Source organism: Aythya marila, assembly GCF_965140915.1.
Source record: "Aythya marila genome assembly, chromosome: 18".
In the NCBI taxonomy this organism is placed as follows: domain Eukaryota; kingdom Metazoa; phylum Chordata; class Aves; order Anseriformes; family Anatidae; genus Aythya; species Aythya marila.
In genome coordinates this window covers 6,345,102-6,594,071 of record NC_139059.1, presented here as the reverse complement: position 1 = coordinate 6,594,071, position 248,970 = coordinate 6,345,102, and the positions used below count along the sequence as shown (strand labels likewise).

Sequence of the window (248,970 nt, the reverse complement as noted above, 5' to 3'; positions counted from 1 at the left end):
GAAAAGCACTGGTTTCTGGGAAGTTTCACGGTCTCATCTGTGCAGGATGGAGTAGCCATCGGACAATTCATTGGTCTATTTCAGATCATCCCTTGGCTAATCCTAACTTAATCCTGAAGTGTTTTGGATTTAGCTATGATAAAGGTTGTTTATTTGCTCTCCTGAAACATACCTGATACATTCATTTCTTAGAGTGCTGTGTACTGCTTTGAGCACTTTTGCTTTGTCTTACAGATACATCACAAATATTTAAAAATATGGGACATAGATCAACAGACATCTCCAGCGAAGACAAGGTCAATGAGCCCAGGAAGTAAACAACTACACAAGGAGTCCAAATGTCCTGTTATAAGCATGTCTTCTGGATGCCAAACAAGCCCCATTGTGTCATTGGAAACATTTGGGAAATGCCTTGAATCTGCTACCGAAACAGATTAAAACCCAGATTAGAGGTCAAACAATATGTTATTGAAAAACAACCAAAAAGCCAATTCAGATTTCTACCTGTCACCAAGCTGAACTCAGCAAATATAAGATGAGATGTGTTGCTAAATATTTATGTTTCGAGAAGACAAATAAAAGGATCTCCTAAAATCAGTTTGGGGTGGGGACAAGCTTGGATTTATAAAGTAGTATGTAGGCGTGGTGAGTTGAAGGTGACGGGCTTTTGCTTTCCTATTTGCACTGCTAGTCCTGTTGGCTCTCTTGTGCGCACATGGCAATGTGCAGACACCTGTCTGCCCCAATTAGATTAAGGCTGTGTTTGTGTGGTGACATTTATGCTGTTTTGCACCTGAAAGAGCCAATCCATGTGCACAATGACGTGTTTCATGTGAGACTGTAAGAAAAAGCACCTTGCAGAACAGTGCCTGCAGGTGTCATTCACATTAGTAATAACTTGAGACCGCTTGCTTGAGAGGAGAAAGAGACCTTTTCCCTCGGACTCTCTTTCTTAAGAGAGGTTTTTATGATTCATGAAGACCCAAGAAAGAGCAAGAGCAACTGCTTTTCACTTTAAAAATTGCAGTACCACTTATGTGTTAATTCCTAAACTAGGAAAGAAATTATGGTGTTACCTTTCTAAGTTGAAACTTTTAGCAGTTTGTTAATGTTTTCTGGTTATCAGGACCAAGGAAGAATGATAATTTTGAGATAAAGGTATCTGAAAGTCTCAACATTTGTATCTAAATCTAAAAGTCTGAGCTTGCATTTTGTAGATAAACTTGCATGAATTTTCCCCAGCATATCATTTTTTATGCTAGGGAATGCTTTCGGTATGAATTCAAGCTAGCTGTTAAAAACCCATTTTGACAGGAGAACTAGGGAAAATTCTCAGGCCCCTTCGTGGCATGCCTTTTCTGAGCAGTTCTGGCAGGGCCACGTCCTGCTTGACTTAAGCATGTTCAGAAAGTGACCTGCACATCCCACTCCCTCGTTGATTAACTTTGTAACATTTTTACTGTTCCAGAGCAGAGGCTTGGGGACAGAAACGCATTAAGCCAAAAGCCTCTTCCTCCTTGCCACCATTAGTTTTTTTCTTTCCAGCAAACTAGCAGCTACTTATTTTCTTGTCTAATGTAAGTGCGTTGGTGTGTGACCTTTGGTGGAAAAAGCAGCGACGATGTGCCGGCTGCTTCATGCTAGAAACCCCCGGGGAAGGGCACGAAATGCTCTGCCAAGCCTCCTTTCAGTGCCACGGGTGCCCGGGCCGGGACCTTGCAGCCCGATGCGGTGCTGCCCCCCGGTGGCAGAGAAGTCGCAGGGCTGCAGGCGGGGGCCACGTCCCTGCTGCCCGCAGGGGTGCTCCTGGGCACCTGTTGGAGCTGCAGAGCTGAGCCGTGGGACTTTCCTTCCTGCAGTGGTGGGAGCTCCTCGTCTGATCTCGGCCACTCTTTAGGACAGTTTTCAAAAGCCTGCCAACCACCACTTCCTTCTCTCTTACACAGGTCAATTAATTGTTTGTAAAATGCAGGGCACTCATTCTGTGCGGAGTAAATATCCTGTTCATCAGCGGGTGATTAAACCCCGAAGTTTATTTACTTTTCAGGGGAAGCTATGTGCTTGTTCTAATTGCTTCTTCGTGAGCTTAGTCCAGTTCAAGTTCTTAATGTTGCAATTCACCCGTAAGCTCACTTGCATCATAAGCCCCCGGCTTTTGAGCACAGGGCCAGTAATGCTGTCAGACTGGCTACAGCTGTTGCGAGGGAAAGGGCACATACAAGGAAAGGAAAAAGAGTTTGAGAAAAACAGTTGAAAAAAAATCACACCAAGTAAACTAGAAATCAAAGTGATGGATAGCAAAGTATCAGGACAAATTTAAAATGCTAGCACATTTTGTTGTTTAGAATTTCAGGCCCTTTCAGAATAGACCAGCGAAAGCAAAATAAACATCACTTTTATAGTTATTTGCGAAGTAATAAGCAAGTTATCGTGTCTAAAGAATCACAAAGAACAGAGCTTATTGTCTTCATCCTTTGAAATTCTCCAATGTAAATCACAGGTGCTCCTATTAAAAATAAAAAAGCATAGAGAGCCTAGCAATCACGAGAACTTGGCTTGCATGGGAAACTTCAATTAACTGTGAGCATTTATACAGGTAATTTGTTTTCTCACCAGCCATAGACATGTTGAGTGGGAAGGCTGAGAGAATTCTCACCACTGCAGGAAATAATCACTGTAGTTAAGTTTTAAATTTAATAGCAAAAGAAATCACAGTTTCCTCAGGGAGGGAGTCAGCTGAAAAGTCTGATGACAGGCAAACAGAATAACAGCACAAAACTGAATTGAAAGACTTAGCACAAACCAGCAAGGGTCTAAGGCAGCCCCTGCAAAGGCACCCAGAAAGGAGAGAGAGAGGGGAGGGAGCAGGGATGGGGGAGAAAAATGAAGAGATTGTGGAAGGTTTGGGAGACAGCCCATCGGTGTGGTCACCTTGCTGGCTCTATACTTCATGGCATTGGTGATGCTTGGGGAACATGGTGAGGCTGAATCAGTACTGCAGAGGTTGTCTTGTTCCAAGCATTCCTGTTTTTTTTTCAGAAGTTCTGTGGCTCCTAGGAGTAGTAGAAAATACACCTGTTAATAAAAGGCACTTTTGCAGGTAGCTGCAGTATTGATCCAGGAAGGCAATAGGTTTGTTTCAGTTGGTGCCATCAGTGTGTTAGCCCTGTGTGGGGACATGCAGTCATCAGGCACTGAGGAACCTATCTGATACATGCTGCTGTAACAGGCTGTGATATTGCCACAGGGAGTTTGTCTTCAGAAGAAAAATCCTATTATGCTCTTATTTATCTGGCACAATCCAAGACATGTTCAGTGCTTGCAGAGGGACTGTGACTGCTGAAATAGCCTGTTTCCACAAAGCACTTATCAACACTTGCATGGGGAGAGCTTGGCTTTAAATCCTCTGCTCTGGCTTTGTTTTTATTCTTTTTTTTTTTTTAAACTACACACTGAGCCAAGTCTCCACTGCAACTGACACAGTTTCACTCTGAAAATCAATGAGATAGTGCTACGAGGGCAGTTATGTCTCAGCTGTGAACTTCAGATTGCTCAGAGCTGCTGAACTGACAGCCCTGACTGACTTTTGTCTTCATGGAACTAATCCGTGACAAATGTCTGAACTCCCCTGTGGCCCTCACCACCCACCAGGCTCCTTCTGAGCCAGTTCAGTGCCCAGCTAGCGGTAAACTGCAGCATTGTGCCCTCTCCCAAGTGGAATCACCACTTCCCGGCCCCAGCCTTTCCCTAGGGGACTCTCTGCTCTGTCTGGGGGTAAATGCTTCCAAGGCAGTGAGAATGAGAGCTGCTGGCCTGTCCTCAGGAGGAGGGGGGCAGAGAGGTTGCCATCAACAGGGAAAAGATGAGGGCTTTGTCTTAAGTGGGCTCAGTTATGGTATTACTGGAAGGGGTGAACTCAGCATCCCTGTTTGGTAATAGGCTGTAAGAGTCTAATGGAAGAAAAAATTGTCAAGTCTATTAAAATGTGTTCAGAGTGTAAGCCAATTAATGAAAATTACAGCCACACAGGTTATTAAATTAGCATGAGACTGTCAATAGAAAATATAGATTGCTTTTGAATAATTTTAAATTATTTAAAGCACAGTAATAATGAAAATCTCACAAAGTCTCCATAATGCAAAACATAGTTTTAATTTTGTTGCTGTTTGAGTTGTCTTTTATGTTTTCATTTCAACTTCACGATCATTAAAGGAGCAGGAGATTTAAAGACCAAGAGCTACAGAAGATGCTAAGAGGAAAAAGCTTAGAGGTGGCTAGAGATGAGCTGTGATTCTGCAGTTATCCATGGCAGAGCTGACATCAGGTAAAGCCAAGTGTGTTTAAATGTAGTCCTTGTGTGCATAATGATAGATTAAATCTTCTAGCCACTGACTGTGCCCACATCACCCAGTTGGGTGTTCAGGACTAGACAGCCTGTATTGCCTCAATTACTTTGGCCATTAATGACAATATTTTGCACAAGCAAGGTGGACCTGCCATGCCTGATATTCCTGTAACTCTTACCACACGTGGCTGCTGCTGCTTCTTTTGTGGCCTCTTCCCCTTATAGGCCTGTAGCAATTGGCCCTGCCCTGGATTCCTGGAAATGCCTCTGCACGTAGCCACAGAGAACAACAGTGAACTGCCTCCCTGGCTGCAATTTCCAAACAAATCCAGTGACCAGAGCTCAGCCCTGACTCAGAGTATTCCTCAGGGCTGGAGCTCTTTGGAAGAAGAAATCTAAATGTATTTACAGCATGGCCAGGCACACTTGAGCAACTGGTTCTGCCTGTGGGTGCTGAGCCTCTGGCAACCTCCAGCCAATCTGCCCCCTTGGCTGGAAGTTTGAGGCCTTAAGGGAGCACAGAGGGGAAATATGCAGACTTTGAGAGATTCACATTCCTCCCAGGGACCTCGGGGACTGGTTGATCTCTACAGAAGGATGGTATGTTCAGCATGACTGAAGTATTAGCTGGCTTAGTCCCGAAACCTCAGAACATTGTGTACGCTGCTTAAATCCAGTTTAGTCATCGCTGGAGGGAGGCACGGCTGCCCTACTAGAAAACAACCCTGACACACACCTGTGCTTTGTCAAACAAGAAACGCTGAAAGGTTTTTCTTTAACTATACTAATTTCCTTTTCCTTTCTTTTTCTCTTTTCTCACTGAAGCAGAACTTTTCCCATTGACTAGATTTCTTTATGACTGTTCTAGGAAGAATCACAATCCTATAGGTCTATCTGTGTATTGAATGAGACTGTGGCAAGCGGACCTGATTAATGTCCCCTACAAGGAGAAAATGATAATTGATGCTTTTTAATTACAAGTTTCCTTGCATTATGGTCTAGTTTTTCAGCTCATAATCATTAGCAGTATAATAGAGACTTAAGTAAATTGCTGCCTTTTCCTCTTTTGTGCTAGATATAGGTCAGATTTTCATGTTTAGTGGTTATTATCTCTGACACTAATTAGTGCACTGACTTGCTGAAAAAGGTCACATCTGTGTTTTCTTCATTGCATACAAACATGAATAAGGCTGTGTGCTCCCACCAATTGATTTCCTAATTGTTGTATTTCTGGACTCCTTTCCACCAATGCAAAGTCGCTAGTTTGACTTTACACCTACTTTGTACTTAGGTCAGTGAAAGACAAAGTTGAGGGCAGAGGAGTGTCAGGAGCTATTATGTCCACAACACATGTCCCCCAGTCTGCACTTCATAAATCAAAGCAACCATGCTTCATGCACCATTGACTTTTCAAGCTCTGTGCAGTTGCAATCAAAGGGATGAAGTTGTTGCCTTTCCATGAGGAAATGGGTGGAGCTTTCATTCCCTGTCTTTGACCAAAGCACTTAAATGGTTTTAGGCCCAGCAGATTGTTTCTAATAGCAGGCAAAATTGATCATTCGAGTACTTTGATGCAGCCCTTTTATTTACAAAGAAAGTACAAAATTCTGTTTCATTGAACAGAGGAATTGGACAATAGGAGACAATTTATCTGCATGATTTTCAATCCTTTCAGCCAGCACTTTCACCAGAAGCACTCCATGAGCTTTTTTTTTTTTTTTTTTTTTTTTTTTCATTTTTTCTTTTCTTTTCCTCAAGGTCATTCTAGCAGAGTTTATCTGTTTCTGCCTGGATTTGGGAGAAGATGCTGTCAGACCATAGGAACATAGCTGCTCCGAGCAGTGCTCTCCTCCCCATATCTTCAAAGCCCAACATTTCAGTCAGGAGAAACCCTGAATGCTTTGACTTCTCCACAGGGTCTGCCCTTCTGCCTTCTTTCTTAGGGGTGGCTGTTCCCGTTTCAGCTGCCTGCTTCTGTAAGAGAGCTTGTTTGTTTCTTCTACAGAAGAATATCTAACAAGAGGTAACATCTAACTTGTTGGGATCAGTAAGCTTTTGCCCAAACCCTGTGTCTGGATGGCATTAGGGCTAGTTACTCAGCATGTGGCTCCGTGTTAATGAAGAGTAAGACATTTGCACACACTACTAGAGATGAAGAGCAGGAAGATGTATTGGCATTAGCATGAGATGAGATTCTCACTGCACAGGCAAAGATTTGCTAGATGCTTCCCTTGCCTCTAAAGAGAAAGACCCTGTTGACCAATAAGCAATATTCATTGCTAATATTGGGCTAAATTTCTCAGCATTCCTTGCCCTGTTCATCATATTTAACCTTGAGTTTATTTGTAGAGAACTGCACAGCAAATCCCATTTAAGACAGGAAGAAACAAAAAGAAAGCCTGGACATCGTGTGTTTTCTTGCAGTATTGTCCTGGACAGTTTCCAATCTGTTAATGAATGAACACTGACATCTAAACCATCCCCAGGGGAGGTTCAAGATCTATCTGAGTTCAGTAAGAGGTTCCTAAATAGCTGTAACAAGCCCATACTTCAAAAGAAATACATTTTGCTATTTTTAAAACACGAGAGTTTTGGAAGGCTTTGAATATCAAGATTAAGTCTCTGTCTAAATGCAATAGAAGGCATACGTCATTGTCTCACTCAAATTTGGAAGTTTTTCATATTCTAAAATCTGGATTTGATGCTCTGAAGAGTTAATGTATGACTGTGTTTAGTTTACTTTTTTTTTTTTTCTTCCAGAGCAGACTGTGCATGTATTTATTAGACTCCTTAGTACGTCTCAACGGATTAATGTGAAAAATGTATTACATTGTCTATGAGCACTTGAAATTTTGACTCAGGGTTACTGGCTGGATAGATTACTGAGCAATGTTTAACTGAAAGATTTAATGATGCTCTGAACAAGACATGACTCATTCTTGAACAGCAGGGAACAGCTCCTATATGTGAAAAAAACACGGTCATATGGCTCCATATGGAGTCATATGCACAGTGTGAAGCTATTTGCATTAGATAGCAATATAAAATGGCTGTGGAAGCTGAACAGAAGGGTCAGGGCAGCTGGGCAGGTCTGAAGACTTCGTTATGCATCAGGTCACTAAAATTACAAAGTGAAGCTGATTGAGGTATCCTAAATGCTTCACATTAGACATCTATCTACCTCAGATGTCTGAGCTATGAGGTTACTTTGCTCACTACTACTCTCACTGAGAGTCCTGTTCTGAACTACCCTTTGGAGGACAGTTTATCACCTATAATAGGTGGTCTAAGGAGCATAGATTCTATATTTGGCCACCTGAGTGATTAGTACAGTGAAATGTTATTATGTCTTTGTGCTAAGGTTTTTATCTTAAAGTGGTATACAGATTAATAATATTGGAGAATATGAAGTCCAGAACAAAACCCCAGTTTTGGAGGCATTGAGAACATTTGGCTCTGGATGCTGAGTTCAAACCTGTTAGAGAAGAGGGCCAGGATGGAGCTGGCTCTGGATCAGATGCTCATGCTCTCAGCGCAAAGACATCTGAGACAGACATCACTACTTTCTGGTTGGTGTTGGTTGACGTTTTGACCTCATACCAGCATGATCCAGGAACAATTCCCATTAAGTCTATTGATGTGAGTCTTTCCTCGAAGGGGACACTCAGGAAATCTTACCTGAATTATCTTTTAAAGTAGATTATTTAAATTCTATTAAGTCCCTATGCAGATATTTTTATTCAGAATTAAGTGACATTAATCTGATTTAGTGTACTTCACTCTGAAACTGAAGAAAGCAAAATCAAATGAAGTCCAGTTTAATTTTGAGTAACAGCATTCATGCAGGACTCTAATGTAACTTCAGTAACATCGTTCAAGTCACACTTGTTATTAATGTGTATTAATGTTTCTGTCTTTTCCTGTGAAGACAAGGAACAATAAAATTGTCACGGATAACTTGACCACATGTCCCCTAAATATGGACCTAGCTGCTCCTGAATATTGGACAAGTTGGTTTAGACCTCTAGATCTGAAGGTTGCTGCTCATTCTTGTTCTATGGTCAATGCTCTTTTCTCTTTATTAATCATTTATATTAAGCGCATCAGTGTAGAACCTAAGCATCTGCCCAGGCAGGAGCAGAAAGGTACTGCTGGCTGCTGTTAAAGTTCCTGTGGCAGAGCTGTGCATGTGGAAAAGTTGATGTGTAGTTGCCTGTTTTAAATCTGTAGCTTCAGCTGTTCTGTATCAGGAGTACTAAATTTACTTGTAGATTTAAAATAGTTGAATGATTTGTCAGCTAAAAGGTCAGGATGCTTGCTGTTTATTTTGTGCTTTGCTTTTCCTGATTAATAGAAAATTGTCTGGATCATCTGATGCTACTGTCAAGGACTTTTGGTGTAATGCCTGTGCAGGCAAAATATACAATAGTGCCATTGTATCCGCCATGCCTTCCCCCAGCTTTGCATTTTATCACAGTTGCACTCTGAAGTACTCCAGCACTCAGCCAGCATATATTCTAACTCACAAAGGTCTCTGCAGAGGGAGGAATATTGACTTCTCCATCATGTGCAGATCAAATTTCAGCCTTTTAGAGTTTTGTGCAATTGCCAGGTACACTGAAATCCAGATACCAGCTCTTGCAACCTTCCCGTGACTTTGGCAGCATGCACACGGCTGTTCAGTGTAGCTCATGGACTCACCTCTTCCCCAGAGATGGATGGCATCGCAGATAGGTGTGCACCGGCCGTTTTCTCTATCTGGATCCAGTGCCAGGTATGACACTAGCCTAAGAAGCATCAAGAAGGTTTGGCAGGCCTGAGAGGCACCAGTGCAAATTCACTGCATTCAAACTATTTCACCTAGGCTGCATGGTAAATCACCTTCCCTGGGAACAGGTTGGCCTCTGGGTGTCACCTTGGCAGCACAGCTCTAACTCTGCACACCTGGCTGATGTGGTTTTAACCTGTTCTGTGCATCAACATGACCTGGCAGCCATGCGAGGCCTGTGCTGTTGTCCTTCAGCCCTAAGCTACAGGGAGACAGGTGGATGTTCGAACTTCCCTTGCCTCTGGAAGTGTGTCTTCTCTGAGTGTGTGTGAGAACTTGATGTGAGGAGTAGTACGGAGCTGTTTCTCCAGAGATACCTGGCAATCTAGAGACCTGTAATAAATAAAGAGAAGTAATGAGAGAGGGAAAGAGGAAGATGACAAGGACAAATGAAAGCCAGCAACAAAGTCTGTTGCAAAGGGCAGGGGCCAGCGCGTGGGGAGAAGTGATATGTTGGAGGCCAAGATGGGCACGTCTGCAACTTCAGAATCCGTGTCCAAGGGTGACAAGGGTGACAGCAAAGTCATTGGGCAGGGAGATGGTGAGAACACTATTGTTTCAGTGTTGGGCAAACAGAAGATAGGCACACAAGCACTGTGGCAGGAGTGTGTTTATTCAGGAAGCTCGTGCTCTCCTCTGTACCCACAGTCAGAACCAGCTGAAGCCCACTAGGAAGCCTTGGCCTTGCAAGTGCTTGTTGGGCTGCTGTAAACACTGAGTGGGTGGGGGGCTTGTTTGTTTTTCTGTGTGAAGTCTCTCTCCTTTGTGTTTAATACTGTACAGATAACAAGCCAACAAAATAACAGTAAAGCTGTTCTCACACATACACAGAAAACTATGCCACAATTCACGAGTTCAGGCACAGCTGCTGCCTCATTTGTTTTAAAGCTTCGCAGCATAAAATTGTAAGCAGGCCTGTCCTGTGGTTCTTGGGTCTTCCCCAGGAGATCTCACTGACAGCACCGAGAGACTTGTGAAAACCTTGTGGAAATCCAAATCTCACATAATGTTCTTTTCTCATGAAAGTACAAGCCTTAAGCTGTCCTGAGCTGTGAAATTCTGATGGGGGCATTACAGAGAAATGAACTGAGTCTCACAGTAGCTCTGGGAAAGAAATATTACTTCTTATTTTACAGCCTGCTCAAGCACTGTTTTAAAAAGGCATTTAAATGCCTTCCTTGCATATTCTGAAAGATTAAAGTCATTATTTTCAAAAGCAGCTCCTGACTACAGATACCTATTTCTAGCACCTGCAGGCCTGTTGTTTCTCAAAATGACTGCATATTTATATGTAGGAGACTGAAATATTAAAAATAAATAGGTATGACTTTATTCTCTTGTCTTTTTGTAGGATGGATATCAGATAAATTATCCAACAAAAGCGTTTACTCTAGCAGCATGGAATGACTCAGAAATTCAGAGACACTTCCTTTTTCCATCTGACTGGGATTTGCCTTCAGAAGAGGATTCCCAAGTGGCCAGGTGCACTGTGAAGCTGAGGCAGGTAGCAAAGCTCACATCTCATTTTCCCTAGATGCTGGCTCCAGCCTTTGCTCAGGCTTTATTCCTCTGTGGAAGAAGCCTCTGCTGAGCACCCAACTTCAGATGCAAAACTTTTTCTCTTGAGGTCACACCTTTTAGACTGTGAGTTGGCTAAATTAGGTGCAGACAGAGGGTAGAAAAAGCTTCAAAACTTCTTGTGAATTGCTTACAGTTTAACACAGCTGAAAAACAAGACATTGGTCACAATTTCAGTTGTAGCCTCTGTTCCTACAGGGAAAACCTGCTATTAAGAAAACAACCATTATCTTATCTTCATACTCTGGAAACACTAACACCAGCTCTGTATAATGATTCAAAGGTCTGCCTATTTACTATGAGAGCTATAAAAAGAAACCTATCCTAGATGATTAAATACACTTTTACATGTGTTTAAAACATAATAGTCTTTTAAACTTAAAAAAATGACCACATAAGAATGGATGGAGTAATGATCATAATTCATTTTCACAAGTGTTGAATTGGCCTTGAAATGTAAAGAGAAAAGCAGTAGGAGAGTTATCTACACCTACTTTTGAATTAGACTGCAAAACCTACTAACTACCACGTGCCTGGTGTAATGCCTAGAATGGGAAACCAAGCCCTGACTGTGATACAGCTAGAGATAAGATAGTATTTAAAAAATGATATTGTATATTAAAATATTTGGAGCTAGTTTGGAGCAATTTGAATTCTGCTCACATATTCCACTGCATGTTGGCTAGTAAATAAATTAATTTTGGCATCATCACCACATAAAGTATCATAAAGTTGAACACTGGTATGAAATAAAGAGACTCAGAAAGATCTCATTAACAGTTTTCAAAAGCAAGAACAATGATGTAAAGGGTAAAAGCAGTGGCAAGGCTGTAATATTTTATGGCATGAGACCATTATGAGAACAAAAACCTTTTGACAGAGGGAATCAACTTTTTTTTTTTTTTTTTTTTTTTTTTTTTTTTTTTTTCCTGTCTGCTGCAAACTGGCAAATACAAAGCGTAAATAAAACAACCTCTGACATGGTACATTTCCTAGGGTAACTGCCTATTTTTTTATTTATTTTTTGATAATGGACCTTTTTTGGCCATTTGTATAATGTTTTGATACCAAAGCACTTTATTTTGTCAGCTTGCATATGCATTTCCTGCAGGTAGTGTCTGCTTCTATGAAGCGATGTGGTCGGAGATTACAGGGGTAAAAATTTACCTGCAAAACCACCACATACAGTTTACAAGAAAAACCCAAAGCAAACAGAACATTCTCCAGAACTGGCTGCTTATAAACCTGGTCACCACAGACACAAGCAAGAGGAATTAGCAGGTTTTTCTTAACACCGGTGGAAGGAAACATGGCCCGCACTGGAGCATCGAGGCCAGCGTGGCTGATGGCCTTTGCTCAGCGCGTTGCTCCCAAACTCAGCCTCCTTTCCATCGAGGCACTTGTCAGAGATGCTTTCCAAGTGACTGGGCGAAGGAAATCATTTTATAGTCCCTGCGTTGGTCATCCAGTTTCCTCTGAGCGGCTCCTCGTTTCGGGGAGGCATTTCCTTGTGTCATCGCTCACCGCCTGACTCAAACTTTGCGAGCGGGCTGAGGCGATCCCTCCCTCCCGGGGGTCCCTGCCTCGGCCGACCCCATCCCTCCCCTCACACCCACCTCTCCCCTTCCACCCTCCCCAGGCCTCAGCCCGCCTCGCTCCGCCCGCGGCGGGCCCTCTCCCCGCTCCGCCCCTCAGCCCGGTGCTGCGGCGGCGGCTCCGGCAGGCCCGGCCCCCCGCGGGGCCCGGATTGGCGGTGCCGGGCAGCCCCGCCGCCTCTCCTCCCCTCGCCGCCGCCCGGCGCGGGCCGGGGGCCGCCGGGGCCGCGCCGGGCAGTGCCATGAGCCGCGGGTAAGGTAAGGCTGAGGCGCAGGGCGGGCCCCGCCGCGCCGCCTCGGCCCGCCGCCGGGCTCCGCGCCGCGGCCGCCGGGGCTGGAAGCGCTGCCACCGCCTCACCCGCGGTGTCCGCGGGGCTGTGGGCACGGCGGGGGGACGGGGCGGCCGGCGGTGAGGGGAGGCGGGCAGGGCAGGGCCTAGGGCACGGCGGAGGCGGCGCCCGCTGAGGTGGCCGTGAGGGGACCGACCCTGAGGGGACCGACCCGCTGGGCTCCCCTCAAGGAGCCGGCCTGAGGAGCCCCGGGGCTCGGGCAGCCTCTGGGGCCGCTCAGGGTAAGTGGTGCCCGGCTCGGGGCTGGCCGCACCGCCCGGGGTTTGAGGCGTTTATTTTTACCGTTGGGCAAGGTTCGGCGGGCTGGAGTTACTTCCCGCTTACATCAGTGTAACTGAGATACAAAAATTTGGCCGCGGTGGGATGTGCAGCTTGGCATGGGCGCTGCTGGAGTGGAAGGGAGAGCTGAAAAACAAGCAGCGGAGGAAACTGATGTTTATTCTTGATGGAAGGCGAGGGGAGGATTTTTAATACGCTCTTGGTAGCAAAAGAAGAGAGATTTTCTGTCACACAGATTTGTTTCCCTTTTCTTCTCCTAGGTGTCAGCTTTTTCAGTTTCTGATTCTCTTTTAATTGTCAGTGTGACTGTATTTTACCCCTCCATTGCAGCTCAGTGCCCAACTGTTTACAGTGTCAATTCGGCATCTGCTGAAGTTCCTTCTAGACGTCTGTGCTCAACTTCTTGGTGATGTGTATCTGTCAGCAGATGTCTTAAGGAACTCCTCCCATAGCCCATCATTTAGGGGACTTCAGTATGCAACTCAATTTAATTTAAACTTTTGTAACTTTCATATTGAAACTGCAAGGTAAATTAGTGTAAGATTTCACTGCTCTAAGACTATATTCTGTTAAGATGCTTTGTCATACTCCTCTGTCTTCACACAACTCCTTTTTCAAGAGGTTCTCGCCTGCATAAGTCAGGAAAAACAAGGCAGGCTCACAGTCTCAGGGGCATATTTTTTTAGAGGAAAATGTAGCTGTATTTGGAATTTTAAAATAACTCTATTTTCCTAATCTCTGAATAAAATTCAGGCAGCGTGATTGAGTACCTGCTATTAATTTTCTCTGAATTGAAAATGTGCTAAATTAGAGGTAAAAGCAGTTTAAGTGGAGCAAAGAAAGTAAACTGACGTTTTTGATGTTAGAATTGACTTTTAAAGACTCGTTTTCTTTTTTAATGTATGAGAGGTTACCGTTCTGATTGACTTCAAAGCTGATCCAACAAGCTGCTCTGTTGTGGGTGGCACGTTTTTAATATCCCAAGTAGGTGCTGATGTGTGTGGTAGTGTTTCCAAGTAGGGTTGAGTAAAGTGCTTTCTCTTCTGAGATAAAGACCAAGAAGATAATCCTGTGTTCAAATATGTCTCTTACTGAACTCTGCTAGGCTGCTGTACCATATAGCCTGTGCATTGTATTACTAAGCTGAGTGTACATCCCTTGTAAACTTTGCAAAGAACTTCTTTAAATGACCTGTGTTACCTTATTTCAGAAAAAATCTCTTCATGAAATCCAAAGTGAGAACTTGAAAGAGGACACAGCCCAATGAAGTACTTTTCTTAATTGCTTACTACTTTTACTTTGGATAATAACACAATTTAGTAGTTTCAAGTACTAATAACAAATGCTTAATTCTTTGTAAGTAAGTAAACTCTAAGACAACTACGTTACAAACTAAAGAACGTGAAGCTTGAAACCTAGGCAGAATATATAATACCAATAATCTCTCTTTCATGGTAGAAGTGTAAATAAAACAATGGGAGATGGTGAAATTTACCTAGTAACAAGAGAGAAAGTAACAGGGATAAACTTAAAGTCATGTAGCTAGAAGAGTGAAGATGTATATTTGAACACCGTGTTAGCTGATAGATGTGGGGATTGTGCTGCTCTAACCTCACCTTTCTGTGCTAACTGAACCTGATCCTTTAGATGAAATCAGAGTAAAGAAATCTCTTGTGGCATGCCTGAGAGGCCACCAACCTTACATTGTGCGAGATGGACAGACAAGCAGGCATGAGTATAGCAGTGAATATGTACGTATATAAAGGCACATTTCCTGTGCTGTTGTTCCCCAGTCCTGTTCTTTGTGCCATATTGAGGACCAAGCTTGAGCCTGTTATGGCCCATGAGCTAGGTAACTTGTGTAGTGGAGCTGGCAATACCAGCCTAGCAGTTGAAGAAGGATAATGCTTGTTTATTTGAGTAAATTGTAAGTTTCAAAAGAATGAAAAAGAGGTTGGGTAAATTCTGGTCATACACACATGGAAAATCCAGAGATTTAAGTGAGTTTGTCGTCTTTTCCATTGGCAAGCTAGAAATGTTTATATCAGATATTCACCATGAATAGTAGTGTTAACTCAGTGTGCTTTGAAACATTTATCCTTGAATAAAGGCATCGTGTTCTAGAAGTCCTTACTGCCCTAAATGAATCAATTAGATGACAACGTGTGTTGGGAAAGAGGAGCGTAATGTAGGCTGAGAGGTTAGAGAAGTAACAATAAGAGTTAATACTGTGAGCCTTCATGAGTGCACACTTGGTATTAGAAAAGGCATAATATATTCAGAATAGAAATCAGCTCTGGAAATGCATAAGGATGTCATGTGTGCCCAATAAAGGGGATGAACAATGACTTTTCTTACTCTAGGTAATGTAAAGTAGACACTAGAAAGGGTATGTTGTGATTTCAGGGGGAAAGACGGTGGCAATGTGAAAAATAGAGAGAATAATACTGTGTGTCAGGACTGATGAAGAATGCAGCACTTAAGGGGCAAATGAGGGAGTTAAGTAAGGCGGTGTTGGCTTTGTGCCGGCAATACAGTGAAAGACCTGCTCAGAGAAAAGCCTCCCTATGAATTTGTCTGAGTTCTTATGTACTTTCTCTCATATTGGTGGTGCAAGAACTCTGAAGGTCAGAACCAGCCTTGCAATGCTGTGTGCAATTAGCCCTGTTCCTGGTGTCCTCTCCTTGATACAAGGGTTGAAGTTGGCCATGTTTTGAGCAGGGCTTCTCTGTGGGCTTGTATGTGCAAAATCTTTTTCTTTGCGGGCTGGAATGGAAACAGCAAACAGAAGATGGGTGCAATCTGGGAACAATTTTTCTGAATCCAGCTGATTTTTCTGATCCACAATCATGGCCTGAGGGAAAAGGAGTTTTCACATTTAGGGAGCAAAAGCAGAACTGCAAAGTACAGTGTTGTCTGTTCCTCAGAAACCTCTCTCTAGTGAAAGAGCAACATTTATGGCTTTTAGAGGTACCATAGTGAATAGTGAGAGCTTTAGGATTATCAGTTAGAGTTCTTCATTCTGTGTTTATTCCTTCAGTGTACTGATGCATATCATTATGGTACATGTAAAGATGTTTTTGTTTGCTGATTTAAAAAAAAAAAAAGTGTACTACTACATTATTTTATAGAGGATTGTGGTTCAGATCCACAAAGTAAAGGGTCTGCTTTTCTTTCTAAAACAAATTGAATTCAACTTCTTTTATCGATGTGTTAGACAGAATCCCAATTACAGAGTCATAAAAATATATAACCCAATGTTCATGTCAGAGTTGTGAATTGTCTCTTCTTAGACAGTTTAACGTGTTTTGTTTTTTTTAAGCTTCTGTTAGCATGTCAAACCCCAAAACTTGAAGGCAGAAAGTTAATAATTATTGGTCAAGATCCCATGAAGATTGCACACCAAATGGCCGTTGTCTTTGTGTGCCTGTTCCCTGGGAGTGTTGTGAGGACGGAGGTTTAAGCACCTGAAGAGTTAACGTGTCTGTATCTTTTTCTTTGAAAGATCTGGAGGTGAATGCAATTGGCTGGATTTGGGCCAAGTTGTGCACGGTGTGTCCCAAAGTACCTACTTAATTGGCAAATGAAATGTGAAGTCTTTTAAGGTGATATTTAGGCTCTTTCACACAAGTCCTTTATTGGAGTAATTTTGTATTAGAGGCTGCCATGTACTAACTTAGTTTGAGTTCTGAGCATGCTTCCAGAGCAAAAGGCCCCCCTTTGGCAAGCATAGTAGCAGTATGCCCGGTGTAGTATGAGACTTCCAATCAGACCAGTTCTGTAGCATGCTGTTTGCCTGTGTTGCTGTTCCTATGCCCTCTGCCTTCTCTCTAGTTTTCTGCTGTGGAGCAAGGCTGTTACAGTAATGAATTATTTGGGATCTCCAGGGCAATGGAGGTGTCCCTTTTTAGACCTGATTAACAGATACATTGCAATTTCTTTAGTGGAGTCCTTGATGACCAGTATCTCTGGGAAATAAAAAACGAGTGTCTTAAGTTGAAATTGCTCAATTAAGGCATCTGAGAGGAGTTGCCTCAAAACTTCCTGTTAGCCAAAGCCACTCCCAAGCCCGTTGGAAGTCTTGGGGAAGGAGCAGAGGAGCAAGTTTTGACAACAGTGGGTTAGAGTGGCTGAAACATCTGCGGGGTAAGTGTTCAGGGTAAGTTTTGCAGGTGTTTTTTCTTCCTGCTTTGCCCTCTGCAAGAAGAGGAGAGGTTCTGAAGTGTCAGATTATTTACAGTTGTCTTTATTCTGTGGGTACACAGAACTATTGTCTCTAATTAAGCCTATTGTTAATGTTTGGAAAGAGCTGAGAATATCGTAGTGGAAAAGGGCATATTCTCTGGTCATCTTGCCTTCCCGCTCGCCAAAGTTCCTAGCTCTCTGTTTATTGACTTTCTCTCCTATCTATTTTAACTCTGCCGTCTCCAAACAGCAAAGTATGTTGTTCTGCTGTGCAAAGACCAAATCAATACATAGCAGAGTGGTTAAGTTGGTATTCTAGAAGACAAGAGGACTGACAGACAAGGAATAACAGAAGATCGATAAGACATAGTGAACAGTGGTGTTTTCCCATAAAGGCCAAAAGGGTAGCACAAATGAATCGTTGTGTGAACCAGGCTTTAATATTCATTACCTAGTGTCTCTGTGGTTTATAAACTGTTATGCTCTCTGACCCCACTGGTGTTGGATGACAGGAAATAACCAAGGGATGTCCCTTGGTGCTGGTGAAAGCTTTGGGTGTCCTGGACTGCTTATCATGTCAATGCAGGGTTCTTGTCCTTAAGCTGTGAGAAGATGGGACAGTCAAGCTTAAAAGAAGATCTCTTTTAAGAGTATGGAAATGCATATTCAGGAATTAGGACACTCTTCAAAAGGATCTGTTTGAGTCCTAAAAATCGCTTTATTAGGTTTTAGTAGCTTATGCAGAGGAGAGCTCTAAGACTCTAGAATTTACTCTGGATTTCATATGTTCTGTTTAAATTAACTTCAGATCTATCTATCTATCTATCTATATAAAAAAAGCAAAACATATGTATGAACCAGTCTACTGTCACCTTTGACACTGGAGATGTCAAAGCAGATTGAAACATGTAACTAACCTGTTATGAGCTGTAATGAAGTTATGATCTGAAATTAAATAGCTGCAGAAATAATTTTGTGTCACTGCAAGTCACGATTAAGATTGGGCTCATAAAACAGACATTTTTATTTCCTCTAACGTAGCCCAAAGAATAAGGCTTCTCTGAGAGGAAGAGCGATAGCCATGCTGACACTTGTACAGGGGCAGTTTGGTTAGGGAGCAGTGCCCACCGGGTGATACTCAGCAGACAGCGAAAGCTCTTGTCTAGGTTTATCACTCTGTCTCTCGGCGTGTAGCTGTTGTGTTGAACCTGTCTGCCCGTGGTTGTGCTGCATTTCAGAGTATCCTCTGGTCGAGGCTGGGAAGGCAGGTCTGGCATCCAGGCCACACAATTCCTGTAGCACCTTTCCTGCCTACAGGTCACCTCCCACTTCATGTTCCTGTCTTGTGCCCCCAAAGCATCAGATGCAAGGTGAAGACTTCTGCTCTGGCTGCCTTCAAAACTGGTCATTTCCATTCTGCTTGCTTAACACGTATCTGTGGTTCCTGTTGCTTGGAGGGGCTTTACTTTCTGTCCCAATACTCTTGTGTAATGCTTGGGGTTGAATGCATAAATAAATGTTTTGGTGGTAAATGAAGTGATCCATATGTTGCTTCTCATTTCCTTACTGCTGAAGTTTGATAAGGCTTATCTTTGTAAGACTTTCTCAGTAGCAGTTCATTTTATTTTTTTTTTTTGTCTAATTGCTTTCACAATTATTCGTTTTCAGTTTGCCGTGAAGTATTAAAAGAATGAATTGGGAAAAGGAAGAAGAAATAAGGAGAGATAATCCTAAATGTCTGTCAGCTCAAAAGCGTGCTAGTTAATAAAGGCTTTGTCAGGTCCTTAATAAACTTTCTGAACAAATGCATGGCAACTCTTGTAGTTTTATGAAAATGATCAAATTGCTACTGTTCTATTTATCTGTTACTTTTGTGAATAACAAGAAGTGTAGATGGAGAAAGGAGACCAGCTGTGCATGCAAACCATCTCCTGTTTTGTAATTCCAGTTATTCCATTTACAACAGGCCTAGGTTTTCAGGATGCTGTAACACTGTCTAGAGGTTAGACCGAAGAAATGTGCCTGACACTTCTAGAAAAGTTCATGGACTTTGAGAGTATCTGAAAATATTAATTTAGGAGTGTTTTGTATTTAAAAGCATGAAATGTTAGGTTGTATAGACCTTGGTTTCTTCTGTCACACAGTTTTGAGAGGTGGTTGCTAGCTCTTTGTGAGTATTGAACAGATACTATATACACTTCATTTCCGAGCTGGGACAATGTTTCAGTTTCATTTTTAGTAGTCAGATTTTTAAAATTCTAGCTAGATATTTTTTTATTCTTTCTACCAAACTAAAACTTAATTAAAATGATAAAAATGAGGAAATCACTGGACTGTAGTAAGAGTGTTGTTTTAGTACTTTACTTTCCCAGTGTATATTCTTTTTAAAATCTGCTTCTTGCATCCAGGTGTCACGAGCAGCATATTTAGCAATGGAAGTGCTATGGGTTAACTGTAGATTTCCTTCCAGTGTGAGCAGTGGCTTTTCAGGCCTCTCCCTCCAGCACCCTAGCCAAGTAAGTGCAGATTTGTGAGATACATTCAGATGTCACGCTAGGAAAGCTGTTGAGAAGGCATTGCCAGTTACGGTCTAACTTCAAATCCTTCATGGAGCTTAGGGGAATTTCTGAGGGGGATGTAGAGGCTGTTCCGTGGTTTAATGGAGAGCAGTTTGCCTCTCTGGGTGGTGATGAATGCAAGGTGAGAAGATTTCCATTTCACATCTAGATTTTGAGTTCACTGGTTTTATTTTTTTTTCAGTTTCCCCAAAAGAGCAACCAGTCCAGTCTGTGAAGTTGTAATAATATATAGCATGGCAGAGGCAGCACGTTAGAGATGAGTGCAGCTTCCTCATACTCCAGTCATCAACTGTTTTGTCACCCTATCCTGGAAGACAACTGCAGCTGCCACCCATGCTTGGCTTCTTTGACTTGACCTCTCATTAATTAAAGGCCTCACTTAAACAACTACACCCCTGATGTATGGTGATGTATGAGGAAGAGAGTATGTATGCACTCACTGAATTATTAACGTTGTATGTAATTTAGAGCTTGTATAGCTGATTGACTCTATTTAATGAAGAACATGTGGTAGATTTATTAAGCATGTGTATATCTATATATACATAAAAAAACCCACAACATCACCATGTGTCTGAAATTAGAATCTCCTGCATAATACTATAATTGAAGAAGGCAGGATATGGCTAAAAGACAGTTATTTCCCATTGCCCTTTTGAATCCATCTGGTGGTTTTTGCTGTTCTTTTATCTCCCAGCAAATCGAGACCTTAACGTTGATGACCTAAAATTAATTTCCTTGAAGCTACGTTAATGACACTTCCCTTTCTATGAGCACGCATGCACAAAATATAACCCACATACAGGGGTATGAATTAGTTCTTACGTATTTTATTAAGCAGTTGAGACTATAGATGTTATTTCTGGCTGGGATACTAGAAACTTTTACAGTGCTGAAGGCATTTGCAGCTTTTGCTAGACAAACATATCGATGTTAGTAACTGTTTATGAAATAGCAAATATCATGGGCTGATACAGAGATGATTTTAGTCCTTTTTTACATGGAAGTAACTGCGAGGAAGAGTGAAAGTAGAGAGCCTCCATGAGTACTAGTTGAATTTAGACTGGAGCTGGGGTTCTTCTTAGCTATTTATTTATTTATTAAAAAAAAAAAGCTACTTCCTTCATATTGCAGTATGATTTCAGCAGGCAACCATGGAATCAGGCACTGACCTGCTACCCTTTCCATTTTCAGCCTATGGGTTTGTCAAATGGGATTCCTGGAGACAACTACCTCAATTAACTTTTCCAAAAGTAAGATCTGCCTGTATGATTTACAGCCCCATATGTAGCCGGTCAGAAACTAGTATGTACATCTCAGGTGTAAAGAGACCTGGGGGAATGATTTCACTTCCAGATGTTGTCCTGTTAACCTAGGTCTACTTTCCACTAAGATAAGGACCTATGTCTATGTCTGCATGCTGTATGAGTGAATTATGCCAGATAGGAACAAATAATTGCTTTCTGAGCTGAAAGAAAATGAGTAATGGCTGTCTGTAGTGCTTCCTGCATTATTGATCATTGGAAGCTACTTTTCACCAAAGGCAGTGAGAATGTTTTCCAAGGAGTGCTGAAAACTTTTTAAGAAAATATTAACGAACCTGAGCCTTTTAGAAAGCTTTGATTTGTACTCAAAGTTCATGGCCAGATTCATGCTGTCGTAGACTTATGCTGATGGAAGAAAGAGGAAAACTCTGTTCCTGTTCTTCCCAGTCATATTTTGTTTACTTCTTTTGAGACTCTTCACATGACAAATCATCCTTCTAAGGGTGTTACCAGTACCCACATTTTTGACAGAGAAAAACAGAGTAGGAAGGATCCTCTTATGCTTTTGTTGTGCAGGGGTGTGAACAAAAGGGCTTTGAGGTATGCGAAGATGTCAGTTTGTCATCACAGCGTACTCATTTTTTTCCTTATGACAAATACGGTGTATTTATATCTGCTTTTCTATAATATGATCCTGTTAATTCAGATTACTTGCAGAATTGTTTTTCATGTATCATCTGCCATGGTTTCTTTGCAATTAAGATGAAAAAAATTGTGGGAGGTGCACATCATTTTCTGACTCAGTAGATTTCAATAAGAATCAAGCCTGTAAAACAGCTGTTAAGGTCAGGCAATCTGTAATTGACCTATAATATGTTGAAATTAAAATGTATCACAGTTTTTTGGGAATACAAATTACCCAAATCACGATTTTGGAAGGGGAAAAAAAAAAGAGCTAATACATTAAGCTGAGCCGTTAACTATTGCACTGTTATGTGTCTAATATAAGAAATGGAAGAGAATGCAAATCAAGCTGGTGACTTTGATTTTTAGTGTCCTGTTTTTGGCAGTGATCTCTTTCATGTTCTAGAGAACAAAGTCCAGGGAAGATTCATGCCAACTTCTGTCGATTCATTAGGTGACATCTTGAAACATCTAGAGTTATAAATACTATGTGAAAAATAGGAAAATGCATATTTAAATGGGAACACAAATATGAATGCTTCTGAATACTTTTACTTCTTTTGCCTTAAATACTTTTGCCAAAGTTGCAAGTATTTGAGTGTACTGTAATTGAATGGCTAGGAATTGTATGGATGTTTCAGTCCTGTGCACCTGAGGGTTTTTTGTCCGTTGTAGTCCAGTATTTTTAATCATAAAATGTTTAAACCACTCTTTAATGCAAAATTAATATTTGAGAGACTCTACTGAAATATATCTAGCAGTTGCATGGCCCTAGAAGGTTTTTGTCAAGCTGAAACAAGGCCCCTTATGTCTTGATAGTTCAGCTGGGAAAGTCTGGGTTGTCTGTCCTAATGCTTTTAACGGAGCTTTGCTTTCTATCTTTGCTTGTCAAGGTTTGACTGTATTTCTGTGTTGGGTGGATTGTTTTTATTATTTGCCTTCCACACAGGCAGAAAATCAGCTTATTAGGGCTATCTGGGTTCTGTTTCAATTTTTTCATAGTCCTGGGAAAATTTTCACATCTTGGACGTTTTCCTGCCCTCACCACTCTGTACTGTGTCCTCCAGCTGGAAAGCTGCAGTGCTGCTGAACTTCTGCATTTTAGTTTCTAGGTACTTGGATTGAACATAAGTCTGAATGAAATGAAATGAAATGAATGTTGCCTGAAGCAGAGAGAGATGCCTGATGCTTGCCAATTATGCGCAAAGTTTGACATTTTGTTTTCCTGATATTCTTGGGAAGAGGCTTCTTCAGGGTTGACTTTGCATTTTTTAACCTTCTACAGATCTTTCTATGAATTAGAAGTTAAAAGAATTTAAAGCATAGAAGGTGTTGTTGGTAGCTTATGATTTCTGCACACTTCTTGTTAGAAAGAGATTAAGTGATTCTTCAGCTGTTTCAACTCAGTCTGGTTCTTAGTCTTTACTGTTGCCCTTATAATAAGTTAGTGATTCTATGTGGGCTTACTTGTTCAAAGCACTATGTGAGTGCTAATCTTCACCCTCTTTATAATACTGAAACTCAACATGTTTACCTGCTCAGGTCCTTCAAAGAAGTCTGGAAATTAGTCTATAAACCATTTCCTTCCAAAATGAGATCACAAAGAACTTTTTTTTTGGTTATGTGGTGCTGATTTACATTTCTTGCCTTTGCAGGTTCTAGGTAGCACGAATAGCTGCTAATACCCATCTTCATTAATTTTTCATTAAATTCAGTGGGAGGCGAGGCTACTCAATGGGTGGCATAGTAGAGCTATTTGCAAGACTGCCACTTGCTGTTAAGAGAGTTAGAAACAATTCAAAAAGCAGTAATCTTGCAGAAATTTGGGTTTAGTCTGACTAAATTTTGGGATTAGTTACTTCTGAATTACCTTTAGCCCACCACTTCTCAAACTCTCAATTGCAATTCTCAAAAGACTTGATGGTAAGATGCAAATTGCTGTTTAGTGACCCTTTCCTGAGCTTTTCTGTCTTTTGGACCTTCCAGTGATTACACTTTCAAACTTCTGAGAAATTCTGTACTGTTCTATCTGGAATTAATTTTTTTTTGTTTTGCATTTATCAAAGATGCTTTTAGTTTTCCTTAGGAAGATGAGACGGAAGTGAGCTTGTGTAACCAACTCTACCAATTATTCTCTATTTTAATGGCTGTAGCTTGCTATTTATTTTTGGGTTAGTTAATTTTCTTATGTTGAGTACCTTTGTAGTTGTGTGTTAATACTTGTTTATTTGTAGAAGATTTCTAAGATAGATGAAGCTCTCCTTCTTCCCATAGAAAATGTAAGCTTTCTGAAAGAAGCCTTATTTTCTTTTTTTTTTTTTTTTGCCAATTGCCTGGGGATTTGCCCTTTAGAAGTTGAAAAAATACCACCAAAGCTGGAGGATGAGAGAGATCAGAACCAGATAATCCTCAGATAATGACTACATTGTGCTTGGGGCATGCTGAGGTCCTAGGCATGTGAAGGCATCTACATTTCTGTGGGGAGGTTTGTATTTCTTGAGCTTCTCACAGGCAGTAGAGCTGTTACAAAGGCAGCAGGAATGATATGGCTGTGCTGGAAGACCTGGACACAATATGCTGCTTCTGTCCGAAGGTACATCATAAAAAAAAAAAGTAAAAAATTACGGGTATAAAAACACATTCACAGATGCATGGCAGTGAAGGACTGCAAAAAGTCCTGCTGACCTTTGTATGCATGAAGTTGTGAGAACTTGGCAGGTAGAGGAGAGGACTCGCTGAGTGCACCCTAACTGCAAAGGTGCTGCAGCTGTTGGGCTTGGTTTGCTCTGTGAGAAGTTGAGTAGAAGGATTCTTCTCCTCCCCCCCTTTGTTTTTTTCCTGTCTTCCTTTACCATCGTGACCTTTTGGAATATACTTAGACAATAAAATACATATGTAGGGTATTGCTGGTCAGTTGTGGTTCTGTAGCTCTTCATTTTTTTTTTTAACTTTTTTTTTTTTTTTGAGCTGTTACTTTGCAGCTGAGAGCCGTGTTCCTTGTCCAAACCGAAATACGTTCTAGCACTAAATGCGTTAGTGCTATTTAGTTGAACCTGAGAACCTCTTGTCTCTAATTTTGAAAGCATCTCTGAGAAATAAAGAAAAATGACTGTGTACTACATTCTTATGATAACAAAGCCCTAAAGCACTGGTTCTGCTGTTAGTCCTCTGCAAAACGTGAAGTCAGAATAAAGCTTATAGATCTGAAATGCATGGTTTTATGAATCATTAAAAATCCAGTGCAAAAAATAATGTCTTTAGATAGCTATGGGGTACAGTTTGCCAATCTGTAGATTCCATTCCTTTTTTCAGTGATCTTTCATAACTACATCTTATATGAAGACCCAGACTTCAAGTTATTAATTGGCATTGCTCATCTGTGTCTAGCTTAATGTGGACAGATATTTATTTTTAATGTGGTCCTTTCTGCTGTTCTCTTACGAAGGCATGTGATGACTCTTAATTTTGCAGTTGCTGTGAACATTGACTGTGGGGTGTTTTTGTGTTCTCCTTCCCGCCAACCACCCTAATCTTCAATGTAACGATTAAAGCTTGAATTAGCTTTTCTGTTACCTGGGTCTTGGATGTCCTGATCGAGTGGGGTGGTGTCAATTAGTGTAGAATTGTGTGTTAATGCATCTGTCTTGTCTAGATGTATCTTATGTTTGTGCTTACTTGTATTTTGCCGTTTTCAGGGCTTTTGTGGGGAGGAGGGAAACAATAAAGAAGTTCAAGAACATAACACCTCACAAAAGTCCTTTTAGGAGAAGCATCCTACCAAGACATGAGTTTTAGTTTGATATAATGTGAGTATACAACATAATGAAGTGTATGTAAATGTAACGAGGTTCCTGAACACTCACTTGATACCTGCATGAAATTTTACTTATTAATGCACATTTGAATTGTTGGGAAAAATGAGTCTAACACAATTCTGATAAGTCATTTTTAATTTAGGATTTAGGGCAGCTTGTCTTTCTTTGTTTTGGAAACATGCTTTTCTATAAGTCACTTAGTCAAAATTTCCCCTAAAGTTTTTTTTATAGTGACCTTTAATTTAATCAGTGATGTGGACAGCATTTTCAACTGTGGACTAATCCAAAGAGGTTTTAGATAATCTTTCATCAGATTAATGAGGAGCTGATTCTTTTTTTTCTCTCCACAGAGACAAGGAGAGAGTTACAATGCTGCATTGCATAGTATTGTACCTCACTGTTTGCCTTCTCAATCAGATGTAATTTTTTGAGGGTTGTAGATCTCTTTTTGATTTTTTTTTTTTTCTTTAATAATGAACAAATTTTCTGTAAAGATGCGGACATTCTACAGCGCCAGGTAATTCTGATTTGTTCTCTCATCCCTTTTAGAAGAGAACAGATGCAGCAGTTGTTTGTTTATTGTTCAGAATTGTTAAGGGACCGGTGGATTATTTTGGCTTGGCAGGGTGACCCTGAAGAGGCTGCTTCAGCCAGGTAGTATAAGAGAAGGGAAAAGAGTTGAAACAACTGTTCTCCTAAGTGGAAAAAGCTGGCTTTGGAAAAAGCTGTGCCAGAAGCTGACCCCTTGTGTTCTGTTTCTAATACGTTTATTTCTAAATCCATTGCTGCAGGAGTTTTCAGATCAAAGTCTCTAAACCTTTACTTTTCTGGGGTGCTTCTCTTTTCACTCATGACCAAATTAGTTTTTTGGGGGGTTAATTTTGATCCCAGCAACTAGTTACCTGGAAAAATAAGTATTTGAATATCCTTTTTTAAGATAGCTATATGTGATATTACAATTGACTAAATCTCCAAAACCTGTGTTGGAAGGGGGATTTGGTTGTGTGATTTATTTATTTTATTTTAATTTTTTTTTTTTTCTGTTGAGGGAATGAGCTAGTATAAGGTGACTGTGAACTGTTAAATCCTGAGTTGACTCTGGTATACTGAACAAAGATCTTTTGGATGGAAAAGATGCTTTGTGTTGCTTGCAATTATGAATGTTTGAGAAACAAGAATGAAGTAGTTCATAGGAGAAAAGGACATGAATAGAGAAAGTATAATGTGCTAGAATTTTTATTTGTTCTTCGTGCGAACTAGGAGTAAGCCTTCAGTGAAAATATGCTTCCTTGCAATTTGCATCTACACAAAGTGCAGAGAAAGTGGTTTTGAAAGTATGAGGAATCTGTTAAAAATAAAATCATAGTTTACTCGCTGACTGTATGGTAACAGCAACTTCCAGATCCTACAGCCATTCTTTTCCAAGTGTTTGACTAACAGGTATAATGCTCAGCGTACTGGAGCTTCACCAGGAGCATCGTTACTGGTGAGGAAACATCAGTAGAGGTTGTGTTGGAATTGTGCTTGGTGGGAATGTTTTCTGAAGGTTTCAGCACACAGCTCCATTGAGCATCTCTGAACTTGTGTAGGAGGGCTTTTTGTATTCTGCACAGTTAAAGTTTTGAAGGGAGGATAATACATATTTATCTCACTGAAGTGTTGGAGATTTGTCTGTAAGAAAAGACTTCTTGAAGAGCTGCAGGTGAAGAACCAGATTGCGGGCTCAACGTGTGTCTGGCACTACAGACGCTCCCTCTGTGCCTCTTCTGACTTCTTGGAATTTCAGAGAAGCAGTCCTGTTGCAAAATAATATTTCACCTGTAGCAATTAGAAAATGCTACGTTAAGATGATGGTAAGGCAGCAGCCTCTGCCTAGACATGTCATCGGATCGGTGGAGCTGCAGAAGTCCTCCTTGCCTCTGTGTTGACAGACCTCAGCTCCCAGATCTGGGGACTTAAAAGCACTGTGCTAACTGCCAGAGGCATGGTTTCCCAGCTCCCATGTCTCATGCTTTGGCAGATTTGCTGCTGCCCCTGTTCTTAATCTGGTGCTGATGGGAGTTGCTTTGTTGGCTGCAGACTGTGGCTTGCCTCTGAAGCCCAGCAGAACAGACATGGTTTTGCCCACGGGTGGAAGGGATGAGGAGCCTGGGAGTCTCTGCTGTCCTGCAATTGCAATTCTTTGTTTGTAGTAAGCTCCTCATGCTTCTGTGTTCTGTATGTTCTTGTTTTTTAAAAGAATAAGTATTGCAATAAGTTGTAAATTACAGTGACTCTTCTCCACCCACTGATTTATTGCATATTTTCTCTTTTTGGATCAACTTCTCTTTTTTTCCTACTAGGGGAAATGTTCAATTTCTTTTAAATTATTTCACTTCAGTCTTCAGAAAAGACAAGATTTTTGTTGTTGTTGTTGTTGGTTTTGTTTTTTTTTTTTTTTTGACAACCTTTAACTGCTTGCTTTTTTGTCAAAATTAAACTCTAGTGCAGCTTTATGAAGTCCTTGGTACAAGTGATGTGTCATGGAAGGAGAATGGGAAGGAATAATAAGTAATCATTTGGTGAAGGCAGAAAAACTAATGTGGTAGCTGACCTTTTTTAGGTCTTTGGGGAAAATGCTAAGATAGAAATAGACTCACTTGGCTAACATCTAACAGGTTTTTTTGTTTGTTTGTTTTTTTTTATAATTTTTGAAGCATTTTAGATACGAGCACGTAGTAAGGACCTTTTTAATTTTGCTTGTCTTCAAAATTACTGGGATTTTTAAAAGACTATTTATTTGCCATTGCAGTTTTTATTTGACCTTTCTGTCCTAGATTTTGGTAAACAAGCCCTCGTGTACCTCTGGTAGATTTATAGTTCTTGTTATAAATGAAAGTTCCTAAGCAAGATTTCAGGTATTCCTGAACATAGCTAAACAATGATTATTTAACTTGGATTTTTCTAATCGTCAATGCATTTGCACAAAAACGTAATCCTTCTTTTATGAGGCTCAGGAAGAACTCCTCATAGAGGTATTTTACCTGTTTTAACTAATCTGTTTGACCTCTGCTAGAGGTACATGCTATGGAAGATGTGTATGTATATAGTAGTGTATATGTGGTGTATAGAGGGTGGCACTGCCTGTGTGAAGTATTTGCTGTGATCCTCGTGTTGGCTCCTGTAGAACACATTGGACTGTATTCTAATGTTACTTGATTGATATCAAATTCCTCATTTCTGTGCTTCTTGCAAGTCTGTCTTTCCCTATCTGTAACTCCAGATTTTCTATATAAAGATTTTACAATTATTTTGTTCTTTTGTTTTTTTTTGTTGTTTTTTTTTTTTTCCTTCTATATCTCAAATCCAGGTGCACAAACTTTTTTCTCACTCCTGTTGGATGGTGAGCTTTAAAGTGCTACCATCAGGCTGGGTAACCAGATCCCTGACACACCGATTTCACAGGGTGATCGGGTGATGGTAATTACCAATGGTTTTTGTGTAGTTCATTTAAAATTAATGACTAGTGGATGTTAATGTATTCCATGGTTAATACCTATTACTCCTTTAACTCATTCAGATTCCAGAGGAATTTCATTTGTGATAATAAGAAACTTGAACAGGAATAGGAAAGGGTATTGAAATTTGTTTTGTTTTGTGTCCTGTTTTGTCTCTTATGGTGTAAATGTGTTCAATGAGATGAAATTTATGTGGCAGATAAAGTCCCATGAGCTGTGATCTCCACTTCAGTGAGATCATTCTGGACTAAATACACTGGAATTGGCTTTTGAGGCTACTTCTCTGGCAAAGTAGTGGTGTAAGATTATTGGAGGTGTAAGCTTCTGATTTAAAATGTTGCCGAAATCAATACTGTAACAGATAGGCTCATTAATACCTATGGCTTTGTTTTGAAGGACCTGAAATGAAGACTTCTAGCTCTTAATAGAAGGGATTTTGACAGACAGTGAGTTTTGTTATTTATTTTAAGTGAGTTTAAAGAATAGCAACAATCCTCCCATATCACTCAGTGTTTGGAGGAAGATACTAGCTAAGTCTCTATTAAATCAGCTGGAATTTGTAATTTCTGAGAGCAAATAGGTATCTTGGGTCAAATTGGCTTGTGCAGGTTAGGTATTCTTGAACTGGGAGACATTTGGCATGCTTCTAGCCTGCTTTAGAACTAGTGGCTTAATGCATTGGAGTCGTCCTGTCCGATGTTAATGTAACATCTTCCGTAGCAATTCAACACATAGCTGTTGCAAAGATAGTCTCAAACAAATTCACTGCTCCTTGCTACCCAAATGGAGAGTAGATTTAGTGTATGAATGATTTCCCTATGTACAAGTTGAAGCTTGGAAATGACTACTGTGTAACCCAAAAGAAAAAAAAGATCTATGTCAGTCCTAAAGAAGAGCCACATTTTTCCTCAGCCTAGGAGATGGTAATTTCCCAGGAGGTTTGCCTCTTGAAAGAGCAGTGGCACAGGATTGTGGGTGAAAGCAGAAGCGTGACCAGTTGGAAGCGTTTTTCCCTTTGAACTGTGGTGGCAATCTGCATGAAGTCAAATTAGTGGCTTCCTGGGTAGCATTTAGGGCTTGTTCTTCTGATGCAACTAATAGATAAAGGGAAAAGTATTAAAATGTTTTTAATAACCTGTAAGGCTTTCTACTCAGCAGGAAATAAATTCCTGTTTTGTATAAAGCACTTTTTTTTTCTGATCTGTGTTTAGGAGCCCCAAATACTCTGCCAGGTTTTGAACCTTGCTACGAGTTTTTCTGTATGTGTTCTCCTGATAGGGGATGCCCTTTCCCCCTTGGGTGGATGTTGCATTAAGTTACAGCAGTGTGACTGGAATTGTTGGCCTGTTGCAATATGTGTGAATTCAGTTACCCAATCTGTTCTGTTTCTCCAACTGAAGGATTACAAAAAACTTTGAATTGCTCTTCTGAATTTCCCTTAGTTAATTCCTAAATGTGACTCAGTTGAACCGTGTATGGGGTGGGTAGAATACTTGTGGTATGTGCAACTTTGACCTGAGGTAAATATGTGACGGTTATTCTAACTTGTGAGCTCTGAAAGCATATGCAAACAGAAGTAAATCTCAGTCTATTCTCAATACTTGGAAGGGGACTGGATATTGTTTGTTTTATTGTGTTTTTTTTTTTTTTTTTTTTTTTACCTATGGACTTCAAAGTAATAAAACCTAGTCCCTCTTGTGATGCAGAAGGTTTGAGTAGAAGGCATTTGTACACGTGAATTGCTTAAAGTGTTGTTATTGCTAGTTCGTATGTGCATCAGAGTTTGCCTGACAAGATGAGAAGATGTGTTGTGGTGTGCTTTGAGCACCATGGGGTTATGAGCCATGAGAGGGAGTGAATGCCCAGGTAAACATCCTGGATGCACCCAAGTTGCATCCTAGTGTGCAGACAGGAGAAAAGCAGACTTATTTTGGACATCATATTCTATTCTTTATACATACACATATATTCCATGAATCTTCTAATTGCTGATATCCCTCTAATCAGCAGGGAAGGCCCAGTGTTTTAGTCTTCTTTTCAGTGTAATCTGCTTTGCAAGCCTTATCCTGCTTTCTGTGTGTGCTCCCTACCCCCAGTAGCTGTGGTTGCAACCAAAGGAATACATCCCAGGTTGAAACCTAGCCCTGCCCACCAGTAATGCAGAATCAAAAAATGAGTTCTAAAATTTCCACTACCATAGCCAGAAGTCATGTGCTAGCAAAATTAATGCAGGATTTTTTTTTGAGTTCTCTTCTACCTGCACTGTGGATTGAGCTTTCCTGTGGCTTGCTGGAAAAGCTGTAGCTTCTGAATGTTTCCTTTGGCAGAATGGCTTCTGTTGAAGAAATTGTTCATCTCTTTGTTAGAGAGCAGAATGGATATAAACATATATTGTAGATATGTCATACACAATGGTAAACGTACAGGTAATTAAGGTAAACAAGCCATTTGGACAAGTAGTAGTACCATAAATAACTTTCTCTCCCAGGCTTCTGAAAAAGCAACATGATTTTGTGAAGCAAAAGATGGATTTCTTCAGTCCCATAATACTTTTTATGCAGTAAATAAGGGAATGATTTATGTCCCCTATCTGTGTAGGGGAAGCCAATAGACTTCTGCTGCTGTGCTGCATGCGTTCTCAGTGATAGATTCGATGGTTTCTAGGGCTCAGGTGAAGGAGGATGGGTTTTATGTTTGTCTGCTGCAGGGAAAAGGGATTGCCAGTTCTGGGGAAAGCCGAGTGCTGTTGGGCAAAAGCAGATTGCTGGAGTGCTTGGCTATTTCTATAAACACTCTCCCTACCCTGCCACCCCCCAGGATCGTGAAGACGAAAATATCTGATGCTTTTTCCTCTTCCTGTCTTTGAAAGGGAGTTGTCAAAGCTGATTCTGTTGAGCCCTTTCTGTGACATGTGTGAGACCATAAGGTGAACTGGGGGTGGGGGTACTATGAGACAAATACAGAAACGCTCTCTCATTAGCAGGCATCCCAATTAGTCATTCCTGGTGTTGCTAAGAGCGGTGTTGCAAGGCTTTTAAAAGGTGTCGTGGCCTAAGTCGACCAAGCGCTGCCCAACACCTGGTCTCTCCCTGGGTGTTCCTGTTCGTCAGCAGGTGAATCACGGCGTGGTGGCGATGTGTTGGCAGCTGAGCGGAAAGTACATCCTCAGCTACTGCACCGCACAGCATCCCGGCTCAGTGGGGAAGGGCTCAACAGAAAATTCTCCTATTCCCAGGTAGCACGCGTGTGCTCTTGGCTCGGCTTTGTGCTGCAGGCTGTGGCAGCACTGTGGAAATAATGCCAGTGGGCAAGGACCAGGGCCTGTTGTTGTTAGGCCCATGGTGGGAGTGCAGGTGGTTAATTCACAAGTGGAAGCAGCAGTAGTTAGTTGCGCGGCGCTCTCGTTCCACCCTGCAAAAGCATACGAAGTTCCGGCTTTTGTGGGGAAAGGACTTTTCTTATCAGCCTCCTGTCCTTACAGGTAAAAGTTAATGTTTTGAATTGTTTGAAGCCTGAGGATCTAAGGTGTATTCAGGACTGACTGCTCTGTAAATAAAACTGATACTGTGCATATTTAAAATCAACAACAAAAACTAAGAAGGCAGCAGGGGAGATGGGCATAGTGTAGCTTTAAAAAGAAGGATCAATGGCAAAATACATTCCTGTAAGTATCTGTAATCTGCAAATGGTTGGTTTGGAGTTGTGCCCCTTCAGAAGGGCTGCTGGGACCTTGGGCAGGAGGCAGCACTTTTAAACAGCTTGGGAAGGAAGTGAGGGATAATCAAAAGTGGAAGCAATGAGGGTTGATTTATAAACTACCAGCAAGAGCACACAAGGTTAAAAATCACTTATTTGCCCAAACAGAAGTGGTCATTCCTGCAAACCACTCTCCTCAACTGAAATGCCACTTGGACCAGCTGTTGAGGGCATTGGATGCTGCACTTACCCCCTCTCAGTCATGGGCTGAGGATGTCAGAGTGCAAGTGTGGTTGGGTTATGTTAGTTTTCTCCTGCTGCCCTGTTGATGGTGTTGATTTAAGTATGTGCTTTCATAAGACATAATTCATGTTATGGAAACATGTTTAAGGGTAGAGAAATATTGTCTAACAAAGAATTTCCTTCCTTTCTGCGATAACTAGTTAATCATGATGTAAAACAATCTTGCTTGTTCAGGAAGCAGCAAAATCTTTTTTCAGTACATTTGGTCTGTGCAAGTAAACTTCATCTGTTTCAGGTAATTAGCACTGCATTAGCACAGCATGGCAACTGGTGTTTAAACACAAGGTAATTAACTGTACAGTGTAAACGTAGTGTGCTAAAGATCAAAGCAAAACAGTGAATTTGTATCTGATTTAAAAGTAACACATTAGTACTCTTCTGAGCGGGGGCAAAAAAGAAAGGGTCAGCCATTTTGTGCTGATGGCAGTAGCATCATATGCAAGTGCAAGCCTTGAGTGTGTGTTTTTTCCTCCTTCCATAGTGTATAGTGTTGTAATGGCTGAATCACCTGGAAGACGTGTGGGTATTTTTTGTCCTTTCAGAATTTTGATTTGCCAGTGCTGCAGTTTCACCACTAGCACAAAATGCTAGAGACATGCAAGAGCTGATGATCCAGCATTAGGCAAATAGAAATGGAGTATCTTGTCCAGTGTTGTGGTGTGTGTTTGTTTTTTTTAACTCTCCAAAATAAACTTGGTTCATTTGTCTTTAAAAAAGAAGTCTGCTGTCTGACCGACGTGAAATGGAGCCATGTCTATAGGAAGTGTGGGTTGTGTGTGCTGGCAGATCCCAGGTGTGCTGGTCCAGCCAGGAAATGGAAGACTTAGGTTTCTCACTAACTTCAGAATTCACCGAGTTATGCATTTATTGGTCATATGTGTAATATCTCTAAACTTCTGAATAACTGACAGTTCTTACTGTCTGGGTAAAGCAACTACTTGACCCACAGAAGTGGCAGGAAGCTGACGATCTGTTGAGTCGTAAATGAGCCAGAGGAACATCTTCATCAGTGGCAGAACAGTTCCACAGTAAAAGCTGGGAGCCAGAATCTGATCTTGAGGCAGAATTTTGTCTCGTTAGGTGACAAGCGAAAGTGTGACTAGGTTCTGAAAGCTTGTTCTTGTTTGTGCCCCTGTTGCCTCCCTGATGGATGTAGCAGAACTGAATCAAAACCAAAACTAACTTTTTGAAGGGTTTGCAGGACAGAAGCCAACTCCTTCTGTATAACCTTACTGGAAAGCATGCAAGTGCTAGAAGAAGCAAGAAATCAACTAGTCAACAATTTAGGAGCCATAAAAAGGAAAACCATGCTGAGTATGAAGTTTTGGATAGATACTGTCTTCTGATCCAGTGTGACTGGATGAGCCAGTTAGCAAAGATCTGTTATTATAAAATGTTTAACCCAGCTCATTTTACTGACAGCATAAGAAGTGTTTACATGAACAACTCCACTAGTGGCTGTAAAGGGCTACAACCTTTAGTGGAAAGGTGATGACAAACAGGTGGCACTGGCTTGCTGGATAATGCAATCTTCAATACCTCTGCTGTTTGTGAAGGACACATCTCTTCACCACTACATAATCATTCTTCTGAACAGCTCTTTAAACATCAGCAAAGGCCTCTCGTTAATTCAGTGTGACAGTTTGATTACAGCATTTTAACAGCTCCTGAAAAATAATTCAGTTACTAACATGGTAAACTTGCTGTCTTGACAATGGAGATAAAGTGCTGCTTCACAGCCAGAAGGGCAGAGCTAATCTTTTAATTCCTGGTCCATCTTTGAGTATGGTCACCAGTACCTTGACTTGCCTATCTGCTTTACATGAAAATGTAGTCTAAGTCCACTTTCAGGGGTTGATAAAATGCTTGAAATACTGTGTAGCTATAGCTGATGTACATTGTGGGTATATTAGTTTATCTATTGTAAAAACAGCTGACATGTACCAAACTGATCAGAGATCAGCATTTTGAAAAAGTGACGTTCTATCAGTGAGAACATTTCCTCTACTGAGTGTCCTTTTGTTGCTAGCAGTTTTGCTGTAAGAATGTAATAAATGTATCTACAGTCAATTTCTGTAGTAATGGGCTATAATTTGACTAGACAATTTTAAACCCACTGAGATGAAAAATGTTCAGTGTTTTAGTTTTCTAAAAGAGTGACCTGTTGCATGTAACCTCTCTCTTGTGTTTGGCTTAACACTAGAAAATATGGGTGCTTGAGAGGAAAATAAAAAATTTAACATAGTTTTACATTTTCTTCACAGACTCAGACACGTCTCTGGGACCTGCAATGACAAGTCAGAACAGTAGCCATGCAGAGAAAACTGGTGAAATGTCCTCAAAGCAGTCAGCACCAAAAGTGCAGGTCCAACGATCTGTCTCCCGAGAAACCATCACTATTCATTTCTCTGCATTTGGGAAGGAGGAAGAAGAGGAGGAAGAGGAGTTTAAAGAATTTTTTGATGAGGAACTAGATGACCAAAGCATTGTAACAGCACTTGAAGCCAAGGAAGACCTCTGCTTTGAGCATACCGGCCATGATTTTTCTGGTCCAGCTACCTCGCTTAACATGGCCAACTCTGCATCTCTACTGTCCTCATCACCTGCAGTTCTGCCAACGGCAGACAGTGTAAAGCTGCTGGATTCTCCTTCTGCATCTCACATATTCAGTGCAGTGCCACTAGTCCTGTCTCCCTCATCACATTCATGTCACACGTCTAGCTTACCAGGTGCGTCACCATCTGTTGAACAGAAAGCCAGCTTGTCGTCTTCCCCATCCTCATCTCCTTCCAGATCAGTTGTCTGCTCTAGTGCATCGTCCACAGTTTCTAGTTCAAAACCTTTTAAGGGTTTAGTCAAGTCCCTTTCAACAGATGTGGAACCAAAAGAACCAACCCCACCAATGAGACATAGACAGTTAATGAAAACCTTAGTGAAATCTCTGTCTACGGACACTTCTAAACAAGAATCTGAAGCTGTGTCTTACAGACCGCCAGACTCAAAACTGAACTTGCATCTGTTCAAACAGTTCACTCAACCTCGAGCTACAGGTGGTGATTCTAAAACTGCCCCCTCATCTCCATTAACATCTCCCTCTGACACTCGTTCCTTTTTTAAAGTACCTGAAATGGAGGCTAAAATTGAAGACACTAAAAGACGCCTTTCTGAAGTCATCTGTGAGCCTTTTCAGCTGCTCAGTAAAATAATGGGTGATGAAAGTAGTAGCCACAGGCCCAAAGCCTTATCTTCAAGTGCTTCAGAACTCTCAAACCTTTCCAGTTTGAATGGCCATTTGGAAAGCAATAACAACTACAGCATTAAGGAAGAAGAATGTGATTCTGAAGGGGACTTCTACGGTAGTGACTCTAACCTGAGTAAGAACGAACAGTCAAAAACAGCCGAGGAACACACAAAAGAGGCAGAGACCAAAAGCTCTCAGTCTGCAAACACAAAGGACATGAGTTCGAAAACTTCACTCGTACTTGAAAAATGTTCGTTGTCTGCACTAGCAAGCAGAGAGGATGAGGAGTTTTGTGAACTTTATTCTGAAGACTTTTCCTTGATAGAGGATGAAAGCAAAACTGATAAACCTACTGAAACTTTGCTCGATCCTGAGATGACTGAGGAAAACGGTACTATGCTCAGTAGTGAAGATGAAACTAATCTGGATGTGCAACAACCTAAAATACCAGTGAAAACTTTATACTTCTTAACACTGTTAGTCTATGCTTACTTTATTATCCCTCTCCCTGGCTACTTAAGTGGACTCTTGTTTGGAATGGCCCTTGGATTTATGACAGCTGTCTGTGTGATTTGGCTGCTTATTCCACGTACTCACGAATATCTCAAATTGCATGGAAGTAGGAAAAAGCAGTGGAATACAGGAGCTCTGGACATCAAAGAACCTGAAATACTGAAGGTGAGGTCATGGCATTTTATCACTATGCATTATTTTGTGTCGAAGCAGTAAACCAGATATTCTAAAGGTGCGAGCGAGCTGAATTATCACCAACTGTGGTTAGAGTATTATTTCAGGGTCACGTGGCTTTGGCAGGCAGATACTAAAATGGTTTAGTATCCAAGAAAATATAAGACTTCGGTGTCCTTAAGGATTAGCAGAAAAACAGAATTGCTTCAAAACTAAAAGAGAAAGTTGTTTTGGTGATGGATTTGAAATGATCCCAGTCAAATACCGAGAGCAACTAGTGTCAGAGTTCAGTGTGTAAAATAACATTAGTGCTTGAAGCAGTATTTTGGGAGATGTATTCTGTTCCTGGGGTATTTTACTGTCTAGGCAATAGTTTGTCTTGTCCATTCAGTCTGAGAAGCTCCAAGAGTGCTGCATTCACGTAAAGCACAGATTGTCGGAGAGCATATGGATTCTCCACAAACAGTAGCTGATTAGAATGGGAGGAGGAACGAGTAATGAAAGGGGCATATTTGCATGTTATGATGTCTCTGGCTCTGCATGATGATATCCTGGATGTTGTACTGTATAATCTGGATTACATTTCAGTATAATGTGTGCTTGAGAGCTGACTTCTAAATGAAGCTCTTAAAAAATTTCTTCTCCCTCCCCTTGGCCCTTCCCCATCTCCTCTTGTCCAGACTCTGTGAGTGGCTGTTGCTTCCATGTGTCTGGCACTTTGCTGTCTGTCTAGTTGTGATCTGTACAACCACTCTAGTTGTGTGAAGTGCTTTGTGTTTCTTCCTTGCTCCCCTCCTGCCTCTCCTATCTACATCTCTGATGGATTAAAATAATATTCTCCTAATGAAAAAAAAATAGATGGTAAAGCACACACTAGTTTCTAATGTTTAAGAGGAGAATTTCAAAATAATAGTTGCACAGCTTTCACTTGGTATCGTTTGTTTCTCTGAGTATTTTTGAATGCTTTCTTTTATTTGTGTAAATATTAAATCCATCCTGCGCTTTCTGGAGGTGCACCTTCAGTAGTGTGACAACAAAAAGGTTGCATGGACTGAAATCCATGCAATATTGGTTATATGCTGTAGAATCTATAGTTTGTTTTGTGTTAATAATAAATCTCATGTATCTTTAGGTAACTGAAAAGTTGGAGCAATGGGGTAGAAAAGCCAGTTTTTGCTGGGTACAGGCAGCAGTTGCATGCTTAGCCCTGACGCTATCTTGGTGTTCTTTAATTTTCTTGACTGGAATGAGTTGTAATCTTTAATTTGTTGTGAATGCAGACTGAACGCTCCTCTCTGCCCATTTGATATACCCTCTGCTTACACGTACCAATCTTAACAAACTTTCAGTTCTGTCCTTTTTGATTGGGTGCTAAGACCCTCCATCTGAATTTGCCCTGATAACGTGAAAGCTGGTAAAGATCCTGGTAATCATTGGCTGCTGCTAAGCCAGCTCTTTGAGATGTTAGCAGGAACCTTTAAAATATGTTTTAATGCTTTTATCCAGGAGATATGTTTGAAGGGATGGCTACAGGCAAGGAATGCACCGTGCAGAGGAGTCTGTATGAATGTAGATTACTGTTTTGTGTAACCTGATGAGTATTTTTTGTGCTTGTGAACACAAAGTAATTGTCTTTAATATGTAAAGACCTATAAAAGGGCTTTTTGATCGTTCAGGAGTTTAAAAAACAGTGCAGTACCCATATTGCAATGGAACAATATAATATGATTTAGGAGATCCCAAGTTATTCCTCCTTCATACAGATATTTTCAAATTTTCTCTGTCAAAATGAGCAATGGGTGGTTTAGTTCCTCTGCAAAATGGGAGAAAGATTTAATCTGTAACAAAACTCACACGGATATGGGAAAATCAAACTCGATACTCTTGCATGAAGATGCTTTCTTAAGAAGTTGTTAGTCTTGTATTCTGGCCTGAACTGCTTTTGTGCCAGTATGACAAAAGCTGTAAGCAAGATCCCTTTGCAGGGCTCTAAAAGTTGGGATTCTGCCCAAGTGCTGTCAAGCTATTTTTGCACAGGTATGTACGCATGCTCTCCCATGTAAATATTGTCTGAGAAGTTTGTGTTTTCCTTGAATTTCAAGATCAGGCAGAAAATTCCCCTCAACAATTGCCAAAATACCTGAACATGAGTGCTTTCTCCCTGAAAATTGTTCCTTTGCAATACGAAAGAATAAAACACTGTGGTGGTTAGTGTGTGCTTCAGTTGATTGGAGTCAAAGTTCCTTTTTTTCCCCAGTTTGTATGCTTGTTATGTTTATTTCATTCTAATGACTTTGATATTGGGGGAGAACAAGACCAGAAAATGCACGTTTCAGTGCTTGTTTTCTTGCCCTTTCATTCCCGTGGTACTCAGTTCTCTAGCTTCCCTTGCCTTTTATTTTTTTCTGCCTTTGTCCACAGTTTGCTGATTTTATTTTATAATGCATTAGGCTTTTCTGACTTCCTTATTGGCGTTTCCAAATGCATGTTCCCTTGTGTTGTGCTGGCTGATACAAAAGGTTTTAAGTAACAGCTGAAATGGAAATGATAAATTTATCTTTTCCATTAGGAAGAACTTTCAGGAGAAGACCGTGTTGGCAGTGCCTGCATTTAGCACCCCGGCTGTGCAGAAAGAGAAGGCATTTTACCAGCATACTGTTCCTGAGTATCACTTGAGGGATTTCATGTTTGAGTTGCCTCTGGCAGACAAATGTATTTTTCAGTTAAGGCGGTGGAAACTTGTGCCCGTTTTATACCTTTTACTCCATGTCAGCAGAAGCTCAAATCGTGCATTGTGTTCTGCCCCATTTATCAAGCAAAATACTATTGCATCGTTGTAAAATAGTGGTAATAGGAGAGACTCACATAATTAGTGTGATTTAATTGGTCTGAAAAACATCTGAATTTCCATGCTGGAGCATTTGGTGGTGATGTTTAATGATATTGACTGATAACTAATCTGTTAATATCACTAAGAAGCTCTGGGGGCAGTTATATCCAGACTTGGGCTCTTATTGTGAAGTTGGCAGGTACTTTCATGTATGTATTTGGATATATCATAGCAATAAGGGGCTTCAGGTGTGTGTTATTCCCTGGCAGACCTGGTCTGTGTCCCCAGGCCCTGTGTAAGGCTGCCCTTTGCGATTCTCACCGCTCGGCTGAGGGTGTAGTGTGCCTGAGGCCTTCAACTAAATAACCTGAAAAAGGCTGATACAGGGCCTGACTCTGCCCTGCTTACTCGCATGAATTACTCTGTCGGACTGCAATTTGAACAATTTGCAGCCTAGAGGTATGAAAGCAGAAAAGTGAAATGTTTTAGACCTTTTCAAGGCATTTTATGGGGGCGCTGGTGTTGCAGAGCCGCCTGCATTCCCCAGAGGGCTGCAGTAGTTGGTGGCGCTGCTCTGACAGATAACTTAGTGCCATTTGAAAGCCAGAATTTCAGTCTCCACTTTCTAACAATGGGGCCAGATCCTGTTAGTGCGTCTGTGTTTTTTACTGTTATCCACGACCTTTGTTATAAAAGCCCTGCCTCCCAATATTTTAACCACCTGCTTGTTTCAGGTTAGCTACTAAACTGAGCGGGAGGCACTTTCGCCTAGTTTCGGCTGTGAATTCGCAGCAACTGCTGACCTTTACAACTGGAGATCACAGGATCAGTGTAAAGGGCAAGCAGCTGCGGACTAGCATATGACTGTGGTCATTGTCCTCCCTGAATTACTAAATTTCTTATTTTTAACAACTTCGCTGGGATGAAAAAAACATCATACAGTCTCTCCTCTACTACACAAGGAAATCCATTGTTGCTTCAGTAGTTTGGGAAAATTTGCCCATTGCTGGTACATTATGATAACATAACTTCTCTGTTTAGAGGCATTGCAAATTGGCTTATTTGGATTGTGGTGCTTTCATTTCAATTTGTTTTTGCAAAGAGAGGGGTGGGTGCATTTCTGTTAAATTATTCTTAAAATATGAGGACTTGGAATGAATTTGGAAGCTTCTTAGATAACCTTAGCAAAATGTTTTTTTTATTCTAAGTGAAAGAATTTACTGTACAAAAATGAAGAATGCTGAAAACGAGAAGGCAGATGGTGTCATCCCGTCTTAACACTGTTAGATGGATGGGACAAATATTGCTGCGTCTGGCCCGTGTTTTCATATTCATTAACAGTGAACATCACTTGTTGAGTTATTAGCATTCCCCTCTAGTCATGCTATGTTTCTGTGTGTTACAAAACAACTTGGAAGTTGAATGGAAAAAGGAAAGAGCCCATCCTTCAAAATTAGGAAACTGTATAGGGAGGGTTTGTAATAATGCGGGATCTCTTTCATACTGACTGTTGACAAGGTGCTGTCTGGAAGAAGAAACCCCCCCGATTTAATGTCCTGTATCTACTTTTTTAGATCCATGCCTCAAATGCGTGAAGCAGTCATCTCCTTGTATAGAAATCACCCTGCAGGTTGCTGTTTAAGGCAGGAACTGCGTTCACTTCGCATTGGTCCTAGGTTTTGAACTCTGTGCCTTAGGCAGCTGGAAGTTGTCATTGAGTCTTGAAGTGGTTCTTCAGAGCTAACAACCAGGGGCGTGCTGTGAGGAGCAGCACTTGGTTGGTTAGGTTCAGTGAGCAGGGGAGGCGGCAGTGGGGAGAACTGTGAGTTTGGCAGATGATAGAGCTGCTCCATTTGCTTGAAGTGGAAGGCGTGGGCGCGTGGCAGGGATCAGAAAAGCAGGTGGGAATTTCCAGGGCTCCCAAATGCCAAAACAGAAGGGAGAATTTACACACTAAGGAGGCAGAGAATCCTCAAGAGTGCTGTTTAATTATGTAGTGTCAGGAAATCTTCTGGCAGAAAGGCTGGTACTGGCACTGTAACAGCAGGAAGCTGGATAGGATGGGTGCTGGCGTAGTGGATGACATGCTGGATCAGTTCAGCCCGCTTTCCTACAGGACATTCACTGAACCTGGTTAAGTCACTTACTATAGGATGTGCCTTGCTCCTTTTTATTGCAGATGGGACTTAGGATATCTTAATAGACGTTGGAGAGAGAAAATCAGATGTGACTATAAAGGTCTTGGAGAAGAGCTGTATAGCTACTGGGAAAGCGTAGCAACGTTTGTGCATCTGATGCGTGTGCAAAGGTGTTCATCTTGTCTCAAATCCCAGCTTTTCATCTTTGAAGCTTTGGATTTTGATGGCTTTTCACTTCTTGGTATGGTGCTGTGGTAGTCGAGAACGATGTGTAAATCGGGTGTTGTCTTTGTGCTACATGTCCTCTGCTCAGCTCAAGTGCTGGTGTCGGAGAGCTCAGCTGCTTCCTTCTCATGCAGGATTTTAAAGAAACTTTAGGGTATTTTCCCCTTCCTTTTTGGGTACCATACATGCAGGGAGGTTTCCAACCCTCTTACTGAAAATAACATTATAGCTTAGTACAGTTATAAAAGTGGCTTGTGTGGCTAAACTTCATAATAAGAGCCCCTTCTGTGCATTCCTTCCTCTTTGTGCCATTTGTGTCCTTTTCAGTAGAACTTCATTGCAGGAGGGGGTGGCAAATTTTTAAGGCAACAAACTTTCCTCTGTGCATTTGCCTGGCCGCAGGCCTCCAGATTTTGTTGTCTGAGCTAGAAATAGCTGAGAGATCTGATCTGGGGGGCAGGTGGGAGGATCTCCAGAGGTCTGCCAGCCATATGGATGTTTCAGTTCTGCACAGAGCGGATGGCTCATAGTGGCTCTAGGCAAGTCACTTGATGTCCTTGTGCTACAGTAAGTCCAGCTGGAGTTCCTGGCTGAAAGTTAATTGCTGTCTGCTCAAAGATGTCTTGACTAATAATTTCTAGGAAGGAAATAGGATATGCTCAAACAAACAGCAGCCATGCTGTGCAGAACCTTGATGGTTTATAGAAAATCCTTCCTAATGCGTTGTGTTTCCTATATGGTTGTTGTATATGACCCAGTGTAAGCAAACAATCAGGCACAAAGCTTCTTCAGAGAGCAAGTATTGATATTGCTGTTAATAAAGAGACAGCTTGGAACTGAGCAGAGATGAATGACTTAATCTTTCTTGAACATAAAAAGAATGCTAATTGATCTAGGAGGGTTTTTTTTGGATTTACAGTGAAAATAGAACTAGATGGTGGAGTAAGCAAAACATAGATGCCACTGTTACTATGGCATCTACAACAGGGCATGCTGTCTGCTTTGAGGAATTGTATGGCACTGGAGCAAATGAGCATTACAATAAATTTTGCTTTTTAGTCTGTGGGTGGAAACTTATTGAAGAAGTTAAAATGCGGCAGTAATACCTTGGATGTTTTGCATGTAGCTAGAACTTTGCTGTTGTTTTGAAGCATGCCCGATCGCCCGTTCAGTTCCCCATTCTGCCACCTGCCAGCAGCACCGAGGTGTGGGTGAAGATGCCATTTCACTTCATGCTCTAGAGAACGTCTGTTGAAGTCCACCTCTTTCACTGTCTGTTGGTGTTAATGAACAGTGAGTCTGCAGAATTAAGGCTTGGATGTTTCTACCTAGAAGTCATTATCAAAGTATGTTGTTTGGCGGGTTAAGAAAAGGAAGATTTGTCTTCTCTGAATGAGTATTCCAGCTTGTGTTCTGCCCCAGTTATCTTGTGCTTCCTGTAACCAGATGTTAGGGGTAACATCCCATTTGTGGTTAGAACCCGTACCTACAGCCTGGTTACAGCAGGGTTTGTTCATTGTTTTCTGTGTTTGTTTTTTTTTGTTTTTGTTTTTTACTTCACAGAAATAAATAGAATTGAATCCACATATATGACTTGTGTGTTGTAACAGTGCAGCTACACAACACGTTAAATAATGTTGAACAGCGGTGGTGTGTTAAAGCAAACTCCATTGTAGTCCGTGATTGTTGGCGATGAAAAAGTCAATGTTGTCTATCAGCAGGCTGTTTGCTCTGCCTTGATTGTTGGCGATTAAAATGTCCGTGCTTTGTGTAAGCAGACAGCACAAAACGCTCTGCAGCATGTCCATGCCTTGTGGCTGGCTTGTGGCTTTTCCCGGCAAGCCCGTGTCTGCAGCTCTCACAGCATTTCAGGAAGGTGAAGAGAGAGAGCACTGCTGCTCACGCAGAATGACTAGCCCAGAAAACCAGGTTGTGTGCTCGGGATACAGTCCTCACCTCCTGCTCTGTCAGTTTGGTGCTACCTCATTTACTGTATTTACTGCTCTGTTGTATTTATTTGTGCAGGAAGTGACATGAGTTTGGCAAAAGCTTGGATAATTACTTACAACTTTTGAACTTTTATGTATGTGCTGTACTTTTTTTTTTTTTTTTCTCAGCAGCTTAAAAGCCTGTTAATGAGTGTTTTCTTCTCTAGGGATGGATGAATGAAATTTATAATTATGATCCAGAAACATACCATGCTACTTTGACTCACTCAGTCTATGTGCGACTTGAAGGAAGCACCTTAAGACTTTCAAAGCCCAATAAAAATATTTCTAGAAGGGCTGTGTACAATGAGCCAAAGCCTGAAGTCACGTATGTCAGCCAGAAAATTTATGAACTTACAGAGAGCAAGGTGAGTGTGCCTTACTTATCTGATTTTAACAGAGGATACTTCAAAACTTCTTTTTTGATTCCTCTGGTTTCTTGTGCTGTCATTGTGTAAACAAAACTGAGCAGGATTTAAAAAAAAAAAAAAAAAAAAGCCTGTTTACACAGCAAAGGAAAAGCGTGATTTTCCTCTGTCAGTTCAAAAAAAAGAAGGTTAGGGAATTGTTCCCTATATGTTAGATTACTTCATGACTGTTTTGAAGCTTACACCAAAATGCATAATCTTTGGTTGTCGTTATCCCAAGGCAGTTCAGACACCTGCATTTCTCTTGAAGAGGGAACATAGGTTGTATATGAGTGTAAAAGAGGCGAGTGAGAGGTGACTGGAACAGACATGATTTGCTGTTGGTACCTGCAGTCTAGGGAAGGAGGTCAGGATTTTTGCAATTGGAAGCTTGCATCAAGACTAATGCTGGGACAGTTTTCCTACATGTTAGTTGCTTTCCTCAAATTTGTGAGCAGGTTCCGTGTAAAGTCGATTCCATGGACGTTATATTAAGTAACACATCAATACCTTGTTATTAACATTTTTTTTTATGGCATGCTACTTGAGTAGAGGGCCTTAGCAGTATAGATGTAGGAAGAAACTGTGGGAATTAGAGGGAGAGAAAGACCAACAAAACACCAAGGAAAAACTTCCTTCATTCCCTGCCGCCCTCCCAACTGGTTGTGAAAGTGCCAAGTGCCTTGAATGTGTTCTCCAAGTTTTTTTTCCAGTTCTTGTTACTTAGTGCTCACAGAAATAAGGTTCTTGTTTTTCAAAATTTTCTGTGTAACTGTGAGAATAAAATCTTTTAAATGAAAACTGAGTTTCTAAATCCACAAGACGGTGGAAGTCTAAGCTGCTTGAGTGGTCCTTGTTTTTAATTCTAACACCATGGCTCCCCAAAGACCTGTTGAATTGGACAACAAGCGTATATAGGCTAAGAGCCAATTAAACTGAGCAGATCTAGTGTGAGATTGGTATCTTTCACATTCCCATGTTATACGCGTGACTACAGAAACATAGAAGATACAACTGAAAAATAAGTGAATTTAACTCTCTCATTTGTCCTTCAGATTTCCCTGGTTCCCAAGAGTCTGGCACGAAAACGAATTTGGAATAAAAAGTACCCTATTTGCATTGAACTTGCTAGACAGGATGACTTCATGGCTAAAGCCCAGTCCGATAAAGAGAATGCAGAGGAAAAGTTATCTGCTGAGAAAGTGGACTTGAACAATGAGGAATCCAAGAAACCTCATGATGGAGCAAAGTGCACTAGCCAAAAGGATCAAGTGCTTTATCTCTTTGGAAGGACTGGTAGGGAGAAGGAGGAATGGTTCCATAGGTTCCTTCTAGCATCCAAGCTGAAGTCTGAAGCAAAGAAACCATCCAGTCTGTGTGGGAACAAGCCAGGTATTCATAACCTTTTTTCCTAGTAAAATTGTCTATTAAAAGAAACAAACCAAAGTTGTTTTCACAGTGGTAGTTGCATCTACTGTGGGGCTATAGTGATCTTAACAGACAAGTATTACCAAAGACACTCTCAAGCTTCTTATCTTGGCCTTTGATTATTCTCTTGCCTGTATGCCCTCAACTGTTTTTACTGTCTAGTGCTGAAACTGATGTCAACATTTGCAGTATTAGTATTAGACTCAGTTCTCTTATTACCCATTCTTCCTTCTCCATCCGTCCTTCTACTCCAGTCTCCCGAAAAGAATAAAACGCTTTCTCATGGGTTAATGTCACAGTAAAACATGTTTTTGTGTTTAAATACAAAGACCCATCCTAATACATATCTGAACCAACAAACATATCAGATATTCCATCATATTGATGAAATATTTGAGATACTAATTTTAAGCCATCCTCTGCTATGATTTAAAATCTGAATGACTCATGCTTTTCTTTCTCTATCTTTTCTCTGAGAAGCTTTTTAAAGGTTAACATAATTATTTCTGGTCCATAGCTTCTTGAAATGCAAATGCAAAATTAATAGATAATTAGAATTCTAATAGTTACATGCTTTTGACAGTCTTTTTAATTGTAACAGTCTATAATTAAACTTACATTAGTTATAGGTGTGTTTTAATCACCTGACTTTTATTTTAGGCATTCTGTAGCAGAGCTGTTGGGAATTCTGCCATATGTTGTATGTGTGTGTGTCCATATTTAAACGTGGTATTGATCAGCTGATTTTCCAGTCATACGTCCTCCTGAGTGCTGAGTCTTGCCAAATATTGACTAACTTGGGTTTAAGACCAGCTAAATACAGTTGTGGAATTTACTTTTACCCTTCAATATGAGAAAGCACTACTTGGGTCTTTTCTCAGAATAAATTATATCTGCAAGCTAATTTTCTTCCTGTAAGTGTTTGATCATGCACTCTACTATTCGACTGTCAGATTATTTTTCTGTTTAATGAGTATTATTCTTTTTGTTTTAGGGATCTTGCCAACACACAGTAGAACAGATAGCCAGTCTGGAGTTCTTACACACAGTCGTAGCAGCAGCAAGGGCAGTGCGGAAGAAATTGCATCCCAGCCTAAGCACAAGGAACTGGCTGGCAATGTGCGACAGAAAATGCTTCTGGACTACAATATTTACATGGCGAAGTGTGTTCCACAAGAAAAGAAAAGCCCATCAGGTAGTCCAGTCCTCAGTGCAGACAGCAGCCCTACAGCTGTGAAAAAGGTAATACCCCCCCCCACCCCCCGCAAAAAAAAAAAAAAAAATCAATTCCCAGTAATATTAAAATTTATTTTTTCTGTGTATGTTCTAGAGTAGATTGAAGCAAAAACATTTTTGAGGTCCTGGCTTGCTGAAATAATCTAAGTAGAATTTTTAGTACTTGATAGCAAAAATGACTTGTTTTCTGCTTTTTGTTGGGAGCTAAAGGCCTTCTAAGATTCCCAAAACATCTGAGCACCCAATTGGAATAGTATTGTTGTGACACAAGTATAAGTTAGGTCCTGTTTGTGGCAGTTTTTCAGTGTAGGAAAACAAAGTCCAATCTTACTTTCTTAAATCCAGTTCTGAGAAATCACAAATAGAAGATAAAACAAACACAGTACAGGCAAACACATTCTTCCTTCCAATGTTTGCATATCGGATTCAGGAAACCATATTGTTCCTCTGATGCATAAAAGGTTGTTATGTATACGCCCCAGATTATTTCAGCTGCTTTTGCCTTCCTGTCTGTAGTCAGAGATGCAACATCTGAACATGTAATATCTTCAAGTATTTTGAGATGGTTCTCCAGTAAACCAAGACATAATTGTCTTGGACTGTAAACAAAACCTCTTGTGCCTCTTTACCTTCCTGAATAGCGTAGCTGTTCTAAAGTTTGTTGGGAAGGGAGAGTGTCTCTGCAACAGACACATTTGTAGTCTGTCCACTCTGAGCTTATCTGCTTTTTCTGCCAGAGGTTAATATGTACAGCTTTCTCATTTCATTGCCAGAGGCGATTCCATAGCTATGTAGTCTCATTTGCTCTGTTGCATGTCAGGATGACGACAAGCACACTTGTATCAGGCCAGCTGACATGGCTGTGAAGCTGCTGTTTGCGCTGGATGTTTTTAGTGTTCTTAGCTGATGTAGGCTATAACACAACTTCCTGTAAAGGAAGGTGTAAATGAGGCCTTTTCTGAATTTAGAATAGTTTCCACATCTGAATAACCTGCTCTGTGTTTTCAGTTGCCAGATGCACATGTGGAAGACGAGGAAGAAGAACAGGAGGCCTGGGTGAATGCTTTGCTTGGAAGAATATTTTGGGATTTTTTAGGAGAAAAATATTGGTCTGATCTGGTGTCAAAGAAGATCCAAATGAAACTTAGCAAAATAAAGGTAACTAATTTGGAGACTCGCACTTCTCATTCTTAATGGAAGAAAACAAGCACATAGTCTTTGAGATCAAAAACAGCAGAAGAATTTTATTTAGACACCAAAGCTCTGTAAAAGACAAGTGGGGGTAAATAAATGTGATGCAGACTTCCAGTTCAGTTTCACAATCCATCTCATAGTAGCAGCTTGACAAGTTACCTTTATCACTTCAGTTTCAGATGAACTACATTAATTATTTGTGTTTGTAATTTTCTATGTTAAAAAGTAGAAATATTATTATATTTACTTTAAGGATAAGTATAGCTACTTAAAAGTTATTCAACTTTACTGACTCAGGTCTCTATAGCTAGGGTTGCAGGACTTCTGTGTTTTTTCTTCCACTTGAATTGTTAAGAGAAGCTACATGAGGACTCTGAACTTTAAATGAAATCTGCCACAGGAAACAGTAGATTGCCTTAAAGAGAGGAGATCAGGGAACTAGTTACACTGTTTTCCTATTAAATTCAGGTGTTCACTGCTTGCAGGAAAGGTTGGTGTGAGTAGCAGTCAAGCCCTCTCTGAGGTGATAGGATATAATTGTACAATGACTGTAGAAGCTCAAAAGGTGAAGCAGATGCCTCCCCTTCAAAAGGGGGGGAGTTTGCCTGTTTCTAAAGGCAAAGGAAGGTGTAGTCTTGTTGACAAAAGCTCTGAAATTTAGCTGCCAGCACCAGCTGTGAGGTAGTGTTGCTTGCTCTTTGGAAAATAAGCAGTAACCTAATTCTGCCCTGGCTGTTTTCACAATTGTGACAGCAGGTTATTCAAACGTGTCATTGGGAACAGCTGAGTGTAACACTGGTAGTGGGGGATGGATCTATTTTTGATAGGTTAAGGCACTATTTGTTCACAGGAGACAGAAATCCTATCAATTAGAAGTACTTAAAAGTAAATAGATACCCAAATCACTGTGATACTCTGCCTCTATTATAATGCTAAAATTATGGTACATATTTCAAGGCTAATGTCTTATGAAATAATTTGCTATAGATAAAAATAGCTAAGACATTGATGTACCTGCAACTATAAAATATCTGACTAAACTTAAAATCCAAAGTAGTCTTTGATTTTTATTCACAGTAAAATAGGATTTATATTTTGTTCTTGAGCTGTTTACATGATTTGACTAGAAGGCATGCTGGAAGCTTAAGGTCAACAACTGAACCTAAATATAGTTTTAAAAACACTCTCTAAGTTCAGATGCTAAATCTCCCCCTAAAATACTATTTTAAAACTGAAAAATATGAAATCTTAGAATTTAAGGAAATACTTGTAATCATATTTGTTTTTTCACTGGTGGCTTTTCTGCTCAATCCATTCCTTAAAATTAACAATATTTCTGTCTGTTCTTAGGAAATGATGATCTATAGTTCCATAACATGGATCTGATTTTTACATTCTGTTTGTTTAGCTGCCATACTTCATGAATGAGCTAACACTAACTGAGCTTGACATGGGGATAGCAGTGCCGAAGATCCTTCAAGCCTTCAAACCATCTATTGATTACAGAGGTAAAATATTGTTTCCTCTTCTGTTTTTGCTAGGTTTGTGTCTTCATATCTGTGGAGAACAGAATTTTAATCTGTTGCTCTTGCAGGTGTTTCAGTTTAAGGAAGGTACGCTTAATATGAACTTGTTCGGAAGGAATAACTGAGTGATCTGTCTCCAACAACAGTAGCATCGGGCTTGGTATAAACACAATTCTATAGGTAGGGAAATTCAGGAAATCTGAGTATATCTTTTCATCGGAGAATATTACAGAAAAAAAATAAAATTAGCATCCAACAGAGGTGTATATGCCACTCTATCGTGGACTACAGAAAACAGTGCACATCTCATTAGGAGAGAATTGATTCTGTACTACAGCAACAAACAGATTTGGCTCTCCAAGAGAAGTTGCCCTGCTTTGAAATCAGGGATTCAGAAAATACAATTGTAATAAATCAGGAAACAAAAAATGCAGCATTGCTTTGAAAAAGAAACTTCATAATATGGCATCTTTTTTATATCCTCATTGTTTAATAATTGTTTAATATGATTTCTTTTAGAGTTGAAGGACTTTCATGCTGCTGATTTATAAGTTGGAACTTTTCTTCTCCTTTGTTTTTTTTTTTTCTGGCTTACATTTGGTCACAGGAGTGTATTTGAGGACACTCTTGCCACTTTAGTACTTTCACAAAAAGAAAAACTTCAGTTAATTTTATTTACCTTCAGAAGTATTTGTTCTACATGCTGAGGAGAGTTGGATACCATCTAAGACATGTAACGAAATATTTTTTCCACTTGGAATTATTTTTGAGTTTATTAAGGATTTCTTAACTTGTCTGCTCGCAATCCATTCACTTCTTTACTTACCATATTGTTACACTGGACTGGAGAAGTGCAGGGGAATTATTTGACTTGAGGTAGAGCAATTTCTAATTGGTCTAAAGGGAAATATTCCCTTGGAGGTACCTGTTGTCATACAGCTATGCATTACGTATTAGACAAACAACTAATTTTAAATTGCTCTTCCAATTTTTAGATGAAGACATCAAGACCAAAGCGTTTTGCTTGGGTTAATTTGTTTTGTTTTGTTTTGTTTTTTTATTCTTTTAGACTGTTATCTGAGTGAAACAGATTTAAACGTTTTTTGAATTCCTTTCTCACTATTCTAATATTTTTGGTTCTGACCAAGGACTGTCATTCTCAGTCACGAGATGAGGTTTAGGAGACTTCTTAATGTTTTGCTTCAATTAATTACTGACAGCAGCAGTGAGAACAATTAACTCCTTCAGTTTCTTGTTCAGTTGAGCCATGACAAGCAAACATTTTGTAAATCCTTGCTTATAGAATGTAGAATTTGTAATCCTTTGTAATTTTTCATATTATTGAACGACATGAGCTCTTAATATCTGAAGTTTTTAAGAGCTTGCAAAGATTAATTATGAAAGGAAATAACTTGTTTGCTTTTGTACTTAAAAAGCACGTATATAAATAAAGGGATGACAGTTTGAAATTCATTTTCATAAGAATAAATTTATTTGTGAGTAAGTTGACATATGAATTAATCACACCTGCAAGAAAAACTTAATAAAACTGTAAGCTGGTAGTCAGATTGAACACTTAAGATTTTTTTTGGAACCTCTTTGATACAATCAGTCATTTGTTGTCCCCTTTTGTAAGACTTTAGATCTCAGACAGTTACTAGGTGTGATATCTAAAAGGTCTCTCTAGCTGTTCTATTTATGATGATCTCACTCCTACTTCGTTATTGTAAAGAGGAAAAGTCTATGTAGACTTTTTGAACTGTTTGATTTTGTGTTTTCTTCTAGTACAGAATTAGAAGACTGATGGAAAAGAGTAACTTGAGTTAATAAAGCAGCATCTTTCCTTCAGTACTGTTTCCAGTACATAAGCTCATTGTGTATTAATAACCTGGTCTTTGGGAGCTGTGTGTACTTCTGTTGATAGAAACAGGTGGAATCAGGGACAGGGCCATTCTTTTGATACACGTTTGCAGAAAAGAAAACAGTTGTAATTTTACTGAGAAGGGGTGTCTCTCCTAGATCAGTCAAAACCAGACAGTAGTTGCCATGAATTGCATCCAAAAAAAGTAAGATGTATTAGTGGTCGTGTACCAGATACTGGTAGGGTGTATTGTGTGCAGCTGCAACGTCTGGAAAAGGAAGATGCATAATCTATGCTTAGTGGCATCTGATTTCTAATCTCTGGATTGCAAATACCCTACAGCTTTTTTACTCAGTAAGACTGTGGGTGTCACTTAAGAGGCAGGATGTAATCTTGCAAGTATTCCTAAGACGATTTTTTTGGTGATTTTGATAAGTGAATAGTCTGCCCAGACAATAGGATTGAACTTAATACTATGCATCTAGAATTGTTCTTGGTAATGACTTGTGAGTCATAAGGAGAATGCCTGTAGTTGAGTTAATTAATGAACATTTTCGTACTTCTTTGATAAGCCATTGTTAGGAGCAAAAACGGCCTGCATGTTGTGATGTGTAAGAAGAGACATTATTCTGGGATTTCAAGGTTTGTTTATTAGGGTGGTATACTATGGAGGAGTGTCCCCATTACAGTTTGGCTTGCAGCAGTACTGTAAATAGTTTTTGAAGTGGATCCCTGATTGTATTCTATTTTCTTTATCTTGATTCAGATCTCTTAAGCAGTTTAGGTGTGAGCAAATCACACTCCTTTTTTAGATCATGAGCTGTACTAGACTGATCTGTCTTTCAACCTGCCTTTGCATATCCCAAGAATTGTTTTATAAGCTTAATAAGAACAGAAAACTTGCTTTGCTAAGCTTTTAAACTTTTTATGAATTAATAATATATCAGTTGGCAAAAAACATTTCCTTTTCCTCTTTGGAAATAGTGTGATGAATAGATGTTAATTAAAAAAAAAAAGTTTTGGCTGGCTTTAAAATTATGATGACTGTTACTGAAATGGCTTTTTTTTTTTTTTTTTTTTAATTTTAGGACTTTGGATTGATTTGGAGATGTCCTACAATGGATCTTTCCTAATGACCTTAGAGACCAAGATGAACTTGACCAAACTTGGTAAAGAGCCTCTTGGTGAAGCACTGAAAGTTGGAGAGATTGGCAAAGAAGGGTAAGATTGCAGTGGTAGAGTCAGGCCTGACCTTCATAGTGGAAAAAGTGGAAATTCCCTGGTGTATATGCAGCTCTGGCTTTGCAGTGGATTGAAAGGAGTTGGGGAGAGGTGTGTACGTGTGAGTGTGGAACTTGGCCTCTCTGTGTAGCTTTAATGGTTGATTACACCATTGAAAACTGTCTTAATAAAAGGCTTCTGTAGTAGAACTGTATTTTTATATGATCTTAAAATGTTGTGTGACTTAGAAATATAGCTTTGCCTTATGCTTGATTTGGGGTCCTAGCAGTAAGGCAGGATATTGGAGATATTAACATGCAAATACTACTACAGCATGTTACAGCTACTATAGTAAACCATGTAATAGTAAACACTTGTGGAAGGGAAATAGGCTATATATGTTACGCAAGGATAATGTATGTTTCAATACCTTTACTTCATCATGGGAAACAATCACACCCATTCTTTACTCTCCAATTTTCCTCATATTCTGCTTATTTACCAGTTATGATTTTTCAAAAAATTCCTTTAATCTTACCCACCAAAACATTGGAGGTAGGGAAAAAATGTCTATACAGGTGGAATTATTGTTTCCTTGTTTTTCCCATCCCTACAGAATTTTCTGTGTGTATTTTCATATCTGTCCATAATTAGTGGACACATTGTTTTCTTATGTAAAAACATGATTTCTGAGTGAGCAATAGGCCCACAGCAAAGCAAATGTAAATGCTGGTAGCTAAGCAACCAATTACTTTAAGGTGGAACTGTTAACTAACACTGTATTGCTCCCTGCACAGGTTTCATGCTTGCTCTTATGTTTCATGTGCTCAGGGCTAGGTATCATGTCAGCTTTACCAGCAGAGCAGTCTAATATATTCTAATTCAAATGAGATTTTTTTTTGTTTTTATTTTTTTCCTTAACTACAGTGGATATTATTTAAAAAGACAAACAAGAAAAAAAAAAAAAACAACACAACTTGAAGACTGAGAAATATAGAAAAGTTTGAGTTTCATCTATGCTTTCTATTGCGTTAATTCTTTTCACTGGCTTTTTAATTATCGGTTGACAATTGCTATGACAAATCAAAACTGTTTTGGATAGGCTTGCATCCACAGTCATATTGCCTGTAAGTCATATGTGTTGGTTGCTTGTGCTCCTTTCTGTCATTCAAGAGCCTAGATCAAACTGCCTCTCGATGTGCAGTAACCAAAACCTAATGTAAGAAAGGTATCTCTTCCTCCAGAAAGAGATGGGTTGAAGACAGCACCAAGTTTTAACTGTCCTTGTATATTGTCAGTAGAAGTGGAGACAAATCATTCACTATTGCAGTCCATTCTATTGTTGCTGCTGCATTACTGTTTAAAATAGAAATGGAGTGTGCTGTAATACAGTTTGATAATTCTGTCATGCATGCACACTCAGGAAAATGCTACTCTCACAAAGAAACACAAAGGAGAAGAATACTTAATTGTTAGTCTTATGAAACGAATACAGTAGCAGGTTCTAACATACCCAAGATTAGACAAATGCAGGCAGGCTTAGCAGAGTTACTGAAGTTTCATACTGTGAGTGCTTTTTGCTTTAGAGTACCATGTAAAAACAGACAAATGGTAATTCATAAAATATTGTGCAATCTGCTCAGGAACAATACTGTAGCTCCAAAGTAGTTTTCTGCCAATATTTATCTTGTATAAATGGTCCATTGTATGGATAGATCCCCTGAAATCTTACTAAAGCTTGTTGCTTTGTTTAGTAAGTGATCTTGTAGTCTTAACCAGTAGGAACTTGCTTGTTGTGGTGTGGCTTGAGAGGGTCCTATTACCCAGGCACATAAATCACCTTTTTGTAGGACGGTGGTGTCTTTTGAGCTTGAAAATCTATTGGGCATGCTTTGACCTGGGTGGTGTGACGTGCACAGGAAAGTGAAGTGAGGACACACCCAGGTAGAAAATCATAGTTTGACCTAAAAATGTGAGCTTTTCTGTGTCTGAGAAATAGCTCCAGCATTGCTATATGGGCCAGTGACATGATCCCCCCTTCTTTTTCCCTCCCAAGTCCTCAGGGAGGTGGTTCAATTTGCTGTGCAGTTCCTCTTCTGCATGTACAAATGCATCTCTGGGCAAGAAGAGGTTTATGATTTTGTTTCAGTAACCTAGGTAGCAAATGCTTTGGTCTAGAGAGGTCGTAGGATTACTGGTCTTGTTCTGAAGTAGGCAGTTAGGAAAGAGTGCCATACAGTACTAGTGACTTGTCCTTTTACATTAGGACTTTGTGCAGCAACAAAGGGCTTGCAGCAACAAAGGGCTTGTACCATGTACAGAATAGCAGTCTTAGTTCATGCATGCCTTGTGTAAGGTTATTAGACATTTCAAATAAGTCTGCAAGAGCACGCACACACAAATAAGAGAGAGAACAGCTATAAACTGCATTTTAAACAAGTTGTAAAATATTTGAGTATAGTCCAGAGAGCAAAAAACACGTGCTTTTGAAGCTTGTGTTGTGCAGCTATTTCACACTCTTGCATTAGGTAGAGACCCGTTAATACTGAAGTGTATTCACTGTATCCTTCCTGAATTTTAATCCGTTTAAAAGATTTGAATTTGTTTTGGTGATTGTGTGCAGAAATTCTCCCATAGTTGAAGTCTGGGAATTAGTTACTACTGTGTGATATTTTGTACCCTAACAGCAGAACTCGTACTGTAATAGCAGAATCCCTCTCCCTCCCGCCCCACACTCTTCACTTTATTGCATTGTTTGCCTCTTTCCATTTTAGACACTTTTTTTTCCCCCTTAAAAAAAAAAACAAACAAACAAACAAAAAACACACTTAAATCCTATAAATATCATTCCCTCTGTCAGAGGAGGTTAAAACTTCACAACCTTGAAGGTCAGTTGCTTAATAGATACAATGGGGAAAGAAATACTTCTAGGAAAGACACCAAAGGAAGATTATAGTCCAGATTTGTGCAGGAGAAAAGGATTTCTGGAAAACATGTAAGAAATGAAACTTCCCAGGGTCACGTTAGATGCTTCCTATTTAAAATAAATAAATAAATAATGTTAGGCCAGACTCTGGCTGTAGAGTCATAGTTTAAAAAAAACAGATGACATCTCAGAATCTCAAATAGAAATACATGTAATGGCAGTCAGAGCTGTGTGTGATGAATAGTTATTTAAGAATATTAGATTTGACCTGGAAATTGCATTCTTTCAGTTTCAGGCCAAGGGCTTACTGTCTTGCAGACAGTGATGAGGAATCCTCCAGTGCTGGGTCTTCAGAAGAGGACGATGCTCCTGAATTGGCAGGAGAGAAGCAAGTGACTCCAGGAGCAGAAGGGTGAGCTGCCTACATCATAGTGTTTCTTGTTAATCCCATCCCCACTCCCCTTGCCTCCATTTCCAGACTTAATACTGTAACTTATGTCTTGGTCCAGTCCCATAATATTCGTCATGACAGGATGTCAGAGTGTGAGTATATCCAAGTAATGAAACAAACAAACAAAACTCAGACATTTCTAGAGCAAAGAACAGCAATCAAGCCGTGTGCTGCAAAAGAAAAGAAAGCTACTCTTGCTGTGTGGTTTGCCTTGCTGGGAGCATTGTTCACAGTTCAGCACTTCTGCAGCATAAACTGTATGCTACTCCATTTGACACCTCCTGATTGCTTTGCTATTAGATTACAGAGAGAGACAACTCTTGGTCCAGAGCACCTACGGAGAAATTCCCCCGGCCTGTCTTGCTTGGTAGCAGAACCAAAAATAGAATTTTGTTTATGAACTTGAAAGACTGTTGGTGTACAGTATTATACCCATACTGATCCTGCTGATCCCTTGTTTCCAGTGTGTTCTCTTCCTTAAGATGGTATCAAACAACTGTTATTCAAGCCTGGCTTTCTTGCTATTTTTTTTTCCTTGAAGGGCTTTGAGTATCTGGGCTGTGCAATACTGCCCTCTGATGCTGCACAAGAATTCTAAAGAAAACTTCCTAAAATCAGTTTTGCCATGTTAGGTGTTGCTTTGGTTACTGTTCTGATTTTTTTTCCACTTTTTTACATTTGATTTAGATAATGCCATGAAGTGAGAAATCTGCAGTATGCCTGAAATGGTCCTGGACAATCACAGTGTTTCCTATGTCTGAATGCATCTCAGTGGTCTTTATAGTGAATATAACAAGAGCTTCAGTGCTGTATTTAAAATGTTGCAGGGAGTTTTCTTGGAGTTTCACTCCTAAAACCTTTTGAAAACTATGTGATGAATTTCAGTGATGCATTTCATATCTTTAAAAATGTATAGATCACATTAAAAAAAAAAAATTAAATAAGTTCCTTACACCTTCACAAAATCTGTATTGCTATCACTATAGAATCTGAGGAGAGTAACTACTTTCTAGTTAACTTGAATGTAAATGTAAAATCTGAAATCTGAGTTCACACCTTTTGTATCAGCTGAGGAGTTTCTTGTGCTCAGGAGCAAGCTCTGTAAAAGGCTGTATGAGCTTTTTTTTTTTTTTTCCAGGATAGAAAGATGTAATATCTTTAGCAAGGCTATCTCTGTATATAACATTATGAACAACAAACATTATGAACGACAGTCAGGTATAATATAGTGTGTAATAATACTAAATATGCTATTCTTATGGTGTATATTTCTCAGATATGATAGGTATGAGAAGAGACATACTCAGTCCTTAAAGCATCACTTTTAAAACAACTAGGATTCCCTTCACCTGGTATTGTTGCCAGGAAAAGTAGCAGGCATCATTAACCATTTTTGCAATATGGTTGGGCCTTCTGTCCTGAGGATATGTGCATGTATCTCAGTGCATCTGTCCTAACAATTTTGTTAGAATGGTTATAGGCAAGTTGTCACTTCCCATGCCAGTTTGCTGGCATAAATGATATATTTGCAATTTCAAAACAATGCTTTTTTTTTTTCTTTTTCCTTTTTTTTTTTTTCCCAATACTATCTGGGAAAGAAGAATGCTCAGAATTTCTGCCAGAAAATTGTAGCTGGTGGAGTGATGCCTCTGTATGTGGGCACTGGGAGGTGCTGCTTGGACATTTGAATATGTGCCAGTGTTTTGATACAAAAATTCCAAAACTCCAGTGATTTAAGAATTCCTTAGGACTCTAGCAAATAATAGGTTTAATAAAAGTACCTTGATATACTTTTTGTATTCTCTATCAAAGGTATGTTGGAGGACATCGGACAAGTAAGATTATGAGAATTGTGGACAAAATTACCAAGTCAAAATACTTTCAAAAAGCAACAGAGACTGAGTTTATAAAGAAGAAAATTGAAGAGGTCTCTAATACTCCATTGCTGCTAACAGTTGAAGTACAAGAGTGCAGAGGAATGCTAGTAATTAACATTCCACCTCCACCTACTGACAGAATATGGTAAGAGGAACTTACTGTAAAAGCTGTGCAATGTTTCAGGTGTGCTACTTAATGGTAAAATGCAGCTGAAATGGGTTCTGGAAGAGGTACAATACAATCTAGTTGTAAATGAGACATGGGTTACTATTAATAGGATATTGATAGATAACACAGGTATATGCTTTATTGGAGCGTTCGTAATAAAACCTGTCCTGTGTGCTCTCTTAAGGTATGGCTTTCGAAGACCTCCCTACCTGGAATTAAAAGCTCGGCCAAAACTTGGTGAAAGAGAAGTGACTCTGGTTCATGTGACTGACTGGATAGAGAGGAAACTGGAACAAGAGTTTCAGGTACATTTCCTTAACAGCATTTTTACTTAATGATAGTTTTGGTGGCTTGTTACATTTTTTGCATATCCCCAATTTAATTCATGACTAACGAGCATTGTCCATTGCTCCTGTTCAGTGGTATGCATGTTAAAAATTCATCTGAAACTGATTTCTGGGGTAGTCCTTAGACCATGTATAGATAGGGCTGGATGGAAATCTGGTTTAGCACTTGCACGATGATTTTAATCTGAAAATACTATTTCCATAAAATAGATGGTATGTCAGAATGAGTAGTATTTAAACAAAAGCATGGTCCTAGGAGTTCTTAGATGGCAGAGGGTTAAACTGTTGTTTGAAATTAAGAACGTATGAAGCACTAAGGTCTCCCTGTACAAATTCCTTTAAAATAAAATAAAACGAGTGATTGTGATGCCACCTGTAAAAACAAAACAAGAAACCTCTGAATTTGCAAGTACTTTTAGGGCATAAAAACAGTTAACTTACCAGCTTCATTCCTATACAGTTGACGTGAAATCAAAGCTGTTTTTTTAATTAGAAATAATTTGATGTATGAGAGCTGAAAAAGCAGTGGAGTGGGTATGTTTCCTGTCATGCTACTCTTATTTAACGGGAAGTGCAGAGATCTTAGTATTTCTGAGCTTCGTCTGCAACTGTAACACAACTAAACGGCTGCAGTTAGTAGACGCTGTAGGGCTCTAATATGGGCATTGACTCAAACAACACTGAACTTGAGGAAAGTATGTATCTGGAATTTTTTTTTTTAAACTAAAAGCAGAAAAACAAGTTTTCAAGTGGCATATGAAATGTAACTTGATTTAATTGCCTCTTTTCCACAGAAAATCTTTGTCATGCCAAACATGGATGATGTTTATATTCCTTTAATGCACTCAGCCATGGATCCCCGCTCCTCTACATACCCTACTAAAGATCTGATCACGGAGGCCCCTGATCAACCATAACATGTGAAGACTCTTGCAGTTTACAGTATTATAGACGTTATTCTCATGGTTTTATAAACTGTGCTGTAGTTCTCATCCTCAATTTGTGCCACTTTTTTTCCCCCCTCCCAAGGACTGCCTAGAACCATACCTTTGTGCTCATTTGCCTGGTTATTGTTCCTGTGTACTTCAGCTACACGAAGTGTCATTCCATTAAGCAATTGATTTATTTTTGTACTGGCTACCATCAGGATTTTAACTCAGAGGCTAAAATGACCTGTTCTTTGGGGGAGGGAGGGAGAACCTAACTATAACAGATCAAGGAAGGAGCTTGTTGACACAGCTTTTGTTAGCTTGTTTTCATGCTATGTTAGTATGCATTAAAGCATTGAAAGGTTGTTTGGCAGCAAAGGAACTGCGTGCCAAATTGAAAAAGTCCTAAATAAGGAATTTATAAAAAACTGGAAGAATATTTTTCTTTCTCAGGCAGTTGGAGGTGTAGAATGAACTGTTTTATGTTCTTTCACTTCTGCAGTCAATAGCTTGTGTCAAGCAATCGAAATATAAAATGCTTTCAGGATAAAAGAATGTAAATTGGATGTATAGGTAATATTGTGATTCAATGTGGTATATACATATTACTTTTTTCATATAGAACTTGTGCTTTTTTTGGGGAAGCAACTAGCCATAAAACACACACACACAACTATCAGTGAAGGTAGGACTGTCTTTTGTAAATGATGAGAAAAAAAGTTGGTAAAGCCATGAGACCAAACTATAGCAAGCCGCCTTATAGTGAGGTACAATCACCTTGGTTCATGATTAATTCTGAATGTTTATAAAGACATGAGCACACACACACAAAATGTCTAATACTGCACATTACCAGAAGTACTTAGTTACCCTACTGTGTATAGAGCCTCTTGCTACAAGGAAACACACTAAGTTTTTTTTCTTATAGGAGAGTTTGTTGCTGTGACTCTTTCCATTGCACTGTGTTTACATGCAAAGAGCATGGGACCAAATTCTCACATTACAGCTGTGCAGCTCCAGGCATCAAATTGCCAGGTGTTTCTGAAAGCAGCTGTAATGGAAAGATTTTGACCCCTGTGCATTTTTTTTGACTTTGTGAAATAGGAATTCAAGTATTGCAGTTATTCAAGCTGATCATGATATAATTAAAGACTGTTTGTGCTAATTAATGGCCAAAACTAAGGGGGGATGGGAAACTGCCTTTGATTTCTATCTGATGATTCATGAGTAAATGTATGCAGTAAATTCAATATTTGAACACTACATATCCACTACTTAACACATGTAATATTTTTCTGATACTCAGTGTTGCCAACAGTTCATGGATGTCAGAAAACATTTTAGTTTACAAAGAAGGTGAGTTTTGGCTCTCCTTTTATAACATAATTTGCTTTTTTTTAGAAGTAATTTTTTAAGAACTTTTTTGTACGTTGTGTTGTCACATTTGATGTAAATCAAAATTTCCACGTGTAACTTGATGATTTACCATCTCTAAATGAAGCTATTATATTGAAGGTTTTTTAAACAGCACCTTGCCTGAAACGTAAAAGAAAACTAGCATTTAATATATTTAAAATTAATTCTATATTTGAACACCTATTTTGGTTACCTTTAATTGAAATATTAGTATATTTGTTACCTGAACTCCTCCTTGACCATTCCAGGCTGTGTATATTCTGGGTTTTGCTCTGATTATGTAGGCATTATTTGCCTTTCATGAAGTCTGCATGTCTTGTACGCAGGTCTTTTATATGATTTAATTTTTATGTGCAATAACTAAAGTCAAAGGACTAGATGCACTAATGTGTAAACAGATTTAGATTATTACACAAGATTGTCATATTGCACTTCATAAACTGTGGGTAACTACAATCTGCTTGCTTTGTTTTATTAAATAAATCTATCTCATGTCAAACAATTATTCAATTAAAACTTATGTCTACAGTGTTTAGCCACCTTCTGCAAGTTGCTTCAAAAATGCAATTAGAAGAGCAAGTTGGTAAATGACAAGTGTGATACAAGCACTTTCAGATTTTTTAGTCATATGGGATAGCATATGATGATTTTAGGGTTAAACAATTCAGACCATTTATTCTCTTATTTAAAAGTTTTATACAACTGAAGAAGAAATTCAATGCGCCTTAACAGTCCGACTCCCCTATACTGTATTTTCTGCTGAGCCAGCCATTCACTTCAACTGTTAGTACTTATGTGAAGCATATACTTTAAAAACATGCTTTAAAAATTTTATGTTGTGTTGAAAATTCTGAAATGATTACTAGGAGTACCTTCAGTAATAGGTTTAAAAATTTTTCTGAGCTTAAGTAGTTCCAGTGCAACTACTCTTTATCCCAATGCTCTTGTCAGGGTGGGTGGGTATAGATGCACTGTTTTTATGTACAGTCATGGTTTTGCACTACTCCATTCTCAGTTACCTGCAGGATGTCAAGATCACAGCTATTAAAAAAAAACAAACCAAAAAAAAAAAGACGCCCTAGGATTAGCTGCGGTTTGTATCACTAGATTTAAGTTTGCATTTTTTTCTTAAAGAGGGCTCCAAAGGCTCAGTGTTAGCATACAGATGGGTGCATTTCTCTGGTTTTATCGTTCCACTTCACCCAGAGGGTTTATTTCAAGGACGGCTAGGACTCTTGCTGCTTAGTAGTTTTTTTGTTGTTTTTGTTTTTTAATCTATCAAGTGAACCCTTGCATCTTCCCTAAGGAGATGTGCAGGACTCTGGAAGGCCTTATGTCGTACAGAACACGGTTCTAGAACCTGAGAACCCAGCTCCCCTTTGAGGGCAGCGCTGGGCGGTTCCCGCTCCCGCTCCCTCCCCTCAGGCCGCGCCGCCATTTTGTGCGGCCGCGCGCCCTCGCCCTGTACCTTGCTTTTAAAAGCGCTGCCCGGGCCGCGCCGAGCAGCACCAGTTATCAACAAGGGGCTCGCTCTGGCACCGCTGCTTGGCCGGCGGCGCCGCGGGCAGGGCGCCCCGCCGGCTCAAAGGCGGTGCGGGGAAAAGGACGGACGCGGACAAGAACCAGACGGACACGGTGGTGGAGCACACGCAGTTTTATTCGCCCGGCCGCTCCCCGCAGCTTTGCTCGCCCGGTCGCCGCACGGCCCCTGCAGAAAGACACGGAACGAAGAGCGGAGGTCAGGGACACCGCGTGTAGCAGCCGCCCCGCGGGGTGCGCGGCAGCCCGGGCGCTCAGCTGTAGGTTTACTTCACGGTTATCAGCAGTCTAACACGCGTTAAGAGACATCACCGCAGCCCGACAGCCCACCCACGCACCGTCCCCTCGCTGACCACGAGCCACACTCACCCCACACCGCCTCGCTGACAGAAAGGCCCAGCCCTCCGCGGCGCTGCCCTTTATAGAGCGGAGCCGCTCCGCGCCCCGCCTCGCCTCGCCTCGCCCAGTAGGAGGCGCAGCGCGGGGCGGCGGGGAGGGACCGGCCGGGCCAAGATGGCGGCGGAGGCGTGAGGGGAGGTTTTGAGGGGGCTCCGCCCGCCTTTTGGTGCCGCTGAGGGAGAACGGTACTGTTTAATTTACACGGCTCTGCAGCGCTCTGCCGTAACCCTTCGGTATTGTTAAGAAATAGCGCTTCAAAGTGCCAGCGTCCGGTCCCCGCTCGGGCCTGGGCGGCGGTTCCTCAGCTCCTGAGGAGAGGCGCCCGGCGGGGAGCAGTGCTGAGGGAAAAAACAGCCCTTTTTTAATGTACCACGACACGAAACGCAGCTTAAAGCCAATAAAAACCCGTGTGAAGAGGTAAAAATGGCTAAACTGGCCGGGCAGCGCTGCAATTTGGGGAGGGGGCAGTGGGGCCCAGCAGCGCGTGGCTGCACTCCGTGCTCACACCGAGTGCTCGAAGCGCCCTGAAGGAACCCGTCGGTGCCAGAGGTGGCATTTCCATAGCTCCAGGATGGTTTTATGTATTCAGATTTGTGTGTTAGATCGTAATTGTGTCTCCTTACAGTCAAAGGCATGCTTATGGAAGGAGGGAGCTGCCAGGGCCGATCTTTTGGGTACATATTGCACACTGAGGACGCGGTGTGCTCTGCAGCTCCGCTAATGATATCAGTATTAAAAAGCAAACAGCGCGTAACAAGGACAAAGTGGCTTTGTTATATAAATAGACGCCTGAAAGCTAGATCTGTGCCAAGCGGTGTACATTTACTCTTTTTTCTTTTCCGAGCCTCTTCCATTTGATTCGTCGTTTGTTTATCTGTGCAGAGGAACTTGGACCTCGTTAATGGCTCAGAGGGGCACGTTGATTTTGCATTTATTTAAGGCATTAGCGGGCATAACAGGCTCAACGTGACTTTATCAAGAGCGATGCAAAATAAATTTGTCATAGCTCTTGATATAGCTCCGAAAATGCTAAAACCAAGGGGGCAATTACCCGAGGTGGGGGCGAGCCTGCCTCCTCCCCGCACTTAGCACCCCGAAGTGCCGAGGGGGGCAGGCGGGCGCTTTTCCCCTGGCTCTTCGCTGGCCGGCGGCAGGGCCGAGCTGGGAGCACGCCAAGCGGCGGGGCCGGGCCTGACGTCGGGGCCCGGGGCCGGGCGGCTCCGCCCCGCCGTGCGGGGAGGCCGGCAGGAGGCGGCGCGGTGCGGTGCGGGGGGAGCCGCCGGGCGGCCCGGAGCCCCCGCGGGTGGCAGCCATGGAGCCGCTCCGCCGCCGCCACCTCCTCGTCCTCGTCAGCCTGGGAGCGCTGCTGGCGCCGCTCCTGCCCAGGCCCGGGGTAAGCGAGGCGAGGCCGGGGCTCGATCTCCCCGCCGGGCCCCGAGCGCGGAGAGGGTGGGCACGGCTCAGTCCCGGTGTCGCGGCACCCCCGGGCCGCGGGAGGCCTCGCCGCCGGCAGGCCGGGCCCCCAGCAGGGTGGGGGAGCGGCCCCCGAGGGCGGCGGGGCTGTGCCGAAAGTTGGCCGTGGGTACGTGCCCACCGCCCCCGGCAGCGCCGGTGTTTGCTGAGCCGGTGCTGTTAATGCCCGGCTGGGCGGACGGGCTGCAGGGGATCGGCCCCGGGCAGCTGGGGACTGGCTGCCGCTGTAACCGGGGTGCTTAGGTTGGGCTCCGGGCCGCGAATATAATCGTCCCTGGGATATAAAAATAGAGGTAATTTCCCGTAAAGTTGTTGATAAAAGTAGAATGAGGAAACTTTTGCAAGCTAAAACTGTGTAGGTGTATAGTGGAACTGGTGAGACGCTGGATCTTCAGTCTGTCCCTTTGCTCTGTTGCTGTATCATAGAATCACAGAAGGGTTGAGGGTAGCAGGGACCCCTGAAGATCATCTGGTCCTACCCCCCTGCTCCAGCAGGGTCACCTATCGCACATGTCTAGGCAGATTTTACGTATATGCAGAGAAGGAGACTCTGTTCACCATCATTTATCTGCTGGACTCTTATGCTGTAATCTCATAAGGAGAGGGCCTATTTTTCTTTCTGAAAAAAAAAAATTAAAAAAATATGTATACCTCTATATATGCTGGTGTTCAAATACAAATGATTAGCTGCATGCCTGGGGAAGGCTGCTGAATCCCATCCTGGGACACTGATCATTCTGCTTCCAGAACAAAGATGGCAATATGCGTTAAATTTATAAATGGTTGGTTGATATCCAAAAGAGGCTACAGTTCTACCTACATTCAAAGGTGAAAGACAGGGTGTACAAGTCACTGCACTATAAAACCTCTTAAGAAATAACCAGTTTGGTCATAAGGTATTGCGGGGAGTGACAAAAGCAGGAGCAATAGTGAAGCTGGTCCAAAGCAAATGGAGTTCTGAATAGATCATTTGTACTGAGATAAGCATTTTAATCAGTGTGCCTTAAATTCTGTGCTATCTGTCATGTATGAACTGAGATCGTATTCAAATATTCAATCTTGAAAGGTGTTCTTTGTAAATTCTCAGGACTGGGGGACAATGGAAAAGGCCAGCTGGCATTTGCTGTTTCTATTATACCTGAATGTGAATGTAGCAGAGGAAAGTTTTAGGCTGTGTGCTTTGATGGATTGCTTATTGTTACCCGAAAACACTGCTGTAATATATGGGGTTATCGTTCTGGTTAAGCAAAGCTGGAGGCTTTGTTTTTCATCTAGGATATAGGAGCTCCACTCCCCTTCTTTAAAAGGAAACACGTTTAGTAATGAAGCTATGTAACGTATTTAGTTTTGTTATTTGATTAGGAAACTGAAGGAAACAAAAAGCCTATCAACAAAAAGTACATTGAAGTCATTAGTAGAGAGTGCTCATGGTTCTAGATTACAATATTGGCAGTTCAGACTAGGAGCATATTTCTACCATTTATGATTATTTTGTATCTGAGGTGATTTTGAGTTCTAGGTAGGAATAAAACTGTAGTTCCTCAGAGAAGAGGAGGAACTTTTCATTTGCATTACTTTTTCTTTGTCATAGTCTGGACTATAAAATTCTACTGAGATCTCTTCATGGCCCTGATAGATTTTGGGTCCAGATTTTGCAAGAAAAACATTGATTTGCCATACACAAAGTTTTAAAAATAGTACTCAGTAAGAATACTAAGAAGTAGTTTGAAATAGTTTTACAAATCTGCTCTATGAATCGACAAATTAATACAAATTTCTGTATGATTTTTACTTGCAGAGTCACAAAAACCTAGGTTTGGGCCCCAGCAGAATTCAGCACTCCCATTCTCTGGCTTTCTCTCCTCTTGGTCTCCCTGCCCTCCCATCTTATCTCGCTCAGTCTGTTGTTTGATTCAGGGTTCTCCCTCTCTTGGCTTCTTTTCTCAGCTTTTGCCCTAGTCTTCTTGTGCTGCCAGCTGTTGTCCTCACCTGGACTTCCAAACTGAAATCTGTTCTGCCCTTCAGTCCCTTTTCATAGCTAGTTTTCAGTTCTTTGAACTTAGTTAAATCAACCCATTTAACTGGAAAGGCTTATTAAAAACTAGTAACATCACTTGAGTAGTAAATACCCATGAAAAAGACTGGCATACAATTCTTGTTATTGTGGTAACATGAAAAATATGGGATTATCTAAAGATCTGTGCAGAATGTGTTTAATATAAGTTTCTTTTACGAGTATGGATGATGGTTTGCTGCTGTTTATTTTTGCTAAATGTAATCTTTCTTACTTTATATCGTGACTTTAAGACTGTTTTCCTATAACTTACATATTCACTAAAGGGATTTCTTTCCCATCTTTTCCTTATAAGACAAAATCCCGTTCTGTATTATTAAAGTAAAACAATGTATGGCTCTTGTAATAGCTCTAGCAATATATGGGAACACATTATAAAAGGATGACATCTCAGATACAGCAATGAGAAATGCAGTAGAGCCATCAGTAAATAAGGTGCCACTATAAACATTATACAGTACTGATTTACAACTCTCTGATTTTTGTGAGCCATGGGATAATTACAACAGAAAAGTTTGCTGTTTCCTTATGGTAGTGTTGCAGCTAGACGTCCCAAATTTTGCCTGTTGCTCTCCTAACATGGAATCGGTGCAATTGAAAAATAGGAAGTTCTCTGGGATGAAACTGACATTTAGACCGTCAGGCTGCTCCCTCCTGCAGCCAGTGGGACCGGTGTCAGTGCTGGGTTGCACGGCACATACGGGCAGCACCGTGGGCTGCTCCTGACATGGGAAAAACCCAGCCTTACTCAGCTGTCATTTCTTGTAATGCACTCTTTAGCTCAGCATAAGGTGTTTAGCCAGTTAACTGAAAGGCATGAAGACCTATGCGAAACAGCAGAAGACTTTAACATGGACATCTTGAAGAGCTGTGTTAATTAATATTCATGTGTTTTATTTGAGTTGCCAATCTCCTTGGTTGCCCCATAAAATCATTAGTATATTAGGGTTTGTTTTTTTGAGGAATACAGACTCACCTTGCACACCTAAAATTATCATAGACAGCTCTGTTCTGGAGTGACAGAAATTCATGTTTTTATAACTCACTTCTACCCTCTTTGCTTGCTGGCGGTCTTGTGAAAATGGAGCTAAGTTTTGCTTTTACAGAGAGATCTCGATCTGAATCCTTGGCTGGGAGCTCACAGTGTAGAGCACCACGCAGGGCTTGATCATGTCAGAGGACAGTTGGAGACGTAATACAAATGAGCCTGGTAAGGAGGACCTGGGCTGGTGAGAAATTGCTAAGAAACACATCTTGGAATCTAGTTTAAGATGAAAAGATCCGTAGATTTGATTTCCCTTTCTAAAGAAGACAGTTTATTTTTTGGCAGCTTTCTTTCTTATACTGACTTCATTACTACTTATAATGAAAAACCTTCCCCAGCAGCTTACTGAATTGTGCAGTTTCTTCATGGCATGGTTTTGTTATCCCTGGTGGGTCCTAGTTTTGTTATCCCTGGTGGGTCCTAGCCTGTAGCTTGGTGATGTTATTAGAGGATAGCTGTCAGAACCGGGCTGCTGGTTCTTAGGCAGGCTGGGGTGAACATGCCAATTGCTTGCAGGGTGCGCCAAGCTTTGGAAAGATTTTGCTTTGCCTCCCTACGGGTTTACCAGCTGTGGTTCCAGTAGCATAAATTCTGCTCTTGGCCTTTCCTTACGGAGAAGAAAGTGTCTGGTGCTATTAGTGCTAGAGGTTTCTTAATAGTTCCTTAGTGAAATGCAAATGCATAGCCTGATACATGTTAAAGCAATTATGGATTGAGGAATGTTTTTTTTTTTTTTTTTTTTTTTTTCTTGAGAGAAAATATATCTTGTTAGCTCTTTTGTTGGGTAATCCAGGCATTTCTAAAGAAGCTAGGAGAATTTAAATTATAGGTAGCAAGTCATCCATCCTTAATTTTCTGTCAGACCTTACAAATTAAGTTTGGTGCAAATGTGTTCTTGTTTAAGACTCAGAAAAGAAAAAATTATTACCTGGTAGCACACGGCACTGGGCTTTGTTCACTAGTGAGCACTAAGGTGTTTCTGTGAACCTGGTGGCAGTTCTCAGAGGTAGTAATGGACCGTCATATACCCACTATCAATATGAAGTGTTTTCCTCTTTATTTGTACTTGAAGAATGTCTTGTGGTATCACCCCCAGAGTGCAACATATTTCTAGGTTACAGAATGATAACCTCAAGGAACTAAATGGCCTGGTTTTCTTTCTGTCTGCTGTTTCCACAGGCTTCAGTGGGATTTGTGCATATGTAGTGACCTGCATTTCAAAAGAACTGTTTTTAAGAAGATAAATTAATGGAAGAAATTATTCCCATGGGGATCTGTTTTCTTCCCGCACAATAAAACAAAATAGGGCACTGCTGTGCTAACCTTAAACCATCTGAATGTTGCGGTGAAGGAAGATACAATCTTTGACACTGAACTGTGCCACAGACAGACACAAACACACCCCAACTCGTTCTGCAGCTTTCGCTGCCCTCCCCTTGGCTCTGTGGATCATTCAAAATTGTTTTGAGTCATTGTGTTAGTTAGATTTCAAAAACATGATTTTTTCTGAAGATGTGGTCGGTTTGGAGCGAGAGGAAGATGCTAATGTTAGCTGGAACTTATAAATGCTTTTCTGTTCATTCCCAAAATTTAGGCTGTTGCAGATTTTTAGCAGTCAGTGCTTTAGAACATCTGTCAAAGTTTAATTCAATGAGACCTTGAGAGGTATTAAAAATGTGGTTTGAATTTATTAAAAAAATCATTCTAAAACAGTGCCAAAATAACCTCAAAATACTGTAAATCCTTCACTTAACATCACTCTTGGGGTGGAAAATTTTTATGACTACAGATTGTCAAAGCAGCAGAAGCTCTCGCGGAATTCCAAGGAGGGCTGTTGTTACGACAGACGCTACTACAGTTTCAGATAAAATAAAAGAAGAGCCAAAACAGGTTTTCCTTCCATCTCATTTTCTCTGTTCACTAAATTCAGTTCTTTCTGCTCAGTTGACTCATGTCCTGCCAGATTCCTCCTGTGTTAAATTATATTTCTTCAGAATAAAACTGCAATGGAAAATAATCTCAAGAATTTGCATTGCATCACAGAAGTTTAGACCCCTTCTCTGCAGGGAGGACAATGTCCACGCACACCAGTATTTAGACAGTGTCTGTCTCAGGACTGAGATTTTTTTTCCCCCAGTGGAGAACGCTCTTAAATCCTGCAGGCAAAAATGAAAACAGGCTTGGCTTTGTACATACAGATTTTTATAATTATCATAGCTTTTCATAATGGTGCTAATTCCAGACTTTAATCAATTAATCAATCAATTAATTAAAAATAAAGTCCATTCACAGCACTCTGATAAAACTCACTAATAAAATCAAGAGATTTTTTTTTTTATTATTCCCAAATCTGAATGAAATACAGATATTTATCTGTTCTTTTTTATGCCTATTGTTTTATGTCATTTGAGTGAATAAACCTTTGTTTCCATACTATTACACAAACTCCCTAGCCGTTTCCCCAGGTGACTACTGTAGATATTTGTCAAAATAATCATCAATATAGTGTTGCAAAGTCTATCGACTCATCTTTTTTTTTTATATTTAGGTTGTAAAATTCAGTAGTATAGTGTGTTACCTGGCCGATTAATCTCAACTGTGTGATATATGCTTTGAAAACTGGGACTGAATGGAGGATTTTGAATATACGGTATTTTGTGGATTTAATGTGTATGAAATGGAACGTGAGAGTTAAAGGAAGAACTAACAACATGAAGACGCTTGCCCTGTCTTCAGTCTTTTATCCAAAGCAGTTATCTTTGACACACGGGCTTGCAATGACCACATCAATGAGACTTTGATCGCTAAATATAAGAAAGGCCTTCAAAAGCAGTAAAACCTTAGCACAGACTTGTGGGTTAAATGAAGGAAAGCATCAGAAGAAAGTGGCATTAAGACAAAGGCGGTTGGAGTGCAGAGAAGTAGCAGCAGGAGCAGCGATGCTGTGCAGGTGGTGGTGCAGCAAGGTGCACTGCGTGGCAGCCCCTCCGTCAGCGGAATGTGTGCTCTCGTGGGGACTGTGCTCCCACGGAAAGTCCTGGGGCAGTGAACCCCTGAAAAGAAGGTGGTTTCTCTGTCACGCTGGACCTATTGGTGACTCTCAGAATACTGTTCCCTTCTCTGCCCTGGGTGCTTGTGACTGCCATCGGCACTCACCATCCCAGGCAGGGAGAGCAGCGCTCTGTTGGCCAGAAAGCGATGGCAGGCACAAGCTATTGTAATTTCATTATCTTAGTCGTACCTGAGAACTTTCTAGGGCATTCTGTCTGGGAGCAACATTCAGGTGTTCATCTTGTTTTCTGCGGAAACTTGTGAGGATCGGTTCTTCAGCTTTCATCTTCTTTCTGTGTCATTTGGTCTGTCAGTGATCTGGAGGGCACAAGTTTGCGTTCTGCTGCGTCTGCAAAATGCGGGGGAACTCCTTGCATGTTGAGACCTTCCCACCCAATTCCAAGTACTAGCAGGCTTTTAAAATATCAGTAATCTGGAAGACAGTATTGTTTAGTGATGTATGATGAGAGTGTCAGAGCTCACATTCAGTTCCATCCTTTGTGTAGCCTCAGTGCCACAAAAAATAGCTATTCAGATGCTCAAATATTAAATCTACAGAGCTACAGCATGTCATGTTACATATGCTACATATATGAATGAATGATTTTTGATATCTAACTGTAATCCTGTAATCATTATGATCTTTATTCTACAGGAGCTTTTTTTTGCCTTTTTTTTTTTTTTTTGTGAAGATAATATAGGCTTTATTCAATTCTCAGAAGAAGACAGGAAGTGAAAATGCTTTGTGGAGAATATACCGATTCTGTAAGATAAGAAAAACTTGTGTAGAGTAAAACATAGCCTAGAAAAACACTCTTAGTCTGTGTATAACCCTGTGGAAGCGGTGGATTTGCTTTATGTTATGTTTTATTTACAACTCAACTGTAACACTAGTCATTCCATTCCAAGTGTCAAATTCCCACCTGCAGTTTTAAGCACCTTCGGTGATGTTCATTTCTGGACTTCAACAGTTGTCTGTTCTTGCACAACTCACTGTGTTTCCCTCTAGGTGCAGTTTCACTCTGTGTGTTAACTAAAATAATCACTTTGGGTAAGGGATGTTTTAGTGAAGTGCTTTTGTATCTTTTTGATAGAAGAGCAAACGGACAGTATTGTCCTCATCATTTAAACTCAGTGTGTCTGCTAACAGAACAGGTTTAGGGTAGAGTGGTCTTCACAAAGGAACAGGTATTTCTTATGTTCCCTGTGGCATATACCATACAGGATGGATGCAGTAGAGCATGTTGCACTTCGCAGAAAAATTGTCTCAAAATGTTTTCTGCTGTCTTCTATGAATCTGGTGGAAGAATGAAAATCTCTGTAACAGGGCTTTTTGCAAGTACCTCTGCAGTGAAAATACGCTTCTGTTTGGAATGAGAAAGCTGAAACGTGTTCGTCAAATGTCTGAGTAAAAATTATTTATGAGATTTTTTTCACAATTCTGTAGCTCACCGTGACGTCCTCTTTGAACTCACGCAGATAGGTAGTAAGCACTTCAAACAGCTACCTTCTGGCTGACGCTGGGCAACATCTGGCAGTTGCGGATGGTGGTTAATTAAATGCAGTTAACCTGATGGGTACAATTTGTTTGTGCAATTAGTTGTTAATTTAGAGCTGGAATATTCATTTAGTGTCTTTGGTTCCTGTTTTTGGTTTTGTTTTGTTTCTATTTTGTAAGCCCAGAGTCCTTCAAACAGCTTTATACAACTGCTGTCGAGTTATTTCATTTACTACAAAGTATCTCAGTCAATTGAAGTAATTAAATCTGTTACATCTTATCTAAAACAAAAGCCTGGAAATATCCGTGTGTGTGTGCATTAAGCATTAAATACGCTAGTGTAAAAGTAATCTAGTTTTTCAATATTTTTGTGGATAGGATGAAGAAATTCCTTATCTATCATGAATCGCTTAGCTAGCATCATTTATTTGTTTTGGTAAAATGTGTTGAGATCTTCAGGTGAAAATTAATATATGAGAGCAAAGTTTTACTGCACAAAGGTTGATTTCAAATGGGTTTTGACCGCAGTCCATTGCTTCTTGTTTTCATCACAACACTGTTATAAGTAAATTTTGAAATTTTTGTTCTTCATTCATTGCTTGAAATCAGAATGATTAAGAGTGGCAGCACAAACGTTTTTAGGATAGTATGTAGCTATGCATATCAGGATGTTTTTGAGCGTGAGGTTAGCTCTGGTTTGTGTAATGTCACCCATAGGGTGTTACCCCACCATTACCTGGGTGGAGGAAAGGAGAGTTTGATTTCATGGGTAAGAAAAATAAATAGGTAATTCCCTGTTCTGTTAATCCCAATTGTTCATTGGATATTAAAGTAAACCAGAAGGCTAGGGTGATTATGGTGGAACTGAGCGTCCTTAATTTACGAATGACAGGCTCTGAGAGCCAGAGAAAGAAATGAGAATTAAGTTGCATTGCAGCAGTAATGCTGAAAGAAGAATTTTGAAAGACTGAAAATAAAATCATAAGCAGTATAGATTATTGGAGAGTAGAAGTAGCGCCATGGGGAAAATGGTCTAAGATAGGGAGGATTTCCTAATAGTTGTTCTGCTGATGGTACTCTGTTGAATTGAGATGTCTTTTAACATCTTAAGCTTCTCTTTGCTGCTATGTACAAATCAGGTCATTAGGCTGAAAAGATACCTCCAAGTTCAGTCCTCACTAGTAACATCTTGAGCTGTATGCTTTATAGGTCAGCAGGAGAGGAATTGCTATCTCGTGTCCCTGTTTGAACAAATATTGCAAAGTTTGATTCTGCATGCAGCTGTAAATATTTTAGTTAAATGAAGACATCTTCCATATAAATGTTAGCCTGCATAATTTAACTGTGTCAAATAATCAAAATTATATAGTAAGGTGCATTTCCTTTTTTTTTCTAGACCTCCAACATTTAGTTCTGATCTATGGTTTCTATATTGTTGTTTTGTACTTAATTTTTTTCTGCACTGTGTTTTTATAATTGTCTGCTCCAGCTGTTTTCCTTATGGCTGGGAAGAAGTGTGTATAATATTTGTAGTTGCTACCTGCAAGTTGTTACTTTATTATATTATTCCTTTAGTGTCATTTTCTACGTGAAAGAGTCTAGTGCTTTAGTTTAGTTGTACCGAGCACGTATAGTTTTCTAAAGAAATGGTTACACCTGTACCTGTGCATAATTTGACAATTTTCTATTTTGCTTTGCAATAATTCTAGCATGACTGGTAATTATTTTTAAAAATGTAAGTCATTTAAGACAGTACTGATTATGTCAAATGCACACTTTCATTTCACCGACTGTGGTAGGTTAAGAATTATATTTAACAGTGAAACTTTCTAAACATGGCAGGTGGCACGCAGATGAGCACTGCAGATGCAGTGAACAAATGGCAAGTTATTTGAGCAATAATTTGAGACTTGGTAAATGGAAATGGGTTAATCTTAGGGTGTATGAGATAATCTTTAGTCACGAAGAGAAAAATAAACATTAAATTAACATGTTTTTTTCTGCTTTGCACACGGAAACACCTTGGACTTAGCCTTATCCATCCAGCAATAGCTACATAGTTTTGAGTCAAAGTTTGTTTGATGCCCTTTTAATAAAATTACATGCGATAGCCAGGCTCAAGAGCTGCTTGTGTTGTAGAAAGAAGAGCAGGCACCAAACAGTACTGTACCTGGATGTGTAAACATGGAGTGACGTGTTCCCAGTGGCAGAATGGTTAAGATGTCAAACTGAGGTCTGAATCCTGCAGTGGACTGCTTTCCAGGAGCTGTGGATGTGTTAATATACATGGACTTGCACCATTGGGGTAGGACTACCTACCCCAGAAATGCAGTAGTTGGAGACGTAGGGTACAGTAACACAATTAAGAGCCCTAACAGTTTGAATCTTCTCAAGCCTTTGAGCTGCTTCTATCCTACTTGTTTAGTCCTTGCTCAGACACAGCCCACATGCTTGCAGCTCCAGCTTGTCACGGCAATAGTCAGCCCCATGAATATCGATCACCTCTCACTGTTGTTTATCCACCTTTTACCCAGCCAATGTCTTTTTGTCTTTTGGAGACTAAACCTTGGAAAAAGTATGCTCTGTTAACTTGGAAGTAGCACGGTTTTGACATCACCATTTACATTCTCTGAGCTGCTTTGAAGTTCCTTGCCCCAGCTATCTTCTTGCATGGTCTTTGTGTCGGCTTTTTTCCTAAGTTAGCCCTGTCTCAGACTTCTCCAAAGTCTAGTCACAAGGAGACTTTGATATAAAATTGAAGGAGGTTGAGTCACAGATAGGTTATCCACATTAAGTTCCCGTAGAGATAAACTTTAGCATAGTTAGCAACTCCAGAAAAAAAAAAAAAAAAAAGTTAAAAAAAAAAAGAAGTCACTGAATTCAGAGGGACAAGATTGTCTGGTCTACGTGATTAAAAAGAAGGCTGGTATTCTAGACAATTTACTGTTTGGCAGTTAAAAGTAAGTCTGTAGTAAATAATGACATTCAGTGTATGGATTTTTCTTTTCCAGAACACCAGCTCAGTAACTGTGCCAGAAACACTGCTGTTTGTTTCAACTCTTGATGGAAGTTTGCATGCCGTCAGCAAGCGGACAGGAGCAATCAAATGGACTTTAAAAGAAGGTGAGCAGATGTCCTGATGCTCTAACAATAATTGGTTATTCAGACTGTTGTAGAGCCTGGTAAATATTTTTCTTCTTAATTTTGCTCTTGTTCTAGACTCTGAGTTAAGCTAGTGTTTCTGGCATCATGTTCATCTTAATTTTTTCACTTGCAGATCTTTTTCCAGATTTTTTTTTCCCCAAATGTTTTAGCTGCAGTGGAATAATTATCTAAATAGGTATCATGTTATATGGGAATGAGTGCAATGTAAGAATGCTTAGAACAGAATTGATGTCAAATGGGAGTGTCAGCTTGTGGAACTGTTGGCAAAGGGTTTGTGAAAGCATGATTTTATCTCTGGTATATCCTACATTCACTGGTGCCACGGATATTGTGCAAACCTCAGGTCTTTTTGTCTATAGTAGACATCTAGGAACAAGACAGGTTTCTAAATAAAAGAACTGCAGTTGTGTACAGAAGTTTAACATTGCTGAGCGACTGGAGGTGATTTTGTAATTTCAATTACCTATCAGAGATAGCTCTTTCTATCTTCATGACAAATTCAATATTTAATGCAGGGTTTTTTAGTGGGAATTTGCTTGCATATAGTGGAAGTGATAGCAGCACTTTCTCATCATGTCTGGAACTAAATGAGAGAGCAGGTCAAATGGAAAGGAGTCATAATGATTGCATCATTCTGTCCTCTATTTTAAAAGACTAATGCCAGTTTAGTAGGTGAGCTGAAGTGGTGGGAAATGAATTGTGTGTATCTGATGTCTGCATTAGTAATCAGTCACTCTTATTTCTTTGAACATTCCTATTTGAATGCAACTCTGCCAGACAAAAAGTTAATTTCATTAAGGAGTGCTTTTGTAGCTCCTCTTGAGTCAAAAAGAGGTGAGCAAGTACTTTCTCAAAGGATCTTGGTTACTGGGTGTGATTACATTTTCCCCCCTCTGTGACTCTACTTTAAATTTAGACCTCTACTTTGCCTGAGCAGGCTTGAATAAAGAAAAGGTTATCAGCCTCCTCCTTTATTGTTGTTATAAAGGCTATTGCAGCTTTGAGAGGAGCTTTCACTCTTTTTAGCTTGTCCTTAAACTGACATGAATATACACTACTTTGTCCTATCCTTGAAGGATGTCATAACTAGAATTTTTTTCTGCAGGCAGACTTAGTAAGGGCAAAAGTTTAAGGAAGAAATGAAGGGACTTTGGTAAAGAGAAGGAACTTGGTCAAAGTGTGTTGCTCAAGGAACTTCCCTTGTTTTAAAAAAAAATGTTGCAAAACTACTGTTTGTACAGTAGAACTGCCAGACTGGATAATCTAGTTTTATAGGACCTTTTTTTTTTTTTTTTTACCCCTCTGTCACTGTGTTGTGTTCTGTGTGTTACCAACATAAGGTTTGTTCAGCTGCTTTTTGCAAAGCACTTATTGTCCATTAGTTTATTTCTATGTAATAGAACAGCACACACGGTTCAAAGAAAAATAAAATAATAGTGATAGTTTTCATTATTACAAGATGCTTCATGAGTTAACTTAGTTAAATATATATGGAACAAGGGCCTGTACATGTAAATTGGAGAATGAATTTGTAATTGGAGGGTTTTAAAGTATTTTTGCAAAAGTCAATTTTTGGTGGTCACCCAGTGCGTGAGAACCCCAAACAAAGGAAAATTGTTGGAAATTAATAGCCCATGAAAGTCCATACCATGTTGCTGTGTTAAATCCCTTGGTGGATTTAGCAGCGCAGAATTCAGTATTAATATTACTGTATAAACAGCTTTTCTGTGTGCTCTGTCTGTCAACAACAGGTGTGTAGTGTTACATAGGATTACCCAATGGAAAGTTGCTTGCACTGTAGGCATTGTTCTTGCAGGTGCCATTTCAACCTGAGTATCAGACAATGAACCATGTGTTGTATGGTTCATGTGCTTGGAGAAGTTCTGGAGGTCACCTGAAGTGCTGTTAGAGGCCTTTGTCAGGAAGAAAGGTTTTATCACTGCACTTAAGCAGCCAGGTATTTAACAAAGGACAATTATTATGCATTTTATTTAGTTTGGGAGAAAAACCAAGGTGGTGTTCATTATCAGGCAGTACTTAAACAAACTCCTGAAGATCCTGCCATGTATGGTTTGTTTTAATTTAACACTGAAACTTATCTTAGGTATGCAGAGTAAATGAGCCACTGGTTATCACCACAATAACATGTTTGGTTTTCCTACCTTTGAGTAGTGCTGGCAAGAAAGGCAGTTTGATTACTTGTACTCCCCATAAAGCAGGCAAAAAATTGGTTCAGTTAATAATAGGACTCTCGTAGTTCAGAAATAAAACTGTGTTCCCTACACATGTAGGGAGATTGTATATGTAGGGAGATTCTGGACCTACTTGTTGAGAATGCTTTGTGCCTTTATTTCCTGTTGGCTTCTGTGTGTCCTACAATCTGACAGCTCTGAGGGCGTTTTGGTGGCCAGGTAACTAATGCTGGTAGATTTAGAGCCAGCAGAAATTGTTATGACATTCAGTTCTCTGTAGTAATAAAACAATCAATGACAAAAGTTGATTTAAAAGGTTCTGATTTCTAATACCTTACTTGTGACCTCTGGACTGCAGTGGACTAGTCACGATAAGGCAAAGATACAAAGACTGTATGTATTAACGATACCCAATAGGTAAATTTTAAAGGACTAGTCTGAGATCTGTAGGTCTTGCTCCGATAACAGTGGTTATTCCCAGCTGGGAAGAAATATCTGTGCATTGCTGTAAATTAATAACGATTGTCAAAATGACTGTAGAAGGGTTCTCTTTCCAACATATTCCAGAGTGTGGTTAGTTAGTATCTCTAACCTCAATTTCTGTAATTTCAACAGCAAGCAAAGATGACATGATTTTAAATTGGCCCGTTAGCCCAGATCTTATGGTAGGGCCTCAGATCAGGAAACCGTTTTTTCCAGCTCATTCCAGTGGGGCAGCAACTTACTCGCTTGCTCTTTCAGAATCCCCCACTTCTCCTTTCCAGTCATTGGGTTTGTATGGTCTTCTTAGGGACGCATTATAGCGACGAGAATGTACAGCTCTATCTTGTGCATTAAAAAAGACTTGTTCTTGACTTGGTTAAAGGGCAGATTTATCTTGTCACGTATTTGTGAAATATGGAAAAAAAGGCAAAGATACGTTTAGTATTGCAGTTACAGTTTCAAAAATTGTATATATGGCTTTTTTCCATGTGTATGCAAAATATGGGTTAGAATTATTTCAGAATAATCTGGAATGTATCACATACTTCTGCCCACCCACAAGCAAGTAATAAAGGCAAAAATAGTTTCTGGTCATGATGCAACCAAAACTGTCTAGGGGCATCTGCTTGCCCAGGTCAAAATGTTCAGTGAATTATAACTTAGCCTCAAAATTGCCTAAATTACTGGATAGACATTAGGCCAACAGGTTTCTAATAGCTGCTTTACTTGTGAGTATAGTGTTAGAGTTGTAGAATAAATCTTTATTATCTAGAATCAGTCCTATTATTTTTTTCATCCAAATTTATTTTACAGATCTTTTTATTAATGTGTAAAATTGGAAGCTTTTTAGTTCTTAAAAAATAATGACTTTGAAGTTCTGCAATGACAAGGATAGGTTTCAGCAGTCTTTCTAATAGTAGTTTTATTATCCTCATGCCATTGAACTCTCTGTGTGGGGGGTAGTAATTAGTTTTGCTAAATTTGCTGAAGAGTATCAATGGTGATAACTTTACAAATGCATGTGCTTGCTGACTCGTGTGCATTACCAGATCAGAAAGCTAAAGCTCATGTGTATTGAATTGTAGGATTTGAATATAAGGATTTGAGCTTAAGGAAGAGGCAGATGTATTTATATCACAGTTTTATCATGTTTTCTTTGTGATAAAGTTTTTGTTTAGATGCAGAATACATACTGCTTTGTTCAGTGGTTATTATCATTGTTGGTATTGGAACAGATCAAGCCAATTAGAATGACTTGCCTAATTACAGGGAACTGCAGTTCACGGAAACTTTGCAAGCAGGATGTGCTTCCAGTCTCAGCGTGTTAACACTTGAGCGCTGAGCTGTTGAATAGAAGATAAGGCCTCAGTCCTCCGACTTGTGCAAGAACCTTTTCCAGTTGACTCATTGTGAAGCAGGTGACCTCAGTTCTAAGATGATTCAGGATGTTTTTTCACTAGTCTGTGTTCAAGCATACAAGAACTGTTATATGACTTGACAGCAGTAAATTAACCTCACAAGATCCTCTTTTATCTCTGAGTGAATTCTTATTTCAAAACAAACTTTGAAGTAAAATTGGACTATGTCCCAGACCACATGAAAGTGAATGCAAAGAGTTCATTGTCTGTCTTCAGAGTATCTTTGTAGAGCTACAACCTTAGTTCAAGATAATGAAAGTGTTAAGAAAATGAGAAAATTTGCTTCACCCCAGCAGCTAAGGATATAGAGAAATGGCTTTCCACAGCCATTTACAGGTGGATAGTGCTACTAGTGAAAAGAGAATTTCTGTAACTTCAAAAAAATACCCCTCACTCTGTTTATGTTCATCCACTGTGAATTGCCTCTTTGATGGAAGTGAATCAGGATTATGTATTTGATACTAAATGCTTCCTAACAGTACTAGGTTAAGGGTTAGGCTAGATGGTCTTACAGGTCTTTTCCTGAATGATTCTGAGATTCTATGATTCTATGATATACAACACTTACATGTTGCAGGAAGCCATCAGAATAATCAGTGTTTTGTCTCACATGCCAGTAAATACTGCAGAATTTTTCTGCTGCTTCATAGTAACAACTTAATCTATTCCATCTACATCTTTATCATTGCTGCTAAATCAGATTTCAGTTACTGAGAAGACAAGTAAAAGTAAGATTTTTTTTCACTCAAGCACTGTTCTTGATACTGAAGACACGATACAAAAGAAAAAAATAAGGACTTTTTGTGAGCATGATGCTTCTGTATGGCACTCACCAAACAGCTTAGGACTTAAGTCTTTCTTTTGTGCACTCTGATACGCAAGTGCTTCAGAAAAACTCATTACGGGAGTTGGAATGGGATCGTTTGTGGGATCTCTGGCATTGTTAACAGAAGTGTAGGATATTGCATCTATTGATGCAATTGCTGTGAGTGACATTTTTCCAATGGCTTTCAGAAATAAAAGGTTGGGGTAAAAAACTTACTGCAAATGCGTTTCACATGTATGTGTGTATTCCTTCACTATTACAGTGCTATGTCTTCAATAAAATGACAGAACATTTGAAACAGTTGGATCAGAGTGGAGCACTTACTTTTGTAAAAGTAGATTGCCCAGTCTTTGAAAACTAAGTGAAATCAAGATATTTGTACAAAAATATTTAGCTTTTATTCATGGTATTTTGAGTGCAGGGAGGGAGTCGTAGGACATTAGTAACCAGATTCTCCTGCAAATGTCATGGATTATCTAGGACCAGTTGCAAGAAGACGTGATTTACCTTTTGATATTTCTTGTACTTGTTCAGATTTCTCTGAATGTTCTTTGAAAAAAAAAGAAATATTAAAAAGTTTGAAAAGGTCACATTCTGTCCTGTTCTACTGTAGAGAGTGTGTTGTGTTATGCCAGTAACAGTGCAGTTAGAAAATTTGGAGATTGATTCAGCTAGCACTGTTTATTCAGGCAGTACTGATTATTAAAAATAAATGTAAAGATTTCTAAGAGTACTTTGGGCAAGAAGCTATCTCTTGCTTTCCCTAGGCTGGCTAAAAAGTAATTTTTGAGAAAATCTGCACTTATAAAAAAATAAATAAAATGTATATGCAGCCAGTTAGCACTTCAAAAGCAAGTTGTGCAGCTTTGTTATCACAAATGATCGTTTGAGGAGATGCTTGTAGATAGGACGAAGTTGCTTAAGCACATTTGTTGACGCAATTGTCTAGCAGTAGGCATCATCACCACAGGCAACAGTTTATTTTTTACCCAGTGAAACTCTCAAAGTATTCAGTAAGAGACTTGCATAGTTTATTTGGTTTTTGCCTTTAGGAACACCTATAGCATTTGCATTAAATCTTACTTTAACTGAGGCAGGTGACATTTTCTGCTGATTTCTGCTGCTGTTTCCGTCAGAAAACTGGGAGCTTTTCACTTCCAGTGAAGCACTTATGATTATAGAAGCTCTAGCCTGTGGTCTTTAACATCTCGTTCTTCTTTTAGTTGGGTTCTTCTGGGCTTCTGGATACTGGCTTGCAGTAGTTCAACCTAGCAGCTCAACTCCAGAGCCTAAGCGCTGTATACAGCAGCCATCTAATGCTTTTTTCTAGCTTGCATTTCTTTAGTAGTGGATGTTGTAAGTGACCGTTTGTGTTGCATCTCCTAAAGGTCATGGAATACTTGACGCAAATGCCGAGAAATATTTGGCATACGATCAACTGCAAGCTTGGGTCCTCCCAGCATATCCTGAAAGCAGTTTCTTCACACAAGGGACAGGAATGAATTGCTTGATGTAGTACAGTGGAATAAAGGTTTGGCTAAGTAGTGTGATCTGCAGGGACAGGTCCATAATGATGAATCACTTGGCTTCTGGGTTTGAGTGTTAGTTACTCCTAAGCCTGTCTGATGTTTGTTTCTGTTCTCAATAAATTAAATGGTGTTTATGATATAATGTGGAGCTGTACACTTACATATCATTCCCATCTTACATCAATGAGCAGTGGCAGCTGTGATAATAATTTTGCAGTGGGTTTGCTGGGCATGGTATGTATGATTCAGTGCCAGTGTAGAGCACAGCTCTCTCCAGCTGACTGGGTTGTTCCCAGAAGCTTAATATGTTTTTGGGTAGTTTATTCTGACACCTTTAAGGATGACTCTAGGACATTTCATAGGCTTAAAAAGAAACAAATATATACAAGCTTTGAATGGAGCTGCTGTGAGAGTGTTTACTGTTGTAAAAATAAATTGATAAAAATAGATCCACTGTTATTCCTTATATTGTACTTTCTGTCTGAAATTGTCTGTGAATCTTTGGTGACTATTACTGCTTTTAGCTGCATTGCTGCTAGAGCTATGTTTAGGTAGGGCTTTCTTACATTTTTTTTTAATCAGTTTTATAAAAATGAAGGGACACACTCCTAGGTCATTGTGTGGTGTAATACACTGCAGAGTGGCAGAGACTTAAAAGACCCATAAAATGAATCACAAATTTCATGTTCTTGTCTTGCTGAGCTCTGCAAATACTGCAGTACACTCAAGCTGTACAGAATCTGTGCCAATTTCCTTATCGAAGACTCACAACATCATTGGTTTTATTCTTATTTCCTTCCTGTTGCAGCATAATGTTTGCACAGAGACAGAACAGGTGAAAAAACAGAATTTGTTGGTTTGATCATCTTTAATCTTCTTACTTAGAGTTATTTTATTATAATGGTTTGATTTGCCCTGCGAAGAAGTGAAGATAACATTGCACCCTCTTGACTTCTGAGTTACTTTCTGCCAATATACCCATAAATAAATGCAGACATTTGTCTTGCTAATTCTAGAGTATGTCTTACAAGTCCGGTCACTTCCATGGTTTTGGCATCAGGGTTGAAAATCCCATGTTTCAGGATTTTTTGAGGCCTCCGATAGTAATTTTTAGGTGCCATCAATTTACATTAAGATCAGATTTACTGTTCTTAATTATCTTTTAATATATGAAGATTTAGATTTAATACTGTCAGTTCCAGTTTTGTATCTTCCTTTTGTTGATGAAAGCTGAGCTGTGTTTCTGATGGTTCAAATGCCAACTACTGTGAGATTGTTTCCATATCTTTTGATTTTTATGTAATACAGATTCTTGGAGACATTTTAGTGGGGAGATTTATTTAAGTGAAAAAATTAGTTTTAAAGTAATTTTATCTAGCCCTTGGCCAACTTCTGTCTTTATTTTCAATGACATGCTGATCGTGGCAGTTTTCACTTGGAGTAGGAAGTGGAACTAGGTTTTTCTGACTTGCATCGGAGCCTGGCTTTTAAGTCATTGGCAGTCACCTCACTGATTTCAGTATGTGTACAACTAGGCTTTCAGTTTGTATGTTTCATTTTAAATTAAACGGTGTTGGCTAAAAGCCATAGATTTACATGCCTGGTAATAAACTAGATACCTGAGACACAAAGTAGCAAAAGTTTGGAAAATACAGATTAAAAAAGCATTAGGTTGGCCTTCTGTTATGAAAATATCAACATGCCTATTTTTGTATCTGTTCTCAGAGTCTCCGCAATCTTCCATTAGCTGTAGCTTGTTTTGAAGTAAAATAGGTTGTTGAAGCCTGTACGATAACAGCAGTTGCTGCAAATTATGGTGAGCTACCTCCTGGGCAGCCAGTGCCCAGAGATCACATACGCATGCTGAGAGCAGGAATGTTGTTACCGTGAATACAGGTGGCTCCTACAGATGATGAGCTCTGTCCAGGAGAGAAGTAAGGAGACTTGGGATACAGTATAGTACTGACCTTCTCCAACTCTGCTCCCATGGGTAGCTGGGGAGTAGTGTGGAAAAGTCTAGTGAGATGAAGGAACTGAATTGCCAGTATTATGACTTTTCCTTTGTTGTTTATGCAGATCCTGTACTACAGGTGCCAATACACGTGGAAGAGTAAGTCTGTTTCCTTGCTCTCATTTATTGCTTGTTTGTTTTTCACTAACATCTTGAAATGTAGTTTAATTTGAACCAAAACTATGGGAAGGTGGCATGCCTTGCATAAGTGAACCTTTAAGTTTAAAGAGCAGATACTGCTCTTTATGTATAATTAGCTACATGCAATTCTCTTACTTCTATAACACTGAGATGAAACATCCTGTCTGCAGATTGTTCTCTCAAGACCTTGATCAAGTTTAGAGATGAAGTGTGATAACTATGCCAGAAGCTTAACTGAGCAGCTTTGAAAATGACGGAAACAAATAGGGAGTGATCTTTGGGTTTTGTGCTTCTTGTTTTCTTCAAATAAAAGACTAAAACTAGTGAAGCACAGGAAACGCCAACCACGACCACTACCAGAATCTTCAAATGAAACCCTCAAGCTACTACTTCAGAGTAGTTCCTTCAGCATAGCAGTATTGCATTTAATTCGAGGCTTTAATTTTGTCTCTGTAGTCGGTGGTAAAATTCTTTCTTTTTTGTGGTTTTGTTTTTGAATTTGGTTTTGATTTTGGTTTGGGGTATTTATTCATTTATTTTTGGTAATTTGCGTGGAGGCTTGCCTTTCCCTCTTAAATTTACTGCGTTTTGGCAATCCTTTTATTGTTCCTTGCCTTCCTTATGCTCTGATTTTTGTTTATGTTTGTTTCTTTGTTTCTTGTTTCTTTTTTTTCCTTCTTCATAAATTCTGTGACAATTTATAAGCATATAGATCTTGTTTAAAAGCTTTCAACCAGGTGATTGTCTGCCACATATGGATCTTTGAATTTTCACAAGTATTAGTAATGCTATGTTATATCAGTTCTGAAACCTCTTTTTTTTTTTTTTTTCATTTTCACAGTTAAAAAATGAAACTTCAAAAAATGAATAATACAAAGTCAAAACGTATAATGTTAGATGAACTTCTCTAATGTTAGATGAGCTTCTGACCATAGTTGCTTTCCTGTTCTTTGAGAAACACAGTATTATTGTTGTTTTTTTTTAAATCATTTATAATTGCTGTTTAAATCCTAGGCCAGCGTTTCTTCCAGACCCAAATGATGGCAGTTTGTATACACTTGGTGGCAAAAATAATGAAGGCTTGACTGTAAGTATATGTTAGAAATTTTCTCACAGTTTTTAGACAAGTGCCCCAATCAGATTCACAAGAAGGATAAGTCCCCAAGGAAACATTCTGCTTTCTTGACAGTACTATAAAGGCCATTTGGTTTTATATTATTTAATGGAATTCTACCAGTTTCTTGGAGAAGCGTGATCACACCAAAACCCATCTGTTGTATGTCCCAGTGTTACGATACAGGTTTTTAGCATGACAGTGCCTCTATGTTCTTTTGCTAGCACCTTTGCAGAGTGATAATGTGCTTTCTAAGAGTGAAATGTCACCTTTCTTGTGACTATCAGGAAATCATTGCCAATATTGTTGGTTTTGAAACTTGCTAAAATAATGATGATGACAAATAACATTTCTCTGGTATTATCTAAACGCTGTATGATCTCTGTACAACCTCATGGGAAAGGTGTGCCCAGAACAATACAAATTGGGTATGTCTCTTTCACCCAAATTTTAAATCTTCTAGAACCATCTGCTAAAAGCCAGGATTAATATTTACTCTTTGCTGACACCTTTAGAAGATGTCTCTATAAGGTATAGTGAGCAGACAAAAATGCTGACCCTTTCCTAAATACTCACCAATCCATGTAACCCACAGATGTTAGCTAATGTTGGACTTTTATTTTTAAACCTTGTGATGAAACTCAGATAAAATGTTTGGCTTCCCACTATTTTCTTTTCTCTGGCAGCTACTGTGATTTCCTTTAAGAACTTCAATATTGTTAAATATTTTAGTATTTACTCACCACTCTACCTCCTCCCAGTACAGCCAAATCATAACTTGCAAAATGAGTCTTGGTTCTTTTGCTCTGTGAATCCAGGAAGCAGCAATCCATTTGAATTACTAAGTTTCCTTTATTCTGTTAATTTCCTTCATTTTTGAACTGAAGTAATCAAATTTTTGATTGGAATCACCATTATAAAAAATAATAAAGAAGAGTGCGATAATTTCACTGAATTTAAGTCAACTTTGCCAAGGACTGGTCTTTGTTACTGATGTAGCTTGTCTGTTACTCTTGTGACCTCATCCCACTCAAAGTCTGTTAAAACTTAGTAAAGGGTCTTCCCCCGTTCTGTAAGCACAATACATGCTTGGCAATATCTCAATAACACTGTGGGCAGAGATTCATGCTTCACTCTCTCAACAGTTTCATTTGTATGAAGATATCTGGCCTTTATAGTTGTTACTGTGGAGAAACATTTTATACCCGTTACAGTTGAGGCAATTAAACCACAGTACGTTGAAGCCTAGAGAGCTTTTAAGTGATGATGGTAGACCTTAAAACCACAGAGTCTTGGCATCCAAACCTCTCTGCTGCAAGTAGTTCATTCCACATGCGTTTCTCCTGTTGTAAACTGTTTGGGAGAGACTTCGTCTGTTCTGGGTTTTCAGAGTAGGGTTTTGACCTGAAATTTTGCATTCTCAGGAAACTGCAATAATGCAAGCAAAGAATAAAAAAACTGTTGTTTGAGGTTTCTGAACTTTTCTGGCCACCCTTTTCTATGAACAAAAGCAGACTATCACAGCAATATAAATATTTTTTTATTGTCGTCCCCTTTTTCCCTCCAGAAACTTCCCTTTACCATCCCAGAGCTGGTGCAGGCATCTCCATGTCGCAGTTCAGATGGGATCCTTTACATGGGTGAGCTCAAATTAAATCTTTTTTTAGATTGTAGCATATTCAGTGACCATAAAACATAGAGACTCCCAGGCAGACTGCGTGGAAAAGTTTTATTTTGGGTATTAATTGTAGTTTTTTGTGAATGTTTCTGATGATAGAAAATCGATTGAATATAAATTGAATTGCTGTGTGAAGATTAAAAAACAAATACTTTTCCTGAAGGAGAGAATAACTTTTCTAAGCAGGGAATAGCCTGTATGATTTTTTGTTTGTTTCTTTATATGCTATCTCTCAACAAAAAGTGATTTCTACTTAGAAAGTTATGCTTATAAATGTCATTGACTGCTTATAGTACAATTATCATTATGTTAGAAATCCCGTTGCAACAGGGTTAGACGCGTTCCATTATCTGAGATACAGTGGGTTCACTGTATAGATAACAGCAAATTTGTAGCTTACTTGTCCTGACTCATTCTAATTGCAGATGGATTTGGAAGAAGGGACGAGGAAGGGCAGTTATTGCTTATGACAATAGATGTGTGAAGGATCAGGATGAACTTAGTATTTCAGTCTGAAGGGACAATACCAACTTGTGGTTCTCTGCTTTGTGTTGGTCTGGGAAAGGGGTGAAAAATGTCTATCTGAGCTTCTGTGCTGGACGCATATATGTTAGAGTCGCAGACTTATCAGAGAATTATTCAAGGTTGTGGCTCTCACATAGTGTTGAATGTGTTGTTAGGATTATAGTCCTTAATCAATTTGGAATGTGTAGGCCCTCATCATTTCTTCTATCTACTGTCCTTCAACAGCAGCACCTCAGTCTCCTCTACTAGCTTCTAGGATTTTTTACACTTAGAATTCTCTTAGATATTATTAATGTGAAAAAGTATGTTAGCCAATAGTACTGACTGTTCTAAATACTGTATTTAGTTGTTCTCATCAATATTTGGAATTGGCCAGCAGTGCTAAATGATGAAACTAAGCCTGACTAAGAAGTTGTTTTATTAAAAATGCCTTACTCATATTAAGCTCATGAGCCTGCTAAGGAAAAAAGAGGAATGAAAAACTTAATTGGGAGTACAATATTCCAACCAAATGGTAACACAGCTTAAATTATAATTTCAGGTAAAAAGCAGGATATTTGGTACGTGATTGACCTCATGACTGGGGAGAAACAGCAGACCTTGACTTCTTCATTTGCAGAAAGTCTTTGCCCATCAACATCCCTACTGTATCTTGGGAGAACAGGTCATATGCTTTTTTTTTCTGCAGCTCAGAAGATAATATGTTTACTTTATTTTTGTTTTGTTTTTAAAGTTTAGGATCATAATAATTGACCTTCCTATCAGTCCAAGTTTTCAAGTTTATTTCTTAGAATCTCCTCAGTAAATTATGATTTTAGACTGTACACAGTATTTTTAACTCTTCATGGCTGTGGAAAGACACTGCTTTTTTAAATTTGGGAGTAGTCATGATCCATTATTTTTGTTGTTGAGTAAGTGGCATTTATATTTTATTTAACAATGCATTCCACTATCAGCTATGAACCCAAGTCTGCTGTGTAGCATACAGCTTTCATAAAAAATGTTCAAGGAAAATGGAGATAACAGCATATTTATTGGCTGAAATTACAGTATTTAAGACCAAGAACCCATGTATAGATGTTGACTAGTAAGAAGGAATGAATCATATAGACTTTAATCTCTATATTAATGTATTATTTAAATATTCCTAAGTGTGATAGTTCAGTTACACAGTAATGCTGTATTTTAGAAAGCAGGGTTTGGAAATTTTAAGTAAAACAAAGTACATCAGAAGAAGCTGTGCAGTAAAAATAAAATGATGGTGATGTGGGCAGTAACTGCCTGCAGGGCTTATTCTGAGATTGCTGTAGATCAGTATATGAGTGGATTAGGTATTGTCTTTAACAACTATTAAGTGGTTATTTACCGAAGTGTTGGGAAAATGAAATGCAGAGAGCAGTAAGCGATGTGTGCTGTTTTGAAGAGTGTCTCACGTTTGAGGTGATTGATTCTATTCTCTCATAGGTTTTTTTGCTTCACAGACTGTATATTTTTTAACAGAGTACACGATCACAATGTATGACACCAAGAAGAAGGAGCTGAGATGGAATGCCACCTATTTTGATTATGCAGCTACTATGCCCGATGAAGACATAAAATACAGTAAGAATTTAATTTTTGTAATTTTTGTTCACGTATTGGCCATGGACATTGCATACAGAAAAAAAATATTTGTATTCTTTTCGATAATGAGTAAGTTACCATAGGATGGTAAGTAATCAAAAAGTAAGGTTAATCAAAAGTCTGTTTGGACTGCCCATTTGCTATCACAGGTACTGGGCACAGAACAGCTCTGCAGGGTTACATCTCTACGGGCACTGAGTCTCCTGAATCTGGACACTGAACAAACTATGGAAGAGCTTTCAGCCATTTGTGAGACCTCTCAGTCACCCATGAAAGCTCCCTTTTCAGCATGTAGCAAAGGCATGATTTGTATGTAAATTAATCTGTACGTTTACAGCAGTGAGATCTACAAATCCTTGCTGTTGTACATGCTGAACAGATGAGCTAAATAAATGTGGTTTTCCTGCTGGTCTGACAAAACTGAACTTTTATTGGCATAACTTGACAGCTCTTCATTTGCAATAGAAGATGTAGTGAGCTCCACAGTTAATGTAAGGCTTGAACTGTTAATTTGTATTAAAGTTGCATGTAAGCAACAATCCAGACGATCTCTATCTTATTTGTATATTGCAGAAATGTCCCACTTTGTGTCTAATGGAGATGGGCTGGTGGTGACTGTAGACAGTGAGTCTGGGGACGTGCTGTGGATTCAGAATTACGCTTCTCCTGTGGTAGCTTTTTACATCTGGCAACGTGAAGGATTACGGAAAGTTATGCACACAAATGTGGGGATAGAAACTCTGCGATACTTGACATTCATGTCTGGGGAGGTTGGACACATTACCAAGTGGAAATATCCTTTCCCAAAGGAAACAGAGACCAAGAGCAAACTAACGTGAGCATGAATATTCCTGTTGATTTTGCTATTTGTCAGGGTTTTGTCAGCAGCCTAGCTCTCTAGCAGTCATTGTATATCATTTTTCATCTTTCACTATCTAAAGACAGAGACAAAAAAACTATGAAAAATTTAGCAAATGTTTATTAATTTTTTTATCAGACGTTCTGTGTTTACTTAATAAAAGAATATTTTAATAATGTAGATTATAATATAATTTTTATAATGAATTATAAATGTATTTTTTATAATGCTTTTTAAAAATGTAGTTTATAATGTAATTTTTCATTTAGGTGCAAAACATTTTGGCAAATGTCAGCTGTTGAATAATAAAGAATAGGACATGAGTTATATGAGTAATGACAACTAATAATGCTTTCATAATTAAAACAAATGGCTTGATCATACAGCAGCATTTAAGTTTATGAATTCATTGTTTTTAAGAACTAGATGTTGATGATTTTAGAAATTCATGCATTAGTTTTGTAGGATTGTGTTGCCAGGGTTTTAACCTTGGCAACCTAGCTAAGATGGTAAAACTGTCACCTATTTCTTTCTAACATGTATTGTTTTTGTTTTTTTCCAGACCAACTCTATATGTAGGGAAGTACTCCACAAGTTTGTATGCATCACCATCAATGGTGCATGAAGGAGTAGCGGTCATGGTAAGTTGGGAGCTTCAAGAGTTGAATGATATCTGCTGAAAAGTGTCTTTACAGAATTTGTATTGTTCTGAGTTACAAAGGAGTTGAAATGAACTCTATTTTGAGTGAGAGCAGACAGTAGAACATATGTTCATCAAAATGTACAGAATTATTGTAAAGTCCAATAAACACACAAATAGTGAGCTTACTTCTATGAGAAGTATCTTCAGTGTATCTAAAAAAAGGGATATTTTGATTACATCTGGAATTCTGAGACTTCTGTTGTGAAAGCATGATATACTTTCCTAAGTAAAATGATTTTATAACCCTATCATTCTGTCTTGTAATGGAAGACAAACTGTTATGCAGTATAAGGTGGACCTGTACCGATGAAGTTTGTTCCAATATCTGAAAAGGGATGATCCTTATTAAAATAGAAAATAAAACACGGAAGACTGTAGGTCTACAGCAATTAGTTTTTAAATTGCAGATTGCTATCAATAAATGCATGGCAAATTGAGTACTTCATGAAACAACAGTAAGCATTTAGAATGCATGACTGTATTTCCAAAGTCATTTCAAATGCTGCAAAGACGTGACTGTAGATCATCGGGAATTGTGCCAGATGAGCTTAGCAGGAGTGGACCAGAGGTAGCTATGCAGTACTGTTGATGTATTGTGGTTACTGTTAAAATGGCTTTTTAAAAATTTTATTTATTTTTATAATCAAAATAACTCCCTTTTGATAGGAAACTGCACCATAGTTATTTTTTTCAGTGACTATCCAGGTAGGAAACAAAACTCCTGTTTCACTTTTCTAAAAAGAGAGAGTAATCTCATCGCCTAGGCAACATGTAAGTTAGGTCTAATGTCCAAGGCTGTTGAAGCATTTGCTGAGGGCGTAACAGCAGTATTTACTTATGGTGACTTTGCTGCTGGGAGTTTTTGCTTGCCCACTAATTTTGACCTTCCATTTTTTTCTACTTATTTGCCTACTTAAATATTACAGAGAAACAGTGCGTCATTAATTATAGCAATGGTCTCTCTTTCTAGCCCCGTGGCAGTGCTATACCCTTACTAGAGGGTCCAAAAACAGAAGGAGTCACAATTGAAGACACTGGCGAGTGTGTTATCACCCCCAGTACGGATTTGAAGTTTTCAGGCAGACTGAAAGAAAAGACCAAACTCAACTACTGGAACGACTGGCTTTTAATAGGTATATTATGAGGTCCCTCTCTTAGCGCTTGTCTGCTTGTCAGGCAAGTTCACATTGCCATCTCGTGGACACTTCTAACCCAGGCCTAAGAGCTGTTTTTCTACTTCTGTAAATCAAAATCACAATGACTGCCTAAACCGAGGCAATTACTACATTCTAGTAATCATTGTTAATTCATCCCCTTTGGAATATGCATTAAGCAGATATCTGCTTACTGTTTTTTCCAAGGCGTCTGCTTTATTCAGTTTACAGGATGAGGAGTGTTCAGCTCAGTGTGTGGGAAGTTGTTTATTTATTTGCCTCCTCATCCGGAGAGGGGTATAGATAATTTACGGTGAACATTGTTGTACATACTATATTCTGTTTCTTTTGGATTTTATTGTGCATATTACTTTAATTCTCATTATAAAGATTGGATGTTCGTGTCTTCCTCATTTCACAAATGAGGGATTAAGGCACTCCAATTGGAAAAGCTGGGAGCACAGTTGCTTCTCCTTCTTCTCACTTACTTGGTTAGCATGAGCCAAAGGAGCGTGAAGAGCAATTGTAGCTAAGTGCTGGATTGATTCTTCCTTCCTTCTTATGCAATATGACTCATGTCCTTCAGAACTATTTCAGATCTCAAACACGATCTTTGCTTCAAGGCCACATCACAAAGTAAAACTAACTTGAGAGAGAGACAGCTAGGAGGCATTGTAATGTGTTCCTGGCATGGTCACAGCGAGCTCAGGAACCAAATCCATCGTCAGTGCCCTAACAGGCAGTTCTTCACAATACCTGTGACTGCAGGGGCGGAACAGGGGGAAAAATGTTTTAATGCAAGCTCTTGGACTGTGATGTTCTCAAGTCTTTTGAAAATCAACTTTGTGTATGCTCTTAAGCAAAGATGCTGAAATCAAGGCCCTCTTCCTTGAAGAGGGACAATTTCTTATTTCAACAAATGTGTTTTATTTAAAGGGCACCACGAAACACCATTATCTGCCCCTACAAAGATCCTGGAGAAATTCCCAAGCAATTTACCCAAGAGGCCTGAAAATGTGATTCCAGCTGACTCTGATAAAGCCACTATTGAAGAGGTTTGTGATGAGAATAATCATCTTACTGGATGATTAAATAATATAGAAGAATAGAGGTTGTGGAGAGACTCAGAAGAAAAGCTATATGAAATTACTTCACATTGCTTGTGGCAGATTTTCATGTACCTTGCATGTAGAATCAGTGATATCATGAGGTGTCATTCTTATTTCAGAATTAGGGCTTTCAGATGTTTTTTTTCCACATGCAAAACTCTTTTTGGTAGGGCTATAAATTATTATTTTAAATGTATAATAATTATTATATAATTATAAATGTATAAATTATTAGAAGTGATCTAGCAGAAAGCCTAGCATATAAATCATCTACTGCTTATGGAGGTTTTTGAGCTAACAGAGCTTTCTCTTCCTCATAGGTTATTGATATAGTGGAAGGTTCCACAACAGAAGTGCCTCCTGCTGTTCCAAAGGACATTGAGGAGAAACTTGCTCGGCCTATTGCTCGGCCAGAGGCTCCTGTGGACTCTATGTTGAAAGACATGGCCACCATCATTCTCAGCACTTTCCTGCTCATCGGCTGGGTGGCTTTTATCATCACCTATCCGATGGTAATACTGACTTAGTTTGGGGGGCTTTTCAGTTTTGGCAGTCAGTAGTATTTGGCAGCTAACCCCAACAGGTGACACAGGAGTTAGGAAATAATGCACTACATTTTTCTTTCTTATTTTTAAGCCCTAGATATGCAGGGGGGAAACAAAGGCTATATATCTGGTATAACAGCGATTTCTCTGGCATATGTGCCAACTCCAGAGATTTTTTTTTTTTAATTCCACCAGTTCAGTTTCTCATGTTACTATTTTCCATGTACATGATCTTAATGTTAATCACTGGCTTCATTCCCCCCTTCCTCATCTGAACCACTATCAGGTTTTCTGGCTTTTGGATCAAAGCCTTTATCCTTCTGTGATTGAAAGACACCCAGTCAGCCTAATGAGTCAGCTTTTGCAATATTAACCAACCTGTGTGATTCCTCGGTTTGCTATGAAAGTTCAGAATGAAATTGAAAACGTGAGGGAAAGTCCCTTTCATTCCATAGGCTACTTAGCTAATAGTATAATAACAAGAAAAATTTTCCCTACCTTTTGGATCTATCTACCCTAATGGCTATAGTGCTCCCTTTTGTGACATGTCTGTGAGAAACTTCACTCCTTCACTTATGGAACTGAGATCCTCTTTCAGAGTGTACATCAGCAACAACAGAGACAGCATCAGCTGGAAGAGAAGATACAGCTCTTGCAGCAACAGAAGCTGCCCTTTCATGCTCCCAGTGACCTACCTCCAGAAACAGATTTCTTAGACACCTCCTACGGACGGACAGAGAGTTCAGCTACCAGCACACCGAATATGTCCCCCAGAGCATCAAACCATTCTGCATATTCCAGCATCTCCACCTCTGATGTTGGGAGCTGCCTTTCCACTGAGCAAGAAGAGGGGGGTAAAGTAGTTCTAGTGCCTTTATTGGGTCTGTATTTCCCCACTCTGTCCTTATTGATGGTACTACTTAGTGCATCTGACAGCTAAAAAGACCATCATCCTAACTTAGTCTGACCACTCACAAAACACTGTGCAGGTGTTTCATCCCTCACTTTGTTTGAGAAGTATTTGCTTTAGAAGAACATCCAGTTCATAATTGCTACCTGAGGGATTTATGTGGTCTACGAGGGTATATTCTTATAACCTGCAGCCATTTCAGGTAGAGGGTCATTTAAATAATATGTATCAGCTAGAATCCAGAAGTAAGGATTATGCAGTGCGGTCTGCTAGTGTGTTCTCTTTAGGCCCTTCAAAGACTATGCAGGGAAGCTACTAGTAAGCTCACTTCCTGTCAATCTGCATTTCCTGAATTGAACAAAACATAAACTTCTTAGAAAGTTTATCTGCTGAGATCCCTTAGTCTCTTACACTGTTTGAGACATGATCTTTTCAGACCTACAGGTAGTTAGGGTGTTCTGTACAGAGTAAGTTTGAATCTCTGTGTTGAGTCACACACAAGTATGTGCCTGCTCAGCATGAGTACCAAAATGCAGCTGTTAATTTCTTTTGATCAAATGTGTTGTCAATTTAAACATGAGCAAAAAGATTTTTACGTACTGGCCCCAAAGGATGCCCAGTTGTACAAGGCTGGCTTGATCCGTTCTAAAACAATCCTCTTGTTTTTGTTCAGATGATGATGCAAACAGAGTGGTGGTTGGCAAGATTTCATTTAACCCAAAAGATGTACTAGGACATGGAGCCGAAGGAACAATTGTTTACAGGTAGGAGATAATACATGTATTCAGTATTGAATAATAGACTGATTAATGTATCATTGCATTGGGGTCATTCTTTCATCTTTTTTAATACACCTATTTTGAACAAAAATACTTTCTTTAAAAGTATTTTGTGTGTGTGTGTAATATTTTCATGCAATATTTCTTCTCTAGCGGAATTACTTCTCTTTGATATGTTTAATGACCAAAGGTATCGCTTTCCTGCATGAGAAACGCTTTGATATGCCTCTGTAAAATGTCTTCTGTTGTCATCCGCTTTGTACCTTCTTGGTCTACATCAGCCTTTGTCTAAAAGGTTGATATGGCTTTCCTGTCCACAGGGGGACATTTGATAACCGTGATGTTGCAGTGAAAAGAATTCTTCCTGAATGCTTCAGCTTTGCAGACCGTGAAGTGCAGCTGCTGCGGGAGTCAGATGAGCATCCTAACGTGATCCGCTATTTCTGCACAGAGAAAGACCGGCAGTTTCAGTACATAGCTATCGAGCTGTGTGCTGCCACTTTACAGGAGGTGATGAGTCACTTGCAAACCTAAATAATGTTTTGGTCTTCTCACTGGAAGACCTTCAGTTTTCCCGTAGTCTTAAATTGTTGAAGTGCCTGCAGCAGATGTCCCAGTTATTGTCACCATCACCTCAGAAAGTTACACATTCCTACAAGGGGGATGGTCTTAAACCTTCAGGACTATCTTCCCAACCCTGTACTGACCTAAAGGCAGAAGTTGTTGTCCTTTAGTATTCTTCTTGTGAAGGACTCCATTCTAGTCATCCTCCCTCTCCATCAGGACTTTGAAGACCCCCAAAATGCTTCTGGAGGCACGGTGCTATATACAGAATTCTAGCTCTGAATGATGTTTTAGAGCTCATCACCTTCAGGCAAGAAAAGCTTTTGCATGTGTGTTATCATCTAGCGTTAGACTGCCTGCAATTTTCCCACTTTGAATTTATGTTTTTTTGCGTATACTTAGTGTCCGTGCAGAGGCTACTGATAAGCAATGTCGTGGCTGACTCTTCTGTTTTTCTGTCATCTTATACAGTATGTTGAGCAGAAGGCCTTCAGTCACCATGGCTTGCAACCCATCACCCTCCTGCAACAGACAACAGCTGGCCTTGCTTATCTGCACTCCCTTAGTATTGGTAAGAATGCCTCAGGGTTCAGTGTTGCATAGAATGCCCCAGTTTCCTAGCCAAAAAAAAAAAAAAAAGAAAATGGTCTGATGCTGAGGGCTTGCTCATTTAATCTGTGGAAAGGCTCCACCTATGGCTGGCAGCAAGCAATAGTTTCTGTCCTAACACTACTTTGACACTTACCCTCTCCTGTAGAATTCCACTGCATTGGCCTAGTAAGGCTAGTCATTACCATTTGTTCAGTGTGCTGCATTTTTTTGAATAGAACTATAAAACATAATGACTGCTGGTAATGGAATTTAAAAATAAGTGATGAGCCTCTACCAGTGACATTAGTTTGAGGTTAGGACATAGATATAACAAACAGTAAATAAAGTTTACATATGTTTTTGGGATTGCCTGGAGTGGATAAATGGGTGTTTGTAATAGTTCACAGGGACCTGAAGCCCCATAACATCCTCATCTCGATGCCTAATGCCCATGGGAAGGTCAAAGCTATGATTTCAGACTTTGGCCTGTGCAAGAAGCTAGCAGTGGGCAGACACAGCTTTAGCCGTCGGTCAGGTGTGCCAGGAACTGAAGGGTGGATTGCCCCTGAGATGCTGAGTGAAGACTGCAAAGAGAACCCTGTAAGTGTTTTCTTTCCTTCAGGCTTCCCTGGGAAAAGGCAGCACAACCAGCAGGTGGCACGTTGTTGGTCAAACCTTAAGATGTGTAATGCTGGAAGTCTCAGCATTCTTGCAGGCTTCCAATTAATTTAACAATGTCCCTTCCCCCTATAATTTTTATGAATTTTATATAGCAAAATGTGAATCTGAAAAGTTTTATTCTGCACTCAAATGCAAAATAACCACCCCTATGATGAGGCTCAAAGTTGTCAGGACAAAAAAAATGTTGCTCTTAAAGGTCATTTATTTGCAGACATACACCGTGGACATCTTTTCAGCTGGCTGTGTCTTCTATTACGTGGTATCTGAAGGTAGCCATCCCTTTGGCAAATCTCTACAGCGACAAGCCAACATTCTGCTGGGTGCATACAGCCTCGAGTGTTTGAATGCAGGGAGCCACGGTAAGAAATGCATGGTAAACATGAAGTGCTACTGACCTTTCAGTGGGTGCTAAAATTGCAATAGAGATAGTAGAACAGTGACCCACAGTGAAACCAACATGGCAATGGTGAAGGCTGTAGTCCTTAAGTAAAGGTCTTGGAATTAATTAGTATCTGAAAGCATCCCAGCTGTAAAAAAGAGCCCTGAAAGCTTGACTGTAGTGCTATTACCATGTATTTAAAAGGTGGGAAAGAGGTGACCTTCGATCTTCATAGCGCACTGATTCAAAGCTTTCTGTTGCTCGCCCAGATTATCTACAAGGGCAGTAGAGCTAGTGTTCAGGATTGTATAGGAGGAAGTAGCAAACAATGATCTTCTAACAACACAGAACATTAGCATTCCCTACATTGAATTATCACTCTTTTCCTTGCAGAAGACATAGTTGCTCGTGATTTAATAGAACAAATGATAAACATGGACCCTCAGAAACGTCCATCTGCCAGCTGTGTGCTAAAACACCCCTTCTTTTGGAGTTTGGAAAAACAGCTCCATTTTTTTCAGGTTTGTCTTGACCATTTTTATCCTTCTAGTTTTAAGGAGGCCTGTAGTCATTCTTAAGATCCTGAATTCAGTTTCTCTTTACTTTGCACATGTTTGAGATGGTACAGTGCAGAACACCTTCCCTGTTTTTAAGAACAGGGTAGACTGCTGTGGTAAATATGTGCAGTGGGTGTCCAGGGGGTGGTTAGCAGCTGAGGACTTGAGGTTCCTTTCAGTCTTTTTCTATTCTATGATTTTTTTTAAAAAAAAAAGCTTTGGTAGATAGTGATACATATCATCAGAGAAGGTTTTGTACCCCAATCCCAAGCATAATGCATTGTATTGTACTTTGTCATGAAGTGAGGTAGAAGGAAAGCTCTGCTACTGGGACAGGTTGCAACCGGCTAGAAGCATTGGAAATACAACTAAAAGTAACGTGAATGTCTCTTCTAGGATGTTAGTGACCGGATAGAGAAAGAATCGTTAGATGGTCTAATAGTCAAGCAATTAGAAAGAGGTGGAAGAGAGGTGGTGAAAATGGACTGGAGAGAGCACATCACTGTTCCTCTTCAGACAGGTAAGAGAGAGTTTGTCATAATGGAAAGGAGTTGCATGCTGTTGTTCCAGGTTGAAGGGACAGCAGAATAAGGATGGTGTCTCAGTTTTGGCATGACCTTTACTTGTCATCAAAGTAATCAAATTAGGCTGAATGTTTACATATTGAACAAGTCTGTAGCCATACATGACTGCAGGCACCTTATTTTTGAGACCAGCAGCTACAACAGTGTTGAAAAACAAAAAGAGATCTTGTATTTTATGTTGCAGATCTTCGAAAATTCAGATCATATAAAGGAGGCTCAGTACGGGATCTTCTGAGGGCAATGAGAAACAAGGTAAACACTTTGTCTGTGCATATACGTACTCGGGATACACACCCTGCAAACTCCAGCCACTGCAATTTTTTTTTTCTTCTTCACACGGTAGCTCTCCCTCCATTTGTTCATTGTTGTCAGTCTGCATGTTACCTTGTTTTAGGTGTGTATATATGTATGTTTTTTTACTATATTAGTCTACCGTAAAAAAAAAATGTTACTTTGTTCATGAAAATGCACTTTGTACAGACAGACCTATTTAAAAAATGTTTTTTGAACATGCTCTCTGGATTAGCTTTTCCCTCTTCTTTCTGTCTTCACAGAAGCACCATTACAGAGAACTGCCTCCTGAGGTGCAGGACACCCTGGGCTCCATCCCAGATGATTTTGTATGTTACTTCACAGCTCGCTTCCCTCACCTTCTCCTACACACCTACAAAGCTATGCATATCTGCTGCCAAGAAAGACTGTTTCAGCATTACTATAATCAGGACTCTGCACAGAAGAGCCTTGCAGGAGACACTGTTTGAGAGGAGAGAGATGGAGCTTTCTTAATCTGGGACCAACATTCCAAGCACAAGGCTGTGAAACAGGCCTACCATTAGCAGGGAAAAGGGAATTCAAAGAGCTGAATTCTTTCTCTTTGAGGAAACCAAGCATCCAAAAAGTGCCTTGTACTCTGCCTGCACTGGATCAGGAGATAGTAGGATGCTCCAAAAGCAATGAACCCTGGTGATAGAGTTACCCAAGAAGGGTCTTCAGGCAGTGAAAAAGGAGCGCAAAAGATGGGTATAACCATCATCCAGTATCCCTATACCGTACTTGATTTTATAACTTCTGTTTTACTGCAAAGAATCAAAACACAGTGATTGGTATCGTAATTATTAGGGGCTGGGATCTGCAAAAGGAGCCTTTTAGTTGTAGCAAATCATCAGAACCTACCATTGCACTACTGCCACATTCTGCATTAGGCATGCCACAGTGATTGTAAAGGGAATAATTTTTAATTATCCAAAACCTATAAAAAGACTACAATTTAATTCCTAACTACCCTGGAAAATTAGTCCCTCCTACTTGAGCAGATATAGTGAAGGTCTGAAACCAATATTGACTTGAAAAAAGTTGAAGGTTTACCTACTTTGAAAATAAACCTCGTTTAATTATCAACCAGTATTCACAAGAGCTTGAACAGTACTTGACTTAAAAAAAAAAATCACAGTATCAGAAAAGAGCTAAACAAGTAACTTAGCTGGGGAGAGGCTAATGATTTATCTACTGCAGGTGTTCCTTTCTTACAGAGAAAGGTTGCAAGGTGCAGAGCCAGAGGTAAGATGAATCCTGAGGGAAAAAAAACCTGAATCAGAAGCAATGGAAGATGTACAGAACAGTGAAAATTCTATACAGTGTTTTAATTGGAGGACGAAAGCTGTAAGAGAACCTCATTTTTATTTGTACAGATGGATAATTATGTCCACAGGAGACCATTTTTAAAAAAGATGCAGTATTTCTTTTCATTGGCCCTAAAGCTGTGACAAAGCATTAAGTATGTGCAAAGGATGAAATGGTGAACTCTGATGATAGAAGTGAGGGTGTTCTTTTACAATGTATTTATTTAACATATTTATATTTATTTAATTTTTACTACAAAGTAGTATCAAATCAAAGTGGTACAAGTATAAAGCATGCCAAATTTTTCTTAATCATTTGTGTTTCTATTTAATCATATTACAACAACTGGAAAAGTGATACTGCATCTTTCACTGGAATTTGTTAAAGGGGAAACTACAAAGTGGACAAGCTCATTTGTCTGATTGTGCCATTGTTTTGTTAACTAATAAGTTATGGACCGTTATATGTATGATTGGGTACATACAGCTACTCTTCTGGAGCAACTTCACTGGAAGGTTTTTCCTAGTTTTACAAAGTATGAAAGCAATTTACTTAAGACACCAACTGTGCAAGTTACATGTTTCTAAAGCTTGAAAAAAAGGGTAGTTTTTACCTAAGAAGATTCAAAGACTATTTCATATTTTTGTATTTCTCATGTAAAGTTCTTTTATAATTCTACTAAATAAAGACTTGTACTCAGATTAAAAAACAAACAAACAAAACAACAACTAGAATTTCTTTTCATGACAGCACGTGCCTGCGGAAATCAGCAGGCCCACTGATCTGTGTGGAATAACCCAGGTTTCAGAACAGGGGCTGGAGAAGGTGGGGGGGGGCAGGGCCACACGAACCCCAGGCCTGCAGCAGCCACACCCTGCCTGCAACAGACAGGGCACGCACTACTCAGGGCCTGATCCAAGCACTCACTTCCTGTTGTTCAAGGCTAAAGTTCTGATGGCAGAAGTTATGGGGGGAGGGAGGCTGGGGAGCAAGCAGTGAGCATCCCTTAGGGCCCAGGACCCTCACTTAGTTGCCCTAACAGTCCCCAGGCAACAGGCACCTACCTGGTGGTGGCTAAGGCAGGTGAACAGATAAGCTCAAACAGCTGGAGTGACTGCAAAAAAAATTACTGCTGTACAGTACTGAGGTTCTTGTAACTAAAAATAAAATTTATGTGAAACTAAGCTGAAAGAAAACCACGTGATTTACAGGAAAAAGCTGCCTACAAAATTTGTCTGCTGCCCAGCAGCTCTGCCCCAGAGTTAGAGGGATGATGAGCAAATGGTGGCTACTTTGGGGGGGGGGGGGGGGAGGTGGCATAAACAAACATGATACAGACAGGTGGGAAGGGGAAATCTACATAATTAAACTATATACCACTCACCATACCCCACCCAAGCTCTTTGATTACCCTGCTTTGGCATGATGCTGCCCATCACTTGTGTGTGCACCTCACCAGATGATGCTTGCAGGAGGCAGAGCTGCTGAAGCTACAAGCAGGGCTATGCTGCTACAGTACTGCCAGGAAGGGGTGGAGCATTACAGTGTTTTTTGCCTAAGCTACTTCCTTGTTTTTCTTTTTTTTTTTTTTTTGACAGAGATAGTTAAGATACCTCTAGAAGAAACCCACAAGAACAGTGTGGAAGACAAGGCTCAGCAAGGAGGGCTTAGCACTGCAGCTGTTGCACCTTCCTCCCCCCTCTCCCCATAGACACACTTTCCCTGCGGACAGGATTTGGAAACAGCACTGCAAGCAGCCTGGTTCCCACATTGCTCTGTAAGGTAAGCCTCTGCAACCTGCAAGCCATCCCACAGCTCTCTGGGTTGGTCCTGCATGCTCAAGCAAATAGGGCTGGGGGAAAGCTGTGGGTAAGTGGGAAACCTGGAAACCTATTCTCAGCCTGACTTTACTTTACTGGTAGCAGAGCTTGAAAAGTGTGGCTCCCCCTGCACTGCCCTCTGTCCCGCTCTGCTGCCAAAAGGTGTGTGGAGCTGTCTTGCTGAGCAGCTCTTGAATTTTGGGGCCAGGGGCAGGAGGGGCTGGGACAGGACATTCCCCCCCCCCCCCCCCATTCCACAGGTACAATGCACGCAGGTGGCACGGTGGTGGGCCCTTCAGCAGCAACTTGCCTCCCCCAGGTGCTCTTTATCACTGGGGGGAGCATGAGCCCACTGGCCAGGGCAGTGCCTCCCCTCCCCCACACCCCAAGTTTCTATTCCCCGTTAAGTTTCGTTTTCACCAAAGCCACGCCTGGTGGCCTGATGCTGGCTCTGTCCCCACAGGGTGGGGCAGAATGAAGTGTGCAGGGCAGGGGATGGCAGACCACAAGCCACATCCCTGTATGAGCGCAGCCCTGGGAGGCGGAGCAGAGGCAAAAGGCACTGATAGGCTAGTATTTATGTGACAGATTTGGCCTCTCACTGGCCTCTGAACTCTGTAATAAGCAGCCTGTGTACACCGATTTTGGAAGGATCCACTTCCGCACATGGCACAAGAATTAACAACAGTGCCAGAACAGTTGGTCCCCTCAGTGACACCGGGTACTCTGCTTGCTCAAACCAGATCTATTTGGGCATGCTGGCTCTTTAATCAGCCCACAAACTTTCCACAGCACTAACCAGGCACTTAAATTTAAAACAGGCACTTGCTCCACAGTTCTTACAGCATTCCCCCATTCACCTAGGCCCAGCTGTCTCACTGAACAACCACTGTTGAACTCACCTCTCGCCAAGTCCTGGTCCTGGGGACTCCAGTCACCTTCCAAGTTGCAGGCTTCTGACTTTCAGATGTTTCTGAGAGCTTCAACAAAGCCCTACTGAGCTGCTTTTTATGCTGGCTGCACTGGTGAGTCTGCTCCTTGGACACCTGAATTCTGAGGAAGCTGCAGGTGATGCTGTTGTAATGCCATCAGCTGCAGGCATGGGGCTTACCAGGCTACAGGCACCTGCTGAACCAGTAGAGTTGAGCTTGCAACTACAGTAAGAGCAATGACTCCCCCCAGATCCCCAACCCCTTTGCTGTGACTCCCGTTAAGTGGCCCCTAGCTCGGGGATGGTTACTGTTAGCTTACAGTGAATCTAAGGTAAATTTCTGTTATGTTGAGCATGCTTATTTAACATGTTTCTTCCTATAGAAGATATATATATAGATATATTTGCTGGAGCCCATCTCTATACCACAGTAAATGGAGTCTGAGCAAAGCAGAGCATGTCAAGTATCAGGCCAGGACACCCCCTCTAACCCAAACCAAAGAATCTTCTGCTCAGTGGGACAGCAAGTTATGCGGCTTCAGTGAGCACAGCAGATATAGAAAAATAGAGGGGGAAAAACAAGCACACAAAAAAGAAAAAAGGAGCACAAGAGAGGGAATAAGAAGGGGAGATTTAAAAAATAAAATATATATTTTTTAAAAAAGAGATACAATGCAACCTGAGGGAAACAGGAGTGTAAGGCCACCTTTTTTCTGTATGTAGCAGAAGTAGCTGTTAGCTGTGCCCATCTATCAGCAGATGCCTCTTCACACGTGTCAGAGAACAGGTGACTTCATACAGCACAGGTGCACAGAAGCACTGTAGCTGGCAAGAACAGGCTTTTAGAGGTACAGAAACTACCCTGTACCACAAAAAAAGTGGGGAGGGGAGGGGAAAAGCAATAAGTCAACTGTAAGTAACAGGAATGTTAACTGTTATTATTTAACAATTGTTTTTTCACCTCTAGGGTTTTATTCATTAACCGAAGGATTTCTCCCCTGCAAAGACAATGGGTATGTGCTGCTTTCAGAAAATTTGCACTTTGAATATAGTGATTTGCTTTTTAATAAGTGCATTTTAAAGGTTCATCTCTACTGGGGAACTAATCAGTATAACAATCCATAATAACTTATCTTCATAGATCAGTAAATAAACAAATTCAAGTGGGCAAATAATCTACCTAAACCTCTTCAAGCTTAGGGAATTCAGCCCATCAGTTCCAATAACCTTATCACATAAGCAATCAGTTACAATAATCTTATCACTTGGGGGGTTGGACCCGATGATCTTTTGAGGTCCCTTCCAACCCCTACAGTTCTGTGATAATCCTCTTATAAAAGGGGAGTAATGGAAACAACCCCAGATGTTTTGAAGTAGTTTCCAAACCTCGTGGTTTCTCACTTCACTGATTATTAGTCTTGTACCATTGCTTAGGACTGCTCTTGATTAAAGGTAAGGACACTTTTAGACAGAACTGACATATTTGAGAAGACAGTCTCTCATTGTAGCTGGTATAAAGAAAACAATTTAGCATTCAACACAGCTATTATTAGTAACACAGAATTTTGGTTCCTAGATTACAACACATTACCTGTGGATAAGTGGGATGAGAACCATGTCCAATGCTGGCTACAATCTACTGGAATCAAGGAGGAGTATACAAGAAAACTACATGAAGAAGAAGTGACAGGTCCAGTGCTTATGGAACTGAATGAACCTTTCCTCAAAAAAATAGGTATGAAGAAAGGCCAAATCCACATTTTACTCCTCAAAAGAGATGAGCTTCGGCAGCAACAGAAAAATACAAAACAAGAAAAGCATTCCAGTAGCAAAACGCCTGCCAGAATTGATACAGTAAGAGATTCAGTAAGACCCAAAGATGTCTGTCCTCAAAAAAGTTTAAGCAAAGACAGCTGTGGCCCACTACATGAAACAAGTGGAGAAAACACAGCAAGAAGCAAGAAGCAAGGGAGAAATAAATCACAACCTCAAAATACTGATGAAGTTTTAGACATCAGCAAATACCGACCGTTTAGAAGTGAAGACACTGATTTCAAGTACGTGAAAGGCCAAGTTCTTTCTCCAGAAACAGGTGTCAATGGTTTAATCATACCATGTCACGAATACAAGTCTTTTGCCATTGCTGCAGAATTGAACAGACAGCAGTTGCAGTCAAAGTTTGCCTGTGAAGTGATACGATTTGCTTCAGCCTGCATGAACATTCGAACAAATGGCACCATACATTTTGGTATCATGGACAGTGTTGAAGATAAGGGCTATAAACATGGGCAGATCATTGGCATAAAGGTCAAAGATAGGGAACACTATGTTGATGCATTAGATTACATAGAAAAATGTTTTCCTGAAACTAAGCAAGAAACTGCAAGGAAATGTATCCACCCACCTGTTTTTATTGAAGTGATTTCAAAAGACTCTCAGGAACAAAGATTTGTGGTGGAGGTTGATATTGAACCAACATACAGCTTAGTGAAGAATCAAACTTTTGATGTTTATTTGCCTAAATACAATGAAAGCAGCCAGAAGGTGACCCTGACAAAAGAACGGGCTCTCTATCAGAGACTAGGAGCAAAATCTGAACTTGTAAAGCCAGACGACCTAATTGCTTTTATCGAGGGCTCAAAAGACAGGGATGCTCAAAGAGAAAAGGCTGAGCTTCTCAGTACAGAAGTACATACAGAAGTATCTCAAAACTTGGGAAGGAAGTTATCTATTCTACTAAATGATGGCAAGAACTACATGGATGATTCCCTACGGTACATCCTTGTCACAAACAGATGTACAGAGGATGACCTGAACTCTATCAACTTCTTAATGCATTTGAACGTTTTCTGTGTCTTTGACTTTGATGAACATTCTGTGTCAGGACTGTATGGAAAGTACAAAGAACACCATGCAACAAGGTCTTATTTTTTACAGGATTTTTCCAATGAAAGCAAGACTGGCAATCTTCCACCTCAGAAACATTTGTGTCTGTTTGATCAGACTAGTTGGATATTCTGCAATGGGCGCAGCGACTACCTTGGGGATGAAGGAAAACCATGTGATGAAAACACATGGATTAGAACCAAAAAGAAATACCTTAAGAAAGCAATCACTCGGATCTGTGATGAAATCCTGCCAAAGCGGTCTTTCATTGTGCTTTTCCTATTGCTATCACCAGTTAAGAAACCAATCGTGGATACTTTTCAAGAATTCTATACAGAGATGAATGGCATGGAGTACATCATTTGCATTGCAGAGTCCAAAGAAAATTATGTGAAGTGGGCTAATCTAGCTCAGACATCGTGCAGCATTGGGACCCTAGAACAACGCAGCATTGTGGGAATGAAACTAAGTCATGTAGATGCCACAATTCAAAAAATGCTGCCTTCTACAGCACACCCCAGACATCTGCCAGTTTCCACACGAGCACTATGCACACTTCCTTCGCTAGAAGAAGAGAAAATGTTTTCTCTAGAAATCCTTTGTGTCGATCAGTGTGATGATATTAAATTAGATCTTTTGTCTGAAAAAGAAATACAAGAAATAGAACAAAACTTTTACAAAGGGAGAAAAATCACCTGGAAAAATTTCTGGCTTGCTGATAAAGGACACTGTGGGGAAATCATTGAACGTGAAGCATGCAAGGACGCTAGCAAACTCCTAGATGACATTTTACAAGGAACTGGACTCAACTATTCTGTGGCAAAACTAAAGATATTCCACCATCCTGGCAGTGGTGGAAGCACAATAGCACGGCAAGTTCTATGGAAAAGAAGAAAGGACTTAAGATGTGCTGTTATCAAATCCTCATATTCACCTGCAACTGTTTGTGAGCATGCACTTGCATTTAGAGATTACGAAGAGAAAGAAATCAATCACTGTCTTCCTGTGCTCCTCTTAATTGAAGATTATGATGAAGACTATTTAGAAGAAATAAGAAATGACTTAATGGATGCTGTAGCAACTAGAAAAATTAATTCCCCCAGACCTTACTTCATTCTCATGTCCTGTAGACGATCCAATGACCCTGAACGGCTTTGTAAGGCTTCTCCTCTGGACACAGTAGCAGTTACTCACAAGCTGACAGACTCAGAGAAAACTCTGTTCAAAACTAAACTTGAAAAACTGAAGCAGAAATATGTTGAGCCAAAATTCATACTTACATTTGTCTTGATGTGTGAGGAGTTCAATGAAACATATGTGAGAGATTTTGTAGGCCATATACTGCAAGACATAGACCATTCTTCCCGTGATACACGTTTGATGCACTATGTGGCTTTGCTTAATTTTTATGTACCTAATTCATACGTTTCACTATCACACTGTGAAGCTTTTCTGGGACTGGGTGCCTATACAGAAACAAAGTCAAGAGCATATGATTTTAAAAGTAACTTAAGCGAACAAGCAAGAATGATTTTTATTGAACTAAGGGAAAGTACCACCTATATTTCATCTGTTCGGATAATACACTGTCTGGTTGCAAAAGAAATTTTGTATCAGCTTTCAAGGAACCAACCTCAAAGTCAAATTGCAATGTCTCTTCTTCAGGAAAGGATGCTTTTTGAAAATAGATTTGGACGAGAGGAGTTCATAAAATTCATCAGAGATCTGTTTATTCGCCGTGATAAGAGAAGCAGGGGTGATAATACAGACAGCCTCTTCTCCCCATTCATTGAACACGTCTGTAAAGCTGAAGACTGTGAAAAAGCTATAGCTGTTTTAAAAGCTGCGTATGAACTCCTTGGAAAAGATGCCTTTTTTGCCCAGCAGCTTGCCAGACTGCATTACAATAATGAAAAATTTGAAGATGCAAAATATTGGGTAGGTGTTGCAAAACTTCATTTGCCAAATGACTCTTACATTCTGGATACAGAAGGTCAAGTCTACAGGAAATGGTTTAGTTTCACCGTGGATAAGGTGACAGACATTCCTGATGTTGACAAGATAGAGATTGCTCTTAAAGCTATGAAATGCTTCAGGGCTGCGCAACAGGCTGCAAAAGCAGAAACAGATAATATGAACAACGCTGGCTATTTTGGAGAAGTAGAAGTAGGATGTCGTCTCCTTAAATTTTTGTCCACACTTGATGTATTTCGCACAAGTCCAGACGGGGAGCACTCTGAGCTTGTGAAATACCTGATCACAGATTACATTCCTAAAGACATTGAAAAAACATGGGGAAAGCTTCACTCACGCTTAAGAGGCTTACGCCAGAACCTGTACAATGCTCTGGAATGGATTTCAGAAGACCTAAGTTATTTCCAAACAGATAAAAACCATGAGAAGGAAGACGACGATGGAAAAGCTGAAAAGGAAGAACAAGTTTATAATCCCCGGAAATGGCTGAAAAGACAGTCTGAGGTATATGCGAAATTCTTCATCTCAGCATCACTTACTGGGGACAACAGTGGTCCTAAGAGCCAGCTGATGAAAGGCATGACTATTTATAAGAGAGGTGGAGGCAGCGTCACAAATATCCTGTCATTCTTGACAGATAAGAAAGAGAATAGGTCAGCTGAAAAGCTGGAAGAGATCCTTAGTTTCTATCCAGAAAATGCACTAAGGGACAGGCTGGAGGACACTGATCTGATCAATTACATTTTGAGCCACATTGTATTAGCATGTTTATCACCAGGATCAGCCAAACTTCTTCCAATGCAAACTCTCCGTGAACTCAGCACAAGATTCTGTAAAGGAAAAAGAATGTTGCCAGCAAGTGCCCATTTTTTGCTGACCTTACTATTTTGGCCAGATGAGGCATTAGACAAAGAGCCCAATTCAGCCAAAGATGAAATTTTAAGTTCAGCACTTCAAACCCTAAAACGTTTATATGACATCAAGATGAAAGATGTTCCTCCCAGAAAGAAAAGAATCTACACCCATTTTTTCCTAGGAAAGGGCTATGGCTTAAGCAAGATTGTGCAAAAAAATAAAATTGATAAATTAATTAGTGGGTCCTTAGATGAGAAGAGAATGAAGTGGCTACATGGAACTGTATGGAATAATACCATGATAGGTCACATTCTCAGAAGAGTTTCAGGTTGGACCAAGGATAGAAATTTATTCATACGTGGCCATATCAAGGAGTTTCCAGTCTTGGCACTCCATCGTGATTCAGTGCCCACTGGAAATGAGAATGTGACATTTTATTTAGGATTTTCATTTAATGGTCTTGTTGCTTTCAATATTGAGGTTGAAAATAACATTTCAACTGGCCCCAGAGTACACAGCGTTTAGTACATTAACAGTACCTACTGCACTGTTAGACAGCGCAGCACTGGAAAAGGCCTGTTGTCACGTTAAAGAAAAAAAGACTGCATTGGCTGGACACCAGGTAGTAAGAACCACAAACTACTCCTATGCTATGAATAAGGATCTAAAAAATTTGAAACCTACTAGTAAAAATATATCTTCAAACAGAAGCCTTTTATGATTTTGGAGTCACCAAACAAAATTTATATCTAAAGCAGCAATAATTCCTATATTTACTTGGGGAAAGGTGAGAGAAAGAAGGCCCACTATTACTCCTCCCCACCCCAGCTTTTGGAGAACTGAGTTCCAAAATAAACAGGCATAGCAGGGATCCCTGCTTTCTTTGGTCAAAGACTAGGACATTCAGCTAATTTCTGGGTGACCATTATCAATAAAAGTGTGTCTACTGTTAGTTGTATGGTGTTTTTTCTTCTCCCTGAACTGTAAACAAAACGTTTAAGTGAACATATACACTACACTGGCTTTAACATACTTCACTCACTACCACATACCACATATTAAATACGCCTATGCATCATCAACTGCAACCCAACATCTATTATGGAAGCAGAGAGGAATAATTATTAGCAATTTTAAAAAATTGACTCTGCAAACATCAGAAGTGATAAAAAACAGGTCTCAGTTTTTACGTCACTTTTACATTGCTTCTCTATGTAAACGTTGCAAACCATACTGCATGCATCTATAGCTGGGGGAGGGAAGCAGACATAAGCGGTTACAGAGTCATGACATAAAATATTACTTGTAGGAGCTGCTATGATTTCATAGTCCAAACAATTCCTGCACTTGGGAAAGTGTTTTTGCAGCATTATCCAAGATAACCACATGCTATATATACAATAGACAAACTTACACATTATATTTATTCTTGAAAAAGTTGTCTAGCCTTATTTACTAATTTAAAAAAATACAAAGGAGTTTGTTGTCAGTACTGCTTCTGCAACTGTGAAGTCTTTAAAAATAAAGCAGCCTATTATTCTTTGAATTTAGCATTGTTCGATAGTGACAGTTGTTAAAATTTTCTAGAAGACCTATAATATAGCTTAAGTTTTAACCTGGTAAATAACCTTTAAAAAGAATCACAATTACTACATGAGCTGAATTACCCTACCTGAAGGTATAGTTCTAACAGCAGTAAGGTCTGATTTGCTTTTCCAACTTCAGTCGTGATCTGGGCACAGCCAAAACTGTAAAAGGAATTGCAAGGTACTACGAATTCAGATTAACTTAAATCTCAAAACAGGATGAAATCAAGGAAAATCCTATCTAGTTCAAGCCTTCACTTTCTGGTACCCACGAAGAAGCAAAGCTTGTGAGTACTGGTTAGGCAACAGTTGTCTCCATACCTTGCTTTCAACGTGGGGGAGACACAGCAGCAAAGCTGTCTGGTTCACAGGTTGCACTTCCTGGTTGTGCAATCCAGGCTGGCAGATTTTGGTAAAACACATCAATGGCAACTTACCCTGAGATGTGCTAGAAAGGCATGCCGGAAGGACAAACCATGACAACATCTTAACTGCCAGCAGACAGAGAGCTGGGGTGCTTGAGAAAGCACCTTCTGCCCAGCCCTGACGCAGCAACAATGGAAAGGGATCTGAAAAGTTAATTGAGCAAAGGCAGTTTTCTCAAGTCTGCATAGGCTGTAAGAGTGGCTTCAATATGGCATAGCCCAAAGCAGAAATAGGAAGATCTTACTGAAAAGTGTGTGAGCTAAAAGCAAGAATTTACCTCTTAATCATTCATATAACCTGCTCACATACTGTGACAAGAGCAAAGATTTTGTTTTAAAACAAACTGCTATCACAACAAAAAACTTAAAACACAAGACTTGGCCAAGAGGCTTTGTCTTGTAACTTGTTTTCTTAAATCCAGCCTGCCAGGCACCTGAGATTGTAGACAGCAATCCTTTGACTGGTAGCCCATACTTTTTGTACAGAAAAATGACAGTAGACTAGCACCAAAAGACAGTTAAATAGTAAAAATTTGAGATTCACTTGCTTGTCTCCAGGTGTAAAATCACTTCGAGATAAGGCTCATATGAACGAGTTCCTGCATAGTTTATAGACAGAGAGCTAGTACAAAGTCATACAATCCAAAACACGGGTAAAGATGGATTTTATAAGCTCTTTGAAATAGCTAACATTTGTTGCTATGATTTAAATAGGTCCTCGAGAGGAGAAAAAATACACAGAATCAGTGGTTCACTTATGTTTAATTAGAGATTGTTACAAAGTGGTAGATATACATTACAGATTTGTACATGTTAATTATCCATTCTTGAAGCACACGGTTCCCAAGGGATGCAAGCGATGTTAACTCCATATTTTCTTTCAATCTTCTTTGGAAACTGAATGCTAATAAAATTAAGCTACGGTTACTGTTACTATTATTTGCATGCATGAAAGTGATGCCCATACTTACCAATTTCCCACCTTTTGGAATTAAATTCAACATTAATATTTTGCCACTTGTCTTTTTTCAAAAGATCAGTGATTCCTTCCCTTTCATATCACTTACACAAAAGGTGGATCAAGTTACAAGAAAAATGTTCCTGACACACTAACTTCTGTGGCTGTATTACTACTGAGAGGATACTTACTTCAATTATGTGCTTTAAAATACCTTAAGAAGGAACTAAAAAAAGGAGTTCAAGTTTGCCACACAGTGACTAGAATTTCTGAAGGGGCGATTTGGAGTCATTAAGCAGAAGGCTAAAGGAACTGACTCACTGCTCCCTGCTTACCGTATCAGACCTGTAAAGACTTCTGAATTGCATTAGACTGGACAGCTGCTGAAACAGTGCATCAGAACCTGAGCTACGAATTAAGACTGCTCACCTCATTGTGAAAGCTCAGATTTCATATTTTGTTTTGGTCCCATCCTAAAAGTAAAGAAATTCTACCAGAAAACTCTTTAATTATTTGTCAAAGTTTTGCAGGGAGATGGCATTCTATCATAGTTCATGGTCTAGGACAAGGGGAAATGGTGTTAAATTAAGAAGAGGATAGATTTAGATTAAACATTAGGAAGAAATTCTTCACCGAAAGGATAGTGAGACACTGGAACAGCTTGCCCAGAGAAGCTGCGGATGTCTCATCCCTGGAGGTGTTCAAGGCCAGGTTAGATGGATTCATGGCCAACCTGATCTAGTGGGAGGTGTCCTTGCCCATAGCAGGAGGGGAGGAACTAAATGATCTTTAAGATTGCTTGCAACCCAAGCCATTCTATGATTCATATTAGGATCTATTCCAAAGAAATGCACTTTTTGTTGATGAAACAGAACACCACTACCCTTTAGTTATTTCCCATTCACTCCCAATCTGGGGTGTAAGTAGAGCAGGTCAGCATTCAACCACTGTCAAAACTGAGACTTCACATGGTCATTCAGCAGCCAAAAGCAATCAGTTACTTATTTCAACTCATTACTGAGCAAATCCCCTTGAAACCTTACATTTTGGTATGATGAGCTGTGCAACATTGTATGATACTTCAAAATTCTGAAACAAGCAATACTGCTGGAAGCGTCAAATCACTTATGAAAACAGAGTATAAAAGCATTCATATGAGCTGGCAAAACTAACGTTTCTGTCTGGCTACCACACTAGTACACAATCTTCCAGTATTTTGTTTTTACACAATTATCCACCAATGACTTCAAAAGCCCCTCAGATTTATTGTGATGATTCACTTTGCAAGTGCATGTTAAGGCACAGAGTTTCACAGCTTATGAAACTACGCAATGTGCCATAGCACAGAAAACTTTCATCTCCCATGCTGATAACATAGAGATGAGGTACACAGGGCTTAAATAAAAGCAAGCTAATAAATCATAGAACAAGAAGCTCCCAACTTACAAGTCTAGCAAATTAAAATTCTGTTGGCAATAGGCAGTAATTAGCTAAAACTGAAGAAAAATTTAAAGATCACATTACTGCTACAGAATCTTAAGAACAGAAATGCTTATTCCCCAACATAAAAGCCAGTATAATACCCTTTAATTGGTTCACTGATAAAACAGCCATTTGTAACAGGCACGATACCGAAGAACTAACTTTGATTTAATATCTTAATGTTTTTCAGTAACACCAAAGGCAACTTGTTAAGGTTTTACATTAAATTTTCCTTGTGCTTGCAGATATTACTGACCCACACGAGTAGTTAAAATCATTAGAGATCTTTTTTTAAAAAAAAAAAATCTGGATGTTCACTCACTACTGAAAACAGTAGTAGGTAAGAAAGATACATTGACATTTCAGAGATCAAAATTCCCCTTGTACTGAAACGGTATAATTTGAACATATTTCAAATAGAAATGTCAGGTACTTACAGATTAAACTAACCTGTACTGGCAGTGCTGTGGGATATTTCTTCTCTACCAGTAAGTAGCAAATGCTGAAATTCTGCTGCTAGTTGACAAAAACACAAATTGTATTAAACCAAGGAGTTTAACCCATAATTTAGTTTTTCATTAAAAAAAAAAAAAAAAAAAAAAAGCTGCCAAACTTCAATTACTGTAATTTGTTGCTTAGGAAAAGCATAAGAAGTCAGGGCAACTATAACATTTCTGGTATTTTTGACACAAAAGCCAGAAGTTTAACAAGGTAATCCCTTTGCCTAACACAAGTATAAAGGAAAATACAATACTTACATTGTCATGGTCCTTCATTAAATAGTCTCAAACTGTTTTTCTTATTCTAGACTTTACCCATGAAAGAACAAAATTTATTTTCTTCGACTAGAAGCTAAAGAATTCAGTAGTTGCAAGTATCACACTTTTCTACAACACAATGAGGGAAAAAAAAAGAAAAAGATTCTGCGTGACATTTTTATTTCAAATCATCATATAATTCCTTAAGTTGGGTCACATTAAATAATTTCCTTTGGTTGCATGGCATAGTGTTTGGTAATTCAAAATTACTATTAGCTAAAGCCATTTATAAATATTGGTTACTAAGGGCAGAACAAGCTGACCCCCTTTCTAAAAAGCACCTGGGACCATGGTTAAGATGTAGACAAAATTTACAACAAAATTTTAGACATTAGAAACTAGAACCTGTTATAAAGATAGCTAGTTAACAGATATGCTGTAACTGCAAGCAAATTTTTTTTTTGAAGCTTTCAGGCTCTCAAAGTTGTGTGCTCATTTGTTTTCAGTTAAGATGCTACTTGCACGAAAATACTATTTCCTCAAAACATTCTGACTTCCTTAAGATAAGTTCAAGACTTATTTATGGAGAAGTTAAATTCATTATTACGGAAACAGCAGTGCTGCTGATTGTTCCTATTGCTTGTAAGAATAGCCTACAATAGAGCAAGTTAGTGTAAACTTGCTCAAATGGTACAAGTGCCTCATTACTCACAACAGTGATCAGATGTGGAAGTACCAACCCTCACAGAGGGTCATCATGCAGTCAGTACTGTCTCATCAGAATGATCAGAACAAAAGACCAAAGGATAACATCCTCAACCACACAGTTCAAGAAAGGATATGGCTTTCGGCAAAAGCAGCACGCTGAAGTGCCTGGCTCCCTCAGACAGACCTTCCAAGAACTTTCACATAACACAAGTGTATTTATTACACACCACAATCTAAAAATACTGTACTTCAACTGCATTTTCTTCCAGTAGAGCTTTAATAAGAATCTGCTTTCTCTGACAATCAAGATTATATAAAAAACTGCTGCTTACAGAAAAAAAAAAACACAAACAAACCAAAAAAAAAAACCCTCGAAGTTCTTTTCAAAACTTAAAAAATCAGTTTTGTACATTACACTTCAGAATCACTTTTCTATCTTGAGCCTCTCAAAGGCTGCCTCCAAGGTTTTCTTACTCCCAAATACCTACCTAGCCCAGCTCCAACAGAAAAACAGTCACCAATGGCTACATTTTTATAAAACCCGGTCACTACCAATACTTCTCTGATCTGAATACTTTGACAGAAAGTATACACACACTAAAAAGTTCTTATGGAGGTAGCCTATTTCTTAAGGGCCACAATCTTTATTAAACATGGCACAGAATGCATTATGAACTCATCACACAATTCTAAAGCAAGTCAAAACTTCATGTGTGATGCATACTTTACATGCCCTCTTTTCAAGACCAGTGGGTATAAATTCACACAAATTAGTGCAATTTCAGTAACTTTTGACCTTAAAAAAAAAAACAACTCAAGTACCTTTACATAAACTTAAATGAAACCAAACATTTTAAAGCTTACTTCCTTTAATATCTAATATAATAATGAAAGTAAGTGACTAAAATATTATCATTAAAAATTCCACGAGCAACGATATGTACAGCTTTGTGATATACAGACTGCTGCAATACTGACAGCACACAGGAGTGTCAGTAGAAAGCACGCTACCCACCATCAAAATAAAAAATAAAGAAATTAAAGTTTTTTGGAACTATCCTCCTTAGATCCACATGAGGCAGGAAGGAGGTCACTAACAGAACTTCAGTAAAGGAGCATGATATGAGCCTTTTGCACTAGATGAGAATTTTACAAGTTGTTTTAAAGAGATGACAGGGCAACTGGTCTAACAGCTGAGGACATATTCCCACCTTTTTAGCAGAGGGCCATTATGCCATCCTTGTGACTAGAAATACAGCAGTACTTTCACATGTACCTTTTAGGATTAAGTACAAAGCAAACGGAACACACATTAGTTGCTGCAAATTTAAGCATAAACATTAGTCTGTGGTAACAAAGTACCATGGATATAACCTGTTTAAAGCCATCAACACCCAAACATAGAACAAAAAGGTTCTGTCCTGTCCAGTCCTTTTGAGACTTACAGAACGGACAGGAACATAAATGATGGAAGTGGAAGAACGTGTGAGCTACAAGAAAACCCTGAACTAAAAGCCTTAATTCATACAGTAACAACATGGAATTGTCCCAGTGCCAACTGCATCTTTCAGAAGTATTATGAAATTAATTTTCCTGAAACTGTCCAAAGCAGTTTCAAGAAAAAAAATCCATAGCAAAGTGATGCTAAGAAATACCATGCTTTGTGAGCAGAATAGGCAAAGCTACAAAGAAATGGCTAATTTACTCCTGAATATTAGTACGCACAACTTCATAGCAACAACAAAAACTGGAACTGCATTCTTGAAACATTTTTCCATGAACATACCAAACCTAGTTATCTTCAGTAACATCAGACCAAAAGTTTAATCTGAAAACATATAGCTCTCACCAGAGTATCAATTCATTAGATATAACCCACACATGGATCTAAGTAGGGTACCCCATTACAGACAATACAGCATTTCTGCTGAATTTCAGCTTTGTGTGCTGAAAAATGAATATAAGTAGCTGCATAAAAACTACCTAGTATTGCATGAGTCTTAAATGGAAACTGGTGACAAAGTTCACTCTCATGCATTTGAAATTTGGCTATTTTTTTCATCTCAAACCTTTACAAGATAAACTTAAAGCAAGAAGTACAAGCCATGCTGAAAAATATTTTTGGTTAAATGGTTTCCTTAGATATTCCAGGGGAGGTAAGAACTAAACCAAATGCTCCTATAGACCAAATGTGTGAAATAAAGAATAGTTGCAGCAATGTATCTTAGAGTTGTTCTCATCTTCACCATTATCAAGTACAGCATCACAATGAGAATCAGAAAAGCAACACCATGCTTACTAATTACTTTGAAACAGTTAACAGAGGACATCAATTTTCCAGTCAGAATAGACTACTTGGGAGACCCCCTATAGGGAAAACGTAAAGGGCAGAGTACAAAACGAGTACAACAGGAGCCTGAAAACCATTCTTTGAACTAAAAAAGAATTACAACTCACTTTATCCTTTAATTAAACTTGCTGAAAATCACAAGCGGGTCATTATTTAGCATAATCTTGAAGAAATGAAACATTTTACTCATCAAGAACTGCCACAAGTTAAAAAACCACAAAAATCAAAAAAGAGTTAGAAATCTGACTCCAATGTTTGCTAATTCAAGAATTTCACTGCTGACAGGCTGCAAGACCTCCTTGGTCAAAATCTGTTCTTCTGAGGCTGAAGTTGTCTTCAGGTAACCTCAGTCATTCAAAACCAATGCATTTCAAACAGAGTGAGCAGTAACACTAATGCTAGTTTTTCTTCCACAAGGGGTAATTTTTTTTTTTATTTTTATTTTTATTTTTATTTTTTTGCTATCTACTGCACAAAAGCAGTAACTTCGAATACCCATATCCTTAAGCAAATTTTGGATATGCAACGAAATTCCTCAAGGTTTCAAGAAAATACAAGCATTTGTGGTACATCATTGCAATAGACAAAATATTGTGTAGCTGGGCGCATTTAAGTGACTGACGCAAAGGTTTTCCTGAAACACCTGTAGTTTTGATTTCTCATTCTTCTCTTCTACTTTACCAACTTGAATATCTACTTCTTCATAGGGCTCTACATTAATATTCATTGTGGCACAGCTCACAAATGCAGCAGTTAATATCCTCCTCCATAGAAACCATATTCTGTAATTTAGGCTACGCAATTTTGTAACTACTAATATTGCTTATTAGCTAAATACCTAAGTATTTTAAGTACTTCGATAAATACATCTCCTAAGTAAAGGAAACATTAGTAATTAACCTTTACATGCCACTACTTCAAAGACTACACAAAGTCACGTTACCAAAACCAAAAACCAGTACAGCGCTAATACAATGCAGGGAAAGGGGGCAGGGTACAGCGTGGCTGAAGGACTACCTGACCAGCCATGAAGGAAAGACATTCTGTAAGAGAAATGGTACCCAAACATCTCATAACACATTCCCTCCCCTTAAGACTCTTAAAAACACAGCGATAATAGAAGGATAAATATTAATATAGAGCCCATCTACCAAAAGAATAAAAAACCTAAATTAAAATAAATTTAGGGGCCTTCACCAAACTTGCTGCAAGTTTGGGGACATAAATATCCAACAGCCATAAAGCTGTGAAAGCCCCTGGAAGGAATAAAATAAATCCCACTTGCCTCAGACTGAACAGGGCAACACTGAGACTCTGCCTCAGCCTGTCCTATGGCAGGGCTATAGGAAGAAGAAAAATTTAAGTTTTAGAAAAAACATGACCCAATTAAGTGAAAGACATGCATTCAAAGTTAACAGAATTCCAGTGATCAAGCAAACAAAAAGAAATGACTGCTATATCACCTACTTTGTTAGACCAAAACAGAACTTTTTTGTAGTTTGCAGCTAATTCTGAATTGCACAGTTTATTTTGCTTTGTAACTTGATCAGTGGAACATACCTCAATTGTTCCGGGGCATTTTTTTCCATACCCAATAGTAGTTACTGTTCTAATTCACAAAAAGTTGAGTTAAAGATTTCATCAGCCACTGGAGGTGTTGACCCTCACCTTAATCTTTATGTAGAAGCCAGACCGGTACAATTATTAAGACATTTACTATTTTAAAATGACATTAATTACCATTTTAAATTGCAGCCCCAGCTCATAGACTGGCATATCAGTCTTAATGTAACTGAAGAGTCATAATGACCTTCTTACTGTTTTTGAAACTGAAGTAATCTTGGTATTTCATTTTTGTCTTGTATTCGGAATTATTTGTTATTGCAAAATAACTCCAGGTTATATCCCATACACTTTCATCTAATTTTAGGAAAGCAAGTTATACAATTCTGTGTGTCATTCAAGACATCCATACACCGAAGTAACTGCAGAAACCATAGAAGGCAGATGCAGCTGAATATGTTTCTAGAAGCTTGTTTATGTTCTCCCATGCATGCACAGAGCGAGGAATAGTAATCCACTGAAATCATTAGATATACATCCCAGCCTCAAATTTATTATCAACACCTAAAAATCTCATCTGTGGAAGGAAAAAAAGCTCCAAACATTTTAGAAAAAAATTTTGTCCATATAAACAAAATATATTTTCAAAATTTTATTTAAAACAGACTTTGCAAAACTTAGAGAGATATCCTAAAAGAACAAAACAGTCATATCAACATGTCTGAAAAACTAGCGTGGGCTCTTCTGAGGTTCCTTCATGCCAATTTTATCCCTTTAACTCTAAAAATTAGCCAATACACAAGATCAGCCTCATAATGATATTGAGACACCATGCATGAAATAACTTAGAACTTCCTATACGAGTCCCAGATGACATCTAAATATCTTGCATAAGCATTTTTCCCCCATCTGTGTCTGAACAGGTTCTTGCAGCCTGTTTTGTTTGATTTTTTGTATTCAACACTGGCATTACATTCAAATTTAAACAAAAACTAATCAAAAAACATTTATAACTTCTCCTTTCACCATGAGATCTGCCACAGGAAATTCAGGCAACAACTGAAATTAAAGCTTCTGCCCACGTGATTATATCATCACAGTCCTGTAACAGATACAGAACATATGTTTTGCTGTACTCATAAGGCCTTCTGCAACCTCTTTCCAGGGAACGATGAACTAAAGCAAAAAAAAAAAAAAAAAAAAAAAAAAAAGAGTCTGCATGGCATTAGGAATTTTGCTGACACAACTATGTTGACTAAACTTTGTACTGTAAACCAAGCCTTCGTCTTTATACAAGCAATTAATACATTCAAAAGAGTTTTACCCTTTTTTGGGAAGCACACCATAAATCCAACTCTCTGAAAATTAAGAAGCAGTATCCAAAGAAATGAAGGCAGGGACCAACAGACAACATATGCACTGAAATACCTGCCTGTTTTCAGGAGAAGAGTACGTACAAGAGACACAAGAGTAACTAGAGATAGCCACATCGCAGCTCTTATAGCACAGAAATGACAGGAGCAGGAAAGGCAGTATCCACGTGAAAAAACACAGAAAAACTGTTCACCTGCTTGTTGCATATTATTAGAGTACCATACAAGTAACACGTGGCAGTGCTTAGTTAAGGACTGGAACAACGTTATTACTAAAGAAAACTCAATTTAAAATGTGTCTGCACTGTAAGTCTGCATAGTATTATCTACAAAATGATGCTATTATTGGAACAATCACATTTACTATCTAATAGGGGAAACCCTTAAAGACAACTTGCAGAATATGCTGAGTTAACAGTACATGCAGTAAGGTTTTCAAGTACTTTCCTAGGAAAGGTAGGGTTCTGAAAACAACGTACCAATGAGTTACAGAAAGACACCAAAGGGAGAAGGTATTTGCTTTACTAGGGGCAGGAAGGCCAAGCATTCTTACAGAAGCAATATGATCTTCAGAAAAAGCAAGATGTTTCATAGTTCTAAATGCAGAAGTTAAGATCAATTTATAATGTATGAATTTTATGCGTAACATTACAAAAAACATTAAATGCAAGACGCTAAAAATCTCTCCAGTGCTTTGTTTTGGAATTATCCTTATTAGATAAAGAAAAATGGAAGAAAACCAGAGTAAGAGCATTGCCTAAGCAAAACAGTTTTATCCGTTAGATTTTTGTATAAAGCAAGATGAAGAGCTAACAAAACATCTGACATCAAGGCCCACTCAGCACATTTGCAAGCCAAATAGTGCACATCTGACAGGTGACCAGCAGATACCAGTGACCAGAGAAAACTGCTTCTCAACAGAGGCTTGGAGTTATGGTCTTAAAACTGCTAACCATTTCAGAAAAAGTGCCTGACCACTCTTAACGGTTAAGCTAAACTAAGGCCATTCAGCTGGAATTAGAATGTACTGAATGCTCCAGTGCCTTTGTGAGGTATTCCATGACCCCAAGTTTGAAGCTGAGACAATGTAGCATTTTAGCTGATCTGTATTTCTGAGCAGCTAAGAGAATATGGAATAAAGCCACATGAAGTACTTCAAGTTAAGCTAAAAATACACCCACAAGACTTTCAGGTGAAAGAATCACAATAGTCATTATAATAACTAGATAAAAAAATCCACCATCAACAAAAACACATGTGGATCTTAAACCAATACAAAAATACTGAAAATCTTTCCAGTCTATCCTAAAAGAGGAGACATCTCCATAACCTAAGTTGCACAAATAAGGCTTGAGGCTGGAACATGTATTTAAGGTTGACCTGCAAATGAAAAAATCATCGCAACAGGTGGAAAAACGGAGTGGAAAGACAAGGAAAGCTCTAGCTTCTATTCCCTCCAAAATGTCTTCCCCTCTGCATTTTAATTCTCACCAGAAATACAACACACTAACACAGCAATGTTAGACATTCAGAGAATTACAGTCTTGATGGTCATCTATGCTTTTACTCAGAAGCAGGTAACTAACCTGTATGGGTAAGACTTCTCTTTGATAGCTGTAGTTAGGAGAACTGATGGAAAGATCTCCTACTCTAGACACTTCCATTAACTAGCTCAGGAAACTTGGCCTGAACCAAACCTACAGCTTGATCACAGCACATAGAGGGTTCATCCTATAGGATGATGAGATTTGAAGTTCTGAATATTCTGAAAATAGAAATACAGCATGCAACATATTACTCTCTTCCCCTTAGTTTCTTTTGCACATTGAGAAGAAAGTCAAGTTTATTTTTCTTGTTTGCAGGTCAACTTAAATACAACATCAACTGGAAGTCACTCACCCATGTGACATGCACCTAAGCTTCTAGAAATCTTCATCTAAAAGGCTCCTGAAGTTCATGTGCTTTTGCATATTAAAAAGAGTCAGACGAAGAATGAACTAACAGGTAACATCTCGCACTAGCATGCATCTTGCAGCAATCACTTTTATATCCTACAAATAATTGCCAGGACTAGAAATCGTTTAAAATTCATTGAGGACAAGAAAGCACAAATAAGAAACATATGCCATCATGAGAAATTATAACCAAGAGTTAAGATGTGCCTCCTGCAGCCTCATTTTTGAAGCGTCAGTTAATAAGTGTACAGGTCTTGTCTACTCAGACGTGCAGCTAAGGAACAACTTAAGCTTTAAAATAAGGAATTGAGACATTATCAGAAAAGCACCAGTAACTGTGTTCATTACATCAATAGCTACCGTGGCATGCATCTGTACAAACCTTTCAGGCAGTGGTCCACAGCTGGTCATGAATGAAAAGGCATATAAATTTTTCTCTTCTTTTATTACAATGAAGTTTATAACAGTACAGAAAAGTCACACGACCTTAGTGGGTCAGTTTACTTAAACCCTGGAACAGGAGGAACTCTAAATACATTAAATATTGTTACATGTTCAGACTTAAATGTACAAGTAGTTGCGAACAGTTACAGCCCTCACCAAACTATGTTGGGGACACAAAGTCCAACAGCACTTGAAGTGCTGTGAAGGCATTATTTCACAAATAGCAACATAATGTTACAGAACTTGCCTTTAAGGTGGTATGTTCATGTAATTCCAGCGCCTTCACAATTTAACGAACCATATTTACTATACTTCACTTCTAAAAACCTAGATGAAACATGAAAAAGAAGCCATACAGTATAAATTGCAACATCAGGAAAAGTTCCTGTTATTATTCCAAATAAATTTTCCCATGTAAAATAAGAATGTCCAATAGTTCCTTGCATGTGGGGAAGATACTTATTTTTTTTTAAAAGTCACAATGAAGCCTTAATTGACGGAAGCTTGGCTATATTAACAGCACAAGATGAGAAAAGGTTTAATCTCCAAACCTATTAGAGCGTGTGTAGTAGCATCAGTAGCGGCCACCTTGCGACATTACAGGAGGTCTCATTCCCATTGGAGGACGAGGAGGTCCACTTTGGTAGGGGGGCACCATCGGAGGTCCCTGACCATAAGGAGGCATCGCCCCAGGAAGATATCCTGGCATGCCCTGGTGATGAGCACCATACTGACCTATAAACAAAATATTTAAGATGCAAAGAAGAATTCATTTTTCAAACAGGCAAAGCTGCATTTTGTGAAAAGCTGTTTTTCACAGTACTTGCCACTTCAAGTTTTAGAGAAGTTACAGCAAATACAAATCTTTTAGAGAAAAGAAAACTAGGAAACTTATGATTACCATGAGGTGGCATGGGAGGTCTCATCCCTTGTTGCTGTGGAGGAATTCCTGGCTGTGGTGGCATCATACCTCCAATTGGTCCAACTGGTGGATTACCCAAGGAAGCTTGTCCTGGCCGAGGAAGATTACGCTGATATTTAGGCAACTGTGCCCTTCTCTCTTCCTAAAACCAGGAATAGACAACCATAGCATGATGTAAGACAAACTCAGCAAAGGCAAAGTAAATAAATGTAGCAAAAGTGGATTGCAGGTACTGAACTATCAGTATCTCAGAAATTCTAGGTTGCTGCTATTAAACCTTTGGATTTTCCCCCCCTCCTGCCAAAGTTACTGTATTAATAGTGGCTAATTCAGTATTTTGCACACAATACAAGTTCTCCTCCTCCCTCAGCTGAAGAAAGCTTTCTCCTCACAACAAGATGACAACAAATGCAGATCTAGAGATAAATGAACTGAAATTAAGGTTCGTTTGTTTTATCCATCAATTCCTGATTTATGATTGCTGTAATAGCACCAAGACCACTTCAAACTGTTAAGTCCTTCATCTTACACTCATTAGCTGCATCTATTTAACTTCAAGCTTAAATCACAAACAGAAATAAACTCCAAATTGTATTTTCAGTTGAGCAATTCCCTATCACCAGAAAGGTAAGACTTAGATCTAAAACAGGATTATTGCAGGATGGCAATCATCACTTCTCAACCAAGGACATTTTCTCAGCGTGTGGTTCTGTTATATTAATTCTACAAGTTTTGCAATCTCACCATTATTAAAATATTGTTATACGGAACACAGAAGAAATTCTACTTAAGTCAGTCATATCAGCATAAATTGCATTTTCTGTAAGGCAGTGAAAACATTAAACTTACCAGCGATATATCCTCATCTGGATGGATCAACTTACTGGTTGCACTGGTTGTCGTAAGGGTAGCAGGCTTACTTGTTATTGATGTAGCTGGTTTAGCTGCAGTACTGTTTGTCGTGCTAGTGGTTGAAGCTGTAGACTGTGTGTAAGCAGGGAATGTAGGCTTGGGGGGTTCTGTTGTTGTTGCAGGTGTAGAATTCAAAGGTTTGAAATCAGTACCAACTGGACCTGGAACAGCTGCTGCAGCCTGTGAAACACAGAGATAGATCAATACTTACTTCTTAAAGCATAAGAAAACTTAAATGATGTCTGCTAGACCTCTGAAACCTTCCAGTGAGATACATAATTAAAATAAGCTTGACAAAAAGTAAACTTCAGCCTTATCACATACTAAAGCAACTGAAAACAAGACAAAATAAAACCCAGTATATACATACATATATATACACACACACACAGGAAAATCTAAAATTTGCAGGTCAAAAGCCACAACTAGAAAAAAGGAACAACAACAACAACAAAAAATCCTATCAAAATTTTTTACCTCAAATACTGAGTTTGATAAAATGTCTAAATCCTTCATAAATCACAGATTTATTAACAGCCTATAAGTATAAATTGTCTCACTAAATTATTAGCAAACTTTAGCAACCATTAGTTTAGAGCACAGCTCAGTGTTAGCATTTATTAAAATTAGGTATTTAAAAATGTTTTTATGAAACATTTAAGAAAACTCTATTGTGTCTTTTGTTTTAAGCATTCTCTCTAGAAATAATACTGTTTTTTTTTTTTGTTTGTTTTTGAAGTACTGTATCTCTCTACAGACCTTTAGTACCATTTCTGAGTGAAGAATCAACTGAAGGTAGATGAGGTCAGATCACTACAGATGCCAGCATCTCATCTTTCCTACTTTGTTCTTAAATTAAAGTTCTTAAACAAGAAAAGTTGGCTGAGGCTTTCTCTGAAGATGCACCAATCTTCAAAGCAAGCTTTAGTTACGAGAGAATGCTTTTGTTTACAGTTATTCTATGAATTCTTTGCTGAACTTTCCTTAAAAGTATTTCCATTTTTTGCACGTAAGGCAAATCACAGAATTCCCTATATTATGATGTACCATATTAAACATCGAACTAAAAAGCCTTCACCATGCATCAAGCTAACCACTGCCCACTAAAATGCATTTAACTGCTTTCATGCTTTTTTAACCCTTTAGAACCAGGACACAACATTTCATTTTTTTCACTCTAAGAAAAATTGGGCACTTTGACATGCTCATTTCTAGTAAAATGCAACTAACAATCAAGGACTCTGCAGTTTTACCAGCTAAACATAATCAGGAATACAACAAATTATCTGAAGATGTTTAGTCAATTTTAGATTTTACAGAATGGTCCAAAGGGTTAAGTTGCAAAGCAATTTGGTTTTATCTGTGACTTCCTGCGTACTTGTGCTGTGCTAGGAAACAGAGCGTTAGAAGATGCTGACAGACTTTCTGAATTGGAGGAAGCTGTACTTGAGCTTGTGACAGGTGTCCCCATCTGTAGCATAAAAGAAAGGAAACAGTGAAAAGTCTCCAAACAAATGGGTGGAAAGTATCCAGATGAAAGGATTTCTTATGCTAGGGGCTGTGCTTTTGTAAATGAGTATCTTCCCTGTAGAAGTCTAAAATGCAAACAGGACACTATCAAGTTTTCTGCAACATACTCAAGAGCAAGTAAAAACTTATACACAGCAAGTAAAATCAAAACATAGGTCACAAGCCATTTTAAGATTATTAATTCCCATTTCCCTCCCCAAAACATTTAAACCAAGTTTTACCGCCTTAGTTAACTCAAACTTTGTAAAGCAAAAGACCTCATTCAGACAATGTTTAACCCAGTTTGAACAAAACTACAGAATAAATTAGTCCTATTGGTAAAAAGCCCATTATGAAAAGAACAAGGGAGAACAAGCCATGTCAAGATTTCCACTTTGGAAATGTTAGGTTAAGTTCTATGCAAGCAGATTCCTGTAGCTGACTAACACCTCCCCTCACCCACCCAAAGCACCCTTATAATGACAACTGAAGGGGTTAACAAACACTGTTTTGCCTACTCCTTTCTTCCCCACTGCTTACAGAACTTCAGTCTGTTTTCGTGGCTGTTATAAGACAAACAAAATAATCTTTTAAAATTCATTCAAACACTAAACTGAATTAAAAATCAACACAAGCAAGAAATGTAATCAGTTATTTCTCAGGCCTCCTCACTGTTGACACAGTGGTAATTTGAAGATTACAGCAACAGATTCCAGGCTATGAGATACCGTACCTGCCCTGCACTCGGGAAGAGTGGTTTAGTAACTGGAGGCTGAGGGGTAGGTGCTGACGCAGCAGGAGCTGGAGGTCTGTTAAGGATGCCTGGTGCTGTAACAGGCTGTGCTTGTGTCATCGGAGGCATCCCAGGACGAGGGCCAACAGGTGGCGGCATACCTACAGACCACAAAGAATCTGTAATGACTCATGATCAAGGAAGGAGGAGCATTCCTTCAGAGGATTCTGTTGCCAGTGCTCTTTATAATCAAGGCTTCTCTAAGGAAGATATATTTTTAAGGCAATAGTAAAAGAAAGTGTAACAAAGTTTAATGCCAACAGCCAGTCACCATATACAGCAAGCGCAAAAGGCAGAGGTCACTAGCCACGTTAAGACTATCAACTTCCCTCCTCCCTCCCCCAAACATTTAAACGAAGTTTTACCTTAATTTACACCTAAACACCAATAACCGTCCATGTATAGGCAGTACCTCAAACACTTAAGAGCAATACTGAATTAAGTCTTATTTTCTACTACAATTTCAATGATAGAAGATACTTATGCTCTCAATAAATCAAGGCAATTAGCTCTGTTTTTCGCATACTCTGCCTATGCTGCTCTAGGAGAGGCTCAGAGACAGGGAGTTAACCGCTCATGTAGGTTCCTACACATTACTGTGCAGCAGAACCAGGCTGTAGCTGTCCAATTGGCTTGCTTCCTCCTCCAGTGAGACATCTGGGCTAACCAGCAAATCTCAAACCACCACCCTCTGAACATAAGGCTGTTTAAGAGCTACAGAAGTTCAACAGGTTTGCTCTAGCTACAATATGATCAAAATTCCAGTTAGTTTCTTTACAGGGGTATAACATTAAGACTATTTCTCACTTCCCACAACATTTTTTAAAAATAATTTTAATTATAATTTTCCAGCTGCAGCCACAGACATGACAACAGCAGAATGAAGAGAGACTAGGCAACACGAAAAACAGGGAAACAGCAGTAAGAATAAAATTACATTCAATTTTTTACTTTCACAACAGTACCAAACCCAACCACTTATTTGTAGTCAAAAGCCACAAAATAATCGCTTCACCTTTGCACAAGAGTGGCTTCTGCAGCAATCCATCTGCATCAAGGCGGTAGCATACATATGGATAGTCTTTATAGAAATCCCAACTTACAGCAGAAATAAGGTTTAGCTCTCAACACAGTATGTGTCTGACAGCCCTGACCTACCTGGTGGCATACCAGGCATAAGAGGTGGTATTCCTGGCCCAGGAGGCATCATTCCACCCATCGGCATCATCCTATTGAACAAAAAGCAAGCATCGATAAGAACATCCATGATAAACTGTTAAAACAACTGGCACATACCTGTATTAGATTAAATACAAAAATAATTTAAAGAGGCAATCCAAAAACAGCAGACTAGATAGACATGTTTTTCAACAAGAAAAAAAGAAGACACAGAAACCTCCAAACAGTTTTCATTTGAACTTTAACACCCCACGCTTTCACTTCCTCTGTTATCAGATTCCAGAACTGACAACCATCTTGGTATGCATTTCAGGATATTAGTTTTGGTATTGTGTTCTAAGAACCTGATATAAATACACTCAGAAAATTTGCACGTAGGAAAAACAGCAACTGTAATCACACTAAAATTGCTCTACTTCTGGTATTATACCTTTTTGACACCACAAGTCTATTTGTGATTTAGGCACCCTCATACTATTTTGACTTCCTCTAGCGAGTGGCAGAACCCAACTCTGTAAAGTTAGGCACAAAACACTGATAAAAACAGAGACTAGGAGATAACATGACTTCTGGAGATTTAATTACACTAAGTATTTCCTACACTTAGGATAGATTTTTTATTTTTATTTTTAAATGAGGAATCATTATTATTTTTCTTTCACATTAAAAACAGGAGTGTTTTTTTTTCCAGGCCAAAATAAGAGTGTATTTCCTAACACAAAGGTGGAATTTAAATCTAAATGATTCTTTTTATCCTTATCTACCAAGCCACACTGCAAATTGTGTATTCCTCCTCTAAACTACACACACAACCCTTAATATAAGCAAACTACTCCTCCATAAGGTGGTAACTCCATTTAAAAAAATTGACAATGACACTAAGTGCTTTTAAATTGGAAAACTATATACAAAGAATTCCTTTGCAGGAAACAAACCAAGGGTAGTTTAAGCTTGGCTTCGTTTTTCCAGACACTCGAAGCTGGATTACAGGAAACAAAATAAAGGAATGCCTATTACTTATGTTTGCTAGATATAGCAAACTAAACAGATATGCAGCATCCAATTGAGTACCAGATCAAAACAATTAAGCAGTTTCTATTTTATGTAACAGTCTAGAAACATTTACTGTTGCCATTTCAAAATCAAATGAATCATCGTAAACAGGTGAGCTCTGCAAAGCAGCTTGCTACCCAGCCTTATTAATCTCAACTTACTTGTCTACTACTGGGAACAAGCAATCAGATGCACTAATGACTAGGAACATAGTATTATCCCTTTTTCTGCATTCATAGTTGGAGAAAGCAAAGTCAATCTTGCCATCCATTTTGATAACCGTTTAAAAAAAAAAAAAAAAGAAAAGAAACTGCTGGACATTTGCTTCCTGCTGCCACAAGGAAGATGACTTTCTGGAAAACTGCAGGGACAGGGCTGGAACTAGTGTCATGCTAAAAAATAAGCTGCTCCCCAGGACCCAGTTCCTTTCCTCATTTCTAAACAAAAGGTCATCAGGTTAATTTAGCAAAAGCTTACATTTAACCAGGTAAAAGCATAACATAACATTCAGTGAGTTTACACTGTTTGTTTTTGTTTTTTTTTTTGACAAGTTCATTTGCATGTTTTACTAGGTAACATTACAGTCACCTAAAGTTAACAAAGTTTAAGGAGGACTAAACACCCACAAGCTTGATAAAATTCTGTTCAGTTTCCAACAGAAGATTTACAGTCATGAACATCCATAAGATGTTTAAGATATGATTTTTAAATTCAAAGACAGTTAAAACAACACTTGTGTTTCAGAAGAGAACAACCTCTCACCTTAGTGAACTTTAAAACTCAAGCACAAAGCTCCTGCAGCAAGTCCTACAGGGTAAAGGACTAAACACAGAGCTGTACATATTCTGGTGCCAAAAATATATATATATATAAATCCCAAAGGGTCTATTTTATTAATATCTGTAGAATGCATTTCTCACAGCATGTAGCTTTGTAGTAACCATATCAATAAGTTATTTTTTTATTATACAACAACAAAACCTAATTAGACATTATTCCCAAAGTCTCAGCAATATTCAGAGGTTTTCAGTAAGACAGTTTCAATCTTATCAAATATATGACATAAAATGGCATAATGAATGTACCTATAATTACGTTAATGAGATGCTTACATGTTTCCACCACAAAATGACTGCATGTATTTTCTTTGTTGATGTAATCTGTGAAAATTTATGAAAAAATCAAAAATCTAACTATGATTTTCCAAACACATTATGATAGGGTACTGTGTAAATCCCAAACAAACATAAAAACCAACATCTTACTCTTGCCCAAAATAAAATCTTTATTCTCATATTTAAAGAAGAAATTAAAACTATTCACTATATATTTCCCCAATAGGTTGCATGACTGATAGCCAGATGCACATTTCTGCAATACACAAAGCAGTGGTTCCCAGAAGGCTTTAAACCAACAAAACAAAATTTAAAATTGTTACAACATTACTAAAATTAGGAAAGAGGCAACATACTTATATATAAGTCATACTTCAACTATACTTTTAATGTTGGTTTATAGCCACCTAGATTTTCGGTGCATCCTAATATTAAAGTCACAGAGTTCACAGGTTCCTACATATGTTTTTCTATTTAGCTTTACTGTTTCTGTGACAGTTTAAAATGCACAGTATGAAAATGTAGTATTAAATCTTTCTAGCTACTCACCCAGGTGGCATTCCAGGCATCACTGGAGGCATGCCAGGCATCATTGGTGGAACACCTGCCATTAGTGGTGGTATACCTTAACAAAAGAAAAATACGTTTTATACAACTCCAACAACATACGGTCTCACACAAATCTAATATAATAAATTTAGACTGAATAAATGTTTTACAGGAAGCTGTAAAAGATTATTTTTTGAATTAACACTGCTTACAAATGATGCAATATAAAAGAGTATCTGCAAATCTGTATGATTTGTTGTTCCCAGTCCTGCAAGACACCAAGTGTAAGCATTCTGAGTAGAGTCTCCAAAGAACAGGCCTCGTCATTGCAGAAAAGGCCAGTTTGCAATGTCATTAATCAAAATTTTTTCTGCAATGTATTTGTAACCTGTGTATAAATTGCCTGTTGTAATTTAGCAAACTCTAAATACACAGTAGCCTTCCTGCTCTGTATTCCTGAAATCTTATTACAAAGTATCACAAACAGATGTGACCTGTAGATTTGTGTTTAAATTACTGATCTTAGTAACAAATATATTACATATATTACACCTTCAGTCTAGATGCTAGCATAAGAAATGTTCACAAAGGAGAACGTGCACACCTACCCACTGTGGAAGGGTGGTGTGTGAACCTGAAGAAACCACTGATATGCACCTTACAAAACTATTTTAATACCTTTAACACTAGACTTGGAAGGAACAGATTATTATTCCAGCAGTGATTTGTATTCCTAGTCAACTTTTCAGTACCTAGCTCCAAAATACTATCCTTACCTGGAGGCATCCCTGGTGCACCTGGCACAGGAGGCAAACCTGGTTGTGCCATTGGGGGAATGTACCCCTGCTGTGGCTGAACTTGCTGGGGTTGAAATGAAGTTGAAGCTGCAGATTCATCATCTTCATACTCATCAGAATCATCTTGTTGTTTCTTTTTCTGGCTTTCTGCTAAATAATACAATGCATATGGTCAGATTGAAAACAAATTTATTTTTATCTGGAATATACTATTTGGAACAAAAGTAATTTCATAGCTTATCATGTTCAAAAACTCACAGAATTACAAAGAAGTAAAGCTAAGTGAGCCTACTATCATCCGTACAAATAAAAAAGGAAAGTGACTGCACTGTAACAAACCTCAACATAATAGGGGTCTTCCTTCATGTCAGTCTCTGCCTGCTCAGAATAAGCCAGAACAACTCAAAGGAAAAGCATACTTAAAGAGCAAAGAAGTTGAAGTATTCCTGTATCGTAAGACTAGTATGATTCCTAGCCTTTCCTCCAAAAAAGTGAAAAAAAAAAAAAACACCATCCCCATATTCACTGGGTAATAGTTTTATTTCTAAACAGGAAAAGAAAACAACATATTGCTTAACATTTGCCAGCCATGTTGGAAGACAGAAGCTGCAGTTAGGGATGTATTAACCCAGCCCTTTTCCAAGGAGTGAGAGCTGTTTCACACAGCTTAGTATGAGTAAGACAGACACAGGAAATCTTCACACAGGGGTAACACTTAATGAACCAATTCTGAACATCTAAAAAAACAAACAAAACAAACAAACAAACAAAAAAAAACACAAACAAAACAAACAAACAACAAAAAAAAAACCACCACAACGAAAAAAGACCAAAAAAAAAAAAAAGCAGAAAACCCCACTTCAAACCACCAAAAACAGTTTTGTACACAAAGCCTACAAATAATGAATTGAGAGGCAAATATTATACATTTTTGTTACAATATTGTAACATCTGACTGATATTTCAAGACAAAGTAATACTACCTCCTGTATAGTTTATATATATTGGTCAACCAGGATAGCAGACTCAAAGAATACATTCTGAAGTAAATTTATTTTAAGAAATGTGCTAAAAAAATTACAGATACCTAGCTAGATTATACTTTACCCTGAGTTTTTTGTTCAAGTAACCTTCTCCGTTCCTCCATATCTTTTTCTGGAATGCCCTCCATGCCATAAATTTCCAGTTCAATGTCTGTTCTTCCAGGAATAGCATTTGGAACAGCATCTATTGTTTCTTTATGTACCTAAAGAGAAAAAAAGAAAAAAAAAGTCCTCCTGACCACAACTCAGGTTACATTCTAAATTATTCCACCAACTTACCATCAAAATACAAAAGCAACATCCTTAAAAGCAAAAGTCTCTCTAGCCAACCATTTTCTTGATACACAGTAGCCATCACTGTTGCTACCATTAAATCCTAAAACTAGTTTATAGACTTTTCTTCTGAACACCAATACAACGCAACTCCTTCACTCCTACATCTTCAAAGTGACTGCAAAGGTCTCTGCAACATACTCACCACAGAACTGCTGACGCAGCAAGAGCCCTGTCCTTGAAACAGAGCACTACCATCTTTCCCTCATCAGTTTTCATGATTGTGGAAGCCCCCAAAGAACACATTTGTAAGTTTATTAATTTAAGTTTATTAATTCCAATTTTAAATACTGTCAAGGAAAGTTTTCTCTTAAGTCTAAAACTTCTTACCTGCATGCAGTGTATAGCTAAACCAGGTCCCGTATACAATTTCTTATGACATATATGGCATTTAAAGTGCTTTGCTTTCTGATGCTGTATAAGGATCTTTTCATCATCAAAATCTCTGTTACAATACCTATTGAAGATCGTTAAGGAAGTATTTAATTCTGAAAGTGAGTTTCTATGTAACGCTAGGCTAACTAGCATTAGTGTTAATATATTTTTTTTCTAAAGGAAAAAAAAAAAAAAAGCAGAGAAAGCACCTCTGAGCTTTCATATCAGAACAAGTATTGCATGGATGTCTGAAACCAAACCTCCCTCATTGCACCACCCATTGTTTCCCTCTTCAGATAAGTTACATGCGTTGGAAAACTGGCAAGATGTGTATACACGACCACAGTCATAATTTGAATCCATATTATTTGATGGATTTCAAGATGAGTTTCAAGCCCTAGTTATTTCTAAGTAGACTCCTTCCTCTCTTTGTATTCTTTTAGATTTGTACAAGTTGCTAAAGCAGTAAAGGAGAAACAAACGGGAAATCCACAAAAGGGAAGCAAAGCTAAACGCTCAGCAAAAGGTCCTGTTTAATAAAATGCAACAGTAACAAACATTTATAACAGAGTAAAGAATAGTTTTAGTTTTATTTTTCTTTCAGTCATCCAGCTACCTCGAACCTTACGATATCACGTGATTAAATATTAATCTATCAGTAATTAAAGAAATTTGTTTTTAAACTGAAAGGAAGAATTTTCTAGACTTCTGGGTGACAGAAAAGACAAACTGCTGTTTCTTTTCTGCAGATCAGCGTTAACATTCCAGTGAATGCTCCAGACATCTTGCTAAGCAAGACAGACACATTTGTTACTAGCACGTCCTTGCTAACACAACGTGCTCCCCACTTTCAGCAAAACTTAAGACCTATTAGTGCCTGAAATAGAAGCTTAGATGCCATCCAACATAAACCGGTAAATAATCTCAAAGTAGCTTATAAACTCCTTTATTATACGGTTTCAGATTAGGCAAAAACGTTAGAGAAAAAGCAATCCTGCAATGGCCCTTTAAAAAACAGATTATAAGAGACCGATTCGAGGAAAACCGACCAATATTTCTATATACTGAGAAATTGTATGAGATTTTGACGCAGCGATTACATATTTACAATTCTACAATTAGCTTTCAAAAGGTCTCTTTTAACCAGGCCTGCCTCGCTTTTTGAGTATTTATTTATCCGGCAGGATTTCCCTCCGCTAGCGCCCGAGGCCCAAGGAGCGCCCCCCCCGTTCCACAGGCAGCAGCGGCCTGGCGGCGCGGCCCTGACGCGAGGCGGGCGGGTAAGGCCGCGGGGGGGGGGGAGGGGAACGGGGGGGGGGGGGCGAGGAAAGGAGACGCTAGGGAAGGGCACGGACCAAACCCCACGCCGGCACCGAGCGGCGCAGAAAAGCAAAGGGAGCAAACGCGAATCGAGCCGTGACGGGACCAGGGGCCGAGGGGCGAGCCCCATCATGAGGCAGCGCGGAGCTCGGCGGGGCCCGGCCGCACCCCCCCCCCGCTTCCCCTCACACAGAAGGATACCAGCACCAAGGCTTCAGCTGCTTCTTCTTCTTACGGCCCATGGCGACGGTGCCCGCGACCTAGGCAGAAAAGCAAACAGCCGAACTCCTTCTTCCCTCCTTCCCTCCCCGCCGAGCCAGCAGCGCCCGCACCGGCCCCCTCCCGGAGGCGAGCGAGGCAGGCACAAAATGGCCGCCACGCTCCCTCCTGGCTCTGCCGCCGCGCTCCCAGCATGCACTGCGGCGAGGCGGGAGGGAGGGGGCGGCCCACGTGACGCGCGCAGGCTGTGCCCGCCGCAGCTCGGCGGTCCCGGCATGCCGCGCGGCGGGGAATGGGGGCAGAGGGAAGGGGCCGTGACGGGACAGTGCGGCCGCCATTTTGTCTCAGCCTCGCCTGAGGGATCGGCGGGGGCCTTTCGCACTTCCCTGCTTGGTGTTAGTGATAAATTCTTGGGTTTGGGGTTTTTCTCTGTCCAAGCAGAGCAGGCAAGAAGCCGTTCGCTCTTAAACCGCTCATTGTAGGGGTTTGGGCTGTGATGAAAGTTTACTGGCCCGGGTTCCTTATGGTTCCCCTCGTGTTCTTCAATAAATGGCACTAACGCAGCAGCCGCAGCGCCCGCCGGGCGGCAGCTTCCCCCCAGCCGCCGGGCTCTAACGGTCCCGGCTCGTTACCGCCTCACGGGGCGGGCACGACGAGCTGAGGCGCAGCCCCGCGGGCTGCCCGCCCCTTCCCCGCCCGGCCTCAGGGGCGGGGAGCGGTGGCGGCTGAGGCGCGGCGGGGGCCGGGGTCGGGGTCGGGCTCGGTATGCTGCCGGCGCTGCCGGACGGCGAGGAGCGGGAGCTGGAGAGCAGCGAGGAGGGCGGCACCGGAGAGGAGCGGCGGCCGGAGCGGCACGGCAGCACCTACCACAGCCTCTACGGCTACCGGAGCCGCAGGTGAGGGGCCGGGTCCGCCCCGCGGGGAGGCCGTTTCCAGGCCTCGTCTGTTCCCAGGTGCTCGATTTCGCTTTTTTTCGCTTCTCTTGCACAAGATTTTTTTATTTTTTTTCCCCCTCTGATAATATTCTCGTTTCCTGTTCCCGCTTTAAAACGCCCCCAGGCAGTACCTTTCCCCACTGCCTGTTCTGCCTGTATGTTGTGGCTGTGAAAAAAAAAATAAAGCTGATAAGAATTCCTTGATTTTAAGATCTTCACGACAGGGAGCAGACAGTGGGGATGGCAGTCCCGGCAGTGCAGCAGCAGAGACACCCTCCAGTGAGGATTTCAGGTAAAGCCACTCTGCAGAAGTGTGTAATCATCTCTTACGTCCCATTTTGATGTCTTTGCCATATTGGTGTCTTTATGCAGATAACAGATAACTAAAACTTGTAACCAATTTTATTTTGACAAGTTATCGTTCTACAAGCTGTGCAATATGGTTGTTGCTCTGTTACAACTATGGAAATAGAAATGAAGAGGACCAGTCACTGACTTTGTCATAGGTGCTCAGGAGCTCAGCATCAGCTGACACCACAGCTCCAGACTTCTGGTCTAGTGGACAAACCACTGAATGCATTCCTAATGGGCCAGAAGTCACAGAGTGAGTTATCTGTAAGCCAGGGAGAGATCACAGTGGTCTCCCTTCTAGAAGCAGATGACTGCAAGCAGATCTGCTCTTGTTTAGAGAAACAAAACCACATTCTATGATTCTATGAAAACAGTTATATTTGCTTTTTGCTAATGATTTCATCTTGCTTTTTAAAGTCTCACCTTGCTGGACACAAACTTACCAACTGAAGCAGAAACTGAATTCCGTAGTTTTATTGCTAAACGTCTGACTAAAGGAGCCCTTTTTGAAGGGATGGGGAATGTAGCATCTGTGGATTTGAGGTAAAACATGACTTTTAAATTATTTATGAATGAGAAGCTGTAGGAAACACCGACAGCATTGCACATCTTGCTATCTACTTTTGCACTTAGGTTTAGTTGTAATTGCATGTTCTCAGTCTATTGCTGCTGTTAATAACAGCGGTACGCAAATGGTACTTTTCTCTTTTTCTGGGTAGCTTTGAGAAAACTTTCTTAGTAAATAATTTATGGCTTCAGTATTTAAAAACTATTACCAGTATTTACGACTATTTCCTATTAAGCTACTCTTAGTGTACTATAGAATGAAAAAAGAGAAGGTCTAAGACAGTTCGGTATGTGACTATGGGAGCCACCTGTGCTGGGGGTGAAAATTATTCATAGAAGTCATATGTCCAGCTTTCACATTAATTTAAAGTAATGTACCTTTAACTTTTTTTTTTTTTTTTTTTTTTTTTTTTTTTTTTTTTACTGCACAGCATACCAGAATGTAAAGTTGGCTGTTATTACTGTCTTTTGAAACAAGAAAATCTTTTAGAAACACCAATACTGGAATCGGACATAAATGCTGCAGAATATGTGGTTTGTTTCCTGGGTGGCTCAGAGAAAGGTCTGGAACTATATCCTTACCTTATCTGTGTGAAGAGAAAAATGATGTAAAAACGATGTTCTCTTCTTGTCCATTTCCTGCTTGAAATGAGCCCATTTGTGCATATGTTCCAGTGCATAACTGAAAATGTCAGTAACAACCATATCCTGAAAGGGCAAAATACAGATTTGAGCTGATGTATCTTACTTTCCTTAAGAAGATACTTTCAGACTTGAGCTGGACAAATACATTCAAAGTCTGAAGCTAAACCTTGATGTGGAGGTAAGTTCTTTTTTTAAAGCAGTGAATATGACTTTTTAAACAAATTTATTACTCAAGCGATCCAGAAGAATTATATAGAGACAAAACTCTGGGAGAGATAGGTACTAGCTCCACTGTAGAGATTGTGAATGTCTAAAGTACTGACAGCCACGCAGCTTAGAAGGGAAAAAAAAGGGATTTTTTTGTGCCAGTCATAAATTGCTCAAAGGTTACTTGCAGCTAACGTGAGAGAGAAGACTGACTAATAAAATATAATGGTCTACAGGAAAGTTATCCACGTCCACCTAGATTCTTACCACTTCTTAACATTAAGGAAGGATTCTTATTGATGGGTCTTGTCGCAATTCTTCTAATAGAAACTATGTGTTTGAAGTTACTGTTTCGTCCTGTCTGCTGGTGCATGCTGTTTGCTCAGTAGAACTCCTAATATATTGCAGATTTTTCTACTTCTTGAAACATGAAAACCATTGTAGCTTATATTCCAAAAGCTGTAGCTTTAAATGTCAAACTCATTATTTTAATCTAGTATTGTTTGAAATGAAAAAGGTTTTGATATCCAAATATTTTATGTTGGATAGATTATTAACGGGCTTTTAATTTGTAGTTAAAAGCTTTGATGTTTCAACTTTTTACAGCAAAAAACCTTGGAGACCTATGTTAACCCCTATTTGAGAAGCTGGTTTGAGAATTCCATATGCCCTATTCAAAGAGTAGTACAGCTCTTCCAGGAGAAACTTGCCTTCTTGTTACATGCTGTAAGTGTATTTCAAACTGGGTATCTAAAAAGGGCTCAAAAGACATCTCAGTGACTGTAATGTGTTTAAAATATTTCTTACATTTGCTTTCTCAAACAGGAGTAAATAAGGAACACCGTTTGTTTTAAAGTTCAGGACAAGTTCTTTCTTCCTGCTTTATTGCTAAGGATACTTAGCAATTTTTTGCATCAAGAATCAATAAACTGTAATTTTTGTAGTTAACTAATTTTAGATCCTTTAGTAGTGTCCAAGGTATAAGTAGAATGAGAAAACTAGACATGGTATGAGCAAGCTGACCTTGCTATAATCCCCGTGAGTCAGAAGGGCTGTTACATTGCCTGTAGGCTTCATGTAATTCCCTGGTACAAAAAATAAAATTAATCCTAGCATTAGCCCATGAGTTTAAGAAGATTTTGGATGGAATAGCTAATAAAGTGTAACCACTGTATTTCTTCTGAATGCAAAGCCAGCTGCAATGATTATGATATGGAATATTTCCTTTCTATTCTTACTCTGAAAACAGTAAATTTAAAAGTACGACGTTAAACGTTTATTGCTAGTAGCTACAATGTAGCAATGGAAGTAATCTCCAAGATGCATCTAGCTTTTTAACTTTTGTTTCTTTATTATAAGGCATTGAGTTATACTCCTGTGGAAGTAAAAAATGCAGATGAAAGAACAGAAAAAGACATTAACAGGTAAGGATACTTTGAGATTAAGGTACCTGTGAATAACTTGGCTTTTTTGTATGACACCTTCCTGTTCTTGCTGTTCTTAAACTATAGAAACAAGCAGTTCACAAGAGCTTTTTGTGTCAGGTTTCTGGCAGCTGCCAGTCTCCAAGGACTTGTTCAGGAAGGCACAATGACCTCCTTGTGCATTGCCATGACTGAGGAACAGCACAAGTCGATGATTATAGACTGTAGTGGACCCCAGCCTCAGCTGCATAATGCAGGTGAGATTACAGCTGTTATATCCCCCTTTATCCCTCAGCTGCTGAGAACCCTTGACATTAGAAATAGTTGAGGATATTCAGCAGCTCACAGATTTATGGCCAGAAAGTCTGGATTATGTCTGGAAACTGGAACACCTGTTTACCCGTGAGTTAGCAGAGGAATTTTTTTTTTACCTGTTGTAGTTTACAGACCATGAAACTATGATTTTCACACTTCATGGAAGCTGCAAAATGATTGTCAAAAATCCAACCAGAAAAACAAAAAAGTTGTGAATTCAACAATCAGAAAAAAAAATCATATAATTGCTGTATCTGTGTTTGCTTTTCTACATGTACTGTTTTTCTCAAGTCTTAATTCCTGGCCCAGGTATATTATTATCATTTGACATACAGAGCACTTAAACAACGTGAATGCAGTTATATGTCTATGTTGAGCCCATTTCCTCTTTGCTCATCTCTGTGTTCCTGAACACACAACAGGAAGCAACAGATTTTGTGAGGACTGGATGCATGCTTTTGTAAACGGTGCTGAAGGTGGAAATCCATTTCTCTTCCGGCAGATTTTGGAAAACTTTAAATTGAAGGTAACTGTTTGTATTTGTTAAAGACTTGGAACAGACATTGGGTTATTGAGGGACGAGGTTATTGCTTTTGCACCAAAGTAGAGTTTTAGGTTACTTACAATGTCTGTACATCATTGACTGGTTACCTCTAAAGTTTAGTTTTAGAACTGGCTTACTGTAGTTGACAAGACTAGAATGTAAAGCAGCATGAAAGTTTCTTCAGCAAGTACTCCAATGGCCTTTTCTCCTATTTAAAATAAGTTGTTTTTTTTTTTTTTTTTTTCTCCTTATAATACTGTTAGTTTGAGCTTTGTACACATAGTATTGTATAATTGGGTAATATGCATTGAGTTTTTTAAACTTAAGTGACCCGTCATAATAGGAGAGGTAAATGCTTGGTACTGCAACTCGATAATGTCCACACCTTCTGCATTGTTAGAGTAATAGTGGTAATACCCATCAATGACATTACTCACTAAATTCTTATGTTACTCTTGAGTAACAATGTAGAATTGTTTTGCTTGTACTGCTATTCTTCCTGCACTTTTCTACGTTGTTTTCTTTCCATGTAGAAGGATAAGAAAATTCTCAATAACTGTCTTTCCAGGCTATACAAGACATTAACAACCTGAAGAGGTTTATTCGACAGGCTGAAATGAACCACTACGCCTTGTTCAAGTGTTACATGTTTTTAAAGAACTGTGGCAGTGGAGACATTCTTTTGAAGATTGTTAAAGTAGAACATGCAGAAATGCCGGAAGCCAGAAATGTAGTGACTGTCCTTGAGGAATTCATGAGAGAAACAGCAGTGGCTTAAAATTATCTTAATTATTCGACACTTGTTGGAGGGTATTGTATAAATCATTAATTTCTTCTTTGCAGCTTAGTTTCACTATTGGAGAAATTTTAATTTATATTTAAAAGTATTACCCAACTCAAACCTAAGTTGCAATTTCAGCTACTTATTTTTTTTGAGAAAGTAGCATGAGCTTTTTATTTAATGTGATTTACACATTAAAAAGTGTAAACGTGTTTTAATGTGATTTACACCAGATCTTACAAACTCATGCATAGTTTTCAGTGCTTACTGGATTCTCCAAATGACTTGTTCTTTTTCTGAGGAAGTCATGACATTTGTTTTTACTGTCACTGTAGGAAAAAGAAAAAATTTCCTTAGCTCACAAGCATTTTGGTGTTTTAGATATTTTAAATATATTTGAAATTATCATGTCTAATCATTAAGATCTGGTTAGTTTTAATAGAAAAAGAAGCACAAACATTTGGATAAATCATAACAATGAGTTCATCATTGTCTCTTCAACATGGGTAACAAGTCTGTAGCTAGTTTCTACATTCTATTTTCAAAGCAGCAGTTCGTTCTCCTACTAAATAAGCAACTTGTTAATTGATAGGAAACAGTATTGCCTGAAGACTGAACAGAGTTTTAGGAATCAGTTTGCATGTGCTTCTATTGATGTATACATATTATATATAACGTGCTGGTCTGGCATGTTAAATTCCCAGGCTAGATGATGAATTGAATTCTTCATTAGTTTGCATTTTTTGTGATCGAGATCTTCTTTGTACATTCCTAGTACCCAATTTGCAAAATTGAAAATAATCATGTTTTCTAGTACTGAATAATTAATTCTGAAGATTTTATAGGTGCAATATTAACTTAATAGAAGCTTTGTCAGAAATCGAAGTAAACTAAGTTTCCAAATTAATTATTCAGACTTGAAAACACTTGACTGTATTTCAGCAATGAATTCGTATCCACATCATGAGACATTTAGACAATAGAATACTTGAATATCTGCCTACAGATGGAATCAAAACTGGCAAGGTCTCTGGGTGACCATATAATTAAGAACTATTTCTGCAATCTGATATAAGCAAAAGTGCCTATTGCTTTCCTTTGCAGCAGAGGGTGTTTGAATGCCTAACTTGGAACATTTGAACAACTCTCCCATTCAAGGCCTGAAACACCAACTATAACAGTCTCCCTGATGCAGTTAAGTTTGTTTGTTCTGCCAGTCCTGTATACTGTGATAAGTCAAAAGCTTTCCAGTGACAGTGCTGTGTTGGACCTGTAATAAGGCTTACAATAAAAGGTATTAAAATCCTTAGTAGTGTGTCTACAGTAAATTACAAATGAGTGTTGTCCTTGATGTTTCCTTTTAAAACAGTTCATTCACACAATTAACACAATAACCTGAGTTATCTTATTATTCTGTAACCTGTACTACACTCATTTATATTAGATTTTTATTTTATTTGCTATATCAATGATCACATACTACTTTAAAATCCAATTAATATTTTTCACCTTCACCTATAAAACTTCCCTTACTGTAGTTCAGGCTTCTCCTCTACAAGGTAATGAGTTGATCAGTATCAGTCCCACTGAATTTACACTCTCTTATAAAAAAAAAAAAAGGACAACTGGAAAGCTGCAGTAACAGCTTCTCCTGTTGCAAATTGCTTTTGTGGAATTTTGCTAGTGCGGAAGGTGGCTGGCATGAAAAATAAAACTGCTTTCTGCAGCCTTTGTTTTAACGTCACTTTGCTTTTATCAGCTTTACACTGACTTTGCTATTTTGCTTAATTTTCAAACCTGTAAGATTCATACTGCAGTTTTTAGGATTAGATTTAAAACCCTTGGGAGACGGGGGGGAGAGGAGGGGACAGCAAACCAGACTTATGTTAAGAATGCAAGTTTACCTTTAGCTGACAGACTTCTCACAAGTTGAAAGATCGGGGTCTGGTTTCTTCTTTTTTTGTTTCTGTCTCTCCCTCCCTCCCTCTGAGAAGTAGCACATAAACCAATTAGTATTTCTCTTTCCAACACTTAAGAGCAGTGCTTACTATACAGCATATGATTAGAGTTATGGGAATAAAATAATGAGTTGTATGAGTTTGTATGATCAAGGGTAAGTCTCAAGGCTGCCAACTTTTGGCTCCTTTCCTGCAACAGATTTTCTGGAATTGGTAATATTTCTGTCCTTCAGTTTGCCTTTCTAAAATTATTTTAACCAGCTAGAAAAATACATAGCGTTAACAGACACCAGTTCCTGTACTAACTAACAGACACAAATAGATAAAATCTACCTTACTTACCCTTTCGCAGAAATTCCTCAACTAGTGAATAAAAAACTTTAAGTGCCTCAAAGCTCAATTAAACGCAGAAAACTACTACCAAGAGTTGAGTCCTGCATATAGCAGCAGTAGTCTTAGGAGTAACAAATCTGGCAGGGACTGCTGCTAGTTACATTTTCATTTCTTCAACTTTAACACAATAGTTCCCAACAAAAACACAAAACATTTTTCAAAATAAGCCTTCCCCTTTTATTTAATAACTAAATCATTCAGAGATTTGCTGCAGAACCTCCTGGATACATTGTTTTCACTATGGGATCAAGAGATGAGAATATATTGGCTCTGAGATTTTAAGTCTAATGTTAAAAGACAACAACCTTTCACCCCCTAGCTCCCCAATTTTTTTTAAAACAGTCTAACGTATTTGGTCTTCAACTTCCCCTCAGTTTTGAGGTCACTACTGCTTTAAAGCTTCAGTTGTTAAATAGTGGGACAAGACCTGAATTTTTAATACCAGTCAGAAGCCATTTCTGTGTCCTTGTTATACCTCATGGAGAAATAAAGCAGCAGTTCAGTACCGTTTTATCAGACTGTAGACAAACTTAAAAATTGTCTCTGAAAGTTTTTTCTTGGTTGATTTTTGGCACGTGATGTAAACCAGCTCTATTTGATTAAAAAAGAAACAAAACCAAAAAATCCACCAACAAAAAATTTAATGGATTCTGCACTCAAATAATATTGTTACAACAAAAATATACAGAACATACACAATACAAAAATATTTGGAAACATATCATAGCGTGTTACCTTGCAAATATAATTGTTTTACTTGACCTTAACAGGCAAGTAACATTTGTTCAGTATTTTAAGGCAGAAAATTACATTGTTTAGTGCTTTGTGTTTAACATTTGGATGTGTTGTTAAGATTAGTAGTGTAAGCAAAAGAAAAGCTGCACAAGTCTAGCTTTATTTGCAAACTAATCAGACACTCTGGGGGAGTCAGGAGACAGCCAGTGACTAACGTATCTATTAAGCTCACTGGAAATTAATTTTTTTTTTTGCTACTTAAATGAGGCCTGCAGAATATTTTGTGCTCTGTATCATAAAGTACCCTGAAACATAAGTTTTCTGGCATTTCAAAAATACCTCATTAGAAAACTTTTCCCAATTAAAAGCTATTAATAGTGACATTACAAATACATTTACCTTTAAACAAGCTTTGTTTCTGTCTTACATGTGATTCTTTCTTTATACAGCTGCACTGTTTTCATTTACAACCAGCTCTCAGCTTCAGTGATCACAGAAGGAATTTTTGAGCCACGTTACAGAACACTGTGAAGCAGCCACTACTATAAAAGAAACACAACAGCAGTGATATTGAAAAAAGAGGCTAAAATCCCAGAAGTGCTTTTGTTCTCTGGATCCTAGTTTGCCTCCAGAGGTTGCTGGTGTTGAACTGCATTCATATTTTCCAGTTTCACTTCAGGTAAAGCCAGTGGATGGGGTTTCCAAAGCAACTGGGCTGAGCTTGAATCCATATAAATGGATAAACCAAGTTCTTTACTCACTGAAGTATGTGTGAAAATCCTACCCACGATCCTGCGAGACTAAATATTGGCACAAAACAGCAGCTGTCTTGTAAGGTCAGCAGATAGCTGTTATTTTTGTCTCAGCTCTAAATGTGTCAGATTCTATTCTTTATAACTAATTCAAATTGAAACTATCTAATCAATTTAAAGCATAAGGGCATTAAAATCCTCAGAAGGAGCAAGGTCTTGGGACACAGAATCCCTAAGCTTTATTTCTACTACAGCAACCTCAGAGAATTAAAATTTCTCTGGCCTCCCCCTTCTCCATTGATAAAATACTTCCTCCTGCTAAAAGAGCAAGTACTGAAGAAACACAATATGCCACATAAGTGCTAATCTTCCCCACTAACTAATGGGGATAAAAATGACGTGAAATGTTGGCTTAAAAACTCAAAAGTGAATTCATCACTTCTACTACTCTACACCTCAGGCAGAGATTGTTTCTGGTAAGCTCCTCTCCCATCACTCCATTTGAACCCGCCCCATCTCCTTATAGAATTACTGATGTGTGCAAAATTAATCTCTACCTGCATCCAAATATTTAGGAATAAAAGTGCCATTTGCAAGTCCCACGGACGTTGCTCTACCAGTTTCTCTGCCACCCTCTTTCCCATAGCTGTCTGAGCTACTTCTCAGGTCTCGTCTTGGATGAGAGATCAGTAAAAGGCTTTGAGTTGGACCCCGTCTGTGCTGTCTCCCTGCGGCCGGCAGGTGTCCCTGAAGGAGCTGTACAACCAGCACCCCAGGCTGCGCTACTGCTCCCTGCACCCATCCTCTCTGGACCAGTGCTGCAATATACTTACTAAGTGGGAAGTCCAGCACAGAAACGGCTTTTTTTCCATGTGCTGTGTCCTCATTCAAGGACACAGGCATAAAATAGCTTCCTCTAACGCGCGCTGTCTCAAATCTGTGCATTGGTAACAGTCCTTGTCTTTCTCTCTGGCACTTCATATCCACACAAAAGATTCATATTTTATCCAATTCATGTAAAATCCTGTCAGCATCTGAAATAAGACCAAAACAATCACCAAAAGCAGTCCCTCAGTGGATGGTTCCTTCAGGAACACATTGCTGACTGTGATAAGTTGGAACCACAAATGAGCAGGATGGAGAATATTAAAGCTCTGACATAAGCCAGCAGCATCAAGGACATCTGGAGGTAAAAGAAAAGCCTGTTTGCTGTTAGCTCTCTGGCGCTGCAGCACTGTGGCACTCCTGGGTGCATTAGAAAACAATGTAACTGGGTTTCCTGATACTCTGTAAAAATATAACAAATTTTCACAATATCAGTTTAGTGATATAAACAATTATAAAAACTTAAGCACTTCGTCTGCTAACAATCTATCAGCTTATGGAGTCAGGAGCAGTATTACAGGCTCTGCATATGACCTGCTCTATATAAGGGGAGACATTTCAGCTCTGATGAACAGGAATGTGAGAGGGTTTCATTTCTTCAGAATAAGTCTAGTGCTGTTCTGAAGTCTGACCTTTCTGATCCCAAGGGTTGCTTGTAGATTTCCTCAGACAGGGCATGGGACGACAGGAATGAAAGTTGCAAAGATGAACAATAGTTTAAGAGAAAAAGTCAAAAGCTCAAAGTGAGGGTTTTGTAATTTTCTTGTAAATTAGTTCATGTAAACTATGTTTACTTACAGATGAAGGAAGAAAGAAGGGCACCTGTACTACCTATGCAGCTCCCTCATTCTCCTGAGCAAAGGCAAAGATATATTGGCCAGGGTGAGGCTGATGAAGAAAGTGGCAGCCCTCAAATCTGTAGCTTGCTGCTTCACCACAGAGCACATCACTGGCAGGCACAGAAAGTTTTCCTGGGAAGAAACTGATGGGTATTAAGTAGCTTTTGGCTAAGAAACCAAAAATTAAAGTTAATTGGTGCATACTGTACTCTGACAAATTATAGACAAAATAATCTGGGATTTATTAACATTTTCTACCTAGAATTTCAAAGGTTTAAGAGAACTTGCAGGGAAACTCTCACTTCCTGCTCAGCTTTGTTTTAAAGGCATCTGCAATCAGAAAGGTTTCATAACAGGTGAGGAAAGGAATATCCTCCTTATGCATTAGCCATGCTTTCCTCAGTATTCTAGTCCCCCTCCTTCCTGTTTCCCTATGTCTCCACCAGTATGAAACTCGCTGGCAAGCTCCTGATCTGAAGCAACACATGTAAACTCTTATGACTACTCTGAGCTGGACCCAAACTGCAGAGATAAAAATAGAATAGGGATCAGTCCTCTTCTTTGAAATGAATGGAGTTCTGACCTTTGTACCTTGATCTGAGGGCCCATGAACAACATGCCAGCCATGCAGAACAACAAAGGTGCAGTTGCCCTCAGAGACTCCATTTCTGTGCACAAAGATGGCAAAACTTGTTCCTTTTGCAGACAAGACTCATTCCAGGTTGTAGAAACACTTTCCTTCTCCCCTTTCTCTTTCACTGAGGCAACAGGATTTTTACTAGCAGATACTGTGGGAGAACTTCAGCCTTCCAGAGAGATTTTTCCTATAAAGGCAAATAAGTGGACAGCTGATGAATTCTCAAGAATTTCCCCTCTAGAAAGCCAAGCTCCCACTAGTTTGTTGTATCATCTGGCAGCACCATTTACACAGATGAGAGAATAATGCCCATGATACAGAAACCCTTTGCTACAGAGAAAACCTAACTGCTACACTGCCCATGAGATGTGCTATGGAAGGCTCTGGTGGCTGGGCACCAACATGCAAACAGAAAAAGGAAAAAAAAGGAGCTAGTCTAGGCCAAACTGGGTGGGCGTAGGGGGGGAGAAAAGGAAGGCATCCATATTTCTCAGCTGTGGTTTGGCAGCTCTCTAAAGTGAGAAGCATAACAACACCTTACAGAGGCATGCACCATACTGCCATTCCAGTCTGGCCCCCAGGTCCATGCAGGCAGCATGCATCATGCTGCTGTATGGGCTGTGCTGCAGACCAGATTCCTAAAACCTGGGCATGACCTATGCTAAGCAAAAAGGCATCACTACAGCTGACTGCTGCTTGGAGCCCCTGATCTTCCATTGCCTCAGAAATACTTGCCTTCCTCAAAACATAGCAGTCAATTTAAAATCAGCTTTATCATTTTCACAATGATCACTGTAACAAGCTTTCCACTTCAGGTTGAAAACGGCGGTATAAAACCTCATTTGACTCCACTGACTTGAGTGGACAAACCTGGCACCAATCAGACTGCGTGGCACTAAAGCCCAGACAGCTCCCACCCTGTGCTGCTGTGGGTGATCCAGGTCCCACTTACACAGCAAGAGCCTGCTGGAAGAGTGTTACAGGCCACGTGTTGTTACAACAATATGTCTAGAAACAAAGTGAGAAGAAAGCAGCACCTGATTGTCAACCAATAAAACCACAAATAAACATTTGCCCTTCTTTTCTCCATCCCCCAGTAAGAAACCCCAGTCACACCCTTTAGCTACAACAGGCTGGGGGGAGGAAATAAAAATCAAACAAAATATGCACAGTAAAAGTCACCTCTGGGTGAGTGTCCATATTACTCTAAAGAGTTCCCAAGGTTTATAGTGCAATTGCGTATGACCTGTAGTTGAAGACCAGTCTCCACCGCTTTGGGTGGTCAAGATTTGCTGACCCCTTTCAAAGGTGAGTAAGACAGGTTTCACCAGAGGCTTAATTTTCATTAAGGAATCATTCAAGTAATTAGACAGTGGCACTGGTATGGCTGAACAGTCAGACGTATCCGTAGAAACCAAATCCAATCTGCCTTGTGAGTACCGTGCAAATCTCTAGTTAGTAATTGACTGCTCTTTTTCCCTTCTAGTGTTCAGTAACTTTGAGGAGATTCATTCAACAACTGGCTGCAATTCCAACACTGACTTGGAAAATGCAAATATCCCATACAAAATATTGATGTGTGCTAACAAACCAAGTGATAAATGCCCAGTTTCAAGCTGCCCAGTGGGAGCCCCGGCAGTGAAGAAACTGCAGGGTCCAGACCAGGCAGCACAGTGCCTGCTAGATTTATGAACAAACAGATCAATCCATTCACTCGTGAGATCTTTAAGTGTCTCCTTCAGCACACACTTGTGTTCAAAATAATCATCCTCCCCTAAGCTAAATAGAAAAATAGATCCTCCATCTTGGCTCATATAACTTAGCTGGCAGATGACTTCTGCTCTCCAGAGGTTTCTGTCCCATGCATTCAAGGAGGGGGAGGTAGTTTCAGATCCAACAGGCTGTAGGCAAAAATGTTCCAGAAGATGGCAAACAACACAAAAATGAGATAAATAGAAAGGAAGATCCACCATAAAGTCTGATCTTGAAGTCTCTGCTCATAGTTCCTCAAGATGACAACTCCAAGGGTGATTCCAACCATCACCCCTCCCAGGTGAGCCATGAAGCTGGGGTGTGGGCATGGAGGGTAAGCAGAGGGGTGGAATCGCAGCCACACAGCTCTTCCAAATTCAAAACTCACTGGAACAAAAAAAGGAAGAACAAATTAATTGTACAAGTCTATTCCTTCTCAAGTCCATCTTGCAGGCAACGCTACAGCCCTGAAGAGACAGAATAAAAGAGAAACCGCCTGGTATAGTGAGCACAGGGGAGCTGGGAAGCCACAGTTGTGTAAGGCACACTGAGATGAGGTCTCCCCAGTGGATGGGTAAGTGGTCTGGCCTTGTGGAAGAGCAGACAGGTGAAGGAATATTCCCATTCCAAAATTTATATCAAAACCATAAAAAAAGGCCTTCCCCCGAGTTAGACTTTGAAGACAATTGTCTGTGATGAACAGAAGCTTAGTTTCCCTTATCATGCCACCCGAGGGATTGGATACGTCTGGAATATAATTCATTAATATGCGTATAATGTGGTTGCCATCCCAGATAGAAAGTGCTCTAGGATGCCTATACATGAGCATTATGAAAGCACTGCTTGTTTGTGAATTCAAAGGCGAGATGCTTAAGTCCCAGATCTTCACAAATGCCACAAGCTACAGATGCTGGCTAACAACAAATCCTCATTTACAAATGCTTGTGTTGAAAGCCAAAATCTGCATTTGAGAGTGATGTGGTTTCTGCTGCCAGAAGGTCCAGCTGCAAGTTCCTACCAAAACTGCTGCAAAGCCAAAACACCCTGAATCAGCACAAACCCTTATGACAAGGACAAACAAGACAGGATTGCATGTGTGCCAAGTATTGCATGATACTTACTACAGATCAAGGCAACAGCCATGCGCAGCAGTTTGAATTGGCACTTCATTCCTGACCAGTTCTGGAGAGGAGACAAGGAAAACAAAGTGATGCTGCATGCAAACCTGGAGGGATTTTACATTTGGTTCTGTACTGGAGGAGCATCAAGGGCAAATATCCCTTGGAACACACCCCTTTCATTGCCTTAACCACCTAGCTGTGAATTTTCCACTCACCACACCACATATAGATCTGTCAATCCCAGAGGACATAGCCATAAAGAACATATTATAGACTTGTCCACGTTATAGAAAATCCATTACTTCTTTGCCTGGCAGTCTTACTGACTTCACTTGCCTGAGACTCAGCTGGCCCACCTCTGTCCCTTACACCAGCCTGGCCCTTTGCTGGCCTTGCCATTCTCCAGAGGTTGGGAAGAGCTCCCACGGAAGACCACGGACAAAAGAAACAACAAAAGCAAAGAAACAACAGATAATGGAGAAAGATAGGTGCTACTGTAGGAATTGCTAAATAGATTCAGAGGAGTCCCATGAGTAGTGAACTGACAGGCCGTTTTACATTGTAAGAAGTCTGGGGAGGTAACTGGTGAAGACCCTCCACACACACCTGGCAGAGCTTTGTTCCTCTAAAGCAACAGCTCCTCTATCCCCCTCTGACCCTGTGAATCTCAGGGTGAAGAACCCGTGTCTGCATTACCACCCTATGAGAGAGAACAAACACCCTCCTGGTTCTCTTTGACACAAGACACTGAAAAAAAACAGTGTGACAGGAAGAAATGCTGTAATATAGGAGCATGCTCTCTCCTCTGCTACTTAGCTCTGTCAGACACTCAAGTGCCCTAGTTTGGCAACAGCCCCCAGCTCATTCATGCTTTGAAAAGCTTAAAGACAGCACAGGAGACCTATTCTGCTCAGGAAGCTGCTCACTCCCCCTACTCCCAGATGCCACAAAGGCTGCCTGGAGCAGCACCATTGCGGGTTGCAGCCCAAGCCTACTGATTTCACAGAATACTAGCATTAAAAACAAGGTTTCTTTTAGGCTTGACACAAGTACCACCACGCACATGCACGTTTAGGGGCTGCACAGGCAGACGTGCCTGGCTCTGCTACCGCCTTTCTGAGGACCTTGGATATGCCACTGTTTCCAGGTCTAAGAGGAACGACAATGCTGATATTCACTGACCTTTGTAAAGTACTTCACAAGGTGAAAGAGACAAAAGATAGCATCACTACTATGCCCAGGGTTCAGTTTCAGTCTCAGTCTGGGTTTTACAAAAGCGGATAAGGAATATTCTGCACATAAAGCCAGCAAACACTACATTTCTTTAGGTGCTCCCTAACACAACATGATGCTCTGCAGACAGAAACAGCTCTGCAACTTTTGCAGATCCAGTCAGCTCCTTCTCTTTCAATCCCTTTCAAGAAGAGCTAATAGACTGAAGTACAATAATAAATCTTGGATTACACCAGGATCTTTGGCTTCTCCCGACAAGCTGCTAGCCATCAGTGCACAAAGCCACCAACTACAGTGTCACATTTCCATTCCAGCACCAGGCCACTGGGACAAGACAACTGGGCAAGCTCTGAATGACAAACAACGGGGTCGGGCCCTGTTTCCGGTCCCTTGGGACACCTATCTGGCTGGATTCACTCACTTTAAATGGGGTTAGACAGTCATTCTGGTACTCACCATGACTATATTGGCCAAGTGAGCTGAGACAAGTGCATACACGCCTCCGGAGGAGCCCACCACAGGTGCTGTCATATCAGCTACTGACACTGCCAGGGATCCTGGGAGGAAGAACAAGGATTGTTAAAATTGCCAGCCACCGTTTCCTACCCTACAGCCCTACTAACCTGCCATTTCTGTGTTAAATGCTGCAGGTCAGCAATACAGGGATAAAGAAAAAGGAGAGGGGAAAATAAGAATCAGTCTATTTCTTTCCACCTCCTTTAAAAGCATCCAAGCTAAAAGCATCCAGAACAAAGCAGCAACGTATCTTCAACACTGTGCTGCAGAAGGTACTTACACCCTGATCAAAGCAACAAGGAAGCAGAAGACAGACAAGTGTCTTTGTCTTTTCCCTCTTTCGAGAATAAAATAGAAGTAGCTCCCATGCTGGAAAGATTTGCACAGTGAAAAGGAACTGGGGACTGGTAACTTAAACTAAAGACTCTGATCAAAGCACAGTCTGTTACTTATAAAACTGCAGAGTAAAACTACCTAAAAATAACCTGGATGGAGGCAGTAAACACAAGATGGAAAAATGACAGGTCAATCACATAAAGGCACCACTGATAACAATACACTCAAACATAGACACTGCTTCTCTTTATTGCAATTAGAGGCCTGGACCTGCTCAAAGCTCCTTTCTTTGCAAACTTTAAGAGTAACTGAAGAGAGACAAAGGCAGACTTGGTGTCACAAGGCAGGGTTAATGAAGGTGTTTATGATGAGTAGGGAAGGGGAAAAATGAAACAACAAATCTTGAGAGAGTCATCAGCAGTACAGAATCTTCTAACAGACTTCTTCGCTAATTGCTCAGGCGAGTCTGGGTCAAGACAGAGCCAAGGTTCCACCAGCCAACTCAGCTCACAGCTCCCTTCTTCACCCTGTGGCCCTGAGACTTTTCATCTCTTAAGCACTGCCATTAAGGAAAAAGTTAATTAGAAGTTAAGAAAGGATTAATGACAACTTGCAGTTAAATGCTTGGACACAGCACTGAGCACACACTTCTCACTCTGCCTTTCCACATGTCCTTTTAGCAAAGCCAGACAATGAGAAAAAAACATAAAAGTAGGGAGTGGCCACTGCAGCATGTCTGCATTTGACTTTTTATTCCTGGTTGTTTCGGAGGTGCTTTATTTTTAAATTGCCAGATCCTCAGCATACGTATGCTTTTTCTTCCATCTCCTGGCATACATCAAAGAATAAGGCATGTTTAATAACCGGCTAACAACTCAAATAGGTAAAGGCATCGTGGGATGCTTTTCTGTCTGAGAGTGTTTGATCACCTTTATAGTTCCATCCTGCACTAAAGGACAGAAGTTTTCCCTTTCCTTTTGGCACTTTTATTTACTTGTCATGCAATTTACAGGTTACAAGATATGAAAGGCAAGTCTATGAGGATGTGGCAGCCTGAGAAAAAAAAGGTGAGATCATTCATGTAGCAGAAACACACCAATAATGCTGGCTGGGCTAGTGAGCCTCACTCAGGCTCTGGGTACAGCCTGCACTGCCCTGAGTGTTCAGCCCAGCCCAATGCCCACTGAAGCCTGTCTCTGGCCCTGCAGACCCTGCCAGCAAGCCCACGGCCACAGGAATCCGAGAGGCAGCTGGCAACTCACAGTGCTCACCTGCTCTCAGTCACAGCACATTCAGTGTTTACTTGCTTTGCTTACCTGGCACAGATGTGCAATGTGTATGTACACAAGTGAAGCCCCATGACTTGTCAGACTATCTAAGTAGAAGAGTTTGTGCCTGCAAAGTTGCAGGCTGGGGACCACTTTAATGCTTATTAAAATAATAGGCAAGGGACTCTGGAGCTGGTCTGCTAACTGCTTTCTCTCCGTTAATGAGCATGGTGTTTGTACCATGCCTAGTCTGGTGTCCTAGCCCAATTATTCTTTTCACGGTCTCCCTTCTGGAATGCAGGATTTATTAGCACTCAATGCAGCCTATTTTACAATAGCTTTATCTGCTCATTATGAAAAAAATAAAGTTATGAGGCTGGAAAGAAAATCACCATAAATCTTGAGCTAAGGCAGTCAATCCTTGTCTGAGTTCCACTGCAAAGCCCTTGGTTGTTCTTACCCTCTACTTTTTTAATTAGATGTTGATCTATTGTCAGCTAACTTTCATCACCTCCAAACTGCTGGAAATGCCAAACATAAATAAAAGCAATACAAAACAAACTAAAAATCAATCAAAACCTATGGCTTCATGATAAAATGAGTTTCCAGATTCCTGTGAGCTGCTCACAAGTTACAACCAAATGCTTCTTGCTTACTCAGGCTTTAGCTGTAGGAACCAGACAGCATAGGACAAATGGAGAAAGAACTGGCACAGGACCTAGGGGTGAGAAGGAGGAGGGGGAAGATTCTTCATGCAGGCATCTGATGACGCTTTCCTTTTAGGCCTCTATGGGACATGAGGAAAGGTACACTATGACAGCATGACTACCCCATTCAGGAAGACCAGCTACAGCAAGGCTATTTTTTTTTTTTGGGGGGGGGGGGGGGGGGGGAGGGGGATTGTTGTTTTTAAAGCAGGTCTCCTAAACACTATGCCTATGGATAGTTAGAAACAGATGTCAGGTTGTAGCATATTTCCCACTTCCAGCCTCCAAAAGAATTTCAAAACAGAGAAAAATCAGTGACTGCTCTTCTCCTATACCCAAATGTCACAAAACATTTCTTCTATGTTAATTCATCACAGATCACTTTCAGGTGCCTCTCCATCTAGGGCACCTAGAGGTGTAACCTACCTGCTACAACTCCAGCGACATACACAAAGCTGATCCTTGCAGCTCCATGCACCATTTCCAGGGGAACCCCAACCAGGAGCTGAAGGACAACATTGAGTCCAAGGTGTTCTATCCTGCAGCAAGGAGAGAAAGGGAAAAAAAAAATGTCCTCTTTTCTAACTCTTCATCTCCCTTCTCTAACCTTGTGACAGACATATCTCAAAAGGAGATCAAATAGCATCTGCTTCATGAGAGTAAATTTTAACACTGGGAAAAAACAATGGTTCCTGGAACAATCAGACCGAGAGTTGTGATGTTCCTTCTTTCTTTCCTGCTCATCATCTTTTTATATCCTCCCAGGGCTTTTCAGCCAAAGACCTCACAGCACATTCAGTTCTTAGTGAGACATGTTACTTGTTTTTCTTTTTTCATTTTTATTTTTTAAATAGAGGATTTGAAAAAATGTAAAGAAGTTAAATGACTTGTCCCCAAAATGCAGCAAGATTGCAGTAGAGCCACGAAAAACAGCTAGAAACTGGACTCCTCGTTTTCTCTCCTAATGATATAGCTTTTCCCTGCACATATGTTGACATCATGGGGAGCAGATACTGAATCAAAAGCAAGGTAAGCCTGGCAGTCCCAAAACAATGACAGTTTCTTTCTGGCACACATTTTTGTTTTTATAATTGCAGAAATAATTGCAGAAATACTGTTTGTGCTATCTGCCCCCCAACCTTTTCTGCTGAGCCAACCTCCAAGTGATCATGGCCAAAGCGGGAAGCAGAGGGTATTTCATGTCTGGCTGATGTTAGCCACCCAGCGGGATGCCAGGCGTATCCAGTGAAGCTGCCTATTCTCTTCCCCTGTTCCCATCATACTCAGTAAAACTCCTGTTAAACACAATGGAAAGAGTAGGGCTAAGACTCGTAGCAAACCCTGCTGCACACATCAGCAAATGTGGAATCACTTGCAGCCTAAAGGGAGAGAGTGTGACAGCTAGGACGTTCGTATTAGGTAAAGACCAGCTGCAGCAGGTTTCTGCTATGACAAATCAACATGTTCAAAGCAAATTCTTTGGTGTTCTAATCAATAATACTTAACAAAACTGTCTTGCTACTTTTCAAAGCTTCATACAAATATTTTCCCATGGCTTTAACACCTGCAGGGTCTTCCAGTGATGTAACAACAGCAACAGGCATCTGAACAGGCTCCCTCTTCAATACTCAGCTAGCATCTGAGATTTATCCTGTGCTCACAGGGCTGTGACCCTTGCTAAATGGCCACATCATGCTGGAGCCGGGAGTATACTCTTTTCTGTATTAAAAGTACCCGACTGCTTTCACTGAAAAGTGGGCTGAAAGGACCCAATGGCACCCTTAGTGAAGAAGACCGGTGTCTTTTGGGGGAAGAAGTGCAAAGTATCTAATGTAAATCTATGTTGTATTTTATACAAGAAATTAATTGCTCCCCTAGAAATAATTGGCTTAAGTTGCATGTATTTTCACTGTGTTAGTCTTTCTTCATGTTACCATAGCAATTTCCCATATACATCATAAAGTGCTGATGGCAAGATAGATGCACTAAGGATACAATCATCTCATACAGGAGGATTTAAAGGAGGACCAGAAAAGGCTGCTAGAAATGATGCTTCAGGAAACAGACCTTTCTGGGTATCTTAATGGGTTTGTTACCACAATGTTTCTCTAAGAGTAGGTTTATCTCCTGCATGAGACACTCAGCACCACAGTTTGCCATTGTAGCAGATTACAGAACGTAACTGAGTATGTTTATCATCTTGCTCAAAGCTTTTGAGGCCATGGGGGCATGGGTATATTCTGGCACCCATTCTCATCCTGCATGTACACAGAACTTGGGAATTAAATTAGGAACAACCAGCAAAGGTCACACAGAGATCACAGAATACAGTCAAACCATCCAAGTGCCCTTTTACCGTGGGGAGGAAAGAAGCTTCAGCTGGCAGTTAACATCACGAGGCAGCGCTTGACATTTTCACACAAAGCACTGGGGCTTGTTTCTCAAAGGCAGCTTTTGTAAGGGCTCGGCAAAGTTTATCCTAGACTCTAAAGTGACCGCTCTGATTCACAGCTGTTCTTAAAAGACTTTCCAGGAGTGATCCCATTCACTCCCTCTCCCCATCATGCTAAGAGCATTGAAGGCTCCACAGTCAATAAGCACCCATAAAATATAATTAGCCTTTGCCGGTGCTGAACGCGTCATTCTTGAAATGACAATTCCATTGATTTATTAAAGACTTTCTTCTTCCCTGAGACCAAACAAATGGGACTGAGCATCAATGCAAGTCATTAGTTATGGCAGTGTTACAAATGTGTGGGCCCCCGATAATCAACATCTGCTTTCCATGAAAGCAGAAGGGCAGAATTTACAACTTTGCCTGGCTTTTCAGCCCTTGACAAAGCTCTCTCCATCAGGACCATCACACAGTCCATGCATTTTTGGAATCTTTCTAGAGGCACAGCCACCCAAGCCTTAGCAACTGCTGCCTTCTTGGGCACCTTCTGACTGTCACTAGTTCTTCAAAAAAGCAGACCAACTGCACTAAATTAAGCAGCAGTCCACATTACCATCTTAAAGTCTCAGCTGGGAACAGAACAGCAATAAATCCCATGACACTGTGTTAGCCTCTCATTTGAAAACAAGAGGAGAATGATGGGCTTCCACTACAAACATTATTACCCTTCTAAGATTTATCTGTCCTCCTGATATGAAAGGAGCTTAAACATATGAGTTAGCAATAAGTGAACATTTAGCTTAACTCTAGCTACTGCAAATAAGTCATGGGGTTTATTGTTCCAGCAGGACTTTCCATTGTTTTGAGGGCTATGTAGCTAAAGAATTTGGAATTCGTCACAAAAACAATGAGTCTTCTGCGCACCACCTTCACCATTGTTCATCACAAAGCTGGCCACAGATGTGAAATAAACCTGTTATTTTTTAGACAATAAATGTGGAGAATGCCAGAGTACTGCCTGCTACAGATAAGGGTGACCTTACGCTGGTTAGGAAAGGAAGCCCAAGTGACACAGGAAGACATTTAAGAGCTGAAAAATTGTCATTGTGCAGGTGCTTCTCTTCAAAGGAATTCCAGAGCAATCTGTGGTTACAGAAGTGATACAGTAGAACAAAAACAAAACCAGAAGAAAAAACTCAGATACAAATTAGTTTGCATTAGTTAAAATTAAGCAGTCCTTCTTTTTGCAAGCCCAGTTTCCCCAACATTCTCAGCGATGGATCTTTCTAATTCTCATTACACAACCAGCCTCACATCTAAGCCCAATAGCCTCCACTTGTAGATTGACACCACTATACACAGGACTTTTTCTGAGGGATTTAGCATGCAGAGTACAGATGTCACCACATTTAAAAGTTTCCTCCAGATTTTTTTTCTACTCTCCCCTTGGGTCAAGTCCATTCTGTCCCAGCTATGATTTTTATTTAGAGATCTGTGGCACATCTTGCACTCAAGGCCAATTACACACTGAGGCTGTTATTCCATGGCCGAGAAGAGACATCAGCTTCCCAGTGGAAAAAGGAAAAGATCCTCTTGATCTTTCTGGCCTTTTAAAGGAGAACACTGACTGATGGGAATATAAGCTTTCTGTTTAAGAATAAAGGATCTTTATCCAGTTTCAGACTATAAACCACTGCTAAAAATCTTGTTGCTCTGATTCTTCACTGACAGAATTAAAGAAAATTGCAATTATCTGCCAGGAATGTGTGAAGATAATGATCTGAGAAAGCTCACAGAGGGGGTAGAGTGTTTCGTACAGAGATGAACTTTCCTGTGACACTCACTCATCACCATGGCATCACAAACATCACATAATTAAGTCTCTTTGAATCTTGGGAGGACTAGCACAGTCCAGAAACACAGAATTAGAATCGCCATGCCTTGGATTCTCTTCACAAGTCTGCTACATACCTCCCATGGAATGAAGGACAATTCGTTTTACTCTGCATCTTATTTTTTGCATTAGGTGAACCATTCTCTGCCCATCTGGTCATTTGAGACTGTCAGCTCTTCGGGAACACTGGTGTTTGTACAGTGTGTACAAAACAGGAGGTCAGTCTTGACTCAGGCTTCTAAGCATTACCTCAGTCCCTACAGAAGGGACAACATCACTAAGTGGTGATATAATATAGGCACAGGGAGTTTAATTGACTTTTCCAACCTCAACTAGGAAGTCTAGCAAAAATACAACATGTAGTTCTTAAATACCAGTTCAGCATCTTTGCAGACTCTTTATACCAGTTGTACTCCTCCTCTAGAGGGACACTGCACTTCAGTCTGGTGAGTTTTAGGGAGAAGAGCAGCATCTCTTAAGATCTTTACGTTGCCTCCTAACTTCAGACAGCTGTGAAGGTTTGCTTCTCATTGCCCAACACTCAGCTACAGATTATATGACAAATTTAGAATTATTGTGTTTGGGGCTTTTAAAAATTGATTTATGAGCTGATTCAGTTGCTTCCTCCTCCTGCCTCTCCCTAGGGAACCTGAGCTGTGGGGAATCTCTCCAGTTTGCAAGTACTCACCCTGCATGCATGAATATGTAGGTTAGGTACCTCCAAGCCTGAGCACGGAGCTGAGGATGGTAAAGTAGTGCGTTCTTCAGGTATAAGGGATGGGTGACTTGCAGCACAAATCTGTCTAATACCACTCCGTTGTAAAGGAAAAAGGCAACCTAGAAGAGCAGGGAGATTCCTTGGTTAGCAAATGTCTTACCTAACTGAAAAACACTTTGCAACTCAAAATCATGAATGGGAAGCCAACTGTAAAACAATTTTTCTCCCATGTGACAGCCATTCACTGTGAAAGTTCCCTATTATGTGGAACGTGCAACACATTGGCATAACCTTGTATGTATGTGGCTTTCTGGAACAAGCCAGCCACTGAGTCAGAGAACTCAGCACCCTACTGATCAGTGCCACAGGATATCCTTCTCCTTGCTTATTCCAGTGCATCACTTAGCAATTGTACAAAGGCCTTATTGGAGAAAGAAATAAGGTGAAGATATTTAATCTAGTTTCCATTCCTTCCTTTTTCTCTCTATTCAAAGAACATATGAATTTCATTTCTATTTCCATTATTTGAATTACCCCTAAAACTACTCTGGTTTTTGCTCTTCAAAAAAACTTTGCTTTGGTTTCCCAGATTCCGTGGTTTCATACACAAATTGCTTCAATGACTAATCACCACACACAGAGATAGATAGGACCACAGTCTCCACTTATACACACCCACACAGGCAAGCCAAGATGTTCATATCAGCTTCACATTCATCCTTGTCTGGGTCCAAACTAGTCCCACGCTAGTCTTTGGTCATGTCCCAGCAAAAGCCCGGGCAGCATGGGGTGAGTTTCCAGAGACAGGGCATTAAGGTACTTGCCTCTACAATAGTGATGGTAATCATGAACCAGGGTGGAGGGCAGCAGGTATAGCTGTCATAGTACCACTTGCGGTCTATCTCTCGTGGCAGGGTCTCATATGCAACGTGCCGGATCAGCCTCTGTGATAGGCTCAGCCCTGTTTCCTCCAGCAGTGCCTTACTGCACAGCCTCCTGTTCCCCTGAAGGATGGCTTGGCGGAAACTATTCGACCTTTTGTTGCTCATCTGGGTAAAAAGAAAAGGAGGAAACCGTGAGGACAAAGCAAGGCCAGGCAGGGCCTGACAGTTGTCAGGGGAAATTAGTACCAATTTGGCAGCGCCAGACCCATGCAGTCAGGAGAACCACCACCAGGCTGGAGCTGTAGGAACCAAGTCTCAGCCTGATCACAAGGTCACCTGCATGGGGTGCAAGAAAAAACAGCACCAGGATTTTCTATTATGATGCCAATATATGAGGTCAGGGCAGAACACCGGCAAGGTAGAGCAGAGGCTGTACCCAGCTGAACTCTCTGGCCCATTTGCCAGCCTCCATCCACGGATGCACTGTGTCCTCCTTCCCTTCACCTTCCCTGCTCTATTGCACTTCCCTGCACCTGCCATCTCTAGGGGCAGGGAATTTCTTGAATGCAGAAGCAGGTACATTCACAGCAGCTAACCCTTATGTTCTGATCCTTGTTGGCAGGATTTAGCTCTGGGAAAGGAAAATGACTCCCTTGTGTAAAACAAAAACAATGACAAGCAATACCAACAAAACACAGACTAAACTGGTATACAGGCTGTCTAGCTGCTGTAAACTTGCGAAAGGAGAGGATTTAATTATTTATTTTTTTTTATTTTTTTTTAAGTTATCCTCAGAGGGAGCAGATTTTGAGACAGTGATGACTTGTATACACATTATCATCAGACGTGCACAGAATTAGCTATCTATCTTTTGAGCATACACTTTCCCAATTTGGATGCATAATTAAAGCAATTGCATTTGCAAATTAGGCAGATGGAATTTTATGCCTAGCCTGCTTGGAAGGAAAAAAAAAAAAATCTGGTCTGAGAGTGCTTGCTCCAAGATTTGGTTAATTGCTAATTAGCCCTGATGTCAAACAAACCTACTGCATTAGAGTCACTGTACTGGCTGAATCTTTTGTAGAGAAAGCTTAAAAAGATAAAATACCTATCTGTGCATTAAAAACATTGTAAGGGGACCTTTTACAGGAAAAGGCAGCAAAGCTTGGTTCCCCTTCCTAGAGAATTGCTACCTGATCTCAGAAACTACCAGCATCTTCAGCCTCCCAGAACCAAATGAGAGACGATGTTCATCAGCATTGACTTCCAGTTGTCATGGATCACACTGGTTTTGGCTAATATCTCAACGACAGCAAAGTCCAGAGCTTTGTCTCTCAGTGCCCATGCAGCTGAGTAATTGTTTCAAGCTGGACCAAGCTGCTTAAAACACAGTAATCACTGCAGGGAGCCAGGTCCTCTTAATCACTGGAGGAAGATGAGGAGGCCACCCGAGGTGATGGTTCACTGGCCTTGCAAGCTCTGCACACAGGCACTGTGACCCATTCTCCCAGCAGCTGCCCATCCCTACTTAGCCTTCTGTTTGCAGCCCGTCCGTCCTTCCCTCCGATACAGAAATTCACTGAGAAACATCTATCAGGTGAAAGGCTTTTCTTAGCTTTTGTGGGTGATCAACATCCCTCTGTTTCATCAATCACCTTTAGTCACCTAATGACCTTGCACTGGCTCAAGTTCGCTGCCTGTCAGAGACACACCATGGATGCTCCCTTGCAGAGTTTATTCTGTTCTCTCTGGCTTCACTCCTCTTGTGGATGAGATTAAATTGAGATTGAAGCTACGTTTGCCTACTACAGATGCAAATACCTGACAGTCACCTGAAGCTGCTGTAACGTCTATTCTAATTACAGCAATACATATGATTTGCCTGCCTACTACAAAGCGATCAGCACCTTTTCCTGCTGCAGCACTTCAGTGGAAGACCATAGTTTCCTGATCAAATCAAAGAAAACGATCATTGCAGTTCAGCATCAAAGCTTGCTGACTATTCTCAGCAGAGGATCACCTCCTTGCTGCAGACACTGGTAAGAGAGATGAGAGGGAATTCCCAGAGGCTGCCAACATTTGTATCCATGCTAAGATTGTAACAAATTTCCTTGCATTTATTCAGCAGAGAATCCCAACTCAAGCACCACTGAATCTCACTGTTATTGCTAAGCATGGTAAAAGGAACCTGCTCAGCTCAATTGCCTGAATTTAGCGTATCAACATCAGTTCAGTGTCCTGCTCTGTTTTACTGCTAATGCTGCCCAGAGAACTCAAACAACAGTCAGATCAGTGCAAATTCATCAGGGTGATGTTTCTGAAGGCATTCCTCAATGTAATAATCAAGCACAAGAGAAATGTCTCCTTGCTATTGATAAAAGTGAAATACTGTAGGATCCCTGTGGAAGTCACATCTCAGATGAATGAAGCTTGTGGCTCTTCTGAGGTGGTGAGAAGCTGGACCTCCCAGCACTAAGTGGGAGTCGAGCCCAAGGTCATACAATAGAGTTAGTGGAAGAATCCAGGTTGCTGGAATTCTCTGATCACTAGGCTGCACTGACCTCAGGCCCTCCTGTCCAGTAGAGAGCTCTGCTTTCCTACTCCAAAACAGGAAAATACAACAGGACCTCTCACATGTCACAAAGAAGATAAAAGGGAAGCTCATGACAATGATTTCCTCCAACAAATGATGACAGACAGTTGTACCTTTGTTCTCTTGACTACCTGTTCTCACACTCCATTACTTTTACAAGGTGTTCCATATTGGTTGTTTCTGGTCACATCTGGATGATAAAACGCCAAGAGTTATTTAAACCAGTAGTGATGGAAAAGCAGTAAATGTTGATATTACAAGAGCAAGAGAAGCCCTTGAGAAAAATGCTGACAGCTCTCTAGGTAGCAAATGTGACTGCTGGAGAAAGCCCTTGCCTCAAACACAAACAACAAGGTTATTTCTATACACTGTGAGGCACTCTTAGCAAAGAGGCAATGAGAAAACTGCCTGCAAATGAAATGGAGCAGGTCTTGAACTGTTGCAGTCCTGCAGAGGATACAGCACCAAGTATTCTTCCCAGATTGCAACACACCACACTCCTTGGAGGAAACAAGACCGGCAAGGAACAGGCGACTCCCTGAATCTACTCACAGCAGGTGCTGTGTCAGTAGGAGCCAGGTTTCAATTTACCTAGAAAATTAAAAGCCTTTTGGTACCCATAATTACAACTCTAACTGTTCACAGCCCTTAAGAGCGCTAGCTAAACCTCCTGCCACCTCAGGCAAAAACATAAAAAAAAAAATAATATTTGTCAAGTCTCCTTTTGAGCAGAGGATGTTGAAAGAAGGCCCAAGTTCCCTCTAAATGCCATAGCCTTGGCATGGTTTTACAGCCGAGTAAGGCAGGGACACACAGAGCGTCAGGAACACACTACACATGCCCAAAAGCTCCCACAACCCATTAAAATACAGATGACTGGATGTACTCAGCACCCGTTAAAATTAGGCCTTTCAGTAAGAAGACATCCTGCTGGTCCCCACCTGCACTCATTGCCCATCATGCCAACAAGCTCTGAAGAGGCAGCACAGCTGACTGCCAGGACTCAAGCAAACACCGCAGTCCTGGGCCTACTCACATAACCCCACAAGCCTTAGGATCATGGTTTTTATCTCAAGCTAGGAGGTGAAGTGAAACCAAGGCACAAGGAAAGACAGAGGATTAAGTCACTACTGCTGCTCTCACCAACCCCTGATAAGAAGCCTATTTTGTTCCTCAGACTGACTTTGGAATACTCAAATCTTTCCAAAGAGAAAGTCTCCCATATGGTCACAATTTGCTGACTTGATTTAGGAATTACATAATATTGGTATTTATGAGCCAAGTATTTAATCATCAGCTGAAGGAACACTAGACCCATTGTCGGCCTGCATGTTATTGCAGCTCCAGAAGCCCTGGGCAGCCCGCCCCACTTCTCTTCATGCAATTGATCTGGGACTTCTTTAATGAGCGTGATATTAAAGCTACAGGCAGATGAGTACAGAAAATAGTATATGGGGAATCGGGAGAGGAAACAACATGTTCCCTTAGTCCTTCATGCCTGCAAATAGTTGTTAGGCAGAGAGAAATTTCCTTTGCAAAACAGCCAGGCTGACGACCTGTAACCATGTGCTGCCATCACTGCCCTTCGGTATTAACACACCAAAACAAAAGCAGGCTTAGTGCTACAGCTCTGCTCAAAGGGTGCGTTTGATGCATCGGATGGGAAGGACAGTTTTTGCCCACTTAGATAGGAATCTGTTTTCTATATTGAAAATGACAAAATTTAGGATGAGTCCTTGCAGCCTAGTATGGGACAGTGTAAAACTTCAGTGGATTACAAAGCCCTGTTTTTGTTCAGGACACGTCAGTCTAGAATTAATCTCAGATTGCCTACAACTTGCAGTGGAACTTGGCTTTTCCTACTAGCAGACCAACTTCTCCAGGTTTCTTGGCTATCTATATTACTGCTGCTGCCCTTCACAAGTGACGGGCACAGCACTCTCTTTATGGTTTTTATTCAGACTCATGCAGGAAGTTCAGAAAAATGTGGACTTCCACCCACTAGGTACTGGCATCTCTGAGGTTGGTCTCCAGCTATTATTAAACACATACAACGACAAGCAATGCATTCAGCTCTCCAGCTCTGATCCTCCAAGAGACAGAGCACTAAATCAGAAGTTAGCACATGCTTTTTTAAAAGCCTCTGTCAGCTCTAGTTTTATAACCCACTTTACTTACAAATGCAGCTTTTCCAATCAATTTTGCTTTCAAGATTCACATTTATTTCCTTCCCTCAATATGCACTTCTACAAAATGCTAATGTGGGTAAAGACTGCTTTGCCCAAAACACATAGCTCAGCATTAAGTTCATCTGTCACAGATGTTCACATCCTCTGCACCAACCTGGTAGTATTTTCCTTTCCCAAACAGTATGGATACAAAAGGAAATATCCTGATTAGCTTTGACTAAGCAGTGGTTTCTTCTGGGAATTCAAGAAAAGTGCAGGAGAAAACAAATAAATTATCGCTGTCATTGCAGGAGTCTTCCCTGCTCAAGGCCTTGTCTGGACTCTTATTAAATGTCCCAGGCTTCTAGCACTTCCATTAGAAAAGGTAAACCACAGTACAAGAGCACTTACAAGACAAGTCAAACTTACTGTTTCAAATAACTTTGTGTCAAAATGCAGCAGACTTTGAAACCTCAAAACCCCAGCACATGTTCATTTTCCTTCAGTACTGGGAAGGATTCTGCATCTGAAGTGAATCCAGACTTTATTTTCTGAAGCAGTTTTCTTTTAAAATACCTTTATAATATTTCCCATTCACTTATGTATTTTAGATACATACACAATTAAAATGACCATTGAAGTTGACATCATGCTTCTCAAGTTTCAACTGTATGTGATTGGAAACAGCTGAGGAACCATGGTTAAGGATGGAAATTTCTGTGCTAAGTTCCACTTTATTTGGCATAATGATTATTTGTCAGACTAGTTCACTTGGAAGAAAATACTCTCTTCTGCTGGTATACGCAGCCAGTATCTAATGGAGTCAGATCAATGTACAAGCTGAACACTCTCCAAAAGAAGTTCTTGCATGCCGGTTACTCTGTTTCAAGATACCCACCTGACCCCCTGATGGCTTTTTTCCCCCCTCAGGAGATGCATGAAGCTCTTGGAGTATTAAAAACGATATACAACTCATTTTCTCCAAAATGGGAAGGAAAACAACACAAAAGCAGTGAAGAACACCTGTCAGGAGGGTATCCAGCTCCTGGAAGTGCTCCCTGGAGTAAGAACTTTCACCCCAGTGAGGGCTTTAATATGTTGAGGAGGTAGGGGATGGATAAGGACACAATCAGATAACCACTCATTTGCACAACCATCCATCTCTTGAGAAGAAGCACTTCTTACTCAGCATAATATTAGAACAAATACTGAAGTAAGAGATTTTCAAACCTTTTTAAAAATTAAATATTTATTATATCTCTGAACTAAGGCCAGGATGAGAGCTCAGGAATCCTAGAGTTTCAGCCAAGACAGTGAATCAAGGACAGAGGAAGCACTAAAATGGATGTCCCATTGGAAGCTGAAGGAAACCCCGAGGTTAGCAATGGGAGTCATCTTAACGGTTGGCAGGGTACATGCCCTGGTTCAGTGGTGCAGCTAGTACGAAACAGAAAGAGGAACAGATGGAGCTATGAAATCTGAAGCTTTTCCTGCAACAAACCTTTCCAGACTAGCAGCAGGAAGAACAAAACTACAAGCATCAGACAAGGCCACTAGAACTGAAGTCCAGGGTCATTCTGCAACAGCCTTTTAATCTTAAAACATTCAACTCGAAACTTATTTTGAGATAAGTCTCCCTTTGAGCATTCAGCTCAGCAGGATATAGCACAAGGCAACCTTCCACCAACAGCTCATGTTCCAGCCTCTTCCACGAAGTAAGAACCTACTGCAAAGTTATCCTCCTCTCACAGCCAATAGACCCGTGTATCCATCACTTGTAGCAAAGGCTGCAGAGTTCTTAGCCTGCATCTGCAATTTTATTTCTTCTCTCGAAGTGACAGGATTTGCAGTCTGGCAGCATACTCCAAGCAAACCAGAGAGAAAAATCACAAAAACGAAAGGAAATCTTCCTCTGGAGGGTAAAGGTGCTGGCACCAGCAAAGTTGGGATTAGGGTGACCTGATTATTGTTACGCAGTGTTTAAAATGCCTCACAGAAAATGACAAAGAGTTAGCCTGTCCCTGGAAACCAACAAGGCCAGGGAAAGCAAAGCAGGTGCTAACCCTTGATCAGGAAAACAAAGGACATGGGTATAATTAGCTAATATATTTTGCTCACCATCACAATATGACATCAACTTCAAGTTCCTGCAAAGCTACAGCTAAACATTTCTGCTGGAAGCAGTAGTGTTTTTGCTTTTCCCAAGGTATGCAATGAACTCTGTCTCAGAGATTCACAGTGCATCTGCTGCAGAGCCAGAAACAAAACTTAGGTCCACCTGACTTCCAGTCCTGTCCTTTAAACATGAAATCCAAACCAGGGATAGCGGGACCTACAGTATGCACTAGGGGCACCTCCCAGGGTAGTGCCAGTGTTGAAGCAATGGGGCAAACACACTCCCTTCCCCTAGAATTCTCCTGTCCCATGCTGGCAGGTCCAATCTGGACCACATTAAATAAATCTACATCAGCTTTTACAACATACTTGGTTCAAGAGAACTAGGCTGCTTTGTGGAGTTGCACTGGCAGCAAGATCCATTGGGCTGCAAAACAGATTTTGTTTTAGTCTCCATATAAGCTGTGATTTACTTTTCTAGTAAGTCTGCTTTATTAAACACTAGGTTTTATAGAAGTTTTCCTTTTCCAGAGCAAGGCTAAGAGTTATGTACTTTATTTTCACAAGAACAAAACACAAGCTACCACTGCAGCCTGAATCACCTCCACTTTGCCCCTCTGTGAATCAACAGTATTGCTCTGTGAAGTTTATGGCCTGTACTATCTCTTGGAAATAATCACATCACAGAGTTACAATGGCTTCTGAAGTCACTAACAGCATCTCTCAGCGTTGGACTCTCTAGCAAGTAACCAAGCACTTGCAGAATAAGCAGCACCTCATTCTATCACACATCCAGGGAACGCAGCAAAGATCATGGGTTTTGAAAGGCTGAAAAAAGGAAGGACCCTCCCAACTCAATTTTTATCAAAATGAACACACCTTATAGAAAAAAACAGAAAGGATTATTGTATCCCAGGAACTGACCAGGGAAGAGCATTTGAGTTCCCTTGAGGACCGTTGGTTAAACCCTACTTTCTGCTGTGGGAATAACCACTTTGACTTTGAAGCTTTGTTAGACAGTGTTGCAGGTAGCTTATCAGCTCTTTTCATCACCAAGCTTGGGAAGAAACCATGAGGGCTGCTTATGAACCACCCCAGTAGGAACAGAATCACAGAATCACACAGAATCACAGAATTTCTAGGTTGGAAGAGACCTCAAGATCATCGAGTCCAACCTCTGACCTAACGCTAGCAGTCCCCACTGAACCATATCCCTAAGCTCTACATCTAAAGAACGCCACTACTTTCACACATCTGCTTTGACAACTGCACCTAAAGACATCTCTGTTACTCAGCCCCCTTCGTCCCCTCAAGGCCTCTCTGGTGGCCAGGGTTTCATTGGTGCCATTTTGCCTCTTGCTCAAATTTTTAGTACCTTGGATGTGGTTGAGAGGCCATGAGGGATCCGCTGATCAGCAGTGCTTGATCATGTGAGGGTATCTGTTCACGGATGTTGAAGAAGAACTAAAAAGCAGACATACAGAGCCAGCCTTGTAAAGACTCTGTGGATCTAGAAAAGGGTCAAGCTTTCCTGGTCCCCAGATCCAGCACCATCATTTCTGAGAGCATATTGATTCTTTCTAAACTACCAAAACAGACAAATTAAACTCAGCAAAAAGCAGAGATGGATGATGATCATCAAGCACAAAGCATGTGCTTAATACTGCCCCACATAAATGCTTGTGCTAAGACTGACACCTGTACAGTGAATCAGAGGTGTTTCACCAACTTCAGAGTTCCAATTGTGTGTCAACTGTGGTGTTTCTTTTCATCAGGAAGTTCACAAGGAAGGTTTGGGAGCAGGAAACTAGCAAGGGAAAAAGGAGCCCTAAAAATTTTGGATGTTGGAAATCAATAGCAACTGGAGGAAGAGAGAGAAAGATGCCACTTGTAAGTAATTTAAGTGTTCTGGCATTTGCATTAGCTATCGATTAGCAAGGGCGAAAAATGCAGATAAGGAGGATAGAAGGGCTGATGATAGAAAATCCATGACTTCTTTACAGGAGTCATTCAACAGCAATGAAGGCAATTCGCCATTCTGCAGAAATCACTTCAGGCAGGTGCAGACCGCTACCAACTCCCATTTCCCAAAGGAGAAGGAGGCTGTCCATGCCTTTCACCTCCCACCTGTCTCATTAGCTTGCTCTGCTCTCAAGCTCAGTGAAGCAAGGAGAGAGAAAAAGCCCTGTTCTCTTCCTGAGCCTGCTGCCAATGCTCTGGCTGGCCTTGGGCCATCATTTCTGTAAAGTAAGTCAGAAGATACCTCTTCCCACTACCTAAGTGTTGTGCCGTTCGATTAGTTAATGCTTACATGGTTCTTTGAACATACCAAACCATAGAACAAGCAGCTGTTACTATAAATACGCTGCTGATCACAGAGTACTATTGACCACTCTGTTTATTAAGGTAGAACTGAAAGAAACCTCACACTCACTGTGAGGTACTTAATAGTTCTTCATTTATTTTACCGGATACATAAACACATGCAGAGGGCTAATAATACTGCTCAATTAGGTCCAGCAGATCTATTTTATATCATTGTATCAGTGTAATTTCATCTTCACACTGACCACTGCTAGACTGAGGCTGTAACCTGGATCCTTGACAGCTGTGCCCTGTTATAATGTTTTTCTGATTATATGCCTTGTCTCACATTTAGAATAAGCTTTTTTCCTAAACCTAGAGGACAACGCACGAGTGAACATGACAAAGCACAGAATCACAGAATGTTAGGGATTAGAAGGGACCTTGAAAGATCATCTAGTCCAATCCCCCAAAATGAAGGATCAAATCCCCATGTTGACTGAGGTACACAGTTACAAATTATTACAAATTAAACAGATTATATTTTGCATCAAGAACCAACTTTCCAGCAAAACCTGAAGAACGTCACTGTCATTCCCTGCTCATAACCTTTGACACCCAGGTTTCTCTTCCTGCTGCAATAAGTCTCCTGGGACTCAGATGGGGAATGACAGAGCAAGAACAGGACAAAGTGCCTGGAACAGCTACTGCCTAAGAGACCTGTTTTGCAATAAATAAATAAATAAAGGATTTTTAGGCCATCTTGGGTATCTAATAGCACACATCTACATCTGTGCTGGCTGGCCAAACTGCCTTGATGAAAAACAGAGAGATCCCTTCACTAATTGACACATCAGTAGAGATAAAGAGGTATCCAGATCACGACTCATGCAGTCTGAGACATCTTACCTGGGTTATAACAAACATGACCCAGAAACACTATCTCCCTGCTGCTGTAGATGTCTCCAGCAGTGCAATGTGACTCTACCCAGCAAGTCAACAAACATTCATTTATATTCTTTTTCTGGAAGTGGTGAAATCCTTCAATACAACAGGAGACCCCCAGACTGACAGACCTCTGCTTGTGAACAAATGGCTCCTTATTAAGCTACCAACTGATATCGAGAGGAAAAGCCTCTAAACTATCAGCAACCACTGCTTCATGCTGTTCTTACAACAATTCCCACAGGTTCTTCCCATGCGAACATGTCTCCCTGGAAAAAATCATCAGCAACTTGACTCTTTGCTTAGGAGTTCAGCCACCACCAAATGCTTCAGCAAGCCCATGCAGTGTGATGTAGGGAGACAGCAAACAGTGATGTTGAGGGAGGAAGGGAGGATGTCCCTCTCTAGACAGCATTTTAAGCAGAGCTAAGGACTGACAGGCCCTGCCAGTCAGAGCACTCACCAGGTTGACGAAGTCCTGGTAGCAGATCCTTCCCTCTGAGTTGCTGTCTGCCAGGGCCAGGAGGACCTCTAGCTTGTGGGGGTCCAGCTCTGAGCCGTGTCTCTGGAGAAGGGAACGAAACTTCTCGGTGCTGATGTAGCCAGTGTTGTCAGGATCAAACTGGAACAGGAGGGGAAAGTGCCAGAATTAGCCATTCCATGTTATCTACAACTCTAGCCTCCTACGCTTTCATTGTCTGATGCAGACCTGCAGGGATCCGCGGGGCTGCTCTAGATTTTGGTGACCTCCAGCTTCTTTTCACAAGGAACTGCAAAGCACCCAGTTTTTTTTCCCCACCTGCAGAGATGGGTGAATCCAGGCATTGTCATCCCACCTCCATCCAAGCTTCAGCTAAGTCAGCTCCCTTCACCTTCTGTAACGATACCGTCTGCATCCTTCCCTTCACCTTCTGTAATTACATTCTCCATATCATCACTTCTCCTGGCTAGTTTTCATACCCCTCTCTATCTGACTATCAAGCAGATTGGAGACACAGTCTGTGAGACAAAGCATACTGAAACCAGTTTTACACCTGTATTTCCCAATACAATTGCAACACAGGAATGTCATCCCTCCTCGAGCCCCTTCTGCTCAGTTCTCCTGATAGTCAGCCTTCCAAAACGCCTCTATAGGTGCCTTCAAAGTGCAAGTGCTTTCACTGCTGAAAAGCTCTTTAGAGATGGATTGGAAAGCGTCTTTGGAGATAGCATTAAGTGAAACTGAAAATGGCAAAGCAGCCACATGCCTATTTCAGAATGTAAATCCGACTCAATAGAAGGAAAGTCCCAGGTGAGATTTGGAGGGAAATGACCAAAACTGTCGCTGTTTTCCATCACTCTGAACGGTTCATCTCCTAAAAATGTCACTGAACAAAAGGAGACAGCTTCACGTGGTTGTTCAAACTTCCAATCGCTTCAGCCTCTGACTGACACTGAGCTCCCCAGGGCACTCTGCTGGCAGCCCTCGCATGCAGGCAGGCACACCCCCAGCCCCAACAAAGCCAGCGCTGGCACCACGCCGAGCATGTTTCTTTTGTGCTTTGAAAGCCAGCGGACGCAGGCAGCCAGACCATCCTGCGCTAGCTGGGGCACAGCCCCATCTCTGCCAGAATTCTGTTGCTGGGAGATTTGCCTTTGATTTCCCAAACTTGGCTCTGAGCTCCCTGGTGCTCACTGGCCTCCTTTTGTAGATAATGATATCAAGTTGTTGGCTGGAGTGAATGGCTGTCAGGGGGCAGGGTGGTCAGGGAGTCTTTTCATGGAAACATTTGGGACATAAAAGGCCTTGGCAGAGCCAAAAAGGTCCCGACAATCCTCTCACTCTTTCCTAACAGAAAAAAAGCTGAACAGGCGCCGGGCCTTCGATCAGACACAGCAGAGTAAAGGCTGCCTTGGCAAGGGAGCGGGTGAGAAGAGGGATGTGGCAGAGGATGCCGCCTGCCAACAGGGCTGGCACTGCTCAGCTGTGAGCAGAGCTGCTACAACACAGAGCGGCTTCAGGCACGGCAGCTTGTTTAGAGGATGCATTGCCGCGTGCGAGGACCTGGCTCCAGCTCCTTCTGGCCTGAGTTGAGTACGTTTCTCCCACTGCTCTTGGGGACTCTGTTATCGCTGGCTGCTTTGCTGAGGAGGAGCTGCCTAACCTGAGCAAGGGAGATCGCTGTCCTGTGCTGGAGCAGGGCTGGCGTGCTATTTTGTCAAAGCAGCAGCTTCTTCATGTAGAAGCTGCTGGGAAAAGTGGATTACACAGAACAACACAAACCAAGACAGAGCTGGGTGCTCACCCCCACCACCTGCCAAAGGTTGCTCTGTCCTTGTGAGGTGGCCTGGATGTACCCTTCCTGACAGCTGGCACCTCAAGCCAAAGGTGGATTTCATCAGCTGTTTACTGTTAAACAAGGGCTTAATATTAATCCCTGAACAAGTTCAGCTCCCCCTACTCCAGTCACCCTGCTCTAATGCTTTAACTAATTGAATCCTAAAACCAACCCAAAAGATAGGGGTTCTCCAAAAGGCTCAGCTCCGGTGCTTTTGGGCTCTTGCTGGGATGCCCAAGAAATCTGAATTTTGCAATGCCCAGTCCCAGAGCACAGATACCCAGGAAATAAAGTATTACTAGCATAATACCTGAGGTGACCTTTCTCAAGGGGAATTTGCAGAAGCAGAGAGATGAGTCATTCAATGAATGGATCTAACACCTGCAATCCCACAGACACTGCTGTGTTCATCCTCATTTCCTGAAAACATTTGACCCAACCAACACCTTACTTAACTGTACCACTTCAAGTATGTCTGGACATTTAAGATGTCAGAATTTATCTTGTCTAGAGCAAAACCATTTGCTCCTTGAAGGTTTGAATGCCTCCCAGTTTGAGGGCCAGGGTCAGCGACTGAAGCACAGGAATCTCCCCCCGTGCTGTGTGCCCACTGTTTGACTTTGTAGAAAGACCAATGGCCACAGCAGTGGGGAGTGTCGATGATCCTTCAAAGGCCAGAAGAGATACAAGAGCCAAAGCCTGCAGGCTCCCCAAGTACAAAAATGCTACTCAGATCACGAACCACTTTTCCCAGACTTTGTTCTGTTTTAAAGCATTCCAAAAAGAAATGTTTTGTAACCAAGAACAGAGATTACACAAGCACTGCAGAACTTCAAACCAGCCCATGAGGACACAATAATGACTCCAGACTCCCTAGTGCTGGAGCAGGTAGGATCCTGCTACTCAGGCCGGTACTGTCCGCATCTGTTGCTGGATGCTGGCTTTCCAGACAGACAGCTGAAGCCTGTTCAGCACCTACAAACAAGACAGCTCTGAGGATGCTTCTTTTACACCACTAGGCACGAGCATTCCCCCTCCAGGGCACCATCTTCCTGCTTTTCCCACCAAAGCAGCATTAGAAGGTAGCTGGTATTTTCAGTACCGTCAGTGTATTCGGCAGCCCATTCTCCTCTGCCACGTTACCATGTATAATTTTCTTTTAGGCACTATGGTATTGATTCCAGTTAGAAATAAGTTTGAATTGGGACTGTGGGTCTGAACAACATGAAAGAGCAATAGGTGAACAGTAAACAACTGGCATCTGAACCAAAAATGCCTGCCTCAGAACAGGACTAGAACACAGTTTCCATGAGCTGGAGCAGAATGTTTTACTGTAAACCCCAGCTGTAAGGGAATTCTCTTATTTATACTTAAACTTATTCAAACAAAATAAAGGAACATTAAACTCATCTGTCACCATGTCACCACAGCACCCCAAATCCACCCAACACTTCAATCTGCCTCAATCCCTGCACCAGTTCTGCAGAAGAAGAGCCTCCATGCACCACAAAAACAGCCTGTGATGGCACACGCAAAACACTTGGGTCCATCAATTATAAAAGCAACTGACCTTCACTAGACGCCTCATGTATTTATCCATGACGATCTCGGTAAGGACTGGCTGTCCCACGAGCCCAGGCAAGCACCTCTGTGTCACGGAGAGGCCAGAGCTGACGGGCAGCCAGCAGCAAGCCCCAGGTCCTGCCCCAGAGGAAGCGCTCCCTGGGCTAAATCAGCGGAGGCTTCCTTCAGCTTGGTTACTTCGGCCTCTGCCCCTCTCCTTGGGCAGACAAGTGCAACCCAACCAGCGCAGGGATGAGGACGGCTGATTGCCCCCCGCCCCCAAACAATGGGAGACTAACGGCGATTTCATGCAAGGTTTCCTCTGCATTTCAGTGACAATCACCCTTAACTCCCTTGATCCTCAACGAGGCTCTTAAGCAAAAATGTAAATATGTTAATGACTGCAGCAGCCATCTGACTCAAGATCTTAATTCCCTAGCCCAAAACAAGCTTTTTTCTCCCTTCCCCCCCTTTCTGTTCTATTTCTTCCTTATTTAAGGGCAAATACCCCATAAAGCAAAGACACCACATCAAAACTTCAAGAAAAAATTAAGGAGAGAAGGCTACAAACTCTGATGGAAATTGGAAATGGGATTGAGAAAAGAAAATGAAAACTCAAATTGTTTCTCCTCTTTAATTAAAGAGGCATCAGCCACGGCTGAGTGAACAAGTAGGGTGGAGGCTGATGCTGCAGACAGACAATGGGTATCTTGGGAAAAGGCAGACACTTCACATAGCGCAGCCAGCTGCTCCTCTCCCCCCATGGCAAACAGCCCTCAGGGGCACCAGAGCAGCTGGAGACTCAACAGCTGAACTGGGCACAATACGAGGACCTTTGGCTGGCTTTGGGATTGCGGATCTGCCCCAGGAACAGAGAATTTGCTGCCATCCATGGTTTCCCACATTGTCTTGGCACGAAGCGAATATATCACTCAAACCATAAGTTGTCTTCACGATGGGCAAGGCTCCAAGCAAATTTATCCAATTTGGTTGTTGGCTCTGGGTTGGATCATTCCCTTCCAGCCTGAATCGTTCCATGGTTCAGCAGTGACTTCGGCTCCTGGGGAGACTAGCCTGGCAGTCAGGCCTCCTGGCACTGACCCCAGCTCTGCTCTGGGCTAGAAGGCAGGTTCTGAAAATGAATTGCCCTGAGTTTTAGCTTCTCTTCCTGATATACGGAAGTGACAACTGCTGCTTTATCTCCCACCACAGAAGAGCTGCCAATAGAAGGCCTGCTCCTTGGTCATATTTAGCCCCTTTCCATGGCTGGCACTGGAAAGGAAGAGTCAGTTGCTTGCAAAATCTTTTTGTCTCCAAGGGTTTCAGAAACAACTCTCAGCTTTGCTGGCTTTGAACCCAGACTGTTAGATGGCCCAGACTCTGCAATCTAGGGATGTCAGCATGTATTAAATGCTCCCAGACTATCTCCAGCCTCAAGGGCCATGCTGCAGTTAAATCAGACTGTCCAAGTCAATATGTGAAACTGACAGACTCCAAGTCCAAGCTGTGAAAAGGTATCTACAACAGGCATTGAAAATGTCCTATTAGACATCTTACCAGACACAGCTCATTCTCTGTCTTTCCACAGCCTCTGTGGTCATGCTGGGAGCCCACTTTTTTATTTTATTATTTTTTTTTTTTTTTAACATGGCAGAAGGATATGTAGCATATGCTGCTTTGATGAGGATTAAAGGAACAACAAGGAAGAAGGTTAAAGTTGGTCTTGTAATACATATGAGGGCAAAAGGCAAGGGTTGTTCTAACAGGATTTTCATCACTGCCTGGTGGCGGTGACCTTCCCAACAACCTGATGATCCTGAGCTCTCTTCTGAAAGTGGGAAGTGCACACACAAGGAGGAACCCTTATCCAGAAGAGTGGCAGGTCAGTGAATACCCCTCCACCTCAAAATCCAGCTTCTCACCACTCAGAGTCACCTAATCTGAGCCCCATGAGCATGTTGGCAAAACATTAGTGCTGCCTCCCTGCTAATAATGAATTTACCCAACACTGCCCAGGCAATATAGAGTGATTAAAGGCTGTCCAGCTGTATTTTTAACACGTGCTAGATTGCTTTGACCTGAGGTGAACTTGAGGGCTGGAAACATCACCCAGCTCTCAGGATCCAGATTGCATTTAAGCACAGAGCAAATACCCTAACTCACCAGACAGGGCCCTGAGACAGCACCTGCTCCACAGGAAAACCACTGCAAGAGAGCACAATATTACGCAGCTCAGCATTTGCTTGGGACGAGAGACGTTCGCAGAGCAGATGGCCCATCACCTAGATTTGGGTAGCTGTTTCACCGCACACAGCACATGGCAAAGTGGAGATGGCGGGAGCTGGTCTAAGATTCCCTTTTCCTTGAAGACCAGAATAGCCTGCAGGACTCAAGTCCATCAGCCAGCTGGCCCATCTGTAGAGGCATTTCTGCTCTAATTTATTTCTTTTACTGTCTCAAGCACAGAGACAAGTATGGGTCCTAGAGTACTACCATCTGCTGTTACCTTCTGCAAAAGCATTTTATCTAGGCAGACAATGGAAGCACTCATTTGATATGAACAGGAGAATAAAATGATTCAGGAATGCAATGCTGCTCAGTTGTTTGGCAGATGGAAAAGGCGGCTTTGGGACCAAGTTTGATTCTTGGTATTGCAAAGATTTATGGAGTGAAAATCTCTTGAGAGAGAGATTCTTTTCTCAGTCCAGAAGCCTCTCACAACTTCCCCACCTACAATGCAGGAGCAATGGACCTGTGCCTGCGTGACCCAGCACAGTGAGTGCTGTGGAGTACTTACAGAGCATGACTGTAAGGTAAGACACCACCAAAGGGCAATTAGCAAGCCACAAGGCCTAGCAGCACAGGGAGAACATGAACATAACTGGTCTTCTGCCAAGGCTTCACATACAGAAACTAATCAGCCTTTCCAAAACCAAAGCCAATGACGGCTGGGTCAGGGACTCATCAGCTAGACCTCACTGAACTCCTGCCCTTGCCTCCTTGGCTCTGTAGAAGTTTAGATCCCAAATCAAGCCCCCATAGACATAAAACAGGCCAAGCAAAACCTGCGTTCAGAGATCCCAGGAAATTCTGACCCACAGTTTGCTGGGAAGTCTTTCATTCTCAGCCAGGTAGCCAAATCCATGTTTCTGCCTCCAAGCGCATTTTTAAATACACCTCTCTCCCCTCTCCTTCCTCCATCTGTGGGCTTCTTGCTGCAAGTCCTTCCTAAGACACTAAGAGAGCCAAGATGCACTCACAGGACCTGTTGAATCAGCTTTCAGTCTTCTGCTGATTCGATGACCCACCGCTCTGAGCAATCCCACTGCCGCTCTCCAGATCAGCCTCCTGGCAGAACGCTCGCAGGAATCAGCCTCCAGTCTCAGCTGGGAAATTACACAGTGTTCAAGCCACCCGGAACTAAATTATTCAAAATGTGCCACTGTGCTGGCTTTGAAGCCAAAGCCACACCCCAGAAAGAAGCCAGGGTAAATAGAAGCTCCATTATCAACAACACTGATGAGGAAGGAGATGCAGCACTGAAAGTGAGGGAGATAATTACATGATTAATGAGACAGCATGGATGGCAGGAGATGCCCTCCATTTTGCCACAAGGCTTAATGCAGAAAGACATGTTTATAGACTGAGCCTTCTCCACTACTGCTTCTTCCTCTTCTATTATTTATGTCAGTGCATTAAGACTAATGGAAGAAGCTGAGGCACTCTAGAATTATTATTATTATTATTTTTTAAGTGGAAACATGATTTTTAATTTTGTTCCAGCACTAGCCACATGGCACATTTTGCTGGATAGACATCCTCAGCTGCAGCAACAGGCCAGACAAGCAGGGCAGGTTATGGCCCAGTCTTGCAAGTCCTAAGTCTTAAATCACCAGCCCAGCTCTGGTGCTGACTCACTGGGCAACCTCAGGCCAAACCTGCATACAGCTGGGTCTCTTTGCGTGCTGGTCTCAGTCTGACATTCTGCTCACTGGAAAGGGGGCGGCAGGAGAAAAAGAGAGACCTTAACACTGGTAGGGATTTGTCCGTGTTACTAAAATACCAAGTAGCAGCAATGTATGAAAACTCGAGTGCACTGAAAGCCAGAACTGACTCTGCAACTTCCTGAACTTGTGCCACGTTTGAGATGGAAGCTCATCTTGTCCATGAAAACATCACTTAGTGACTGCCATGACCAAATCCAACCTAACAGTTAAAACGTTTTCTTAAATCCTTTCACCAAATCTTTTCAGATCTGCTTGTCAGCACTGGCCCAAACATTTTCATACGTGCAAATGCCTAATCTCTTCTCCCTTTTAAATTCCTCTAGCTTTTAGGGCTCAAATTCCAGCCTGATTAAAATAAAACCCACATTTCATTTGGTTGATGTAAAGTATTAAATATCAAAAGTTGAAAGCAGCAATACATGTAGTATCCTGACACTTGATATACTCATTTGTTACCACCACATAATTATTGTTTATGTCTTTCTAGCAGTGTTTTATTGGAGAATCTCAAAATCGTATATAAATATTTTTTAAATCTCACAGGACTTCTACTTTGTGACAGGACATAGTGGGAAACCCCCTCCATTTAGAGCTGAAATGCAATACATTCTGGGCAGGATGCTGCATTTATTTGGACTACATAGCTTAGCATAAGGCATAGCGTGCACAGTCAACCTCACAGTCTGGAGACAGGCAGGCTCCAATCACTGGTTCTACAAGGAAATTTAAGAAGAAAAAAAGGTATAATAGCTGTTCAGCTGGGGCTGTATTTCAGGCCAAGCTCTTGCAGTCAGATCTCTGCTTACTCCCAGGTTACCTAAACATACACAAGCATTTATTTAAAATGCACTGCAATCAACAACGCCTCCTGTCACAGCAGAGTCCCCGCTGGTAGAGATGAGGCAGAGAAGTCTTCTCATTCCAACCAGGGTTTAGTCCAACATTAGCCTGAGAAGTGCACAAAATTCAGGAGTAGTTGCAGTGTTTCTGTTCCGTATCTGGGCAGAAGCCCAAAAACTTATCTCTGCCATACAATGACGATGTACTTTCTGTCCCAGCAGTAACCCTCAAGAACGTTACACAGCAGTTGCTAAAGTTAGATAGTTTTGAATCAGCGGGTCTGGATAACTTGCATCCAGCAGGTTTAAAAAGACAGTAATGATACCGACTTTCTGCGAGGCTGGGAACACTGGAGGAACATCAGGATCTATTTACCTTTCTTCCACCTTTGAATCAACAACGAAACCCTTCCAATCATGCTCTAAAACTGCTGTCCACGCACAGTGACAGACACCCCCACCACTCCCAAAACTGCAAGGCTGTGACAAGAATTTAATAGAATGAGCAGGTCTGTTGGCCTGAGAGCAACCCAGAGCAAACAAACAGATGACTGACATGCAGTAACGCGCAATTGAAGGAGGAACGGTCTCATACCAGTTAGAATGGCTACAGAGATTAGACTACATTGAACTGGTGTTACCTAGATGAGAACACAAGCTTGGTGCAAGGTCCCTGGTATAAACAATTTCTGCAAGGTATCTGACAGCACCAGACAACGCTGTGTTTGAGGACGGAACTGTGACAAATTCAGGCTGTCACACATTCAACATGCTAAAATCCGGCTATTTGATAGGTCTTAAAATAAAACTGGAGAGCTACCGTCACACGGAGATGCTGCTAATGGGGTCCCATGACAATTTGTTCTCATCCCAACAGAATTACCGTTAGTGACTTAGGAGAAATAATAAGACAACTCTGCATAATGCTCACAGATGAGTTAAAATAGCAAGTTACTAAGCATGAGCTGGGTCTTTTTGGTAAAGCTAGATGCTTGCAAACAATACATATTCCTGTAAAAACAAACAGAAAACCACATGGCCAGGAGCCAAGAATGCCAGCCAGCTTACAGCACAGGGAGTGCCATCTTCAGAAGCAGCCACTGGCAGGGGGAAAGCCTTGTCTGCTGTTACACTGAGTGCTCTCAAGGTAACACTGCCTTCAAAAAAAAAAAAAAAAAAAAAAAAGGAATGTGACCTGTAGGCTTGTAAATGAGGTGACATTACCTCTGCATTTGGCACTGTGTCACTAGTACAGTCTGCCTGGCTCCACTGATAGGCTCAGTTCATAAGCTTATGAAAGGGAAGTTTAAGCAATGACTTGATCACTGTCCAGAAGAACCCACAAAGGGAACAGAAATTTGGCAGTAGAGGATTCCCCACTACGACAAAAGTATAATCATGTCTAGGGGCTAAACGTTGAAGCTGGACAGCATTAGAGTAAAAGGAGTTGGTTGTTTTTTACCATTAACAGGTGAGATGGCTCACTAACTTCACCGGAATTTTTACCATTGAATTGCAAGCCTTCCTAGGAGATGTGTAGCTGAGCTCTTCTGGCCTTCATTAGGAGAGACCAGACAATCGTAACAGTTCACTTCTGACCTGACTGCAAGACATTAACCAGGTTCAGAAAAACCTGAACCAAACAGATGGGTCTTAAGCCCCAACTAACAGCTGCTTTAACACTTAGAACATGAATGACCCAGCCACAGCAGAATTCAGAGCAAGCTTCTGGTTAGAATGATCACCACTGAGCAAGACTCCTACTGAACAGACTGGCAAGCACATGAAACTTGTACGGATTTTACATCTGGTTTTGCTCAGTCACAGGGACTGGAAGCTACCAAAGACGCTCCTCTGCTTTCCAAGCTGAACTGGAGCGGATGCAAGTGTTAGCCTTGTGAAGAGGAGATAGAGGTATTGCAGAATTCCCCACGATGCCTTGCATGTACCTGGTATGATTCTGCTGCAACACAGCACAAGTACACCAGACAGGCTGGTTCTAAATGGAGCTCAGAGCTGGAAGCATTCAATGGTACAGGTTAGACTAATATTTAACATTTGAGAGCAAGCAATCCTGGCTTACATCTTTCCAGGGTAATCACAAGGGTTACAACTGCAGTAAGAAACCAGGTTTCTGAAAACTTCAGTGGCTCACATTTTTTCTTAGGAGTTACATCCAAATAAGCCCTGGATGGCATCCAGGCTATATGTTCCTTGCATGGAGGGCTGTGAGGGACAGCCCTGCAGAGTCTGTACCTTTCCAGCACATATATATTTGCTATGTCAATATAATATTTGCTATGTCAAATATACTTTGGCTTAAGGGTAAGAGAAATCTGTCTGAGTGCCAAAGCTGCACAACCATTGATCAGAAAAATCAAGCTACATTTTTGGCCTCTTATATGCCCTTACAAAATGAGAGGGACAAACACAAGGCAAGGCAGAGCATTTCCAGAGTTCTCTGCCTCAGTTTGTCACGTAGACACACAACTTAGCAGAAGTTTTAAAACAAATCATGATATCGTAACGACTGTAGAACAAGGTTGTAACTAACTTCACAGAAAGAAGTGCAGTCTGTGCAGGTTCCTAGCCCCAGCCTCACAGCCTGAGCAGAGCATTTCTTCCTGCAGGCACCAAAACGCAGGGCTGGCCTGGGGTGAGCTGTGCCCTGCAGGTGTAACATCACTGCGGGGCCCAAACACGGTGAGCAGGGAATCCCTTTTACACAACTTGCCTGCCTGGCAATAAACTGTACCACAGCACGGCTTGAAATCCATCTTTTAAACAGTTTCCAGGGGGAAGGCTCCTTCCCACAGCACTCTCAAGTTCCCACAGAGCCTGGCCCTACCTGAGCTGTATCAGGAGCTTTTTATTGTCTGGGGAGATGATGGCAGATATTCCCTTCACAGCCTCCCAGACAACAAAGTGCTTGTCCTGTCAAACCCTCCCTCCTTCAGACAGCCGCACTCTTTGCCTGCCTCCACCTCATTTCTGCCTCTGTTACTGAACTACACAGACTTTGCAGGTGTACAGGGCTCACAGCCACTTTGAAGAGCATTTGCTTCCTCTGACAAGCCTGTGCACTCTTCCCAAGCTCTCATACTCCCCTTTTCACTTGAACAGTCTGGCTCGAATGCCATTTAACCATTCAAAGCTTAAGTCCCCATGGGCATCCACTGGCGAGCAGACCTCCCACTTAGTTTTCCAGCCACATGGCAGCAGAGACGTGCTCCTCCAGCAGGCTCAGGTGAGAGCTGCACACTGCCAGCACCGGTGCGAGCTGTAGGGGACCAGGTACACAGCAGGTTCAGGGATCTTTAGCAGAAGCCCATGATCTACATTTGTTGTGCCCGCATCAGCAGCACGGAGCTGTGGCTGCACTGAATCTTAGAAACAACAAGCCCTGCCCAGCGCAAGTCACAGGCTATTTCCTGGGCAACACTTCAGTCACACATTCAAGTGCAGAGATGGCTTTCCACAACTCATACGGTCCCAGTGTCAAACTGGGTGATATAAGTGATCAGAAATGCAGGTGATCAGAAGAAGGAAGCAGAGAAGGCACAGGCAACAGCCATAATTAGAGCGCTAGCATAATTAAGAGAACGGGAGTCACATTCCTCAGGAATAAGAAATTCAAAGCACACCCCCCCCCCCATGGAATCACCTGAACTGAAACAACTGAAAACAAAGAGGAAAACAAGGCAGGAGGGAGAGACAGGAAGATCGGACTGAAAAGGAAGTCTAGGAAGTGGCAACACTTCTCTTAGTCACGCATCGTTCTTGTGTCTCTGGGAAGCGGGAAGAGAGTGGAGAAAAAAGTCTTCTCACCTGTGAGTGTAATTAGAGAGACAAATCCTCCTCAAACAATCCCACTGGCTTCACTGGGGATTAATTAGCCCACCAAGGGGGATCAACTTCTAGCAGAGCATCCTCACGGAGCATGCTGCAGACTGCTGCACATTGGACGGTCAGAGAAGGGAGTGCAAAGACACAAAAGGAGAACTGCAGAAGGGGCAGGAGGAGAGGGCAGCCCAGACTGGCTGAGAGGAAGCCCGGATGAATGGAGAAAGGCAAGCAGGGATGTGAATGAGCAAAAAGGTGATGAATGGTAGGGAGGGCATGGAAGTTTTACACAGGGCAGAGAGCAAAGACGCTCAAAGACACTGAATAGGGAAGAGTGAAAGATGCTGCTTGAATGGAAGGGGGAAGAGGGAGGAGAAATGAGGCAGAGAGAGAGCAGAGTGGCACTCAGAGAAACAGTGCAAACAGAATAGCTTCCCACACAGGCTTGACAAGGCCTTAGAGAGAGAGACAAGTAACACAGCATGAACTTTAATCCAGGAACAGAAAAGCTGCCTGGAGCAGACAGTGTTACCATCATCTGTCCCCGTATAATCCCTACACCATCAGACACCTCCTTTGCTCCCAGCCAACGAATTCTCATGAACCCAGCCCAACTCAAACAGCAGCCACCAACAGCCAGACGGCCTCTATTAAAAAGGGTTGTAGCAAAACTGAGCCAGTGACATGGAAATAGCTGATGGGATAAAGCACAAAGACAATTACAAGCAGCAACCCAACAGATGCAAGTGTAACACTACCCTAAAGGTGGGACACTATGCAGTTTATACGTGTAACAGAAACACTGCTTATCACCAGTGTTGTTTGCAGAACATTCCTCCCATTTCTAAAGCCAGGATAATTTTTCCAAAACAAAACTTTTCCAAGTAAAGCTTGGAGATTTCAGTATTGCCAGGACTTCCCTGTGAATTTGTCTTAGCTTTGAACGCTGACCATTTAGAAGAAATCTTCTCAAATTCAAGGCCAAAATACCGGGCAGCAGCGTTTGCAAAATGTTCCATTAGAAAATTGTCATTTATGTTTATGCGGAGAGTATCAACATAAATGGCTCAAGACAAACTAAGTATTTTGCTCAAAGGGAAACAAAAAGCCTTTTCCCAATCTTTTAGGTAACTGCAGACAAAACTAAGTGTTATGATTCACCTACCTCCACCCTTTTCACAGCTGGGGAAACTGAGGCAGTTAGAAAAGACACAGTCTATTACTTGAAGCTCACGGGCAGAGCTGAAAACTGGATCCAATCCCATCCCTTTTGGGTGTGTAGGTTAAGATATACCAAGGTGTCACTAATCCTCCTAGGTCTGGCAGTCACCCTCTACACAATCCTATGCCAAATCTTGTTTTCCCAAATGCAAAATAAAAGATATGGTCAAGAACTCGGCGAGGGATAGCATAAGGCCTTAACTTATAGCCCTTTATTTCATGCTTAGAAAATCTTTCACATTTGTCAGGAGCGACCCTTTGAAAGCTAATTCAGTGTCTGGAGCTCACGTTTTGCTGTTCATAAATAGACTTCACTGTCACACAAGCTAAAATGAGAGGTCATAGAAACACAGCTGAAGGTAGGACACAACTCTCGAAAACAAACACAGTGGAAAGGAAAACAAATGTAAATCTAAGAGTTGACCCTATTCTGCCTTTTCAGCACATCATGGAAATCAAACATACAGATTGACTTTTAAAGTGTTATTAGAGGAATAATGAGGGGTCCATCTCTGCCTCAGTGAGACTTTGGGTTCTGCCCTTTGCCCCCCTCCCTTTTTTTTTAAAAAATGTTTCTCACACCAAACAGGCATAAGAATATCAATGCAGTTACTTTCAAGCAAAAAATGTGAACATCCTGGAGTCAGAGCACAAACAGCAACTCATCTGGGAAGAGACATGAAGCTATTTTTCTCTCCTAATAAAATAGGAAAGAAATTCCTGAGAAACCTCGGCTGGATCATCAATCCCTCTCAGAGAGGGACAAAAAAATGTCAGATAGAGAATTGGAAACTGGCTATTAACAGTCGGGTATCTAGCACATACTGTGTTTTGAAATGATAACCTGTGGTGCTACTGTCTGCTCAGCAGACAGAATTCAACTTTACATACTGGGAACCCAAGGCAGAGAGGCTTCATTCACCCAGGGAGCAGGAGACTTCCAAGACTACTGTAGCTGAGCTGAGATGGGCTGCCTGTGCTCCAGCCACCTCCATGAAGCACTCCTACGTTGCCACCTAATAACTGACTAGTAAAAATTTGGAAATTGCCAAATACAAAAGGGGATGGGGAGTTAAGGAAGGATTAATACAGAGTAAAGGTCAGAGTACCTCCAGCAAGTACACTAAGGTTGACGGTTCTCATTTGGACATCTCATCTTGTTTGTGAATGAGTCTGTCCTGGGAACAGCAAGGACATGGGACTGATGTGTTTGCACAGGCATACACAAACATGCGGCAGTGCCGAAGGGGCTGTAAGGATCTCCAGAAAGGCTGCTCTGCCAAAGCTGACAAGCTTGAGCATCGCAGCTTCACAGGCCAGTTGAGCCCATGGAGAACTGTAATTGCCAGTAGAAGAGCGTCTTAGTTTTCCATCTGCCAGCCTTGGTACTGGCAGATCACATTACATATGGCACTAGGGGGAAGGGTGAGAGAATATGAATAATTCTCAATTCAATGAGAGGAGCGTGAGCTGTGCAGCTGCTGCAGTTCAAGCAAGCCCTAACAGCACCAGCCATTGCTTTGGGTCAAGGGATCATACCATTTCAGCCTGCTTCCTGATTTGTGCTTCATCCCAGCTGCTCTCCTCTCCCTTTAGTGCCTGCCTGCAGGAACAGCTAGCTCTCTGGAAGAAATCCAAACACAAGGAGAAGAGGTTACGTGTGCCTGAGGGAAGTGACAGCACAAGGCAGTTCACTGCTTAGTCTAGAAGCATTCAAGCAGGGTCAACATCTAAAAATAAATACATAAATACATAGATAAACACTATTCAGGAGAAGGATTTCTTAGATGGGACAGCCAGGAGTTCAGGTATGCTTCAGTGTGCTTGTTTCCACATCTTTGGGAAACTGGCAGCTCTTACCACTGAATCAGACAGACTTGTGGTGCCAGCAGCTGACAAGTCAGCTGCTTCCAGGAAGGGCTGCAGCAGCATCCACACTGGAAGGGACCAACCTGTCACCCATCCCCATCCCACACCCAGCCTGGGAACTCTAGTTCTTTCCTGCTCCCCAAATCTAAGCGTCCCATATCAGGCAGCCAAGGCAAAGCCACTACCACAGGCTGGGCAATCTTCTTATGCAAATGAACTCAGGGTAACTGGGACAGTTGCAACGAGTCCCTGACAATGTTTGCCTTTGTGCAAGCCCCCGCCAAATACAGACTGAGATACTTCCTAAGGGTGGGGGCGAGAGGGGGCTGGGCTGGGGGACAGGGACGATAAGGACACAAGTCCTGCCTAACCCAGCGATGCTCTCAAAAGCATGGAGCTGACAGGTGAGGAAGGAGGCAGATGCTGCAAATAAAAGTCACTGACTGCAAGTCTCACAAATACTCAGGGAAACACAGATGCTGTGGCAGATCCACAGAGCTGTCCCCCACATCACAGCCACGCCAGAGGAAATCCCCCAGCCTTCATCCAGCTAAGGACCTCAGTCCACAGGACTCAGGTATCCCAGGAGAGCTCCCACCAGAGCCAGGTCGGGATGTAACACAAACACACCATCCAGAGCAGGCACTGACAGTCCCGCACCGACTGCTCTGCCTCATGGTTCTCTCACTTCATGAATCTCATCCATGGGCTCTATTTTTATTGTAGCCCTCCAGGGCCCGTGCAGCAGCTGTGGAAGAAACCTCCATAAAAAGCCACCCCCCAAAATCCTGCCATGCAAACAAGCCTCTTCCCACCCAGCGCCACAAGGACTGAACGGAGAGGGTCTGAACCGCCCCCCCCCCGCCTGCCCCTGCCTGGTGGTCTTTTTGTCTCGTGACCTTCCCCACACAAACACAACCCCACAACAATCGGGCAGGCAGCATAATGTGCCGGCGCCAGCTTTCCCAGCCCTTCAAGGCAAGCTGGGGAGGGAAGGGAGGGAGAGCTGAAAGGATTTGGGGATGAAGAACGGATGGGATGGGCAACGAAATAACAAGCAGTGTTGTAATTCCTACTTGCATGGTTCCATAAGCCAGAGAAAGAATGGTTTTAATGAAAGAAATGAAAGAATCTTTGAGCTATCTCAAAGAACTTAAATTGACTGGGGAATCCCAGCTTCTGGGATTTTCATTTAAAAAAATAAAATTAAATCCAACAATGTTCCTAACCCCTGTGAATATCTTTTAACATTTCCTCCAAGAAGTCCTAAAAAAATTGAGCCCCTTGGTGCAAACTTTGCTGTTTTTACTTGGCTATCTTTGAGGTTCAGAGTCAGAGACAGGTCAGATACAAGATTCTCCCTTAAACTGATAACATTTTTATTTATTTATTTATTTTTGCAACAACTCTAGCTGTAGACAGCATCAACATACATGGAAACCTTCCCTGATATAACAGCTTGAAAGCACAGAAAACTTCTGCCAGTCTGTCCTAACTATGGGGAAAAAAAATCATCACTTGTACTACTTGCAGCAAGTAGCAAGCATACCTCCAGACCACGCGTTGTCCTTGCAAGGTAACAGATACCCTTTGGTTACTGCAGGACGTGCCACCTTTGGGAAAGAGCAACATAGGTCTCAGAGATCTTGTTAGAGGCAGATCAGGAGACTACCAAGGTCAGGGGAAACTCCTGCCTTTCGAAATGCCCAGGGATTCCCCCCAGCTCCTTGTGCATGTACAGGAAAAGACCAGACTCCACAAGAAACTGAACCAAAGCAAAAGCCAAATACAATCTCTCAGGGCCTAGTTAACCTCTCAGTGAGGTTAGCGGGACCCTTGGCTATGCTTCAGGGCACTGGAAACACAGACTTAATGCCTTTACAAGAGCAGGAGGCTGTGCTTTTGGAAATCCTGGCAGCCAAGATGGTAACAGAAAGCAAGCAAAGCTCCAGGAAGCACTTGCATGATTTACAGACAAGTTAGCCACCTGGGGAGCACATTACAGTAAGAAACGACCTCTCAGCTGCTGCCAGAGTGCCACACAAGGATGTTATTACCCACATCCTTGATCAAAGTGCTGCACAGTACAAAACCACCTGATGATCCAGGTATGGGAAACACTTTCACGGGATGGTGCAGACAACGCAAAGAGACTGGAAGTCTCACAGAAGGCCATACACAGCTGCTGCGTGCATGGGGCCACACCTGGGTAGCTGGCCCCAGCGAGGGGGGGCAGAGCTGTGACCAACTCTTGCCCGTGCCCTGACATGAACTGGAGTAACTGGAAGAGCAGCAGCAATGAGCAGACACACAGCTGGCAAACTTCCAGCTGTGATAGGCAAGGATATTGCCTCCTGTCAATCCACTCCAGCCCTAATCCCCTGTGGAAACATCCCATCAGCACCACGCTCAGAGGCAATCTTTCAATCCAGATGCTAACAATTAACGACAGCGAAGACAAGGGAGGAACAGACAGAAAACAAATTCAACTGGGTGTTGCTCATCACACTAAGGATGTGAGGAGGACCTGGACAGGAGCCACATAAGCAAGACTTTTAGCCTTGCTGAGCCCTGCAGTAACTCTACATATGAGCATTCACGGGGCAGTGCACCCACTGTCAGCTGTAAGCCAGTGACAGTGACAGTCAGTGTCACAACTCGTACTGATGAGAAAGGAAGGAGCTGTGACCCAGCTGCGAAAGCTGCTTTGGGATCTGCATTATTTCTGTCCCATGTAGGAGAGGCACAAACCTGCTGCTGGTTTGAGCATTTGCACCATGCGTCTGGGTATTTCCCCCTCACAGAAGGGAAACTCTGCTTTTGACTCAGCTCATTTCACAAAGCAGCTGAGTTTTGCCTGCATACTTGTCTGATGCCCTTCAAGCAAACACAGCAGATTTTTACAAGGTAAAATACAGGCTAATACCAATGCGCAGCAGCCTGCAAAGCCCTGCCATCACAGCTAGCTGACTTAAGAGGCAGGACATCATCACCAAGCACCTCTACTTGCCTCTAGGGATTTTTCAAACACCATGGTATTGAAAAGAAGGGCCACAAAGGTTCCACCTGCACCCCAAGCCACCCGACACAGATCCTTCACCTTAGTTCTGTTCCTGCTGCCCCCACCCAGCAAATCGGGTTCCTTCACTGCCTTCCCAGAATCGTGCCAACCCACGGTCATTTCTTCACACTGCCAGATAGAAACACTGCTTGGTCTAACCCTGGCACACATCCTCGTGGATACGGTACTCACAGAGTCATACATCAGTACAATAATGATAGACTTCCCACAGCCAAACTCCACTTGGTTGAAATCATTATCATTTAAAGAGGCTGTAACCAGAGAAGACACTTGCTAGCAAAGTATTTTTTCTGACAAGAAAGATGCTGGCTCTTAGCTAGGCTTGAAGCCTGGATTCCACCCTAGAAAAAATAAATAAATAAGTCATTGAAGCCTCAGGGAAAGAGATAATTTGAGCCTGGATATTCCTTTCTCCTTGGCACAATTTTACAGTGCGTAACATGACATTCTCTCTGTGTTATTTGCTGCTGTCCTTCCTCAGCCCAGGTTTGTAATAAATGATGAAGAGCTGAAGTATTTGTGTCCTAGTGCTCAAAGGAAAAGCGACAAGCAACAATGATTTCAGATTGCAGCCTCTTATCATCATCACAACCTCATGTGCTTGAAAAATGAGATTTATCACATAAACACTTTCTCAGGAAGGGGTGCACGCTGCCTGGGTTTGTTTTAATAAAATCCTCAGCAAAATAAGTCAAATATTCGAAGGTCTGCATGCCTGAAGAACCACTGTAAAATCCAAATCAGGAGAAGTCCTTACCCTTCTGAAATCAGTAATGAAATTAGCATGGGGCCCAAAGGAAGCAAAGGGGGCCCCTTCAGAGGGGCCAGGATTTCAGTGTTTAAAACCACACAGTGGCAGATCTGTACCTACTTTAAGGACCTACTGCATCCTTTTAGTCCTGTACATCCCTCCATAGAAGCATAATAATGAAAACGTATCCAAGAAAACTTGGCTTTTCCTGAAGAACAGTATCTGAACACATATTTCTGTGGACACAGTGAATTTGAACTGCAGTGCTTTGTTTTCAAGTATCATTGCGTTTCACATTTTCACAGCTTCTTTGGAATAATTTTTGTTACAAAAACAATGTAAGCAATACTCACAGACAAAAGAACAACCACCCCTTTAAAACCATAGAGCCTCTCCATTTGTATTGTTTTTGTAACAAATGCAGCCTGAGCCACTGAATTCCAAGTAAAAGATCCTCAGGCAACTTAAAAATTCAAGCAAATCGCCATGCGACATTAAAAGCATTCATTTTTACGAGCATCAAATTCCACCTATCAAAGGATCAGTCATCCTCTGCAGCTACCGATTTACATATCCAGCCTGCAAGCTGCTGAGGGGCCACTGGACACGAAATTCATGAATACATTAAATCCAAAAAAGGAAAGTAATGTCCATCGTAATTCAACTTTATGATCACATTTTCTTTACAGAAGCAGCACAAAGTCCATGTCTGACAAACACATGCCCCATAAAGGTACCCAGATGCGATGAGACACTGAACCCCCTACTTAGAGACTGTAACTCTCTCCAGTTACATGCATGGCACCGTTCACACCTGAACCACATTCAAGCCCCATGCAAGGAGGGAACATCCTTTGAGTTACGTAGTCACCAAGTCACTGACACCCATGCTACTGCACATCAACTAAATTCAAAGGCCTGATCCTCACAATGGAAGACAGTTTATCTGGACATACACCACAACCCTAGACAAATTCTCAGCCCTTTTGCCAAAGCAGGCAGTATTACCAGCCTTAATATAAGCGCTCCTTTGATCTTGTAACAGCTCGACTGGCAGTGGTACATCTATTATTCCTCATGGAACAGAGCTGTGATCTGATATCACACCTACATTTCACTCTGTGTACTGCTATCTAGAAACAGATGTAAGAGAAATCTTCTCAGCAGTGTGTACAACTTCTGTCATCTCGGATAGGTGAATGACCCTTGCCGGTGCTCAACCCACAGCCAATTACAGCTATGGCAAGGAGAAAAGTTTCTATTTCAAGTCTGTTGAAGAGTTCACTGGGTGCTGCAGGCAGAAGGATGGACACAGGAGAAGGTGTCCTGTAAAAATGTTCTCCTTTCTCTTAACTGAGCACCATGCAGGTAGGCAGCACCTTGGGGAATGAGGGGCAATCCCAAGACCGAAGGGTTGCCTGCATCCCATGTCACAGCAATAAGCACCTGTTTAAGAAAAAAAAAACAGCAACAGCGAAACCCCTGCAGATAACCCAGTTAAGACACAGGATAAAGTCACAGAGGTTAATCAGATCTGAGCCATTAGGTCTCTCTGCTGCTGCTTAGTGACACATCTGGTAAGCAACACCATCGAGATGAAGGCCAGTCAGAAACATCAATTTGATCTAACCAGCCCCAGAAAAGAGGTGTTGTTTCCCTGCTGCATAAGGCAGAAGAGGAGAGGAGCACATTGCAGGGCAGGTGGTCAGCTGGGCCCAGAGCTTGGCAGCCCCATTAAGCCTCATCAGGTGCAAGGATGCTGTGACTGATGGGCTACATTAAGTAAACCTTACAGCAAAAGCCAAGGCTGTGTGTGCAGGGTGCTGAAAAATTATTCAGCAAGGAAAAATTCCGCCCATAAAGCTGCAAGCAGGCTCTCCTTACCTTGTGTTTCATTAGCTGTAACTCTGCTAATGAAGGCCACAGCAGGGCAGGTAAGGACTTATGGGGCCACCAGCACAAAGACCACCCGGGCTGTCATACATGGAACCTTCAGAACTGGGAGCCAGAAGAGAGCTGGGCTGGGCTGGGCTTTGCACTGAATCAGCTCCTGCAGTGTCTGAGGGATGGGGACAGACACAGCAGGGTTCAGCACTGACCAGGGCACATTGTCCCTGACTAGGGATTTATGCCCACCAAATAAAAGGCATCCAGCCCATTGCCCAGCTTCAAGTCCTGATCTCAAGTTGCATTTCAAAACTGAGCATGCTGTTTGCCTGACTTAAACCTGCCTGTACCACTACATCTGCTCAGCCCCTCTTCCTCCCTTTAGGGCAAAAAGAAGCCGGTGTTCTTGGTCCTTATTGCTTAGACAAGTGTCTACACCTGACAGTGATGACTTGCTATTCCCTTCATCACACCTGTGGGTGCAGGACAGTCAGCACAGAAGGACAAACCAATTCTAGAAGGTGACCTCACCTTTGACCCATCATAGTGAGCTGAGGCACAGAACAGCAGGGAGAGGAAGAAATTTTTTCTATACCCATTTCTTCTGGACGGGGAGAACATGTGGATCAGAAAATCGTCTTCTCTCCTGGGCGATACGTGCCAGCCTTTCAAGAGGACAGATGGAGCAATAACTCCAATACAATTACAGAACTGTGGTGAGAATGAGAGAAAGATGAAAGGTACACAAGTGCCATTCTACCAGTGATGCCGATCCTTCTTCGTTGCCAGAAATGTTTTAAGAAAACAATCCCTAACCAAGTGACTGTCATCTCCTGGAGGAGAACTGGGTCTCCAATACCACTCTACCTCACTGGGCTTTGTGAAGTGTCCTGCTACACTCCTCTGTTAAGTTCTTCCTCCTTCACAGTAAATTCTTCCCTCTTCTCCGTAAATTCTTCAGTCCAAGGACAGAAATTGTCACTGTTTCTCAGTTCCCCAAAGGGACCGTGATCAATACCGTCCAAAATCAGAACTTTTGCCCTTCCTATAGGAAACTTTATCCGTTCTTTAAAGGTATGGAGTTTTATAGCAATCAGCCGTGAAGCCTGTCAGGAGAAAACTACATTTAATACTCTGGACTGGAAACAGAACATTTCAGAGTAAAAATAGCTCCCTTTTTCGCTGTCTGCCAGATCTGGGAGGGAGGTGAAAATCTACAGGGACTTCATTTGATGTGTGAAAAAGCAGAATTCTGTAGCAGCGAGTATGCACACACTTATTTTAGGTCAAATAATAGCTCTGCAATAATACTTAGCTTGGAGGAGAAAACCAAAGCTTGGACTAGACCTACGGTATCTGGAACTGAGTGCCATTACAATCCAAGTGCATCCACCAGAAAAAGAGGGGAAAACTTTTAAATAAATACTTTAGAAGTCCCATCACATCGCAGTTCTTCTGTCTTTGAGTTCTTTTCTCTTTCAAATTCCAAGTATCATCTCCTCTATCAGCCACCATGATGTCTGTCTTACTAACATATGAGAAAAAGACACTGGTTGGCTGAGGGCTGGGCACAGACCGGGCCAGAACACAACCTTTCCCCCACAGCACATAGATCCAGTCAGGCTCCCTCATTCCACAGCCACGCAGTGGGGCAGCAGGCAGACCTGGTACAATATGCAGCCTTCCTCCCTCTCTTCTCCACCAGGGGAGGAGGACAGGCCACACATCATATCTAGCTTTCTGAGGAACCAGTGCTCAAGCCTGCCCATCTCAAATATAGCAAAGAACTGCACTGTTTACTCCAAAGCACCTTATATTTTGAAAAAGGGCCAGCTCTGATCTCTGAGGTGAAGAGTTATTGATCAGAAGAGAATGGCAAAGCTGCATCACGTGTACTGGTGAACAAAGGCTCTGCACAAAGCTCTGCTGCCAGCTAAACTGATAGACACTGGAAAGGAAAAAGAGGAATCAGCACACACAACTCTGATGCTAAAAATGCAGGCACGTAAATATCCGGTAACTAGGGGGTACTGAGTAACGCAGGAGTGGTGGGACAGGAGTAGGGCTACTTTAGCAATCTGAGTGGAAGCATGGCTAGCCATTCCCTCCCTCCCTACTGGTACGGGATAAGAGAAGCTGGATTAGCTATATAATGCTGATAGATGTCTCATCAATGAGAAGGAACAATACAGGAACATTCAAATATCCCTTCTCTGATGTAACCATCACAACTGGCACAAACACAGAATCCTTACCAGAGAAGGCAGGCCCTGATCAGGGCTGACTGCTTCCCTGCTAACATCAGAAAAACACCTCAGTGTCCCCACTGGGAGAGAGCTCATTCAGCTACAGCTTCGCTGGGAACAGCAAGCACAGCGACCTCAGAAAGCCTCCAGAACTCGCACTGCGGAAAGCATCCTTCCTTGAATGAACTGCTTTGGCTCAGGCTGCCTGTGTGTAATTCAGGTTGGTTTAGACTACAAGAAACCATCTAATGCAGCTTTGTGTCAAACCTCCACCCACACATCAACTACATACTTAATAAGGATGAAAGAGAACATTACCCCAAGCTGGTATTCAGATCCTCAGCAGCGACAGAGCCCGTCATATGCTGTTTGGCCTTAGAAGCCAGCAAAAGGAACGCATCGTACTACATGCTTGGTCATTAAATACAGGCTTATAAGCCCATAAAGTCACTGTTGCTTGCAAGTGCAGAGTAATTTTTTTGCATGAAGTAGTTTGTTTTGTGGTAGCCCCAAAAGTTAATTAGTTTTCCTGGTTTTATTACTCCACATGGTCAAATAACAGCCTGGAGCTAACAGCCAGTTGGAGCTGTGCAAGGTCCAGAAAATTCTCACTGTGCTTTTCAGGACTGTTTGGTACAACCATAAATCAGCAGCTAGCAAATGACTTCCTGCTCCAGCTCTTCTTGGCCACCAGCACCAGTCCTAAACGATCCCATAAATCAATGCAGCAAGGGCAGCTCTCAGCTCTGAGGCCAGAGGGAATAAGGTGGAAAGATCTGTTTCAGACACACATGACAACTCTTTGAGAGACTTTCCAGCTATCACCACCCTGGGAGAAGTCACCCTGGGCACCTGTTTCACTGCAGATCCTGACTGCAGCATCTACACCGCCACCAGCTTCAGCTCCCACCTATACCCATGAAGGTGCTGCTGTCCCTGCCACAGAAGCTGTTTCCTATCTAGCCTGACAGGTAGATAAACTGGCCACAGCCCTCGTTCATAACCAGATGTGCCTTCAGCCTCTCCCAGGGCTATAGCAGACACTGAATGCAGACTGGAGGTTCCAAGAGGTGAAGAAGACACAAGGAAGCCAGCACAGTACAGTACAGCCTCTGGGATCCAGACTGACTGGACAGCAGTGCAATAGTCACCCTCCAGACAAAAACCAACTGTGGTAAGGATGCCCAGCACTGCAAAATCCTCTGGAGAGGCCAATGTACACGGTCATTTATAGAGTTTTAGAAGAGACAACACCAGGACATGCTGTAGTTATGCAAGCAACCCTACACACATACTCATAGACACTGAGACATCCCCAAATAGTTCCCAGGGGTCGCAAGTCAAAAGTGTGACGAAGCAAACACACAAGTCAATAAAGATTCCTCAGACACAGCACTGAGGCTGGAAGGAAGTTATCCCTCCAGCCATGGTCTCCAGGCACAGCTCACACAGCAGCAACAGGAGCATCATCTCCCCAAGGGGACTGCCTAAACGCACCAATCAATGCAAACCAAGCATTTCTCAAAAAAATAAATACTGCTGTTACGGGACATGTGAAGGAAAAACATTTGTGCCTCCCTGCTAATGGGGAGGAGAACCCAGAGACATAACTCCAGTCCTAACAAGACTGTGTGCAAAAGCAGCTCCTCTGTTAGCAGCCAAGAGGGAGTAGCTCTGAGAAGAGGCAGCAGTTCAGAGGAAAGAACCACAACGAACACTTTCATTTTCCTCCCCTGTGCAAACAACAAAAAAGCAACATCATTCTGCAGAGGCCAAGATGCATAAGCCCACTTGCCATCATTTCTCAGCATGAGGGTTAAGTAAACCTGTGGCAGGGAAGCCAGTGGAGGGAAATGGGTGTTTGGCTCTGTTTCAGGGCCAGGAACAAAATCTAAAAAAAAGAACTTTGCTCTCCAAATGCCAAAGGAGGCACACCATTCTGCTGTCAGCCCCAGCAAACCATACAATTGATGTTAGGCATAGAATGGGCCTGGGACACACATCAGGATTGTTTTCAGGTGCTCTGCTAGGCAAAGTCAGAGCACACAGGATAAAGTCCTCCAGTTGTTTTTGTGAAACCTTCCATTTTCCACCTTATATTGAATATTGATTCTTTCTCTGTCAAGGAGTAAACGTGGAGGATTATGGCTCACTGCCAGTAGGCTGTCATCAGCAAGCAGTTCCACTACAATTACACATCACAAACGAGTATGCTACACAAAGCAAGATCTCCATCATCACTGGCACCTAATCACACAGGATTGCAGAGGCAGAAGTTGCATTTCCTTGGGGAACAGTGCCTTGAAGAAGCGCACGCGGCCAGAGGTTTGTTGGTAGCCACAAACAGCTTTGCCTCCAGCAGCCTCGCTTATTTTTTCCTTGTGCAACTACAGAAACTCCAGAGCACACACTGCTTACAGAGGATGTCGAGTATCAAAGAGCATGAAGAACAGTTCTTTGGGGGAAGATTGATCTTGCTTGTTTAACATCAGTTTCATACATCATTACTCTTCTCACCAGCAACACAGGGTCACTGCAGACAGCTGTTCCTAAGCAACAGGAATATACTAAGAATACACATATTCTCTGCATCTTGCTAGTGCTGGGAATTTCATTTTTAGAGCTGAAGGAACTCAAGGTCCAAGTGAGACTTCTGTGCATTCACGATTCCCTGGCGAAGGGAACAGCCCCATAATGAATCACTGCTAATTAAGGTCACTACCAAAGGATCTACATTTCTTTACTGGTTTGTGCTTTTCATACAAGAAAGAGAAGTGTCTATTGGGAAGTTCTGGGTTGCTTGCAGAACAGCTGAGAGAGCAACAGCAGCCCTTGTACAAGACAGCCCAAGGAAAAAAAAAAAAAAAGTTTCTAGACAGTTCTACTCTAACAGAGCATCTGCTCAGAAATAAAACCAATCCCCCAAACACACACACACACACACACACACCAAAATAACAAAACCACTTCACAAACTTAGAATTACGAGGTAGCTGCTGGAGGGATGGGGTATGCAAGGCCCACTAACTCTCTGGGGGAAACAAGGCAGTTCAGAGGAACTTCAGGGAGCTGGATGGTCAGATCTCATGGAGGCCACTGGAAAAACTTTGCCCCGTACAACTAATAACATAAAGCCAACTTTTCCACTTGAAATTACAACACTGTCAGGGAAGTACAATTAGCCAGGTGGAACCTGGCCAGGGCAGAGAAAATCACGACTGGTCTCAAAAAAAAACAACACATCAGGACAGGTGTGATCTCAAACATTCAGGACTTCACTACACATTCCAGCATGACGTTGTCTCTGGTGATAAAATAGCCCCAGCATCGCCATGAGAAGCTGAACTGGGGGTAAGCCACCACTCCGGAGATCAGGAGAGGAGAGGGATATAGCAGTGACTCTTCCAGGTGCAAGAGCTTGAACTACAATACTACAAGGTTTGAATCACACAAAATTCCAGAGGAATCAGAGCTCAGATTTCCTCAGCAGCGTAAGTACGATGCTGCAAGAAAACAGCCTGTTGTCTGCACCCCATCAACTTTGTCTCATGGTGTGTTGGTAGCAAGCTGGTTTCAGACCAACACATTGTACGATACCTAGTGAGGAGGCGGAGAGTGATCACAGCTTCTTTGGCTGCTGCCAAACTCAAACACGCCCACTACTGCATTTAATTTGCAAACGTGCCCCGGTACACTCGCGCTGAGTGCAAATACAGAAAAGCAGCAAGACCATCATACTTCCTACCACAGAGAAGAAACGCTTGCTTTCCAGGTCTGGTGGAGAGCAACTTTAAAAGCCTGTAAATGTTACAGGCATGAGTGATAATGGCTTGGAAAAGCACCTCCAACCTGTTTCAATTCTCTAAGCAGCTGGGTTTGTTCCTCTGGAGACAGGATGATCTCTTCCTCCTCTCCGTCTCCCATCATAACAGAGCGCACGCTACATAGACAATGCACCAGCTGATTTCCAGGATCAATCCAGTCTCTGTTTACAGCTTTTTTCCCCTCCTTTCTTTTTAAACGTGCAGGCTTAAATGTTCTTATTGCTTCAGTGATTTTCTATGTGCAAGACAGGATTTGAGAACAATGCATTAGCAAGGATCTCTGTGCCTAAAAACCAGCCCGCATATTCAGCTGCAATGGCAAAGTGTAGGCTACCAAAGCATCTCGCTGCAGCTGGGATCAGGTGGCAGCAGAGACAAGGGTCTGAATGCAGCTTGCTCGCGCTCTCGGACACTGAAGGTTTCCAGGCAGCTCGGCCATGGAAGGTACACAAATGTGTAATGAGTAGGAAGCCTCCTGAGGCTTTTACAAATCTAGAGACATCAAGCTGCCAGTAACTCACGGGCTGTGTAAGACTGACTCAGCTTCCATGTGCTTTTTCAGTGTGTTTGTTATGATTCCTTTAAACATTTCAGGAGAAGCTTCCTTCTACCAGCACAAGCTTAACAGCGTTGCATTCGTTACGCTGCTGCTGCTGTCTGGTTCCTGCTGACGGCTTCTACGCCCAGCTTCATGCTCAAGGCTATCAAGCAAGGCCGAATGTCTGCGTAAGGGCTGGTGGGGATGAGGAGTATTCTGGTAGCCAGGGAAAGGGGAGATGGCACGGCCGATCCCAACCCATTCGTGCTGCAGGGAAGGTATAAATACAATCTCAGAGACTCGTACACAGCTTGGGGGCTGGCTGCTGCTCAGTGTGCTGGAATATTAAGGAGGAACTTGGGGAATGTTTGCTGTTCACCCTGCAAGAAGTGGGAAGATTAATGACCTGCAGGTAGCTTTCTCGTGCTGGGTTATCACTCCAGGGTATCGTGGCTAACAGCCAAATGTGGCTATAAGCCTTAAAGTGCTAGGAGATTGCTGTCTACCACAACAGCACTGGGGACAGAATCAGGCTAACCCTGGCAGGGTGGAAGAGCAGGCAGTACCCTGCAGAGGGAAGTCTCTCAGACATTAGCTGCTCAGCGCCTCAGTTTCCCTCCTTGACTGAAGGAAGGAAAAATTCCTTTCCCCCTTTTCCTGGGGGCTCATGCATTCAAAAAGGCCCCTGGCAGAAGGCAGCAAGGGGCTGATAATCCAGACAGCATCATCAAACCAACCTCCCTCGGCAAGAACAGATTCTCTCGCCAGCCCATTCTTCCCTTCAAGTCTGTCTACAGGGCAATGAATTTGAAGGGACTCTTTTCTTCCCAACCCCACAACCCAAAGTGAAGGAGTCAAAGGGTTAATGCTGCATGACAAAGGTCAGCGCAGTTTGGGGAGGGAGGAGAAAGGCGAGCATTGTGGTCACAGACAGCAGCTCCCTGCTCCCAAAACGCCACTTGAGAAATGTAAAGTGATAGCGTTGCTCGGAAAAAAAGGCCTGAGAGCCTCGCCTAAATCCCAGGGCTTTATCGCTCACAAAAGCCCATCCCCTTGAGTCATTAATCGTGTGCTCCATGGCTGGGCGCCTCAAAGAGCAGCAGATGACACATGCCCAGCTGCCACTGACGCCCCTCCTCAAGGTAGCGGGGCAGAGGCAGGTGCACTCCCAGTGCCCTCTGCTCAAGGCTAATCTATTCTCCCTCCTTGTCCTCTGCCTTTCATCTCCTCCAGCAGCCCACGCTGACAACTGTAAATGAGATTAGACTTCAAGGCGTGGGGCAGATGCAGAACCCCCTCTGTGCATTGCCAAGAGACCCTTGTAGCTTTTAGAGTGTCTTTCCCCTATACAAGGCACAGCTTGGTGGAGGGGAAGGTAAAAGGAAGCAAGTTTCTTGCCACATTCACAGCAATGTCTAATAAAACAGACCACGCAGACCCTGGCTTTAGCGCCTGGATGCTAATCTTTTACCGCCACGGACAGTCTGGCCACCAGCACCTCTGATTCTCCAGTCCTTGTTAGGAGATACAGTAACAGGTTACGGCTATTTCCTATCTGCAGTTTCTCTAACCTCCTCTTTGCAGCGACATGCTGCTCCGGTGTGGACACAATGTCCCGATGAGCCCTAACCTAAAGAGACAGCAACAGCCCAAAATCCAGGTAAGGGCACGAAAGCAGCATACGACCCTGTGATCAAACCTCCTGCCCATGCTGCTGCTCCCACAGATATTGTTTCCTACTCTTCATCTCAGTTTCTCCTTCTCCCACTCCCAGGGTCCCACACAAACCAGCGGGAAGACACAAGCGATTTGTCAGAAAAAAACAGTAAAGTCTCCAGACACAAACCACTGCCTGGAGCTCAGAGACCTGCCTGTCGAGGTCTTCCAGCCGCAGCCAGCAGGGGTTAGCCAGTAACAATAGGCAGGGAACTTTTCAAAGGGGTGTGTGATGTTTAGCTCAACAGTGCCCCAGTAAACAAACTGGAATTTCTTTTATAGCGTGAGAAACAGCTCGTCCTGCCTGTGTTAAAGGCTATCCTGAGAAAAGGGACATGGTTAACATAAAAGATCGTTGAGTACAAAATTATTCCCTTTCTCAGTTACCACCAACCATGATCATAGCTGGCCTGATTTTATGGATTGCTTTGCAATTTCAGTAGTGCAGGAAACAGCCCTGGATTTAAGACGCCTGCAAGGTCGGCGTATTTTCATGCTTTAGAGACTGTGGCAGAGCAGGTTCAGCTGCACCCACTGCTGGTAGTGTCAGCAACTGAACTCTTCCTGACAAGTGCACGTCTGGTCCAGAGTAGCTCTACAGCCTCATTTCTGAGCTCAAGCTTTCCATTAGCTGCCTACACAGAGCGGGTAACTTGGCACCTCTCTCTATTCCCCATAAACTCTGTTCATCTGTTGCCATCACACCCACGTACAAGTCTCAGGAAGGAATCCAGGATTCCTAAAGCAGCTGCAACAAAAACACAGCCTGGATTGATAAGCAATAGAATCGAGGTGCTGAGCCGGTGAGGAGGGTCTTTTGGGAGAGTTTTGTGTGTGGCTATTTAAAACCAGTTTGTTGTCATGACTACAAACCAGGGTATGGGTGAGAAGAAGCGAGCTCTCCAAGATGAGGGCTGATAATGTTAATTCGCCCTCAAAATATCAGCAGCCGTGGGGATGGGACAGACAGAGCTTGTGTCATCTCTTGGCATCTAACAAAGCTAAAAGCCACCTTCAGAAGGCAGGTCTGTCCTAATAACCAACACCATCCTCTTAGATAGTCCCTTTCACCCAGCACGGCCGAGGGCTGGATAATACCGATTAGTTGCAGTCATCTCTAAAGCAGGGACGTTGGGGACATGGAGGCAAAGAAGGGCACCCAAGGCCTTATAAAGGACACAGCAAGCAGGAACTGTCAGTCCCACAGAAGACCTGCCTGCAGTCTCACTGTCTAGCCATCGTATGACTTGGCTTCAGTGAGGACAGTGAGATGTTCTCATGTCTGCATGCAAGGGAATTAACTAGAGAGCTTAACAGCACAGAGAAGGGTGAAATTGCCAGGATGTGCTACTGGAATTGTCTCGCTTCTAAGTTAACCTGAAGATTAACAACAACAACAAAATTGTTTGGCCAGTGAAGAACAAATAAAATAAACCCCCAAGTGACTGTGTAGGAATGGAGAGAGGCAAGGTCATGCTCTGCTTGGAGCTTGGATTCCACACAGAGACAGCGTGTGAGGAGCACTCAGTGACAGTGCAGGCTCTGCAGAAGGCAGCAGATGCAGAGCTAATGTGTGTGTGTGGGTGGAGGGTGTTTATGAGCACAATAAATAAATGTATGAATCCCTATAAAAGTTCCCGTATAAAAGTGAGTTAGAGCTGCCCAAGGGCCGTGGCCTCAGAATAAAAAATGCATCTTTTAGCATGGCATGAAGCAGCAGCTGTACCGTAACTTCCTGGCAGCAGCACTGAGAAGCCGCCTGTCTGCCTGCTCCCAAACACTTGGGTGAAGTCTTGACCCCACTAAATACAGAAGGAGCTTTAGTACTCAGGATTTTACTCTGGGAGGGGCTTATTTGAGCCTTGAAGCCTAGGAAGCAGAGCTAATTTTTTGCCAAATTTCAGTTCTTCTTTAAAGCAATCTGACAGTGGCTGGAGATACTGGTGTTACTCACTGACAGTTCCCAGCATGACAGAATAGAGCTGGATCAAAATGAATAGTAAAATTCCCCCAGAAATCATTGTCATTCACTCCTCTCCCCCAAAATAAACAAGAAAAACAAACAAACAAACAAACAAAAACCCACATTGTTTTATGGTTGAGCAGCAATTTTTATCAAGAAATCCTGAATTGTAAATTTAAGCTGTTTAGAGAGGAGGGTCAAAAACAACTAAAAAGAACCCTATACATTTTGTATGTCTATACATAAAACTGCTTTTTTGTCAGTAAACCTAAATGAAAGTTTTGTAAAAATACCTCCCCCCAGGAAAAGAAAAAGCATTACTACCAGTTTCAACACCTGTCCCCCCACCAAAGGCAAGGAGGGGAGGGATTACTGCCCCCTCCCTTGCATCATTTACCATCACCGTAAATCACCCTGGAAACAGGAGACTTGCAGACTCCCAGCCCGTGAATTCCCAACTGCTCTAACACATCCTCCAGGGTCTTCCCTCATTCCGCTGCTCTCTGGGGAGGAGGTGAACACTGGAGCCCCTGCGTCCCAGCACAGTGTATGACTTAAGCCTTAGTCCCAGCCCATGAGTCACAAAGACAAGGGGCACATCAGTCTTTGGTCACCCACTTCCACTCTGCACATACGTCAGGCCAGGTCATACCTCCCAGCGAGAGCTGCAACTCTTCTCAGTTTCAACGCGCAGACTTTCTCTAGCTATTACGACATTATCGTGTTTCACGGGGATGCCAGTCAGAGCTAAACAAAACGCTCCCCTCTCCTACCAGCATGGAGCTGCTGGGAATAGCAACCTTGTTCCATGACAAACAGTATCTTGCGATTTGCTGCAGGGCTAATTGCATTGCATTGCTGATACTGCGCTCAAGGAAGACGTCAGCGCCTTGGCTTTGCCCACAGGCAACAAGGACGTTATTGATTTATTCAGGACTTACAACTAGTTGTCACAGGTTGCATTCTCTTTGATAATAAAGCCTTACAGACAAGGCTTAAATTTTCACTGCAGCCCTAATTGAAACATAGCTAATTATCAGAGTCCTGCCTTTGCAGCCCATTCCCTTGTTCCTGTGGTAATTTTCTGTAAAACCAACAGTCAAACTCCCCTCCCTTAAACAAACAAAAAAAAAAAAAGTGGGGGGGACAGAAAAAAGGAAAAGAAAAAAAAAAGACCTCTACTATGCAAGCAAGTCCAGTGGGAAATTACCCATTCCTCTCTTTGAGCCTGAGGTAGCTACCAGCCAAGATCCCCATCCCACAAGGACTCAATGACTTCAAAGGATGCTTGTAGAATCAGACTTCAAATTAATGCCAACTTTCAAGACAGAAGAGAATTCCAAGTGGCTGAAACATTCAGCTCAGACCACAAACAATTTATCTTGAATCAGTCTTCTGAGTGGCACCATTCCCTCTGAGCCCCAGAAAATTCAAACACACCACGCAATTTAGGTGCGATCAACAATTAGAGTAATCTAATTCCCAACTGCCAGTTGCTTGACTGTACAACAACAAATGAACTGCGGTCCAGACACGTGGATTAACAGTTAGTCACAGCTAACTGGCTACAAACGAGCACTCATCAGAGCAGGCAGTCCAGTTATTAGCTGAACGACAGCAAGACCCCCAAGGTACCAAGGACATCCTTTCACAGAGACTGCACTACAGCCTTCAGCTGTAGAAGCAAGAATCACCACCTTGTAAAGTGGGGACAAAAATCCCTCAGAACTTTAGGACTGCCAGGTCAATGTCAGCATCAGAGTAAGTTCGCTTACAGTAGGTGACATTTACACGCACACACAACACCACAAAAGTTTATGACATCCAGAGAGTGGTGCAGCTTAAAAGCAAGTCAACCCTAGAAAAATCCTTCAGTTTATAGCTGCTTCACATTTCAGCCTGGCAGATGGAAGGAACACCACAAAGCAAACATGTCAGTTAAAGCAGCTAAAAGCATAATTTACAAGCTAGAATCCACAACCCAAATTCTCAGCAGCTATAACTCAGAGCTCTATAGAATGGTGTGGATCTCAGCCAGCTATGGATCTGACCAATGGCATTTATCGGGTACAACCACAGCCTTTGGTACAGAAGCAGATACTTTGCTAATTCTGTGGAAGTTAAAAGCTGCGGGTCCTCCCCTGGATCAAATAGATGCTATCATGCAGAAGTCAGTTCAGCAGCTGGGGAAGCATTTCACAGAACACGGTGCTGGTTTTACAGGTCCTAGTTTGTCTGCCTCAAAGAGTAGGCGATCCTTTAATCCCCAGAGCAGGGATAGTGCAGCTGGCAGCAGTCGGAGCACCTGCTGCAGCGCCTCGGCTCAGCCCCTGTGCTACAAGGGATGGTCAGCCTGGGCCCGCTTCTCCTCCTGGCTGCTCTGATGAGAAACTGAGAGAAAGGCCCAAAGCATTAATGACAATAACGACTTGCACACCAGCACCCTGGGAATCAGGAACATGGAGCTCCTAAATTGTATGGTAAAAGCACGGAAAATCTAGTACAGAGGAAATTAAGTGCGGGCTACACTCTTTGCTCATAAGACAGAGACAATACATCAGTTGTTCACATACCTGATCAAATAGGGCTTTCCAGTGCTGAGAGGCAATGCATAAGGGAGGAAAAAAAGAAAAAGAAGGTATGAGAGCAACGACATTAACACGCAGCAAACTGTAGAATTATATTCTAACAGAGAAATAACCAAATGATCTAGTGCCATTTCCAACAGCCTTCTTCATCCCAGAATCACCTATCCTTCCGGGGGAGGAGGCAGGGGGAATCTACCAACCACAGGGAGTACAGTTTTCATTTACAAATCCAAATTAAGACAAACTCGGAACATTCATGTGTTAATTCTGTTTTCTTCTGCTTTGACTACTTGTGAGCAAGTAAGGAATAAAAGGCTTTTTATCCACAGGGATCAAGACAGCTTGGTGTATATTGAGGGGAGGGAGGAGTTAGCAATGTTTTTTCAGATCACTTTCTAAGATCCTGTGGCCCAACCGTGACCCACAGACTGCCCTCTCTGGTTGTCAGAGCCTTGCCTGCTCCTAACTCTGGCAGGGACTTGCTGCAAGGCCTTTGATAACCCATCGGTTCTCTGAGCCTCACATGTCCACAGCTGAAAAACGGATAATTCCTCTTGCACAAGGTGGAAAGGGGGATGCCTGGGACTATATTTACCCCTACAATTTTTGTTCCAGATCTGCCTGAAAAGCTGTGCACAGAAAGAAGGTCCACTTCAGTGCAGACAGCCACGTGAACACCCCACCAGTCCTTGTCACTTGGGAACAGAAAAAACAAGCTGATGACTGGCTCTGGTTTATGCTCTGTACAAAGACCGATGTCAAACCACACAGCCCCACAGAACTGAGGCAATTCCTAATGAAGTGCTTACTTCTCTCTCCTAGCTCTTGGATTTGGGGTCAGCTGAGAAGAGATCAACTTCCATGGGGCAACAGTGATCCAGGTAACCACTGCTTAGATTCCCCCTGAAATAACCTGCACATTCCCAGTTCTCTTGTCTGAAGCGTGTTGTTGAGCACAACACTTTGTTTCTGCCTCATATATCTTCCTAGAAAAACAAAATGAGAAAAATAATAACAAACATGAGCCTCATAAAAACAAGTCTCCTCACTATGCTATATGCAAAGCAGAGCTCTGGTAAGAGCCTTACCCAGTCCTCCCAAGAATATTTCCTTTCACATGGTAGGCAAATCTAAAGCAGAACTGACTGGACAGACAGTGGGGTATCAGGCCACTGAATTTAATCAGTTCAGCTGCTGGCTCCCCTCCTCCCCACGTCCCCATCCATTTATAAACTCCCATTTATCATCATAAATCAGCCCAGCGCTTTAAACAGAACATTTTGGGACTGCCTCAATGCTGGCTTTGTGGAACACTGCTCCAAGAGCTGTAATGACATCACAGCTGAGCTGTTACACGCTGTCAGGGCTGTGACAGCCAAACATCCACAGTGTAATATTTTTGTGGTTAACAACATATAAAGAACTGACCTTGTGACAGTTCTTGCTGGCCAAACCAAAGAGCTTACATCAAGCTCTCAAATGTAATAATAGAAAATCAACCCCCAATAAGGTCTCGGGGGGCACAGAGCGGTTTGAATTTTCAGAGAAGATGCTCTGTAGCTTGCAGCCTGCTTGTTTCAGCAGGAAATCCTTGGCTGTGGAGAAGGAGGGCATTTATACCACTTCCTGCTCTTCTGACTTGCAGATGATACATGATACCTCAAGCTTCTGTCATATCATCTATTGCCAGGTCTCAGCAGCTTCTCATAAGCAAATGCAACTGTGGGCTCTGGCTCTGTTTTCTCGACTGCAGAAAACAAGGCACAAGAGTCAAATAATAATGCAGATCCCAAGGTAAGTAATAGTAGGACACCACGAGCTGGACCAGACCCAGGCTGTCCTACCTCAAGGTCAAGCAGCGCATCAGCAGCAGAACTAGGATGAGAATCTAGATTTCACCAAGGAAAGCTCACAGCCTGTCTACTGTCTCAGGAGCCCAATCCTGCCAGGCACTCAGCTTCTCCTGGGCCCCTGGCAGGATCAAATTGCTAATGGCTGCATTCTTGTAGAGGCTGGAGGAACTCCAAGGGGCCCATGTGTATCACAACAGGAAATCTTACTTGTAGACCATCCAGACAAGCACAAAATTTGTCAGGGAATAAAAGGTCACAGTCTGAAATAAGAAAGCACAGGGATTTGGAAACCTGGACTCCTGGAAAACCATCCTTTCCCAATGAAAACTACATGTACCCCTGCTCAGGCATGCTCCAGTGCAGACTGCCCAGCAGTGTTACAGCAGAGTACAAACTGCATCACATGTTCCCTGCTGAACGTGCAGCACTCAGGATTACAGCCTGGGGAAAGCAGCTCTACCAAGTAAGTGCACTTCCTCTGCTTGCCCTCTGGGAGGAAAATTCAGCAACCGAATTCTAGGGGATTCAGAAGGAAGGACCGGAGGAGCAGGAGCAGGTGCTGCCCTTAAGCAGCCCCCTGCAGGTTCCTCTAGCAGCATCATAAAAGTAGAGGCAAAAGGGGATGTGCCATTGTGGGAGGCTTAGTTTAACAGCACCCCTTTCGTGCCTGTGCAAGGTCTGGGAGACAGCTCACTTCAGCAAGACATTCAGTATCACTGCTTCATCCCTCCAAAGGCAGGAACAGAGCCTGCGCTTACCTCTGCAGACTGAGCAGAGGCTTTGCACAGCCCTCATCCCAGCAGAGTTTGCTGGGAAGGAGAGCTGCAAGCAGTCCAGGGCTGCACCAGGAATGCGGATCTGTTCACATTCACTCCCTCCCAGACAGGTGCACAGCGAGCTCCTGCCTCCAGCACCGGCAGATGCAGAACTACCACCTCAGCTCTGCAGGCTTTGCTGCTCAGCCTGGCAGGAGCTGATTCAAAGCACGCAGGACCACTTGGTGTCCTTCTAGGCTGGGTGAGCAGAGGAGAGACAGCACCAAGTTAACCCATCCCCGGGTGAAATCACAGCTCAGAGGGTGGAGAGAGGCTATCAGCCCTGCCAAACTTGCGTGGAAAAAAAAAAAAAAAAAAAAAAAAAAAAAAAAAAAAAAAAGAAAAGAAAAAAAGAAAAACACGAAAAAAAAACTTCCTCCTCTGTTTGTAGGTCGGGGGCTGGAAGAGGGAACAGGTTCTTAAGAACGGGGGTGTTCCACATCTGTCACCCTCCGAGTAGCTGGGACTCTGGAAAAGCTCGCTGTCCCCAGGAAGCCCCTCAAGCCCAGACATCAGCCCCTCTCCTGCCTCTAGAGCCGCCTCTGCCCGCAGCCCGGTCCCTCTGCCCCCAGCCCTGCCCTGCCCGGCCAGCCGCAGCTGGCTAGCAGCCGGGTGCGGGCGGCCAAGGAGCCCGGCGGGGTAGTACCGGGGGGCTCCGGGCTGGGGCGAACAGGGGGAGAAGGGGACTGCGCCCCAGGACGGGGCCGGCCCGGCGGCTGCCGGAGCCCCCCCTCGCCTGCCGGGGCTGGGAGCGGCGGGAGGGCGGCGGGGACGGGGACGGAGCCGGCGCCTGGAGGGTCACCGGCCCCGTTCCTCCCCCCGGCCCGGGCTTTCTTTATAAATAGCGTGAGCCGATTAACCCGGCCCGGAGGAAAGGGGCGAAGGCAGCGAGCAAAGGAAACTTACATCCTCTGCGGCCATAGGTAGGACATCCTCGGAGTCGAGCACCTCGATTTCTTCCGCTTCTGAGCTGGCAGCCACGGCAGGGGAAGAGCTGGCGTGAGGCTCCGGCAGCCTGTCTCCCATGCTTGGAAACGGTCCCCCCGCAGCCCCCGCCCCCCCACCCGCCCCCCTTTACTCCCCAGATCCTTGAAGAAATTAAACCTAGCTGCCGCTTGGCAAACTTTCAAGCGCAGCCGAGCCTGCTGCCTTCATGACTCCCGCAGGCGGGAGGGGAGGAAATCCTCCATCCAGGGAACATCCAATTAGCGGGGGCAGCGCAGGCGGGCGGCATCCCGGCGACGGGCTCCGGCCGGGGCAGGTGACCCCTCCCCGGGGCGGCTCGGCCACCTCTCGCCTCCCCTCGCCTCCTCCCGCCTCGGGCACGGCCCCCGGGGGCACGGCCAGCCCCCCCCGGAGCGGCCCCGGGGGCTGGCAGCGGCCGAGGCCGGCCCCGCAGGGAGGCAAAGCTCGGGGGGAGCCCCCGGGAGCAGCCCCGCTCCTCTAGGGGGGCAGCCCCCCTTTTGGGCGGCTCTGTCCCCCCCTCTCCGAGCTCCCCTTCGGGTTCCCGGTGCCCTGGGTCGGGCTGAGCGAGCGCAGGCAGGTGGCGGGTTTGGGAGCCAACTTCTCCATCCCGGCGAGTCGCAGTGCGGGGTCGCTGTGAGGTTTTAAGCCTTCCCCATCGTTATTCGTCCCTGCGCGTGGAGATGGGTATCTTAACCATCTGGAGCCGGGATTAGGAACTTGGGGAACGCCTCGGTTGAGGGCAGAAATCCAGCAGTTTTAGCTCCTTCCAATCAAGCGCGGAAATAGCCGGCTGGCAAGGGGGAAGGGCCGGCAGAGCCAGGCTGCTCCGCCCGGTGCCAGCGCCCTGCTCCGCTCTGCTCGGCGGCTGCCACAGCTGAGGGCAGCCCCGGGCAGAGGGGGCCGGCACCCCAGGCCAAGTTTTAGTGACACGAGAGCTCTCGCACCGGTGCAGAAACATCTTAGCCACGAGGACAGAGCAGAGCCGAGAGAGAATTCCCTCCTTTCCCTACAAATTTGTCTTAAAACAGAAACAAGAAAAGAAAAGGGAAAACCCCAGGAAAAGCTGTGGAATGGGAAGGGGACCTTCCAGCCAGCAGCAGCAGAGGGTTCAGCAGAGATCCTCTCTCACATCCACAGCTGTCACAAACTCCTTACACCATACTCCTTATCACTTTTGATCTGGATCAAATTTGTCCCACACAGTGATGGGAAACCTGTGCTCCTAGCTATGAGCTAAAGCAGCAGGACAACGTGGTGGTGAATAGCAAAGCATTCCTAACAGTAAAGACCCAGACAGGCTGTTGCCAGTGGGCCCTAGCTTCTTCAACACTAAAATATTCTTCTGCAGAGAAAGGAGAACAGTGCCCAGATCTCTGCAGGTGTCCCCGTGACCTACGCCTGCTGACAGCCACGCAGAGCAGCAGACATCCAGAGCACAGCAACCCACGGGGCCGGCACTAATTTAAGGTCAGGACCAAGGGCTGCAGTATCTCACAGAGCTGAGCAAAGTCAACTAAAAGGAATGATCTCCTCTGTCACCTAATCTGATCCCTTGGCAAAACTAGCAGGAAAAATCAAACCTGCAAGTGATCTGTATTTTGGGAATAAATTAAGAGTTAAGATGATAATCTTATCCTGTATTACTGCCCAACTACTATCCAACTGCCTCATCCTGAACAACTGTTAATGTGCAAGGAGTGCGAAGGTAAAAAACTCCCCTCCATTTATGTTTCTGAGCCCAGCAGATCACAGCCTCAGCCAAGAGATTTTTTTTTTCCCCCCAAGAAATGTCCCTTCCAGTACTCTGAAGATTTTAGCTAAACATTTAAAGTGAGTGCAAGAAGTAAATCCAAGACCCTTGGACCTGAAGAGCAGAATTTTTCCACCTCTGGATTCAGATGGGAAAATTACAACAAAATAAAAACTGTTCAGAAGTCTCCAGTGAAACTGATGAACAGAGGGCTTCTCCCACCTCCATAATGGTTGGACTTAACGATCTTAGAGGTCTTTTCCAATCTAAATGATTCTGTGATTACCAAATTGTTGTCCTAAGTTAAATAGAGCAGACCTTCTTAAGGTTTAGAGTGATTCTTTCTGCACGGCATCCACTTCTTGTCTAGAGCCTGCCCAGCCTGCTCTTCCAAAATGAAAGAGCAGGCTACCAAATGCAGAACTTCTGAAAAGCAGTAACCCACCTTATTCATACAACACCACCCCTGCCAAAATATTGCAGGCCATGTACAGCTATTATAAAAACAATCTCTTTTTGATTAAAAACCTAAACCTCATCAAAACTTAAAACAGATGGATAAGCAAAAATATACTATGCCAACAAAAAGAAACAGCAATCATTAAAGATGTCTTTAGGGAGGAGGAAGGCGAGTTTTAGAAGTAAAGAGAGAATAAATGAGCTGAATTTCAGGGGTAACAGGTTCCACACAGTTGGGGACTGCCATTCCAAGAACTCTGGATTGCCTCTGATTGCAGATGCTAGCAGGAAAATGCTAACGATGAAGTCTAACACAAATGCAATAAACATCAGGGAGAGACGCAAAAAAACCTTACCTTAATATCAAATCCCCATTAAACTGGAAAACTGCTGCAAAATTATAAGTTCATTTTTCTCCTCTAAGGAATGTTTTCACTAGTGGCAACGAAGGGTTTTTTTAGGGAAATATCTCTGTACATTGCACATATGAGCTAGTGCTGTGCTATAATTGTCACAGAAAGGAAATTAACAGTATTCTAATGAGGAGTTTTGTTACAGACAAATTATCATCTTCCAAGTCTGCGAGAGCCTCTTAATTTAGACTGTCACTTCTCCCCACTGCATACCCTAGTGATTCTACCTTGGAAAAACAGTAATTGCTAGAGACACTAGGGAGCTGTGGGCCACCACAGAACAGAGGCAGACAGAACACACAAGGGCTACAGAAGAAACTTAGAGAAGCTTGAGATAACAACCCCCGATCCGTTTTCACATTCAGTTATGTAGGCAATCTTTTATATTCCTAATACTGCAAACAAAATGTAGAGATAGGTCCTTCCTGCATGGGAAGTGGCTAAAAAGGTCAGCTCATGAATATGCAATTTAAAAGCTCTCAAAGGGACCCAGCCAACATCTGTTAGCCAAGCCTTCTGAAGCAAATCAGAACAGTTTGTTCATAGGTCCTTTTTCCACCCAAAAAGTCCCAAAGGACTTTTAAAAACTGCACAGTTCTCACAGTTGAAACCAAATGGAGAAATCTACATAGCTTGATTACTGCATTGGAGCTCAGACAGGGACCCAGACCTGACAGGCTACTTCTGAAGCAAAATGCAGTGTTTTGGACAAGATGTCAAAAGCACTGCACCCTAGCACGGCGTTAGATAGTGCACGCAATTAGAACTGGACCAAGCCAGTCAGATTAACTCTTTTAGACCTGTGAAAATGGTGCAAGATCTTTTAAGATCTTTAAGAACCATAGACTATAGGAGTTGGGGTTACTGTGCCCAAAAGTTAACAAAGGGCTCTTTCAGTATCAGTGATGACGATACGAGCCTCATCTTTTAGAATTAATACGAATCAGACAATATGGGCTGCCTTTCAGCTCCTCCCTAATTCAAGAATGCTTTCTCTCCTGAAGACAAGAAACAGTGGGGAAAAATAAGGTCCAGTCTCACATCTGACTTCCAACCTATCTTGAAGGATTATCCACCTGGCCCTCCCCATTCTCCTTGTTATACTTACAGATCTTTCAACTCCAGCACTGAAAAATTCCCAGTGCAGACTCTAGTCTTTCTACCTGCTGCTCTGTTCCACCCCAGTAGCTGTTACTGGTTGCAGCTGGTTCTAACTGTCTCTTTCACTATAGCTGAGGAAATAATTAAATCCACCATTAACCCTTTCTGGACAGTTGTTTTAAGAGGAAACTCTTCTATCAAGTCAGCCTACATGTTTAAAATGCGTCTTTGCTCCTTTTCAACTGTTACCTGATGGGAACACAGCACACATTGATGAATGCATCCCAAATCTAAAGAATTCTTTGAAATGGAGACCAATTAGTAATTCAAGGTTAATTTCCAACTTAAAATCAAGTCATGCTTACAATTAATCCTGAACTGACAGTCTTTCAGACAGGAGGTCAAAGCTGAGGGGTGAAGGATGTTTCTCCAAGGATGATTAAACAAGATCTTTGTCTTCCCAGTGACTTTGTAGCAAGGCCAGGCAATTCACACATCAGATTGAACATGAAGAGGAGATGGGAGTCTGGTTTGTAGAAAAAAAAAATAATTAAATAAAAAATTGTTAGAAAACAGTGACAGGATCAGAGGAAAGAAAACAAATCACTGTGCAGAGATTGTGAGTGAATAGAGAATTAAACGGGCTGTTGCTCTTTCTCCCCACCAACCAGCACTCAAAAGCAAAAGTTAAACTTTTAAGACTTTCTTCTTTATGTACTCAACGAGTAGAATATTTTCCTCTCACATCAGTGACTATGACTATAATCCTCATGGGATCCTGGAGGTCTTGGCAAGTGAACTTCATAATTCTTACCTCCATGGCATAATTACACAAGTTTTCACAGAGAACACGAGCCACCCACACAAACAGAGCCACAATAGATTTAGATGGGCTCTCTTCCCAGCAACTTCCTCTCCCTAAACCAATGGAGAAGGCCAGGTTTTGTAACAGCACACAGCAAACTCTGGTCTTCACCTGCATGCTGACCCTTGTACCTTTCTTCCTCAGTGACAGAATTGCCCATCTTTTTTTTTTTTTTTTTTAACATAGCTAACAGAAGCTTTTCATGTAAAGTACCTATATTGTGCCTACCCCCACTACGGCATTTCACTCCCAGTTACTAATGAGATCTGTTCATTAACAGACTAGACCAGATTTCAGTTTGAAGTCCTCTCGCTGTTCACTGGTTCCATGTTCCTTCCATAATTGTCCTACAAGTTAACAGCTTTCCCTTTAATGCTTTTTAAGGTATTAACTTGTTCGTGATGACATGAAAATACAGTTCCAAAGCACTTTTCTTCCTCTAGAAAGTAAGGGTTTTCTGAACAGGAGAAATTTGTAGTAGCACAGGGGAATAGATTTTACTAAATACTTTTCAATATTATCATGTATTCTGCTATCAAGACCCTTATAAGGACGTTAGGAAATGGTTAAGATATTGCTATCCCAAACACGCATCTGTTCATTGTAGGCAAAAAATAAAAGGTCTTGAACAATTAGAGCTAAAAATGAACATAATTGCCTGAGTTCCTGAACTTAAATAATATACATGGAAAATGGAATAAAATCCTTATAATTTGTGAAATATTCATGACGATTATAACTAAGGCTTTGAATGCAATTTCAAAAGTACATGAAGGCATCTGAAACTGAATCAGATTTAAGCTTCTGTGAGGCAAGGATCCTACATGGCACTCTCAAAAGCAGGATTTGGTCTACTAAGTTACTCAGGTGTCCTTAAAAATTGCCAAGCCACTCTACAGACTACTGGCAGTATTCAGTTTTAAACAAATTGCCCTAAAAAGTCAAGTGAACCCCATTCACTTAATGAGTGCTCACCAGATCATGGTTTATCAATTTCACTTTCAGGCACTTAAGTAAAAAGAGAATACCTCAGACTCAACAGTAGTGTGATGGTAGCATTTGATGGTCTGAGCATCATTTACTGACTTAATCCAGGAGGGAAGAGAGACGAGAAGTTCGTGCACATCAATAAGAAATGAGATACACTTCACTTCTGCTGCAACAGCAGAGACCTTGTGAGCTTCAGGAAATGGCTGCAAGCGGAGGTATAAGGGGAATTCGCTGCCTGTGAGCAGAAACACGTTAGCGTTACTGAACACACGGGAGGCTCCAGAATCTGGAAATCAAAGAATCTGGTGGGGAGCTGCAGGGTATGTTGTATTTCACACTCTGTCTTTCACATCAAAGTACATCATGCTCACCACACACATCCAGGATGGCTGGAACAGAAGGCATCAGCTAGATGGGATGCAGCCACTGCCTTCTATGCAGACGAAGGTAGGTCCAGCGTGTGCTGCCTCCTCTTGTGCTTTCTAATGGGCCAGTAGAGCTTAGGGATATGGTTTAGTGGAGGGCTGTTAGCGTTAGGTTGGAGGTTGGACTCGATGACCTTGAGGTCTCTTCCAACCTAGGAAATTCTGTGAGAAGATCCAGAGATTCTCACAAGGTTCTCTAACCCTGACTCTGATTTGGGAACCACACGACATCTCTCAGCCTTGCAATTTCATGTCCTTGTTTTTCTATTCTCCTACTAGTGGCAAATAAAGTGCACCAGACAGGCGAAAAGACACAAAGGGCAAGAAAGTACAGGTCTGGGTCTTAGATACCAAGCACAACCCCTTTTCTCCTACTTTTGTATCCAGCTCTTAATTTTCATGTTCAAGCAACACTGCCTGTGCTACTGCTAAGAGAGCAATCAAGGTCCTCTGAAAAGAGAAACTCCCAAATTGCCCTTCAGTCTGAAGAACATCTCGTTATTAAGACTCTTCCTTTTCTCAGCTTCCCCCACCTGCTCCTGTAGCTTAATTTGGATTCAAATTCATTCCCATTCCTGCCTTAGAGTACTACTATTAATCGATATAATGAAGGCACAGAGATGGGATAAAACTCCAGTGCGTGACAGGAAGTAAGGGAGGAGAAAACACTTAACTTACTGCCTTGTACTGCTAGGCCAGTGACTAGCGTGGTCTGCATGGCTGTTGAGGAAGAGAGATGCTTCATTAGGGCTTTACAACACCTCGCCCCATCTGCAGCAATTTCAGATTGAGCAGAATGGATGATAAATCAGATCAACAGCAGGAACCCTGATAAATATTGCAAAGTTGCCAGCTGTTCCACAAAAACAGTATTTCCCCCCCACTAAGAGAAGGTTAGAGAAGCAGCTTACCATTTGTCCTAGCACAGGCTTGCAAGATCATAGTTTTCCCTGTGAGTTTGGTTAACACCTCAGAAATGTTGGTCAGGCCACGGGGCCTGGTCAGAGCAGTCAGTTCTCAGAGCTTTGTGTGGCTGAACCACTGAGACAAGTGCCCGCAATAGCCCAGATGTGCCGAAACAGGGAGATTTACTTAAAAATATGGGATTTTAAAAATTACTTCAGGGGAGTATGTTAAAATTATACAGAGGTGATGCTGCTGAGCTTCAGTTCTGGACTTTTGGTCTCCCTCAGCCCCGCGGCACAACGCGCCTCACTGCTGCCCGCGGCTCCCGCCTTTTTCTCCTCAGGGGCCGCCGCGACTTGAGGCGGCTCTGGGACATCCCCGGCGGCCTGCAGCGGCCCCGTCCCGCCGCTCTCCGGGGCTCGCCGAGCTGAGGGAACCGGCCCGGGGCAGGAGGGAGCCGGCCGGGGGCAGCAGCGGCGTCGCGGCCGGCCCCTGGCACCCGCCTGGCTCCCGTCGGGTCAGAGCTAGGCAGCAGCCGCGCTCCCCCTGGCGGCCGCGGCCAGCCCCGGTCCTCCCGGCTGCTGTATTGCCATGGAAATACGCACCCTGCAGGGCTTGCTGGGCCTTAAATATGAAGGATACGACAAGCACAGTACACAGTTATTTTATTGAAATACTCGAAAAGGCCAGCAATGGAAAAATAAGTTTGTTATGAGGAAGTAATGTTCGATTTGATCCTTAGAAAAGCTGTGTCTACAGGTAACTCTAGCCAGTTACAGAATGCACTGTGAACCATGCAACTAATATACTACAGCAGAATAGGTACTGTGTACTAGTTCAGTTCTATCTTATACACAGCTTTTAACAGGATTGACACATGTAAGAAATTAAACAGCAGCACTTTTTGAATTATTAACATATATAATATACAAATTTTCTTATCTGATGCATAAGGGTTATAAAACACAATGTAGTGGAAAATGAGTAACTGTTACACACAGCATGTGAAGTTGATCTGGCAGTTTCTGAAGTCTTTGTTTTTCCTTTTAAAAGAAGTTATTAGATGGATAAGCATGTCACTGGTCATACAACGTAGAAAATCATAGGCCAGGACAGCAACTGTGACTTTTTCTTGAAACACATATTACAGTAGGGAAATCTGTTGTTGTTGAAAGAGCAGGTTAGAAAGAAAAACACAAATTCTGCTTGGTGTAGTTTGTAGTCCAAAAAGATTAAGTCACTTCAAATGAAAGTGAAATAAATAAGCAATCCTTGAGGAAGTATGATCCTCGAGTTGAACCTACTCTATCGAAAATGAATTTAAATGAATTTCATCTATACACTAGTATGTCACCATGGTGAAATACCTAAGAACAGTATTTTGAATAACTTCTTGGGGAGCAATGTTGTACTGCTTTAATATGTACAGGTTATTTACAACAAATTCCCTTTTGGCCTCACAAGTTAAGCCATTTTAAACTGGCTAAGATGCAATTCTTTTTTCCACGCATTATGCAATACTGTAGTTAGAGCTATAATTTAAAATAATCTTATGCATGAATTACAAATATTAATAAAGTAACTCTGCATATATAAATAGTTCTAGCAGAATTTAAAGCATTCAGAATGTACATAAAAGTTTATTTTTATTTGGTAGGGCCGGATGTGCTTCTTCTCAGATCATCGTTGCTTTAATAATGCTTTGTACATAGCAAAACCCAAAACTGCAAAGACGGTAGCACCAAAACTTGCTCGGAGCCAAAATGTAGAGCTCTTGAGGTCCGCTTGCGTCACATGCCTAAAATTTAACACACACACACAAAAAAATTTATTTTCAGGACAAGAATATCAGGTAACTTGTGCTAAGCTACTCTGCTTTTGGAAATTCATCACTACACTTGTCACAGGCAAGGAGCTTACAGTTCAGCCTTATGAGTACTTAAACAGTCATTTTATTTTTCTTGAAAGCTTAGGACTTGATCTGCAGCCATGATCACATTAGCAGAACCATGGAAGTCACAGCTCACACAACTGCAGAAGAATGGGAGAGCAGTGTGTCCTCTTTGAGAGTACCAGCAAATGTTCAGAAAATAAAAATAATAAATAGCAAGCAAATTAATAATAATCCATAGTGAGAACAAGTCCATCACAGCAAACAAAACTTTTTTTTTGAGTTTGCATATTTCCACTTTTCCTTGCAAAGTTTTCCAGCCCTACTAAATATCTACTTGTGTTTCTCCACCCCCCAAAAAAAGTTTACTGACAAGTAGCAAGTAATATTTTTCCAAAAGCTAGAATCAAAAGAATAATTTTGTAAATCCCTTTCTTCCCAGTACTGTCACAAGAACAGCAATAGAAACAGTTATCCAATACCAAGCTGAAAGCTAAGAGAAGGTGCTAGTGAAACAGGCAGTGACAATGGCATTAACAGAAAACGAGAAGATAGAACAGTATGAAGTGACTGGATGACATAAGAAGCCACGTTTTGCATGACAGTAGACAGCCAGTGACCCAACTCTCCCAAATACTGCAGAAAGTTTGTGAGCATGCTCAGTTAAACACTGCTAGACATCCTTAAAGTAGTCTCAAGTATGACAGCTTACCATAAAGCAGGAGCTACCATTTAAAACAAGTTATCTTATATGCCATAATTCAAAGCACAAGTTCCTAAATAATAGCAAAGAGTTTGTTTGTTTTTGTTTAAGATAGAACTCATGAAAGAACTTCACTAGCCTACAGATTTTAGCCTGTATTTATCATGATGAGTTACTCAGTGTAAACTGCAGCAGTATTAAATCCAAGGAGCATACAGAGATCCTAAACATACACAGTGCATAAGAAAGTTCAGATAGTGTGAACTGCAGAGATGTCATATACAAGCTGTTTAGTAAAGCAGGAATTGTACTTGCTATCAAAATACACAAAAACAGTTTAGGATATTATTTAGCAGACAGTTGCAAGAGCAATATAAGCCATATAGATAATCAGTGTACTTAATACTGCATGCTGAAGAAAAGGCACAAATTCTTTGGTGTATTAACAGCAAAACACAGCTGCTAGCTAAAAATTCCTAATCTTATTTAACAATATCTTGGTAGGTTATTGAACAGACCAAATTCATGAATTCCTGCAAGCATTAGTTCCGCATCTACTTTTGACAAACCCTCTGCAAACCAGATGTCAAGTGGTTGTTGAGGGTAAGAAAGGGATAAGGCAATGGCAAGATCACCTTAGTTTGGCTGCTGTTACCTGTCTTCAAGTAAACGTGGACCAAGAGATGACTCCATGAAGATGGAATCTTCTACAAAGTTGACGGCGTGCACCTGCTGCATAATACTGCTCTCCTCGTCTGCTAACAGCATGGCACCCAACTCATCTATGTAGGGTCTTAACCTTTTTACACACATGCACAGTTTGCAGTTCATAGCATGGCTCAACAATAATGTTTCAAATATGCTCAAGTAACAAACCCCAAAGAATTTACAATTTTCACCCACCTAACCTCCGATTCTTGTGGAGTTGTTAAAAACTTAGTGGTTGGAAAAAAAAACAGAAATAAATGAAGTTTAAGGACAAGGAAAACTGCTTAAGAAACTGAATCTCTTCCTACTCCATCTCCATAACATTAATTTTCGTGTGCCCACAGGATACTGCAATACTCTTGCATCATATGCATGAGCTAGAGTACCTGTGCTAAACACTGGAATGACTTAACACATCAGCTCTAAAATTGACATGATCTCATCATCATTGATAATTCAAATCAATACTGTATTTTATTGTTACTAAAAGCTTTAGCATTCTTTGTATTTTTTTTTTTTTTTAAGTAAAACATTATAAAACACTTGTCTTAAAATCTGTGATTTATAACACTTATCTTTGTATGTAAAATGAATTACTTGTATGTGACACGATGTTAATAGGTTACGTGACAAGCCCCATTGGGTGAAGATTTGTATAATTAACAACTCTCAAGATTAATTTGGTTAATTCCAATGCCCAACTATTTGTATAATTTAAATAAGCATCCCTTTAAAAGGGTAAACCATTGTTTAAATTGCAAATGAGTGCTTTTGCATTGCCCTGTAAAGCGCACTCTCATCTACATTTTCTGATTCTTATCTATAATTTGCCTTGTTTTGACTTTTGCACATGTCCATATTCAGTGGTATTCAAGAAACTTGCTTCATCCTTTTAAAAACAATTAATATATTCTCATTCATGATAAAATCCTCTTTTCATGTCTAAAGGGAGAGTAAATTGACTCTGATCTCTTTTCTAGTTACAGATTCTTTCATTTGAAGAAAGAAACTAAACCAAGGCAGGGATTTGTTTTATAACCTCAAAGGAATTAACACAGTTAGTGCCCTCTGAAGATCTCAGTCCAAATATCCAAAGCTCAAAATACTCACTGAAATTCACAACATTATGGATGTTTAATTGCTTTACACCCTTGGAAGAAAATCTACTACTTCTTTCTTAAGTGTTCCTTACGCTGTCCTAAATTCCATTTTTACATCTTTGATCCCTAATACTGTTCAGCTGCTATTAAGAAAAAAAATCTGAATGTTTGTTTCTGGCACAGGTTTTCTGATTTGAAGGTTACTATAATATATAAACTTTGCTCAATACATAACAAAAATTCTACCTTTTCAATAAATAACATTCAAATTTTATTTCAGTGTAGTTGTGTTTATGGAACCAATTTTCACCAGTGGTAGAAATATTACCGTCCTGATAGTAAGAGAGTACCTGAAACTTTCACCAACTCTAAACTAGAAAAATTATTCTCTCCAGTGGAAAAATTGTATACGGATGTGTGCACATATACATACACACACACAAGTAGTTAAGACTCCATAAATGATGGTGTATTTGAAATTCTTATTAGCTTTTAAACTTCTAAAATAGATTGGTGTGCATATTTAAACACATAATTAGTTCTACATATATAAGGTGTCTAGGAATTTTGCCTCTGGCATAAAATTCAGATTTTAATGCACACTTTGGGAAAAAAAGAAGGCAGATTCAATCTGCCCTTCCATAACAGTGAGCCACATAACTTGTCACTTGTTGAATAGTACCTTTGAGATCTGTACAGTCTTTAACAGGCTTTAACAACTCACAAGAAGTTTGCCACGTGTACTTATCAAGAAGTTAACTGAGCATGCCTGTCATGGTTACACACAGAAAACTGCCAAGTTATGGACCAATACTGACACTTTTCCCCATGTCAGAAGAAGAAAAATCCTAAGTCTGGGGAGGTTTAACCTTAACTATTAAAATTGAAAAACAATCCCATATGAACTACAAACACGTTTTAAAAGCACAGTGCAGAGGCCACACTAGTCACATGGTTACTCAAGCCAAAATTATAGGCAAGTTAATACAGTCAGCCAGCAGCAGGCTGCTCTGACAGATGATAGGTTCTAACAATAAAATACGAGCAACTAAATTCCAAAAACATCACGTAACATGTGCAAGCTGCTGCAGCTTCCTTCAGGCACATTTTCCTAGGATGCAAACCACTCCAGCAGTTAGAAGTTTTCCCCATGCATTAGTTATCTAAAATGTGAAAAGCGCCAAGTGCATGTTATTATCTACAAAACCTAAGAAGAATTTAAAATGCCAGTTCAATATAATCTATTTGGAAAGAAGCTTTGCAAAACTCCACTCGATATGCAGCACTAAGCATTTTGGAGAAGGAGGAATACAGGTGAGAAGAATGTTGTTACACTCTCCTAAAATATTAGGGACACCCAAGTCAAGGGACAGATTTCTGCCATCAGATTGAATAGCACATGATGAAAAATAAAACCTGGACTACATCCTTAGAACTTTCCCTTATAACAGGAAAATTACACGACTGCCTTAACTTTTAATTTCACAGAAGGTTTTCATAGAAAAAAATCTTACAATTCCTGAAACAACCACGTTTTATATGCAAGTAGAATTCACTTACATTTCACGTTATTTAAAAACTTTAGAAGGAAGAAAATGAAATGGTCTGAGAAATCTTCCTCACTGAACAACACAGTTCTCATGCATAACAATCACTTTGAAATGAACTCAGCTGACAAAAGTGTCACTACTATAAAAGCAAAAGGCAGCAAGTGAATGAATTTAAACCAAGAAAACAGAAAAACACACTTAAAATCCATGCTTTATAGTTAGGGAAGAAAATAAAGCCAAAAATCCAAGCTGATAATTAAAGAAAGGGTTAGAACAACATACGCAGAAACCTTGCTTTTAGAAAGAGGTAAAACAATGTAATAAGAAGAGATTAAGTGCCAGCCAGACAAATACAAATGAACACCTAAAGGAAAAAAAAAAAAGACAAAACACAAATTAAAAATATAAAAATACTGCAGCATAGTAATGAGTCTCATGCATGCATGTACAGTGCTTGGAATGCAGTGCCTTCTTCCTCAAAGAACCAATGAAGTGTGATCCTGGGTAGTTCAAACCAACAATCCTGTTCCATCACAAGTATCCCCAAACTGAACTTCCACATTTGTTGAACTTGCCTGAGAGCCTATAAAACCTCAGGAGAGTCTTTGAAGCTTGCCACAAAAGAGAAACTAAAGGTAGGCATTATTTTTTCAGCTACATAGAGGCAATGTTCTTCCTTTAAGTACTAAGTGGGGAATATTCTAATGTACTATTATATTGTGCCTTAGTAACACTGTTTAAGCACTACTTGGCAACAAATGGCATAAGAAGGAGTCCAATCTGAAAGATTTCAGTTTACCTACTTTCACTTCTAGAGCTTCAGAATAGGAAGAGATCAGGAGAACACAAACTCTCAAGAAGCCTCCTTTACCTATTAGTTATCCGACTTCTGCCAAACTTTCTGACCCAACGGTAAGCACTTGTAAAAGCAAAGTAAGAAATCACATAAAGTAGCTATATCAGAAAATTCTCTTTCATTCCAGTGCTGTTTTTACGCAAAAATCATTAAAATGCTTCTAAGAAGCTAATGTTTCTAAACAAGAGAACTACCTCTACCCTCCTGAGTCTACAATTAGGGGCCAATCTCTGTTGTTTACGGATATCTCAGCTCTAATATTCTTTCCTATGTATACAGTTCTACATTAAGTCCACGTACTGAAGGTGAATAACCTGCAGCAATATGCTCTGAAGAGCTAACTAGGAAGCATGTTGTTGAGAAGAAATTAGCCTACTGGAAACCTGCAACAAACCCCAGCAACTAATTGAACGACTGCAAACAACAATTCTAGGAAACACTTTTTCCTTTCTGTAGGGTCAGTGCAGAAGTCTGCAAGGAATTCTTTGCTTTGAATTATGGACTTTACAGACAGCAGTATATTCATATGTTTATTCCACACTGCCTACCGACAAGGTGTGGAAAGACAGCATCCCAGGGCTTGTCAAACAAAGATTTCAACGCCTCCAGTCCTTGACAGTATCTCAGAGGAACTAAGTACAATGCCTAATGCAGGACTCAAAAAAAACACAGGCCCACACAAGAGAGAAACATGTCACAACACTTAATATAGCAATCCATAACCATTCTGAAAAATGGGGATGAGCTCTAGAGGCGGTTTAAGCCTTGATAATGAGGAGTTAAGATTTTTTAGTAGTGACCACCAAATGAAGTATTAGAGTAACAATATGTGAAGAGACTTCTTTTGCAGAGATCTTCGTCTGTGGCGTGACAGCTGGAGAAGAGATGCAGTATGAAGAGTTTCACTCATATTCATGGTATTTTCTTAAACTAATGATTTTTTCCCCCTTCTCTAAATTCTCACTCTGATTAACGCTTGTATCTTGGATTAAAGTTATATTTCACAAAGGTGCTCAAAGGTCAATGGGTACATCAGTAGGCCTCCTATGAATGCATACCTCACATTTAAAGGAAACATCCACTCTTATTTGGAGCATCTACACCTGAAACCAGTAAAAAGTAGTAATATGCACAGACCAAATATATGCAGAATGTGCCAGGATATTCTAACCACGGTCCTCAAATAACTATGTTTATCATAGTCTATGAGCCTATAAGAGGGACAGAACTACTACACTACAAAAATTGTTCGGTTTGAACTCCCATTTGCTGGGTCAAGGTGACAAGTGCTGAGCTGTTAGTGAATCACGTGTCAAAAGCAAGGTGTTTTATAAAAGCAGCCTGCAGTAGACACGAGGCAAGGTATAGGCACTGTTTTCAATGCTGAAAACCAGTTCTCTTTACCCATTGCTTTTTCCAAAATATCTGCAAATGCAAATGGTTAACCGTTTACCACTTCTTACATATTGCATTTTATTCAGAAGAACTGGATGTTAAAAGGTCCAGATTTTTATACAACTTACCCACTTTCTGTGTAAACCAGGCATAATACACACCCAGAAATTCTATCAGTTCCCAAATACCAAACAACAGCAATTATAAGCATGAAATATGTCATACAGTGATGTTAGAGTCAAGCTGTGCCTTTTCCTACATTACTATTTAAATGAAAGTATTTTTTATAATAGATAACTAAGAAGCACTAGCTCTAATCAATGCTAAACAAACCTACATCTCAAGTGAGATCCATTACACAGACTTACATACATTACTTGATATCCATTACCAGTTCCCTGAAAAACAGTCCTAATTCCTCCAATATTTTTGCAATCAAAATGTGCCAGAATTGACCACCAAGTTGGCAATTTTTCAGAGAAATAACTGGACCAAGCTCAAAAGAACCAAAAGTACCTTAAACAGATCAAAGTTTGACAATTTTATGACAGTTATTAAAATAAGTATCTGCCTATTTTGTGAATATGGAATGAAAAATCTGCAGTATAGAAGGTTACCAACTGCTTTTTCAAAAAAAAAAAAAAAAAAAAAAAACCTTTATTTTAAAAGCACACCTGGTACCTAGTAAATAAAGTTAAGGACCTGTTAAGAACTGCAGTGAAGAGTTTGTTCTTTACAGATTGCAGCAAGTCTGAGTTGAGGAAGTTCTGACAGATGCAAAATGTACACCTGTTGCAGGCGCACATACAGCGTAACCGGGCATGGCTGCGAAAACACACAGAAGGACAGGAGTTGAAATCTTGCTCATATAATCAGGTGCACATTAGGACTGTGCCACAACCAAGAGAGATTTAGGAATAAAAGGTACATTTGAATGAGTAAGGAGAAGAGGAAAAAAAAAAAAAAACACTGGGGAAGCAAGGGTAAAACTACAGCTGTGCAGAATTTTAGGGTTAGATGTTCTGTATCTTGTACATTTTGGCATTATCACCCATGCGTAGATCTTAATAGCAACGTACAAACATGAATGAAAACATTTGCTGAATTTAAGTTTGAAAGGAAGACATATGAGAATGTCTGAGTATGTCTGCACAGCAATAGATAACACCCCTTTTTCAAAGTAAAGAAAGCCACGTTGTCTACCACTTTCAATGCACGCTTTACAAAGTGACAGTTACCTCTACTTTTCCCACCCTAAAAAACACACATGCTCTAAAAACTAAGGGAGAAGCGGGAATATTGATATGACAAGACATTTGGTCAGCGCTACGCTTTCTGTGGTTTCCAGTATTCCAGCACTACAAAAATAAGTATAAGAGAACAAAAACAAAACAAAAGCTTTACAAATCTAATCCAATAAATTTGGTTTCAAAAGTATATTAAAAAAATCCTAGATTTTGGGTGAAAGTGACATTAGTTCTGTTTAATTTAAAGCAAATGTCAGCTGTCATACTAGACTCCGTCTGTTGCAAGATTTATCTAGTTAATCATATTAAAAGCTCCACCCACCAAAAAAAGAGATGCAAAGTGAGCTTAGCAACAGTGAGATATGCAGTGAAAATGCACGTGAGCTTAAGTATATTGTATCTGAAGTTGAAAAGGTTTTTATACAGAAGTCATATTAAAAAAATGTAAAAGATATCAGATTTGTGGACTGAAGCAAACAATAATAAGCACACCAAAAATAATAACAATTAAAAAAAAAAGCTTCAAGCAGTGCTTTGGGGGAAACTGTTGTTCACAAGAGTGTCATTACTTGTAAACAACTGTAAAGTTGAGCTATTATAAAGAATTACAGTACAACTTATTCACAATTATCTTAAAAATATAAAGATATAAATAGTGAGATATTGAGTGATGCATCCACAACAATGACAGAACAGAACCCTACATATTCATTGGACAGATATACCTAAAAACATAACATGAGCTGGATGAAATAGTGTATTCTTTTAAAAATACGTTACCATGACAGCTGACCTTTTTATATATTGGATTTGTACCAGCTTTCTCAATTTGACATAATTTCAAGTTCTACAAAAGTCATTTATGTCTCTCTCTGTTGCTAAATCTCAGTGAGGTGAGTTCCATCCTCATGGCTAACAATGACAAGCAGTGCTATTGTGCATGATCCATGCAATATGAAAAAAACAGAATGGTTCAAGTACTTACGGATACATTGCCATAGTTGTCAGTTTAACAAAGATATCTTTACTCGGCACATCAACAGTATTACAAGTAAAGGCTTGAGGTGGAGGCATTTTGTGTTTTCTGCAGAATTCGGCAGGAGAAATACTGTATTCCTGTCTGACTTCATGCAAGTCAGACTTTGCAGCTACCACTAAGCATGGTATTCTGCTATCCATGAAGTGTTGCTGCAAATTTAAAGAGGCATATGTTATATCCAACCTCGAACAGCCTAAATATAACTGTTTGCAACAGCATTAAGATATACTAATTGCACTGAAGTCAAGCACTTCTAGAAGCAGAAAATTTTATATATACACAAGTAGACCTTACTTTTGTATTAATATCAAAATGGCATTTTTAATGCATCAGCCATATATAGCCAGCACTCACAAATAAAATGTCTTTTAAGCACTAGAACATGGCGTATGGGACCAATAATTGAAAATGAATACTCATCAGTGAACTTTTTTTTATTTATATACTTTATATATGAGAATACATACATACACACATATATTAAAAAATACACAAACCTTAAAAATCCTGGCACAGTACTCAAAGGACTTAGGGTTACTGACATCATATACCAGGCAGACAGCATCGCATATGGTCTCAGCATCAGTTAAAAATTCAGAGTCACTGACATCATGTAGCTGAAAAAAGAGAAAAAACTTTGCCATTATGCAGTTAAATTTTATAACTTTCTTTTCCTTGCAATTTTTACAGCTCATTGTTACGTATCCTTAGAATTAATGGACTGACAATAGGCAGAATTAATGAAAAAGAAGAGAAATTTACCAATGGAGTCAACATATGTGAGCTGTTAACATCACATCTGCAGGCAATCACAACCTCAGTATAAAAAGTTACATTTCCTTCTAACACAAAGTCTTAGACTCCCACAGAAACTGGCATTCATTCTACAGAGCAGAAGACTCTTGGAAAACAAAGAAATATATCATCATAAGTAAAACTACCGTACAGCAAAGCCTTTGAAGAAAGTATTTCAGCCACCGAAGATTAACTATAGCCATCCCAAACATCCCACCTGACAGATTCTTATATTCTAAATAGGTAAATTGTTTAATGGAGTGGTTTCTTTAAAATTTAGTGAAAGTTTCAAAAATAACAGATCCTGAACATACTCAGTTTAGAGTATTAGCAACATCTTAAAATCAAAAATTATTTCAGCCTGAAAAAACATGGAGGTAGGAGTGGTAGAAGAAACTATGTTTAGGAAGTAGAGACTATTAAAGCAGAAATTCCTTGTATTTGTTTGCAGATTATTTTCTGTAGTTAACTGAACTTTAAGATTAACAATGAGGAAACCTTACCAGCAAGTATTTTTCCTGTCCATACACATAGACTGTATTAATGGCATAGTAAGATTTGTGTTCTGCACGTATTTGCCTCTGCCTCTGAAAATGCAGAATTTCAGGTTAGATCACAGCAACTTTCACCTTCAGTTAGATTTGAATAATTGTTTTACTCCATTTATTAATGAATGAATAATGAAATGTAATGAAAAAATTACAGTAATCTGTGGTTTATTTTGCAAGTACACGCATAGCTGTAATCCAAGATACACAAATAATTATGCATGCAGTATCAATTTGTCTATTTGCTAATCTTAAAAAAAAAAAATCTATAATTTCCAAATTCAGTAATAAACAGTAAAACTCTTGTCAACTGGGTTTTGTTGTGTAAAATTAACAGTTATGTGTGAATATAAGCAAAGGGTTCCTTACTATTAGATTTCTTCCAAGAAGAGCCTGAAGAACTCCACTTTTCCCACAGCCCTTCATTCCAATAACATTGCATCGGAAAACATTTCTCTGAGTCTGTTTTTTCTGAAGGTCTATCTTTTTGTCTCTTGTTACTTTTGAGAAAATACAAATATTTTTCACAAAATGCACGTGTGGATGTACATGAAAACATTTAATATAAAAGGACAAGTAGCTTATAATGCACACAAAATATCAAAAATATCAAAACAAAAGATTGTCTTGAGCAGAAAGTAAAAGAGAATGAGGTGAAAAAAGGACATTTAAGCAATGTAGTCTTAAGCAGATATTTAAGTTTAAACTCTTAAAGCATAACAAATCAATTTATTTTTAATTACCTGTAATTGCTGATGCTTGAGATTCCTGTTCTGCAAGTATCGAGTAGCCTAAATAACCCAGGTACTCCAGGCAACGCTGTACATCTAAATATGTGGTCAGTCTAGTAGAGGGGGCAAAAGGAGTTACTGAATTGTTAGCATCTGTAATACCAATTCTCTGCAGTACTGAAACATTTTTTTCCGCCTGTCTCCAGACTGACATGATAGTAATAGTCTCAATACTATGCAGTACTGAAGGACACAGGACTCTAGAGGTAAACAGTGGTTAACAAGCGAAACTCTATGAAAGCAGTACTTCCTGCTGCCCATGAACTTAGATCACATTTTTTTCCCCTCAGAATAACCTCCTCATTCTCTATGTCTTCAATAGGAAAAAACCCTTATTACCAAACAGTATTATTCTTCACAACTTTAACAACTATTATTCTTAACTCTAAAAGAACAGAACAATGAAACAGTCAAAATATTTTCCTGTTGTTTTGACAAGTTTCAGAGACATATACAAATTTTGGTCAAATCCTGAACACATAACAGTTATCTGAAATTTAGGCCTCTGGATAGTTATAAGAACTTCACTGCTTAGGTCAATTTTCAACTATTAAAATTCCACTGTTACTATCACATTTTCAAGAGGAATCTACACATTAGCATACGCAAAGTTCTCATATACCATAATTCAATGCAACACACTTACGTCCACTGAGAGAGAAACCCTTGGTATGTAATCCACCCTCTTTCATTTGTACAAACAGTGTTGTTAACATCAGGCCCCCATGGCATATAAGGGAAGACTTTGAACAGATCTTTCAATTCATCAGGAGACAAAGCACAATCTCTATCCTAAAAACAAGCATATGGTATTAGACATAAAGAGCACTTAATTCATATCTATTCTAAATTGGTACTTTTTGTCTGTACACTTGAAAAATTCAAGAAACTGGCTATAAAAAAAAAAAACAGAACTTGCTTTCTTTTGACATTTTTAAACAAGACTAAATATATAGGCTACTTAAGAGACTTTGGTAGTACAACTATATTTGCATTTTCTCCATGTAGACAGAAATACCTTATAAACAACAGACCAGTTTTGACCATGTCTTACGCCATAGCCAGTTTCTGAATGAAATGGCAATAACCAAGACACACTTTCTGATAACAAAATTGCTTGCAAACTAAGGCTCTTAAATATAAGGACGGACACACACACTCAAATTAAACGCTTACCAAATCATGCTTATCAAAAATGCTTTGAAGAAACAAGTATGCATGATGGTTTAATTCTGTTGTGCAGTCTGGAGGAATTTTTAGCCTATTTATTGAAAACAAACACAAACAAGAACTGTTAAGTGAGTTTAAAAAATGCAGAATGTTTTAATTCAAAATAAAGAATTTTAGAATTACAACATTTGGTATTTAACCTTTGCGTATAGTTTTAACAATTTCTTTAAAGAGATCAAAGTACATACTTTTTATTAGGAATTCTAAAATTATGAGTGACTGTCTTTATATCACATGATATTTAGTCATCAGGGTTGTGTTTTGTTTTAAGGAAAAGTATGTAGTTACACTTTTCAGGAAAAGCCAGAGAATTACTTGATCTCTCATCTTTTACTTTGGGAATTTTCAAAGGCTCTCCAGTGCCAGAAAAATCCTAACAAGCCTTTTCTGATTTGGTGCCACATACAATAAAGCACCTGCTCAGATCCATGTTGTAGTCTTGTATTATGAGTCTCTTTAGCCATGTCTTTCTTAAAAAAAGAGAGAGAGCAATGCGTGATCTGGCACAATGAGACAAGAGTGCTTCCATTGTAATTTTCAGTCACATGAAGATTTTGGCTGATAGGTTGTAAAGTAAGGCAGATAATTTATATAACAATAAGCTTTAAATAAACACTTTACAGTAAACCTTCCCTCCTGTCGCTAAAGCAGCAAAAATTAAATACGTGTAAGAAAGCTCAAACAAATGATACATACGGAGGAAACAAGTACTCTGGTGTAAGCTCTAAGTCATCATCGTATCCAAAGCGACGTAAAACAGTCCAAGTTGTTTCATGCCTTCCTCGCTGAATGAAAAGTGTGTGTAGAAAAAGAAAACCTAAAATCAAATGATAAAATCTTAAGGCCCTGAACGACTTTATCTGCTCTAAGTATTTTTATTAGAATCAGCATCAGACTGAAAACAAGAAATACTTGGATTTTAAACCACTTGTGTGACGTTACAGAATAATCTACCTAGATGGAGGGTTCAGAAATCATGTTATTTGTAAAAGTGTCCTTCAAATAACTGTTTCCTTAAAACAACCCACATGTTTTTGTCGTTGTTTGCTTCTGCCAATACCAGCACTTTAGAAGAACTTAGATGTATAAAAATAAGGACAACAATATTTTCAACAACTCAAAACAGGAAGCAAAACACTTAAAAAGAAGCCTGGAGAGCAATCTCATGGAAGACTGCCTTTAATTTTCCTATACCAAAATAGGTGAGTAGGATTTTGGTTTAGCACTTTCCAAGCTTAACGAACACTGAGATTTCACTGCTTAGTAAGGCTATGCCTTAGGATTCCCACATTTTACAGTTTCTCACTAGTCCTATTACATATGTAAGCTTCACAAGTAAAGCAGTTACACTGATACTCAGAAAACACTTTTTCTCCTTTCACTTTTGCCATATGCTCTGAGCAAATCTGTAAAATACAGCGTTAAAACGATGTCAGAAACAACACCTCTCTGTCAAGTGTTGCAACCAGTACGCCTGGAGAGGAGCTACAAAATTATCTAGGATAGAAGCTCTTGAATCACTGTACTTATTTTGGATATATGATTTCCAAACTTCTGCAACCATGAGTAAGAGACCTTATTTTATCCACCCCCATTCTTCCTGACTTTAATCATTCCTTAATACCATACTGACACTACATCAAGCTCTTGTCTAAAAGAATCAAGGTAGAGATCATATTCCCAAAGACTTGCTTCTTTACATAAAAACCATTATCAACTTTATAACACACATCTGTTAGGAGTTAAATACAGCTTACCTTTTAATGTTAATCCATTATCAGCAACTCCATCACTCAAGTTTTTCCTAACTACATTCTTTACATCTTCCAAAGCTTGAGGTGCCAATGGTGTATTAAAACAAATTCTCTAACAAAAAATCAAAAAAGCATGTTAGGACCACTAGCTACTAAGACAAACAAATGTCATGTCCTGTATAAAATGCAGCCTTGAAGCTTCTGATAAACTAGTAAAGGACAATCTAATTTCTTACTGGAAATGAAGGCATAGAAACATTTTAGATTTTGATTTTAAAAACAAGCACTGGGGCTTGTACGTTTAAATAGTTGGTTTTTTTTTTTTTTCCATTTTGCTCTTGAACTAAAATTTGAACTGTGGTTAGAAATAAAATTAACGCTTTTTGTTTTTATATATCTGCTCTTTTAGGCTGGACATAATATTAAGACTTAATATTTAGGCCCAATTCCCTCCTGATTCACTTTACTACAATCCCTTGTAAAACAAATACTTTTTCTAACATTATAGGAGTTTAATCATTAAACATAGTGAAAAGGGAAGCAAAACAGAGTTACCTGAAAGAAGTTGAGCTCTGCATCATTGAGAGTCCCGTCATTATCCTGATCAGAAATTCTAAAAATGCGAGTGAGTGCTTTAATACAGGCAGGTTTCATCTAAAGAATAAAACAAAGTTCAGTATCTTTCTAGGCTTGAACATAAAAAGATTACACTGAATTACATGAGGCAGTTCGATCGCATTTAATCAAATACTAGCCTTCATTCTACGTTTTCAGAATTGAGACATCCACACACAAAAGCACAAAAATATAAGAGGAAACAAATCCTGACCTAGCAAATTTAAATGCATAAATTTAAAACACTTATTTCACAATAAGTGTATTTCTATTCAATTATTACAAGAGCCTCAATCTCTTCACAAGCTGAAGGTGGCAATTCTTGACTATTAATAAAAATAATAAAAAAAAATAATCAGTTCACTAAGTTCTTATTGCTATAGAATGCTTTAAAAATAACGGAATGTTTTGTTTTACTTTTTTTCCACTCCAAAAATTTTTTGGTGGAAAAAAAGGCCTGGCTATCCCAGTGCCTTGCAAAGCTCTAGAACTACAGTCAACTCTTTCTAAACAAGCATGCTATCTATATTCACCATTTTAGCTATGGCTTCAGAAGGTTTTAAACACCAAAGAGTGAAAAATCTTCCCAGGGCTCATTCATCTACAAGGCAAAGCACTGATCATATGGACTACCACTACGACAAAAGAATTGCTGGGATACCTTCCAAGTGAAGGAAAACAGACAGTGGTAATTCTCTCCCAACAACTAGAGTGGTGATGGACTCTTCTCTTCATAGAGGTCACAGAGATTGGTTTTGAAAAACCAAAAATATTTCAGCACAACAATTATATCACAACACTACTAACACAAAGATGATTCTGATGGAAGAAATCAAAATAGAGTTATTCTCTCATTCCCTATTTAACAAAGTGTTTATGATCAAGACTTTTCTACTGCCCAATAATGCAAGGGAGGGAATAAGGTTCTAGATTTTTATTTAGTAGCCCATAAAAAAATACATATTTTTAAGCTATTATCTTCCATGATATGCTGAGCTAACTACCTACAATATTTTAAAAAGTCACATTACATGTTTTTGATCCCTTTTTCCAAAGCCTCACAAGATGCTCAGAAAAGTTCTTTCCCTTAAATCAGGATAAGTCTGGAGTAAATTCCCTGAAATAAATGGAGTTACTGTGAAATGTGTACCTAAAGGACAACGGAATTGAACACATGATTTTTTTCATATTACTGTTGACTTAATGCCATTACCAAAGCTTCTCATTTTACCTAGCAATTTATTTGGGAAATAAAAAACTGTCTTAATTGTTTTGAATAAAGAAGGAAGACAGATGGGATTAACACAACACGAAACAGTAACCAGGGTCTGGAACCTAATGCGTGACAACTGTGGGAGGGCAGGTGAAAGGTAACAGAAGAAAATAAGAATTGCAAAATCTTCTGAAAAGGAAAGAGCAATCAAGCAATTACCTTTTTCCCCCAAAAAAATTGTTTTTTAAATCTATGTATAAATACCTCTTTCTCCTCTGGGCAATAAAGAGGACCTGTAGGATGCAGAACAGCTTTCTGCGCGTAATAGAATAGCTCAGATATATTCTTCAAGTTTTTGGCTGAACACTGAAAGAGAAATTCTTACACTTATTTTCTTGTTTCTTAACTATTCAGTGATTTATTCTGAAATCTAAACAAAGAGTCAAGCTTTTAAAGTTCTAGCCCCATCTTGTGGGTACACTGCTGTTTTGGAAAAAAGTCACCTAGCCCCCATATGTGTTCAATAATTAATAAAGGAGGTCTCACTCAAATTTGCTGTCATACCAATAAGAAAGCTGTATCTGCTTAAAAAGACATATCCAAACTGATCCGTTCTATTTAGTACTTTGCAGACATTTTTTTAGTTTAACATTAACCAGACATGCAAAGCTAACCATTAACATTTTGCTAAAAAGCAAAGATTTGAGGAGGCTCTAAATATTAGAAGTCTTCCAGCAACATTTCATTATACAATAGTGTATTCTTCTCTAAAGAATATACAAACTCATCATGTTAATGACCATTCTATTTGAAATAATTACATATTTTGAACAACAAAAAAGTCAGTATTTCTATGTTTCTATTTAAAATTTGCCATAAAAGTGCTTGGCGAGAATGTATTTTTTGGTACTCATTCTAATGTCAGAAAGTTACTCACCTCTACACATGTTTCTATCTCTGTATATTGATTCATAATGGGAAGAATAGTTTCCATACTGCTGTATTCCACTAGATCAGACTTGTTTCCAACTAATATAAGAGGCAGCCTAAAAACAAACAAACAAAAAAGTTAAGAGCTTTAAAAACAAGAGGGATTGAAAGATCTATTTTACTTTTACAGCAGAAGCCATTATATTATTTTCATGCTGTAATTAAATATCACTGTCAGCCAGTAGGCAAAAATAAGATGACAGCAGTTTTGAGTAACTAATTTAAGATACATTTAGATAGAAATATACTGCCTGCTGTTACTTCAGAAACACACTATTAATCACAAGAGTAAATAATCATTTAATTATTACACAAAACCAGCCTCAGTAGAAAAACTTTAAAGACCATGTAGTTAAAACTGGTTATATCACCACAAATATAAAAACACCTGGTAAAAGCTGGCTATTAAATTCAAAATAAACAGCTTTGCTGGAACATACAACAGACCTATATACTTTAAACATCTTGTTGCTTGAACTTCTTATATAAACTTTAAGTTTAGAGTTTGATTTTCTTAAACAATTAACATCCTCAACACTGTCCACTGGCACCCATTGATGCGCAGCCTAATTCACACTTCTCATCTATTTATGCACCTGCTATCTTTATCTGTCCTTTCATTGATGAGAGGAATCCATCGACTTGTTACCTAAAGTGGGGTTAAAAAAACAAAAACAGGATAAATACAGTTTCAAATTTAATATGAGTCTGAACTGTACACAAGCTTGACTACAACTGCTACTTTTCCAAGAAGTCACATATTTACCCACAAAAGTATAAAAGAAATAAAAACTGGAGTTGATTAATAAGCAACTCCTAACATCACTGAAAAGGACAGAAAACCCAAATGTCGAAATTGACCAGAAGACAGATAATGCACAGATACATTTTAACAACTTGACCTTAAACACTATCCTATGCCTTTTAAACATCTAACAGGTTTCACAATGACAAACATTAGTACTTATTTCAATTGTTAGTATATTATTTCAAGCAATAATTAGATAAAAATACATTAACATACCTTATCGATAGAATTCTTGTTGTTAACAGCATATACTATACAAATCACATTTGCCTGAAATAAAAAGGAAAGACACTGAATCCCACTGTTCATTCTCTAGAGCAACAGATACAATTAGGAACCCAATATAACATTGAAGAGAAAGAACAGTTCTAGCATTAGTCAAAAGCCATATATCTGACTCACTTAAGCAATTTGTAGCCTGAAAGAACAGTTTAAAACTTTTTTCTTTAAACAACAACAAGTGAATCCTTGGACTACTGATTAAAATATATTTGGGTTCTGTCCTTTTGCTTGGAAGGACAAAGCTTACGCTCAGTTCACCAAAGCAGTGCTAGTACCCAATTTTCTTATTTAGAGCAAGGTTTACTACAGCAAAGGGCACAAAACAGAACTAAATGAAATGCTAAGCAAGAAACAGCATGAGACCTTTTTTCTACAATTCAAACTAAAGCCCATCTAAAGCAGAAAAATTAAAAGGAAAAGTTTCTCCATAAGCAGAAACAATCTTCTAGTAAGCATTAATACTCACCTGTGATATTTCATGATAAAGCTGCTCATCACTTTGCTCTGCTTCTGCATTCAACAGAACAAGCCAATCATTAATACTACACGTTTTTCTGAAGAAACTGAAAGCCCTAAGAAACTGAACTAAGATATTTCACAAAGCTTGTAAGACAGCCTTGTGAAAGCTCTTGTTATTTAAATGGCTTTTTATAAAATGCACTAAAAAGTGGTTCTACTATAACTACAGTGAAAATGATTCATTAATTCACAAAACAGAAATAGTCTGTTGCTTATAGCTTTTTCAGCAGATATTCTAAAAAAGCAATAATTATGTTTGTAGATGGGTTCTCTCTGGAATGAGTTACAGTTTGCATCCCCTATATTTATCAACAGCCCATTCCTAGGACAGTAAGCAGCACCACCTGTTCTATAATGTAAACTTCTACCACAAAATATATCTGAATCTATGAAATATTTGATCCGATAGAAAAGAAACTCGCTCCAGAAACTTAAGCCTAAGTCTCATTAAAAAAAAAAAAGCATTATTTGTTCCAAATAAGGAACACACTGAAGATATTACCTCAACAATGTTGGGAGACAGATGACAGGAAGGAATCTGCTAATGTGACCTAATCCTTGGCTCTCATTACGCATGGAATAAGGACTTTTCTCTAGCTGTGCAACACCTGCATATGTTTGTGACAGCATAACTTGATACTAAGTCTATTTAGTACATCTATTTGGTAAGATCAAAGAGATTGCATTGTATCAAAACCCAAAAATACAAAGCATGAAACTGACACAAAATGATAAAATGTCCAAACTCAAAAATTTTATAAGACAGAATTTAAGGTATGTAAAGTCTCTTCCATCTTAGTAATTTTTTCCCTGAAAAATACTAAACAGTTTTGAATGCCATGAAAGTACCTACCTGCGTCTGAACCTGTAAATACCTCTGTCACACTAAGAACACTAACTTCACGGGAATATCACTAACAGTAGCCTTCATGGTAGTACCAACAGCAGATACTGTTAGGCTTTGAATTAGGAGGATCAGCCATCATCATCCGATTTAGTTTTATCCAATGAATTGTTACTTTAAACTAGTCTTTTCCTACATGTAGCTTTGGTCCCATATCAATGTGACAATTGAAGAGGCTACTGAAGTAGATAAACAATTCCATACCAAATCAGTCAAACAGCAGCTATACTGCATAGTCCTTACCTGAATAATCCACTATGTGGGTTGGCACTCTTTCAGGGGTGACATCAGCTGGAATGGTGATTTCTTCAGCACGTGGTGGAACCTTGAGTTGTAGGAACAGCAAGAAAAAGCCTTTAAAAGATGATGGCTGAAAATCCAGCTGTCCAGAAAAGCGCCGTACTACTGCATTTCTGCCGATTAGTTAGCTTTAAATAGGCTAGCTTATTTCTACTTCAAGCTTTTTTTTTTTTTTTAAACGATGTTCTGAAAGTCACTGCTACTTTCTTGTTCTTTAATAGTCTGCTTACTGAACAAGGACTTTTCTCCTGCTTTGCAAGGAAGTAATGTTTTTAAGGGATTCAATGAATGGTTCAGTAAAACTCAAATCCACTATATCCAAATACCTTCGAAGAACTATTATAGTATTGAAAACTATAAACAAAATCTGAATTGCAAATTATTTTAAATAAAATCATATAAATAAAAGTTTTGCATTCAGCAGGGTTACCACATTCAACCAATTACTAGAAAGGGCTCCATATTCTTTAGCAGGAGAGTAACATCAGAGTTAGCATGCCATTACAGACAAATTAAATACTTTTTAATTTATGTTTGTTTTCATTTTTGCACAAGATATCCTGACCCTACTACCATTGAAATCAGCACATGAACAACCACTGCTAACAGTGCGTGAGTTGGTAACAATTAAAAAAAAAAAAAAAAAAGGCAAACACAACAGACAAAATATAAGTCTCAATTTTTAAGTGATCATAACCTGGGAACCTCCTTCCTTCTAACAAAGTATTAAATGTTAAATTTAAATAAGCCTGCAAAGCAAAACATTATAGTAATAAAAACTATGTTCTGCAAAATACAGTAGGTTAGCTATGGTTGCTGGCCTTTTTGCAGAGAACACTAATCCACATTCAGGAAGAATCAACTTAATTTTAATGAAAATTTTCTGCACAGCTATTTATTGTCTTTTTTATTTTTGAAAGGGGTGGGGGCGAAGAGGAAAGAGAGGGGGAAAAATGTGGAAAAAAGAAAAAGGGGAAAGCCAATCACCTGAAGAATGGCCCTTTGTAAAACTTCAGCCTCTATTCTATCCTCATCAAGAGTGATGACTGAATATACCAAGTACATTAAACAGTATTCCAAAGTTTGAAATGTTTGCAACACAGATCTATACAGCTCTTATCTGTGTGATGGATGGGCAAGAACTGTACACGTCTCTTTCTGAAGTTTATTTAGGATGCAGGGGTTTTTTTTAAACTTATTTCTGTAAATTCATGCAGATTTTGTGTTATATATAAAGTAATGTTTTTCTTCCAAGATGAGTTTAGAAAAATATACTATGCTATACAGAAGGAAGAAGCTGAGAAGTGAATAGAAGGCTAGAATTCATTAAATGCATTGACAAACAACCTGTCAGAGAATTGGGCCCTGAATATTTTAAGAACAAACGGAAACTAGAGCTCCTCTTTACCTGTAAGCTTGGGAACCAAATTCAATTATGCTAACAATCTGATCTTGACTCATGAACTGTGGTAACCTACCAATTTGCATTAAGCACAACGCAGTGTAGTTTCAAAGAGCAGAAGCACATGATGCCTATTTTAAGACTTGTGATCAGAAGAAATAAACTTGAATGTTTATATGTAAAAAGCTCAGCTATTCGCAGCCTTTTCAGTTCTTTTCATAGTATTGAGAGAACTATGAGCTGATTTTTTAAAGGAATAAAACGTGAAAGTAGCTTTACGTTTATTCTGGTAGAAAGCAGTAAGAGTTTTCTTTTTTTTTTTTTTTTTTTCTGTCGTTGTTTTACCAAAACAACAACACGGCCAGGAAAATAGTATTCAAAAACAGAAATAAACGCAATGTCTTGCTTAGCTACAAAAAGTGGCTAAATACAAGTTATACAACACAACTTATTGATACCTCATTCTCATTCATTTTTTAATTCACTTGCTCTTTAAATAAAACAGTACTTCAACAAACAAACCCAGCACCTTCCCATTTATGAGTCTCTAATGTTGAAACTGCTGCCAGTTACGACCAAATTCAAAAACTTAAGAAAACTAACATTACTCAGGTATATGTAAAAGTCATGTGAAAAACAAGATAGGAACTTGGATAAAACTGAAATTCCTAATCTTTACACAAACTAACCTAAATCACTTTCCGGAAGTCACTGTTGCAGTTTTAGACTTTATTTATTATTGTAAATAGGAAGCATTATTTTAAAGCAGAGCCTAACAACTTGCTCTCTGAAAAAAAAATATTATACAACAGGAAAGAAATAATATTAAAGAAAACAAATAAGGATGTTCTACCTCTTCTGGAAATTCTTCACTGACAAGAGACATGATTAGTGATGTCTTCCCAACTCTGGCTACAAAAGAATTAAAAACAGAGATTAGATAATTTGGATACGTTACACTTAATAGTTGCATCCCATCTTAAAAGGGGAAGTATTTTAAAAACATTTTCCAACTGGTCATGCTAAAGGCTTTTTATATGCTGTTTAAGTATTGATGACAGTAGTTCTCTCCAAATTCTTTTACAGTAAAAGATTTGTTTCCATTTCATATTTCTACATTGTCCAGAAGGGAATCACATCCTACTCTGTCGTATGCAAAAGAATTAGCAGGTCTTAACCTTAATATAGAATATTTAAAGAAAAAATATCAAAAACAAACTAGAAATGCATAAATACAGCTCAACAATTGGAAACTAAGGAAGCACACAGAAAGGTATTTAGGAATTACATATTTTTATAGTATTCTTGTTACAATGATTATGCTTCAAACTACTGAGGATAAGAGCTGAACAAGAAGACGTGGCACTATCATCAGTGGACGAAATCTCCACAAACTAGCTGGACTACTTTGAAATTGCAAGAGCATAATCTCCTTGATGCAAATTCTGTCCCTCACAAAAAAAAAAAAAAAAAAAAAAAAAAAAAAAAAAAAGTAAAAAGAGAACAAAACAATACACAGACGTATTCTAATGCCATGGTTTTCTTAATTTAAATAGGAAAAAAATCACCTCTCCTCCAATATTCAATTAAATTTAATCATACAATTCAGTTCACCTATGAAGTCATGACTGCTGATAATGCAGTTGGATTTCTTAGGTTTGCGAATCTTTAACGTGATCATTTAAAATTAAGAGTTAATGACTTTTCTTGGGGTTCCCCCCTTCCTGAAAGCCTTCACCTGTCAACTTTCTGTTCTTTTGAAAGCCTAGAAAGACTATTAGAGCTTTATTTTTGACACCTTTCTATAGAAACAATAATTTTAGATTCAAGTACTATCTGGCATTGTATAGTTTTGACAGCCCACCATTTACCAAAATCATTTCATCCTGGACACAGAGCATCTTTGCTGGCATAAGTGGTTTGCCAACTAAGATGTTGCTTGCAATCAGTCAGAGCCTGTATCACTGTGCCTACTGAAAACACTATAAAAATTTCTTCTATTCACAGAAGCTATTTTGCTGGCATTACTGTAATTTACACTTGCCTATTTAATTGTATGCAAGTCTGAATATGGAAGGAAGAAACAAAATTGTAAGACCAATTTGTTTTCATGCAGAAAATGGCGTTACTAAGCTGATGATCCAGTCAAAGTACCATCAACTTGTCCAAGTCTATTTTTAGTAATAGTAACAAAGGGCCTTTGGACATCCAGAAATAAAAGTTTCTCTTCAATGTAGAAAGTTAAAGAGTGGTTATTACAAAACTATGAAAAGCAAGGGAAAAGTAACCCTGGGTAGGAAGACCTTTGCCTTCCTTAGGGAGAACAGACACATATTTTCTTCAGTGGCGTTAACTGGACAGCAGTAAGAAGCAAGTTTTTTACCAGCAGTATGGTTGTGTTCTCATCAAGGATGCTCAAACAAGTTAAAACAGGAATTTACACTACCAGGCGTCCTCCTGCACAAGCTACTTTTTAATATTCTTCATCCTGACAGAATGAGAACTTAAAAGCTCTCCTGTTTCCTTAGATAAATACCTTCCTGATACGTAAGAGAAGTTATCTAATAACTACACAAAATTCTGGAGCATATTTTGCATCTGACCAAGTCAGCTTTCATCTGAAGTGGTGCAAAGCATGTTGGCTTTGCAAACATACAAAATCATTTTATTAATTTAACAGGACTGAAAATAGAAGGTTATGAATTGCTGGTTAGGACAGAAACCCTGAGTATAAGCTTCTGATAAAGTGTTCTAGAGGTGCTTCTGTATAGATACATAGGTTCAGGTGGAGAGATTTGGTTTATTTTGCTTGAATCTAGGTCAGCCATTTGTCTTTCCAATTCTGTTTATAGCCTTAGAAGTAACAACACTGGCTGACTAGGATGAGGAAAACAGCACAGCGTTTTGTGATGATTAACCGGTCTTCTCTTTTTCCTCACATATGGAAGCCTTTTAGATCATACTGTTTAAAAGTAACACGCTGAATGTATTCTGAAAATTATCAGCTATTAAAAATTTATGCTTGCACCCTGGGTACTAGGACTAAAACAACCTTAAATCTAAAATGTAGACCACTTGGGATGAAAAAAGCTGTTTTGGAACAGCGTGACAACAAAAGGTCTTGCCATGATATTTCAGAGTCTGAACCTGCCAGACTGCTCCTATCATCCAGCAAGTTATTGCATGGTCCAGATTATTTATTTATTGGCCTAAAACAGCAAGTTAAATACAAAAGTCACGCATACAAAACAGCACCAATAATATAACTGGTTTTACAAATTGGAAAAACCTGTCCATGTCTCCCTTCTGTCTTTACAAATTTTTAAAAATAAAGATGCTCACAATCTCTGATGTTGCTATTAGTTAAGAGAACCGTACCCCTGAAATTTTCAGTTGGACACACTGCGATCCCAGTTGCCAAAACCTGAGCACCTGCTCCACCTGTACTTCGCCACCCTACAGAACCAGTTCAGAACACCCCAGTGTGACCTCGGAACACCCTTCTTCTTGAAGAGGTTTGTTTATTTCTTTTTCATGAGTAACATCCTGAGAAAATTCTGTTACTATGGTGCAACCAGTTGAGTACTGGGGGCCTACTTTGAATAGGAAAATGGAAATTAATTGCTTTTAATTTCAGATCATTCCCTTCTTAAACACACATTCTGCAGCTAAAGCATGCAGCTAACACTTTAAAAATTCTTAATTCAAATGATTTTATACAAGTTCTTCTTCCCATTTACCACAATTATATATATAAAAAAAAAATCCAGCACAACAGGTATAAGCAGAAGGCCAACTAATTTTAAATTAAGCAATAAAGGCTCAGTCCAATTTTAAACAGCATGTTCTGTGAGTTAGCTTCAGCCTGGCAAGTGTAAGTCTAAAATCTGTAGCCTCAACTCATTGCCCAAGAAAGCAAAGGCAGATTAGGTATTTGTGCTCTGAAGAGGAATGCAGCTGAGTGTTCTACATGCACAAACGCATTTCTAAATAAAACAAGTCTTGTGAAGCTAGAAAAATAAAACTTCAACGAGTTAACTCTTCCTGTTTAGCATTATCTCCCTAGAGATTCCTCTCTAAAGCCACAGAGGATCTTTCTAGGCAGTGCAGACAGAGCCAGCCGAACGCTACAAAATAACTGCACGAACTATACTATAAATATATATGAGGCATTCAGTTCTCAGGAAAGCTTTGTCAGGAGCACTTTGCTCCTCGTATAATTAGGTAGTTTTACAAGCAACAGTCAGCGATTACTTTGTGCTCCTTTCTTGTGAGTAACTTGAGAGCACTTCACAAGCTAACAACACAGAACCTCCTTGTTGCTGCTTCCATCAGCAAGGGGCTGCGCCTTTGAAAGCCTAACCGCTGATTTGGGTACCCAGATGTGAACTTAAGGACACAGCTCTGGAAACAAATGAAAAAGCGCAGCCCCACGCTCCCTCAGGCGGTACGCGGCGCTTACCCAAGGTCACACAAGTTAACGGCAGGAGCCGGGCTCGGCACTCTCGGGCCCCTCACGGTCCCCTCACGGCCCCCTCCTAGCCCCCGGCCCCCTGCCCCCTGCCCCCGCCGCCCCCCGGAGCCCCTCTCCCCCAGGAGCGCTCTCTCCCTCCGCGGACAGACGCGTTTGGTGCCACCCCCGGGCCCAAACCCCCCAGCCCGGTGCCCTCCGGGGCCGCCCCCCGCCAGCCCCGCAGCCCCACGCCCGTCGCCCTCAGCGGGGCAGAGCGGGAGGCTCCGGGGCCCGCGCAGGGCCGGGGCTCCCCTGCCGGGGCCGTGCCGGGCGGAGGAGGCCGTGCCGGGCCCTCCCGCACTCACGTTCTCCCACCAGCAGGATCCTCACGTCTTTCTTCATGGCCCCGCTCGCTGCCCGCGGCCGCGGGGCGGCTCACATCGGGCTGGGCCGGAGGGAAGCGGCGCGGCTGCGACCCGGGAGCCCCTCACGGAGCCGGCCCCTCACGCCCGGTCTCCCCCCCCCCTTCCGAACCGCCGCCGCCGCCGCCTTGCGGCGGGCTCGCTACGGCGGCTGCCGAGGGACAGCCCCGGCGGTTGCGCGGGGCGGCGCCGTCCTGAGGTGATTTGCGCGGTCCCCGGGGCGTCCTGTCCCCGTGAGGAGGAGTTGGGTTCCCCAGGGCTGCCGAGCGAGGTTTCTGCCTCACGCACCCTAACGCGCTGCTGCGCCGGCCAGCTGAGCGCGTCTGGCACGCAGAGACGCAGCCCAAGCGATGCGAAGCGCTCGCTTTCAAATCGTGTGGTAATTTGTGAAGAAAACATAACCGGTTGCTGCTCCTGAGCCATGCAGCACAGTCAGAGATGCCCAGCGGGTTGCCTGTGCTGCTGCTGTGCCTTCTCCAGGTGGGTCAGGTAAGGTCCGAGCAAGGCAGCAGCGTAAGCTACTTGTAGAAGTCGATATGCACACCTGCAGGCACCTTACAGAGGTGCATCTTAGTCCAAAGTGACTACAAAGTGTTCAGGGAGACTTAGGACAAGGTTGCTTAAAGGAGAGTAATGATGAAAATCACCAGCAGTTCTGTCAATGACTTTAAAAGTCACGCACTGCTGTTTGGCTAAGTGAGCTAGGTAAATCCCCCATGCTTTATTCACATGAAATTTATCCTTTTTCTGTTCATCACATACACCAAAGCATCCATGATACCATGTTCGGGGTGCACTGGAATGCCACTCTCTTCCTGAAGGAGCTTTTGCTTCTTGGGAACTCTGTTTTCAGTTTGGCTGCGTGAAGCAGCGGTGCTCCCCAAACCTTGGCTGTCAGCAGCTTCTGCAGCATCTCAGCTTGGGCCCCTTCTCCCCACACAGCAACAGGGATCTCCCTTCAGCCACAAAGATGTAGCAACTAAGGAGAGAAAAAGTGCCTGTACACTGGCAAGGAAACTCGAGAATTTCCTTTCCTCAGCCTCTGGCCAGAAAAGATGGGCTGCTCCCTGACGCAGGCCTGTCTGTGGGCTCTTTAAAAGAGAAAGAATGAGCATGCTTCATTAGCTAGTACAAAAACATTTGAAAACAGCTGCTTCCAAAACCATCTCCACAGTCAAAACACTACCAAGATAATGACAAAGTTCTGGTCTGAGTTAGACTAAAGCAAGAGATGGTGCCAGTGAGACAAGATGGTCTTCTGGGAGATTTCCCTGAAGTGCCAGGTCCCAAAACACACAAGTGCCTGTAGTTCAGTATCTACCCTAAAGATAAAAGACATGTAACATACTTGCCCTCTGAACATTTCTTACTCAATCAAACCTTTCTAAAGAAAGCTCACTCAACACAATGAAACAGCTTCATCTCTTCCATATTTTTTGGATCAGTGTAGGAAGATGAAGTCCATGGCCATATGTGGGGTTATCACCAGCTTCAGATTTTCCTTGGTCCATTTCTTCCTTGGTGCATCTTGGGACTGCTTGAAGCTGCTTCAGAAATCCATCTCACTCCCACAGGAATGGTTACTGCCTTTAGCATACATTGGAATTGCTTTAACAAAGTATGACTAGAGCAGAGCAGAGCATGAAGGAAAGCATGCAAAGAGAAAGCATGCAAAGAAAGTATCAGTTGCTAAATTCCAGGAAAGTCTGAGTACTTCTGTGTGGTTTGGCAAATTCCTCTGCTAAACACTGAAGCTGGCATAGAAGCTCTGCAATCTTTTTGATTTTACTTCCTGTTTATGTGATTTATAGTTAAAGATCCATTTTTATCTAGACTGTATAGCCAGAAAGCAGGATAAAGAGGATTTGAGGTATTGATTTCAAATGTATGCAAAAGCATTTCTCTGTCAGTGATGGCATAAAATGACACGGTCTTCTGTAGCTCCAGGAAAACTCCAACCTTCAATGGTTTATCATTGCGTAATAGTGTTTCTTGATTCTTGTGCCATGCTGACAACTGCTTTTGGGGACCTACCCATTCTACACACCAGGAATTCTCTGTTCTTCCTAATCTGTCTCTTCTACCAATCGTTCCACGAGCAACTCCAACAGCCCATCCATCACTGTCCTTGGTAATTACTTCCCAGTAGTGGCAGCCAGTAGAGAAGCCCTGGGAACACAACACTTGGCTGATGCAGAATCTCTTGAGTGATGGTTCATAGTAAGTTGGGTTGCTGGACACCATTACTTTCCTGTTCTGAGCTGTGATTGCTAAGCGGTCATATGCTGTGGTGAGATCAAAAGTTACATTATCTGCCCCTAGAGGAGAGAAAGGAAAATATTCTTAGCTCCAGGCATAAGAAAACAGATCTCTTCAGTATTTACTTGCATCCTAAGTAACAGTGGATGTACATCCCTTCTCAAGAACCAAAATGAAAGCCAATGACCACATAATAAGCCTTAAGCAAAGTCCAATCCTGCATGTCAGCAAGAATCCTCAACCAAATGCTAATGACTGTATCCTGAGCCCAGTGCACACTGAAAAATTTAACAGGCACAACTGGGTAAACATCTGTGACAGGCTCTTGCACTCCAAAGCAAGGTGAAGACACTTGGCACCCTGCTGAATGGATCTTGTTTGCTACCAGTCTTATAACAAAACTATCCATTTGCCACAAAAAAAAAAAAAAAAAAAAAAAAAAGGATGCTTACTTTAAGAAAACTTACATTATCATCTGTTCACTGGGACACGTTCTTGCATGTTATATAAGAAAATATATTAATATTGTGTTTATGCTACAGCTGTAGCACTGTGTGATGACTGTAAAAATATTTCTGTAAAAGCAATGCAGAATTCAGGCAACAAATAAGAGTGATTGTGGCTTAATGCAGTAAAAGCCAGTAAGGTGCAGTAACTGCACAAACACCAAAACAGAATCTGCAGGCAGCAGAAGCTACAACACAGCTTATACCTTCATGGGACAGCTTTCTTAATGTTTTTATCTTCCATATGCAGCCATGTGTAGTATTACATTGTGCTGCAGTGACTGATTAATTCATGGTAAATTTAATAGTTTCTAGATTTCAGTTAAACAGATCTCTGGCAGATGTTTGGAAGTATGGTTTTCTTCAGCAAATCCAGTCATAGTCATTGAATATTGTTATTGAAGAGCCATGCTGGCTTGCTTGCATACTTACACCGACAAAATTGGCTCAAAATGCTTGGTTCTGGACTTTTAGCCGCAGACTCTGAAGATAATGAACAGACACTTGTCTCTTGGTGTAAGTCTGGAGATTGTGCTAAATATGAAAAAGTTAAAGTGTTAAAGTGTGTATGAAAAAGTTAAAGGCACGTCATCAAAATGTAAATAGGAAGTATTTATGTATCTTATGGAAAATGTAAAATAAATATAGTTGGCAGTTAAACTACAAAACGAAGAGCTGGGTTTTTGATTGTTAAAATTGTCAAAGGATATATAGAGAAATGTTTTTATTCAAGATTACCAGGGCACAGCTACCTTCATGGTGGTCAGAATGGAGGAGTCAGAAAAGTTAACTTCCTCTAAAAAGGATTTCAAAATAAGGAAAACTCACCTGGTGGGAACTGCTGAGGGTATTCCTCCAAAAGTAAAATTTCCAACTTTCTCTTAAGATCTCCTACAGCACTTCTGACAACATTAAACTTCTCATCAATTGTAAATTTATGCATTGTTGAAGATGAGCCTCCCCCTCTCTCAAGTAAGTTACTCTAGGAATGACATAAAAGAAGAATCAAGGGGAAGATGTAAACAGTATCAGTTATTTCATGTTGCATACCAGGTGATATTATAAAGCCACAGTGGAAAAGCAGCAGTGATCTCTCTAAAATCTTATTGTTTGAAAGGAGATCTTCTTTAACAAGATAGTTACCTGAGAGAAATAACCTGAAAAGTTACAGAAAATGTGAAAGGATAGTTTATTCTCGATCAAAAATAAAATAATTTATTTTCCCCAAGAAAACTAAGAATGGGATTTTTTTCTTAAATTGATTACAATTTCATTATTTTTATATATGCATAAATAAACTTTCTCTTTTTAACTTTCTTCGTGTAACCAAACCCAAAGTTTTAAAAAATAATTAGTGTGAAATCTAGCATAAAATACCAAGAAACGGGTAAACCTCATTCGCCTAAATTTAGAAATTGTGTAATTCTATATCCAAGCGTGTTCTCTTAATCTGCCTTTATCGTGTGTGGACAGAAACAGGCATTCTGAAGGAGCGATGACTCCCGTTCGAAGGTAGGCGTCTCAAGTAGGCCAGATGACTCACGCTCCAGAAGTACCTGTTTCTCTTCGTTGCCTGTAACGGGAGTCTGGATCAGGTATAAATACATACAGTTACATGAGGTGAGCTCCAGTGTAGGCCTCTAGCAGTCCACTTCTGTCTCCTAGCCCTGTCACACCAGAGTCCCATTCCAAATTGCCACTGGCTAATTAGCACCACTGGCATTGTCTTCAACATCAAAATGGGCTCTGCAGAATTTCAAGTATTTTAATTGCCTCTTTTGAGAGCTCTTGACATAGTTTTCCCCAGAAGGTTATTAGGAAGTACTTAATAACGGTGAGTTCTTTAATTTGCATATGTATAGGTACTTTTTTATTCCTTCTTCTGGAAAATTAAAAGAAAATAGGGAATCTTTAACCTTACATTTGACTCAGGATTGGATTTAGGCAGTACAGTCCCACTTCCTTCCAGCTCACCGGCCTCCTTGGAACAAACCTAGCTCTGAATTGGCACCCACAGCCTAAGCTTTTTCTGGTACTTTTTGCCTCTGAATTTCCCACTCCAGAGTGCCACTGGCACCACCACCCAATGCCTGTGGATCGGTATCATTGTCTACAGCGAGAATAGGGGACCTGAAAGCACTCTGTACATGTCCAGCTCTTCAAGACATTTAGCTTAAGACTTTTTACTCACATTCTGCCACTCCATTTCATCACTTTCTAATCCTTTCTCCATCTGGGGTTTGATGTCGATGAGTTTGTACTTTTCAACACAGAGCTGGTGAATAGTCTGCGCAATCTTCTGTCGAGCTGCTCTTTGCTCCTGTTCAATGAACATCAGTGTGTTTTCCTCTTGTCTTTCAATGTATTCCTTCATGCAACAGAAGTCTTCAGTAATCTGGCTTAGGATCTGAGATGTATATTCCTGAAAGACAGAAAACATGGAGCTCTTTGTGTTGTTAGAAAAGAAGATTAGTGGAATATGAGAATTTACTGCCACATTTAATGTGCTCTTTAACTGAACAGAAATACCTAGCCCTATTCAAAGGAATAAAACATATTTGACACTATCCTGCATAGCCTGCAATGGGAATCTGGGCATGTTAAAGATGTTGACTGTTTTGTGGCCAGCAATCTTTGACAATTTAGCAAAGATCAATATTCTAGATTAATCATTTATCTAAGAGTCCCAGGCTACTCCTGGGGTAGGCAGAAAAGAGCAACAGTGCACAATTTCTGTGACTTTAGTGCCAGCCAAGATGTCAGTACAGCTGGTGTCACAGTTCTCTTTTTTTTTCTGACAAGAGTGAATTGTGAGAGCAACAGAAGGAGACAGAAAGACAGATCCCTGCTCTGGGCTGGAAGGCCCACTGGAGTCAGTCACAGGTTTCAAGGTGGCAGTGGAAACAGAAGGTAACTGCAGATATTGAAGTACAGTGCATACCTTTGTTTTACTGAGATCCTTCCTCAAGGCGTTGATGGTCTCTTTAGTTATTTCCAGTTGCTTAGAGACGTCACGGATCTGTTCCTCCTTTAAAGTGACACATTTGAGCATTTATATATACCACCCTCCAAGAAAACACCACCCTCCAAAAGAACATGACTAGGTTCAACAGCAGGGTGATAAAAATCCTCACGTTGTTGAGAGTTAGGCACTGGCTGGTTCACTGTGGGGCTGGAGGACACAATTCTGAGTGTGAATAATTACAGCAAAGTCAACATTCAACAGTCAGAAGTCATTTGTGAGCTTAAGCCCTTTCCTTCGCTGTAGAGACCAAGACTTTTTAGATACACGTGTGCACAATGTTAAAACAATGAAGTCAATAACCAGGTTTTGCTCATCTCCTCCAAGATTTAAGAGTTATTTTAAGCAGAGACAGAGACAACGAACCAGTCCCATTTTGCGTCACTCAGCTGGGTGGAGCTGTAGCACTGTATCATAACTCTGTGTTTCATTTCAGGAGTCTCCAGTGCTGTGCCGATGCAGTGAATAACACCACCAAAGATGTTTGTGAAAAGAGGAGGGAAAGAGCTGGCAGTGACTGAAATACGAAACAACTGCCCTCCAGGATGCACAGTGCTCGAGGCAACGTGAAGAGATTGTGCTAACCTCCTGCGAAGGATGCAGTGCACTGCGATTACATCATTTGCTCATTACAAGTTTTAACTGGAGGAATTAAAAGGTAAGAGTGAAGAATAGCAATAGGAGGAAATTAAATAGCTGAGAGATGAAGAGACAGAAGGCAGAAACAGGTTAAGAAAGATGTTAAGACAGATGTTTGAGGTTTCTTCTCAGTCCTAAACTGACTGAACATAACTGGGGCTTTTTCTAGTGTTCATTTGGCTCCTGTCCCTCCAGCACGATGATCAGCCAGTTATCACAACCCTGTATCAGCTGGGCACATCCAGCTAGCAACTCTTCCAACACAACCAATGCACCAGGCTCCAGCAATCAGCCCCAAACCGTGCCTTAGCAAAACCCGTCTGCCCGAGTGAACGGCATGGTTGTGACAACACCGATATGACAACGTGTTGTGACAACAACATGTGAAATGCAAAGTACGGGGGGGGGGGGGGAAAGCAGAATGAAGCAGAAAGCAGGATGAAGTTATCTCAGCCCGAGCCACAGCTCCCTTCCCAACTGGTACCCAGGACGGGGGGAAGCCCCGGCCGCCCCCTCCCCTACCTTCTCCCCGGGTCGCCGCCCCGCAGAGCTGCATCCACCGCCGGCACCATCTCCAGAGGCTGTGGGCAGGTCCCACGCCCCCAGCCCCTCGCCCCTTCCCCCGCCCAGCACCAGGCTGACCAGGGCGGCCAGCTCCCGGTTGGGCCGCAGGTCCTTCGGCTCGAAGTCCTCCCGGCAGAGCGGGCAGGGGGCGCGCCGCCTCCCCCTGCAGTAGGTGTCGATGCAGGACCGGCAGAAGCTGTGGCTGCAGCTCGCCAGCCGCACGGGCTCGGTGAAGTACTGCAGGCAGCAGGAGCAGCTCAGCTCCACGTCTGCCAGCAGCCGACTCAGCTCCGCTGGGACAGCCATGGTCCTGCTCAGGGCGGAGCGGAGCGCGGCTCGGTTTCGTTTCCTCGGGGCGCCGCCTCCCGCCGGGGGGGCCGGGTCCGGTGTGGGGCTGGGCTCGGTGCTGTACCGGGCCCGGTGCGGGGCTAACGGGAGCTGAAGGCCCCGGGCCACCCGCGAAGCCGTGCTCCGGTGCTGCTGCTGCCTTCAGCTCGGCGGCAGGACTTGGGCTGGCTGTAGGAAGGCACCGTCACACGGAGCTCTCCATAACCTCGCCTCCAGTCTGCAAAAAGTTGTCGTCTTTGCACAGTAGCATTTTTTTTTTCTTCTTCTGGGAATTTCCTGGTTTTGTAACAGGGTTGCTGA

General features: G+C 41.0%; 8 protein-coding genes across 26 annotated transcripts; 4 read left to right on the top strand and 4 right to left on the bottom strand.

Moving 5' to 3' along the window:
* Positions 1-12,469: 12,469 nt before the first annotated feature.
* TEX2 (testis expressed 2) lies at positions 12,470-61,599 on the top strand. Of its 3 annotated transcripts, XM_082775050.1 has the most exons (13): positions 12,486-12,604; positions 25,384-25,494; positions 35,264-36,918; positions 44,276-44,476; positions 45,571-45,907; positions 46,938-47,185; positions 48,188-48,337; positions 49,782-49,881; positions 52,849-52,981; positions 56,197-56,319; positions 58,171-58,380; positions 58,589-58,709; positions 59,546-61,599. In XM_082775050.1, exons 3-13 carry the CDS (start codon positions 35,290-35,292, stop codon positions 59,666-59,668), a joined length of 3,375 nt encoding a protein of 1,124 aa, XP_082631176.1. In that variant the 5' UTR covers positions 12,486-12,604; positions 25,384-25,494; positions 35,264-35,289; the 3' UTR covers positions 59,669-61,599. The 3 variants fall into 3 exon arrangements, with proteins under 3 accessions (XP_082631175.1, XP_082631177.1, XP_082631176.1); XM_082775049.1 differs by lacking the exon at positions 25,384-25,494 and having other exon boundaries at positions 12,470-12,604; XM_082775051.1 differs by lacking the exon at positions 25,384-25,494 and having other exon boundaries at positions 12,473-12,599.
* A 2,675-nt stretch (positions 61,600-64,274) lies between these two features.
* ERN1 (endoplasmic reticulum to nucleus signaling 1) lies at positions 64,275-101,161 on the top strand. 2 transcript variants are annotated; one of them, XM_082774978.1, is made up of 22 exons: positions 64,275-64,427; positions 75,187-75,298; positions 83,865-83,898; positions 84,955-85,027; positions 86,622-86,694; positions 87,799-87,921; positions 88,758-88,859; positions 89,454-89,715; positions 90,302-90,380; positions 91,413-91,575; positions 92,533-92,651; positions 93,026-93,217; positions 93,849-94,104; positions 94,834-94,924; positions 95,260-95,449; positions 95,975-96,074; positions 96,495-96,694; positions 96,987-97,134; positions 97,548-97,675; positions 98,108-98,231; positions 98,480-98,547; positions 98,850-101,161. In XM_082774978.1, exons 1-22 carry the CDS (start codon positions 64,347-64,349, stop codon positions 99,054-99,056), a joined length of 2,925 nt encoding a protein of 974 aa, XP_082631104.1. In that variant the 5' UTR covers positions 64,275-64,346; the 3' UTR covers positions 99,057-101,161. The 2 variants fall into 2 exon arrangements, with proteins under 2 accessions (XP_082631104.1, XP_082631105.1); XM_082774979.1 differs by lacking the exons at positions 64,275-64,427; positions 75,187-75,298; positions 83,865-83,898; positions 84,955-85,027; positions 86,622-86,694 and having other exon boundaries at positions 87,803-87,921; positions 88,739-88,859.
* A 138-nt stretch (positions 101,162-101,299) lies between these two features.
* On the top strand, positions 101,300-109,463 carry LOC309885241 (sterile alpha motif domain-containing protein 9-like). 2 transcript variants are annotated; one of them, XM_082774976.1, is made up of 4 exons: positions 101,300-101,697; positions 102,600-102,760; positions 103,634-103,679; positions 104,243-109,463. In XM_082774976.1, the coding sequence occupies exons 3-4, from the start codon at positions 103,676-103,678 to the stop codon at positions 108,904-108,906; spliced, it is 4,668 nt and encodes a 1,555-aa protein (XP_082631102.1). In that variant the 5' UTR covers positions 101,300-101,697; positions 102,600-102,760; positions 103,634-103,675; the 3' UTR covers positions 108,907-109,463. The 2 variants fall into 2 exon arrangements, with proteins under 2 accessions (XP_082631102.1, XP_082631103.1); XM_082774977.1 differs by lacking the exon at positions 102,600-102,760.
* A 1,675-nt stretch (positions 109,464-111,138) lies between these two features.
* On the bottom strand, positions 111,139-134,266 carry ZNF207 (zinc finger protein 207). Of its 10 annotated transcripts, XR_014318776.1 has the most exons (14): positions 134,085-134,265; positions 132,519-132,645; positions 131,920-132,058; positions 130,792-130,962; positions 130,016-130,091; positions 129,464-129,511; positions 127,278-127,348; positions 126,060-126,220; positions 123,755-123,997; positions 122,885-123,047; positions 122,535-122,718; positions 122,231-122,310; positions 117,934-117,988; positions 111,139-113,348 (listed from the first exon to the last, which is right to left on the bottom strand). XR_014318776.1 is itself a non-coding variant. In XM_082775153.1 (12 exons), the coding sequence occupies exons 1-12, from the start codon at positions 134,123-134,125 to the stop codon at positions 122,558-122,560; spliced, it is 1,491 nt and encodes a 496-aa protein (XP_082631279.1). In that variant the 5' UTR covers positions 134,126-134,266; the 3' UTR covers positions 121,966-122,557. The 10 variants fall into 10 exon arrangements, 7 of the variants coding, with proteins under 7 accessions (XP_082631279.1, XP_082631275.1, XP_082631274.1 ...); XR_014318777.1 differs by having other exon boundaries at positions 122,231-122,718; positions 134,085-134,264; XR_014318778.1 differs by having other exon boundaries at positions 111,139-113,345; positions 122,231-122,718; positions 134,085-134,264.
* A 185-nt stretch (positions 134,267-134,451) lies between these two features.
* Positions 134,452-143,380, top strand: LOC309885297 (protein Njmu-R1). Of its 2 annotated transcripts, XM_082775095.1 has the most exons (11): positions 134,452-134,998; positions 135,249-135,329; positions 135,806-135,931; positions 136,387-136,527; positions 136,721-136,778; positions 137,414-137,533; positions 138,167-138,231; positions 138,352-138,488; positions 138,969-139,072; positions 139,659-139,900; positions 140,976-143,380. In XM_082775095.1, the coding sequence occupies exons 1-10, from the start codon at positions 134,868-134,870 to the stop codon at positions 139,866-139,868; spliced, it is 1,173 nt and encodes a 390-aa protein (XP_082631221.1). In that variant the 5' UTR covers positions 134,452-134,867; the 3' UTR covers positions 139,869-139,900; positions 140,976-143,380. The 2 variants fall into 2 exon arrangements, with proteins under 2 accessions (XP_082631221.1, XP_082631220.1); XM_082775094.1 differs by having other exon boundaries at positions 139,659-142,347.
* A 4,417-nt stretch (positions 143,381-147,797) lies between these two features.
* Positions 147,798-206,968, bottom strand: RHBDL3 (rhomboid like 3; the record flags this gene model as incomplete). Of its 2 annotated transcripts, XM_082774577.1 has the most annotated exons (10): positions 147,798-148,209; positions 148,944-149,004; positions 150,633-150,733; positions 153,430-153,542; positions 157,981-158,129; positions 158,835-159,059; positions 169,483-169,641; positions 184,350-184,433; positions 203,260-203,283; positions 206,849-206,968. In XM_082774577.1, 10 exons carry the CDS (start codon positions 206,966-206,968, stop codon positions 147,938-147,940), a joined length of 1,308 nt encoding a protein of 435 aa, XP_082630703.1. In that variant the 3' UTR covers positions 147,798-147,937. The 2 variants fall into 2 exon arrangements, with proteins under 2 accessions (XP_082630703.1, XP_082630704.1); XM_082774578.1 differs by lacking the exon at positions 184,350-184,433.
* A 7,497-nt stretch (positions 206,969-214,465) lies between these two features.
* RHOT1 (ras homolog family member T1) lies at positions 214,466-241,450 on the bottom strand. Of its 4 annotated transcripts, XM_082774723.1 has the most exons (21): positions 241,276-241,450; positions 237,311-237,369; positions 234,999-235,080; positions 233,799-233,842; positions 233,267-233,320; positions 232,839-232,891; positions 232,190-232,298; positions 231,517-231,618; positions 229,980-230,078; positions 229,428-229,536; positions 228,367-228,487; positions 227,617-227,701; positions 227,087-227,232; positions 226,393-226,493; positions 226,019-226,149; positions 225,605-225,688; positions 224,804-224,923; positions 224,253-224,455; positions 222,723-222,845; positions 217,067-217,210; positions 214,466-215,615 (listed from the first exon to the last, which is right to left on the bottom strand). In XM_082774723.1, the coding sequence occupies exons 1-21, from the start codon at positions 241,310-241,312 to the stop codon at positions 215,498-215,500; spliced, it is 2,124 nt and encodes a 707-aa protein (XP_082630849.1). In that variant the 5' UTR covers positions 241,313-241,450; the 3' UTR covers positions 214,466-215,497. The 4 variants fall into 4 exon arrangements, with proteins under 4 accessions (XP_082630849.1, XP_082630850.1, XP_082630852.1 ...); XM_082774724.1 differs by lacking the exon at positions 217,067-217,210; XM_082774725.1 differs by lacking the exon at positions 214,466-215,615 and having other exon boundaries at positions 217,073-220,133.
* A 72-nt stretch (positions 241,451-241,522) lies between these two features.
* On the bottom strand, positions 241,523-248,732 carry RNF135 (ring finger protein 135). Its single transcript, XM_082774727.1, has 6 exons — positions 248,281-248,732; positions 247,039-247,125; positions 246,289-246,519; positions 244,926-245,079; positions 244,530-244,631; positions 241,523-243,650 (listed from the first exon to the last, which is right to left on the bottom strand). Exons 1-6 carry the CDS (start codon positions 248,626-248,628, stop codon positions 243,118-243,120), a joined length of 1,455 nt encoding a protein of 484 aa, XP_082630853.1. The 5' UTR covers positions 248,629-248,732; the 3' UTR covers positions 241,523-243,117.
* Positions 248,733-248,970: the final 238 nt, after the last annotated feature.

Coding starts and splice junctions, on each gene's coding strand:
- TEX2 (XM_082775049.1), top strand. CDS start 35,290: ATGACAAGTCAGAACAGTAGCCATGCAGAGAAAACTGGTGAAATGTCC. Junction 44,477..45,570: donor ATGAACTTACAGAGAGCAAG/GTGAGTGTGCCT, acceptor TTTGTCCTTCAG/ATTTCCCTGGTTCCCAAGAG. Junction 47,186..48,187: donor GCCCTACAGCTGTGAAAAAG/GTAATACCCCCC, acceptor CTGTGTTTTCAG/TTGCCAGATGCACATGTGGA.
- LOC309885297 (XM_082775095.1), top strand. CDS start 134,868: ATGCTGCCGGCGCTGCCGGACGGCGAGGAGCGGGAGCTGGAGAGCAGC. Junction 135,330..135,805: donor CCCTCCAGTGAGGATTTCAG/GTAAAGCCACTC, acceptor TGCTTTTTAAAG/TCTCACCTTGCTGGACACAA. Junction 137,534..138,166: donor TTGCCTTCTTGTTACATGCT/GTAAGTGTATTT, acceptor CTTTATTATAAG/GCATTGAGTTATACTCCTGT.
- ERN1 (XM_082774978.1), top strand. CDS start 64,347: ATGGAGCCGCTCCGCCGCCGCCACCTCCTCGTCCTCGTCAGCCTGGGA. Junction 93,218..93,848: donor TTATCATCACCTATCCGATG/GTAATACTGACT, acceptor ATCCTCTTTCAG/AGTGTACATCAGCAACAACA. Junction 98,232..98,479: donor CACTGTTCCTCTTCAGACAG/GTAAGAGAGAGT, acceptor TTTATGTTGCAG/ATCTTCGAAAATTCAGATCA.
- ZNF207 (XM_082775153.1), bottom strand. CDS start 134,125: ATGGGCCGTAAGAAGAAGAAGCAGCTGAAGCCTTGGTGCTG. Junction 130,960..131,919: donor ACTTGAACAAAAAACTCAGG/GTAAAGTATAAT, acceptor ATTATTTAGCAG/AAAGCCAGAAAAAGAAACAA. Junction 123,998..125,195: donor TGTTTCCTAGCACAGCACAA/GTACGCAGGAAG, acceptor TGTGTTTCACAG/GCTGCAGCAGCTGTTCCAGG.
- RNF135 (XM_082774727.1), bottom strand. CDS start 248,628: ATGGCTGTCCCAGCGGAGCTGAGTCGGCTGCTGGCAGACGTGGAGCTG. Junction 247,126..248,280: donor GGCGGCGACCCGGGGAGAAG/GTAGGGGAGGGG, acceptor GTCACTTTAAAG/GAGGAACAGATCCGTGACGT. Junction 245,080..246,288: donor ATGAAATGGAGTGGCAGAAT/GTGAGTAAAAAG, acceptor TGTCATTCCTAG/AGTAACTTACTTGAGAGAGG.
- RHOT1 (XM_082774723.1), bottom strand. CDS start 241,312: ATGAAGAAAGACGTGAGGATCCTGCTGGTGGGAGAAC. Junction 226,150..226,392: donor TCAAGCATCAGCAATTACAG/GTAATTAAAAAT, acceptor TTTTCTCAAAAG/TAACAAGAGACAAAAAGATA. Junction 215,616..217,066: donor CCACGTTTACTTGAAGACAG/GTAACAGCAGCC, acceptor GTTAAATTTTAG/GCATGTGACGCAAGCGGACC.